The 224,048-nt window shown below is 40.8% G+C and overlaps 6 protein-coding genes and 1 pseudogene across 14 annotated transcripts; 1 reads left to right on the plus strand and 6 right to left on the minus strand.

Moving 5' to 3' along the window:
- The first annotated feature begins 34,544 nt into the window (after positions 1–34,544).
- On the plus strand, positions 34,545–64,157 carry IL7R (interleukin 7 receptor). The gene is made up of 8 exons (XM_041746949.1): positions 34,545–34,694; positions 39,394–39,532; positions 51,102–51,259; positions 55,760–55,917; positions 58,134–58,296; positions 59,200–59,293; positions 60,142–60,217; positions 60,604–64,157. Exons 1-8 carry the CDS (start codon positions 34,613–34,615, stop codon positions 61,102–61,104), a joined length of 1,371 nt encoding a protein of 456 aa, XP_041602883.1. The 5' UTR covers positions 34,545–34,612; the 3' UTR covers positions 61,105–64,157.
- A 13,205-nt stretch (positions 64,158–77,362) lies between these two features.
- CAPSL (calcyphosine like) lies at positions 77,363–112,209 on the minus strand. Of its 2 annotated transcripts, none has more exons than XM_041749796.1 (6): positions 112,179–112,209; positions 94,647–94,783; positions 90,778–90,955; positions 90,285–90,494; positions 85,242–85,345; positions 77,363–77,908 (listed from the first exon to the last, which is right to left on the minus strand). In XM_041749796.1, the coding sequence occupies exons 2-5, from the start codon at positions 94,781–94,783 to the stop codon at positions 85,244–85,246; spliced, it is 627 nt and encodes a 208-aa protein (XP_041605730.1). In that variant the 5' UTR covers positions 112,179–112,209; the 3' UTR covers positions 77,363–77,908; positions 85,242–85,243. The 2 variants fall into 2 exon arrangements, with proteins under 2 accessions (XP_041605730.1, XP_041605729.1); XM_041749795.1 differs by lacking the exon at positions 112,179–112,209 and adding an exon at positions 99,128–99,252.
- Positions 112,210–114,296: 2,087 nt separating this feature from the next.
- Positions 114,297–141,742, minus strand: LOC121488184 (UDP-glucuronosyltransferase 3A2-like). Its single transcript, XM_041750548.1, has 7 exons — positions 141,498–141,742; positions 139,122–139,223; positions 129,259–129,367; positions 126,341–126,872; positions 120,494–120,725; positions 118,765–118,984; positions 114,297–117,672 (listed from the first exon to the last, which is right to left on the minus strand). The coding sequence occupies exons 1-7, from the start codon at positions 141,589–141,591 to the stop codon at positions 117,396–117,398; spliced, it is 1,566 nt and encodes a 521-aa protein (XP_041606482.1). The 5' UTR covers positions 141,592–141,742; the 3' UTR covers positions 114,297–117,395.
- A 6,546-nt stretch (positions 141,743–148,288) lies between these two features.
- LOC121487472 (UDP-glucuronosyltransferase 3A1-like) lies at positions 148,289–162,322 on the minus strand. 2 transcript variants are annotated; one of them, XM_041749228.1, is made up of 4 exons: positions 160,632–162,322; positions 157,949–158,180; positions 149,972–150,170; positions 148,289–148,850 (listed from the first exon to the last, which is right to left on the minus strand). In XM_041749228.1, the coding sequence occupies exons 2-4, from the start codon at positions 158,115–158,117 to the stop codon at positions 148,574–148,576; spliced, it is 645 nt and encodes a 214-aa protein (XP_041605162.1). In that variant the 5' UTR covers positions 158,118–158,180; positions 160,632–162,322; the 3' UTR covers positions 148,289–148,573. The 2 variants fall into 2 exon arrangements, with proteins under 2 accessions (XP_041605162.1, XP_041605161.1); XM_041749227.1 differs by lacking the exon at positions 160,632–162,322 and having other exon boundaries at positions 157,949–159,283.
- A 4,122-nt stretch (positions 162,323–166,444) lies between these two features.
- On the minus strand, positions 166,445–183,091 carry LOC121487473 (UDP-glucuronosyltransferase 3A1-like). Its single transcript, XM_041749229.1, has 4 exons — positions 182,479–183,091; positions 179,942–180,040; positions 169,909–170,013; positions 166,445–167,624 (listed from the first exon to the last, which is right to left on the minus strand). Exons 1-4 carry the CDS (start codon positions 182,570–182,572, stop codon positions 167,602–167,604), a joined length of 321 nt encoding a protein of 106 aa, XP_041605163.1. The 5' UTR covers positions 182,573–183,091; the 3' UTR covers positions 166,445–167,601.
- Positions 183,092–186,558: 3,467 nt separating this feature from the next.
- Positions 186,559–188,126, minus strand: LOC121487471 (annotated as a pseudogene).
- A 40-nt stretch (positions 188,127–188,166) lies between these two features.
- On the minus strand, positions 188,167–221,406 carry LOC121487469 (UDP-glucuronosyltransferase 3A1-like). Of its 7 annotated transcripts, XM_041749222.1 has the most exons (9): positions 220,970–221,402; positions 220,373–220,521; positions 218,429–218,530; positions 210,322–210,430; positions 207,452–207,983; positions 192,275–192,506; positions 190,558–190,777; positions 189,465–189,704; positions 188,167–188,563 (listed from the first exon to the last, which is right to left on the minus strand). In XM_041749222.1, the coding sequence occupies exons 3-9, from the start codon at positions 218,460–218,462 to the stop codon at positions 188,443–188,445; spliced, it is 1,488 nt and encodes a 495-aa protein (XP_041605156.1). In that variant the 5' UTR covers positions 218,463–218,530; positions 220,373–220,521; positions 220,970–221,402; the 3' UTR covers positions 188,167–188,442. The 7 variants fall into 7 exon arrangements, with proteins under 7 accessions (XP_041605156.1, XP_041605153.1, XP_041605157.1 ...); XM_041749219.1 differs by lacking the exon at positions 220,373–220,521; XM_041749223.1 differs by lacking the exon at positions 210,322–210,430 and having other exon boundaries at positions 220,970–221,401.
- Positions 221,407–224,048: the final 2,642 nt, after the last annotated feature.

Raw genomic sequence — 224,048 nt, forward strand, 5'->3', positions numbered from 1 at the left:
GACAAAAAAAAAAAAAATTTGTGAGTGATAATGTATTCTCAGTGGTGGGCCTTATGTGAAACCCCTGCTTGATCTCCATCCCTCCTGGCTGCTCCTTCTGAGGCTCCCTGGCTTCTGGATCCTCCTTTTTCACTCAACCTCCAAATATTGGAGGGCCTCAGATCTCAGCCTCCTCCATCTACCGTCAATCCTTGGATGATTCAACCATTTCCATTAGTTTGTGGGTATTATAGAGGCTAACAATGAAATTTCCATTCCCATCATCCCCCAGAATCCAAACCTCAGTCATACCGTCCATTTGATTATATATCATAGTCATTGTAAACTCAATCTGTCCAAGCCAATGCTGGGGGCCTTTCTTAATACATGTGAGGTCTTGTTACCCCTCAGCTCCAACCCTCTATCAGCATCCTATCTCATGCAGCCCCCAGCCCAAGTTCTCACCTTGAGCTTACTTGTTACCTCTCTGATCTTATCTCCTACTGTTTTGCCCTTTGCCCACTCTGCTTAAGTGACAAATCCACCTTGTTGAACCTAGAACACACCAGCACACTTCGGTCTCGGGTCCTTTGTATGTACTTTTTTTCTCTGCCTGGAATGATTTTCTCCCAAATATCTGCATGGCTTGTTTTAGGTGCCTGTTTAAATGACACTTTGTCAGGAAGGCCTTCCTTCAACACATAAAAACTAGAAATAACCCGCAACCCAACACAACATATTATTTTCCATTGTACTTATCAACATCTGACAAACTACATGTTTATTCTTTTGTTTGCCCGTCACTCCACTAGGTTCTAAGTACCATGAAGTCAGAGAGTCTCTTGTATTTTCTTCATTGCAACGCTCTTAGACCTAAGATTAAACTCATAGCCAGCTTTAAGTTGTATTAATACATTTGTGCAAAATGTGTGGAAATAGCACATTAGGATTGATCACTAAAACAAGAAATCCAAAGACAATTTCTACTGTTATTAATAATTATATTCTCTTTCAGAGAGTTAGACATCTCCTTAGTTTACTTCCTGTGGGCTCCATTACCAGAATCCTTACCTTCAAAATGTTGGAGGATGGTGGTGACCCAGAAGCACAGGAATGGAAAAGAAATTCTGCCAGAGATTTCTAAATTCAATCTAGCTGGTTCACATGCAATTCCAGTTATTACCAGATAATTCTAGTTATTCTAGAGAAGGAAGGAGAAGAATAACTGAAAATCAAGTTCAAATAAGTAAAATATGATGAGGATGCAGGCAATAAACGAATCCACATTTCATCAAGGATTCAACAAGGCAAGGCAACAGTACTTTGCAATAGAAAAAAATTAAAAGCAGAGCTAACAATATCCCTTGCTCTCCTAATGTTCTTGCACAACATTGTTAAATAAGGAAATTGCAGAACTGTCCTCCTGGGGCCCATTGACTCATCTAAGTAGTAGGAGAACAACCGCCACATGAAAGGTCTCCCTGGTGGGTATTCGCTACCATGTCACAATCTCTTAATCATCACCAAGACTGAGCAGATGTGACTGGGCATTACCCAAAGCTGTGAAAGGAGCTCTCCCACACAGGTCCTAGAGCAGACAAAGCGTGGGACTTCACATCGAAACTAGAAGCTGTATGGGATTCTCCCAGACAAAGGAAGAATGTGCTAGAACTCAGGTCAGAGGACCTGAGGACCTCTCAAGTCTTAAAAGTCTAGAAAATGCCTATCTTCAAAGGATTCTGGTGCTGCTTTTGCACTAAATATTGCTATGTCCTCCAGCTACTACCTTTGTGAGATGGTGGCTCTTTCTCTGTATATCATTGTGGCCTTTACAGGATTATTCATAATACCCTTGGGAACAAAGTCAACAATTATGGACTGAGTGCAAGGACAAGTGAGTTTGGAACCAGTGGAGGGACACAAAAGATTCATCACACAAATTATTCATTATGTGTCTTCCTCAGTGGACTGCCAGCTACAAGAACTACTACTACCCCTGTCTGTCTTACTGATCTCTGTGATACAAAACATCAACAAAGACATTCAAAAAGGGATCCAGGATCCAGGTGAACTGTAATTATGGCAGATAGTGTTGGAAGAGATTTGAATTAAACTATGTTTAACAAGAGAAAGAGGACCCAATAACAAGTTTAAGGGACTAATATAGGGGACTATAGATAGTAATAGCTGCTAGTTTTGAGGGTTTACTATGAGGCAGGCACGCCACCGAGAGCTTTCCAAGCATTGTCTCCATTAGTTCTCACAACCCTGTAAGGTAGGTATTCTTAGGATTGCCATTTACATAGAATGAAAACGACTTTCGGAGAGATGATTAACTTGCCCTAAGTCACACAGCTGGTAAGTAATAGAGTAGGAACTCGATATTAACACCAAAAGCCATCCTCTTACCCATTTTGCTCAACTTATATACAAAAAAAAAAAAAAATTGCACAAGCACAGGATGGAGGAACTATGGCTTAGCTGTGTTTAAAAATAAAAACAGAGACTCTGGGTGGCTCAGCGGTTGAGCGTCTGCCTTTGGCTCAGGGCATGATCCCGGGGTCCTGGAATCGAGTCCCACATTGGGCTTCCTGCAGCGAGCCAGCTTCTCCCTCTGCCTATGTCTCTGCCTCTCTCTCTCTCTCTCTCTTTCTCTCTCATGAATAAATAAATAAAATCCTTAAAAAAAAAAAAAAACAACTAAGGATTTTGTTCAGAGCAATTTGACTAGTTTGCTGCGTGATGTGGCCCCTAAAGAATCCAATGCCCTCAGAGAATTAGTGGTTGTAAGGAAGACGCTGACTTTCCTCTGATCTGTGGTGGCCAGACCTCAGGCGGCAATTCTGCGTGCAGTTCACGGTCACACGCTTCAATATATGCAGAGTTTATATATGCAGAGGAACTGATTTTTTTATTCAGAAGTGAGAAAATTCAAGTCCCTTTGCCTTAGGCTGAGGAGAGAAGCTTCCATATTAAGGGACAGAGGAGTACTCTCTGCAGTCCCCAGGAATAAACCAACACTAGTGGGAATGAATGTTGCACCATCCAGATTTCAGAAGCTGCAAGCTCCCAGTTACTAGAAGAATCCTGACAGAGGCAAGTACCAAGTGGCAAAACATTTGGTGGCCATGACAAGAGTCCAGAGCTTTACCCCTGGTCCTACTCCTACTGCAATTCTTGTCTCTACTGAATCAGCTTCTCAGCTCTGCTACCTCAACTTCCATCTCCTCAAAGGGCCTCTCCAGCTTGGTCTTCATTATGTATGGATCTCACTTTTCTTTAGAGCACTTTGATTAGGCTTGTGCCACAGTCTGAGCACCCTCTATTTCCTTGCACTAGAAGCCCTACCCATAGAGCCCAATGCCATACTCCAGCCACTCAGCTGTTAACTCTGTCCGAGCCAGCCGAGGGCTCCCTAAGGGAGGATTACAATGGGTGCAGGTGGGATACAGACATTGGATGGGGCATTTGGCATGATGCCCTATCCACCTCTGAGGTTCTTTAAGAACAGCTCGTCCTTCTAACTCCCAATTCTCCACTAATGGCAACACCTTCCATTCTCCCGGTCTTTGACACTCAGAACTTTACCAAGTCCTTGCCTCCTGGCTGTCTCTCCCCCTTCAAGTTGGAGTCTTATTACCCCCTATAAATATCTCTCATATATGTCTTCCCCTTTCAGTTCCCACCATCCCCAGCCTATTTCAAGAACCCTCAAAATCTTTCTTCTAGGCTCTTGAATAGCTCTCAATTGACCCCCTACTTTCTGGGCCTTCTACATCTTCCCTTTTTCTGCCCCAATCCAGCCTCCGCACTACTCTTAAAATAATCTTCCTGAAACTCTGCTTAAGCATGTCACATTTTTGCTTAAAAGTTCCCTCTGAATCCTTGCTGTCAAATAAATTCCACATCTCTTAGAATATTACTTAGAATCTGACTCTTTCTATACTCATCATCTTTTCCTCACTCTCAGCTTCATATAGCTTCACTCAACATAGCCTCTGATACTTATAGATAACAAATGCAGTACAGAGTAATGAATGAAGAGGGATGTTTCCTTTTACCAGAAATTCTAAAAGATGAGAGCAACTTCTTAGAATAAAGATGTCCCTATAATCTTTTTCACCCCTTGCATCAGATCTATTGAGAGAATTGATTTTGTCTTTTTAGGATTATTTGTGTGTGAGAATATGTGTATGGAGGTGGTAAGAGGGTCACTTTCCTCCTCCCCAGATGGCTTCCTGCAGCTCTGGAGAAGACAGGCTGAGTGACATCAGGGTACATCTCCTAGAGGCTGGTTGACTCATGCAAGCTAACGAGAACCAAGAATTCCACCGTGATCAGCTCCTCTGAGGACCTGGAGCCTGGTCTAAACCTCAATGGGTCAGCCCAGCAGACCCCACTGTCTGGGCTCTGCCTAAGCCCCTCCCCCACACCTTAGCCCTCTAAACAAAGGGCCCTAACTGTGCCCCAACACCGTTTGCAACTTCTTCTGTCTTCTCTCCTATTTTACTGGCATATTTGACTTAATAATGAATTTATGTTGCCTGTTGGAGTAGCTCCTCCAGCCTGCAGTAGTTCTCATGTTCTCTGACAGACTTAGGAGGGCATCCTCTGTTACTGGAGAAGATCCTATTAAGCTAGGGATAAATAAATCGATGAACACATTCACTCTCAGATTCTTAGCATAAGAACGGAGTGAAATTTTGTTTTTTAAGTGTGTGTCAAAACAAATCTGGAAAGAGATGTCCCAAAGGGGCCACCCTGGGCTCATAGCAGCGCCTTGAGCGCTTGAGCTCCAAGCAACTGCTGTTGTGTCTTTGCTCACTTCATGCTAACCACAAAGAGACAGTGACACTGAGCACTGTCTGAAACAGCCTCACCTTGCTGTGCCCCCACAAACCAGGCTGAAACCACAACATCCTTCTCGCACGCGGCAGACCTTACTATGCGCTCGAAGGCTTACTCCTCTCCCACTAGTTTCACTGTTTGAGCCCATTTCATGGTACAGTCCCTGTAAATCAAGGAGAGCCATTCCCACCAGCCTCCTTGCAAAAGTGTCTACAGGAAGAGTGCATTGGAAACATCACTTAGCTTGCTCATGCTACAGGAGACTGTGACCATTTTTTCCTGAACTCAGGGGCCCTTCGCAAAGTTTACCCATCGTGCCAGCGGGATTATTTGGAAAGTTCTTTTACAATGCTAAAGTACCACTTGTAAAACCATGCAGCTGTTATTTCTTGCAGAGAGCAATTTCCTCCAAGCTGATAACCATGTTTCTAAACATTGCATTTCCCTAAGGTAGCAGGCAGGTCGTAATAAATACTTCTTGGGTATTTGACATGTGCCAACCACTATTCTAAGCACTTTCTAAGAATTAACTCATTTCATTCTCATCTAGAGAGAACCCATAAGGTAGGTATATTGCTACTCTCACTGCTGAGGTGTGAAGGTTAAGCAGCTCACCTAACCCACATGGCTGCTGAGGGTCTAGGATTCCAACCAGGGAGGGAAGTGATCTGCTTCCCGAGTCTTTAGGCTCAACCCTCCAAGGGGTTCAGGTAGAGACATCGCAAGGTATAGCCATGTGTTTAAGTCCCCAGGAGCTCCCCTCAGCTGAGGACTGGTTTCTTGAATCCTCTGCCCTTTGAGCATTGCCTCCCTGCTGACAGAATTTTGCCATCAGGGGTCTTGGTCTGTGGAAGATGACTCCATTCACCTACAACCTGACTTTTTGTGGCCTCCTGGCTTGCCTTGGCTGAATTGCTAATTTCACTCTCCTTCCTCCCCCTTATTCAGATCTTCATAAATCTGATCACAACATCTCTCTTTTTGACCCTTGAACTAAAGCATGTGGTCCATTCACCATCTAGCCCCCCGCTCAGTGGGAAGGGTCTAAACCCTTTCTCTTGACAAATACTTTGGACAGAGTATAGTGAGACAGATGAGTCTCCAGAACACTTTTCCCCTGCGAAGCCCTCTCCTGCAAAGGCATCATGATAAATCAAGTTTCTTCTGTCAGCCACAGGTTAATTTAATGGACATGTGCTCTAACTGAACTTCTCCAGTTTCCTTGACTGCATGATTCTGAGACCATTTGACATGAGAACACAGGCCGCAACACAATGCCAGAGGGACTAGCATTTGAAAACTGAGATAGCATGTCTGATTTCTTAAAAGCATGACTTCTCAGTCTATTTTTAATTTTCCCACTTTTAAGAGAGCACAGGGTAGATTTCACTTTTAGTTCTACTATAGGAAAACAGAGCATATGCATCATCACAAACACAATTAACCTTCATTGTCAGTGGCAGAGTGGCCACAAGGCATGCATGATGAGGACTGTCACACACTAACTGGCTGCTACCAAGTGCTACCCAGTAGTACTGGGAGAAGTCTGGAATTCTTTTTTTTTTTTTTTCTTTAAGAATATTTATTTATTTATTTATTTATTTATTTATTTATTTATTTGACAGAGAGAGAGTACACAAGCAAGGGGAGTACCAGAGGGAGAGGGGGAAGCAGGCTCCCCACTGAGCAGAGAGCCTAACATGAGGCCCAATCCCAGGATACCAGATCACGACCTGAGCTGAAGACAGATGCTTAATCAACTGAACAACTCAGGTGGCCGAAGCCTGAAATTCTGATCCACATGCAAAATCTCTTAAATTGGAAATATTGACAACTCTTTCAAATATTTTTTTCATTCAAATATTTTAAAACATTGTGAAAGCCAGCTCTGTGTAAACCAAATGATTATATTTGTGGGCCTTATATGTGGTCCATTGCCTATCCATTTTCCATTGTCAGGTATCCCAAAGTAGGTCATTCACAGCAAGTCACAGAGTGGTTGTAGCAGCAAGAGTAGAGGCCACCAAACCCAATGCTTCACAGTACCGTGTGTACAGGGCCACAACTAGCTCATATAGCACTTTTGTGTGACTCCCCACAAGGCACTCTCTGAGAGACATCCCTTCCTTTAGACTCATATAATACATGGCAGGACACAACATATCGGGGAATAAAGTTCAAAATGGTTGCATGTTTGCAATGCACAAACTGCCCAGTCATCTACAGCAGACTTCGTGTGGCTTCACTCAGCGTATCTGGACACTCAAACCATGTGAATGAAAAAATAGTCTGAAGAAGGAAGGCCAAAGTTCTCCAGCTATCATGCAACTCCTTGGCTTCCCAGCATTTGAGCCCCTTACCAGGAGGCCAGGGGTGCACAGCTCAACCCAGACCAGGGTACAACCCCCTCTACAACCTATTGTCTTATTGCCTGCATCTCCCACCCATGCTAGACACAGATGAGTAGAAAAGAGATATTAACCACATACATGGGATGAGGCTGAGCCTTAAAGAAGCCTGGAGGTGGTAGCCTAGGACAGGTCTAGTATTAAGCACAAAAACACATCATACAGCCTGTAAATGCATTTGCCCACATGTTCCTTTGCCGTAGGTGGTTGTCTAGCAATGCAACTTTCTTCCTAACTCTCAATTTTATCTCCAAGGCTAAATTGAAATGGAAAAGTCAGCACAACTTCCTGTATTCATCCCTCCCCCTATGACTAAGAACAAGGCAAGACCACTGAAGTGGTGATTACTAGCAACTCACATATCAGTTATGATCAAACTATTGTTCCGGAAGCCACAGCTGGTGGATCTATTTCCAGTTGGCTGCGGACGCACTTTATAAGTTTCTCCCTTCTCAAAGAAATTCCCAGAGACAGAAGAACCTGGTAAGAAGATATATTATTCCCCATGCCGATCCTGTCCCTCTTATTGCTACAATCACATCCCCTTTATTCTTTGGGGAAAGAATAAATATTAAAATAAATATATCTTTTGGAAACCTTGTTACTGATTATAGGAGTGCTCTGGGTGAAGGCCCTCCCCTGGTTCTCCTTTCATCCTCTGGTTCCGCATCTCTGTCCCCACCCACTCACCAGCACTAAACAACCTCATAGCTGAGCTACATGTGGGCAGCAGTTCTGGGGCATCATGGCACCTATGAATGAAAAACAATCTCATCTCCTTTAACTTTCCTGTGAGACAACGTGTGCTGCTCTTTCCTGCACAGGATACAACAGATCTCCATTCCCACACTAGAGACCGCAAACGCTAAAAGAACAGTTTCACTAAAAACCTGGGACATGTAGTCTCCAAAAGAGAATGAAACTAAAAGAAGACAACATTTTTTTCTCCCATCCAGAATGCCATGGGGCCTCAATCCCCTCCCCGACCCCTCCACACATACCCTAGGACTCCAGTGTCCCAGATGCACCTGGAGACAGATGCCCCTTAGGAGAAAGATACTCTGCAGAAGAAAAAGAATTCCTGGCAGCAGTGGTGATGCCCAGAGGAAAGAGGCAAACCCAGTGAAAAGTAAGAAATAACAGATTCTTTGCTGGGCAGCCTCATTTGTTTGTGAGCACATATAAGAACCATTTCAGTCTTCTCAAAGATCGCCCCCCTCAAATGCTTGGGCAACATTTTTCAGGAGCCTAGTGGTCCCGAGTGAGTAGGTTCAGGTGCCAGAGAAGTTGAAATTATTGTAATGTAAAGTCACTACCCATAGGTAGTGACACTGGAGAAACCAAATTGAAAAGATTTGTGTATTTTAATCTTCAGAGCCTTTGTAAGATTTCCATATATTTTATCTTTTGCCTGCGGTAAGTGTTTTCTAGAAAGTGTTGTATGTCCAATGGATCACTGAGGTAGAAGGGGATTCCTGTCCTAGGAAGATTTCCAGGAAGCATCAGGGTGGTGGGGACACTCCATGTCTGACCTTAGGAGATGGATCTGCCTACCCCTATTCGACCTCTCCCCTCTTGGTGTCCGCAGATCCAGTGTAGACCCTGAAACTTTGATGTTCTCTGACTCACAAGAAACCTGAGAACCCTAATAGCTCAAGAAGTTGAATCAGTTGTAACATTCTTAATGCAGCATTTGGCTATTGAGAAGTCAGATATTATTGCCAACTTCACACCCAGATGATTATCATAGTTTGAATGGGGGGATTTGCAGGAAGAGCGTGAAGGTACCTCATGTGAGTGACTCATTCTACCTCCTCCTCCGTCAAATGCTCGCTTGGCAGATAAACCCCCAGTGACATCATTACATTCTCATATCCTCAAAAAGTAAGCCATGTGGCTTGGAGAATTTTCCTTTCCCACCGCACTTCTTAAGCCAGAGTACACTAGCATGACAAAGTCAGCAGCCGTGTGTATGGAGGACCCGTGGAGCCACAGAGCCACCATCTCCCTAGAGATTTGAGGGGGGAAAGTAATTGCTATATTTGCAAGAAGTTGCTCTTAAAATTTGTCCAAATAAATAATTCACGCACATAGAGAAGTTCAAAGGTTACACAGATATATGGTGAAAAGTAAGTTTCCTTTCCCATTCCTGTCTGCCTGTCCCACAGGGCTACACCCAAGAGTCAACTACTATTACTAATTTCTTAATTATCCTTCCGGAGAAGATATTTTAAATACACCCCATTCTAATTTAACACAGATTGCAAATGATTTAAAACTGTGATTTTCAGATGGTAAAGTATGTATGAATCATCTGGGGATTTCCTTAAGATGCTGATTTTGATTCAGTAAATCTTGAGTAGGACTAGGATTCTGCATTCCTGACAAGCTCCCCAGGTGATGATGCCAAGGCACTTGGTCCATCGTGGGTCACACACCGAATAGCAGGTATTTAGAACCTTGTATTTACTCTAATGTGAACTAATGAGGTAAAAATGTGAATTAACACATGATTTTTCAGAAAGCAATCTTACAACACTGCTAAAATTAAAAATCTTTGAAGGTCTCCAACCCAGCAATCCCATTCTAACCCAGAGGAAAGCATTGTTCATTATTATATATATATATCTATACACATTATTATATGTATGTGTGTATATATGTAAACATTCATTTATTGCCCTGGAAACACATGGAGGAAAGCCCACTTATAGGAAATGATTGAGTTAACTGTGATATATCCGTATCATGAAGCATTGCTCAGTCATTAAAAAAAAAAAAAAGGACAGAGAGAAAAGCTTCAGAAGGTAACTAGTAGCTTTAAAGAAATTTCCACCAGGTATTGTTGAATGAGTAAAGCCAAATTCAGTGAAGTATGTATTAAATGATCCTATTTTTTGCAAAATAAAAGACAAAAACTAAAAACATATGTGTTTGCTTATACATGTATGTAATATATGTATTCTATAGTGTATTCACATACATGTGTGTAGTGTGTATACACATTGATGTGTATATGTTATATATGATTCTATGAGCAAATAAAAAAACAGTAAGTTATGGATTTAGGAGGTAGGACATGATAGTGAATGAAAGGGACAAATGAAAAAGAAAATGAGGAAAATGGTATTAAAATAGCATGCATAAATGATTATATTTATATAAAATTATGTGTGTGAATATGCTTATACATAAAATATTGGAAAAATCTTATTTTTATATTAAATACCTATGTACAGCATCAAGAACAAATTACATACTCATTTGAAGATAAAATATGAGACTTTGGCAGCCCCGGTGGCTCAGTGGTTTAGCGCCGCTTTCAGTCCAGGGTGTGATCCTGGAGACCCGGAATCGAGTCCCACGTTGGGCTCCCTGCGTGGAACCTGCTCCTCCCTCTGCCTGCGTCTCTGTCTCTGTCTCTCTTTGTGTGTCTGTCTTTCTCTGTGTCTCTCATGAATGAATAAATAAAATCTTTAAAAAAGATATATGAGACTTCAATGTTCTCCGAACATGGTCCCACTCTCTAAACTTCCTTGAGAAGACTTTTAGTATGAATATTTGAAAGTTCTCACTTTTGGTGCCTACATGGTATCTCTTCATTTAGTTGCTTTCAAGAGAAAAAAATGGTGAAGATTGATGTGTCAATAGTGGCCAGGGAGAACATAATTTGGGATTCCCAAAATCAATTGCTCATAAGGGTAGCCACCATAAGTGTGATTAAATCTCCCTGAGGTCTTCATTGAGAGTTATCACCAGTTTCTCTTCACACAGTTCAGAAATTGCCGCCTATTTGTAAGAGCACACTCTTCAAAGCTTGTTTTCCCCCAAAGAAATAAACATCAAATTAGCAGTATCTAGCCCACATCATGGTACAGAATGTGGGGCAGATTACCAAAGTATGTGAGATGCACGTAATTTGAAGTCTTTTTATCCACAGAGTAAAGAAACATTATTTTTTCCTCCCCGCTGCTTACCCACATCTGAGTGCAATCAGACAGACACCTAAAATACGTGTACGGCAAATCAGCTAAAAAAAATATGGCCACACTTGCATTTTGTTTTGAAGATTTTCAGATAATCTGAAAGATTGTTTCCAAACTATGGTTCTGGTTTTATAGTCCAGGGCAATGCTTTAACCATTTCAGAAATAGACCAGAATGCAGGTTTTTAAATTTTTCCCCTTGTAAAATACAGAATGGATTTTTTTTTACTTCAATGGCAAAGCTATTAGACCTACACAAATAAGTAATCTAATATGTTCAGTTACTATTACCCAAAATGTTTATTTCTATGGTAAATTGAAAAGGACTGAGATATCTGGTCATATAGACATCCAAAACATCTGCTATCCACTTCCTTCCTTTCTAAGAAGTTTCCTTCCTGAAGGAAAGTTGTAACTATAGAATAGGACAAAGACAGTTTATTTCTCTCATCTTCCTTTTTATCTGTAATCATTTTTTTTAGAAGAGTGTTGATAGGTAGTATACTGTTTATTATGGTTTGTTAAGATGAGTCTGCAAAAGTTGGTGCCCTAAGGGATTCAGATGCCAATTAGATATAAACATTTAGTCTTCCTTGGCAAATAACTCTGTATTCTTCTCCTCCACCTGTGGGAATGAAGTACCATCCATCCAGTAGACAAGAGTCCCCAAAACAAAGTGGTGGAGGCCATCATCAATGCAATTAGGAGAACCAGAGTCTTTAATCTTCTATAACTTCCTATTCCAGCCAAAGACTGAACTACCACCAGGCAGTAATTGTCTAGGCCTCCTTCCCCGACAAGGCATTAACCTGTATGGGTTAAAAGGCACCAGAGAGACAGTCACATGTTGTCCCCTCCCCAATGCCTTAAGAATGTGAAAGTCAATTGGGAATTCAGGACTCTAGATCTGTTACTCTTTCCTGGAAATGTAACCAATCAGTACTGTAGAAAGATCCAGGTTGATCCATAGACTGGGAGGGATTCTCCTTGGTGAGACATAAAACGTAGCACACAAGCCATTTAGGGTCAAGATGTGGAGGAGTAGGGTGATCCTACGCTTGACTCTTTCCTCAAACACAGTTAGATAAATATAGAATCATTCTGAACACCCAATAAATTGATTGGAAGCCTTAGAGAGCAAAGTTGCATGTCTACAAACAGGAAAAAAAAATGACCTCTGGAAGGTAAGAACTGCAGAAAGTTGATTTGTGGGAGAAAGGAGCCATGAGCACTGTGGAGGGCAGAGAGCCCTGATCACAGAGAGAGTAAGGAGAGAGAATGAGAGGGAAAGAGAAAGAGTGGGGGGAAAAAGAGTGAAAACACATGCAGGGGACTGCACAAGAAAACTGTTCCCCCAAACCATTGACTGGGAAAAAGGAGAGCTTTCAATATCACTAGTTTTTTATAAAGACCAGAGCACAGAGTCTGAAGTTTCAGAGGTCAGTGCCATAGCCAGGGTCATGCCTGGTGGAGTCCCAGTGGAGAAGCAGGATAGAGCCCCAGGAGCAAGCAGCACAGTCTAAGGATCCTCTGGGTCACTCAGGGAGAAGTAGATCCCCAGTTTAGTGTGATTGGTAGAGGAGATATGGTCTTTCCTCGGGCAAAAGACTCTGAGCACCCTTGAGCTGCCCCATTCACCAGCATAAGAACAAAGACTCTGCTTGAAGGCAGCAAACCCTTGTGGGGCTGTGTGTTGTGATTTCCCATTAACTACAAACCACTGCACAATCATGTAACTATTTTCTGGGAAAAGCCAACACTGGCTGTAGCAAAAGACCCTCCTCCAGAGAATCAGCACAGGTCCACTTGTTGGAGGATCTCTGATTTTATCTCAGCATGCCTGAGATAAAATACAGGAATTCTGTGCCAACTGCAGGTGGACAGCTTATATAAGGACAGGGTGAAGGTGGGGATCTGATGGAAGCTGGGGACACAGAAGAAGTGATTGTTTGTATATCTGTGAAGGCTTCCTGAAGAGTGGTGGACACAAACTTCCCACTCTAGAGATTAGACAGCAGAGCAAAGCCATTTTTACTCCTTGCCCACCAGCATTGATCCACCTCAGGGAGCTAACCTGTGTTACGAAGTGGGGAATGGAGCCACTACTACAAGCCAGGCCCCCTGCACTCTACAAGCACATCTCCACTAGGGCAAGTCCACCTGAGAATTAGAGTACCAGGGCACTCCTCCTGAAAACCAGTACAAAACCCTTGCACACACCAACTCTACTGATCATGGAGTGCTACAAAGCTTCAACTCTAGGGGAAATAGTATTTAGCTTCCTTTGGGTTCTTTTGTTTGTTTGTTTGGATGGTTGATTTTTTGTTGTTTTTGTTTTTGGATACAGAATGAGCAATTTTTAAAGTTTATTTTTAAAATATTTATCCTTTTTTTCCTATCAAGATTCTCCTAAGCAGACCAAATCACACCCAGGATCTAGCTTCGTTTATTCAGTTATTTTTTTCTTTAATTTTTAAATTTAACTTTACTTTGTTTTCTTTTATTTATCTATTTATTTATTTATTTGATCTCTAAAATGACAAGACAGAGGAATTCACTCCAAAAGAAAGAACAGGAAGAAATGATGGTTAGGGATTTAATCCATATAGATATAAGTAAGATATCTAGACTAGAATTTAAAACAATAATTATAAGGAGACTAGCTGGGCTTGAAAAAAAAACATAGAAGATACTAAAAAATCCTTTATTACCGAGATGAAAGAGCTAAAAATATGGTCAATTAAAAATTAAAAATATTACAATGGAGATGCAAACCTGAATGAGTTTCATAACAACAAGGATGATGAAGCAGAGGAATGAATTAATGATATAGAAAATAAAATAATGAAATAATGAAGCTGAAAAGAAGAGGGAAACAAGGGTAATAGATTGCAAAAGTAGACTTAGGAAACTCAGCTACTCATTAAAATGGAATAACATTTATGACATGGGAGTTGAAGATGAAGAGAGAGAGAAAAAGGACCAGAAGGTTTATTCAAACAAAAGATAGTTGAAAACTTCACTAATCTGAGAAAGGACACAGACATCAAAATCCAAGAAGCACAGAGAGCTTCCATTAAATTCAACAAAGCCAGCCATCACCAAAGCATATCATAGTCAAATTCACAAAATACACAGACAAGGAAAGAATCTTGAAAACAGCAAGAGGAAAAAAAAGTCCTTAACTTACAAGGGAAGATAGATCAGGTTTGCAGCAGATCTGTCCACAGAAACTTGACAGCCAGAAGAGAATGATAAGATATATTCAATGCACTGAATGGCAAAATATGCAACCAAGAACACTTTATCCAACAAGGCTGTTTTTCAGAATAGAAGGAGAGATAAAGAGTTTCCTAGACAAACAAAAACTAAAGGAGTTTGTGACCACAGAATCAGCCCTGCAAGAAATATTAAGGGGGACTTTTTGAGTGGAAAAGAAAGGCCAAAAGCAACAAAGACTAGAAAGGAACAGAGAACATTACTAGAAACACTAGCTCTATAGGTAACACAATGGCACTAATTTCATATCTTTCAATAATCACTCTAAATGTAAAAGGATTAAATGCTCCAAACAAAAGACACAAGGTATCACAATGGATAAACAAACAAACAAACAAACAAACAAGATCCATCTATATACTGCCTACAGGAGATTCATTTTAGACCTAAAGACACCTCTGGATTGAAAGTGATGGGATGGAGGGACACCTGAGTGGCTCAGCTGGTTAAGTAACTTCAGCTCAGGTCATGATCTCCAGGTCCTGGGACCAAGCCTTGCATCAGCAAGGAGTCTGCTTCTCTTTCTCCCCTTTTCTCTCTCTCCCTCTGTCCTCTCTCAAATAAATAAAATGTTTTAAAAAGAAAGTGAGGGGTTAGAGAACCATCTATCTTGCCTATAGACATCAAAAGAAAACCAGCATAACCATATCTACATTAGGCAAACCAGATTTTAAAACAAAGACTGTAACAAGAGATGAAGAAGGGATTTATATCATAACTAAGGGGTCTATCCATCAAGATCTAACAATTATAAATATTTATACCCCCAACCTGGGAGTACCAAAATATATAAATCAATGAATAACAAACATAAAGAAACTCATTGATAATAACACAATAATAGTAGGGGACTTTAACATCCCACACCCCCACTTAAAACAAAGGACAGATCATCTAAGCAGAATCAATACAGAAACAATGGCTTCAAATGGCACACTGGATTGGAGGGACTTAACATATATTCAGAACATTTTATCCTAAAGCAGCAGAATACACAATCTTTTCCCACGCACATGGAACATTCTCTAGAATAGATCACATACTGGGTCACAAATCAGCCCTCAACAAAAACATTGAAATCATATTATGCATATTTTCAGACTCTAATGCTATGAAACTTAAAGTCAACCACAATTCAGAAAGAACATAAATACATGGAGGTTAAGGACATCTTACTAAAAAGAATAGATGAGTTAACCAGGAAATTAGAGAAGAAATAAAAAGTACAAGGAAGCAAATGCAAATGAAAACATAGTAATCCAAAACCTTTGGGATGCTGCAAAGGCAGTCTTAAGAAGAAAGTATATTGCAATACAGGCCTAACTGAAGAAGCAAGAAAAGTCTCAAATACATAACCTAACCTTAGATCTAAAGGATCTAGAAAAGGAACAGCAAATAAAGCCTACAGCCAGGAGAAGAGAGGAAATAATAAAGATCAGAGCAGAAATAAACATATAAACAGACAAATAAAAAATCAGTAGAACAGGTCAACAAAACCAAGAGCTGATCCTTTGAAAGAATTAATAAAATTGATAATCCCTCACCAGATATGCCAAGAAAAAAAAATAGAAAGGACACAAATAGATAAAAATCACAAATGAAAGGGGAGAGATCACAACTAACACCACAAAAAAAAAAAAAACTAACACCACAGAAATAAAAACAATTATAAGGCAATATTACAAAAAATTATATGCTAACAGAATGGGCAATCTGGAAGAAATGGGCAATTTCCTAGAAACTTACAAACTACCCAAACTGAAACAGTAAGAAATGGAAAATTTGAACAGACTCATATCCAGTAAAAATCTCCCCAAAACTAGGGCACCTGGGTGGTTCAGTTGGTTAAGTATCTGCCTTTGGCTCAGGTCATGATCCCAGGGTCCTGGCATCCAGGTCCACATCAGGCTCCCTGCTTAGCAGGGAGTCTGCTTCTCTCTCCCTCTCTCCTGCTTTTGCTCTCTCTCTCTCTCTCTCTCTCTCTCTCTCTTCTCTCAAATAAATAAAATATTTTTTAAAAAATCTCCCAAAAAACAAAATTCCAGGGCCAGATGGCTTCCTGGGGGAATTCCACTAGGCATTTAGAGAAGAGTTACTACCCATTCTTCTCAAACTGTTCCAAAAAAATAGAAATGGAAGGAAAACTTTCAAACTCATTATATGAGGCCAGCATTATCTTGATTCCAAAACCAAAGACCTCACTTTAGAGGAGAATAACAGGCCAATATCCATGGTGTACATGGATGCAAAAATTCTCAACAAAATACTAGCATACTGAAATCAACAGTACATTAGCAGAATTATCCACTGCGATCAAGTGGGATTTTTTTTTCTAAGGGTGCAGGGCTGGTTCTGTATTCACAAATCAATCAGTGTGATATACCACACTAATAAAAGAAAGGATAAGAACCCTAGGATCCTCTCAATAGATGTAGAAAAAGTATTTGATAAAACACAGCATCCATTCTTGATTAAAACCCCAACAAAATAGGACAGAAGGAACATACCCCAACAACACAAAGGCCATATACAAAAGACCCACAGCTAAAGTCATTCTCAATGGAGAAAAACTGAGAGCCTTTCCCCTATGGTTAAGAACAAGACAAGGATGTCCATTCTCACTATTACTATTTAACACAGTACTGGAAGTCTTAGCCTCAGCAATTAGACAACAAAAAGAAATAAAAGGCATCCAAATTGGCAAGGAATAAGTCAACTTTTCACTATTTGCAGATGACATGATACACTATGTGGAATACCCTAAAGACTTCAAAAAATTGCTAGAACTAACACATGAATTCAGCAAGGTCACAGAATATAAAATCAATGTACAGAAATCTGTTGCATGAATAATGAAACAGCAGAAAAAGAAATCTAGGCATCAGTCCCATTTGCAATTGCACCAAAACGCTTAAGATATCTAGGAATAAACTTAAACCAAAGAGGTAAAAGATGTGTACTCAGGAAACTATAGAACACTTACAAAAGATACTGAAGAGGCACACACACAAAGTATAAAAGCATTCATGTTCATGGATTGAAAAAACAAACATTGTTAAAATGTCTATACCGCCCAGAGAAATCTACACATTTAACACAATCCCTATCAGAGTACTACCAGCATTTTTTTACAGAGCTAGAACAAACAATCCCAAAATTTTTATGGAACTACAAAGGACACCAAAGAGCCAAAGCAACCCTGAAAAAGAAAAACAAAACAGGAGGCATCCTGATTCCAGATTTAAGCTATATTACAAAGCTGTAGTCATCAAGACAGTATGGTACAGGTGCAAAAACAAACACACAGTTCAATGGAACAGAATAGAAAACCCAGGAATGGCCCCACAACTGTGTGGTCAACTAATCTTTGACAAAGCAGGAAAGAATATCCAATGGAAAAATGACCGTCTCTTTAACAAATAGTGTTAGGAAAACTGGACAGCAAAATGTAGAAAAATGAAACTGGACCACTTTCTTACACCATAAGCAAAAATAAACTCAAATTGAATGAAAGACCTGAACGTGAGACAGGAAGTCATCAAGATTCTAGAGGAGAACACAGAGCACAGAACACAGAGATTACCTCTATGACCTTGGCGGTAGCAACTTCTTACTACACATGTCGCCAGAGGCAAGGGAAAGAAAAGCAAAAATGAACTATTGGGACTTCATCAGGATAAAAAGCTACACAGTGAAGGAAATAATCAACTAAAACTAAAAGGCAACCTATGGAATGGGAGAAGATATTTGCAAATAAAATATCTGATAAAGGGTTCGTATCCAAAATTTATAAAGAACTTATCAAACTCAGCACCCAAAAAATGAATAACCCAGTTAAGAAATGGGCAGAAGGCATGAATAAAACATTTCTCCAAAGAAGACATCAAAAATGGCTATTAGCACATGAAAAGATGTTCAATATCATTCGTCATCAGGGAAATACACATCAAAATCATGACGAGATACCACCTCACACCTGTTGGAATGGCTAAAATTAACAACATGAGAAACAACGAGTGTTGGATAGGAAGTGGAGAAAGGGGAACCTTCTTGCACTGTTGGTGGGAGTGTAAACTAGTGTAGCTACTCTGGAAAACAGTATGAAAGTTCCTCAAAAAAATTAAAAATAGAACTACCCTACTTGAACTACTAGATATTTACCCAAAGGATCCAAAAATACAGTTTGAAAGGAGTACTTGCACCCAGATGTTTACAGCGGCATTATCGACAACGGCCAAACTATAGAAAGAGCCCAAATGTCCTACAACTGAAGGTATAGTATATGTACACAATGGAATATTACACAGTATTACTCAGTAATCAAAAAGAATGGGATATTTGCCACTTGTGGTGGCATGAATGGAGCTAGAGAGTATTATGCTAAGAGAAATAAGTCAGAGCAAGACAAATACCACCTGATTTCAGTCATATATGGAATTTAAGAAACAAAACAGATGAACATATGGGAGGGGGAAAAAAAGAAAGAGAGGGAAACAAACCCCATGAGACTTTTTTTCCATAGAGACTCTTTTTTTTTTTCCCATAGAGACTCTTAAAGATAGAGAATAAACTGCAGATTGATGGAGGGAGGTGGGTAGGGGATGGGCCAGATGGGGGATGGGCATCAAGGAGGGCACTTGTGTCCATCACTGAGTGTTGTATTTAAGTGATGAATCACTGAATTCTACTCCTGAAGCCAAGATTGCACTGTATGTTAACTAATGAGAATTTAAATAAAAATTTGAAGGGGAAAAAAAAGCTTAGATTTGGCATACAAATCATGCGTTTTGCAACTTGCGAGTCCCCTGATTCTGTTTCATGGCGTGATATTCATTTGTATGCTTCAATAAGGAATGCTTTCTGAATTAAAGACAAGAATAAGCAATGTAACATTCTCCAAGCTGTATAATTCTATTGTTTCCAACATCAAAGACATGTGTTTACAGGGACAAGGATGACAAAAGTGGTTCCTGATTCAAAAGATGGATTTTTTCCCCCATGATTGAATATCTTAAAAATTAGAATGAACCTTACAATTAATGTCATCTCAATTTGGGGAATTGCAGGAAATAAGAACAATATCAAATTCACATATCAATGTTGTTGGTTCTAAAGCAATTGTAAGTACTCATCAAGTAAGTTTTCCTGTAATTATACCCTCTCAGCTTTTTTGTGTTTTTTTTTTTAACCATGTATTGCCCTAAGTGTTTATTTATTGATAGCACCTAATTAATCATCCCTCTGGGTTACCTCATTTGCTAAACTGAAGTTTTTGATGCCACAGTAATGACATTTTGCTTTAAAGGCAATTTTTGGCAGATATTTATTGTCTATCTGTTTCTATCCCAGCCTGAAGCCTGACTGGCTAGTCTTATAATTCTACCCAAAATTCTACTGAATGGACTGCAACTCAGATTTCATCCCATCCCTTTGGAAAGAGGGCTGTGTGACCCCAATCTTTTTTCTTTCTTCTTTTTAAATGATACATAGATGTGTATTGTGAAAGCTGAACTCCTTACACAAGTAGAATTGTGCTTAGCAGGACATTGACCTGACCTACTTTGATGAGAATGCGTTGCACAATTGTAAATCACTAACTGACACTGGCTGACCTATTTCCAATTATATAAGGCTTCTCTGAAACACTTACTGAGAGGGAACATGAATTAAAATCATTATGGAATTGCCTCTACAATCAGATTGGAACAAATTACAGAAAATATTATTACCAATCCTATTCTACTCTGCTATTTAGATAGCAACATTCTTTTCTGTGTTCTTCTTTTTTCTCCTTGAGTGTTTTTATCAAGAATCATTCTTAAGAACAAAACTGCTCCTTTAGTCAATTCTTACCTTCTTTTAAAGTGACTGATTTAATTCATCTTACTAGAATAGTGACTTGTAGCTGAAAAAATTTTTTTAAATCTCTCAAATAAAAAACCTGTTTGCAGGACTTGATCAAATTAACTAGTGAGTTTTCTTTTTCTTTCTTTCTTTCTTTCTTTCTTTCTTTCTTTCTTTCTTTCTTTCTTTTTTTTTTGAGTATCATATAAGACATTGCTTGGATATCACATTTTTGATACTGAATACTGCTGCACATAAAATATTCTTTATTGAGGACACATGGAAATACAACCTAAAATGGCACTAGAGTTTTTGGAGAGTCTAGCATTTGTAAGTTCCAGAATTATCCATAGAAACCATCCATCCATTCATTTTTATTATATAATTACCAAAGTGCTAATTACATGTGTTTTGGGTGTTCCCTTATTGGGGAAAATGTTTTTAACACCTATAAACCACAAGCAGAGTGTCACATTAACAAAGCCCTTTGTTCCCACAATTTGTTCAAGAACAATTTGCATCTGTAAGCAAAATTTGATATCAACACAGTTGTGGCCTTAAATGCTGACTGAGACCATAAGTTGGCTAACAGCTTAAAAGGTAACAGGTTGATAGATATAAAATGGTCTAGGATGAACTGGCCTCAGAAACCAAGCAGAACGGTGTGGGGGATTCTCTTAATTTCAATTTAAAATAGGCTCAATATTTTTAGAGTGTTTCCATTGTCTGAAAAAAAAATCAAATCCTACTCACTTGAACTGTCTCAGGGCCCACTGCTACTTTTTTTTTTTTATGCACCACTACTTCTAAGTAAAACAAAATCAATTTCTGATGCATCACAAAAATAAAAGCCAGTGTGTCAAGATAGAACTATTGCCTAAACTATGTAAACAGGAAAACCTAATCTCTAAAATTTCCTACCCAAACACCTTTTTTTGTTGTTGTTCAGCAAGCACATTGGTAAATCATTGGGAAACATCAAGGCCTGCAATGGTTAAGACATCGCTTAACATAGTAACTCACTGCAAGATAACAAGGACAAGAATAGCTGTAGCCAACCAGAATGAGGCCAATTGTTTCTTATCTGCAACAAAAAGAGGAAAGGAACCAAAGAAAGAAAAATGGGCAAAAACATGTTTAAGACTAAAGCTTGCTTTCAGTGAGTCTCGGTGGCTGAGTCAGTTAAGGAGCCCACTCTTGATTTCAACTCAGGTGTTGATATCAGGGTCCTGGGATCCAGCCTCACCTCCAGCCCCAAGTGGGGCTCTACATTCAGTGAGGAGCCTACTTGAGATTTTCCCTTTTCCTCTCCCTCTGCTTCTTCTCTCTCTCTCTCTTTAAATAAATAAACAAACAAATAAATAAATAAATAGAGTGCAGCTTGATTTGAGAATTGATCTTAACTAAACAGGAGCAGGAAAACATGGAGAGACACTGAAAAAACATTTCAGAGAGCCAAAGGGCTGGGAGATGGTACAGCAATAAAAACATGAAGGATTTCAGCTTTGCATGCATTTTAGTTATGTTCACCTTGCATGTGAAGGCTTTTCGGAAAACCCACGAATAGCAATTCTTGATGTCTACAGACCTCAGCAAAAGAGCTTTAAAGCATTTAGCGGGAACCTGGAATATAACAGATATTCAGTAAATGGTGTTTATTACTGCTGGCTGGGCCCTCAGATCTGCTTTTTTTGTTGTTGTCTTCTGTACCAAAAATTGATTCTGCTACCTGGCTTCCTCTGATTCCATGCAAACCTGGAATCATTCTATTAAATCCTCAGAGTCAGGCAATTAAAATAAAAGCAGGCAAATTAATCTTTGGAGGTCAGTCACACAATGAATTGAGTCTTTCCCTCTTACAGCCTCTTGTTCTGTCGTTGTGTAGATGCAGCCCTTGAGCTGTTACCTCCCAAGTTAACCTGCTCCTAGGGGGATGGAGGAGATACATAGCCAGAGAAGAAGAAATAAAACTGCCTACTCCCTTAGAATGATTTTAAAAATTCAACTTACCAATGGAAGGAGATTATAAAATAAGCAGTCTTCACTATTGTCTGCATTTATTTCAATACTTTCTGGTAGACATATATTCTCTACATTTATCTTTCTTTCTTACTTCATGTGAGTTTTCATTTTTCCCTCACTTGGCAAAAACAATAATAATGATAATAAATGTTTTTTTGTGGCCAGTGTTCTTGTATGTAGATGTAGGTTATGTTCCCCTTTCCACCTTTGTATTCCCATTGATTTTGGTTTACTGTGGCATAGCACTTTTTCTCCTTTTTGGTCAACAAGACAGGAACTCCTCACTGTGCTTCACATTTCCAAATGAACTGAAAAATAGGATCTAAAAGTATATTTTGCAGTGTTTAAAGTTATTGTTATTGGGAAATTTTAAATTTCATCACTTGGAATATGAAATTTTAAAGTTTAGTCAAGATAATGAAAAAGGATGTTAGAAGTATGTACTAAATGCTAACCACTAACTCCAGACAAAGACTTCATCAACATGAATTGTCTCATTTCTTCAAAAGTTAGTCATAAGGCATCACTTTCAGACTTTCTCTGATTAACACTGAAAAAAGAAACCAACCCTTTCCCTCAACTTTCTAGGTAGATGTTTTACAATTATAAGAAATGTTTGTTTATAAAGCAATTGAGGGATTGAATGATGTAAAGTAAGAATCTTTTATGAACGCCAGCTGGTAATTATGAATTGATACAACCATAATTGGGGGTGGAGGAAAGGGGGAGAAGGAACTATGAGTACTTTTATCAAAATAATAGTCTGAAAGTTCTGAATGATGAGTGGAAAAAAGCCCATATAGGAGAGAAAATATATAGCTCATAGTAGGAAACATACCGGTGAAAAGCAGCCTACTGAAGAGCTGCATGGCAATGAGAGAAGGGCAAGTCTGAAGAGGCTTGACATTACCAATATCTCCATAAAGAGCCAAGTGAGTAAATGCATAGCATGGGGCTCACTACTCTTCATCATCATCATCATTATTATCATCCTCATCATCAACACTATCATCATCACTAATACATGCTGAATATCTTCTTTTATCTCATTTGATTATGACAACAACCTTATTTAGTAGGAAGCTCAGAATTTGAGATATTGAATAACCTCTCCAGGGTCACACTGCTATTTTAAAAATGCAGATCTGTATGATTCCAAACACACTCTCTTAACTGCTATATCAATTGACCCAAAGAATATAATTCAAAGATGATATACCTTGGAAGGAGCCAAATTCTGAACATCTAACCACCATCCATTCAGCCATATGTTAATCTTGTCCAATCTCTTAGACCCAATAAGAACCTCTCAGTGTCCTATTAGTCAAATATCCTTTCCACTCACTAGTAGCTGCCATGAAAAAAAAATACAATTTCAAAGAAAGAGATTTCTGCCCTCTGTGCATATCTGTGAGCTTATTATACAATGTGAAATAAGAAATTTTCTCACTGGAATCCCACTAACAACATACAATTCTTTAAATCACATCATCTGAGCTATGATTTGTAATTTTCCTGTATTTGTGCTGTGATTCTAGCTTATCATACTATAATACTAAAGTAGGACTCTTTTGTTAGTAATACTTTCCCTAATCAGATATGGGACTGTAAGGGATAGTCTCACAAGGTATTCCCCTCCCTTCTCTCCTCTCCATGATTTTCATAAAAAAAAATATATGCCTATGGTAAATTAGAAAGACATTTGAAGTGATCAACAACATTTACAAAAACTTTTAACTAGACAAAAAAAGAAAAAGATTCAAATTGCTAAATTCAGGAATGAAAGAAGAGACATCATTATCAATCCTACAATAATAAAAAGGATTATAAGGGAACACTATAAACAACCATATGACAACAAATTAAATCATTGAGGTGATAAACGAATTCCTAGGAAGACATGCACTACGAAAACTTACTCAAGAAGAAATAGAAGATCTGAATGACCCTAAACAAATAAAGAGATTGCATAAGTAAGCTTGAAACTTTCCACAATGAAAAAAAATCTACAAGGCTTCAGTTATAAATCCTATCAAATATTTAGAGATCTAATACTAATCTTTCACAAATCCTTCCAAAAGGTAAAAGAGCTTGGGAGACTTCCAAATTTATCTTAAGATGCCAGTATTAACCTATATCAAAATGAAACAAAGACATCACAAGAAAAACTACAGATTAATGTTCTGTATGAATATAGATGCAAAAATCTACAACTAGCAAAATTGACTCCAGTAACATAACAAGGTCATTACCAAAGAATAGAAGATTGGCTTAACATATGAAAATTAATACAAATAAAATAAAAGACAAAATGCACATTATCATCTCAATAGATGAAAAAAGCACTTGACAAAATATAATACCTTTTCACAATTAAAATACTCAACAAAGTAGGGATAGGAAGGAAATTCCTCAACCTGGTAAAAGGAAACTAACAAAAACCCATAGCTGACATCATGTTCAGTGATGAATGGTTGAATGCTTTCCCACTACAAGACAAAGGTGTCCACTCTCACCAGTTCTATTTAGCATTGTACCGGAAACTCTAACCAGGGCAATTGGTCTAGTAAAAGAATTAAACATGTTCCAGATCAGAAAGAAAGTAGAAAAACTACCTTTATTCAAAAATGACATGATTTGTGTATAGAAATTACTAATCAATCCATAAGGAAAAAGAAAACTACTACTAGAATAAATGAGTTGAGAAAGATTATAAGATGTAAAATCCATATTCTCAAAGCAATTATATTATTATATGCAAGCAAATAATATAAAAAGGAAATTAAGAAGACAAGACCATTTACAGGAGCATCAAAAGGATTAAGGTTCCTAGGAATAAATGTAACAAATGAGAGTGTGATTTGTATGCTGAAATCCACAGAACATTATTGAAGAAATTAGTGAAAGCCTTAAAAATGGGAAAATTCCCTGTATTGGAAGACTTAATATTGTTCATATATCAATGCTCCTAAAAGCATTTTTCAGATTTCATGTAATCCTATCAAATTCCAGCTGCCTTATATGCAGAAATTGGCAACCTAATCCTAAAATTCACAGAAATGCAAGGCACCCAAAATACTCAAAACATTCTTGAAGAAAAGAATGAAGTTGGAGGACTCACACTTCCTTATTTCAAAACTTAACTACAAGGGCACCGGGTGGCTCAGTCAGTTAAGCAGCCAACTCTTGTTTTCAGCTTGGGTCATGATCTTGGGGACCTGGGATTGAGCTCTGCATTGACTCCATGCTCAATGGGGAGTCTGCTTGAGATTCTCTCCCTGTCTCTTCTTCTACCCCTCACCCCATTCTCTCTCTCTCTCAAATAAATAAATAAATCTTTAAAAAAAAAAACCTTAATTACAAAGCTATAGTATAAAGGCACAGTTACTGCACTACCAGGAACTATAGTACCACCTCTACTCTATTTTCCAGTGCTCTAGAGGTTTAGGGAGACCTGTGGGATGGCCACCTCCCAGGATGCTGGTGAGAAGTGAAGCACAGGTCCCTCCTACTCTCCCATCCTCCCAGCCTATCTAGGGACCTTCTCCCTCATCTTGGATTCATGTCCTTGTGCAGGGAGGTGTTAGGATGCTGGGCTCCACATCATGAGTGCTCACCAATCCTCAACTCTCTCTTTTCTGCTCTGACTCTTCTCCTTCCTCAGTTATACGCTCTCTATCTAGTTATGAGAGAGGGAGAGAGGGGCATGAGTAGGAGTGAGTTGTATATAGGATTGGCTTCAAATGAGGTAGGGAAAGGACAACATATCTTGTCTGAAAAACAATTGTTCTAATTTTTTCCTACTTTACAGAGTATGGTTTTGAAATTGAAAGCTAGAGGGGCGCCTGGGTGGTTCAGTCGGTTAAGCATCTGCCTTTGGCTCAGGTCATGATCCTAGGAGCCTGGGATAAAGCCCTGCATGGGGCTTTCTCTGCTCTGTGAGGAGCCTGCTTCCCCATGTTCCTCTGCCTGCTGCTCTGCCTGCTTGTGCTCTTGTGCTCTCTCTGTCAAATAAGTAAATAAAATCTTAAAAAAAAAAAAGAAAGAAAAACACAATCAAGAAATTGAAAGCTAGAAATTTGAAGTCTCTGTTCTCTATTATCAAAAATTTCACTTGGGGCAATAGAAATCTTTGGGGGAGGATCACTGGGTAAAAGTCAGTGACTGGGAAGACACATGATTTAACATTTTATATCACCTGCCGCTTTTGTTACCCTCTTGATGAAAGCAGATAGTGGAGAAACCTTGCCTGCACTAAATATCTATGTGACAGGCACTGAAGCATATATTCAACCATAGAGTGACCCTCAGAATTAAATATTATTACCATATTTTGTTGATGAGAGGCACTTGCTAGAGTAGAATTGCAGCCCAGGTATGATTCCAAATCCATGCCCTATTCACTAAAACCTAGAGATTTTTACTTTTTAAGCAGTAGACCTCACTTATTTTCTAGACAAAATCCTACACAGAAAACTACATTATAAAACATATTTTAAGCAGGAGGAAGGTAACTATTCTTCTGGCTCATAGTATTCTCTCATTGGTTCCTTCAGTCCCTCCGTTAAGTATAGTCCATCTGTGGGGGAATAGGAAGACAGAGGGATTTTCTTTTCACAATTTCCAGCCCCACCTGAATGGCCATTCTCCTCCAGGACTTAGCAGTCATCTGACACTTTGTTGGGGGAAAAGCCAGACCATATCAGAGCACTGTCCTCTCTGAGAAACTGGAGACGAAAGTGATATCTATGGTAAGTGAAGTCCTTTCTATTTCCTGTGGGGAGGATGGCTGGCAGAGCTCTGAATTATGATATTGTGCAGGGTCCCCAGAGTGGAAAGAAGGGGCTCTGACTCACCTCCCAAGTGTTGACACATGCTTTGCAGCTAGGGCTCCATTCCTTCCCACCTGAGCTCTCCCAGGTGCTCCCTGTCAGCCTGGGAACATGCCCTCTTTCCCCACCCCATCTCTCCACTCTCCTCTCCCTCAGTGTGGATACTTGTCTAGTCCGAAGGTTGGAGGGAGTAGTATTTGAAGGCTCAGAGGAGTTGAGAATCCTCTCCTTTGTGACCCTATTTATTCCACTCTTCTCTTTTACTACCTCCAAGGCTCAGACTTTTGAATTCAAAAGCAAGGAGGAGACTCTCTTCTCAAATGTTTTCAACTGGCACCTTTCTTGCCTGAGTGAAGAGTTCAGAATGTCTGGCTCTTGTATGAAGAGTGGAGGAGGAGAAGAGGCAAAAAGGGAAGGAAAACCCCATGGGTAGCAGCAAGGAAGAGGAAGTGATTAATTTTTCCCAAACATCACCATGCTGGAGCTAGACCTACAGCACACTGGCTCGGCTTTCTCATCATCCTTCCTACATCCTCTGGTGGCCCTTAACACCAAATATGGGCACAAAATACTGCCCATGACAACCTAAGATTTTACTTAAGATAGGATTTTGCCTTTCTGAAAGACACTGTAAAGTAACCAATGCAGATAGAATTCAGCTTCTCATAATAAACTGGAAATAATTGAATCCTTTCTGTGAAAACACATGTACAAGATGTACACAAGTACGAAGTCTAAAGTTCTCTGCCTGCCCTTGCCACCTTTATTATTCTACCACTACCCAAAATAAATCCCCTCCTTACTGCTTCTAGTAGTGGAAGAGAGTTTAGCTAAGAAAGCACATAACTGGGCAGCCCAGGTGGCTCAGCGGTTTAGCGCTGCCTTCTGCCCAGGGTGTGATCCTGGAGACCCGGGATCGAGTCCCACATCGGGCTCTCTGCATGGAGGCTGCTTCTCCCTCTGCCTGTGTCTCTGCCTCTCTCTCTCTCTCTCTCTCTCTCTCTCTCTCTGTGTGTGTGTCTCTCATGAATAAATAAATAAAACCTTTAGAAAAAAAAAGAAAGCACATAACTTGGGCTGAAGTTAGGAAATAGACAAAGTTGTTTGTAGAGAGGAAGAGTTGCTTTGGAAAGTGTACACACAGTGCCTAGACAGGAGAAAATGGTGAGGAGCCTCCCCAGGGGTAAGGCCAAACATCTTCCAGTCAATGGGACTACCCCAAATAAGAAAAGACCTACTTCATTCATCTGCCCCAGAGTAAGGAAGGTAGAGACCGGCACAAATACTCAATGTCGTACTGTCAGACATACCTCCCCTCACCTGCCAAGACTGATGTGAGAGAACTAGCCAGGAAATTGAAATCAAGAGTCTCAGACCAGCTGCCTGGGTCTCTCATGGTCTGTGGTCCCCCTGAGGACAGCTCAGCTATTTTGTCATAGTGTCCCCACAGGGTCAATGTATTAGAATTTAAAATTTTGTGTCACAGTCCCTTCTGAGGTCCTAATAAGAGAAAAACCTTTTATCCCCATATATTGTTTAGAGTTTCAGGAGATGCATGGAGTACCCAAATTTGGAACCCTAGCTTTAGAGTTTTAATTTTCTTGAAAGCCTGTTGGGATCAGAGACCTGAGATCAGATAAAATGAGCCTGGTATGAATATTACAAGTCTTACTTCCCCAGTAGGCAAGCACACACTCTGCCCTGCCTGGATCTAGGTCCATTCATCTGGTAAGTCATTTCGTATTCTAAGTCCGAGATCAAATGCCTCCTCTCTCATCCTGCAGATGGAAGTGGCTACTACTGCGTGTGTTCTGCATGATATGTACTTTTCCATACCTATTGAGCATACAACTCTTGTAGAGGGTATTTGTTATCCCCAACATTCACTCCCCACTTCTTCCTTTTACTAATAGATTCTCCAGTTTTAGTGGTGAACATAGTTACTCCCTTTCAGGCTACATTTTCCTTTCTCTCTTGCAGCCAGAATGGCCATGGTGGCTACTTTCTGGCCAATAAGACAAGAGTAGAAGTGATATATGCAATTTTCAGATCATGCTCTTAAAAGGGAAAGTGATTCCTCTTCCCTTTCTTGTTATCTGCTTCCCAAAGACTGGAATAAGATCATGGTGCTGGTCAGTTGACCTTAAATACACAAGAACAACATCCCAGGAAATGAAAGAGTAGGCTGGGTGCCTGCCTAATTCAATGAACCCATGGAGCTGCCTCACTGCTGTAGGTCATCTTCCACAGCTGATTGAGAGAGCAATAAATCTGCATCTTTGTTAGCTTATTGAGAGAGCAATAAATCTGTATCTTGGTTAGAGCCGGTATATTTCCAAGTCCCCTATTTCAGCAGAATAGCCCCAACTAATACATAGGAAAACAAACAAAAGTCCTATGTAAAATTCCAAAATCTCCTGAGACTGATAAATAAAAGCAATCTTAAAAATTTAGTGAGGTGTCATATAATCAGCCAACAGACAGACCCCCCACTGCTTCTATTCTAGGAACATCTGCTGATTCTATGTGGCAATTCTATGAACAATATCACTCAGTTTTATTTTTTTTTATTTATTTTATTTTATTTTTAATAATACATTTATTTTTTATTGGTGTTCAATTTGCCAACATACAGAATAACACCCAGTGCTCATCCCGTCAGGTGCCCCCCTCAGTGCCCGCCATCCAGTCACCCCCACCCCCTGCCCTCCTCCCCTTCCACCACCCCTAGCTCATTCCCAGAGTTAGGAGTCTTCCATGTTCTGTCTCCCTTTCTGATATATCACTCAGTTTTAATGTTGACTTTGCATATTTAGCTTAGGAAATTATAGGATACCAATGCTGTTCTTAGGGACTTAATTTACATGGTGTTGGGTTCTAAGAGGGCAGGGAATCATAAGAAGTAGAATTGATGGCTCTCGCCAGTTTTCCTAATTGTCTGGATTTGGGTCCAGGTGTGGCAATCAGCACTGCAGGCCCTTGGAAAGTGTTCTGCAGGAGCTTACCTGCAAGGACATCTGTGCAGAATCACAGGCCAGGGCCCAGAATGGTGTCACTTAATCCAGACTTTTCTCTGAAACACTGCAGGCCACTGACACTACAGCTTGAGCAGGAGCCTTCTGGGAACTGTCTGTTGGGAAGGGCCTGAAAGGACAGATTGGCCCACACCTTGCCCCAGCTGCCCACAGAATCACCAAGATCTGCGGCCATTGCCAGCAGGCATACCACTTTCCTGAAGGATTGATGCTCTGGTTCACATTTTTATCAAAATTTGAGCATGGGAGATCCCTGGGTGGCTCAGCGTTTTAGCGCCTGCCTTTGGCCCAGGGCGTGATCCTGGGGTCCTGGGATCGAGTCCCACATCGGGCTCCCTGCATGGAGCCTGCTTCTGCCTCTGCCTGTGTCTCTGCTTCTCCACCCCCCCCCCCTCTCTCTTTGTGTGAGTCTCTCATGAATAAATAAATAAAATCTTTAAAAAAAAAAAAAAACAAAATTTGAGCATGTATTGACATCTAAGCACTCTCTTCCTGGCAGAAATATCTTCAGCAAAGAGTGAAAATTGGCACCCAAAGACTCCATTTTGGTTGTATCCAAAGACAGAGACTAAAATCTTGACAAGGCAAAATAGCTCTGACATTTTAAACTCTGCCCAGAAAGAACTTATTGCATGACATGACAGCAAGGCATGGGGCTGAAGATGCAGGGTAAGGAGGAAAGGGAAATGAAAGAAGAGCCACAACAAGGAAAACACTGTGCTCCTGGAAATGAAACTTCACAATGTTGGGACTCCCCCTTAGAGCCCTAGGGACTGACTCAGCACACACTGATAAAATGTTAAAAGCAATTCATTTAGGTCTAGAGCTAGATTAGGGCTCCCTACAGCCATCCTCACCTCTTCGACCCCTTGGGTGCTTTCTTCTTTTTTTTCATAGTTCTTCGGGGTCCCCAGTCACTCCACTGAGCTGGCCTGGATTTCCTTCTTACAGCAGAAGGCAGGTGCCCAAGATTGTTTCCCATCTTATGGATAATATCTTACTGTTAACTAAGGAAGGTAAGTGACAGCTGGAGGGGGGCACTTATACAGATTTCATAGAACATGTTTTGGATCTGAGTATCTTTTAAACATCAGATTTTGCCCCAGATATTCCTATAGCAACATATACTATTGTTGTAGCTGCTGTTTCATTTTATTGTCCTTCAGTGTCTAATCATAAGGTGAGTGACTTTTAAATCTTTCTCATTGAGACAAATTACTAGGTGTTACTGGCTATTTTGTAAGTTTTGTATAAAAACTGACTCCGAGAAGTGTTTTTGTTCTTGAAAGTTTGTTTTCCAAGGGTGCTGAAAGAGATAATGCATTGGTATCTGACCCACTAAATTTATAATTTCTGTCAAGGATAGAAATGAAATTTCTGGTCCTAAGAGAGGAGTCTAGAGAATGGAGACTAGTAATAAGATTCTCAGCCTGAATTTGCCCAGGAACATCTTTGTCCTTACAGATTGGCACAAAGAGAGAAAACCTACGGCTTCCTGGAGTGGATTTTTACCAAGAAAAAAACAACAAACAATTGAGTAAAGGGAGCACACACTCCTCCAAACCCACTACCCTGTAATCTCAAATCTGGCTAAAAGGTGAGTTATCTGAGCTCTTCAGGACTCTACCTGTTATATATATGAAATTAAATATATAACTTATTACAGTAGGAAAATAAAAGAAAATCATTCCGTGCTTTCCCTGTTTAATAAAGAGTGTGAACGATCATACCCACCAAAGGAAGAAAGGAAAGTTGTGACCAGTTGACACTGTGTTCTGCTTATACATGAGAAACAATAAAATGCCTTTCCTTTGCTATGATTCACCACATCATAGGAACTCATGAGACCAAAGGAAGACAATATATAAGAAAGGGAAGAGAGAAGGTAGTGATGAAAGGAAATGATGGAAGGCCAGAAGGGGGATGCGTGCCACAATCAGGCTGTAGCGTCCAAGGATCTGCTTTATCCTCGGTCCACTGCTGGGATCCTGACTTTGCAATTGGAGGCTCTGTGCCCTGAGCATCTTTCCTGATCTGCTTTTCTTAGCTCTCCACTCCTCTCCCAGGCAGTAATGACAAAGCAACATAGTGAAAGTCTCTCATCTGGGGGAATAGGTGGAACAAGGCCACCATTCTTCCTAAGTTTTCCAAAGAACTAGCAAGACCTGGGTGAAGAAAGTAGAGAAGGTACAATTGTTCCCCAGAATCTCTAGAAGGCCTAGTGAGACTTCTCTTTTCTTTGAGCTCCCCGCACTATATCTAGGTTTCTCTCTAGGTCCTTCGGCATCTCCTGCCCCACCCAAAAAGAGTAAGTACACCAGTGGAAATCCCCTGAGCAAACTAGCACATGCTGTACCAAAATATTGTGCCTTGGCTTTGTTCTTTTACATCTTCACAACTAAAGGAAAGAGATACAATCAAAATGATAGTCCACTAAAATGATAAACAAGAGAATTTAAAGAGACACAACCCAATTACTCACCCATGGAGTGACAATCTGAGCAATTCATGACACCTGTGTTGGTAGATAGACATAATTCCTGATTCCTTCTCTAACACTTATTTTAGTTTACGGGAATTTATAATTATATCTTTCTTGAAAGGATACTCACCTCAATGCAAAAACCTACCAATTTTTATGAATCAGACTCATAATTTTCTAACCAAGCTTTCAAGACAAGATTAGAAATGAGGGCACAAATTATTATCTGATGCACAAAATTGTCACTCCTTGAAATATGTTTGAAAATGCCAAAAGAAAACCTCAACAGAGGGAAGAGATGCATTGTGTCTGTGCAGTTGGCTTCTTGCTCTGAAATATCCCTTAAGCTTGCAATCCAGTGTGATCTTATCAACAGAACACCCCAACCCTGTCACTGGATCTGCCTCAACAGAGACTGGTACAGATGCCCCACTTCTTCTTTTCTCATTTTAAGAGATTGTCACAATAACTGTAATGAGGATATAAGTGAACTGCGGCAGCTTTCAAAGACTCCCTCTGTTTTATACTCTGAGGGATACTGTTCCTCTTCGCCAGTTCTACCCAATGTCTGTGAATCAAACAGAAGCTCACCACTCACTGTCCATCCAGCATCTCAGTACTCATCATCTTGTAATTTCAGTCTTGTGGCTTTTTTCTAAGAGAGCTGAGGGGTGTTGTACAGCTTGAATCCAGGTGATTAGCCAGTGGAAGACCTGAGCAGACCTGGGATGTTTCTTCTGGAAGGCATTGTCTGTCTGTTGATAAAGGGGTTGCTATAGACCTGTGCCTTCATTTGAATACTAATAGAGGCTTAAAGAAAAAGATTCAAGGACTACTAGGAAGTCAGTTAGGCTTAACAAATATCCCTACTTTAACCCTGAGGCCATGTTGGGAGCAGCTTTGATTGGCAGACAAGTTTAGGGAGAGTCTGAATTATCTTTGTCTTTGTCCCAAGCTTTTGCCCATATCTATAGATGCCAATGTGGTTCGCCAATACTGTATGTTCCTGGAAAGTTGTGTGGCGATCAGATTTTCACAAATATAATCCTATTATAAATACCCTGAGAAAATAACTGCCTTATCCAATACACAAGGGATCAACAGGTTTCTTTCTGTGAAGGATCAGAGAGTCAAGATTTTGCACTTCGTGTGCCCTACAGTTTCTGCCGCAGGTCCTCAACTCTGCTCTTGTAGCACAAGAGTAACTATGTTCCAATAAAGCTTCCTTTGCAGAAACAGGTGGTGGGCCAAATTTTGCCCCTTGGCCCTAGTTTACCAACTCCCAGACTAGATAAATAATTTTTGAATGCCTACTTTGATGAGCAAGGTGTAAGTACTAGGGATACACAGAAAACAAAACAAAAAGTGCTGTTCTTGTGAAACTCTCTAGCGTGTATGCTCAGAGATTGGAGGGGAACTATTTAAATAAATTACTCCATACCATGTGGAATCTTTCCTTAAAGTGAAACTCACCCTAGACAATCAATTGATTAACTTTGCAAGTTTAGCGTTTGGCCTGGTGATTTGTTTTTGAACTGAGCCTTAGTCACACTCTAGTCTCAGGGGAGTTGGGGCTAGATTTGAATTCACTACCTGGCTCTGTAATAAGCAAGTTTGGGGGCCGACAGGAATTCCAAAGAGGTAGAATAATTCAAAAGCTCTATCCCTTTGTTTCCTCTACCTCTGCTTACAACAGCAATACTTTTACTCAGACTTCCTGTTTCTGGCACTTGCCTTCTTTTTTGCTGTGTTTATACTTCCCCCTGTCTGTGGTTAAAGAAGTATAAAGTGCTAAAGCTGTAGATTTGTCTCTGTCTCTCTCACTGGTGCTCTCTCTCTCTCATTCATTTCTACACATAGGCTCACACACCTCCTCTCTCCTTTCTTTCTCTCTCAGAATGACGATTCTGGGTACAGCTTTTGGTATGGTTTTCTATTTACTTCAAGCCGTTTCTGGAGAAAGTGGCTATGCACAGAATGGTGAGTCATTTCTAACTTTTCTTTAGGATTTCAGATTATCTCTAGCGTATGCTACAGTTTACTCAGATCCCTAACAGTCCTGATCTGGACACTGAGTTGGAATGGAGTCGGAGAACTTACCACATAATTCAGTCGTTTTCTAAGTTCTAACCAGCAGGACAGGAGGTCTTGGGACAATAATGTGGGTGGTTTATAAAGTCTTAGAATTGTCAGGAAGGAATGCATTAGACTCTAAATGTGGATCTTAAATGTTGGTCAATGCCTCTGCTCTTACAAAAGGAACACCCATATAGACGCAATGGGTGTGCTTGTTGGAGAATCTCCAAGGTAGTTTTACCTTGTTAAAAAAACAAGTTAGATTTGTTTTGTTTAGCTTTCTAAGAGGTTCCAAAACCATGATTTTCATGATAAAATAATTTTCAGAAACAACAGCTTTGTCTGCACTTACCAATGCCATATCTCTAGCACCTAAAAGAGTGTCTAGAACATAGTAGACATTCAATATTTAAATTGAAAGTTTGAAAACTTCTTCAAAATACTTCAGTTTTGATAGATTTATGTGAGATTCATAGTGAATAGCTGAAGATCTGAATGAGTCATCTCATTAAAATATATTTGTTTTCATATCAACAAATTTATCATATAACAATACTCTTTGGGATTTTTGAAATACTTAGCACCTGGAAGCTGATGCTGCCTACTTAGTAAATAGGTTGTAATTACAGCAAAACTATAGACAAAGGCAAAAACAGCAGTAACAGGAGCCACCTGGGAATTTGAACCACCCATTTGTTCCTGATAAGCCCTTTTACTTTAAGAATTAAGAGGAATTTTCTTATCAAAGATATCAAATACATCAGCCTAATGATTCAGCTTAGATAGATATGTTAAGTCATGTAATTACTAAGGGTGGAAATTTCTAGAATATTTTCACTAAGGGAATTGTCAGAGGGCTGACATTTTTCAGTGTGATCATGTATGAATCACTTTGTGGGGACGATTATTAATGTTTGCACAGATATTTGGTTGGCAAGTAACACCTAATTCTTACTCTTCAGAGTATAATGTATTCTCTTCCTGGTGGCCATACCTTTGTTGTTGTTTTGTTTGTTTGTTTGTTTTTGTTTTGTTTTTTTGTTTGTTTTAAGAAATAAGAATTCTAACTGAAAGCTGAGTTTTCACTTCAACTTTTAAATTTCAGATTTATTTAGGAGATCTAACCACTCATCTACATTGAGCATCTCAAAATACTTTTCAGTTTGGGGTGTATAATGATCAGAAGCAGCTTGTTGAGGCATCCCTGGGTGGCTCAGGGGTTTAGTGCCTGCCTTCAGCCCAGGGTGTGATCCTACAGTCCCAGGATAGAGTCCCACATTGGGCTCCCTGTGTGGAGCCTGCCTCTCCCTCTGCCTGTGTCTCTGCCTCTCTCTTTCTTTGTGTCTCTCATGAATAAATAAATAAAATCTTAAAAAAAGAAAAAAAAAGAAGCAGCTTGTTGAAAGATTAGCTCTTTGATAACCACAACGATGATCAAGGAAAGAAAGGGATATTTTTTAAAAATCCAAACCATTTCTACCTTTAATCAACTAATTCCTTTCAAAAGGAAGACTTCTAAACTACATGGCCTTGTCTATTATACATATTCAAAAAATTAAATTTTTATAGAAAAATATGCTTATATAGTGGGCATTTAAATAGTTTTTTAAAGATTTTATTTATTTATTCATGAGAGACACAGAGAGAGAGAGAGAGAGAGAGAGAGAAAGACAGAGACAGAGACAGAGACACAGGCAGAGGGAGAAGCAGGCTCCATGCAGGGAGCCCGATGTGGGACTCAATCCCAGGACTCCAGGATCACGCCCTGGGCTGAATGCAGGCGCTAAACCATTGAGCCACCCAGGGATCCCCTATAGTGGGCATTTAAAGAATAATAGGTTAGCTCACTGTTCAAAAGTTTTATGTAATTTCAAATCATAGTCATAGAATTATGACTTTGACATAGAATTCTTTTTTAAAAAATTTTATATATTTATTTAACAGAAAGAGAGCACAAGCAGGGGGAGCAGCAGGCAGAGGGAAAAGGAAAAGCAGGCTCCCCCCAGAGCAGTGAGGCAGATGTAGGGCTTGATTCCAGGACCCTGGGATCATGACCTGAGCCTAATGCAGGCACTTAACCAACTGAGCCACGTAGGCACCCCTAGAATTCTTTTTCAAAGAAGTCCCAAAGGTTTCACATATATTTCAGAATTAGAATTCTTATTTTACCTTTTCATTACTTATTTGTCAAAAAGCAAACAAACAAAAAAAGATAATAGTTCTAGCTAACCCTTATTGGTGCTTACTGTGTTCTAAGCTGTCTTTGCATATATTTTGTTCAGTGATTCCTCAAAGTAAAGTGAATTTCCATATTGAAACAATGAGGCATAGAGAGGTTGAGTAATCTGACCGAAACCACAGCTAAAAAGTACAATAGCAAGAATTTAAACCCACATCTGTCCAGTTCTGGCGCCAGAGGTCTTAACCACCGTGTATACTACCCTTATCGAAGAATTTTTCAGCTTAGATTGTGTATAATACTCTCTTTGTAAAATGCCATGCAACTTTGCAAGTTGTTGAGAGGAATTTTTCCTGGTTACAAAGCAACTTTATTGGTTTAAGAGCCAATGAACTCAAAACGTAGCTACTTTGATTGTATGACCCGTGCTATGTATATTGTATGAAAATTCACATCAGACTGACTCTACCAGACTGGATGGCTAAAGGCAGTAGGAGTGCTTTGTCCTACTAATGCTCAGCATCTACTAGACTGTGCTCTCTCTAGCTTATATTGTATATTGAAGAATTCTGGAGACAAAGCTGATCCATTGAAGCTTGAATCCAAATAGTAATGTAGGTTCTGTTGTATAGGATTGGTGGAAGATTCGAAGAAGAGAAAACATCTGTACAGAGTGAGGACTGCTGAGTAAGCGCAGGCTAAAGCCCTCTAGACTCGTTCCGTTGAGAAAAGAGCCAGTTCTTAGGACACAAGATCTTAGTCCTATAAGACTAACAATGAACATGCTTTAAAATGTGAGCCCTAAATGGTGAGTTTCCCCTCATTATTTAAAACTGTTACCAGGAAGAGAGCTATACCTTGTTGAAATTACATAAGACGCCTTTGCTAGTGGCAGAATTGTGAGCCTAGTGGGTTCTGGAATGGTCAGAAAGAGCAGTGCCCACAGCTCTTATCTAGATCTAGCTTTTCAAGATTTGTGGCTTTGACTGAACCAATATGTCACTCAACTAGTTGGTCCGCTCGCCACCAGTTTTACTAACCTTCCCACAGACCTACTTAGTTATTTAAGTCAAGAAGATGCTGTTTCTACATTTCATGGCCTTCAGAACACTCAACTGGGGTTTAATTTTAGTACATTCTATATTCTATTTAAAACCCTAGGAGGTGCGCGCCTGGGTGACTCAGTTATTGAGCATCTGCCTTCCTCTCAGATCATGATTCTGGGGTCCTGGGATCGAGTCTAGATCCCCGCGGAGATCTTGCTTCTCCCTCTGCCTGTGTCTCTGCCTCTCTCTCTGTGTCTCTCATGAATAAATAAATAAAATCTTAAAAAAAAAAAGAAAAAGAAAACAACCCCAGGAGCTTCTAATTTCTAATTTCTAGTATTGATGGTCCAAAGTAATTTCTAGTGTCAATAGATGTGTGAGCCATCTCACACTTGACCACTCTGAGAATGGCTTCAGTTACTCCGGAACTGATTTTCTCAGGTCTCAGTCCATATTTGCTGACAATTTTTTTTCTATTAAATATTGTGAAATATACATACAAAATGTCTATTTAATCTTAGGGGCCTCAACCCCATTCAAGAAATTGAGTACTATCTGTGACAGATTGTACTTACCAAAAGTGGCTGCAAAAAAAAAAAATTCTGGTTCCCTACATACGTCCAGAATTCTGGTGTCTTCAAGATACAGTATCTATAGAAGAAGGATCTACATACACAGAAGCAGTAGGATTCATGGGAAGGTCCACTAGATTTGAGTCCTGGCAGATCTAATTTTTTTCTAATCATATTTGCCTTAGTTAGTAGCTTAAGACAAATTGCTTTAAACAATATTTCACACAATGGAGATAATCAATTGCACTTTTTAGTTGGGATGTGTATTTAGGCAGGAAAAGCTATCACTTAAAAAGTGAACATCTGACTGTAATATAGTGCTTCTTCCTTCCTTCAAAAAAGAAATACTTGAGAGGAAATAAATTAAGATTAGTGATAAAGTCAAAGACTAGGTTAGGTAGCATTTGAACGATGGAGATAAAGTATCTCTTATTCGAAATGTACCAATTAACAGAATAAACGAACAGTGTAAAAAAGCATATTTAGTATTTTATTCTCGGTGTCTAATGTCCTAACCCAATAGCAGAAATGTTCAGAAATATTCGGAGGTTTTTTATTAATTGTGATTATCTTTTTTTCTCTTAGAAAAATCTGTGCTCATAAGATACTGATTTGGTTTGGGTTTGGGGTCTTTTCGGTTTGGGTTTTGGTATTGGTTTCTCTGTCCTTTCCCTTGAGGTTTTATAACCCTATGATTACTCCTTCACGTCTGCTCCAAAAGGCTGCCCTTTCGTTAACGTCACTCCAGATTTCAAAAGGATGCACTTATTTACTTCATTAACAGCTGCAGGTTTGTTCCTTCCCAGGAGACTTTGAAGATGCCGAGCTGGATGATTATTCATTCTCTTGCTACAGTCAGTTGGAAGTGGATGGAACCCAACACCTGTTGACCTGCACTTTTGATGACCCTGACATCAACAGCACCAATCTGGAATTTGAAATATGGTGAGGAATGCTGGCTCCTATGGGTGCCTGGAAATCCTGTCATTCCTTTCACATGCTGCTCAGCAAAGGAAGGAGTATGGAGCCCAAAAAAATCGAATGAACTCCAAAAATTCTTTACCAAAAGACTCCAGCAGAGATACTCTCATGGGTTCATCTGTCAGGCTTTGCTGCTACAGCAAGCTGATGGTTTGGAGCTTGGAGTCCTCACAACCCTCCTGACTTCATAGCAGAATTTAAATACTGCTTTCCTAGGATATTCCTTCTCCCAAATTTCTTCTCCTAACGTGAGACAATCTAGTGTTTTATTGCACCCTGGAGTGCAGTTGCGTGGTTTCTAATCCCAATATCAGCACTGACTTGGCTTTTTTACCTAAAGCAAGTTATATAACACATCTATGCCTCAATTCTTCACCTGTTAAATGAAATGTACTAACAATTCATAAGGGAGTTTGGGATGATTAAATAATTTAAATACTTTAATTAGAAGAGAGATTCAGTATGTAATAAGTAATGGGAAAGAAGCAATAAATAACAAAATCTATGAATACAGATCTAACTTTCACCCTCTTGACACAGTTTGACTTCACATGATACCCTCAGTGTCAATTTTCCAAAACTCCGTAGGAATAACTGCTCTTGGTTTCATGAGGCCTCACAAAGAAAAAGAGAAAGTCTCTCTCTGGTTTGAAAGTTCGGTGAAGAGAGGGCTTTCTTCATCCTCCACAATCTCTTGTTGCTGAAGGTTACTGTCTCTGATGACTTGGAAAAAATACTCCAACATGAAATTCTAACTTATGGCTAACTCCAAATTCGTATCAGATGACCTAATTAGTTTCTTACTAAGAAAAGGGAGTCAAGATCCGCCAGTTGTAAAAGGGGGCTTATAAACTCAGTAGACCCTCGGCCAAGCCCCTCTAATACATAGTCTAGACAAGCCCTAAATCACATGCCTTGCATTAAATTATAGGAGCTATTTGCCTATGCTCATGCAGTGCTTTCTTTTTTTTTAATTCATTTTTTATTGGTGTTCAATTTGCCAACATACAGAATAACACCCAGTGCTCATCCCGTCAAGTGCCCCACTCAGTGCCCGCCACCCACTCACCCCCACCCCCACCCCCGCCCTCCTCCCCTTCCACCACCCCTAGTTCATTTCCCAGAGTTAGGAGTCTTTATGTTCTGTCTCCCTTCCTGATATTTCCCACACATTTATTCTCCCTTCCCTTATATTCCCTTTCACTATTATTTATATTCCCCAAATGAATGAGAACATATAATGTTTGTCCTTCTCCGATTGACTTACTTCACTCAGCATAATACCCTCCAGTTCCATCATGTTGAAGCAAATGGTGGGTATTTGTCGTTTCTAATGGCTGAGGAATATTCCATTGTATACACAGACCACATCTTCTTTATCCATTCGTCTTTCGATGGACACCGAGGCTCCTTCCACAGTTTGGCTATTGTGGACATTGCTGCTTTCTGATGCAGTCATTGGAGAAGTATGCTTTTGGACTTGAAACCCATAGTGTGTTCTTAGTCTGTCTCTATGGGTTCACTTCTCTAACACACTTTTCAGAAATAAAATATTGGGAGAACAGGAACCTATAATGTCCAGAATCTATACTGCAACTAGGCTACACCAACATAGCTGAACAGCTCATTCAAACCATGCACTCATTTTTATGGACAAAACCCCCTCCAATAGAGGCTTGACTTTGGATTCTCCACCCAGCTATTTGGAAACTGCAGAGCTCACGCAGTTTCTCCTGAGGCTGAGATGACCTTTCTGTCCACGTTCGCTCACACCATTTCCTCGCCCACTGGAACAAACTTGCCCACTTCTTCTTGGCAAATCTCTTAATTTTTCCTGTGATATTGTAATCTATCTGCAGCTTCCATTGGGGGTTTTCAATTAGAGTTAGATATTTCAGTTGGGAGGGAATTGTCTTAAGACATATTTTTCAGTGAAAAACAATAAATATGAGGAGGTTAAGGTGCTCCTAGAGAGCAGCTGTTTTTGTGAAGGTATCCACACCTTAAGGGAGATTGATTTTTCATGCAGCTCCTAGGCTGAGTGGGGACATTGTTTCTCAAATCAAAGTCACCTAGTGTGCTATATTTGCTGGCAAGGCTAGGTTGCTTTTCCAATGAAACTACCTTTATTGGAACTTTCTGTTCCTTTGCCATGTTTATAAAGAAGAGATTAGAAATGACTGAAAAATGTGCTTTCTACTGAAGTCTTTTCACAGGTCAGATTGTTGATGGAAACCAGGTGCTGTTTCCCAGGTTACTAGTGACATTTTCCTAGATGAGTTTACCACCTGCCTGATCTGGCCACCAATCTCCCAAGGTTAGGAACCAAATTACTTAGTGTTCAATGAGAGGATACTCCTCTCAGGATTGGATTTGGATTAGCCAAAATCTCAGATTTAGATTACAGGTATGCCAAGTAATGATTTCATATTGGTAGATACAATTATTATAGGTACCAGATATTCATACTGGGCTCAGGACCTACAGGAGTTAGTGTTGGGAGAGAAGATGGACATAGTGGGCCAGTAGGGTGCCTATTAATATAAATCCACTCTTCCTGGGGGATCTGAAAATTTTTTATTCACCAGAATGTTAACCAGCTTTCAGGTACCTAGAATGACAAAACAGAGGCATTGAAAACAGGCACCCAGGTTAGAATCCCAATAGCAAAATTTAAGGAGCTCTGTGACCAAAGAGTAACTCAAGTTCTCTAATCATGACAACTATCTTGCATTGGGGTAGTTGGTATATCATTAGTACCTGTAAGTGATACTTAATTCTCAGTGTAGACTGATTTTCATTGAAAATGTGACCAGAAGGTTGTTCCGTAAATATAAAGCAAAACAAAGGAAGTTTGTTTGTTAACTTGTTAAGGCTAGAGTTATTTGATTCAGATCTCAAAGTGCTTATTCAATTTTTAGGATTAGCTACAGCACTTAAACATCTAGGTTATCTCTTTAAAAATGAGTTTTGAGGAATCTCCATACTATTTCCCAGAGTGGCTGCAACCAGCTTGCCATTCCCACCAACAGTGTACCCGGGCTCCCCTTTCTCCACATTCCTGCCAAAGTTTTTTTTTTTTTTTTTTTTTTTTTGCACAAAAGACTGGTTTTATTGAAACAAATTTTACATAAGTTATGGACAATTTGTGTGAAAGCCCCTACTTGCCCCCTTTTAAGATTTACTTCCAATTTGGCTGTATATAATATAGACATAGCATGAAATAAAATGTCAAAATCATTCAAGTAGTACAACCAATAAATTTCAGTTCTATTTTTGAAGAGTTAAAAGAATACAATTGTTTGAGGTTCTAATGAAGTGATTTCTCGTTTTCCTACTCTTTTCATCTCTTAACCTACTTCTCAGTTTGTTTTTAACTTGAGGCAATCCTCCGCTAAAGTATTACCATATGGTTTTAGAATGCTCTGCCTGTTTTGCATCTGTTGAGGATAAAACACTTGAAATTATGATTAAATCTATCAAGACAAAATATAGAGGGTGTCAATAGTGGCAGTTCTGGGGACAGACTATTCCTCAGATAAGAGAAGATAAAAATCACCCTTCATTTCTTTCCAAAAACCCAACTGGCTAGAATTGTGTGTCCAATATGGCACTTAAAATATTGAATGAGGCTTAGAGGTATGTTGTTATAAAGCAGCTTATATAGTGTAAGGGCGATGAGTGTTTATTCTTTACAGTGATTAGCTATAATACTAGAATTCTCTTAACTGAAAGGAAATTGGTTAGTGGTTGCCTCCTATCAATTTTGGCAAACTATTTAAGTTTTGCTTATGATTTTCAGAGGCATAAGCAATAAGTCACCCAGGTTAAGTTAATCTTGCTTGTCTTGCAAAGTAAGCTAAATTAAGATTTGCTTATATGACTAACTGATTCTGGTAAGGGAATTTTTTTTTTAATTTTTTTAAAATTTTTTATTTATTTATGATAGTCACAGAGAGAGAGAGAGAGGCAGAGACACAGGCGGAGGGAGAAGCAGGCTCCATGCACCGGGAGCCTGATGTGGGATTCGATCCCGGGTCTCCAGGATCGCGCCCTGGGCCAAAGGCAGGCGCCAAACCGCTGCGCCACCCAGGGATCCCTGGTAAGGGAATTTTTAAGTGTGGTCTCTGTGTTTAATTTTAACATTGGATACTTGTAGTGCTTTTTTTCTCCCCTCCAAAATACCCTCGAATGGCTCTATCTGATAGAAATATAGCACAATCCACAAATGTGTCAGACATATATCTAATTCTAAATTTTCTAGTGGCCACGTTTAAAAAAAAAAGGAAAAATAAATAGGCGAACTTTATTTAACTTAAATTAACATATTTAATATAATATTTAGTTTAGGGATCCCTGGGTGGCGCAGCGGTTTGGCGCCTGCCTTTGGCCCAGGGCGCGATCCTGGAGACCCGGGATCGAATCCCACGTCGGGCTCCCGGTGCATGGAGCCTGCTTCTCCCTCCGCCTGTGTCTCTGCCTCTCTCTCTCTCTCTCTCTGTGACTATCATAAATAAATAAAAAAGTAAAAAAAAAAAAAAAAAAAAAAAAAAAAAAAAATATTTAGTTTAATAATATATTTTATTTAACCTAATGTATCCAAAATATTATCATTCCAATGCATAATCAATATAAACAAAAGTATTAATGAGATATTTTATATTCCTTTTTGCATGCTAAATCTTCAAAATCTGTTGTGTATTTCATACTTAGAGCACATCGCAATTTAGACTAACCATATTTTAAGTGTCCAATAACCACATATCAGGTAGTGGCTATTGTGTTGGATGGTGTAGTTATAGAATATTTCTAACCTTAGCAATACATACTTAGCAACCAAGTAAATTGCCTTAGCTTAGTTAAGTGAGTTGAAATGAACTGAATTGACTTGAGTTGAACTCCTCATGAACTGCACGGTGTTTCCTCCAATCACCTGAGGCCATGGTCATTGGCACAAAGTGAGATTGTCTATTGCAGGCCACTGGTTTTCTTAGCTCCTGGCATGGCTTCCCCTTCACATAGAGTGGCTCCTGGGGTTCAGACTCCTTAAAAGGATGTCCAGGCTCACAAGCCAACCATAAGGTGATCCCTTATTTTTCATTACTTATTAATATCCCTCTCCAAAAAGCGGGAGTAAACCAAGAATACCATTGTAGGTTCTTCTTAAATTTCCAACAATACCAAGAACTTGCTACCTAAGGATTTATAAGTGAATATTTCACCATGCTTTACTTACAAATATATTCTAAACTCAATGAATGAACTAAAAGTCATTATCTTTTTTCAACAACATATGTTTTACCTAAAATTCAGAAATGAGATATTGCTCCAATTTTCCCTATCCTTATTTATCCAATTATGACATGTTGCCATCGTCAGAACTTTCCATGTGACACTCCTCCCAGGGGGTATCCATCTGGCCTAACTTAAAAATTTGCTTTTAATATTTACTCTACTCCAAGGGTGAAAACCCAATTAGCTCAATGAGGGACACACTCTAGACACCCAAACACACACACACACACACACACACACACACACACACACAGATACACGCAATTAAAGCCAAAACAACTGCATACCCTATAAGATAACAGCTAATTAAAAAAAACAACAATCATAATTGGGGGTGGGACAATGTTAAGGAAGGCCTCACAAATAGTAAATATAGTTAGCCGATTAATAAACCTAAAATTTCTTCACCCATCTGTCTTTGTTTGAATGCAGGAGCATAACCAGTCACTCAAAGACCACGGCAGCCCAGAGCTGGGAGACTGCACCTAGAGCTGAGGCATCCTCCTCAGATTTTAACCTCATGCCCATCTCGCCTCAAGCCACAGACATAGTCTTTCTGCTCAGAGTCCAGGAACAATCCCAGAAAGGGCTCTCATGAGCACATGCTGAGAAAAGTATACTCACATCCAATTTACCAAAGAAAACCAACACATTCTGGATTGTAGGTAGTAAAGGATCTTTTTAGAACATATTCCCTATGACCTTTAAGAAAAATCTGGTTAATGAGAAAAATTTATTCCATGTAAGTAAACTTGTACAAAACCTTTTTTTTTCTGCCACTATCCCCACTTCCAATTTGAGTCATCTATACCTTTTTGCAGAATTATTTGGCTAGAAGAGCATATAGGAAAAACAATATAGTAATTATGTTTATCGCAGGAGAGGGAAATTAAGTTGAGGGTTGAGGAAGGAAGAGAAATGAGTACTTTTGTTTTTATTCTTCATTGTTATTTTTGCAATGAGAATACATACTTTGCTTCCTTTTCTAATACAGAACATTTCTTTCACCCTAGAAGGATGTCTCCTGTCCTGTTCCAGCCACTCATCCCCAGTGAGCAATCCATCACCCTTTGGTTTTGTCAGTTTCTCTTTTTTTTAAGATGTTATTTATTTATTCATGAGAGACACAGAAAGAGAGGCAGAGGGAGAAGCAGGCTCCCTGCAGAGAGCCTGACATGGGACTTGATCCCAGAACCCCAGGATAACCTGAGCCAAAGGCAGATGCTTAACCACTGAGCCACCCAGGATCCCCTGGTTTTGCCAGTTTCCAGTAGTTCTTATAAGTGGAATAGTTCTTGTAAGTGGAATAATAGACTGTTTACTCTTTTTTATATGAAATTTCTCACACAACAAAATGTTTTCAAGAAACATTTGGAGCAGTTTTCCAAAGTGGTTATACCATTCTATTCTGAAACCAACAAAGTGTGGGAACTATACATTGTCTCTGACATTTAGCTTTGAAATAGTATTTCATGGTTTCTCTTTATGTTTCTCAAATAGCAAATAATGTTGACCATCTTTTTGAGTATTTGCTGGCTATTTGTATGTCTTTTTGTGGCAGGTGTCTGTTAAAGCCTTTTGTCTTTTTTATTTAGTTATTTATCCTTTTATTGTTGATGGGTATGAATTCATTATATGTTCTGGCTACAATTCCTTTGTCAGCTATATGCGTTACAGCTATTTTCTGCCAGTGTATAGCTTGCCATTTCATTTTCTTAATGGTGTATTTTAATGGGGAGGAAGTTTTCATTTTGATGAAAGTTCAATGTGTCTTTTTTCCTCTTGTATGTTTAATTTTTGTGTGTGTCATTACTATCTTTGTCCACTCTCAAAGTCAGAAAGATATCTTCCTATATTTTTCTTCTACATATTTTATAGTTTGAGCCTTTACATTTAAATCTATAATTCATATCTAATTAATTTTGCTTTAGATTAAGGTTAATATTTTCCATATATTTATTCAGTTGTTCTAGGGCAGTTTGCTGAAAAAGTTTTCTCTTTCCCACTGAATTGATAAGGCACTTAAATTGAAAATCAGTTAACTTTCTATGTGAGAGTCTATTTCTGAACCCTATAATTTCTATTGATCAATTTATCTATGTTTATGCTAGTGCTAAAGTGGCCTGTCATCGCTTTACAGTAAACTTGAAATCAGCTGCCCTGAATCTTCTATGTTTTACTTTTTCAATGTTGTTTTGGCTCTCCTGAGTTCTTTGTATTTCCACATGAATTTTAGAATCAGCTTGTCATTATTTTTAAATCCTGCTGAGATTTTGATTAATATTATATACACCAGGTTGGGAGAAATTGCTATCTTCTCACTACTAAATTTACAAATCCATGAATGTGCCTCTTTGTTTATTAGATCTCCTTTAATAACTCTAAGGAATGTTTTATAATTTCCATTGCAAAGGCCTTGAATATTCTTTTTGTTTTAAAAAGACTTTATTCATTTATTCATCAGAGAGAGAGAGAGAGAGAGAGATTAGGCAGAGACACAGGCAGAGGGAGAAGCAGGCTCCATGCAGGGAGCCCTGATGTGGGACTCGATCCCGGGTCTACAGGATCATGCCCTGGGCTGAAGGCAGCACTAAACACTGAGCCACCCGGGCTGCCCTGAATATTCTTTATTAATCTTATCTCTAAGCATTTTATGTTTTTGTTGTTATCATAAATGGAACTGTTGTTTTTAAAATTTATTTTCTAATTGTTCGATACTATCCTATAGAAATATAATTGTCTTTTATATTCTGCCCTTGATGAATTCACCCTGCTAGTTCCTGTAATTGTGTTGGAGAATCTATACAACATTGACTGTACATAAAGAAAGGCTTTTTTATTTTGTTTCCAAACGGGGTGTCCTTTTGTTTGTTTGTTCCTCTTGCCTTGTGCACTGGCTAGAATCCCCAGTAAATAAAAATGGTGGAAGTGGATATTCCTGTTTTGTCCTTATTGTAGGGGAAAAATGTTCACAATATCACTATTAAATGTAATATTAACTGTAGTCTATTTGTAAATTTCCTTTATCAGGTTGAGGTAGTGTTTTTCTATTAATCATCTGCTGAGAGTTTTTATCATAAGTGGATATTGAATTTTGTCATTGTCTATCTGCATTACTTAACACAATCAGATTATTTATGCCTTTTGTTCTGGCAATATGGTGAATTGTAGGATTGATCTTTGCTGAATCTACCTTGATTTCCTGGGACATGTCCTACTTTCTCATAGTATTACCATCAATGTGTTAATATTTTCTTGAGGAACTTTGCATATATATTCTAGGAGGACATTTATCTGTGAATGTCTTTTCTGTAATATTTTGCCAGCTTTTGGTACCAGGATCGAGCTAACTTCATAAAGCAAATTGGAAAGAGTCTATATCTATTCTGTTTTCCGGAGTAATTTGTGTAGAATTGTCACTATTTCTTATATATTTTATAGAATTCACCAGCATAGAACCATCTGGCATAGAGTTTCCTTAGTAGGGAAGTTTGTTGATAATTAATGCAAATCCTCTGAAAGAAATAGAGCTATTGAGATATTCAACTTCTTCCTTATTTGTACTTTTGGGCAATACCTTTTTCTCAGTGATTGTTCTAACAGTTACAATATTCAACCTTAGAATAGTTTACTTAGAGTTAATATTGTACTATTTCATATACAAAATATAAGAAACTTGCAACAGTATAATTCCACTTATCACATCCTATCTTATGCACTACTGTTTTCTATTTGTACATCTACTATACACTATAAGTGCGACAGTAATGTTGTAATATTTGTTTTAAGCAATCAGTTATCTTTAAAGAATTTAAAGGAAGGAAATATACGTCTTTAACATTTACCAAAGTATACCATTTCTGGTACACCTAGTTGCTTCCTGTAGATCTGCAATTCCATGTGGTATCATTTCCCTCTGATCTAAAGAAGTTTATAGAAAAATCATCTCAATTTTTATTTATGTGGAAATATCTTCACTTAGCCTTCATTATTGAAGAATATTTTGTGCATATAAGAATTCAAAGTGGACATATTTTCTTTCTCTCTTTCAGAGTTTTAAAGATATTATTCCAGTGTCTTCTGGTTCCCATAGTTTCTGATCAAAAGTGATATTTTTCCCTAGATACTTTTAAAATTTTCTATTTGCTTTTATTTTCCAGTGATTTGACTGTGATGTGCCTTGGTATGGTTTTCATGCTTGGATTGGCTGAGATTCTTAAACTTAAAAAGACATTTTTGTTACATTTGGGAAATTTGGAGCCATTATTTTGTATCTATTTTTTTTTTCATCCAGGTGCTTTATCTTTTCTTGTTCTGGAACTCTAATTATATATTTATTTATCCCCTTGACATCATCCTATAGGTCACTAAGAGTTTCTGTTATCTCAGACTGAAAACTTGCTATGGGCTCTGTCTCCAAGTTTATTGACCCTTTTCTCTGCCATTTCCAATCTGCCATTAAGCTCATCCAATACAGTCGGTGCATTTTTACGAATTTTAGATTTACTTGTCAGTTACAGTATTTTCATCTTTTACAGTTTACACTTCCCCACTAACATTACACATCTACTCAGTCATTATGGCCATATTCTTTGTTTAGCCCTTGAACATATTTACAAAAGCTGCTTTAAAGTTCTTTTCCGCTAATTCCAATGTCTGGTAACTTTAGGGTCAGTTTACATTGACTACTTTTTGTCTTGTCTCTGGGTCTCATTTTTCTTTTTTAGTCATTGTAGTAGCTTTTGGTTATAGGAAAGACACTATTGGGGGGCACCTGGGTGGCCCAGTGGTTGAGCATCTGCCTTTGGCGCAGGATGTGGTCCGAAGTCCTGGGATTGAGTCCTACATCAGGCTCCCCGCGTGCTTCTCCCTCTGCCTGTGTCTCTGCCTTTCTCTCTCTGTGTGTTTCTCATAAATAAATAAATATTTTTTTTAAAAAAAGGAAAGACACTATTGTTAATAGGTTTTCTGCATTCTGTTAACTTCCTCTGCTGAATGTTAGTTTTAGCTCTTTTAGTTGGTTAACAGGACTGGATTCATCTTCGAATTCTTTTTTCTTTTGAGACAGCACCTAAAATCTCAGCTCAGTTTTTGCTACAGCCATCTAGCTATTGCTAACCCATGGTTTCCTTAGAGTCTCTTCCTCACTTGACAATTAAAAGGACACATAATGACATGAGCATAGTTTATATACAGATCTGGTGTCTTCCATCCCCATAGCTTCCTCATTTCTAGGCTGTTCCCCATTAAAAATATCCATTCATGCAAGTAGTCCTCTAACTTCTAAATACAATAAAATGGTGACTCTCCATCAGATTCTAAATGTCTACCACAGTGTGACCCAAGGAATGCCATCGAACAAAGAAAAAGAAAAAAGCAGAAACAAGGGTCTCAACCACCTGTTTACCAAGGGATAAAATTCCCTCTTGTTTTGGCATACTTTTGGTTACTGAAGCTTTTAAATAGATTTTCAAAAATAGCTTGTCCAAGGTTCATGATAGTTATATATTGGAGGGCTAGTATGATATAAGTTGTTCTGCTATTACTGGAACTCAAAGTTATACTTTTTATTTTGAATAGCACAATGGGGAGCTTTTGATGTTAGTTGTACAATAGGCAATAATCTCTCTTCCTCAGTGTCCTGAAAGCTTGATCCTAATTGGGAAGAGGAAGTCACAGAAGTGACAAAACTCAATTTCTAGAGCATTGTTGTCGCATGTTAAGCTAGGAAACATGGGAAGAAGGGTTGCTTTTAAAGTCCATTGATGAGATAAAAATGGAGTACAGTCAAAATTACCTTAGAATTTAATGTATATAATCCTTTGGATATTGTATCATTTTCTTTAACTTTTTTTGGGTCAGTATTTCTTTACAGGTTTTATTTCCTCAGTTTATTTCTGCAGGACATCAAAAAGAGCAATTACCTTCTCACCTAAACAGAGTATTTGTTTTTTGATGATCAATTATTTAAAAATAGGAATTTTCCATCTTTTTCATGAATATGCTTTGACTGTAGCATCTAATGCCTAAATATATTATCACTAGGTATGATGGTAGCAAGAAGGCACATTATTTAATTCTCTCTCTCTCTTTCTCTCCCTCTCTCTCAAGCACCTACCCATCCGCATACCTATGGACACAGCTGAAGCCATACAACTGAAATGTACATGTAATGCTATTCCATTATATACAGAAACTCCTACTTGAATTAAGATAGATTCCCTTTTTGTTTCTACAGTGGAGCTCTTTTGAATGTAAAATGTCTAACTTTTAATAAACTGCAAGAGATGTATTTTATCAAGACAAAGAAATTCTTACTCATTGGAGACAGTGAAATATATGTGAAGCTTGAAGGAAAGAATATAACTTCCAAGAAATTGAACATAGTCCGGATAGGTAAGAAGTTTTTTTTTATGTGGGAGTATGTTTGCCATTTAGGGATATATGAAGACACTGATTATCTCTGGACTTTCTGCATGTTAAAAGTAGACAAATGATAAAAGCTATTTTCATTTCAATAGGGAAGAACAAATTCCCTAATGGAAGGAATTTGTTAAAGAAATCAAAGTCGTGAAACACATGCCACTAATTCTTACTATCAGAGAATTCTGAGGGTCTTCAAACTCAGCTATGAAAAAATTAAAAATAAAATAAAAAATAAATAAAATAAATAAATAAAAAATAAAAAAACTCAGCTATGAAGGATAGTAATTACAGGAAGAGTTCATCTGTGTGAAGTCTCGCTGGAGATAGGCCTCTGTTATCCACCAACATATGTCCTTTCCTTCCTCATTTTACCCTCTCCCGAATTCCTTGTAGTCTTCTTCCCATATATCCACCATATTCTGAGTGTGTTTAGTTAAATTATCAAGTTATTTTGAAAAGTAAATATGTCTTCTGTATTAGAGTTCTCCAGAGCAAACAGAACCAATATAAGATATAGATAGGTGATAGATGATAGATAGATAGATAGATAGATAGATAGATAAATAGAATGAATATAGATAGAGATGTAGATAGAGATATGAAAGAGGTTCATTTTAAAGAATTGCTCACATGATTATGGGGCATGGCAAGTCTGAAATCTGTAGGGCAAGCCAGAATGGTAGGCATTCAGATAAGACTGGATATCACAGTCTTGAGTCCAAATCACACAGGGAAAGGCCACAGTCTGGAACCTCAAGCAGGGTTTGTATATTGCAATCTTGAAACAAAATTGTATCTTTTCAGATCTCAGTCTTTGCTGTTTTTTTTTTAAGTTTATTTATTTATTTAAGTAATCTCTACATGCAATTTGGGGCTTGAACTCATAACCTGAAGATCAAGAGTGGCATGATCTTCTGACTGAGCCAGCACAGTACCCTCAGTCTTTGCTTTTAAAGCCTTCATCTGATTGCATGAGGAGCACCACATTATGGAGAGTAATCTTGTTTTACTCAAAGTATACTGAGTTAAATGTTAATGTAAAATATACCTGTAGACTAGTGTTTGACCAAACAAGTGAGCACACAGCCTAGCCAAGCTGACACATGAAATTACTTCTTCCTAAGAGACTTATTATTGAGAAGTGAGCATAGTCAATCTTATTTGGCCTAGGATATTCATATTACACTGCCAAGAAAAGATATAACAATTATATTTCAAATAAAACTATAATCTTAATTGGTAAACTCATCTACCTGTGTCCTTTGGCTCTATTTAATAACCATATACATAATAATATAAATTAGTAAACCCATTCAATTACCTGGTTATAAGTTAATATTAATTACCATTTCACCATTTGGTTACTAGGCAAGTATATCAAAAGTTAATCAGAAAGATTGAGAATATAGACACAAGAAAGTTTTTCCCATTTCTTACAGATTATGACCCTGGGGTGAATAAAGTTCTTTTCAAAGCCTCAGAGAGACTGCTATAGGAGAATATCTAAGCCAATCACAATGCATCAGGGCAATAGATTAATAACTACCCATATTTATTCTACCTATGGAGATTTACAGATGAAACAATATACATAGGGGGGATATTGGCCAAAGGGATTGAAGAGATGCATTCTTTTGCTGGTTTTAAATACTATAGCTCACTCCCTCTGCCCACTCTCAACCCCCTCTTCAGCACCCAAAAAGAAGATTAGAGATAAGAAAGCAGTACCCATTAGTGACGACAAGGTGGTGAGAAGCTTTGAGTCTATCTCAGCTTTGTTTCACTAAATTGGTAAAATAAAGAGTAAAAGCAAAAGTTCCATCTGTGAATAATCATCCTGTAAGAAGGCAAAGATAGTGAAAAAGAGACATTGCGTAGAGGGTTGTACATGTTGGACACACAGCAACATAGACCACAACCTCTGTGAGTGCTAAGAAGGAGATGACAAGGTAATTCTGAGTATGGGACACAAACAACCTGGGTTTTGTCATTTGTAGACTCGGCCATCATAGATGGATGGCCAGTTGGTGCACTGCACAAGAGCACCGTATCTAAAGGTTTACCACTGGAATTTCAATATATTCACTTCTCTGAGAGCAAGTAGAGAGGGTAGAAATTCTCAGTCCTCTGACAGACTCCTGGCATTTTAGATAGTGAGCAAGTGATACTCAATACTCCAGGTAGCACCCTGTCCATCTGATCATACCTACTGCTCTCAGAGGCCCATTTTCTATGCCCCAGCAGAAGCAAACCTAACAAGCCACATCTGAGGAGCCAAGGAAGAAAAGCAGTTGTGTTCACACCTGGTAGCATGGGGCCCCATGAACTGAGTGCTGTGAGCCTCTTGGAGCTTTGGAAAGCGCCCATGAGCAAGCAGGATGAGAGATAGTAGAGGCATGTCGCTGGTAGAACCTTCTTCTGATACTTAAGTGACATTTCATTGGCAGAACTATCATTTAATTGAATTTAAACTGGAAGCCCCTGATTGAGCCCAAGACCCCTGTAAGCATCTGGCCCTCACTTCCCTTCTTCAGGTGTGGGCCCTCTGATAAAGCTAGAGGGGCAGCTTCCTCACTTCCCATTTGTCTTGGTGGGGTGAATCTGTATAATTGTTCAGACTGTTTCCAGAATAAATTAACTTATAAAAATTTTGCTTGAGGAATGAGCAACTTCTTCTAATGTGCTCAAAGACACCCTTTGGGCCAGAGACAGACCTGGACAAGCCAGTATGACATAATGGAGCACAGAAACAAAAGCTAAATAAAGAAGAGTTAGCCTCAGAATCAGACAGAATTAGAATTAAATACTATCAAACCATTTTATAGGAGCCTGAACTTAACCTCTCTAAGACTCAGTTTCCTCATTAGTATAGTAGTAATAAGGGATTGTTGGTGGAAGCTTGTGTAAGTAAAGCACTTGGTGCTTAGTAGGTAGATAATCAATATCAGTCTGTTTTTCACTTAATTCTTCCATTATCGGAAGTCCTTGGGAGATGAGGATGAGGCAAGGAATTCAGTGTCAGAGGTTTCACTGAGAGTGTAAATCTCAATTATTCCCTTGAATGAAGGGTAGAAACTGGCTTGGCAGGTGTGAAGGGTTGACAGGATTCTCTGTTGATCTGTTTCTCTATACCCAACCCCCTTTCCCCTTGCTCCCCCAGGGCACCTTCCCTTTCTGTAGTACATCTAAGAGTAGAAAAGGATAAACTTCCTCTTTTACAAGACGTCGAAGGGCGAAGAAGGAGACACTTCCTCTTTTTCAGGATCTCTGGGGCAATGCAGGAAAAACTTAGGCGGTTACTGCTATGAACAAGTGACTACAATAAGTGAGCCAGACTCCATCACATGAATTCACTTCACCGGGTCGGCAAGTCAAGGCTAAAGCCCAACTCAGATAACTTAGAATCCAGCTCAGTCCACAGAGTAATAATTTGATGAACACATACTAATGTCACTAATAGGTTTAGATTAGATTTTAGCCTATGTGCTCCCCACCTCTGCCTGAGATCAGCCATGCAAAAACGTGGCTGTTCCATCTTTAGAAAATGAACATCCCAGGCTTTGGTGATAAAAGCAGCTAAGAACCCAAGACAGGAAAGCCCCTGGTCAATGATAGGGAGGCTGCCTGACATGCATGCTTTTCAAGGAATTTAGTACCTCTCTCAGGGTTGATTTCTGCCTGAAATAAAACCTATCTCCTTCCAATAGCATTTTATACCCGGTGCATGAGATCTTAAGAAGAACTTTACATGACAGGCAGGCAGAAGGCAGAGACAAGAAAAGAATTTAAAACTATTATGTACTAGACTGAAGTCACACTGGAAGCTATGAGCTTAGGGCCAGGATGCAGACCCTCAACTTCTGCATAGCTGAGGTGAGGTACAAGGCTCCCACCTTACAACCTGATTTCATTGGAGGGTTCAAAGTTTACATACTCCTAGTTAGTAGCAAGTTCTCTAGTATTTAAAAGGCAAAGAGAATGTGTTTTAGTGTAGAATTAGCACTAACTGCTCTAACAAATAAGCCCTAAAACATACGATGTCTCAAACACAGTAAGTTTATTTCTTGCTCACATGAGGGCCAAAATGGTTATTTCTTATCTGTGGGTGGTGCTCCTCCAAGCAACGTTCAGAGTTCTTTCATCTTGGGGTTCCACTGTCTTCAACATGTGACTCCAAGTGGTGGAAAGGGAATAAGCATAGGGTCATACACGTAAGGTTTCTGAGCCAGGATGGGAGGTGGTACACATCACTTCCACCCACACTGCTCACAAGGCCACACACCCACAGCCAGAGGGGCTGGAAAGTGTACTCAGGCTTTGAACCAGGAAGAAGAAGAAATGGTTTTTTGAACTGCTGCCCAGTTACTGACCCAGAAAAAGAATGTGTTTTTTAGAATAGATGAACTTTAAAAAGTATAATTATATTCTTCACTGCCCTATTGACTGACATCCCTTCTTTTTCCTTTCTAGTTAAACCTGAGGCTCCTTTTGACATAAGAGTCGTCTATCGAGAGGGAGCGAATGACTTTCTGGTGACATTTAACACATCTCACTTACAAAAGAAGTATGTGAAAGAATTAGTGCATGAGGTAGCCTATCGCCAAGAAAAAAATGAAAATGACTGGATGGTATGTAGATTAATGACCTTTATCCATTATAGCATTCATAAAGATGTATGTAAAAATATACTTAATAAATAAATTTATATAAAATACATAAAATTATAAAATACTTACATAAAACTCTAAAATAAAAACTTCTTAATGTCACAAATTTTATTGTTCCAGAGGTACATTTACCTGGGGAGGGCCCCTAGCAATTCTGTGTTCAAAATATACCCTTTACTGAGAGAAGCTCCGCAAAGTATAAAAGTTTCAGGTTTCACAAAACCTAGATCTTCCCTGGGCCATCCCATTCTAGCTCTCATGTTTTTTCTTGCTCTATGTTTTGTCTTTATAATGTCTCTAAATTAGGTTGTTGAACTCACAGTATAGATTAAGACCAAAGAAATCCTCTTTATTTGGGGGGTCTCAAAAAGTACACAACTCTCACAGGCAAATCAGGCAAAAACCATGAACAAGTCATAGGGAGAATTTGGTTCATGGGAGTTGTGGAAGCAGCTTAAAGTATGGAGGTAGATGGAATATTTTTCTTCATGTTCTTTTTTTTTTTTTTCTAAAAACCTGAGTTCTTCATCCTTGAAGTAACAACCTTCATTTGTATCATAATCTGGAGTATTATTTAGACTCCATGAGTTCTGTCATTGGAACGGCCTGGCTGTCTCTGAAATCTGTCTTGGGGAAAAGATGGGAAGAAAAGTAGAGTATTATCCCAGATTTTTCAGGTTCCTCTGAGCCTACTGGCTTAACTTCTGTTCTTTTTTTGTACCACATGAGCAAAAACCAGATGATGACTTCTTCTCAAGGTGAAAAGAGTATCTACTCATCCATACTGATCTCTTTGCTCAAGCCAGGATTAGCCTTCTCTGTTCAGAGCATGCTTCTCTACAGTACTTAGATTATGTGTAATGTCTGTCCCAAACAGCCTCTCCCTCTTTCTACCCACTCACCACAAAAACTAGGTTAGTTTGATCCTGCCCTCCTGAGTCTTCATCTGAAAATTGCACCAATGGAAGAGCAACTATAGTGGAGAGAAGGATTTTTAAAATGGTATCAGGACAGTCAGTTTACTGCTTGTGGAAATAAACGAAGTTAAATTCCTAACTTGCTCCATATAAAAAAAAAATAATTTAAGGAAATTATTTAAAAGTGAAACTCTAAAAAAGGTAGAAAAATATATGTAAATGTCTATATAATCTTGAAATGAAGAAGAATATTCTAAGCATAAAAGCAGTAAAAAAAAAAAAAAAGAAAAAAGAAAAAAAGAAATATCAGAAAGGGAGACAGAACATAAAGACTCCTAACTCTGGGAAACGAACTAGGGCTGGTGGAAGGGGAGGAGGGCGGGGGGTGGGGGTGAATGGGTGACGGGCACTGAGGGGGGCACTTGACGGGATGAGCACTGGGTGTTATTCTGTATGTTGGCAAATTGAACACCAATAAAAAATAAATTTATTATAAAAAAAAGATGGCTACATGTGACTACATAAAAATAAAAGCTTAAAAATGTCAGCATACATAATAAAGTCATAAGGCAAATTAGAAATTAGGATTAAATTGCCACACATACAAGGACAGATGGTTAAATCTTTCATCTATAAAAACGTCTTATAAATCATTAAGGAAAGGATAAAAGTAACAACAGAAAAATTAAGAAACTTGGAAATGTCTCATAAAATAAATATATAAATTCAATAAATATATGAAAACTAATAATTGAATAAGTCATTCCATTGTTAAAAATGTAAATAACAATGGAATATTAACTTTTTACCCCTCAAACTGAAAGATGCTTTTTTTCCCTTAAGGATAATACACATTTTTGAAGGTACTGTAGCCTCTATATTGCTATCTGCAATGTAGAATGGGATCTTTCTAGAGAGAAATTATTCCTGCTCACTAACCTTACCATTCCCTTTTATTTCCCGTTGGAATGTGAAAGGGGTGAAATGGAGGAGAAAACTGAAGTGTAGAAAGGAAGGTGAGAGCCTGGGAGTGATTTATAATCTCCTGGAGTGGGAGAGTCCAGCTCACCTGAACAAAGAACCATGGTACTGTTGCCCTCCTTGGCCACTGGTAGCATCATTTAGAAGCTCACACTTCATGACTCCTTTCTTAATGAGAGTACCCATAAGACAAGGGCATTCAATTTGAAATGATTTGAGGGATCTGGGCAGCACTTCTTTTTCAATCCTAAAAATGTAATGCCACGTTTTGCTCTTTAGTGTGTGAACTTATCCAGTACAAAGCTGACACTCCTACAGAGAAAGCTACAACCTGATGCAATGTATGAGATTAAAGTCCGGTCCATCCCTAACGCCAACTATTTCCAAGGCTTCTGGAGCGAATGGAGTCCAAGCTTCCACTTTAGAACTCCAGAGATCACAGGTGGGAAGTGACCACAGAGTGCTTCGCGTGTCAAAGTGTGTGAGTAAGAGCCAGAGGCAGAGAAGTGAAATGAACCCACAAGTTAGGACTCCTCCGAGGGCATCCTTAGGCTGTCTTTGGAGAATGACTTGCCATCTTTGCCCCTTTGGTGAGGAACAAGGAAGTGGTAGAACAGGGCCCTTGGTCATTGATCAAATGACCCTTCTGGTAGCATCAGTGACTCTACTGACCCAGCTGCTCTTGGGAACTGCTACTAATTCTGAACAAAAGCCCTACCTACTACCCCCACTCTACCAATTAAGAATGGAATCCCGATGGCTGGTCTCTGTAAAGCCCCTCCAGGGAGCACCTTTGGTGGTGGAAGACGGGCAGGCGAGTGCTGCTCTTCCATGGCTCCTTTCTCAGAATAACAAAGATATCCATGTGGTGTAGGAGAATGGTCAGAGAACCAAAGAACATGGCTCAGGCAGGCCCCCGAGGAACCAAAACATGGCACATATACCCTCTCTTTGAGGTATGAGGGGACCATTCTGTCATCCCAGCTTCCCTTTCTCAGACTGGGAATTGCTGAGCCTGCAGCCTGGAGCCTCCGCTTCACCAGTCCCCTACTGGGCCTCCTTCTCTTGGTGGTGGGAGTTGGGGAGAGACTGCTGCTCTTTGATGCCTGGTCACCTTTGTATCTCAAGTGACAGATGTTCTAGACCCGGTCACCTAATTCAGTGCCACTTACTGAAGCCAAAATTCCTAGTGCATAAGGCTGGTATGTCATCCTGTTCACTGGAGAGCAACTTTGAAGAAATAATAAAATTGTCCTAAGTCACTAAACAAACTCAAAGCACCCTGAAAGCCTCCCCTACTGCATGGTTCATGATTGCTCACCAAGTTCTGTCCTTGCCGTTCCAGGGCGGATGGATCCTGTTTTACTAACTATTAGCATCCTGAGTTTCTTCTCTGTGGCTCTGATGGTCATCTTGGCCTTTGCGTTATGGAAAAAAAGGTGAGCTTTAAGTAATCAGGACGCTAGTTACAGGGGGTCCCAGAGAGTTGGAGCTTTAACCCTATTTATTGATGTGAAAACTACAAAGAAGAATAAGGCATTTCAGGAATTACAGTGCCCATATTCCTCCCCACCCTAAACACTGGTGAATTTTCACAATTTCCTAATGGGTGAAAATATGTAAATGGATATAGGGCAAACTTTTTATCCTAAAGGAATAGTAATCAAGCTTCCAGAATGCCTGGACAGCTGGGATACCCAGGAAAAATGCAGAATGTATTTGAAGTCTTGAATTTCAGCACATGGATTCATGGGACTTTTGCATTCTACCCCATGACAGATCCATGCTTGCTTCATGCTAAAAATGATGTTCTTGACATGTACCATCAAGTTATTAATGTTCTAGGAAGATGCCCACAACACAGGTATATTCCAATTTGAAAAGAGACACCTTAAAGCAATTTCCTCACGTGATTTAGAAAATATCCCTCACTTCCACCAAAATCAGAGCAGAAGAGTTGCTGCTACTAGAGAGAAGGAATAAGTTGACAACACCTCTATCAGGAGGAGATGAATAGGGCAAATGTTGGTTTCATAGCTAAGCCATTGCCAAACCTCACTGTTCCTCGTCTCCGGCGATCTCTCCCAGAGGTGTTCATAGAGATCATGGACAGTGATCCCTCAGTGAATTGATAGGACATCCGAGGCCCAGGGAAGGCAAATCACTTGTCCAAGGTCACCCCCTAGTTGTGGCAGAGCCAAGACTAGAAATGTGCTCTTCTGATTTTTGGCTCAGAATGAGTGGAAAGACCATTCATTTCCTCTCTCTCAATGTCCTCTTCTTTCAGAATTAAGCCTATGGTGTGGCCCAGTCTTCCTGATCATAAGAAGACTCTGGAACAACTGTGTAAAAAACCAAAAAAGGTGAGTGCTTCTGGGGCTTCTATCACAATGCTGGGGGCATCCCAGTAGCCAACAATGGTAGTGCAGGATAGGAAAGAGCTGAACCACAAGTTTTGGTCTTTTGTGCATCCCATGACTAGGGTCCCTCATGAGATCCTGGCTGGAGCTCCCTAGAGGGGCAACTAAATGAGATACAAGCCTCAGAAATCTCCCAGGCTTCCCCAGGGCTGGAGGGCAGGGCCAGTATCATTCAGACTCTGGCAGAGTCAACTAGAACATGTGGGTAATTCTCCAACATTCTCTGATAAACCCCTGTCAGAAAGTTCTTCACTTCCTTCCCTAACGTGAACCTTTGCTGGTGTGTCTCTTTGGAGCACTCTCAATGCCTTCTCTCTTTTTTGGTGCAGAATTTGAATGTGAGTTTCAATCCTGAAAGTTTCCTGGACTGCCAGATTCATAAGGTGGATGGCATTCAAGCTAGAGATGAAGCAGAAAGCTTTCTGCAAGACACTTCTCCACAGCTAGACGAGTCTGAAAAGCAGAGGCTTGGAGGGGGCTTGCAGGGCCCTACTTTGCCATCTGAGCATGCAGTCATCACCCCAAAAACTTTCAGAGGAGATCCACCTTTTGGTTGCCTGGCCGGGAATGTCAGTATGTGTGAGGCCCTTGCACTCCCCTCTTCCAGGTCTGCAGACTGCAGGGAAGGTGGCAAGAATGGGCCCCATGTGTACCAGGGTCTACTGCTTGGCCCTGGAACTACAAGCGGCACGGTGCCCACTCCATTTCCTTTCCAATCAGGAATCCTGATACCGAACCCAGCTGCCCAGGGACAGCCTGTGCTCTCTTCCCTGGGATCAAGTCAGGAAGAAGCATATGTCACCATGTCCAGCTTCTACCAAAACCAGTGAATTGACAGAAGTGCAGGACTGGAGCCATGATGACTGACAAAGATGACAGGGCCCTTACCTACTCTCCCTTGCAGCACAAAGAAAATGAAATTAATGCAAGCACTCCGTATAATCTAGAGGATTCTCAAACATAGCTTGGACCGCTCCTCCCCAACCCAGGGGCATCTGGCTTGAGGCAGGAGCACTCTGCTTCAGACAACCCAAATTATTCCATTATTTCAGAAAGGAAAAAAAGCAGGAAAGAGTGAAAGGGTGGAGGAGAGGAAAGTGGGGAACAGAAGGCAGGAAGAGGGCAAGGGAAGACAGAAGGAAGTAGAACAGGGATGATAGCTACCATTATTAGGACTCACCGTGTGTTCTATGCTCTCTACAGCTTGTCTCTCTGCATCCTCACGGTAATCCTGGGGCATTGGCACAATTGTTGTTATTATTATTATTATTCTCTCCATTAATAGATGATGAAACTGACGCTTAGAGGTGTTAAGTAACGTCCATTTTGCCCCCTCTCAGCTTCGTTAGATGGCCAGGAGTCTAACTGTGCCCCACCCGCCTGATGCCACCAACTGAGCCATGTGCCTTCATCTTGACTAGGGATGGTCTCATTCTCAAGCGCCAGACCTCACTATTAACAAATGAGATGACAAAAAAAAAAAAAAATGAGATGACTATAGAATTTATTGTCCAAACTGGGCAGCTTCTGAAAATGAAAAGGGAAGTTATACATACTCCAGGACAAGCAGCATAAGCCAGGAGTGTCCCAGACACACAAAGATATGACCACCAAACTAAAAAAGGCTAAGAGAAAGAAGGGGTCACACAGTGTGCAAACTACCATGGCCAGCCACATCTATGAAAACTGAAGAAGGCAAGAAAAACTCACCAAATCCCATTTGATTTTGTTTTTCTGAAAAAGGAGAAGCCCAGAATTTCTAATTAGTTATCAAGAGTATGGTTCTCTTGCTACCACCACCCAGCTACATCCATCGATAATAGAAGAGACTATTGCCAGCTCTGGACGCAGGTGCATTTGAGCAATGAGCCCAAAATAACCTTTCTATGTGTGTAGACATTGCCCCAACCCAAATGTGTCTACAAACCGTCCTGAGTGTGATGGCCATGGATGTGGCCACAAGCTTCGGGGAGAAGACCTACATGCACATGCAGTGAGTGAGCTGACTATGGCCATGTTCTTAAAGATACGGAAGATTTGACATGCATCCTCTTGTATTTCTTGGTCTAGGTGAATTCCTAGTGACTATCTCAAACCAAGAACCAAGTCAAGATAGCTGAGCAATTGCAACCGGGGACAGTGCAGCCGAGGCCTCTACTGCAGGCCGCCCACCCCTGGGTACATGCAGAACCACACAGGGCAGCCAAGGCACAGGAAGACATGAAGGGCACAGGTCCAGGGTTGGGTTTTGTTTTGTTCAGGAGTTTGTCGCTGTTGTTGTTGTTGATATTTTGTATCTTTTTGTTCTGTTTTTAGTTTGTTGGGGGGGGGGGCAAAGTGTTTTTAATTTTCTTGTTTGTTTTGTTTTGTGATATCTGTGAAGGGGGTTTTAGATTTTGTAGAACAGATCTTATCTGTTGGCTTAGAGGTCTAATGATAAGATCATTTATTCTTCGTCGGGCAATGTATTTTCCAAATCCTTTTCTCTGAATCAATAGTGATGAATATAATCTCACATTCTTTTAGATTTGCTTAGTGCTTTTGTGATTTTCAAAGCATTTCCATAAGCATTATCCTTTTTTTTTTCCTTGACAAGTATTTATGGAAAGCCTCCCACATACCAACCGCAGGGTTGGGTGCAGGGGATCTAAGACAAAGTTGGGGGCCTCATAAAGTAGAAAATCTAATGAGGGTGGCAGCTTCATAAACAAATGACCATAGTAACACAAAGTGCTATAATAGAGGCATTTGCAAGTGCCCTGTTGAAGACAATCAGGGAAGATGCCAGAAAAGGGATACACGTCTACCCAGAGGAAAAGCAGAATCGGCCTGGTGTGTCAGCAGCAGAAGACCTTTCCACCAGCCGGACGTGTGTTCTTTACCTTTTGTAGAAATGGGAACCGGGTCTCAAAGAGGAGGTTATCATAGGAAACCTCATGCCAACCTGGTCCTGTACCTTATCCACAGAGGTCCTATGAACTGTGTCATTGTTAGCTTTCGTTTATGGAAAAAATTGGGCACAGAGAGGACAAATAAGTTACTCAGCCTTAAGTGTGAAGTCAGGACTGGAAGGCATTAAGTTTATTTCCCTGTAACAGTAGACAGTCTCTCAAAAAAATGAGGGGGTAAGTCTTGAGGAAGACTCTAGCTCTAAAATCCCGTGTTTTGGGATTGTTGGGCACAGATTATCACTTGAATTTCATGTGTGAATGTCTGTCTGTTACTGGAGGGATTTAAAGTCCGTGTATTATACTCTTATAATCGGAACTGCTGCTAACGCGTGATGTTCTACTCAGGGACAACGTATAATGTCAGATTACAAGTTTGTTCTGACCGACCTCCTTTTGGATTTCATGAAGAAAGAAAAGCTGGTGAGAGACCATGCCTAAGTCAGAGATGGAAACTGCTAGTTCTATATAGCATGAAATGAAAACTGCTAAGCAGGCAGCTCATTTGGTCGATTAAACAGTCCTGGCTGGATCTAGGGAGCCCTGGCTTATTCGCCTGATTTTCCACTAGCCTTTGCCTCTCCTGTCATTCTGGTTTCCATGGAAACTTGCTTCAGAAAAGCCAAGTATAAGCTATTTCAGATGTGCATACTTGTGTTTTCATAGCACTTCTGGAAGGGCTACAAGACAGAGCTGGCCAGGAAGGTAATGAGAACATGTGGTAAGACAACTGGAATGGTACAGATCAGATGGCATTTGTCAGCTCAGTGGTTTTTCTTTGGGGTTATTTTAAAAACTCTCCATCGTTCACTACAGTGAAGGGTCTCTGATTTGTACCTCCCATGTGCATTACAAACATTTTGCAGAGCTGCTAAGTGTATAAGTATCCAATGTGTGTGATCATCTCATATTTAATTAAATGCTATGGAATTCTCTGTGCTTGTACTTGTCTTCTGTGAGGAATAGGGACAAAATGGGCCACCGTTCTCCTTAGCCACTGAGAGCATTCTGGTGTCATTTGCTGTTATTTTATATTTGGATGTTCATGGGAAACGCACTCATCCATTGAGTAGTGAATTCACAAATTAAAGAATTAACAGCAATTTGTTGAGCAGATGCTTTGCACTACTTTGTCCTGTGCTAGCTATAGGAGTTACAGAGATGAGATGCATTGTTTCCAGCTTACAGTCACCGGGGGACAGAGACACATAGGAACAGTGACAGTGTCATATCACAGCCTTTAAGGCACCGTGTCATCAGGATTCTCAGCTGAAGCAATAGAAACAAATTTAGGCTGTTCGGAGCTGAAAGGGAATTTAATAAAGGCTACTAGAGTCCTCCCAGATATCTGAGAGGGTCAGAGAACCAAACATGGAGTTCCCACAGCCACCCCTTATCTCTACCACTGGCACCCCCAGGAACTGAAATCGGCCTCCTCCACGGCCACCACCAACCCCAGAGCAGATTTGGTAGCTATGTCTGGCAGCGTCACGTCGCTGGCCACCGGTTTAAAGGAGGGGCTGGAGCCTGTGGTTCGGTATAACTATGCCTAGCTGGGGTGCCTGCACTCAAGTGATGGGGAGCAGAGAAGAACATAGCTGGCGGTCGCATCTCCTACAGTAAGAGGCTGTGTCTCATAGAGTGGGGTGGTCCCCAAACATATGAATGAGCTTCTGCTGCTGGCTGGGGGAAAAAATTTATAGAAGACCAGAAGAGGTAATGTGAAGGAGATTGCACTTTGATGTAGCAGTGCAGAGTAAGCAGGAATGTGCCAGATAAAGGAGTGTGGAGGACATTTCTTGGCAAAGGAAACAGTGTGCTCAAAGTCACGGATCTGTGAGAACACAGGACATTCGGGGAGTTACACATACAAAAGGTGATGTCTCCTTGTCCGCCACCATTGAGAACAGCAGGGTGCTGATTGTTCCTGAAAGTCAGACATAGGGCACTTTCATAAAAAATAATACATATCTGCCTGGAACATTTTATTTTAGTTAAAAACATCTGCCTATATGTTCTTTCACCACTCATTTGTAACAAGGCCAAAGCCACTCCTTTGGGTTGTGGGCTGTTGACCGTGGTTTCACATTGTCTTTCTTTGCTAAAGCACACTGCACACATCATCTCTTCTCCCTAGTTTTGCTTTCTTTAAGATGGATAAGGACTTTCAGACACAAAAAAGAAAATCTAAGTGGAAGTGCCTAACTTTTTAAAGGTATTCTCCAGCTCAATCTCATATCATCATGTTTTCAACGCTGTGGTAGCAAGATTCTTTCAACGTGACTTTGTCAGGTTTTTTCAAACCATTGAAGGTTGTTGTCATAGATCAACGTCAGTCTTTCTTTGCATACTTGTACTTTATTGGCCTCGTAATATGGTTACAATAACAGGTCTAACTGGTCTAAACAAGTCTGGAACATGCAGGACTGACTTGCGTGAGTTTAAGTTTCACTGGGTGAGTACAGAATGTTCTAGAGGATAACCTGCTAGCCGCCAAGTCTCAATGTAGATGTCAGTGTATCTCACAGAGAGAATGAAGGGCGCGGGTTCCTTCAGCAGGTGGTTCAGTGGAAGCCATCCTCAGGCAGAGGGTCTGCTGAGCAGAGGCTGATATGGCACTTGGCAGAGTTGGTGGGGGCCAGTGGTTAAGCGTTTGACATGCCAGTCTCAGAAGTTTTGATTTAGTCCTCAAGTGGTGGGAGTACTTGGGAGGATTTTAATCAGGTGCAGCATAATAAATTCCATGTGTGATCAGAGTTTATGGAGGAATCCTATAACACCTTGTGCTTACCTCTACTGTCACCATGTTGATTTGTCACTACCTAATCTGACTCCCCTATGGGCTTCTACACTCTGGCGGAGACCATTGTGACTTATTGGGGTTTATGTCTGTTGCTAAACACAATACCTAAGATCCAGACGGCACTCAATCATAACGTGGAATGAATGAATCAGCATGTTAGCGAATGATATTGCATTAGTCAGTGTCTTTCTTCATAACCATTCAGGATAGAATGATGCCAGGCCGGGATGCTCAGAGGCAGGCACTGCATCTCTGAGTGGCACATCTGGGCAGCCACGTGTAAGAAGTCGGTTGCCTTCCCCATCCACAGTTACCTCCCCAGCTGCACTCTTAACCACTGTAACCACAGACATGGGGAAACAATAGGGTAGGGGAGAGAATTTTCCAAAGCTTCATTTCTCTGATGAATGTCTGAATTTAATTTTGCTTATTTACTTATTTTTTTTTATTTTAGATGCACATTAAGGTCTAATCTAACTTCTACATTTTAATGGCTCGTGGCATTTTTGTGAGATTTGTGTATAGCTTGTAGTGAGGCAGCTGTTAAGGCAAAGAAAGTATGATGCATAAAACTCGGTGGGTCAGAGGAATACGTTAATACTCACAAAGCAACTGGTGAAAACAAATGTGAAACAAACAACATAAGATGCCCCTGAGGTTTGAAAAATAAAACTCCAATGCCAAATTCTGCAGAAATACTTGAATTGATCTTGTGGACCTCTCAACTGTAAATTATGAGGGTCAGTTCCTTTCTACTCTGGCTAAAGGTTTCTCAGTGAGGAGAAGAGAATTCACAGAGACTGAGAAGAACTTTTTCTTTTTTTCTGACAAATTAGTTGCTGCAAAGTATGAATCGAACTAGTCACTAAGCGAAAAGGACAAATAATCAGAAAGCATTTTAATATGCTAAAGACACTGTGATCAGTGGATAATAGTAAAATGTTACTTTTAGAGTTTAAGGAATAACTGGTTTAATTAGATAAAAATTCAGTAAGTGCTATTCCATGAGACTGATGAATGTGCTGTCAAGTCCCTTTTTTACCATCAATAAACTTTCATGGATTGAAATGTGAGAGTAACAATGTAGATTTGAGTGATGCTTAGGTTTTTTTTAATAAAAAAAAAAACTTTAGTAAAATAAGAGTGGAATATAAGCCAGGGTCATCCTCAATGGTGAAGTATTAAAAGTACTCCATTAAATTTAGAGATAAAACAAGAAATTCCACTGTCACTACATTTAACATTATTCTAGAAATCTAGAACATGCAATTAGATGAAGAGAAAAAGTAAAAAGCATAAATATTAAACAGGAGAAAACTAAACGATTAATATTGGCAAATGGAATGATTGCATATCTAGAAAACTCAAAAGGATCAAGCAAAAAATACACTAAGAGACACAATAACTTTATTAAGGTCTTTGATTATAATATTTCCATATGTTGAATTATTTCTTTAAATCTTCATTGAGGGGGGCACTTGACGGGATGAGCACTGGGTGCTATTCTGTATGTTGGCAAATAGAACACCAATAAAAAATAAATTTATTATTTAAAAAAATAAAATAAAATAAAATCTCCTTAAAAGGGAAAAAAATCTTCATTGAATATTTAATAAGAAACTAATATTTGTTCCTCCAAATCCAAGAAAGACAGACATGTATGATGAAACAAGTAAAAGATCTCGTTCTCTAATTCCATTGCTCAGAAATAATCATATTTAATAAGTGATGTGTAGTCTTACATATCATTTACATATATACCTACACTATAGTTCTAAATATCATGTTGAAAAATATGTGTTCAAGAAGCACCTGCACAATTCTGGAGAAGAAAAGAATTGAGGCAAGACTAACTATATGAGTGATTTTGACATTTGCTCATTTTTAAAACGCAATATGAACTATGTTCATTATACATTTAGAAATGACAAAATGACAATTATCAGTGCAAAAAGCTGTAAAATTACTTGCCTAGAAATTATAGATATCTTCAGTTATATTTTCTTTTTTTCCTTTTCTTTTCTTCTTTTTTTTTTTGTTTTTTGACAATCAATGAATAGATTAGAAAAACCTATGCGTCCAGATCAGTGTACTTACAAAAATTTCATTAACTAGTGAAGAAAAGATAGATTATTTAATAGAGGTTAGAACAATACACTAGCCACTTGTAGATAAAGAGTGAAGTACTAACTGACTTCTAAAATAAGTCAACATAGATCAAAGATACGATTTTTAAAATGAAAACAGATTTGCTGGAAGACTTGGGCAAATCATTTTATAGTCTTTGGATGTGAAAAGCATTTCTAAAAAAAGGCACAAAACCCAGAAGCCATTAAAAAAGAGTGATACATTTGAGTATGTAAAATTTAGAATATTGGTAATTTAAACATCATTTATTGTCACAAATTGTCCATTGTGTGGGAGTTGAATGACCAAGGTTGTGTTCCACTGGGTGGTTCTACTAGTATCAGCTGGGATGACTCCAGCATCGGCAACAGAATGGAAGTCAGCTGACTTATACTGGGTTCAAATGGGAACACAATGAACTGTGAATTGCCTTTTTCTTGAGACTAACAGGCTACTCAGGTCTATTCTTTTCATAGTAGTGACACAAGAGAACAAACAGAAACACAATGACTTTCTAAGGCTTAAGCCCAGAACTGGCACACCTGTCACTTGCACCTCATCTTATTGGCCAAACAGGTCAAATGGCCAAAGCTAGGCTCAAAGAGTGAAGAAATACTTTCTCTTGTGTGGGAAGTCTGAAACATGAGGTAAAGCATGTGGACAAGAAAGGGGTGAAGAGTTGAGCCACTAAGGCACCTCCTTCAGTCAGCTCTGAAGACAGATAGGAAGCCACATTTATAAGACAACACAAATGTCCCTATCTGAGAAAGTTCTCCTGTCCCATCCATACAGCAGTGGGCACAGATACCTTCTCTCCATCCCTTAAAGAAATGGCTTTTGTCTATACTGCACGGGGAATCTTTGGGAAAAGAAAAATGATTGGGAAATTGAAGGATTTCAATATTCATTGATCCCTTAATCTAATAGCAATGAATGTAGCCATTTCTCACATGAATTGTCCGGTGGAAGAAAACACACACACACACACTTCCCTCCTAAGCATGGCATTTAATTTTTGGCATGATTGACCCAGCTAGTCATGTATGCATCCCTGGACCAAGGACAGTCACTAGAGAATGCCATACACGAACTGCCTTGAAAATGGCTCACTCTTTGGACCTGGGGATGAGATGAGTACCTAGCCAAAACAAGGGTGAGAGGAATGAAATAAAGTATATTAGAGAAGCAAACAAAAGTGTCTACTACAAAACATTTTTTAAAAAGATGGATTTATTGATTAATTTTAGAGAGAAAAATAGTGAGAGGGAGAGCACTAGCTAGGGGAAAGGCAAAAGGAGAGAGAATCTCAAGCAGACTCTCCGCTAAGCATGGATACCAACACAGGGCTCAATTTCCAGACCCTGAGATCATGACCTGAGCCGAGACCAAAAGTCAGACACTTAACCAGCTGAGCCACCCAGGTACCCCAAATGATCTTTTTTAAAAAGTATATATAGAGAGAGACAGAGTATTAGAGTTAGAACATGCTTAGAAAAAACTCTGGAAGACAAAGATCCAAAATGTTTTATTATTATTAAGGAGAATAGAATGATAGATGGGAATATAAAAATAGGAGACTTTTCAATTACCATTTTGTCTTCTTTTCCTTTTGGGAGGGAGTGTATACATTTTATTATTATAATAAAAATAATGAAAAGAATCTAATATTTCTCAATATAATTATTATTTGGAATTAAAACTTCTATTTTTTCTACAAAGTTTATTTTTCTAGGATAACATTGATATTGACTTAATAAAAGGTGAGAGTCTGCTGTTCTACAATCATAATCTGATTTCTTCCCTGTGTTATGGGTGACATAACAGTGAACTTCAAGATTCCCTATTCTCCCATCTTTTAAATAATTTCTGGATTCCACCACAGTTCATCAAGCACCTCTTGTGTGCAAATTGCAGTGATAGATGCTATGGAACAAGATGAGACTGTAATGGGAGCCCAAGGGTGCGAGAGCGCTTGGTTCCAGGGGTCCAAAACAGAACAGGTTCAGCCACTCACGTCTTACAATATCCAAAGGCAGAAAGATGACCAGTAGCGAAACAAAAGAATTTATTTCAGCGAAGCCAACACTAGGAAACAGAGGAATAGTGGCCCAAGGCTGTCTCCAAAGTGCTGAAAATACTTCTAGGTTTATATAAGGAAAATGTGGGACAAAAGTTGTGGGTACGTTTAGGTGAGCAGTAAAGGTCAGGTCAATCATTGCTCTGGGGTCAATCATGCAGGGTCTTGCTAGCATCCAGGCAATTGTTATTGCTTGAGGGAGTGGTTTTGGTTCCCATCATGGAAATCGTTGCCTGCCAGATCTTTTGCCTGAGTTAAAAGATAAGTTGGAAAAAAGGACTTAAATAGAAATTATAGACTGAGATCAAAATGGAGGTAGGTAAAGTTCTTTTTCAACAGGACATGTCTCTACAGTTTGCATCTCTCCTTCTTTACCCTGTTATACTGTCCCATTGAAAATCTCAGAATCCTGCCAAAAGGTGTCCATATAAATTTTTACTTTCCTTTACTGGTGCTTTCCTTCATTGGTGCTTCCCCTCAATGCCTTCCATGACTCCTGCCAAACCTCCACTTCTCCAAGTCCTCCCATTAAACCTCAGCCTTTCTCATTCCCAGCAGGTGTTTTTGCCTTTACATTGAGAAAACCAGGCCATGACATTTTCTTCCCTTCCTATTTTTATTAACAAACTCCCAAATGCCCACAAATCCCTACCAACTCTTCTCCCAAAGAATGAGATGCCCTTCTATCAGTAGAAGACCAAATCAACCATTACAGTCCTTTACTCCACCCTTCCCTCCCACTCCAGAACTTTGCCCCTTCAGTCATATGATATCTCCTGTACCTTTGCTATTTTCATTACATTTATTGGCTCTCCACCTTCAAGATTTTCCTGTCCATCCAGACCTATACTCTGAGTTTTAGAATCATGTCTACTAAGCTGAACTTCCATGAGTAAATATATCATATGTCTTTCATTCAAGGTTAAATCTTCAGCACCTGAGACAGTACTTACTGGTAGTACTGAGTATTTGCTCAATAAATACTTGTTGGTTGAATGAATGAACACTCAACTGCCTATTGGATTTCTCACCTAGATAGCCACAGATCTCTGAAAAGTGAGCTTTTCATCTACCCTATTGGTAACTTCTCAAAATTGTCATTTCCCAAGTATGGTAGAGAAGCTGCCATGATTCTATGGACTTAAAGAGAACTTAAAAAGAGGGACAATAGATGTATCAAGGATGGCCTATATGAACTGAAGTTATACCCTTCCCTTCCCCTGCATGCCACATCTAAGAACCACAGAACAAGGGGTACCTGGGTGGCTCAGCTGGTTAAGCTTAAGTTGGTTTCAGCTCAAGTTGTGATCTCTTGGGCGGTGGGATCAAGCTTGGTGTCACGCTGGGCACTCAGCGTGGAGTTTGCTTGAGATTTTTTTCTCCTTCACCTTATACCACTCCTGCTCATGTTCTCTCTCTTTCTTAAATAAATAAATAAATAAATAAATAAATAAATAAATAAATCTTAAATTAAAATAAGAACAACTATAGAACAGCCTTGGTGGAAGTCCCAGGAAAGACTGAAACTACACTTCCTGCCAGGCAGCTTCAATGGGGGAAATGTTCCAATCTGAATGTCTGCTGGAGAAAATAAAGTAATATTTCCTATACATCTGACTGGTAGTCTGTGATATAAAAATATACATATACTCAATGAAAGAGAAATAGAATATTGAAAGAGGAAGCCAATCTTGTTGGAAGATCATGGAAAGCTTTGTAAAGGCTTTAACTTTTGAATTAGTCCTTGAAATAGGAGTCAGTATAGCAAATAATCACTTAGCTTGTTATGCTGTTTCAATCCCAACTGGATATACTGCAATTCAGTTCTTCAAACCACCCAGAGTTTGAAGGCTCCCAAACTTTTAGGGGAGAGTCCCCAACAAGAATGCTCTTACTTCAGAAGTTTACTTCTTACTTCAGGGCCACTCACACTTCTGTGTTAGTCAGGGTTCTCCAGAGAAACAGATTCAATAGTATGTGTGTGTGTGCATGTGTGCATGCGTGTGTGTGTGTGTGTGTGTGTGTGTGTGTGTGAATTTCATTGTAAAGAATGCAAATCAGGAGGACTAGCCAGAAAAAGACACATGTAGGGCAAAGTCTGAGAAGAAATGCAGAGTGCTCTCTTCTCGTCTTCTGGAATCAAGGCATGTCACCCTCCTAGTGCATCGATATTTTCACCAACCTGGAAGTGCCACTGAGACTCAATGTTGAGAATTTTTAATGAGGTTCATTATGTGGGCATGCTTGAAATCGTTGTCCATGAAACTGAACTCAATCTCCAGAACCCCTCCCCTTCTCAGAGATGGCCTGGCCCAAAGCTCTAATTGTCTCATCATGTGGTACAGCTTTCTGGTGAGCAGCCTCCCCCACTCCCAAGTCTAGCTGTTCACCCTGGGTCACCTTGTTAGTATCACCAGGACACTTTAATCATTCAGAAATTTCCAAGAATTTTAGAAGCTCTCCACCAGGAACCTGGGACAAAGACCAGATGAATTCTCTATTAGAACACACTTGTATACCAAAGCATGGAAAATATGAAGGATGTGATGGGAGAGACATTTGGGAATATATATGTCAGGACAAATCATGGAGGTCTTAAATGCCACACCACATGTCTGAACTCTTTTTCTTCAATATTTTATTTCTTTATTCATGAGAGACACAGAGAGAGGCAGAGACACAGGCAGAGAAAGAAGCAGGCTCCCTCCAGGGAGCCCGATGTCAGGCTCAATCCCAGGACCCCAGAATCTCGACCTGAACCAAAGGCTCAACTACTGAGCCACCCAGGTATCCCTATGTCTGAACTCTTAAATGGGCTTGGGGAGTTACTGAATGTCTTTAAGAAATGAAGTTATGTAGGTGAACCTGAGGCTTAGGAAAAATCATCCTAGTATTAGCATGAAGCGTGGAGGAAAACGTATAAGACTATAGGCACAGACTTACCAGGAGATCATATCTGTATTTGAGGTAAGAGGAACTCAATGTATATAGTGGGGAAGGAGAGAAGGGACACACAAAAAATCAGCTGACTCTAGAAAGTGATGTGAAATAATGTCAAACCCTTGTACAGAGCTCATTTAGCACTAGCTAAGGTTCTAAGTGCTTTCTGTAACCCATTTAACCCTCACCCTACAGTATAGTTACTATTATCTCCATTTAACAGATGAAGAACTGAGGTGTGAGAGGTCAAGTCATTTTCCTAAGGTTATACAGTTAGTAAGCCACGCGGAGTCAGATTTTTTTTTATTGTAGTTCAATTTTCCAACATATGGTATAACGCCCAGTGCTCATCCCATCAAGTACCCCCCTCAATGCCCGTCACCCAGTTACCCCATCCCCCTGCCCGTCTCCCCTTCCACTACCCTTTGTGTGTTTCCCAGAGTTAGGAGTCTCTCATGTTTTGTCATCCTCTCTAATTTTCCCCCTCATTTTCCCTCCTTTCCCTTATAATCCTTTTCACTATTTCTTATATTCCCCATATGAGTGAAACCATATGATTGTCCTTCTCCAATTGACTTACTTTACTCAGCATAATACCCTCCAGTTCCATCCACGTCACCACTATTCGACAAAGCAGAGTCAGATTTTAAACCAAGCAGGCCGGCTCTGGAATTTGTACTCTTAACCATTTCTTGGCAAGAGAGGGAACAAAGATCCTTGGATTTCTTGCTCATATAGCTGAAGACACAGACTGAGATAGAAGCATACTCATTGTAAGTAGAAGATGGGGTGGGGTTAATGGAGGGCAGGGAAAGGAGTAATGAACTTTATTTTGGATCTGCTGATTTCAAGTGAACATGAGAAACATGTACAAATGTCTGCTATCTGGTCTCTTGCAACCAAAGAAAGTAAGGTCTCCCTGCTTCCCATTTTCAGGGGCTGGCATTATATTTTAGAGCTAAGATCTTAATGATGTTCTGATTTTTAACTCTACTTGATTCTAAAATCTTTTCCTATAATTTCTATTTGTAATAATAGTCCACATTGTCAGTATACAACACTTGCAAACTTGAAATCTTCCCATAATTTATTAAATTAGGATGATTAGTTATTCTGCTGAATTATTTTGAGATAATATTGTCCTCTTCTGATTTTATTTCTCCCACCAATATGAAACAAAAAAGTATCTGATGTCTGTGGTCACTTCACTGGAACTGCAGTAAGGTATACTCCAAATAACATGGAAATAAGATAGGCCTCAGAGCAATGCTATCTTTACTGTGAGATTTTATACAAAATTAATTAGAATAGAGGTATATAAAAGGTACCCTACAGAGACAAACATCACCCTCAAATGGGTGAGGCCGGCTAGATCCTGAGTGATTTCATAGACATGTCTAATTAACATATCTAAAGCGAAAAGCGTCCCTTCTATGAGTCGTCAACTATGAAGCACTGAGAAAGAGAGAGGTCAGAGAGGGAATCTCTGTTATTTCCCTCCAGGGACTCTTGTAAAAAGAATGTTATGGTCTCACTGGCAAGATGAATGCAATAAACTGTCAGCCTAATTTCATTAAATATTCTAATCTTTATGCCCTTTGTTCTTTTTTTTTAAAAAAAGATTTATTTATGTATTCAATAGAGACACAGACTGAGAGAGAGAGGCAGAGACATAGGCAGAGGGAGAAGCAGGCTCTTCACCAAGAGCCTGATGTGGGACTCAATTCCGGATCCCGGTATCATGGCCTGAGCCAAAGGCAGGCACCCAACCGTTGAGCCACCCAGGCATCCCTATGCCCTTTGTTCTTATTCCAGTGACCAAATAACTCTATAATTAAGTTTCCAATGAAAGATCTGCCTCTAGGGCAAAAATTTTCTCATTCACTAACATGAATAACTTGGTTCCGGTATGTGAGATAAGACATAGCTACAACTCCCCACAGAAAACTCCTGTGTGGACATAGATGAAAAACTCCTAGCTTCTATACCATAGAGGCGGATAAAGGATGAGTTGCCTCAGTATTAGTGTAGCATGAATTTCAAGATCTGGAATAGGGCCATAAGGCCCAATTGACAAGACTGGCTACGTGGGGAATCATTATCTGATATTGTTGAGAAGTTGTTTTCTTAGTTGCTAACATGGCTAAGGATAGAAAGACTTCAGCTCTATACTTCTCCAATCTGGCAAATATCTTACTTCACATGGGTTAACAAGACCACCAAGCATACCTCCTCAAGAAAATGGAAGTCAGGGGCACTGGCTCAGTGGGCTAATTGTCTTTGGCTCAGGTCATGATCCCAGAGTCCTGGGATTGAGGCCCACATCAGGCTGCCCGGGTCAGTGGGGTGTCTGCTTCTCCCTCTCCCTCTGCTCTATTCATGTTTTCTCTCACTGGCTTGCTTTCTCTCTCTCAAATAAATAAATATTTTTTTAAAAAAAGAAAGAAAATAGAAGGCAATGAGAACTGCTATTTTAAGTGGCAGAGATGGTTAGTGGTCCACTAAAATTTATACCCTCCCCATGTTAGATTTGCACTGGCAGGAAGATTTCCTGACTAAGACTACACTTCCCAGCCTCCCTTGCACTTAGAGGTAATCATGTGACCAGTCATCCTCAAACAAAATACAAGCAGAAATGTGTCTTCCTTCCAGGCCATAGTTTTTCAGAAAGTTCTTCAGCCTTCTCTACACACTCTTCCCCAACAAGCACTGGATATCAGTGACTACAGAGCCCTGGAAAACAGCAGAACCACAAAATGTAGGAATCCTGTAACCCAGAATCACCACCTGGAGAAAGCTGTTCACTGACTACAAACAGCTGATGCATAATACTATTTCATGAATGAAAAAATAAATGTCTATCGTATGAGCTTTTGTAAATTTTAGAGTTTTTGTTTACAGCAAACATTGCCCTAACATGTGATTTGTTTGTCCTCTGCCCTGCTTACTGGCACCTGAGAATAAACTGCTAAAAGCAACTGAACCAGGAGCTAATTGTCACTCTCTCCCATCCTCAAACACAGAGAAGGTTCTCTGATCTGACCTCAGCAAATATGAGAACTGCATTCTCCATAGTAGATGGTATGCCAGTTTTAGCATCAGTTGCTATGAGCTTGCTCAACAAAGGTCTGTCTTAAAAGAGGAACCTACTCTCAATGGGCTGACACAATCAGATCCTCAAGGCTGGAAGGCTACAGGACTCAGCCCTTGGCCGTGAGAAATGCTCCAATCAAAATGCCTCCATACAAGATGTCTTGGGAGTGCTATTTCTCTCCTACACGAGCCTGGGAAGCACATACATATTCTTGGTGCCTCCTTTGTATTTTCAGGACTTGATGGGCAAGGAGAGGATGGTTCAGCAACTAAAACTCACAAATTATGATGGCCAACTAGAGATGGACAAAATCAAATTTTGGATAAACCAAAACCACTGGAAATATTCACGCTGGTATCTCTAACCCTTGCTACTGGCCGTGTTACCAGACCAGAGGCATCAGAGGGATCAACATCACAGGGAAGACCAGAGATCACAGATCAAGACCAGAGGCATCAACATCACAGGGAAGCTTGTTAGAAAGGCTAAATCCACTCCTGAATTCTGAATCAGAATTAGCATTTTAACAAGATCTTTCAGTGATTTGGGGGCTCATCAAAGTTTGAGAAGCCCAGCTCAGCCTTTCATCTCCTCTCCCACCTCATTTCTTCATCTTTTCCAAGATAAACGTCTGTGGTTTTATGTGTAGTCGGCTCCCAGCCATTTTTGTTTGCTGTGAAGCAGATATTATTAAATGGTCAGGAAACCTGGTATCACCTTCCTTGTGGAGGAGCCTAAAAGTGGGTTCCAAAGGCAAATTCTCAAAACAGTTTCAAAGTCTTCCTCATCAATATACCCTAAAGTTCCAAAAAGCCTCCAAGAATTCTCATGGGCACTTCGATTTCCCTGCACACTGCTTTTCGTCCTAATAGGTTGATCCAGGAAGTGAACTCACTCCATAAAAGCCCAGCCTTCCACCAAGGAGGCCAACTGAGCTCACTTTGCTTTCATCACCAAAATCACTCATGTCCCCTGTTCATGCAGGTGTGGGCATTTGCTGACTTTATATCTGTAGATCAAAGTATGAAGATGGGGATGGGGCGGAAGGCCATTAAATTTCAGAATAAAATAAATTTTATTTGTATTCGCCAAGAAACACATTAAAATAAGTAAGCTCGTGGAAACATTACACAGTCAGATGTTCCCCCAATTTTTTTATAATCACCTCCTGCTAAAGACTCCAAAGACAGAATAAGTAAAGGTGTGGGGAAACACCTACATTTACCCCTGTGAGAGAAACAACTATAACAAGGGGTACATTATTTCACCTAAGAACGACTTTCCAGTCTCACTTCATGGCTTCCTTTCTTCCTTCAGTTCTTCCTTTCTTTCTGATTTAAAAATATATCCTCAGGCATTTAAGCAAATTAATTTGTCCCAGGCCATTAAGTAAGGTGACTGAAGATCTATTGCTTTTTAAAACCCTAGATCTTTCAGAAACTTTAGTTTACACTTTATCAAAAATCTATAGCACCGGACTTCTTTCAAAGTCATTCCACTCTCTGAGAGTCTCCGATTTCCAAAAGAATTAATAGACAGAAATTCATAATCTCCAGGATTTTGTCATCATTAAAATGAAATAGGCATCGGTGTCAATAGAAGCACTAACACCAGCATAATAGTTCAAAAATTCTTCTTTTGAAACCTGAGGGGGATAAAAGGCAAGGGAAAAAAAAGGAGATGGTGTCAAAATATGTGAGACATAATAGAGCATTTTACCTTCTCCCTGAAATATTTTCTGTGCAATCTGATTTGCCACAAGCAGTCAAGCAGAGTCAGGTAACTGGGGACCAGGGAAGCTGGCTCACCTTTCTCCTCCGAGGTGGGGTGTCTGCAAGGTCTGCCAAAGACCCACCTGCCTACTGGCTATCATTTTTTGCATTAAGATAAAAATTTTTAGAACTGTGCTATCCAATACAGCAGCCACTAGTCACATATGGCTTTTTAAATTTAAATTTGTTAAAATTAAACATAATGAAAAATTGAATTTCTCAATTGCACTAGCCATATTTCAGTTGCTCAGTAGCCATCTGTGGCTAGTGGCTGATATCTTGGAGAGCACAGAAGTAGAGCATTTCCACCATCCCAGGAGGTTCTATGGGACAGTGCTACTCTAGAGCATACTTCATATGATCATACTTGTGATTATCACTAATTCTTTACAATAGAGAAATTTATAGCATGCATGCACAGATACAAAGCTCTTTAAGGAAAGAAAGTTTAGACCAATCACATAAATAAGGATAGAACTAGAGGATGGGGCATTTCCCAGGATCCCTGGGCACCCCATAATCCACAATGCCTGGGATTCAATAGCAAGATGGAAGGCACTAGCCATATGGGAGGTGCTAAAAGACAAACTTCTCAATTTGGTCAGGATATGTGTTAGTGTTTCATAATTGGCCCTGTGCATCCTATAATGGGCAATGAAATTAAAAGAGCAGAAATCAGCCCCTAAGTTCCATTTCTCTCTCCTTCCTCTTAACCTCCCCCAATCCTTAATACCAGCCACACAGAGTAGTCCTATTCCCCACAGTCCTAGGGGTACCACTCAGAGGCTGGGCATTGTGGGAACTTGCTTGGCCTGCTAGATAAGAGTGATCCAACCCTGCAGGAAAAGGAATATTAACATCAAATTTTCAAACTCTCATTCTTGGCTGTCACAATAATTTTAGGGGGGTAAGTTACATTTTGTCCTCTTAAAAGCATGAGCAAGTACAATTTGAGCAGGGCCTTATCATTTGCAAAGAAGAAATTTCATCACCTGCAAATGAAATGTCACCCAAGTAACATTTTTAAATGATCCAAAAGCACCATCTAGGAAGTAAACTTTTAAAGAAGCATGATATCTAATATGTTAGCTGTTAAGAAGAAAAATATTTTGGAAAGACTTTAAAACAGAAACAAAAGCTAGATGAACTCTTTTAGTACAAGAGTTGTTAATGTGTCAAGTGTTCAATTGGAGAAATGCTACTAAATCAGAATCATGTTAATGGCAAGGCACAGTATGATGAAGTGATAAAAAGACAAAGTTGGCATTAGATATTAAACTGTTTCTTACTTTGTAGGTCAAAAATTTATCAGTTTCTGGTTCCTTAAAGTCATATCCTAACTATGGACATTATGACAAATTTCTGCTCGAAAGCACTTACCACTATAAGCATGTACAGCTTATTAACCAAATATTTTAAGATTAATATCATAAATGTCATAGAAATTCTGATTTATAAAACATTGCTTTTCAACTTCAATTTCTATTAAGGATACTATCAGGATAGGATTAACTTAGAAGAGCTCCTCACTATCTAGAAAATAGAGAATATCTAGAAAATTTTTTTTTTTTCAGAAAAAAAAAAGTCATTTTAATTTTTATTAAATATACTCTCTTGGCACAAATCTTTAAAATATATAAACATTATATATAAACAAAGTGTCTTCATGGCATCAAAATGTAACTCCAAATCAGGGTGGACACCAGTGGGAGCGGTGTGGCCACAGCGGGCACAAGCCCAGCTGTGTGCGGGGCTGGGGGTGGGAGGAGCCCCGAGGCCAACCCGGCTGACAGCCACCGTGGGGGGGGGGGGCACACGGGGCCGGCAGGACCTGGGGCCCTCCCCTTGGTGACCCAGCCTGCGGCTCAGAGGGGGTGTCGCCCAGCCATTCATCTGGTTTCACTTGCCTGGGGTGGGCCCCCAGGTCGCCACACCGTCTCTCTGTGAGGGGACCCTGCCTCTCCTGCCTCTTCTGGGCAAGGCAGGGAGAGGAGGTGGGAAGCCCACCCAACAGAACAGCCGTGGGACCCAGGGGATGAGACTCAGGCTGGCAGGTGGACACATGCAAGGAAGGACAGAGTCCTTGTGACACAAGAGGACTTGTGTCACAGTTAGGTAAAGTATTGCCGCCGAGCAACTGGCCTAGGACTGTTTTCAGATATGTGGGAACTTTTTATGACTAGCATATTAATCACATGTATGTGTGAATAGATATTTCCAAGTATCTGTAAAACATATATGAACATAAGCAGGCACAGCTCTTATAATCTTTCTACACAGACTTGCTTAACAATGATTCTTTTTAGTACAGATGAAACAGAAATAAATTTTCACTCAAACCCTATCTGAGTGAGCTCAGTTAGTGGAGCTGAAATTATTGGTAATTTACTGTATCTACTGTGCAGCTTCAAAGATAATCTTAAAAAAGAGATAATCTTAAATAAATGGATGTTGAATGATATTGCTAAATGAGATTTTAGGCCTAAGTATGAAATCTGTGGAAGAGAGTTTATTCTGCAGTCCCCTTGGAAACAAAAAAGAATGATCTGGGTTTCATAAGGCAATGCCTGACATTTGGTAATGCCCTGCATCTGTGCTGCACTTTATAGCATCAAGGTGGAAGCACTCTGAGGCTCACTATCACCCTGGCAAGAGCAAGCCACTCTGCCATCTGTCATTTTCCCTCAATTACAGGTTCCTTTTTCTGTTCTAAGGCTCTCTGAGAGCACTGACTGGCATCAGTTCTGCATGTGGCCCGAGTGTTTCTAGGAGACCAGCAACTCAAACCTTTCAAGTTTAAGATCAAGATGTTCCCAGAATCAATACCAGTGTCTGAGTGCCAAGTGTTAAAGTTTACAAAGAAAAAGTTACTCAAGTCTTTCATGACAGGATTACAAACTACATACTCAGATCTTGCCTCAAAATTTCGGGTGCTTGAGCTCTGAGTCACAGGGTTGCTCTTAAATTTTTTATGGGGTCTCATGCAGAACAAAACTGGAGGTGAATGACAGTTACACGGGCAGCGTGATGGGTCCAACCCATGCACATCTGAGCTGTGCGCCACTTGCACCCATGTTGGGAGGAGAGTGGGAACAGGAAACCCATGGTGCTCACAAGAACTTTGGTGAAGCAGAAATTGCGTCAACCATGTTCAATGGCTGTTAGAATTTGTATCATACTCCAGAGAAATCATAAACGAATAAATTCCATTTGTGAAGAGTAAGAAGAATCTAGAACAAAAGAAAGTAGGCCAGTATATTTTGAGATTTTCTTTCCCTGACACAATATACCTTTCTGGGAGTTGCAAGGTCCATTATCAAAACCTCAGCTACTGGTCGGTGGTTCATATTCTCGGTGAGTTTCACTCCTAAAGAGCACCTTCCACTCTATTCTGCTGAGGGAAGATACTGGCTTTGGCGAAGCAGGTGTGAAAATAAAACAAGAAGGTCATGCTATTCTCAGAGAGGAAGAGCCGCTTCACCACAAGCTCCTCACCGCACCAACTGAGGTGGCAAGAGAACTCTTCTCACACAGCAGTGTTCTCAGAACCCCCATCAATCATTTGTTTATGTTTCTTTCAACAGATTTCACCCGTCATCTGTTTTATAAGACATAATTTTAGGGGATTCATTTAGTGAGGGTTTTTTATGATGTGGAAAGAACTAGCTGTCTCTATCAAGGTTATGGAGTTTCCACATCAGCGACCTGGAGGAGGAGAAACACTGGCTTTCCAAAGGATCGGTTATGTGAAGAGAACATTCTATGACCATCTATCAGATCCTCGGCTCCTTTGTTTTCCCCTGACTCATAAGCATTTCTAAAATTTGCAACTTTGCTGCTTCTTTCAACACACTCTTAATTTACAAGCACAGCCTATGATTTCCAGGAAAGCGAGTTTGTTGATTGAGCTGAGAAATTGGAACTGGTGGGGTTTTTCATTCTCTGCCCCAGAGAGTTGTTCATAAATCCAGAAAAGTATACCACTCGGAGGGTGTTAGCAGAATTTCATGAAGAAGGAGCAGAAGGACGCCCACATACCAGCCAAGAATACATATTTGGTTAATATCATCTCTCCACTTGATTAAACATCAGCAGAACAAATTGCATCTGTCAATTGCCTACAGAGGGTTGAATCATTACCTACTTGTACGCTCACGGCTCAGTAAGGCAGTCCACACTGGCCAAGAGAAGGGAACGGCTGACACAATGATCTGCCTCCAAGAATAGGGGGGTATTTTCCTGGCAGTGTCTTGATAGATTGTCTACATTCATTAAATTTACCACATGGTTCTGCAACACATTGCCAAAGAAAGGGCCCTAACTATCCCGGCTTCAGTGCCGAGGCTTCCCCTCCTCTCCAATCTCTTAACAGTTGGGCTGTTAGTTGGGTTTCAAAACCAGTGGTTTTATTTACATTTATCCTTGCCCCTTCCTTGTGTCCCCACAGCCTAGAGTAGAGCAGGACACACAGCAGTGACTCAATAAATATTTAGTGATGGGATATATTTAACCTAAAACTGTAATGTGACAAAGCTAATCTGTAGCTTACCTGGTGGGGACCCAGCTCTGCCTCAAGAAGCTGCTATGAGGGTATGAAGCACTACTCGATGGTGCCACCAAACCACAAAAAGCCATGCAGCATCCTCCAGAGTGCCATTTGGGTCTGGGAAAAACTCCTATCGAGGTTTGAATGTCTATGAAAATCAGCCGTACAGACTCAGGCTACACCACCAATGCTTCTTAGATTACTCACTTGCACTCTGAATGGAATTCAGGCAGGATGGGAACCAGTCCTTGAAGAAGCTGGTTAGGGGCAGACCTCTGTTCTTGCCTACGTTTGCCTTTCGGGGGAGATAGAACCCAGATTCAGTACTGGTATTGGTGGCTTACTCTGGCCAATCCTGATTCTCAGAATGTTTACATACACTGTTTCTGTTTCGTGAAAAGCTGCCAAGCTCATCCTCTTCTCTTCAGCTTGTCTGTTTACTTCCTATCTGGGGTCCAGCTAGGAATCCTAAGGATTGAGGATATTCTATTGTGTTTTATCTTCTGACCTCAGTATTTACCTTTTAATTGCAAATGGAGTAATATTTAAATTGTGTAAGTTAAATAAACAGAAAATACATCCAGAAAAGTGTTGTTAGTGGATGATTTTTCTTAAATGACTTTATTTCTCTAATGAGTGAGTCCTGACTAGGTCAGAAATCACAGATAAGACTCAGAATAGGAGTGGAGCACTCCCCGCTGGGGCTGGGGGGGGGGTAGACCTTGGTGGAATCCTTGCTTGTGGGCCCAGAACCTGACCTGATGGAAGAGAGACAACCAAATGTGGCCAAATACACTCTAAAGTATAGGTTATCTGAAATCTGATAGCTGTGCCCCAATTAGACAGGAAGCAAAAGTACGACTGGGGAAGACGAAGCTGATAGCTACAACCTAGTCCTTGTTCAGAATCACATGCTAACACTATGGCCCCAGTTAAGCAGAGGCATGAGTCATTCCCAAAATCAAAGACACAGATCTATCTAGAGCAGTGAGCTTGAAATCATGTCAGAAAACTAGAACCTCTCCTTTGCCATAATCTGCAAAGGTGTAGATTACAGAAAACATGGATATTTCCCCTATACATTCCATCATAATCATTTCTGGATTTCTACCTCATTTCTATATATTTCTTCATAACACTTGGCATCTTTTGGCCTGCTCATCTTTATATATGCCTAGATAATAAAGTCATGGGAAAACCATACGTGTGCAATTAAGTTTCTGAAAAGTTTCTGAAAAGCTAGCTTCCCGTAATTTGGGGTTGCTCCCATCCTCAAGAAAAAGGTCACTTGTCCAGCCTGTTATCAGAATAAGTGGGAGATTAGCTTCTTGACGACAAACAAGCTGCTACAATTCTCATCTGGAAACACCTGCTTTAACAAATTGTAAATCAATGTGTATCTTGATCTCCACTTCCAAGTCTGTGAGATAAAAAGTAAACAAGTGTTTTGGTACAAAATACGGCAAGTGAGTTTGACCATAAACCCAGAGCCACTTCTATACATGGGATTTTAAAGTGGACTATTATCCCAATCCATGTCTCCAAATGAGGGGATGACTGCAGCTAGGGACAGAGGTGACAAAAAGGACTATCCTTGAGGAACAAAGCAGGTGGTCATTACCTCCAGCAGCATAGCCAAGAGGCTGGTCCCTGTGCTTTGACCTCTGGCCCCAGACACAGAACACACAGAGGGGCAGTGGTGGTTTCAATATCTATTTGCTAGTAGCTGTGGCTGCCTTTGCTTGGAAGCCATTCCTGGGGAGATTCTCACACATTGACAATATGAAGCTAAAGCTTAGAACTGGAAGGAGAATACTCTGGGCCGTGAAGTATAAGATGGAAAACCCTCTTTGGAGTAGGCCTGCGATCCTTGCCTATGTCATACCTCACCCCCTTGTACTGGTGGGAATATCAACATTATTGGCTCATGGCAGGGAGCAGGGAGATGAACATTCCACCGGACAAAGGTTTGTTGATATGGTCTGCTCACTCACCCACATAAAATCTGAGAGCACAGCCTAGCCTCAAACTTTAACCACTAGGATGGTCCTAGCTCTACTGCTCAAGGAAATAGCCTCCTCTCTCACAGAAACTTTAGATGACCCAAAAATGTCATTCTAAATCTATTCGCCAAACTGAGGCTTCCCTAAACCACTGGCAGAGAAACTCAAGACTCAGGTATAAAAATTGAGGCTAATGTGTGGTTCTCTTCTGGTCCCCAATTTGGAACTGATGCGCTTAACGACTTACAGTCCGTTATAAAAACAGGTGAATTCTCTTACCTAGAAATGGGCCATCTAAAAGGAAGTGAAGATGCACCCTGTGGGTACATGGGTGGATATTGTAATTAAATATTCAAACTTTTATCAATGGGCACCCATGTTTATTGGACATGTGTATGTACCCTAGAGCCTGGCTTTAGGATCTTTTTGAATCTTATTTTAATTTAATTCCTCTATCAGAGCTAAGGAAAAAGCTCCACAGAAGTGAAGTCACAGTTAACTACATAGTGTCATTTCTGCCCTAGAAAATGCAGCATGTGTCGACATAAAAGACACACTGGGATGAACATTAAATCAAATGTGATCCCGGTTTGGGGCTGATGTTTAATCATTTGGAGCCATGTAGCTGTACCCAAGGCCCTGGTCCCCAGGTCCTACATTTAGAGCTTCCAGGCAGTTCTCATCATGACAATAAAATACACATCCGTGTCGATGGACGCGCTCACTCCTGCATAGTAGTTCATAAACTCCTCGGGGGTCACCTGCAGTGAAAAAGTCAGAAACAAAAACAAAACTTTGCTTCCCACCATTTCAGCAGAGGCCCATCTCCAGTACCTGTAAATGGGAGGGAAACTTTGGTCAAGGCTTTTTAGTGATACAGATCAAGAATAAGATCTCAGACAAGAGGAAACAATCACACTGAGGATGACCGTGAGGGGTAGAAGGGGGGGAAGATGGGTCGAAAGTCTTGAAAATTTCCAGACCAACCTAAATGGAAAGTGAGATATAGGTTCTCGCCTTTCTCTACAGCAGGAGCCCATATTCTGTTCGGAAATGTGAGACTGAAACTCAGAATAAGAAACAAGTTTCTTTGGTGGTAGTTAGTACGGGCCTTCTGTGACATGTCAGATATAGCGCCACAGGTCCCAGAGTCCGGGCAAGCAACGTTTCAGAAAGTGGAATTCTGTCCTGTGGATAAAGAAACAGATTTCTAGTTAAATATTCTTTGGCTTCATTCTTTTCAAAGATAGAACTTACTCACTTCAAGGCAGAAAGTGAGAAGGGAAAAAAAGGCACCCCCCTTCTCCATGTCTCCCCACACCACCCTGGGTCCTCTCTCCATCCTGTGCCTGTAACTGTCTTTTGGAATATCGATTTGTGTTTATCTAGGCTAGAATTTTATATGACTTTCCTTCTAGAAAGAAGAAACAACAGTTCTCAATCTTATTTTTTTAAGACTTTATTTATCTATTTGAGAGCAAGAGAGAGAGAGAGGGAGAGCATGAGCTGGGGGAGCGGCAGAAGGAGAAGGGGAGACAGACTCCCCGCTGAGCTGGTTGCTGATGCAGGGCTTCATCTCAGGACCTGGAGATCATGACCTGAGCTGGAGGCAGACCCTTAACCCAACTGAGCTACCCAGGCGCCCCTCAATCTAATTTTTTAAGAGGTATAGGCAATATACCTCTTCATTTCAACCATACTGGCTGACATACTTAAGTGACTCAGGGAAAGAACAGCCTTCCTGTTTGAGCTCTGTGACCAATCAATTTAACTGAAAGTACAGCCCGGCTTACATGGGAGGACACAGATGCAAATAATGATGGCTGTTTAGGAAATCTATTGTTCTCTAGTGAGCCTTCAATCTTAAGCGTCACTAGGGGTTAAAAACATCACAAAAAGTGAAACTCATCAATAATTCAAAACCCCTCTTCCACGGAGTGCCTACCTACAACTTCTAAGAATCACACAAGCTGAGTGACCCACTTGCCTTTTGTGCTGCAATTTTAAGTGAACAGAGAAAAAAAGTCACAGGATCCCTATTTCTCTCCCTGTACCTACTCCCCACACAACCCCAAAATAGTAAAATGCAGAGGGAAGAAAGTCATTGGACAGAACTAAGAGGTAAGTTGGGCTTTCCAGTGGTCTTAGAAGTAGAAAGAAATATGTGCATAGTTTTTATCAAAATTAAAATACCACTAATGTTCTCCTTTCTTCAATTTCTTTACTCACGTCCTCCATTGCATTCCCCCGTTATCCAGCATTCAACCTCATCTGGAAGCCAGGTTACATAAAACCAGACATCAAAGCTAATATGTTTGATCATTTCAGGAAAGGCCATCAGTTATTCTTGGATGAGGTGCCTGCTTATTTCCCGAGACTCAACTTACACTGAGAATCGCCTGAATCACAAACCCTATGATTTCCCCACACTTGCCCTCATCATAGTAAATTACATTTCAGTAATAATAACTATGGCTACTTAATTATTTTGTTGGACATTTAGTAAAAAGTGAGAAAGTGCACGCCCCTGCTCTTGGTCAGCCTCTAGACTATGCTACTCCTAGTTAACAGAATATTTGTTACATAATGGAGAAGGTTGTAGGTGGGAGCAATGGAAATATTTGAGTCATGATACAGAGTACAGCACCTTTTACTCTGCTTAAGATTGATTTTTTTAAAAAATCATAAAATAAGTTTGAGATTATTTATATACACTCGGTAGCATATTTAAAATAATTTTAATTATTAAAAACATCTACATGAGATAGATAAGACAAGACCCATATTCTCTCAAAGGCTAATCTACTTCCGAGAGATTTTTAAAATATATTTGTGGTTGTAAAATAACATATATAAATGAAAATTTTCAAATCTATATATTAAATAAAAAGTGAAAGTCTCACTCAACTAGGGTGGGGTTTAGGGATAGAAAGGCAGGAGGCTGGGTGGCTCAGTAGGTTACGTGCCCAACTCTTGATTTTGGCTCAGGTCTGATCAGCAAGGAGTCTGCTTGAGATTTTCTCTCTCTGCCTGTGCCCCTTCCCATGCTCATGCTCTCTCTCTCTCTCTCTCTCTCTCTCACTCTCTCTCTCTCCCCCTCCCTCTCAAATAGATAAATCTTAAAAAAAAAAAAAAAAAGAACTTGAATGAGGAAGGTTCACTTCACACATTATTTGGTTGCTTTCATACCTCCATCCACATGGCTTCTGGTGCACAGGCTGCTCTGAGAGCAGGATGTGGGGATTATTAGGACGGGATCCGCTACATCCAAATCCATGGCTGCTGTAAACCCCAGGAGCCTTTATGACTACTTGAGAGCTTAGCCTACATTATTAAAAGTCCACAAATTTAAGCACCATCCTTAGCTGGGGAGTATGCTGAATTTCTTGCCTTTTTCTGAATTCTGTCCTACTTGGATATCCACTATATATTTTTAACCATAAATGAGTGCACTGGCTTCAAACATAACTATGCTTCACTATAAGAAATCTTAATGTATAAGACAACTCAATTTGGAAAAGATAAATTAAGAACTAATTGTTCTCTTCATAAAAAAAAATTGCCACGGAGTTTGTTTACATCAACAGTTACCTTGTGCATTTAAAATATGATTCAGTGTGCAAAAGTCTGAATCACACATCACTTTTCAGAAACATTTTCATGATGCCCCTTAACACAATACCCTGTAGATAAGTACTCAATAAATGATCCAGATCCATAATTATGTCACATGAGATTCTTGTGCATGATATTATACGTATCATATGTAGTGATTAAAAATAGGCACTTCTGAATCTTTCAGGGACAAGGATCTCAAATATGAATGTGAATAAGAATTATCTAGGGCACTTTTACTAAAACTGCAAATCCTCCATCTCCACCCACAAATAGATTCTGAAGTTCTGCAGTACAGCCAGCAGTACATACTCCAGATAATGAGCAGGAACAGTCAGCTGGGTATTCGCACAGGGTCTGTGATACTCGGGTGGTATCAAACACTATAACTGCTAAAAACCCTAAGGACCTTTATGAGCATTTGAGAACTTAAGGTGGCTTGTTAAAATAAATGTTGAAAGGGACAGCGGTGGGAACTTTAAATCAGCTGAATCATAACAACCGGCCACTTTGACTTGGGTTAGAGCAAAGGGCAGCTGAGGTTTCCCCTGGCAACGAGGAGAAGGAACCACCTGCAGAGAGGAGGCAAGCACACCCAGGGATTTCATGTGGAGGTGGGCTAATTTGGGGAAATGGCAGTTGACTATTTTTCCACTGCCATTGCAGAGATCAAAAGCCAGCAATGTTGGAAGAAAACATATGGTTCGATTCTGTTATTTCTGTCCCTAAGCATTAGGCTGCCCTACAGAATTGAGGCACCGCCCACCTCCCTTTCTTTTCATCCACCTCTAATCCCTTCGACTAAAATGAAGGGTATTTCTCTGTCCCCAGTGGGAAAATGTCAGCAGGAAGGAAAGAAAGGTCACCTGCCTAGTCCCCTGACCCTGTGCTAATAAGACTTAGCATGAAGTTTCATCGAAAAAGTTGGGGGAAACTCCCTTCAGAAGGGGAAGCCTTGTTTCCTGTTCCTATCATTGCCATCTTCTCTTCCTGCTCACTACTCCTTCCTGTGTGAGGCAGGGGTTGGGAGGAACCCTCCCCAGAGTTCTGCTGCTCTGTCAGCCGAGAAGAATGCTCCCTACCCCATCATCAGAGCCTCCAAAGACACCTACCAGCAGAACGGGGGCTGAATTCAAATGTCCACTTATGGCTGTTGATAAGAGACAGAAGGGGTGCCTGGGTGGCTCAGTCAGTTCAGTTAGGCTCTGCCTTCGACTCAGGTCATGATCCCAGGGTCCTGGGATCAAGTCCCTCATCAGGCTCCCCCCTCAGTGGGGAACCTGCTTCTCCCTCTCCCTCTCCCCACCTGCTCCCCCACTCATGCTTGTGCTCTCTTGTGCTCTCTGTGTCCCTCTCTCTCAAATAAATAAATAAAATCTTAAAAAAAAGAAAAAGACAAATGGCACTGTCATCTTAGCTTGGACACAGTTGCAGAAGTATAATTCCTCACCTTACCAAGCTATGGGTTTGTAACTTGAAGATACCAGTTAATGGGGGTGGAGTGGTTGCTTGTGTTTTTAAGTTCACTGTAGTTTAGAAATGCAAGTTGATCTCAAAGCCCAGTAAAGATGAAATCAAAGTAAATTCTGTTACCCGGCATTCCCTTTACTGAAAGCCTCCCTTAAATGGCACTCCTACATAGTAAAGTGTGAGGACAAATGATGTTGTAAGGATGAGTGTGAAAAGCACTGCCACATCCTGAAATACCTTTTGAATCATGTTCCAAAAAAAATCAAATTATGGTTTCATTTTGAAGTTAAATAGGTTTTGTAGTAGTCTAGTTCGGAATGTGGCTGGCCAAGTGTGGTAAGTATGGTAACCGTGAATTGGAGCAATAAATCAAAATACCGCATTCTCCAGATGATGGGTATTTAGCTGTATGTGGATCCCTTACCAATAAATGTGCACACACACATATCTTATCACTTTCTCTCCCAACTTTCCAGACAGTCTCTACAGGAAATATTTTACTTCTATTTATAAGGAATATGTTATACGTATTTTTTAAGGCTTTGGACCTATTTTGTAATTACAATTACAAATTTGAGAGAAGGAATTCCACTTAAGTTAAGCTCTTTTACTTACCAATCCATCTTTATCGTAGGGTGAATCAAAGTTATCCAGAAATTTCCTGAATACTTGTTCCTCTGTCCATTCTCCATTTTGGTACTTAGGGTGGTGTTTCACATTATACACCTCACGAAGATCTTCAATTGTTATAACGCCATCTCCAGTCTTGTCTAACTTCCTAAAAGCTTGCATAATCACCTCTTTTCTGGCTCTAGACATTGGAGGCTAGGTAAATAGAAAAAAACACATACGTAGACAACCCAAAGGAGATTGCTTTGTGTCATACGTCACGAAATACCTGATTCCTCTCAGTTGTATGACATGGTTTGCGTGCCGTTAAACAACGTGCATGACAATTAGTTCAGAAAGTCCCTAAACCTGTTATCAATCTCCTTCCCATCTCCTCCACAGTGCACTGACAACTTCTGAAAACAAAACCTCAAAATAGCCAACCCCAACCATGTGAAAGCCAAACTCAGCAGATACAGTGATTCATGAGGCCACTTACTCTTAACGTGAGAAGGAATTCGTTGAAGTCTATTGTTCCGTTTCCATCTTTATCAAACCTCCGGAAGAGTTCTTCTGCCTCTTGCTTTTCCATGACCACAGCATAATCATTTAGCCCTTTCACAAATTCTTTGAAATCAAGGGTTCGGTTGTTATTGTCATCCATAATTCGAAACATTCTAAAGAAAAATACACACATGAAAGAAAGAAAGAAAGAAAGAAAGAAAGAAAGAAAGAAAGAAAGAAAGAAAGAAAGAACAAGGTGTAAGGATTAAGATTTAAAAATAAACCACTCTTAAGGTTTTTTTTTTTTTTTTTTATTTATGATAGTCACAGAGAGAGAGAGAGAGAGAGAGAGGCAGAGACACAGGCGGAGGGAGAAGCAGGCTCCATGCACCGGGAGCCTGATGTGGGATTCGATCCCGGGTCTCCAGGATCGCGCCCTGAGCCAAAGGCAGGCGCCAAACCGCTGCGCCACCCAGGGATCCCTCTTAAGGTTTTTCAAAGTAAAATACGGATGCCCTGAAATCTGTTCTGTACCCTCCTCCCAAAATTGGAGAGCCTCTTCTCAGCATTCATTCTCGTAAAAGGAAATGTACTATGTGATCCTAATTCTATGACATCCTGAAAAAGTCAAAGCTGTGGAGACAATTAATAGACAAGGGGAAGGGGAAAAGACAATAGGGGGACCACAGAGGATGTTTAGGGCAGTGAAACTATTCTGTGCAATTATATAATGGTGGATACATGATCCTATGCACTTGCTAGTGCCCCTAGAACTTGATATACAAAGAGTAAACCTTAATGTGTACAAATTTTTAAAAAATTATTTAGGAGGTCAGGGGATCCCAGGAAAGAATGCAGATAGTGACAAGAGAACCTGACTATATTACAAAAGTTTGAAACAATCTCACTGAAGGTGGGGGTGGGGTATGCTGACTTAAGTAACTGTGGAAATGAGTAGAGTCCATAGGGATTAAAGGCAAAAGGAGGGATCCCTGGGTGGCTCAGCACTTTAGCACTGCCTTCAGCCCAGGGCGTGATCCTGGAGACCCACGATCGAGTCCCTGGAGACCCACGATAGAGTCCCACATTGGGCTCCTTGCATGGAGCCTGCTTCTTCCTCTGCCTGTGTCTCTGCCTCTCTCTCTCTCTCTCTCTGAGTCTCTCATGAATAAATAAATAAAATCTTTGAAGAAAAAAGGCAAAAGGAACTGCACATAAGCACTGGACCCTAGTTGATAAAGACATTCCCATGGAGATTTGAGTTAACAATTCTGCTATGCTATAAGGTATACTGGAATGGAACAACTAAGTAAATAGGTGGCAGATGGTGGAAGCTAAGTTTATACTGTTGAATTGGAAATTTAGATACACCAGGGGAGGAGGCTGGAATGGTCTAATGCCTGTGGTAATGGGCTAGAGTTGGAGACATTAGTATGAATTTATGTTTAGCTTCATATAAACACAGATGATTACATACAAAAATCTCTACAGATCTGTACATATACACACACATATATTTTCTTGTTCTGTCAGCTAAGAGAACCTAGAAGTAACACCCCAGTAACAAGCACGTCTAGAGCCTCAATCTTGGTTTCTAACACAATTCTTCAATAAAAGGAATGGGGCTTCTTGGAGAAATGTCTGCTTCTAGGCCTGGGGCATGAAATATGGAAGATAAGCTCGGAATATCTTATACCAGCAAGTAAGGAAGTGCTCCAGACAAAGCAAACAAAACTACCTTGATGGGGATACATCAGAGGGACACAGGAGCCAATTGAAAGAGCTTCCAAGGCCCAAATTTCAATAATTTCAGATATAAAATAGTGCTGAATTGTAACCCAAAGTATAAACTAAATACCTATTAATCTATATTGGTTTAAATAAATGATTAAATAAATAAATAAATAAATAAATATTATTTGGAAAAAACAAATTACTCTAACAGAAGTATTCCAAATAAGTCATGCACATACTCTCTGCCCTCAAGGAGAGAAGCATCCTCCCCACTCCAAAGTGTGGCTCTGCATAGAGACTTCCTTCCAAATAGTACAATACAGAAAGAGGGGGGGACCGTAACTTTACATTGGAGAAGTCAGACAAACACTGACTCGGCCAGGGCATCAAGGTCAACTTCAATTTTTTTTTTTATTTATTATTTATGATAGTCACAGAGAGAGAGAGAGAGAGAGAGGCAGAGACATAGGCAGAGGGAGAAACAGGCTCCATGCACCGGGAGCCCGATGTGGGATTCGATCCCGGGTCTCCAGGATCGCGCCCTGGGCCAAAGGCAGGCGCTAAACCGCTGCGCCACCCAGGGATCCCCAAGGTCAACTTCAGTAATGATAAGTCATGTTGACAGTATGCATCCTTAACATGAGGTGATGAAAATGGTGCTTTACTTCTGGGGGCCCAAAAAACCATAACCCCCATCTAATCATGAGGAGAACAGAAGGGGGCAGCTTCCACTTGAGTTGAGGAGAGACTGAGGGAAGAGCAAAACCAATAAATTGGGCAGAGGCAGAGGGCACATGGGAGCAAAAGGCCAAGAAAGAGCCAACAGGCTGGCTCACAGGGGAAGGGCTGGCAGGGATTGGTGTGGGAGGTGGGGGCATAGGCAGTAAGAAGGACTCAGCCGAGCATGTCAATGAGTGGGAGACTGGGCAGTGTTCCTGCGGGCTTCACACCAAGGTCAATGAGATGGGTGCAGGGAGAAAGAGATGGAGGGTGGAGGTTGGGGTGATACCGTTTTGAAGGGAAGTGGGCTAGTCCTCCCACTAGACTGTGACCACTTGGCCACAGCCTGGGCTTCTGACAGCACTGGACTCAGTCTGAGAATTTGAGACTGCAGTTGTGACATCCCCGATGCTCAGGAAGTACCTCACAGGAAGAGAAGGCGTCTCTAACCTCCACACGTGAGGCTGGATGCCCCTGCTGGGGCGCCCTGTGCTTCTGACACACACACCATCACCACCGAGATTCTCACTTTTGTGACAGTCCACCTCCTCTAGTCTCAGTCCTGCCTGGGGCCTGGAGAAGCCTTGTTCACCCACGACCGTACAAGCACCTGGCCCACGGCAGGCTGTCCTGTAATCTGTCAAACAGAGATCTAGCAGGGGCACCTGGGGATCTAGCAGTGGGTTAAGTGTCTGACTCCTGATTTTGGTTCAGGCCCTGATCTCAGGGTCCTGGGACGGAGCCCCCAGGTCAGGCTCTGCGCTCAGCTCAGCATCTGCTTGTCCCTCTCCCTGCCCCTGCTTATACACACACACACTCTCTCTCTCTCTCTCTCTTTCTCTCTCTCTCCAATAAATAAATAAATAAAATATTTTTAAAGAGAGAGAGAGAAATGCACAGGGCCTGCCCACTGAAGGGCAACAATCTCTTTCTCCTTAGGTGCCCTGGTCTTGAGGACTTCCCATGCCCTCAGAGGGCTGGAGGATAGGCCCTACAGAGCCCGGAGAACCCCACTGGCAGTGAACATCCCACAGGCAACTTCAGCGCTCCCTGGAGGTGAGCAACACAGGGCTGCCTGAGAACAACCTTCTCTCTCTTCCAAGCCGGGTCCTATTGTCACAGCTTCCAGGAGCATCTCTCTCCACGCCCTGTAGGGTGTCTACAGGACCTGGCCATGCTCCTCCCTGCATTTTGTCCCGGTAGCCTTGCTGAATCTAGGACAAAGAACTAAAAATTGTCACAAGGGACTTCAGAAATCAATTCCTCCAAACTGCATTTTACAAATAAGGAACAGAGACCTTACTTAGGAGGCCAAGACGTGCTCATGGTCACACAGCTGGTAATAGCCTCACCTGGCTGTGTCCTGCCTCTCTGCTTCATCCCCCTGCCACCCCACGGCTGGGATCCTACCTGCCAAGCCCTTTGATGCCTGCGGACCCCCTGGCCAGGCACTGCAGTCGGAGTCTTTCAATGGGGTCGGTGGCCGTGGTGAGCTTTTTCTTGGCCTGGATGGCCATCTCTCGATCATGGCGCGCTGTCCCCGCCATCTAGGAGGAGAATTCACAGCACATTAGTGGAGCTCGGTCCTCACCAGCTGCTTCTGGCTGAGCAGGGTGACAGCAGCCTCCCCCAGAAGGAAAACACTCTCTCATCTGCTTCCCGGGAAAAGCCTCAAACCTCCCAGAATTTCCAACTTTTGGCTAGACCAACTATGTGCCCGGCATATTTCTTACGTCTCTAGTCCTGAAGACATCTGATTTCTCCAGCCTGGACAATGATTATAAAAAGCCTTTCCCAGAGACGCTTTCATCTTGTCTAAAACCCTCTTCCCGCCATAAAAAGTCCCACCCTCCCATACTCTCCTCTTGAGCCACCCTTATATGTTTTATTCTTTTATTTAGCATCTACATATTCCCTTTGACTCCACATTTAATATTCTCCTTTCTGGTCCGAACATTAATTTTTATTGTTTCTGTCTGAGAATAATCTGAGATTCTCCACACTGGGCCTTAATAACCCCTACCAGTAACTAGCGTGTTTAGATCACCAGGTTAATGCCCATTAACACCTGGACTCTTAGGCCAGAGAGAGGTAAGTAGACTACTCCCTCCTGGACACAACCTCTCTTGTGACAAATAGATAAAATATCTTTTTGTTTTTCTACAGTTTGGCTTTTGTGTTTTGAATATTCAGAATGAGGAGAGGGCGGGTGCAGTGAGGCTCCCCATTAGGAGGTCCCACATACAGACTCCTGCAGTGGGGCCTGGGCCTTCAGAAGCCGCAGGACAGTGGGAAGTGCTCTGGGCCGGGAGCCTGGAGACTTGGGTTCTAGTCCAGTCTCCAACCCCACTCCCAGCGACGTCTGAGCACATCTCAGGGCCTCTGGTTTCTCCTCCTCTGTCAAAAAAGGATTGAATTAAAGGATCCAGATTCTTCCCTGCTAAAAAGCAACTAATCCTCCCATGAGCTCACTGACCCAGTAAATGAGGGGGTTTAGAAATTACTCTGCTTAGTGTGAGTTGTGAATGAAGGAAGGAGCAAGCCAGTTGAGGGGCATGCAGACACAGCATTCAAGTGCAGACAAGGTGGTGTTGGAATGGATCTGCCCTGGGCTCAAGGGGCCCCCAACCTAGGCCAGCTGTTGGCACTTCCCCTGAGGGCCACATTAGGAGTGGATTCTTTTCATGGGAGATGCCAACCGCCAGATCCATGCTAAGTCTGTTCCTCTCCAAGACAAGCGGCCGGTTCTCCCTACAAAGATCTCATTGTGTAAGTTTGGATAGAGGGAAGCTCAGACTGGAAACTGAGACCAGAACAGATAAGTCAGGGACGCGAATGCTCAACTGTCTCATTTCCTACCGCACCTCCTAGGAGCCAGCTCATAGGCTCCCTCCTTCTTGACCTGCAAACTGGTCCCCACTACATGTGGGGATTGGGGTAACTCTTCTCAGTTCTGTCGGACACCGGGGCAAGAAGGGGGCCTTTGTCTGTTAGGTCCTGTGGCCACTTCTGTCCACATTAAGAAGAAACTGCTGTGCCCAAAGCTACGCGGATCCCTCCAGCACCCAAGGCTGTGCCTGCCAGCGTTCCAGATGGCCATGCGCCCGTCTTGGAGATGTCCCTCCCTGTGCCCGGGGCCTGTACAGAGAGAGGTCAAGCTCACCCAACAATCTCACCCCCAGCCCAAGTCAGCTGCCTCCCCGACAGCATCAGCTTTCTTAAAACCTGCATTTTCCTATTACTATTTTGTCACCTGATGTCAAACTGACAACTCCTGGAGCTTGATCCCAGCTTCTAACCCTGATGCCAACCGCACAGAATGCTTCAGCCACAACCAGGGTCCTGTATTTCTGTACAAAAGCACCAGGTCCCTCTTGTGGCCTCCTGCTCCCTGACGCAGCCAGCCTCACCAGAGGTACGTACCTCCTTGCCCCGACCATACGCTGCCAGTGGCCCCAGCCCCAGCCTCCCAGGGGGCTGCACCTTGCCCTCCCTTCCACCACTGGAGCAGAAAAGGCAGCGATCAGGGCTCTCCTCATTCTTACACCCACGCAGGGTCTGCTCCTTCCTGACCTGATGTCCTTCCTGCCCCTCCCCTCGCCCAGTGCTACCTGCCCAGTGGCTAGCCCCGCCACTCACCCCCCTGCCTTTGTCACCCTTCCCTTCCCGCTCTGGTTTGCCACACTGGCCACGGGGGCAGGCGGGGAATAGAGAGACACACAGGCTAAAAACCAGTAAAGGGAGAAAGTGAGAGCTGGCTCCCATGTGTGAGAAACGTCCAGAGAAAGAACCCGCGTAGGGCCCTGGTTACACACCTTCAGGATGACATTAATAACTTCAATCGCTCCACTACATGGTAAGCACATGCCCAGTCCTCACAAAAACCCTGGATGCTGAATGGAAGACAGAAACTCAAACAAATACACGTCCATCATGTTCACAGCAGCATTATTCACAATGGCCAAAAGGCAGGCCCAGCCCAAATGCCCATCCGCAGGCGAACAGATGCTCAGAATGTGCTTCAGCTTGTCCAAGGCCCCCAGGTTCTCAGTGCACTACTTCCAAGTGAACCCAGGTTTAGGATCATAGTCACCCTACATTACCATCTACTGTTCCCACCTACTGCCTGGTCCTTTTGTATTAGTGTAAAACTTGACACACGTGAAAAGAATCTACTCATTCACTAATTCAGCAGCTATTGGTTTTGGGTAGACAGTGTTGGTCAGAGTCCGCTAGGTGCTATGAATGCACAGTTCTGTCCCTGTTCCTGGGGAGCCCAGATTTCACTAGCGGATGGAGAAGGTGAAGAACACACGGATTATTATGGTACAATGAGAAAAGTACACTCGATTAGTGCTCGACCAGAGAGCCATGGGAATTGGGGAAGTAGCCTCAAACCCAGGCCTTGAGGGGTGAGGAGCAATTCAACAGGCTGAGAACAGGACAAAGCCACTCATGAGAGAAGAAGCTTCATGTACAAAGACAAGAGAGTAAAGCCAAACAACAGAATATTACTCAATTATAAAAAGGAATGAGGTACCGACACAGGCTACATTGTGAATGAACCTCAAAACCACCAAGCCTGGTGGTCTCACTTAGCCAAGTGAAAGAAGCCAGACACTGAATGTCACATATTGCAACGATTCCATTTATATGAAACATCCAGAACGGTCATATGTGTGGGGACAGAACATGTGACTGGTTGTTGCCAAGGCCTGCGGGGGAGATGGCAATGGGGAGTGACTGCTCAATAGATATAGGAAATTTGGCAGGATGGGGACGGTGCTAAAAATGTTTTGGGGGGATCCCTGGGTGACTTAGCGGTTTGGCGCCTGCCTTTGGGCCCGGGGCATGACCCTGGGGTCCTGGGATCGAGTCCCATGTCAGGCTCCCTGCATAGAGCCTGCTTCCCCCTCTCCCTGTGTCTCTGCCTCTCTCTCTCTCTGTCTCATGAATAAATAAATAAAATCTTAAAAAAAAAAAAGAAAGAAACATGTTTTGGAACCTGATACAGGTGGTGGTTGCACAACATTAGTAATGTACAACATATTTTTAAATGACTAATTTCATGTTATATAAATTTCATATAAGTTTTTTTAAAAAAGCCCCATGGCCAAACTGTGGAAGGAGCCTCGGTGTCCATCGAAAGATGAATGGATAAAGAAGAGGTGGTCTGTGTATACAATGGAATATTCCTCAGCCATTAGAAATGACAAATACCCACCATTTGCTTCCACGTGGATGGAACTGGAGGGTATTATGCTGAGTGAAGTAAGTCAATCGGAGAAGGACAAACAGTGTATGTTCTCATTCATTTGGGGAATATGAATAATAGTGAAAGGGAATAGAAGGGAAGGGAGAAGAAATGTGTGGGAAATATCAGAAAGGGAGACAGAACATGAAGACTCCTAACTCTGGGAAACGAACTAGGGGTGGTGGAAGGGGAGGAGGGTGGGGGGGGGGGGTGACTGGGTGACGGGCACTGAGGGGGGCACTTGATGGGATGAGCACTGGGTGTTATGCTGTATGTTGGTAAATTGAACACCAATAAAAAATAAATTTATTATTAAAAAAAAGAAAGAAAATAAATAAATAAACAAACAAACAAACAAATAAATAAATAATAAAAGCCCCATGAGCTGGTCATAGCTATGATTTCTGTTTCAAAGATAAAGCAACTGGGGCGGGGTCCCTGTGGCTCCAGGAAGCCACAGCCTTAGGGCGGTGAGACCCCAGGGATCTAAGGTGGGCGCTGCTGAAACCCTTGCTGCAGTCTTGCCTGCCCCCAGGCATGGACGCCCCGACTTGCCAGCCGAGCTCCTACCTCGCAGCCCTTGTGAAGTGACAGGAAGGACTCGGGGAGCGCAGGGCGTGGGGCGGGGGGCGCTCACCGGGCAGCCTCGTGCAGGGTCCGGCGCCAGGGGGACCCTGCACCACGCCAGTGGCGACCTCTGGAGTTGACTTCGATATATTCAGGGGGAAGAACAGTCCGCTCTCTCCTGCCAGTCCCCTGCCGGCGCACCTGGCCCGCTGGCCCTGGGCATCGGGCACCACTGGGTCCTCGGACACCGAGCGCGTTTCGCGCGCCGCGTGCAGGTGCCGGGGGCTGGGGAGGAAGGATCAGGCTGCGACCAAGCCTGGAGTAGCCTAGGCTCGTACCTTTGCTTTAAGCTTAACCACCGAAGCCCGGGGGTGAATTAAGGACCCAGACAAAGTTCGGGAAGAACTGGGAGGTTTCGGGGCAGGCAGCCCCCCACCCACCCCCGGCCCGTGCACGCGGCCGCAGCGCCCCCTGGTGTTGGCATCGCGTCTGCGCAGCTCCCGGGGCCGGGGTCCCGATGACCCCCCTCCCCCCCCCCCTGCCTCCGCAAAGGTTCACTAAGGGCTCAGTTCCCAGCAGGGGAAGCGGGAACCGAAAGCACAGCGCTCCGGAGCAGGTGCGGGAGAACAGCCCACCCTGAGCCGCCACAAACCAGAAGAGGGGGTGACCCGGCCCCGGAGGGGGGCTTTCCGGGAAGGCTGGTCCGAGGAGGCGATGTCCAAGCTCGAATCCTGGGGGAGAGGGTCGTTCCCCAGGCTAGGGCGGTGGGGGGGGGGGGCGGACGCGGGAGGGGCACGTGCGGCTCCCAAGAGCTGAGGCCCAGGTGAAAGAAAAAGTGGCAGGGGTGCAGAAATGCACGTATGGGGGGGGTCGCAGAAGGGGGGGTGCGGGTGAGACGAAGCGTTGTGGGGTAAGGAGGGAATATGGAAAGGGGATTTGGAGATTTGGAGAGCGAGGACACTGGGCAGGTAAGCAGGTGCCCGCCGGTCCCGGGAGCCTGGGACACCTGCCGGGCAGTTTGGATCCTGAACTGAGAGCAACAGGAGACCGCCGGGGGCTTCAATGAGGCCGTGAGGTTGCCGCGGAGCCCTAGGGGTCGGTGTGGACCACGGATGGGAAGGTGGCACAGGCTGGGGACAGCCAGGGGACAGGTCACGCTGACTGCACGGAGCTGTCGGCGGCGGGGACAGAGAAAGGAAAAGAGATGGGAGATGGAGGGAAGGCGAAGGTGCAGCGTGGAGGAGAGGGCGGGCTCGCCGCCAGCGCCTGTCCTGGGGCCGCGCACCCCCCGCCCCGCGCGCACTCCGGGTGCGCATCAGCTCCCTTAATGCTCCTGGAGCCCCGAAAGGGAGAGAACTTCCAGACGCAGAAAAGTATCCTACGTTTGTGTGTGTGTGTCTATGAGTCTGTAATGGTGCATCACACCTAAGAACCCAACCTCCACCCCTTGGTACTCTCCGCTTGCTTAAATTCTGGCTTTTTAAGTGGCCTTTTCAGGGGCATCTGGCTGGCTCAGTCGGGGAGCACGCAACTCTTAATCTCAGGGTCGTGAGTTCCGGCCCCACGTGGGCATGGAGCCTACTTAAAGTTTTAAAGAGTTTTTTTTAAAATTTCATTTAACAAGGCAGGAAACCACAAATGTTGGAGAGGATGCGGAGAAAAGGGAACCCTCTTACACTGTTGGTGGGAATGTGAACTGGTGCAGCCACTCTGGAAAACTGTGTGGAGGTTCCTCAAAGAGTTAAAAATAGACCTGCCCTACGACCCAGCAATTGCACTGTTGGGGATTTACCCCAAAGACTCAGATGCAATGAAACGTCGGGACACCTGCACCCCGATGTTTCTATCAGCAATGGCCACAATAGCCAAACTGTGGAAGGAGCCTCGGTGTCCATCGAAAGATGAATGGATAAAGAAGATGTGGTTTATGTATACAATGGAATATTACTCAGCAATTAGAAACGACAAATACCCACCATTTGCTTCAACGTGGATGGAACTGGAGGGTATTATGCTGAGTGAAATAAGTCAATCGGAGAAGGACAAACATTATATGTTCTCATTCATTTGGGGAATATAAATAATAGTGAAAGGGAATAGAAGGGAAGGGAGAAGAAATGTGTGGGAAATATCAGAAAGGGAGACAGAACATGAGAGACTCCTAACTCTGGGAAACGAACTAGCGGTGGTGGAAGGGGAGGAGGGCAAATTTCTGTATGTTGGCAAATTGAACACCAATTCAAAATAAATTTATTATTAAAAAAAAAAAGTTCATTAAAAAAAAAAGCCGGATCCAGCTTACCGCCACCCCCACCCCTACCCCACCCCCACCGGCCCGGGGGCACGTTCACCGAGCGAGAGCGAGCAGAGACCTGGAGATGCGGGGCCCAGGCCAGGGGCGCCAGCAACAAAGGCAAAGGGGACTTCGCAGCGAAGGTCACCAGGTCTCCGCACAGGGCGCTAGCTGGGCCCCCTCGCTGCACCTGCCGTGGGGCACAGGTGCCTGCCGCCGCCAGGGCGCTCGGCTGGGGCTTCAACAGAATCAGTGAGGGACGCGCTACGGAAAGGCGAAGCTGCGGGGCCGTCTGTCTCCCCCTGAGCCTCAGTGGAAGTCGTCTTTGCCGAGTTCAGGGACAGACTGAAACCGAGCCCTTGGGGGGGGGGGGGGGGGGGGGGGGGCTCAACCCCAGGCTGTGGTCTCTGGTGCCCTCTCGCGGCCATAGGCTGAATTAGGGCTCTGTCTGTCTCTCCTGGGTCTACACCCCACCAGCGCACCAGGGCTGGATCTTAGAGACACAGGTGCGCAGAGAGCCCCAGGAATCCTTACCCAGGCATCCATAAAGACAAAGCCCCGAGCTTCCACAACCTCTTCGATGCAAGATCCAAAGGAAACGTCTCACTCCAGCCTCGGAAGGACCCTACGCTCTCTGTTCTCTGCGACACTACCCTTCTGGTTTGCCTCTTTTGGAAAAAGGATGGTTGCATGAAGACGCACAGGGAGCAGAAGCAGGTTTAGTCAGGTCGGACTAAACTGAAGAGAAGGGGGCGGTTAGCCTGTAGGAGTTGGTGGGGGCAGAATTTGGGAAACGGGGGGCGGGGCTCTGCAAGCGTGGCAGGGGGAGCAGAGGCGGGGAGGGCGGTGTGCAGGGAGGAGGCAGGGCAGGGAGGTGCTCCAGGATGCCTGCACCTGGTTAGGCCCCCAGGGTCCTCCGCGCCCCGCTGCGGGGGGCGCTGTGCCCAGGGGACAGGGTGCACCCGGGGAAACGGGCCTACGGAGCCCATCACACAGGCACGGCCCTCTGGGAACAGGAACCGCCCCAGGGATGCCCAAGCTTCCCGAAGACCTTCCTGCCTCCTGAGGCATCAAGCCTGGTTTCCCCACAGGCAGGCAGTGAGGTTTGTCTTAAAAATATTTTCAGGGAAAAAAAAAAATATATATTTTCAGGGGACACCGGGGTGGCTCAGCGGTTGAGTGTCTGCCTTTGGCTGAGGCCATGATCCTGGGGTCCCAGGATCGAGGCCTGCATCAGGGTTCCTGCAGGGAGCCTCTTCTCCCTCTGCCTGCGTCTCTGCCTTTCTGTGTGTGTGTCTCTCATGAATAAATAAATAAAATCTTTAAAAAAAAACATTTTCAGGCATTTCTGTGACTGTTAAGTACCTGTGCCATTATATTAATCATTTCAATAGCAAGGGACCCAAAGTGGCTACAATAGCTCTGTGGGGTTTTAAACGTTCTTCTATTTAAAGGAAAGCGTAAGGCAATGTCACCAGTAGGTAGCTGCTGCTGAAATTGTAGCGCTTCAGGCTCGTTCTCAGGAGGTGGAAGACATGCTTGCCTTCTCTCAAGCTCACAGCCAGGCCAAACCTTCCCCCTCTGCTAGCTCAGGTTGACCCTGCGCCTAACGGCCACCCCCATGGGGATGGGGGACATGCAGTGGTTTTTATCCTGTCTCTACTTGGGAACCAGATATAAGACTCCAATTTCAATTTAGACTCAGTGCACCTCTTAATACCTGAAATGGGGTGAGATATACCATAGGTCGTGTTTGAAGGCAATGGTTGGGAAACATTAAGCCACCTCTACTGACTCCAGTCCATTCGATAAACTAGTTCCTGCTAGGCAGTAGATGACAAAAGCCTGTAGATCCTCAAGAATTTCCCTTAGAAAATGCTCCTCTGGAATAAATTAGAACCCAGGGCTCAGAGCAACCTAGCAGGTGGCTAGGAGGTGCCCTCTCTGAGGCTGAAATGAAAGACTCAGATGGTTTAAGGAAAGATACGGTTTCTGCAGTAGAACCCTGGGAACCGCCTCCGCCGGGATAACCACAGGTGTAGGGCAGCGTCGCCGACATCCTGAGAGATCCTTCACTGAACCCACCTGAGCTCAGTTCAACGAAACAGACCCTTAGCATCTCTAGCTACTAGGATGGGGCAGTGCTAATTCTTCAGGCGATATTACAGAGCTGTGGTCCCAGCCAGGTACGATTTCACCCACGCTGCCCTCCCTCTCTGTCCCCAGGGGATATTTGACAAGGCTTGGAGACATTTTTGGTTGTCACAACAGGGGTGTGGGGTACTACTGGCATCTCGTGAGCAGAGGCCAGAGATGCTGCTAAGCATCCTCCAGGGCACGGGACAACCCCGACAACCACAGAAACCCCCCAGTCCAGAATGCCAGTAGTCCCGAGGTTGAGCAGCCTTGTCGGAGAGAAAGAACTAGGAGCATCCGGGCAATGAGAGCACCAGAGGTGTTGTTGGAAAATAAAGGTCCCCGTGCCCCATCCCAAACACAGTAAGAGAATCTCTAGGTGTGAGTGCTGGGATCTGCATTTTAATGTTTACAGAGGGTTTTGTGTTTTTATTTTCATTTTAAGTAGGCCCCACACCCAGCACAGAGCCCAACATGGGCTCAAACTCATGACCCTGAGATCAAGACTGAGCTGAGATCAAGAGTCAGGACACTTAGCTGACTGAGCCCCCCAGGCGCCCTTCAGAGGGTTTTAATGTGCACCCAAGTTTGAGAATATAAGCTACCATGTCCCTCTAGTGGCAGGAGTGAGACCTTGAGGGGAAGGGCTGGAGGAAAGACTGTTACCAGTGAAGAGAAGTGGCTAAAATTAACAAGACAGGAAACAAATGTTGGTGAGGATGTAGAGAAAGGGGACCCCTCTTGCACTGTTGCCGGGAACGCAAGCTGGGGCAGCCACCCTGGAAAACTGTGTGGAGTTTCCTCAAAAAGTTAAAAATAGAGCTACCCTGTGACCCAGCAATTGTACTCGTGGGCATTTACCCCAAAGATGCAAATGTAGTGAAATGAAGGGGCACCTGCACCCCAATGTTCATTGCAGCAATGTCCACAATAGCCAAACTGTGGAAAGAGCCACGATGCCCTTCGACAGATGAATGGATGAAGAAGATGTGGTCTGTATACAGGATGGAATATTACGCAGCCATCAGAAAGGACGGACATCCACGGTTTGCCTCGATATGGATGGAACTGGAGGGTATTATGCTGAGTGAAATAAGTCAATCGGAGAAGGATAAACATCATATGGTTTCACTCATACGGGGAATATAAAAAATAGTGAAAGGGACTATAGGGAAAAGAGGGAAAATGAGTGGGAAAAATTAGAGAGGGGGACAGAGCATGAGAGACTCCTAACTCTGGAAAACAAAGGGTTGAGGAAGGGGAGGCGGGCGGAGGGATAAAGTCACTGAGTGACAGGCACTGAGGGGGGCACATGATGGGATGAGCACTGGGTGTTATGCTATATGTTGGCAAACTGAATTTAAATAAAACAAATGTTAAATTGAAAAAAAAAAGAGAGAAGTGGTAGTAACCTCAGTGATAACCACTCTGGGGGCCACTCTCAGGGCTCAATGCTTTACACGCATGAGAATATGGCCTCAGATGGTGGAGCCTGTCAAATCTTGCTCCCTAGCCCCGACGTCGGCACACACCCAGAGAACCCGGGTCACTGGCCTGAGCAAGCGCCACGAGGCAGTGGCAAAGTCTGCTGCTGACACCTGAGTGGGTTCTACTTAGGGCCCCCCTGCTCAGCAGCGGCCCCCTGGTGCTCCTACACTGCTTTGGGGGAGGCAGAGAAGGTCCATGAAATGAGAGTGAACAAAACTTCAAGGAAGAGACTGCCTCGGAGGGTCGGAAGGCTTTCACTGCAGAGGAGGGAAGGGGACAGGAGTGCAGAGCAAAGCCAGGCCCCATCCGGGTCCTAAATGTGACCCCTCTCCCTCTCGCCTCAGGGCCCTTGCTCGGCTAGTAGGGGGATTTGCAAGCTCTTGATTTTCTCTTGTTTTGCTTTTTTTCTGAAATCTGAACTCAAAGCTACTGCCCTGATTATCTTCCATTAGATTTACTCTTTTTTTTGTTTGTTTAATAATAAATTTATTTTTTATTGGTGTTCAATTTGCCAACATACAGAATAACACCCAGTGCTCACCCCGTCAAGTGCCCCCCTCAGTGCCCGCCACCCAATCACCCCCACCCCCTGCCCTCCTCCCCTTCCACCACCCCTAGTTCGTTTTTCCCACAAGTTATTTTTAAAAATATTCCACGACATATGAATACATGAAACAGCTGAGTTTTGTCTGGATCGCCAGGTTCTGCGTAGATGTGAAGTATGACGGCGTGCAATCTATAGTGACGTGAGCACACCAGAATTCAGATGTCACCGAAGTCTGGTTCTCTCGATGCCGAAATACATTTTCTCAAGATGTTTAAAATTCCTGCTTTAGCTGTTGTCGACCGGCAAATTTCTCTAGAGAGCCCACGTCTGCTAAATCATAGTCCTTTATTTTTTTTTCCTGCTGGTCCTTGAGATGTGATTTATGTTCTCGTGTTAATGTTTATGATATGGCACGATTTGACATGGCATGATTTATTATTTTATAATAAAAATTATTTTATGAATACCAGTGTTGTAAACTGTCTATTTCATACACCTGCTTGAAATTTCATTTTATTAATTCAGCCAGGGTTGGGATTCAGGCTCAGTAAGGTAGGGAGCAATGTTTAAGTAAGGTAGGGTGCAATGTTTAAGGAGCCCCTCCATCTCAGGACTGTGCAAACCTTCTACCTGCCCAAGCCTAAGTGTGAGCACCTCCTTAAATATTTGCCCTGGGTGCCTACTTTGCCTCACCCTAGTTCTGGTCTTGAAGTCAATGTATGTACGTTTATTGACCACCTATTATGTGCCACACGACAGTAGTGAATGAGACAGCCAAAGTCCCTTCCAGGAGTTTCCATTCCTCAGGGTGGTTCTGACTTTGTTGAATTTGAACTACAGATGATTTTCCAGACATTGCAACTGGCTTATCCTAAGATCATTCCAATCTTCTTTCTCTGCCACATTCCACCTTCAGTTGGGTGGCCCTGTGAATGAGTTCTGGCCAGAGACTCAACTGAACATACTGAGGACTCTAAGAGAGCCCCTCCGTCTTGTTTGCCTCTTCCTGCCTTGAACAAGAATACAATGTCTGGAGATGTGGCAACCTTTGTACAGTCATGAGGAAAAAGAGAACCACAGAGATACCAACTTACAGCCTAAGATCACTGTGCTGCGGAACCGACTCAGCAACTGACTCCACACTCTTGTCAAGAGAGGAACCTAAGCCCTGGTTTGCATAATGCACAGTCGGTCAGGTTCTCTACTATGGCCAAAAGTATTTCTAACTGATACAATGGGCACAAGTTTATTCACACAGGGCTTGGGACGACCTTTACCTGGGTAAGTAACTAGCGATCCTGTGTGAGGAGAGACTTGGCTGCCCCTCAGAAGTGGAAGGGGGGATAAACCAACTCCATTATGACCTGTTCTCTCACTAGTATTTTATCAACATTTAGCAACCTCTGCAGCATTTTTGGCTATGAAGAGAGTGAGAACCACTGTTTAGTCTGATATCCGAGGGCCTATGTAACTAACACAATGGGGTACCAGGTTTACAGGATACAGAGGTCCCTGGGTTACAAGATCCTTATAATGAGCGTCCCCCTGAGAATCTCTGCAGGCAGGAGCTGTCATAATAACACTCTCCTTGCTGTCTCCTCCATCTTGCTCTGCCTTGAGTCCCTGGGGTTTTTACCAAGAAATTGCTTGCAATCTATTCTGGTCAGGTAGCCTGCTACATGAAAGCTTAAAGAAGCAGAGTAAGATCTAAGCTACACAAAAGTAAGCAAAGACTTGTCTCGATTTGTGTACAAAATGCAAAAAAGAATTTTAAAAAAGAAAACTTTTGTTCCAAACTCCCTGGACTGTGCTCTTAGAACCAACCAGGCAATGTTCCAATATCCCATTTTTCAGGTGCCATGAGACCTTGGCCTCAGTGATTTCAAACCCACAGTGAAGACAAACCCCAACTTTTTATTTTCCACTACTTTCAGATGGGAATGAAGGTCTGACTACCATTTCTATTTTTGCAACATTCGTGGCCAAAAGCACTCACTTAGTAACTATTTTAGGTCACTTAAAATGCTTCCTTTGGAGTCATTGGTCTGTTTAATGTTTATTTTATGGCCACTTAGAAATCCAGCCAATTATTTGCATCTTGAAGGCTCTTAATTGATACTTCCAGAAAACCAAGAAGTGTTGATGGGTAGAAATCCAATGTCACAGGGACAGCATCGGACAGGAATTGTATCCGGCTACTCATAATAGAAATAGATCATTGTCTCTGAAAAGACAGAGGTTTATTTTCCTCTCATGTAAAAGAAGTCGGGAGGCATTTCAAAGAGTTTATGTCCCAAGAAACTATCTCTCTAGCTCACCATTGCTTTTATCCTCAGAGTTGCCTGAAGTTACAAAAGAACCATAGCTGTCCCCACCGTTACACCCACACCTCAGGCAACAGACAAGAGCAAGGGCAAGAAGAGTACTTGGTAGCTCAGTCCTCCCTCCATAATGGCTCCCCTGCACTCCACCCAACTCCTCCCACTGAAATGTCATTGGCCAGTCCTGCAAAGGAGGGTGGTGCTATGGTCTGAATGTTTATGCCCTTCCAAAATCTGTAGGTTGAAATCTAACTCCCACAGTATTAGGAGGTGGGGTCTTTGGGAGGTACTCAAATCAGGAGGGTAGAGCCTTCAGGAATGTGATTAGTGCCTTCTGAAGGAAGCTCCTCGAGATCCCTTTCCCCTTCTAGCACCCAAGGAGAGAGCAAAGGTGCCGGTTCTGTGCCAGGGAGGGGGCCCAGATCTTGGTGTCTTGATCTTGGATTCCTAGCCTGCAGAATTAGGAGAAATAAACTTGTTTTATAAGCTACCCAGTCTGTGGTATTTTGCTGTAGCAGCCCAAACACATCAGAGAGCTGAGAAAGCTAATTTGGGGCTGGGTACTTTGCCATCCTTCAGGTTGTGTTTATAAAGAAGAAGAAACTGGCAACTGAGTGAGCAACTGGCAGTTTCTGCCACAGTTGGCAGGAGAATGGAGTCCTAGAAAGTAAGTGTGTGAGCACATCCAGATCAGTTTACTCCAGGACATTTGTGTGAAGCAACCAGATCACCCTGATGAAGGAGACTGATGTGAATCCTGGAATCAGAAGTTAGCACATTGATGATTTCTGAGCTCTCAACCTCCGTTCCTCCAAAGAAAATAAGATCCACCTTTCCTGGGCAGTTATCAAGAAGACCCTGAGTTTAGGCCAACATAACCTAAAATGATTTAGATCTGGGGACTTCAAATCACAGCCCACGGGCCAAATTTGCCCCCTCGACCTAGTTTTGTAAATAAAGTTTTATTGGAAAACAGCCACACACATTCGTTTATGGATTATCTGTGGCTGCTTTCATGCTACAACAGCGAAGTTTGATAGTTGCCATGGAGACCTCTGACCCACAAAGCCTGAAATATTAGTATGACACTGGTTACATTCCTCTTTCAAACTTTTCAACCTTATGCCACTCTGCTCCACACCTTGTCTTGAAAATCACAGCTCCTCTTTTTAGTTCATGGATCTGCAATGGTCCCTCCTTCCTAGACTGCCTCTAGCTATCTCCCTTCAAAGCCCAAGACCTGAAGGAGCCTCTCATTTCTCCACTTTCTCACGTTCCATTCACCCTTCAGTCTACTGCAGTCTGGTCTCCACTGTCCCTCCACCAAGCATTCTCTCAGGAGGCACTGCCAACCTGATGGCCAACTTCAACAGTCATGTCTAGCTTCTTTCTTTTTCTAAAAAATAAATTTATTTTTTATTGGTGTTCAATTTTCCAACATACAGAATAACACCCAGTGCTCATCCCATCAAGTGCCCCCCTCAGTGCCCGTTACCCATTCACCCCCACCCCCCGCCCTCCTCCTCTTTCACCACCCCTAGTTCGTTTCCCAGAGTTAGGAGTCTTCATGTTCTGTCTCCCTTTCTGATATTTCCCACACATTTCTTCTCCCTTCCCTTCTATTCCCTTTTACTATTATTTATATTCCCCAAATGAATGAGAACATATAATGTTTGTCCTTCTCCGAATGACTTACTTCACTCAGCATAATACCCTCCAGTTCCATCCACGTTGAAGCAAATGGTGGGTATTTGTCATTTCTAATGGCTGAGGAATATTCCATTGTATACATAAACCACATCTTCTTGATCCATTCATCTTTCGATGGACACCAAGGCTCCTTCCACAGTTTGGCTATTGTGGCCATTGCTGCTAGAAACATCGGGGTGCAGGTGTCCCGGCGTTTCATTGCATCTGTATCTTTGGGGTAAATCCCCAGCAGTGCAATTGCTGGGTCGTAGGGCAGGTCTATTTTTAACTCTTTGAGGAACCTCCACACAGTTTTCCCGAGTGGCTGCACCAGTTCACATTCCCACCAACAGTGCAGGAGGGTTCCCTCTTCTCCACATCCTCTCCAACATTTGTGGTTTCCTGCCTTGTTAATGTTCCCCATTCTCACATGTCTAGTTTCTATTTCACTTTGCCCAGCAGTTGACTCTATTGATCATTCTGCCTTAAAACTTTTCTCTCAATGTCTATGAATCTCACTTTCCTCTGACTCCCTTCCTCTCAGGTCTGACCTATTTTGCCCCTCCCTTGCCTTCCGCCTCCTTTTTAAAAGGCTACTTTTTCCTGGGATTTGGTTTATTTATCCTCATCATGCTCTCATGCCATCTCGTGGCCATTTTAGCCACATCCACTGACGGAATTCTGGCTCCCAAATCTTTATTTCAACTCATGCATTGTGCTAGCTTCAGAGTCAGATTTCAAACTTCCCACAAAACATGTGCACTTCAATGACCTACAGACGTCTCAGGATTAATGTTCCAGAGCCAAGTTCATTATCTTTTCCTCCTGTTCCTTGCCTCCGGAAATGACATCACCATCTCCTCTGGTCATTCACTGAACATTACCCTAGACTCCTTCTCACCCTCTACATGAATCAGCAGCCAAGTCCTGTAGAATTTCACCATCCTGACATCCCTTGCCTCTCTGTTCTCTCCCTCCCCTCCATTGCCATGGATACAACCTTAGTCCCAGACCTGGTCACCTCTCATTTCCACTATTGAAATTTCCTCTTAGTTATTTCCTTTTCACTAGTCTTCCCCCCTCCCTCCATCCTTCCTCCAGATGATTGTCAAAGCAATCTTTACAAAATGGAAATCTGAACTTCACATTCTCATCAAAAACGCTTTGGTGTGCAGGTAAAGAGCAAACATCTTAGCATTTAAGGTACACATTGGCCCTACCTTTCTCTCCAGCCTTATTTCTCGCAATTCTCCACCCCTTTAAAATCTTTTCTGCATTTATAAGGACTCACATTCCCCAAACACACTATGGTATCCTGTCCCCGTGCCTCTGCACACACAGCCCCACATTAAGGAACACCCTCCCTTGCTTGCTGGCCTGCAGAAGTCCTATTCTTCCCTGTACAGTCACTACGGTGACGCCTCACATAACCATTCTCACCAGAGTGAAGCAGCTCGCATCTTTGCATAATCTGTGCAAAAGCCAAACAGTGTCCACGTTGAACCATGTTGTAACTCTTCGCTTTCAGAACTGCCTCTCCCAGACTATAAGGTTCTTAAGGGTAAAGCTTGTAAACTTTTGGTTTCTATCATCAGCACTTAGCATGATGCTACTAGATTACTATTGGAATTGACCATTGCTATTACTATTAGATCACTGCTATTTGAATGTAAACAGAAATGACTATCCACAATTTAAATCTCAATATTTAAGATGCACAATTATGAAATAAAGACATTTCTGTCATAAGATGATTTTGGTAAAAAAAAAAAAAAGAGAGAGAGAGAGAGAGAGCTTTAAAAACAGGAAAAAATTTCATCTACTTAGTATGATTTAACTACACCCCAGACTGAAGGGAAGATAAACAGTATTGCTATTTACCAAGGCCTGTCTCAATTTTGTGATCAATCAAATCAACTCTACAATTTTTGGCAAGCCGTGCCCAGCCCACTTTATTTTTTTTTTAAAGATTTTATTTATTTATTCATGAGAGATACAGAGAGAGAGAGAGAGAGAGAGACAGAGACACAGGCAGAGGGAGAAGCAGGCTCCAGGATCAGGACCTGCGCTGAAGGTGGCCCTAAACCGCTGAGCCACCCGGGCTGCCCCCCGCCCCCCCAGCCCACATTAATAAGAATTCTGTTTCTTATCTAAGTGGTCAGTTCAGCAGAGTAAGGCAGAAATAGCACATCTTTAAATGTCAGAAAAACCAACATCTGAATCAAAGCTCAGTCTCTTAATTGCATTATGACTTGGAGATATTTAATCTTCTGGAAGCTCAGCATTTTCAATGGTTATGCAGGCTAGTTGAAGCAATTCACCCAAACACTTCACACTTGGATACCGCATACATTGCCACTGCTCAGTGGTGTTTATTTCCTTCCCCTTTACAGAATAAAGGTGATTTTTGTGCCTTTTTATGAGCCCCTCTTCACAAAGATGACAAAAGCCTCCCCAGAACCACTCTATTTTCTCCCTAGACTGACAACCAAGAACTCTCATCAACTGTTGGTTTTCTCTTTCGAAAGTAATATCTTTCATTTTCTCTTTCTCTCTCTCCACTCCCCCCACCCCCACCGCCCCATCATTTAGCTAAAACTAAATAAAGTGATCAAGTCAACATAATAGATGAAAAACATCGATTTACCTTAAATGTTAACCTGCTGCCACCAGTTGATGGGAACTGAAACTATCTCCCAAAGCGTGCCTGGAAGGGCTCAGCCCCTAGCATCCCTCCCCCAGGTCTCCTTCCCCTCACCTTCCCCCCAGGACCTTGTTGGCAGGCAGCCCTCTTGGCGCTGATTGCCCAGCGTAGAATCACTGAAGCAGAGTCACAGCCTGATTGGCTCAGTTCACTATCAATCCCTAACCTGGCCCAGCCTTTTCTCAAGTTTACACTTTTGTTGCCTAGGACCTGTGGTAGCTGTGAAAGCCCAAGCGGCTTGCCTGAGAGGGCAGGCAGCAGGAAATGTAGCTGGCAATTGTTTGGTTTCCAGGACGGCATCAAAACTTGCCTCATAGGTGGTATGAAATAATGTTCAGCAAATTGTCTTACTCCACGAGACATAGCCTTCCTGCCCTTCTGTTGCCTCCAGAGGACATCCTGCTAGGGTGTCCCATTTTCTGTCAGGTGAGACTTAAAACCTCAACACACAGGAGATGCTAGGTGTAATTCTAGGCGATTCAAAGCCCTCTCTCCTTCTCTGCATGCTCACACGGACAGGATGTCACTCCCTACTGTTTCCACCCTTGGTGTCATCTTTTCTCCTTTTTTCTCCTCTTCTCACTTCCCTTTTTACACTTGTTCCTTAGCAATGAGTTTGCCAGATTAGAAGCAGTCTAATGCCCTGCTTAGAAAACAGTACCTAACTCATGCTCTCCTTCATTCTTGTACCCATGACATCCACCCTACCTCATTTCCACCCCTTCTCTCACTTCTATCATGGAGTAGTCCAAAGAAATTAGGACTCTAATGATGAAGACCAGAGTTCCATGTTCTATTCTGCATCGTACATCATATGTATTCTCAGGCAAGTGTGGCCATTGATTTCTACAATCTCTACAGAAGACATCGTATTTGTCTTGTCCAATTCTCACTCTCGCCCTGGAGATCAAGAAGGTAATATTCTCTGTGGATTTTAATGAAGACTTGCCTTGGTTGAAGGAATTTCCAGCAGAGTGTGATTTGAGGAACAAGAAGGGGCCACTTATTAAGTAAGTTGTCTCTCTTTTAGGATAAATGCTGCTTTTAGAAGGCCTTTCTCTATGGTGTACGACACCTACTAAGCATAAAAAGCTATTGACACTGACAGGGTATTTGATGTGCAATCCACCTTCACCCCAGGATAGGACTATCTTCCCCCATACACCATTTGCTTTTCATCCAAAAACATCCCTCCTTACTGCAGCTGACCTCAAGGTACTAAGCTGTATTATTTCATTTTCACTAAATGAAATTACTAAGCTAAACTAACCACTGAGACAAGATGCCTGCCTTTGGCCCAGGGAGCGATCCTGGAGACCCGGGATCGAATCCCACATCGGGCTACGGTGCATGGAGCCTGCTTCTCCCTCTGCTTATGTCTCTGCCTCTCTCTCTCTCTCTCTCTCTCTCTCTCTGTGTGTGACTATCATAAATAAATAAACAAATAACCATCTCACAGTAGCCTGCAATTAGGACATGATAAACCAACAGAAGACTGACATAGGGGAGGAATCACATCCATAGAGCATTGTCTGTAGGAACCAATATGTGAATGTGGTCAGTGCTAATGTAGAAACAGATAAGCAGAAGACTCACTACAAAATGAAAGGAAACATAGATGCAGATTAACTTCATTTCAGCATCTTAAAATATACCTCTAAGTACATGTACTTTATATGTAGATACTGTGTCATGTTTCATGCCCATTAAAGATAAACAAATATTTTGTCTGTGTTTATCATTTATCAAATGTGTTATTTTAGGTTATAATTATGGAAAGACTCCAGGTCCTACTCACAAAATAAACTTGAATTAAATCTAATATATGAACCTGATCCCTTCGCTTACATTCATTAGTCCTTTGATTCTTCAAGAAATAACCCCCCCAATTCTTGTACACACATATCTCTTCTCTCTTCAAAACCGTACTAGCTCTACTATAAAAATTATTGAAATGTATTTGCATTGTCAATTATACTCAAATGCAAAAATAAGTCATGAATACTACATCTTAAGGGACTCAACAGAAAGGCACTGAAGAACACATCTCACACATAGAGATTTTCAAATCAATTTTAAAGTATAATTTGTATTCAATAAACTGCATCCATTATATGGATAGAACACAAATGTTACTCCATTCACTTATTAATGGGCCTGTAATTTTTTCTTAGTCTGGAGTTATTACAAATAAAGTTATTGTGAACATTGTGGACAGATTTCCACATGGACAGAGGCTTTCATTAACTTGAGTAAATACCAGAAGTGGAATGGCTGGATCATGTGGTCAGTATGTGCTGAACTGAGAAATTGTGGAGTGATTGTCCTGTGTGGCTGCACTATTTCACACCCCCTCTCAGTAATGGAATGGATGTGAGCCCCAGTAGCTCCATCTTCTTGCTAACTACTCATATGATCAGTTTTTTTAATTGTAGCTGTTCCAGTAGATGTGCTGTGACACTGTGGTTTTATTTTGTATTTCTCTAGTGACTAATGTGTCTAGTAATTTTTTATGTGATTATTGGTCATTTGCATATCTTCTGTTGAGAAGTGTCTGCTCAAAATTTTTTGTCCATTTTTGTACTTGTTGTAAGATTTGCTTTGATACAAGTTCTTTGTATCTTCTAGATACAAGTTCTTTGAGAAATGTGCTGCAATATTTTCTCCCAGTTGATAGCTTATATATTTGTCTTAAGAGTAAAAAAGTTTTTCATTTTGACAAAGTTTAGTTAATCAAATGTTTTTCTTTTATGATTTGAGCTTGTGTGCTCTGAATGATAAATCTGTTCTACCAAAGGACTACAGTGATTTTCCTTTAGAATGTTCAGGGTTTGCTTTTAGGTCAATGATTCACTTTGAGTTAATTTTTGTGTATGATATGCAGTGACAGTTAATGTCGTTTGGTGTATGTCATTAAGTAAAAATGAAAGACCATTCAGATATCAATTGTTCCAGTATAATTTGCTGAAGAGATTTCTCTTTTCCCACTGATTTGTCTTTGCACCTTTGTCTACATCAACTGACATGTCCATGTGGGTCTATTTCAGAGTTGCAAGATACATTTGGAGTGGTCGCCAGAAACCAATCACAGAGAGATTGTATTCTATGCAATGAGAACTGACAAAAGATCTGAACCAGGGAATGATGAGATCAGACGTTCATACCATCAAGGCCATGCTGACAGTCAGCTCAGTGGATAAGGTTTTGATGTAAGGAGATTAGAGGCATCATCCTGGCTCACTGGCTCCCTTTGATCAGATTTCCTGGGTGGGAGTGGAGCTTAGGAAGCAGCAGGCACAGAGTTGGCCTTACTGAGTTATAAGTGTTCAGGGAGGATGACATGGTGGTAGCGGGAACATCAGCTGGAAGCCTCATCCCTTGGTCCTTTTGTTGGTTTATCTATTTATTCTAATGACAACACAGAGAAAACTTCAGGTCTGCTTTTCAAGGAACTATTGTCAGAAACCAGTTTCAGAGATTTCATAAGAATTGCAGAACTAAGACCTTGAATTACACACACACACACACACACACACACACACACTTCCTCATGTGACGTGCTTGTGGCTGTAGGTGACATGGTGCAACATGTCGCTACACACTGGCACCAGGGACCTTCTACCCAGAATGTTACGTTATCCTATAATATTCCCAAGGGTGGGGTTCTTTCCCTTGTTACATGGAATATTTGTAGTAGCTGCTTCATCCTCCATTTGAGTTATTTCAACATGTAGTCACAACCTCAGAATTAAGCAATCAAAAACTAAGGTGTCTGGGACCATCCGGTATATCTACTGTTTTCTTCACTATGTTTCCATATACAAGATACTATACGTCTGAAATGCTTAAGTATATAGTGAATTCCATGTGAAAACACAAAAGCAAATATGAAGGCACAATTGAAGGAAAGTAAAATATATTATACAAGGAACCTACCAGAGAGGGAGCCTGGTATCTAATAAAGGAGATAGAAAACTCCAAAAAAATAGGGGGGAGCTACAGACAATAACATGGAACCTCCACACCAGCCCTTTTCAGAGAATCAAACACTAAACATATAAAAATCCTGGTGGTTAAGGCACACGTTTTGGGGTGTATTTTGCTAGGAACTGAATGTAATTCCTATAGAGGTATAGAGGGATATTCTGTGCCACATTTGCGGGGGCAGGGGGATAGTGGTGGTGGCACAGATGGATGTTTCCTAAGTTAATCAAGTCCTGGGAACTGCCATACTCACTGGATCTGAGGATCCAGAGCCTCATGGAGAAGTCCAGGATCTTCAAGTAAGGTCTCCATGATTACATTTTAAGAGAGGGAATCTTAAAAAGGGGCCTATGAGAAGTGAAAACCACAGCATTAGCTGTGGCCTAAAGGCAGCCTTCAGGCCTGAGCAACCAAGGAGGAGTACTTCACAGGAGGGACCTGGGACAGAGAAGACAGGTGGGGTCCTGGGGGAGCCACTCCTGCCTAGCTGCAGGACAGAGACCAGGCTTCCTGATCCTGGAGGTGAGGTGAAAAGGACCAACAAGAGGAAAACCCAACATGGAAGTACTGGCTAGTATCTGATCTCATAAAATGTGAGGCTGGACTGGGCAGAGAGACTAAGTGTCAGACACCAAGGATGAAGTAAGAAGGGTGCTGTGTCTAGGGACAGGGAGTGGGGAGGAAGGTATGGATGTTTGCTGAAGGTTTGGGTCTGAGTGAGGATGTCACTGATGAGGGGTAAGTCAGGAAGCCAAGATCAAATTCATAGACACAGAAAGTAGAACAGGAGTTGCCAGGCGTGGGGCTGGTGGTGGGGGCAAGGATATGGGGAATTACTATTTCATCGGTGTGCAGTTTGAGTTTGGGAAGATAAAATTTGTTCTGGAGTGGGTGGTGGTAATGTTTCCATGATAATGTCAATGTGCTCAATGCCACTAACTGTACAATTAATAGCTAAAATATGAAGTTTTATACAATATGTATTTTACCACAATTTGAAAAAATAATCCCCAAGATTGCTTCATAAGAATTTCCAAACAGGGCAGGAAATTATGAGGAGATACTTGTACGCCAACCTCAAGTACCAATACAGGAAAGACACCAGGGGTGTCCTGTGCTGGGGAAAGCCATCTGCAACCAGTGGCTCCCCAAACACCTGTCAAGGCTGAACCTCCATCAGGCCTTCTTCTGCTTCCTGGCCCCACACAACCACCTGGCCACCATGCCCAGCAGCTTCCCACAGAGCCACAGCGTGCCCAGGGTGACCACCAGCAGGAACAAGATGATGTCCAGCAGGTACTGCTCATGCCATGGCTGCTGCAAGGCATAGGGCTTGAGGTGTGCTGCACCCCCTGTCTGGAGGATGTGGTCGATCCAGCCCACCAGCCTCTGGGCAGGGGTCAGGGGGTGAGAGCGCCTGATGATGCTGGCAGCCACGGCTGCTGACTTGTACCTGTTGGCAGAGACAGCGTTGGGGTGTTACTCATGTGACCTCAGAAGTCTTAGAGACCTTGTATCAACACACACACACCACACACACATTTCATCCATATGCACAAAAGACTGAGTTTGAAGGAAAAGTGGTTGGCCTGATCTTGTCACAGTCGAAGTTCTAACTGGTCTCACCATGCAAAGATCCAAGCCTAGTGCTAAAATGCTAAACTATACAAAGATGACTAAGCTGTAAGGACAAGTCTCTACCCAAGGACACTCATGCTACAATAAAGGAAAAGTATACAGGGATATATGCGATGTGACATACATCCGATTCAGGGTAAATGTCCTCGAGACCCTGATAAGGTATTCAGTCCATGGTGGGTACCACATTCTTGACCTATATTAGAATTTACTTAAGAGAACATGGACCCTTTAACTGAGAACACAGGAGAAACAAGAGACACACCTGGCCATCCAGGGGAGCTTACTCTCTACTAGCTAGTAGAAGGGACACACAATAAATTCAAACAGAATGAAATGGGGTGGTTACTGATCCTGAGAAGTGTGAAGAAGAGAAAATGAGTAATGATTGAAGGGGCTGGGAAAATAGTGCATCTAGGACTGTCACACAAAGACCTCCTGCCTCTCTGAGAAGAGGACATTGGAGAGGAGTCCATGTCTTGAGGAGCCAGCCCTGTGAAGGGAAGGGAAGGGAAGGATGTCATAGGTAGCATCACTGATAAAGGGCCTCAGGCAGAGACAGTGTGGCATGTTGAGGGACAGGATGGTGACCTCCCTAGTGTAATTCTACAAAATATAAGACCTCTCACAGACCCTGTGTAGGATCAGAGTCCTCAAAACCCTTAAGGTAGAAACTGTTCTTGAACCTAACATCTAACCTACATTGCCCAGTCTTGCCCTCAGGGGAAACAGGTCAGCTATTAGCATCACACACATATTATTCCATGGAAGTTTGGAAGCTTCAACTTTTATAGCAAAAAAAAAAAAAAAAAAAAAAAAAAAAAAAAAGCCACACCATGCTCTTGTATTTGATGTCTTCATTCAGCCTAAGTGACCACAAACCCAAGTGGCCACAAGAGCTCCATACCTCTTGTCTTCTATGACTTGCTTCATCCTCAGAGCCAACGTCTCTGCCTTGACCTGCTTTAACTGGATCGAGACACCAAACTTCTTGGCTTCTACTCGGATCAGGTTTTCGGCCTGTTCTCCAAAGACAGGAATCCCTATCATGGGCACACCATGTTGGATGGCCTCCATTATGCTATTCATCCCACCATGGGTGACAAAAAGACGGATGTGTGGGTGAGCTGTTGCAAATTGGGAACAGAACAGAAAAGTGCAGGGTGAAAATTTTCAGAATATCTTTGAAAGTATCAAGGGCAGAAAAAAATACAAAGGAATTTAAAGGATGTTGGAGAAAATGGAGTTACTGAGTTCGTTTAGGGCACACTCGAGGATGCATATTCCCCAAGATACAAAATTCTGGCCTTGTCTCTGTACAGAGATTCCTCTCTATCAATCCATCGAAGACTTAGAATCCAGAGACAGTTGCTGAGCATGCTGAAGCCAGCATTCTCCTCCATCCATCCATCCCTCCACCCATCTTTATCTTTCTATTCTGTCTCTACCTTTGTTTCTCTTATGTCTGTTCTCTCATTATTTGTCTCTCCCAGTCCCACTCTGTTTATCCTGTGATTTACTATCTCTGTCTCTAGTTGTCTGTCTCTGTCTCTCACTCTCCAGGCCTCTCACTCAATAGGTCTCATGCCTTCTCTTTCATTGTTCATTCACTTCCCTCTTATCTGGAGGCTAACACTTTCACTGACATCACATCTCATGTGGTATTCATCAAACTTACACTATATCTGCCTTCTCCTCAATTTCATAAAAACCCTCTAAAGTAGGCAATGATGCTCTATGCCTCTCAATATTTCCAATTCTTGTGTGCTCACCCCACTCTTATTTAGACAAAACTAAAACAAGTGCTGATAATGAAAAGTTCACCTCAAACTGCCTCTCAACAGTGATGTGCATCAGAATCTATTTGTATTTCTCTGAAAATCACAATTCTCTTCCCTACCCCATGCCCTGTGAATATATGTGCAGAGTCCTCTATCTTAAGTTTCCAATATATTTGTGAGCTACAATACTGAGGACTAATCTTTGATGTAGACAGAGGTTGTGGCACTGAGGGGCTCCAGAAGTGGCACAGACAATGACAGCAATAGGGTATAAGGAGCTTTCTGCTATTAGAGAATTCAATGGACAAAATAACTGGATAAGGCTAAGAGGTTAGTCAGCTTGACACTCAGATATCTTGGCACACCCTGAAGGGTTGACACCATCAACATCAATTCTTTGAAAGCTTGAGTACATCTTTTGTAGGGTATGAGAATGTACTAAAATGTGTGGGTGTGTGGGTGTCTATAATGGTATATGGCCTAACAAATACTCAAGTGGCCAGGAACAACAGTGGCAACAAGACCCCCAGTACGTGTTCTAAGAGCCCACAAATAGTCTTGGATCATGTCTGGGCAACCTTTGTCTGTGCAAAATATGGTAAAACATCCTAATGACAATATTGTTTCTGGCTGTAGGTATCAGGACTGCAATAGAAAGGAAGAAGAAAACACGTCAGTTTTACTGATTTGGGGAGTATAGTCTCATTTCCTAAGAACTCCAGCTAGCTACTCCATTTCTGTCCTCTCAAGATTATCTTTGGCTACCAGATGCCCCTTCCCATGTTGGCAGAGTTGCCCAGTGGAGCCCCAAAGATACATAAATGGAAACATAGAAGTAGATTGGATAGTCCTTACCCAAGAGGTCATTCTGGGGAAGCCAGTCCACAATCTTCACATTTGCTGCCAATTTGACATCTTTGGGCCAGTGAGAAGGATTGCACTTCCATATCACCCCTTGAGACAGATGAGCAAAGGCACCGTTTATCTCCCTGAGGACTTCCCGGGACTGATAGAGATTCACCATGGAGCCCAGGGCCACAAGGACAAAACCAGAGTCTCCAAACTTGGCAATGAAATTCTCAAATTCCTGGAGAGAGGTAAGAAAGGAAACGAGGTGAACAAAGTTGTTCATGAAAGCCCAGACAGCCTTGGAATCAAAGTCAGCTATTAACAAAATATACCCTCCTCTCCAGTGAGCCTAAGCCCACTGTCTTGAAGTGGCTCTCATAGCCCCTGAGACGGCTCACTGCTCTCTGCACTGTGTTCATGTCCATTGTGTCTGGCAGCCTTGAGGCCATTTTTCTGAAATCTCAGGACACATCCTACCATACAAAAACACTCAATAATCTCAAATGAACGTGCAGAGAGCTTTAGTGATCCAGTCACTACCACAATAGCCCATGTTGCCCATGAAAGACTCAAAGCATACTGTGGCACCAACATCTAGATCCAGGACTTGCATGTATAACAATGTTTTATAAAGAGGAAAGTCCACGTGTTGGGAATTTTTCTTCATTGAAAACATGGCCCCAGTTCAAGGTCATCCTCATCCTCATTCTAGGTGTGGGGGCATATATATTATCATTTAGGAGTGTCCCGATGCCATTCCTAAATGCTAGGATGCTAGTGGCTGGGAGAGTGCCAGTTGCTGTCCTGGCCCAGTACAGGGCAGTAGGGTTTCTAGAAATTGAAGTAGATGATGGGAAAGGGTCTCTATCAGGTGTCTGCCTCATATAAGCTTATTAGCCATCTGTCTGCCTTCTTTGTTGAAAGGTCTGGGAAGGTTTTTGCCTCATTTTTAAATTATTGGTTTTCTTATTGTTAAATTTTAAGAGTTCTTTGCATACTATGTATATTTGTGTGTATAAAGTGTTTGCATATTTTAAATAATAGTCTTGAACAAATAAGTCTGTTCCAAATACTTGCTCTTGTTCAGTGGCTCCTCTTTTTATTCTCTTGACAGTGTCTTCCCATAACAGAATTTTTTTTTAGATTTTTATTTATTGATTTGAGTGAGAGAGAGAGTGTGTACAAGCCGGAGGTGGGAAGTGGGGAGAAGCAGAGGGAGAAACAGGCCTCGGCTAACAGAGAGCCCAAACCAGGGCTCCATCCCAGGACCCTGGGATGATGACCTGATCCGAAGGCAAACACTTGGCTGACTGAGCCACACAGGTGCCCCACAACAGAATTTTAATTTCAACTTAGCACACTTATCAATCCCTTCTTTCACAGAACACAACGTAGGTTTTACATTTAAAAGGTCTTCACTAGACTCTAGTTCATCTAGATTTTCTCTAATATCATATTCTAAAAGTTTTATACTCTTGCATTTTATATTTAGGTCTGTGGCCCATTTTTAGCTAATTTGCTTGAAGGGTGTAGGGTCTGAGTCTAATTTATTTTGTATGTGTGCAGATACCCATTTTTCCAGCACCACATTTTTGAAAGTCTATGTTTCCTCTCTACTATTATCTTTACTCCTATGTGAAAGATCAGTTTACTAAATTTGTGTGGGTCTATTTTGGGGTTTTCTAGTGTGTTACATTTGCAATCCATCTAATCTTTTGCCAATATCATAACGTCCTGATTACTGTATCTTTATAGTATGTTTTGAAATTGAAAATGTCAGTCCTCCAACTTTATTCTTCATCTTCAATATTGTGTTGGCTCTTCAAGATTTTTGCCTCTCTATGCAAATTTTAGGATCAGTTCATTAATATCTACAATATAATTTGCTGAAATTTTGACTGTGTTTGCAATGAATGCATAGATCAATTTGGAGAGAACTAAAATCTTGACAATATTGAGTCCTCCGATCCATGGACATGAATTTTCTCTTATTTAGTTCTTTTGTTTCTTTCATTAGAGTTTTATAGTTTTTATCATATAAATCTTTATATATTTTGTGGATTTATTCCCAAGATCACATTTTTGGTGGTGCTAATATAAATTGTATAGTGTGTTTAATTTCACATTCCTCCATGCATTGCTAATATATAAGAAAACTATTGATTTTATACATTAAACTTGTATCCTGGACATTGCTATGATTGCTTCCTATTTCAGGAATTTTTATTTTTTTTTTATTCTTTGGCTTTTTCAGATTTTCAAAATGGACCATCGTATCATCTGCAAACAAATTAGTTTTATTGCTTCCTTCTTAATCTATATACCTTTTTCCCTTTTTTGTCACATTTCCTTTCCTTGAATATTATCTTTCCTTTATTTCCTTTTTTTTTTTCATTTGCCAACATATCATTTCTTTACTTAGAACATCCAGAATGAGTCTAAAAGGTGGCAGTGAGGGGACATACTTGCCTTGTATTGATAACTTGTCCTCTCATTTTCTATACAACAACTTTTGATATAGAGAAGTTTTTAATCCTGAGGAAGCCCAATTTATCTATTTTTTCCTTTGTTACTCATCTCAGTGTCATATCTACAAATTCATTGCCAAATAAGTCCATGCAGACTTATCCCTTTCTTTTCTTCTAAATATTTTATGGCTTTTACCTTTTTAATTATACCATTGATCTATTTTGACTTAATTTTGGTATGTGGTATGAGAAAGGCTCAAAATACATTCTTATTCATGTGAATATCCAGTGGGATCAGCAGCATTTGCTGAAGAGACTATTCTTTCCTTTGTTGAATAGTTTTGGCAAAATCTTTTTCAAAAATGAATTGGTCAGAGATGTGAGTCATCCAACTGTGTTCTTTTTCATTTTACTTTGATTATTCAGGGTCTCTTACATTTCCATATGAATTTGAAAATTGGCTTTTTCATGTCTATAAAAAGAAAAGGCCATTGAACTGTAGATAAGGATTAGATCAAATCTGTAGATCACTTTGAATAGTATTGCTCTTTTAACAAGATCAAGTATCACCATCCATGGTCTGGAGGTGTCTTCCTATTTATTTTGGTCTTCCTGGATTTCTTTCAGCAAATTTGTAGTGTCCAATGTACATGTCTTTCAATTCCTCAGTTTAATTGGATGCTGTTGAAATAGTTTTCTTTATCTTATTTTCAGATTGCCCATAGCTGCTGTATGGAAACACAAATCATATTTTCACATTGATATTTTCCCCTGAAACTTTGTTGGGTTAATTTATTAGAACTAGGGACACCCAGGTGGCTCAGTGGTTGAACATCTGCCTTCGGCCCAGGGCGTGATCCTGGAGACCCGGGATCTAGTCCCACATTGGGCTCCTGCATGGAGCCTACTTCTTCCTCTGCCTGTGTCTCTGTCCCTCTGTCTCTCTCTCTCTGTGTCTCTCATGAATAAATAAATAAAATCTTTAAAAAAATTATTAGAACTAGTAGTTTCTTTTTGGTATATGAATTCTTTGGGAATTTCTATATAGAGAATTATGTCATATGAAAATCAAACTATTTCTACATTGTCCATCCCAATTTGGATGCCTTTTCTTTCTTATTCTTGCCTTCAAAATATATCAAGGGCATATTTGAATAGCAGTGATATAAGTGGGCATCTTAGATTACTGATCTTAGGCAACATAATTTCAGTCTATCATAAAGACTACAATGTTAGCTGTGAGTGTTCTATATACTCTTTATCATGTCCAAGAAGTATCTTTATACTCCTAGTTTTGTGAGTGTTTTTATCATGAAAAGGGGTGAGTTTTGTCAAATAACTTTTCTGCATATGTTGACATGATGTATTTCTTTCTTCCCTTCATTCTAATAATATGTTGTATTACATTCATTTTATTATATTAAACCATTTATAAATATCCTAATATTCTGTAAAAGTTATGAGCTAAGCCTATTTTGTGTGATATTAATTATTATATAGCCACCCCTAGATGATTCTTTAGAACTTTCAGATTTAATGCTCTAAAAATGAGCATTAATACACTTTTGTCAATTCTCCAAAAACATTAGGTTTTTTTTCCCTCTTCTGCATTGTTTGGTTGTCCCCAGCTCAAAGCCTTTAATCTATTGTTTAATCTGGCTCTATTTGACTCCATCCAGCACTACACCATAAGAACCATCCAAGAGGACCACTTAAAATCAGCTTTGCTATCTTTTGAAAATTATAAGATTAATGTAAATCTATTATTTAAAATTGAGAAGAGCAGAGCATGATATAACTAGAAGAAGCTCCGTGCTCTCATTCCCTAACAGAAACATTTAAAAAAAAGAAAGAAAGAAAGAAAGAAAGAAAGAAGAAAGAAAGAAAGAACTAAAGACAGACTGCACTGCAGGCAAATGTGTAACCAGTCCACCGAAGCCAGAAAATAGTTATGGAAACATTCTCTCACCAGCATCCCTACCCCCAGCATGTGTATATCCACAAGAACAAGTATAAAATTCGACCCTCACCTTAACAACATACAAAAAACTCAACTCAAAATGGATAAAAGAGTTAAACATGAAAGCTCTTGGAGGAAAATACATGGAGAAAATTTCATGATATTGGTCTTGGCAATGATTGCAATGATATAGCACAATGCACAAGAAACTAAAATGTCAAATTCAAAGTGAACACCAAAATAAATAATACCAACAAGAACAAAACCAGTTGGGACTCATGAATCTAGAAAGCTTCTGCACTGCAAAAAAAAAAAAAAAATCAACAGAGCAACAGACAACCTACAGAATGGAAAATATTTGCAAACTATTCCTGATAAGAGATTAATTTCCAAGATGCATAGGAAAGACGACAACTCAATAGAAAAAAAATCTTATACCCACATTAAAAAATAGGCTAAGGACTGGAATAGACATTTATCCAAACACAACATGCAAATGACAAGCAGATATATGAAAAAATGCTCAACAATACTAGTCATCAGGGAAATGCAAATCAATTATACAATGAAATGTCATTTCATATCTATTAGTATGGTTATTATTAAAAAATATAAGACATGTGTTGAGAATATGGAGAAAGACCAAGCCTTACAACTGTTGTTGGGAATGAAAAGTGGTGAAGCCACTTATGGAAAAAAGTATGGAAATTCCCACTGAAATTAAAAATAGAACACCATATGATGGAGCAATCTGATTTCTCTTTCTGTACCCAAAAGATGGAAATTAGGATCCCAAAGAGATGCCTGCATTCCCATATTTATTGAAGCACACTATTCACAATACCCAATATACGTTAACAACCAAAATATCCATTCAAAAGATGAATGGCTAAAGAAATTGTATAAATATATATATTATGGAATACATTAAAAAGAAAGAAATTTTGTAATATGCAAAAACATGGATGAACATTTAGGACATTCCGCTAAGTGACATAAGCCAGAATGGCAAATACTGCATGAATTAACTTATATGAAGCATCTAAAATAGTCAAATTTATGGAATCTAAAGTGGAAACTGGTTTTCAAGGTTTGTGCCAGGGGTTGGGTGGTGGGGGGCACAGTGATGAGGAAAAAGTGTGGCTACTAGTCCATGAAGGAAGAGTTGTAGGTAAATGAGATGTATAAGATCTAGAGATCTGAAGAACAACATGGTACCTAAGTCAATAATTATGTATTGCACTATTAAAAATTTGATAAAGGGGTAAGTCTAATGTTAAGTGGTTTTACCATATAAAATAAAATTTAAAATAGAATATAAAATTAAAAATATATTACTCCCAGTTCCCTCTGGCAGAGGAGTTACCAATTCTGCACTGAAGAGCTCTGTATGATGTCAATATTGAGCGCTGCAGTTTTACTTACTTGTGGCACTGGTTTAACAGGTCTGACCATTAAGCCTCCAACATACACAGTGTTGGGAAGCAAGGGCCGAGCAAATTCAAGGGCAAAGTCAGAGTTAACAAACCACAGCTCTGCTTTCTTTAGAAGATGAGACAAAACTGGCCTAGAGCCTTCTGGAAAATGTTCCTTAATGGTGTTGTCAAACGTAGATTGGATTTGCCATTTCTTCATGGAGAAATCAAAGAGCATCAGAAAATTCTTCACTCTGCCCCAGAAATCCATGGGGTTGGTTAGCCAGGAACGGAATACTGGAATATAAGACACAGGGATTGGTAGCCCAAAGTCCACATTGCCGAACTGGGTGGGAAGAATTGACACAAATGGCTTCCCAAGCTTCTCAGCAATCAGGAAAAAACAGAAGTCAAATGCTTCAACAAATACCAGATCAAAGTTCTCATTTTTAAAGAAATCCATGATATCTCCTCTCCTTAGCAAATCACTGCATCGAATCCCCAGTTGTCCCATTAACTTTACAAAGTTGTCAAATGTTTCTCTGTTTAAAACAAAAGTAATGACAAGTATTCATTGGAGGTGTTAATTTCACAATATTAGGAATATTTTGGGCTCAAAAAAAAAAATCTCATGTAAGTAAGACCACCTCTAACATCAACCCACCAACTTTACCAATGTCCAATGAATACTCTGCTCTGGTCACTCTACTCTGGTTGTTCCTGCTTCCTAAAATATTCTCACTTCCTCCCCTCCCCTTTCTCTGGCCAATCCATATGCACCCACTAGCAAAGCTAATTTAGGTGTTTCTACATTGAATACATTCTCTGACACTAGCAGATCTCAGAGTTCCATGTCTAGTTGATACATTCTGTGATGCTCTGTTTAACTTTCATTTGCATACTGACCTTTTATGAGTGACCGTCCTGATTCCTAACCAAACTGTGGAAGTACCTTCATGGCATCAATATTCATGCTGTAGCCCTTTTATTTGAAATTGAGTATATCCTGAATTTGACAGATTGTCTCACACAAGGAACTTTCTGATGGTAATATTAGAATCCAACTTCTAAGCTGAACAATGAGAGTTACTTCTCCCTACCTGAAAAGATCAACATTTAAAACAAACAAAATAAAAGCCTATTTAGGGCTGATTACTATTTCATGCCAGCCGATTTCACAAAAGTTCATTGTAAAATTTTAACAATATCTATTAAGACTCTTGTCTACGACACTATCCCAGGAACCATAATCCTTCAGTGTTTCCCTATTAGTGCCCACAAGAAAAATGATCCTTTTTATACAGCATATGGGAAATAGATGAGAATATTCATGACCTGAAGTTACAGGTACAAGTGCTTTGAAGACCCATAGGCCTCCTACTTGAATGAAGGACTGAGAGAATCTAGGCCCAGCAAACCTGGAACCTGCACAACATACCACTATGTCAGCCCACTTAAGGAAGGTCCACAGGTGAGAGCTCATTAGCAATACACAGATGTCTACATGAACTATAGAATCAACTACAAGTGACAACAGATGATTGGCTGAAATTATCCTCTAACATATTTTAAAAGATTTTCATAAAGAATGATTGCTAAGTATTACTGACAAATTCAGGATATGAAGTACAAAGTCCTCTAAAGTTAGAGCATGAAACATACAGAAATTAAGGTAATAAATTGAAAAAATATAGGAAAGCACTGTGCTCAATATGTTGCACCATATTAAACATTGTGTCAAACCAGTCTTGGCACATGGGTGGCTTAGTTGGTTAAGCACCCAACTCCAAATCTCAGCTAAGGTCTTGATCAGGATTATAAGTTCAAGCCCCTTGTTGGGCTTCATGCCCAACTTAAAAACAAACAAACAAAAACAGTTTGACATAATAAAGCTGAGGGAGAAGAGGTGAGATATATAATTCAAAAATATATGAGTAACAACATAAGATAAAATAGACAAAGTTTCAAATGAGTACTGTAGATCACATCTCTTACAGATGAGAGAATTTGGTCTTCTAGTTTGACTAAGGAACAGGGCTTTATTGAAAAAGCTAGATTTTAGGGGCCCCTAGTAGCAAATGGAATTTATTTTTTTAAGATTTTATTTATTTATTTGAGAGAGAGAGAGAGAGAGAGAGAGAGAGAAAACACATGGGGGAAGGGACAGAGGGACAAACAGACTCCCTCCTGAGCTTGGAGCTCAACACAGGGGCTTGCAGATAGGTATGATCCCAGAATTCTTAGATCAAGACCAAATTCAGATCAAGCCATAGTCAGACACTTAACAAGTGAGCCCAAAAGGCATCTTGCAGATAGAATTTCTAAGGAAAGAAGGAGAATGGGCATTAGGCCAGTGTATTAACCAAGCAAGAGATGAATTTGTGTCTTTATGTTCAACGTCAAAGATGAAGAACTTCCTATATATCTCAGATAATGACAAAATCCCTCAGATTACTCTTTGATTGTATATCATCAAACTATTTGAGTTTTTAAAATTAGTTTAAAATATAGTGGTTCAAGGTATTAAAAAATCAATATTCCTAAGCATCTTTCTATTCTTGAATTTATATGAGGAAACGGGAGGAAAAATCAGTGTGATGTGGTGGTTCTCATTGTTTACCAACTATGAGAAATTAAGTTGCCTGTCCCACCTTCCGTGTTATGGAGAATATATATGCAAACACTGTCAAGTGAATGTTGCCAGGAAGATCCAGAGTAACAGTCCTCATCACTATACAGAAATACATTCATGCTTTCAGTGGGAGAGCAGCAATAAACACAGATTGAGTGATTGGTAGTGCAAAAGTCATCTACTCATTTTTCCATCCATCCATTCCTCTTAGACTCACACCAAGTATCCGTGCATCCAACCATTCATTCATATCACTAAAATGGCAATGCATTCACTCACAGAATAAAAGAAATTACCTGCCATGCAGAGCTTCTGTCACAAAGAAATCAAAACATTTCTTAAATTCCTTTCTATGATCTTCAGGTGGAAGCCAACTTAGAACTTCGTATGAAATTTCATTCTTTTCTAAAAACAAAACAATAAAAAAATAAAACACCAATAGAGAAATGTGTAATTATACCACACAACCTGAATTAACATTGGCATGATGATATCACGGTTTGCTTATTCCAATGATTGGATATATACTCGGTATTTGCTTTTTGAACTTTGGTTTGGTTTTTCTGCTTTCTCATTTCTTCAGTCATGCAACTCGCTAAACTTTATTGAGAACCATATAATGATATAGTCACCTTTTTTATTCATTTTAATGTAGTAGATTATTCTATTTAAAGTTTCTACTATTCACCATTCTATAGGTGAGAAAGGAATACCAGATAATTTGTCAAGAGTGCACATTTAGTGAATGGTATACTTTGTATTTCAATGTAGATCTTATTTTACCCTAGATCTCCAGTCATTTCTCATTTAGAAAAAGAAATAATTTTCAGTAAAATTAAAAGTGATACATGCACAGGTTTCTCAATTAGCCAAAAAAAATACCAATGCCTAAATTAAAAATAGCAGTCCTCTGCAACCCTACTTCACATCCTGGCCTCTCCCCCATGTGTAATAAAAAGTCTGATACCATTTTTGAAGTTGAACTGATGACAGCTTTCAAGCTACGTCTCCCCCTTAACCTTCTGTGACATATCTTGGCAAACAGAGAAGAAAGCCTCAACATGCCTTCTCTTGCGGGAGCAAGAGTTTCAAGCCAAGCAAGCCAGACCCAGGTAGGGGAATCCTTACCTATCCCACTTACAAGCTTCTATAATTGGCATTTGGGGACAAAAGTATGGGTTTAGCCTTTCAGTGGCCCTGGGTCATGTGTCTCACACAAATCCCTCTTCTATATCAGCTTGGATTGTGCTTCTGGATCCCAGCATGAACTGTGATTGACACTAGACTAGGTAGAGTCTGTGACCAATAGTTGTGTGTCTCCAGGACTGCCCCCATTATAGACAGTGCTCTGGGCAAGACTGATTCCAGTTTATAAGCCCACAGAATGTTTGAAGAATGGTAGTCAGCATGTCACAGGATGAGATTCACACTCATAACAGTAGGAGGTGCACTAGAACCGCAGAAAATTCCTCTGCTACTGCTGCTGATTACAACTCTGAAGTTAAAAGAAAACCTTGACTAACGTTGTAGTGGGGTAAAACACTGATGACATGCCCATGGAGTTAATTCAAGGAGTTCATTCAAACTCAGGTTAATTTCACATCTCTCAAAATTACCACCAGTGTGGCCTCAAGACTCGATATGATTTGGGACGTTCCGAAGAAGAAACTTACAAATATGCGTAGATTAGAATGCACAACCTCCCCCAAAACACATCTAAGAGCAGCCAAAATAAAGAGGAAAGAGAGGGGCAGGGCAGGGTGAGAGAGTCAGGAAAGAAGTTAAAACAGAGTTCTTAGTTGTGATTCACATGGAATATAACGTTACTTTCTTAAAAACTTTATAACAAAAGAATGGCCCATTGGCTTTTGTGACTCTATACCAGAGCTTCTAAATACTTTTAACATCAGATGAAATGAACCACTAATTGTCTTCATCAATGCTGGGGCAAGAATAACAGATATATGAGTGGAGTCCACCAAATTTATCCTGAAAATTTCAGTACTCTTAGGAGTCAAAAATATTAGCTGGAGGGTAGATATTTATGTCCTATCTTAACTACTGCTATTAAATATCCAATAGTCATTACAGCAAAATATTTACATTACCTCCTAGTGGCTATGGTTGCTCTTGATAGGTAACAAGTCAAAAATTAAAATAAAATCAAAGTTTCGGCATTTACAAGCTGATAGGTTGTCAAAATAGGACCCTTTGATCTGACCCACATATTAAAACTGTTAATGCAACTTATAGATAGTGCCTTTAAGGATTAAATCCCACTTTAAAGGATCTATTAAGCAAAGGAGTGATTAGCTCCCCTGGTTTTCCATTGAATGGCCTAGTTTAGACTACTCTTAAACCAACAAAGAAGTAATAATACCTTGCAGTGGATGACTACAACATTATGGACATGACCTATCATACTAAACACCCCCATTTCTAATGTTATGGAAATGTCTGACTATATCTCATTACTAATAGTTAATTTGCAAGGGTGGATTTAGTAATATATTCTGTTTAATTCCTATTTCAACAAGTTCTCAGCTGCAGTGTCTCTTCATCTTCATCTTGGAAGGATACAGATCACTTGTAACTGGCTTCCCATGGACTACCTCAATAGCCCTGCACACAAGCCTTGCCAGCAAGATCTTAACCACATCAACTTTATCCAGAGAAGCACATGTATGACACTGCATTGAGGACAACCTCTTTTTGCAGGGATTCATTGAGCACACTCATTCAGGACACAAACATTCACATAGGAACTCACAAGAGGGATGTGCTGCTCCCCTACACAAAGCCCAAATATGGCACGTCAGCTGAATTGCTGGGAACAATTACTTGTCAGTTGAAGGTCTTTCCATCCCTGATGACCATCAAGAAACAACTATACCAGTTCCACTTTCAGCATGAGTGTCTAAGAAGCTTTCCTAGCCATCATGCATTCAAATAGAAACTAGTGAAAATCTTCTTTTATATATAAACACACATATTTAACTATATATATTTTTTCTGAAAATGTCTTAAGAAAATAAATACAAAAATAAAAAACACACAAAATAAAATATGATCCAACTATACATATTGTATGCAAGAGACTCACTGTAGATCCAAAGACACAGACAGACAGAAAGGGAAATGATGGAAAACGATATTCCAATCAAGTATTAAGTAAAAGAAAGCAGATGAGCAAATACCAGTCACAAAAGTCTTCAAATCAAATAAGATTCAAGATACAAAGAAGGAAAGTATATATTAATAAAGGTTCGATACAGCAGGAAGATATAACTATTATAAAGATATATGTACCCAATGAGAAACCAACAAAATAGCTAAAGCAATAGCTAGAAGAATACAGGAAGAAACAGTCAGTTCTATAATAATCATTGGACATTTCAACATCCACTTTCAATAATGGATAGAAAAGCCAGAAAGAAAGATCAGTAAGGAAGTAGAAGACTTACCCACATTCATCCACAGATAGAACACTAGATATAACAGACATCTTCTGAACACTCTACCCAGCAATGACACACACATGCCTCTCAAGGGTACATGGGACATTTTCCAGCAGAGACCATATGCTCAGCCACAAATAAGTCTCAATACAGTTTAAAACATACTTACCACAGGATATCTGACCCCACCAAGAGGAAGATAGAAATTCACAACAGAAGGAAAACCAGAAAATTCACAGATTCTGGAAATTAAACAATACCCTTTTAAATAACCCATGCATCAAAAACAGATCACAAGGCAAATCATAAAATACTTAGAGACAAATAAAAATGAGTACACAACATACCAAAACTTTTATGGGATGTGCCCAAAGCAGGACTTAGAAGGAAATGTACAGTTTTTAATGCCTACATTAAAAAAGAAAGTTATCAAATCAATAAATTATTCTGCAACCTTAAGACACTGGGGAAGAACGTGTACTAGACCTAAGACAGAAGGTAGAATTAACAAAGATTAGGGAGGAAATTAATAAAATTGGAAATAGAAAACCAATAGAAATCAATGAAAACAGAGACAGTTCTTTGAAATAATCAAGAAACTTTACAAACAATAAAGAGACGAACTACTAGGAACAGAAATGAAAGAAGGAACACTACTGATGACCACACAGAATGAAAAGGACTGTAGGAGAATTCTATGATCTCTAGAGAGCAATAAACTATAACAGATGATATGGACAGAAACTAGCAAAGTTAACTTAAAAAGAAAAATGCATTCTAAAGAGATCTATAAAGAGGAAAATTTGTTCCATTTTGGTAAAGAACTAAGAATCTCTCGCCATACAGGTATCCAAAATATAAATGAAGGCTACACATGTCTCCACGCACTAAAGGCAAGTACACAGTCTCAAGCAAGACTGCCCTTATCTTCTACAGATTTTCGGACATTATTGATCATAATCAAGGAACTAATTCACTTCTCTAAATGCACAGTGCTGGTCTTCTGAACAAGACATTCAGGGAAACATTCAACTCCCTCACCAGCCTCAGGCAGCAGGTCTCATAAATGCCATAATGACTTACTTATACAAGTTCAAACTGAAGGGACACCTGGGTGGCTCAGCAGTTGGGCGCCTGCCTTTGGCCTAGGTCTTGATCCTGGAGTCCCAGGATCGAGTCCCACATTGTGCTCCCTGTGGGGAGCCTGCTTCTCCCTCTGCCTGTGTCTCTGCCTCTCTCTTTCAGTCTGTGTCTCTCATGAATAAATAGAATAAAGATCTTTAATTTAAAAAAAATTCGAACTGAAATATGTGAAAGACGGAATGGTCTGGTCATCAGTCAAACATGAAGGGAAGCAGCCATTCCAGCCCCACCAATGAGCACCATAAAAGCCCACACATACTCTCCTTTTCCTGCTCTCTCAATGCATTTTTGGACCAGTTTGGAAGTTGCCTTACTTTCTGCCGTGAAGCCTAATTATGTCATTAATAAACTGTTGTGTTTTCTTAAAGATTTTATTTTGAGGTAATCTCTACACCCAAAGTGGGGCTGAAACCCACAATACCAAGACGGAGAGTTGTGTACTATACGGAATGAGCCAGCCAGGTGCCCCTAAAATAAAGCATTTTAAAACCTTTGGTGTGCATATAAGGATCCAAGTCTCAACATCCGAACCTAACTTTGGGGTTAGGAGAGAAAGCCTGTATCTCTGACTGGCTAAAACAATTTAGGGAGAAACAATATTAATTCTAGTCAAACCCTTCCAGAAAATTGAAAGAGGAACACTACCTAAGTATTCCATTAGGAAAGTATTTCACTGATAACATTGCCAGAAAAAAAAAAAAAAAAACAAAGAAAAGAAAATCCCGAGAAAATCACATAATGATGACTTACATGGACACAGGTATAAAATTTTAAACCAGTTCACATTCCCACCAAGAGTGTAAGAGGGTTCCCTTTTCTCCGCATCCTCTCCAACATTTGTGGTTTCCTGCTTTGTTAATCTTCCCCATTCTCACTGGTGTGAGGTGGGATCTCATTGTGGTTTTGATTTGTATTTCCCTGATGGCAAGTGATGCAGAGCATTTTTTTAATAATAAATTTATTTTTTATTGATGTTCAATTTGCCAACATACAGAATAACACCCAGTGCTCATCCCGTCAAGTGCCCCCTCAGTGCCCGCCACCAAGTCACCCCCACCCCCCGCCCTCCTCCCCTTTCACCACCCCTAGTTCATTTCCCAGAGTTAGGAGTCTTTATGTTCTGTCTCCCTTCCTGATATTTCCCACACATTTCTTCTCCCTTCCCTTCTATTCCCTTTCACTATTATTTATATTCCCCAAATGAATGAGAACATATAATGTTTGTCCTTCTCCGATTGACTTACTTCACTCAGCATAATACCCTCCAGTTCCATCCACGTGGAAGCAAATGGTGGGTATTTGTCATTTCTAATGGCTGAGGAATATTCCATTGTATACATAGACCACATCTTCTTTATCCATTCATCTTTCGATGGCCACCGAGGCTCCTTCCACAGTTTGGCTATTGTGGACATTGCTGCTAGAAACATCGGGGTGCAAGTGTCCCGGCGTTTCATTGCATCTGTTTCATTGCATCTGTATCTTTGGGGTAAATCCCCAACAGTGCCAATGTTGCCCAGGGCAATTTACTCGTTTAATGCAATCCCTATCAAAATACCATGGACTTTCTTCAGAGAGTTAGAACAAATTATTTTAAGATTTGTGTGGAATCAGAAAAGACCCCGAATAGCCAGGGGAATTTAAAAAAAAAGAAAACCATATCTGGGGGCATCACAATGCCAGATTTCAGGTTGTACTACAAAGCTGTGGTCATCAAGACAGTGTGGTACTGGCACAAAAACAGACACATAGATCAATGGAACAGAATAGAGAACCCAGAAGTGGACCCTGAACTTTATGGTCAACTAATATTCGATAAAGGAGGAAAGACTATGAAAGAGCATTTTCTCATGTGCATGTTGGCCATGTCTATGTCTTCCTCTGTGAGATTTCTCTTCATGTCTTTTGCCCATTTCATGATTGGATTATTTGTTTCTTTGGTGTTGAGTTTAATAAGTTCTTTATAGATCTTGGAAACTAGCCCTTTATCTGATACGTCATTTGCAAATATCTTCTCCCATTCTGTAGGTTGTCTTTTAGTTTTGCTGTGTAAAAGCTTCTTATCTTGATGAAGTCCCAATAGTTCATTTTTGCTTTTGTTTCTTTGGTGCAGCCACTCTGGAAAACTGTGTAGACGTTCCTCAAAGAGTTAAATATAGACCTGCCCTACGACCCAGCAATTGCACTCCTGGGGATTTACTCCAAAGATACAGATGCAATGCAATGCTGGGACTCCTGCACCCCGATGTTTCTAGCAGCAATGTCCACAATAGCCAAACTGTGGAAGGAGCCTCGGTGGCCATCGAAAGATGAATGGATAAAGAAGAGGTGGTCTATGTATACAATGGAATATTCCTCAGCCATTAGAAATGACAAATACCCACCATTTGCTTCAACGTGGATGGAACTGGAGGGTACTATGCTGAGTGAAATAAGTCAATTGGAGAAGGACAAACATTATATGTTCTCATTCATTTTGGGAATATAAGTAATAGTGAAAGGGAATAGAAGGGAAGGGAGAAGAAACGGGTAGGAAATATCAGAAAGGGAGACAACATAAAGACTCCTAAGTCTGGGAAATGAACTAGGGGTGGTGGAAGGGGAGGAGGGCGGGGGGTGGGAGTGAATGGGTGATAGGCACTGAGGGGGGGCACTTGACGGGGATGAGCACTGGGTGTTATTCTGTATGTTGGCAAATTGAACATCAATAAAAAATAAATTTATTATTAAAAGAATTTAAATCAAAATTTAAGCAAATTAAATCTAAAATTACATAAAAGGGAAAATACATCTTGACAAAGTGTAATTGTTCCTAGAACACAAAGATAGTTTAACATTTGAAAACCAATTAGTGACTTTCATTATTTTGACATAATCGGCATATGTATTTGTCCAAATATATCAACCTATATATTTTAATATACGCAGTTTATTATATGCCAATATTACTTAAATGCAATGGTTTAAATAATGAAGATAGGGAACCTCAGTGTGCGGTCACAAGAAGGTGACAGGACATACTGAAATTCCTACTTTAAGTAACTAAATAAAACCAGACCAAATACATGTTGAAATGGTTTTTAGACACTGGATACCAGGTGGCACAGGACATTCATGGGTGGCTGGAGAAAATATCCAAGATACAGCTCTTGGAGGAGGTCCCCAGACCTGGACTGGCCTTCTCCCTCTCCCTCAGTGGAACACTTCAGATTTGGGGGAGGACATGGCAGCTAGCATTCACGGAGCACAATACCTGGATACCACAAGGGAGCCATCGGGAGACAAAGCTCTCAGGCTTGGAGTCTTCCTGAGAACAGTCAAACATGTGATGAAATTACCCAAACCCCATAAAGAATAAACAGAACAATGCCCAGGGGTTCTACAGAGCCTCTTTTCAAGCCACTACTCAGCTTGACAGTTAATGAAGATATAAAGGAAAGCTCCCCAATCAGCTGGATAAAGGTGCATTTTGATCTAACTCCTGTAACTTTGTCTCAATTGGCTCTAAAATTCAGAGGCAAAAAAAAAATAAAAAATAAAAAATAAAATAAAATTCAGAGGCAAAGGTGGTTATAATTTATTAAGCTCTATAAACCCCAGCTATAAGAAATCGACCCCACCTTGGTAACAGCAGACTAATATAGTAGGCTTTTCTTTTCTTTTCTTTTCTTTTTTTTCTTTTCTTTTCTTTTCTTTTCTTTTCTTTCTTTCTTTTCTTTTTAACTCGCAATGCTAAGTGAGCAATACTAGATAGATAAACTGAGGAGCCCTGAATCCAATCAAAAACTCAATTGCACGATGGGGCTTCCTTACATAAGCTTCTGAGCTGCTCTTCTACCTCCATACCCAAAGAAAGCAGAACTAACTGGCTGAAAGAGGGAGAACTCTCTAGTCAAAATAATGTTCCTCTAGGCAAAACTTTGCTTCAGTGTTTGTAGGCAAGCCCTGAGAATCAATGATGTAACTGCACACATCCCCAAAATAAAGACCTGTCACTTGGGGAGTGTCTACCTGGTAGACGGAGAGGTTCAGCAAGTTCTCTTAGGAAAAGGAAGAGTCAGACCTGCAGACAATTCAGTCCTCTGTAGGGCGGCATCTTGTGATTTCAGTTATTGATTGAAATAAACTTACACCTCAGCACTAGCACCTGAAGTTACGTCATTATTTCTGAAGTCATTTATTCATTAAAGTTGTATATAAAAACCCTATAGGGAAGTTATACAAGCAGGTAGTTGATGCAGGCTCAAAAGTTTCAATAGTGAGTATTGAATCAGGTCAACTAAAATAATCCAATCACGTGTTTCCTTATTTGCAGACCTCTACCAAAGTCTACTGCTGAAGAGAAAGATAAATAATCCATTTCAAAACCTCAGAAATCTCCAGTGAATCGTAAATATTGCAAGAAACTCTGGACTATTAAAACTTGGAACCAAGAATAAAACAAAGGGGAATCCATGGGCTTCTGAATGGTTTCTAGTTTCAGTGTGGGTGGATGTGTTAAAGTGGTAGAGGGTCTAAAGCTTTCAGCAGTTCCTCAATCCACGAGAACCATCAAAATGAAATGATCATGGACTACAATTACCATGGTTGGCAGTCAAGGCAAATACACAATCAGACTGACAATCAAGGCAGATACAAAGGGATATGTGTAGAAGGAAATCCAGAGAACGATGTAGAGCCGGGTCTAGAAGGTGATTAAACAGGAACAGAGCCTGAAGTTCATCTTAGAATTTCATAATTGCTCAGACTTGTTTTTCATCAAAGGTGATGAATTTGGAGATTTTTTTTAAATTAAAGCTTCAGTAATTCTCAATGAGGAACCCAGAGCTTAAAGTTCTAGATCCACCCGCTCTATTATTAACCCGCTGTGTGAACATGAACAAATCTTTTGAGTTCTCTGGTCCTCTGAATGCTTGTCTGTCAACAGAGAAGACTCAACAAGATTGAAGAGCTTCATCTTTGCTGCAATATTCTTGGATTCAGTGACCCAAGAACTTCTGACATCACTATGCACAAGTCATGGGCAGCCAGTGATGTCTCAAGAATATATGATCAACTCATTGATAGATTCTGATCCTAGGACATGACTAAAAGACATTCTTGTAAAGCTTCCTTAAAGTTCAGGTCTCATAACAAGAGTAGAAAGTAACCTAGAAACAGGAAGCGCAGCTCTTCTTATGTAACAGAAGCTACAAAGATGGTTGAAGACTTCTCTTCAAAACATATTAAAGCCACACCACACAGTAGTGGTTATCAAAATGATTAATAATGATGTATGGAGGCTTGCCTGAGATGAAATGGCACCTAGCTAAGGTGGTAAAACATGGAGTTATGGAATGTAGAAGTTCTGGAGGCCAGGCCTCCAGAGCCCAATATGATATCCAGCAGGTAACATAAGCATACATGCACACATATTTCCCCTTCTTTCAATATAGTTAGATTCAAAAAGATTTTGTGCTAAGCAGTGCTATACAGAAGACACTGTCTCTCTGGGATAGAAGAATTTGATGATTAACAAAAAATAAATAAATAAACAAACAAGAAATCAAAAAACCCACCTGGGATAAAAAATTCTTCTCCATAAAGAAGCATGGTGACATTATGACCATGATCTTGAAGAATCTGAGATACCTGGTCCATCAGCAGATAATGGCTTCCACCTAGGAACAATACAAAATTTCATTTTTGTAGGGATGAGAACAGAGGGTCTGAAATTGATGTGGGGGAAGGAGAAATCCAAGGTAAGGGGGCAGAGACAGCCAAGAACCCTACAGTGTCTTCGCAAATCTTAACCTGTGGAAGTCGTCCATCAATATTTCCTTTAGTGACTGATAGTCTCTAAGTCAGTGTGAAGAGCTTCTCTTCTTTGGCCTTAGGAGTTCCTGATCCTAAGTACATGCTGATTGCAGCCAGCACTTATGGAGACACAGTGGAAATTAGGCACAGTACCGTGTTTGGGAGGGGGAAGGGTTCCTACTGACAATTGGTCAGAGCTTCTTATGGGAACTTTACCTTAAGAAATGTATGTTACAGTCAGACCAAGAAATGGAAAACTTGAGTATCAGTGGAAGAAATAGCCATTGGAGCAGAAGGAGGTACACCCACCATTTAGAATCCAAATATTTGAAATTCAAATATATTTGGCAGGATGTTTCCAGTTGGAGCTGGAAAATTGCTGAACATCAGATTCAGGCATTCAGGATAACTGTGTGCCCTAAGATGGACCTGCAGGACCCTGTACATGATAGATTTGGAGATCACCCTTCCTAAGATTCCTGAGATTCTATGAAAGAGAAGTTTGATCCTCTGGGGAGGTACAGGTTCTATCACTGCAAAGACTGTGTAAGACATCAGCCATCACGCGGATTGTGTTGAGTATATGGATCTCAGCAGCAGAGAAAGTCAGATCCAGGGGAAAGGAATAGAATTTGCCCACACTGGAAAGTGGGGGTTGTTTGGAAGATAAAGGCCTCTTGATGGTTGGGTCAGCAGAGAGGGTTGTAGGACTACAGCAGTGGTGTGGAAACTACTGGAGTTTTTTATAACTATACCTGTGCTGAGTGAGGCAACACAGGTTATAGAAAACACAAACCTGTACCTCCTGAGACTGCTTCTCTGGCTCACATCGAATCCTTGGAAGAAATGGATAAAGGAGAGAAGCCCTCCCACAGAGGCCACCATTCCTGAGGGTCTTGGTGAGCCCAATACCTTCTGGGACAGAGGCGGGGCCTCTGGCACCTCCAAACCACACCAGCTCCATCTCAGAGACCAGAGGACCTGTGCTTTCGGAACGTGGGGAAACATTTTTTTCTGCTGCCTCTATCATTAAAAAACAGATTTAAAATTGAAAACAGGGCTTTTAAAATAGTGATTTTTAGGAATCCCCACTGTAAAGAGTAGAGTTTGGGGAAGAGGACAGGTTTGAGGTAAGAAAACAGTAAAGTTGGGGTGTGTCCATGAGGGAGGTCTCATGGGCTCTGGGAAAAGGCCCCTTATTCCCTTGAACCTCAGTGTCCCTGTCAGGAAATAAAATCAGGTGACCCAATTAGATGATCTTTGTGTTTTTTTCCAGTTCTCAGATCCCCAGATTCTTGGGGCTCTAACAGTAATCAGGGGAGTTCCTTATCCTTTCATAATGAATCCAGAAGTCTTGGGAAAGCTCCATCCTGTGATGCCCCCTATCCTGCTAAGTGTTCCTGTTCCCCTCTGCTCCCTTTGAGGCAAAAGTAAAGGTAATAAAACTTAGTTGACAGAATTAATGCTTCACTGTCCTTCAAAACCTTCCAGCAGCAAGGACAAGAGAGAGGGTCCGCCTCCTGTGCCCCATCGTTTCTCCAGGTGTCCCATTAGACACATCTCACTTTGTGCTGCTGCCCCCAGGAACCCCCATCCTTGGCCTCCAGGAGCCCAAAACTGACCTCAACTTCCACTGTCTACTACCATCTACTCTGCACTCCCCCAGATTTTTAGGGTGTGCATCTCACTTTGTGCTGCTGCCCCCAGGAACCCCCATCCTTGGCCTCCAGGAGCCCAAAACTGACCTCAACTTCCACTGTCTACTACCATCTACTCTGCACTCCCCCAGATTTTTAGGGTGTGCCTCCAAAAATCCCATCCTTCCCTGGAGTAGATGGCTTAAGGTCTCCAGGCTAGCACTGGATCTAAATTCTGGCCTCAGCTATGCGCCATGGGAAGCACCTCAAAGCAGATAAAAAGAGAGGAAAGGAAACCACTGTTTTCTCCAGAACTGACTCCCCCAGCCCAGCAGTGGGGACCCCTCTCTGTGACACAGGCCTGCCCACCTCTCCCTCCACGGGCCTGGGACACAATCCAGTCTGAAAACCCACAGGGTTTCCTGACCCCAGAGTGTGTGCTTGAGCCCCGCACGGGTGCCCAGGATGCAGCTGTCTCTGATTTTCCCTCCAAGCACTCACCCAGTGAGGATGTGGTCAGGATTTTGGCGGCCTCTGAGAGCAGGAACCCAGGCAGGAGGAGGCAGGCTAGCAGCAGCGTTCCCTTCCCCGCCATGCTCGGTCCGTACTAGCTGCGGAGCCCAGCCCTGTGCCCAGAGCCCTGAGCCCTGAGGCCTTCACAGTGACCTGTGAGCTCTGGGAACACGTGTGCACTCGCAGCCAAGGAAATGTGCTGGCAGGCAGCTGGAGAAGAGCAGAGGGGTGGCTCCTGCCTGTCTTCTCTACTGTTTGTCACTTCTGGCCCTACTGCTCCTCCCCCAAGGTGCTTGCCCCACTGGCTAATTTGTCCTCAGGCTCCTAACCTGCGGCAGCTGGAAGGAGGAGTTAGTGAGCTTTCCTTAACCCCTCTCTGTCCCTGCAATCACCACACTCTCCCTAGAGAAGACACTCTGAACCAGGGATGGTAGGGACCTTGGGAAGTGGCTTCCAAGACAGTTCAATGTTCAGGTGACTCAGGCTTATCTCCATTTTAAGGATTCTACCCAAATTTTCCCACCTCCTAGCTGCTCCTTTGACCCCATACTGCCATCCCCATGCCCCATGTCCCTGGGTACCTGCTTAAATCTCTGCCAGTGTTCCCATCTCAAGGTCCCAGAAGCTGATTCCCAAAGGAAAATGGCCTGCAGTTATCATTCATCAGATGGTTTCTTTGGAAAGTAACTACTGGGAACAAGTGCTTGTGTCCCCTAAGAGTTAAGTCCCTCTGGAGGGCCAGGTCTTGACCTGAAGCTCTGAACCTCTGAAGGTCAGTCTGTAATTCTGAACAGGCATGACAAACTGGGACTGGGCAGTGGGCACCAGGAAGTTCTAGTCTTATCAATGTTTGCACTTATTCATTAGAAAAGTTACAAATCTGCCCAACATTATTCCAGTTTTCCCCTATGTTTTGTGGTTACATGCGTGTTCATTCACAATTATCATCTCGTCAGGTACTCTATCTTCCCAGTGAAAAAATTAATCTACATCAGGAAAGCACCATTTAATATTAATGCAATCACATTACTTTGTCTACAAACCTTACTCCGATCCCTCCAATTGTCCGAATCATATCCTCTGTTGGGATATGAATTTGCTGGTGCAGGAGCCAATCCAGCATCACACAGCGCCTTTAGTTATCGCCTCTGTTCATCTCCTCTAGAGGATATTTTCTAAGCCCTTCTTTGTATTTCATGTCATTGACATTTTAAAGAGTACAAGCTGCTTATTTTGATGGATTTCCAAACTGGGTTTGCCTGATGTTTTCTCATTATATTTGAGGTTAGTAGGGTTTTGGTAGGAATACGACAAAGGTGGCGTTGATCCCATCTCAGTGATCACGATGAGAAGCATATGATGTCACTTGGTCCTGTTATTAGAGATGATAACTCTAGCTGTCGTTTACGGCGGTGTTCACCTAGATTCCCAACTGTCAAGTTGCTGTTTTTTACCCTATAATTAGGAATAAAAGTGTGGGCAGACATTTTGAAGCTGTAAAAATATTCTGTTCCTATCAAATTTCACCCACTCATTTTATCATCTTTCATAATTCTTACCTGAAGCAGTTGTCATGGTGGCAAATTAATGACTTTTAACCACATTTTCTTCATGTTTTGTCAAGTGGCAATGTATCATTACAAAAACCTTTCCCTTTGCCCCATCTATCAAGTTATCAATCCATCAACCAATCTCTCTATCATCTAGCTCTATCAGTTTGTTATTATTTATTCATCAATTTATATTTATCCAGTGGTCTCTGATCTCTTACTATCATCATGTATTGGATTGCTCCTGTTAAACATCAACCATTTTAGAACTTTTTCTTTCTTTCTTGAGTGCAATTTCCAGACTCCTCTTGTACTTTTCTGTCTGTATCTTAAATTCTTCCATTTCATGAGGAAAGCTTTTAGTAAGGAATGATATTTAGAAACCTGGATATGGATGGCAAAAGAGCTCATTGCTAATGAAGCTCCACTCTTTATAACTATTTTTACGTGGATAGACTTATTCAATATCGAGATATAGATATGTAACATTTACATGTGCGTGTTTAGTTTGTGAATGACTGTGAATTCATACTGATATTTCTCATTCCAAAATACTACCACAGAGATTATTTTAATCTCTTCCATTTCCATTAGTAATTCCTAAGGTTTTATTGCAAGGTTGGGAAACGTCCTTTCACCATCTTTGGTATATTTACTCATTTGTTCAATCATAATATGCACTGAGAAAAAGGTTACCTACCACATATTCATCCACCAACTGTGAGTATCAACTGTACTCAAGAGACTACTTTAAGAACAGTCTACTCGGAAAATAGATTTTTTACAGTTCTTTTTTTTTTAGATTGACATGGCAGATATTCACAGTACTATGTTCAAAATGCAGTTGGGTTCACTCGTTTTTTTCAGTATACTGCAATTACATTGCTACATTAGAAATCTTTTTGAGTTTCTTTGTTCCTATTGGTGTTCCATTTTAGTTTTCTTCTCCACTATTTTTGTTTTAAATATAATTTTGTTATGTAAAATACTAACATGCCCTCAAAACCCAAACTATGTAAACAAAGAAGTCCATAGACCTGCCATTTGTTTCCCTGACCATCAAGCTATTCAAAAACAGCCTCAGAGATACTCTATCACATTATTCTGATTTTCCTTCCTCTGCTTCTTTTTGCAAAGGAATGAAGATAGATTTATATTTTTATTCTCTCCTCCTTTCTCTTGTCTTAAAAGCAAAAGTGAGTGTACTATATATCTTTAGACTGTGCTCTTTCTTACTGAGCAGATTAGAATCCAGCCAACATTACTTTTTAACTTGTCTTGTTCAGTGTACACTATAAAGCCTATTGTTCCAATGTGTGCATTTACCATAGTTCATCCCTCAATCTTTTTAAAATATTTTATCTATTTATTCATGAGAGACACAGAGAGAGAGAGGCTGAGACACAGGCAGAGGGAGAAGCAGGCTCCACGCAGGGAGCCCAATGCGGGACTCGATCCCGGGACTCCAGGATCACGCCCTGAGCCAAAGGCAGACACTCAACCTCTGAGCCACCCAGACATCCCTCATCTCTCAATTTTAATAGTTTTTTTAAATTTTGGGAATAATAGTCCTCTATATGTGATGAAATTTAAATATATTTCTCTCACTATTTCATTTGTATTTTAGCCATACAAAAAACTTTTAATATTGTCAAATTAGTTCAATTAGATAATGTTTCTTTGTGGCATCAGGATTTTAAGTCGTATCTAGAAAGTCTTCCCATGCACACAGGTTATGGAGAAATTCACCTCTATTTTTTTTTTTTTAAGACTCAGTATATTGTCATTTTTATATTAAATATCTGATATGTTTAGAGTTCACTCTTAGATATGGTGAGATATGGATCATATATTGTCATTTTTCTAAAATATTTATCCAGGCATCTCAGCATTGTTTGTTCAATGTTTGTTCACACAGCTATGCTGTGTGCTGTAACAACAAAATAAATAGATTACAGCTTCTGACTGTTAGGATCTTAGATTTTCTTAAATACGACACATAAATGTTAACAATTTCAATACAGTAAACAACAAAAATGCTTCAAAAGAGGATATCCAGTGAGCTCTGCTGCAAGTGTTGAGGTCAAGTTAGGCCACGCTGATGTGAACATAAATGTGAAATAAATGTTTGATAGGAAGACGATGTAGAAGCTTTTTGTTCCAATTAGAGCCGAATGGCATTTCTGAGAGAGAACGCCGCTGGGTCAAAGACACAAGGGTACAGAATAGCACAATGTGTTGGGGTGGATAGGACAAAAATTCCCTCCTTTGCCATATTTTATAAGGATCCTCTGAATCCTCTTCTAGATTAGGGTTCAACCTTGACCTGCTCCCCTGCCCTTGGCCCACTGAGCCCGCTATTAGCAAAGAACCCACATCTTCCAAAGTGCCCAGCACGGTGCCTGTACAAACATGAGATCAGTCAATGTTGGCTGAATCAAATTGTTGAACTGGGTAAAATGCACTCATATTAAGGACTTTCAAAATATGAAATCTGCTTTTCAGAAAGAGCTTATTCCTTGAGCCAAGTGGAAGTTTGTTTCAGACAACAAGTATTCCATTTCCTTCTTTTTCGTGGATGATTGCTTGACAAACAAATAACCATCTCACAGTAGCCTGCATTAGAATATCACAAACTCTTGGAACACCTGGTGGCTCAGTGGGTTAATCCTCTGGCTCTTGAGTTTAGCTCAGGTCATGATCTCAGGGTCCTGTAGTCAAGACCCATGTCATCTCTGCACTCAGCTAGGAGTCTGAAGATTCTCTCCTTCTCCACCTGCCCCAAACCCTACTCATGCTTTCTCTCTCTCAAATAAATAAATAAATAAATAAATATTTTTAAAAATATTTTATGATTTGAGCTTGTGGGATCTGAATAATAAATCTGTGCTACCATAAGACTATAATGATTTTCCTTTGGAATGTTCATAGCCAGTGTTCACCTTTAGGTTGATAATACACTTTGAGTTCATTTTTGTGTATCATATGCAGTGAGGTCAATGTCCTTTTGTGTATATCATTAAGCAAAAATCAAAGACCCTTTCAGTACAATTTGCTAAAGATATTTGACTTTTCCCATTGACTTGACTTTCCATTCTCCCCCAAATCAACTGAACATGTCAGTGTGGGTCTATTGCAGTTTTCAGGATTGGGAGTGGTAGCCAGAAACAAATCACAGAAAGATTGTATTCCATGCAATGAGAGCTGACAAAAGATCTGAACCAGGGAATGATGAGATCAGATGTTCATACCATCAAGGCCATGCTGACAGCCCCATGGAGAAGGTTTTGATGGAAGGAGACTAAAGGCATCATCTTGGCTTACTGGCTACCTTTGATTAGATTTCCTAGATGGGAGTGTAGCCCAGGAATCAACAGAACAAGGTTGGTCTCCCTGTGATCAATCTCTATGGGGAGAATGACAGGATGGAACAGGAATGGGACTCATCAGCTGAAAGCCTCATCCTTTGGTCTTTTTGTTGGTTATGAGGGGAAACATCTAGGCTATTTATTCTAATGACAACACAGAGAAAGCTTCAGGTCTGCCTTTCAAGGGACCGATTTCAGAGATTTCATAAGAATTGCAGAAATAAAACCTTGAATTACACACACACACACACACACACACAGATGCGCACACTCACACGTGTCCTAATGTGGCATGCTTGTGCTGACATAGTATAGCATGAGAACTCGCAGAACTCAAGTAGACACTTGGCACCAGCTCTGAATTCTACCCAGAGAATCCTATTCTGACATTGGCAAGGGTGGGCTTCTTTCCACTTTTGTAGGAAGTATTTGTAATAGCTACTTCATCCTCCATTTGAATTATTTGAAAATGTGTTGAAACCCCAGAATTAACCAATCAAAAACCAGGATGTCTGGGGCTGTCTAGTGTATCCGCCATTTTCTTCACTATGGTTCAATATACGAGATACCATACATTTGAAACTTCTAGGGAGACACTGATTTGCATGTGAGAATGCAAAAGCAAATGTGAGGACACAATCATAGGAAGGTAAAATATATTATACAAGGAACTTGCCAGAGAGGGCACCTGATGTCTAGTAAAGAAAATAGAAAAGTCTAAAGATAGTTAATTAATTTTTTTTAGTTAACTAATCTAAAAAAAAAAAAAGGAGCTATAGACAGTAGGATGGAGCCAGGACACAGGCCCATATAAAGAAACAGAGCAAATAAACAAAAACTCTGGTAAGGCCTATTATTTCTAGTGTGAGTTGCTAAGAATAGTATAATTCCTAAAGGTTCACACATACAGGAATACTCTTTGCACATTTGGGGGGCAGATGGGTGTTTCCTAAGTCAACAAAGTGCTTAGAACTGCCATAGACACTGACCATAAGGCCTCAAAACTCATGCAGAGATATGGGTTCTACACTTGAGGTCTCTCCATGACTAGATTTTTAAGCCTGAGAACCTTGAGACAGGATCTGCAAAAAGTGAAAAGCAGAACAACCGCCCTGGACCAAGGGTAGATTCCAGGTTTGCCCTGCAAAGGAGGTGCTCTTCACAGGAGGGGATTCAGCCCAGTGACCACAGAAGGAGTCCTAGGGATCATGCATGTCTAACTTCAGGACAGGGACCAGGCTTTCTGAGCTTGGAGGTGAAGGGGAAAGGATCTGCAAGAGGAAGGTACAAAATAGAAGAACTGGCCAATATCTTGTTATATCATAAAAAGTGAGCATGGAATAAGGGAAGCCACAGAACGAGCAGTGTCTAGGCACCCAGGATGCAATAAGCAGGGCCCTGCATGTAGGGACAAGGAGTGGGGAGGAAGGTGGGCTATCTGCTGAAGGTTTGGGTCTGAGTGAGGTGTCCATTGATAGGGGCAGGCAAGTCATGAAACCAGGATACAATTCATAGACACAGAAAGTAGAACCAGGGTTGCCAGGAGCCTACTGAGGTGGTAGTAGAGGCAGGGATGGGAGGAATTACTGTTTCATCAGCAAGGTGATTGAGTTTGGGAAGGTGAAAGCAGTTCTGGAATGGGTGGTAGCGATTTTATGCACGATAATGCCAATGTGCTCATTGTCATTGATTCTACACTAAATAGTTAAAGCGTAAATTTTATATAATATATATTTTACCACAAGTTAAAAGAATATTCACAAGAGTGCTTTGCAATAATTTTTAAAAAGATTTTATTCATTTATTCATGGGAGACACAGAGAGAGAGAGAGAGAGAGAGAGAGAGAGAGAGAGAGAGAGGCAGAGACACAGGCAGAGGGAGAAGCAGGCTCCATGAAGGGAGCCCGATGTGGGACTCGATCCCAGATCTCCAGGATCAGGCCCTGGGCTGAAGGCAGCACTAAACTGCTGAGCCACCCGGGGGCTTCCCTTCACAAGAATTTTTAAACACAAGGAGAAAATAGTGAAACAATATTTTCAAGCTACCCTCAGTACTAATACAAAGAAGACAACAAGGGTGTCCTGTGCTAGGGAAAGCCATCTGCAACCAGTGGCTCCCCAAACACCTGTCAAGACTGAACCTCCATCAGGCCTTCTTCTGCTTCCTGGCCCCACACAACAACCTGGCCACCATGCCCAGCAGCTTCCCACAGAGCCACAGGGTGCCCAGGGTGACCACCAGCAGGAACAAGATGATGTCCAGCAGGTACTGCTCATGCCATGGCTGCTGCAAGGCATAGGGCTTGAGGTGTGCTGCACCCCCTGTCTGGAGGATGTGGTCGATCCAGCCCACCAGCCTCTGGGCAGGGGTCAGGGGGTGAGAGCGCCTGATGATGCTGGCAGCCACAGCTGCTGACTTGTACCTGTTGGCAGAGACAGCGTTGGGGTGTTACTCATGTGACCTCAGAAGTCTTAGAGACCTTGTATCAACACACACACACCACACACACATTTCATCCATATGCACAAAAGACTGAGTTTGAAGGAAAAGTGGTTGGCCTGATCTTGTCACAGTCGAAGTTCTAACTGGTCTCACCATGCAAAGATCCAAGCCTAGTGCTAAAATGCTAAACTATACAAAGATGACTAAGCTGTAAGGACAAGACTCTACCCAAGGACGCTCGTGCTACAATAAAGGAAAAGTATACAGGGATATATGCGATGTGACATACATCCGATTCAGGGTAAATGTCCTCGAGACCCTGATAAGGTATTCAGTCCATGGTGGGTACCACATTCTTGACCTATATTAGAATTTACTTAAGAGAACATGGACCCTTTAACTGAGAACACAGGGGAAACAAGAGACACACCTGGCCATCCAGGGGAGCTTACTCTCTACTAGCTAGTAGAAGGGACACACAATAAATTCAAACAGAATGAAATGGGGTGGTTACTGATCCTGAGAAGTGTGAAGAAGAGAAAATGAGTAATGATTGAAGGGGCTGGGTAAACAGTGCATCTAGGACTGTCACACAAAGACCTCCTGCCTCTCTGAGGAGAGGACATTGGAGAGGAGTCCATGTCTTGAGGAGCCAGCCCTGTGAAGGGAATGGAAGGAAGGATGTCATAGGTAGCATCACTGATAAAGGGCCTCAGGCGGAGACAGTGTGGCATGTTGGAGGATAGGATGGTGACCTCCCTAGTGTAATTCTACTATCAGCAGCCCCAAAATATAAGACCTCTCACAGACCCTGTGTAGGATCAGAGTCCTCAAAACCCTTAAAGTAGAAACTGTTCTTGAACCTAACATCTAACCTACATTGCCCAGTCTTGCCCTCAGGGGAAACAGGTCGGCTATTAGCATCACACACATATTATTCTATGGAAGTTTGGAAGCTTCAGCTTTTATTGCAAAAAAAAAAAAAAAAAAAAAAAAAAAGGGCCACACCGTGCTCTTGTGTTTGATGTCTTCATTCAGCCTAAGTGACCACAAACCCAAGTGACCACAAGAGCTCCATACCTCTTGTCTTCTATGACTTACTTCATCTTCAGAGCCAATGTCTCTGCCTTGATCTGCTGTAGCTGGATAGAGACACCAAACTTTTTGGCTTCTACTCGGATCAGGTTTTCGGCCTGTTCTTCAAAGACAGGAATCCCAACCATGGGCACACCGTGTTGGATGGCCTCCATTATGCTATTCATCCCACCATGGGTGATGAAAAGACGGATGTGTGGGTGAGCTGTTGCAAATCAGGAACAGAACAGAAATTTTTAGGGTAAAACTTTCAGGACACCAGATAAAGTTCCAAGGGAAAAAAAATACTACAAAGGGATATCAAAGTATGTTGCATAACGGAATTTACTGATTTAGCTTAGGACACACCCAATGATACATATTCCAAGATATAAAATTCTGGATTTGTTTCTATACAGAGATTCCTCTACATCAATCCATTTAAGGGGGAAAGTCCAGGGAAAGCTTCAGAGAAGAGCTAAGCAAAACATATTCTTCATAAAACCCATCCATCTATCCATCCATTCAATCCATCCATGCATACATCCTACATCCATCCATATTATTCTCTCCACCCTGTTTCTCTCTTTCCTTCTCCTAGTCTCTCCCAGTGTCACACTCTATCTTCTCTGATTTTCTATCTCCAACTCTGCTTCTTTCTCTTGGCCTCTAGGTCTCATGCTCACTCCTTTACTGCCCTTTCACTTTCCTCTTATCTGAAGCCTTAACACTTTCACTGACATCACATCTCATGTGGCACTCATCAGACTCACACTGTATGTACTTTCTCCTCAATTTCATAAGAAATCCTCTAAACTAGGCAATGATGGACCACCCATCTTAGTATTTCCAGTTCCTGCATGCTCACCTCACTCTTATTTAGAGAAAACCTAAACAAGCACTGATAATGAAGAGTTCATCTCAAATACTGCTTCTCAGTAGTGATGTGCATCAGAATCTATTTGTGGAGGGGGAGGGGCAAGATGGCGGCAGAGCAGGGTCCCCAGGTCACCTGTCCTCAACAAATTACCTAGAAAACCATCCAATCATCCTGAAAATCTACGAATTCGGCCTGAGATTTAAAGAGAGACCAGCTGGAACGCTACAGTGAGAAGAGTTCGCGCTTCTATCAAGGTAGGAAGACGGGAAAAAAGAAATAAAGGAACAAAAGGCCTCCGAGGGGGAGGGGCCCCGCGAGGAGCCGGGCTGAGGCCGGGGCGAGTGTCCCCAGGACAGGAGAGCCCCGTCCCGGAGGAGCAGGAGCTGCACCGACCTTCCCCGCGGAAAGGGGCTCCTGGGGAATTGGAGCAGGATCCCCAGGAAGGCGGGGACGCCCTCGGGCTCCCTGGGACAGTAACAGAGGAACCGCGCCCCGGGAGATGCGCCGAGCTCCCTAAGGGCTGCAGCGCTCGGCGGGACCCGGAGCAGCTCGGAGGGGCTCGGGCGGCGGCTCCGCGGAGGGGGCTGCGGGGCTCCGGGAACAGCTCGGCGGCGGCTCGGGCGGCGGCGCGAATCCAACAGCGCAGGCCCCGGAGCACAGGGCGCCGGGACACAGCCCAGGATCCGGCCTCCCCCGGGACAGGCAGAGGCCGGGAGGGCCCAGGACAGCAAGGACGCTCCTGCCTGGAACTGAGCAGATCAGCGGCCCCGCCCGGGAGCCCCCAGGCCCTGCGGACGGAGAGCCCCGGAGCTATTGCGGGGGCTGGATCCAGGGTCCCAGAGCTGGCCCCGCCACTGTGGCTTCCTCCCGGGGCCTCACGGGGTCAACAACCCCCACCGAGCCCTGCACCAGGCAGGGGCAGAGCAGCTCCCCCAAGTGCTAACACCTGAGAATCAGCACAGCAGGCCCCTCCCCCAGAAGACCAGCGAGACGGACCAGTTCCAAGGGAAGTCAAGGGACTTAACGTATACAGAATCTGAAGATACTCCCCTGTGTTTTTTTGTTTTTGTTTTTGTTTTTGTTTTTGTTTTTGTTTTGTTTTGTGCTTTTTTTTCTCTCTCTTTCTTCTTGATTTCTGATTGCTTCCCCCACCCCACCCCTTTTTTTTTCTTTTTTCTCCTTTCTTTCTTTTTCTTTCTTTTTCTTCTTTTTCCCCTTTTTTTTCTTCTTTCTCTTTTTTCTTTTTCTCTTTTCTTTCCTTCTCTCTCTTTTTCTCCTTTTCCCAATACAACTTGTTTTTGGCCACTCTGCACTGAGCAAAATGACTAGAAGGAAAACCTCACCTCAAAAAAAAGAATCAGAAACAGCCCACTCTCCCACAGAGTTACAAAATATGGATTACAATTCAATGTCAGAAAGCCAATTCAGAAGCACTATTTTACAGCTACTGGTGGCTCTAGAAAAAACCATAAAGGACTCAAGAGACTTCATGACTGCAGAATTTAGATCCAATCAGGCAGAAATTAAAAATCAATTAAATGAGATGCAATCCAAGCTAGAAGTCCTAACGACGAGGGTTAACGAGGTGGAAAAACGAGTGAGTGACATAGAAGACAAGTTGATGGCAAAGAGGGAAACTGAGGAAAAAAGAGACAAGCAATTAAAAGATCATGAGGATAGATTAAGGGAAATAAATGACAGCCTGAGGAAGTAAAACCTACGTTTAATTGGGGTTCCTGAGGGCACCGAAAGGGACAGAGGGCCAGAATATGTATTTGAACAAATCCTAGCTGAAAACTTTCCTAACCTGGGAAGGGAAACAGGCATTCAGATCCAGGAAATAGAGAGATCCCCCCCTAAAATCAACAAAAACCGTTCAACACCTCGACATTTAATAGTGAAGCTTGCAAATTCCAAAGATAAAGAGAAGATCCTTAAAGCAGCAAGAGAAAAAAAGTCCCTGACTTTTATGGGGAGGAATATTAGGGTAACAGCAGACCTCTCCACAGAGACCTGGCAGGCCAGAAAGGGCTGGCAGGATATATTCAGGGTCCTAAATGAGAAGAACATGCAACCAAGAATACTTTACCCAGCAAGGCTTTCATTCAAAATGGAAGGAGAGATAAAGAGCTTCCAAGACAGGCAGGAACTGAAAGAATATGTAACCTCCAAACCAGCTCTGCAAGAAATTTTAAGGGGGACTCTTAAAATTCCCCTTTAAGAAGAAGTTCAGTGGAACAATCCACAAAAACAAGGACTGAATAGATATGATGACACTAAACTCATATCTATCAATAGTAACTCTGAACGTGAATGGGCTTAATGACCACATCAAAAGGTGCAGGGTTTCAGACTGGATAAAAAAGCAGGACCCATCTATTTGCTGTCTACAAGAGACTCATTTTAGACAGAAGGACACCTACAACCTGAAAATAAAAGGTTGGAGAACCATTTACCATTCAAATGGTCCTCAAAAGAAAGCAGGGGTTGCCATCCTTATATCAGATAAATTAAAATTTACCCCAAAGACTATAGTGAGAGATGAAGAGGGACACTATCTCATACTCAAAGGATCTATCCAACAAGAGGACTTAACAATCCTCAATATATATGCCCCGAATGTGGGAGCTGCCAAATATTTAAACCAATTAATAACCAAACTCAAGAAATACCTTGATAATAATACACTTATACTTGGTGACTTCAATCTAGCTCTTTCTACCCTGGATAGGTCTTCTAAGCACAACATCTCCAAAGAAACGAGAGCTTTAAATGATGCACTGGACCAGATGGATTTCACAGATATCTACAGAACTTTACATCCAAACTCAACTGAATACACATTCTTCTCAAGTGCACATGGAACTTTCTCCAGAATAGACCACATACTGGGTCACAAATCGGGTCTGAACCGATACCAAAAGATCGGGATAGTCCCCTGTATATTCTCAGACCATAATGCCTTGAAATTAGAACTTAATCACAACAAGAAGTATGGAAGGACCACAAACACGTGGAGGTTAAGGACCATCCTGCTAAAAGATGAAAAGGTCAACCAGGAAATTAAGGAAGAATTAAAAAGATTCATGGAAACTAATGAGAATGAAGATACAACTGTTCAAAATCTTTGGGATGCAGCAAAAGCAGTCCTGAGGGGGAAATACATCGCAATACAAGCATCCATTAAAAAACTGGAAAGATCTCAAATTCAAAAGCTCACCTTACACATAAAGGAACTAGAGAAAAAGCAACAAATAGACCCCACCCCCAGCAGAAGAAGACAGTTAATTAAAATTCGAGCAGAACTCAATGATATCGAGACCAAAAGAACTGTGGAACAGATCAACAGAACCAGGAGTTGGTTCTTTGAAAGAATTAATAAGATAGATAAACCATTAGCCAACCTTATTAAAAAGAAGAGAGAGAAGACTCAAATTAATAAAATCATCAATGAGAAAGGAGAGATCACTACCAACACCAAGGAAATACAAACGATTTTAAAAACATATTATGAACAGCTGTACGCCAATAAATTAGGAAATCTAGAAGAAATGGATGCATTCCTGGAAAGCCACAAACTACCAAAACTGGAGCAGGAAGAAATAGAAAACCTGAACAGGCCAATAACCAGGGAAGAAATTGAAGCAGTCATCAAAAACCTCCCAAGACACAAGAGTCCAGGGCCAGATGGCTTCCCAGGGGAATTCTATCAAACGTTTAAAGAAGAAATCATACCTATTCTACTAAAGCTGTTTGGAAAGATAGAAGGAGATGGAGTACTTCCAAATTCGTTCTATGAGGCCAGCATCACCTTAATTCCGAAACCAGACAAAGACCCCACCAAAAAGGAGAATTACAGACCAATATCCCTGATGAACATGGATGCAAAAATTCTCAACAAGATACTAGCCAATAGGATCCAACAACACATTAAGAAAATTATTCACCATGACCAAGTAGGATTTATCCCCGGGACACAAGGCTGGTTCAACACTCGTAAAACCATCAATGTGATTCATCATATCAGCAAGAGAAAAACCAAGAACCATATGATACTCTCATTAGATGCAGAGAAAGCATTTGACAAAATACAGCATCCATTCCTGATCAAAACTCTTCAGAGTGTAGGGATAGAGGGAACATTCCTCAACATCTTAAAAGCCATCTACGAAAAGCCCACAGCAAATATCATTCTCAATGGGGAAGCACTGGGAGCCTTTCCCCTAAGATCAGGAACAAGACAGGGATGTCCACTCTCACCACTGCTGTTCAACATAGTTCTGGAAGTCCTCGCCTCAGCAATCAGACAACAAAAAGACATTAAAGGCATTCAAATTGGCAAAGAAGAAGTCAAACTCTCCCTCTTCGCCGATGACATGATACTCTACATAGAAAACCCAAAAGCCTCCACCCCAAGATTGCTAGAACTCATACAGCAATTTGGTAGCGTGGCAGGATACAAAATCAATGCCCAGAAATCAATGGCATTTCTATACACTAACAATGAGACTGAAGAAAGAGAAATTAAGGAGTCAATCCCATTTACAATTGCACCCAAAAGCATAAGATACCTAGGAATAAACCTAACCAAAGAGGTAAAAGATCTATACCCTAAAAACTATAGAACACTTCTGAAAGAAATTGAGGAAGACACAAAGAAATGGAAAAATATTCCATGCTCATGGATTGGCAGAATTAATATTGTAAAAATGTCAATGTTACCCAGGGCAATTTATACGTTTAATGCAATCCCTATCAAAATACCATGGACTTTCTTCAGAGAGTTAGAACAAATTATTTTAAGATTTGTGTGGAATCAGAAAAGACCCCGAATAGCCAGGGGAATTTTAAAAAAGAAAACCATAGCTCGGGGCATCACAATGCCAGATTTCAGGTTGTACTACAAAGCTGTGGTCATCAAGACAGTGTGGTACTGGCACAAAAACAGACACATAGATCAATGGAACAGAATAGAGAACCCAGAAGTGGACCCTGAAATGTACGGTCATCTAATATTCGATAAAGGAGGAAAGACTATCCATTGGAAGAAAGACAGTCTCTTCAATAAATGGTGCTGGGAAAATTGGACATCCACATGCAGAAGACTGAAACTGGACCACTCTCTTTCACCATACACAAAGATAAACTCAAAATGGATGAGAGATCTAAATGTGAGACAAGATTCCATCAAAATCCTAGAGGAGAACGCAGGCAACACCCTTTTTGAACATGGCCACAGTAACTTCTTGCAAGATACATCCACAAAGGCAAAAGAAACAAAAGCAAAAATGAACTATTGGGACTTCATCAAGATAAGAAGCTTTTGCACAGCAAAGGATACAGTCAACAAAACTAAAAGACAACCTACAGAATGGGAGAAGATATTTGCAAATGACATATCAGATAAAGGGCTAGTTTCCAAAATCTATAAAGAACTTATTAAACTCAACACCAAAGAAACAAACAATCCAATCATGAAATGGGCAAAAGACATGAAGAGAAATCTCACAGAGGAAGACATGGACATGGCCAACAAGCACATGAGAAAATGCTCTGCATCACTTGCCATCAGGGAAATACAAATCAAAACCACAATGAGATACCACCTCACACCAGTGAGAATGGGGAAAATTAACAAGGCAGGAAACAACAGATGTTGGAGAGGATGCGGAGAAAAGGGAACCCTCTTACACTGTTGGTGGGAATGTGAACTGGTGCAGCCACTCTGGAAAACTGTGTGGAGGTTCCTCAAAGAGTTAAAAATAGACCTGCCCTACGACCCAGCAATTGCACTGTTGGGGATTTACCCCAAAGATTCAGATGCAATGAAATGTCGGGACACCTGCACCCCGATGTTTCTATCAGCAATGGCCACAATAGCCAAACTGTGGAAGGAGCCTCGGTGTCCATCGAAAGATGAATGGATAAAGAAGATGTGGTTTATGTATACAATGGAATATTACTCAGCAATTAGAAACGACAAATACCCACCATTTGCTTCAACGTGGATGGAACTGGAGGGTATTATGCTGAGTGAAATAAGTCAATTGGAGAAGGACAAACAGTGTATGTTCTCATTCATTTGGGGAATATGAATAATAGTGAAAGGGGATATAAAGGAAGGGAAAAGAAATGTTGGGAAATATCAGGAAGGGAGACAGAACATAAAGACTCCTAACTCGGGGAAACGAACTAGGGGTGGTGGAAGGGGAGGAGGGCGGGTGTTGGAGGGGAATGGGTGACGGGCACTGAGGTGGACACTTGATGGGATGAGCACTGGGTGTTTTTCTGTATGTTGGTAAATTGAACACCAATAAAAATTAATTTAAAAAAAAAGAAAAAAAGAATCTATTTGTGTTTCTTTGAAAATCAGAATCCTTTTTACTACCCCATGCCTTGTAAATAAATGTGCAGAATCTTCTATCATAACTTCCCAATATGTTTGTGAGGCATTATTTGGAGATGTATAACTGATATAGTCCGTGGCTTTGGCAAAGATGGGGCTCTACTAAGTGGCACAGGACAAAAATAACCTATTGGAATATAAGGAGCTCTCCGTTACCAGAGAATTTGATGGAGTAAATAACCAGCTGACAAGTTACTCAGGTTGACACTCAGATATCTTGGCACACCCTTCAGACACCATCAACATCAATTCCGTGAAAGCTTGCTTACATCTTCGGTAGCATAGAATGCTCTAATATGTGTGGGAGTGTGTGTGTGTCTATAATGGCACATGGCCTAAGAGACACTCAAGAGGCCAGGAACGACAGTGGCAACACGCCCCCCAGTATGTGTTCTAAGAGTCCACAAACTGTCTTCGATTGTGTCTGGACAACCTTGGTCTGTGTCAAAATAGGTAAGATCAAAGCAACCTGGTAACAATATCACTTCTGGCTGTAGGTATCAGGACCGCAATAGATTAGGAAGAAGAAAACATGCCAGTTTTTGCCACTTGGGAAGTATAGTCTCATTTCCCAAGAACTCCAGCTTGCTGCTCTATTCCTGTCCCACAAAGATTACTTTTATCTACCACCTGCCCTTTCTCCTGCTGGTGAGGTTGCCCAGTGGAAGCCTAAAAATACCTAAATGGAAAGAGAAAAGAAGATCTAGGCACTCCTTACCCAGGAGGTCATTCTGGGGAAGCCAGTCCACAATCTTCACATTTGCTGCCAATTTGACATCTTTGGGCCAGTGAGAAGGATTGCACTTCCATATCACCCCTTGAGACAGATGAGCAAAGGCACCGTTCATCTCCCTGAGGACTTCCTGGGACTGATAGAGATTCACCATAGAGCCCAGGGCCACAAGGACAAAACCAGAGTCTCCAAACTTGGCAATGAAATTCTCAAATTCCTGGAGAGAGGTAAGAAAGGAAACGAGGTGAACAAAGTTGTTCATGAAAGCCCAGACAGCCTTGGAATCAAAGTCAGCTATTAACAAAATATACCCTCCTCTCCAGTGAGCCTAAGCCCACTGTCTTGAAGTGGCTCTCATAGCCCCTGAGACGGCTCACTGCTCTCTGCACTGTGTTCATGTCCATTGTGTCTGGCAGCCTTGAGGCCATTTTTCTGAAATCTCAGGACACATCCTACCATACAAAAACACTCAATAATCTCAAATGAACGTGAAGAGAGCTTTAGTGATCCAGTCACTACCACAATAGCCCACGTTGCCCATGAAAGACTCAAAGCATACTGTGGCACCAACATCTAGATCCAGGACTTGCATGTATAACAATGTTTTTTTTTTTTTTTTTTTTTATAACAATGTTTTATAAAGAGGAAAGTCCACGTGTTGGGAATTTCTCTTCACTGAAAACATGGCCCCAGTTTCAAGGTCATCCTCATCCTCATTCTAGGTGTGGGGGCATATGTATTGTCATTTAGGAGTGTCCCGATGCCATTCCTAAATGCTAGGATGCTAGTGCCTGGGAGAGTGCCAGTTGCTGTCCTGGCCCAGTACAGGTCAGTAGGGTTTCTCGAAGTTGAAGTAGATGATGGGAAAGGGTCTCTATCAGGTGACTCTCTCATATAAGCCTAAAGCCATCTGTCTTCTTTGTTGAGGGGTCTAGGAAAGTTTTAGCCCATTTTTAAGTTCCTGGTTTTCTTATTGTTAAATTCTAAGAGTTCTTGCGTATTGTGTATATTTGCATGTATAAAGTGCTTATTTGCATATTTGAATAACCATTTTAATAGATATGTCTTTTCCAAATACTTGCTCTTGTTCTGTGGCTCCTCTTCTTATTCTCTTGACAGTGCCTGCTTGGAACAAAATTTTAATTTCAACTTAGCACACTTATCAACTCCTTCTTTCATATAACATAACTTAGGTTTTGCATTTAAAAAGTTTTCAGGGATCCCTGGGTGGCGCAGCGGTTCGGCACCTGCCTTTGGCCCAGGGCGCGATCCTGGAGACCTGGGATCGAATCCCACATCGGGCTCCCGGTGCATGGAGCCTGCTTCTCCCTCTGCCTATGTCTCTGCCCCTCTCTCTCTCTCTCTGTGACTATCATAAATAAATAATAAAAAATAAAAAAATATATTAAAAAAAATAAAAAAAAAATAAAAAGTTTTCACCAAACCCTAGCTCACCTAGATTTTCCCTGATATCATATTCTAAAAACTTGTACAATTGCATTTGCATTTTATATTTAGGTTTGTGGTCTGTTTTGAGTTAATTTTTGTCAAAAGTTTATGTTATGAGTCTAATTTTGTGTGTGTTGAGATATCTATTTTCCATCACAGTTTTTTCAAAGTATGTGTTTTCTCTATACAGTTGTCCTTACTTCTTTGTGTAAGATCAGCTTACTAATGTCTGTGGGTCTATTTTTGAATTCTCTATTCTGTTACATTGGCTATTTTCTTAATCTTCTGCCAGTATCATACAGTTTTAATTATTATAGCTTTATAGTAAGTCATGAAGTTGACAGTGTCAGCTTTCCAACTTGGTTCTTCATCTTCAATATTGTGTTGGCTCTTCAGGATGTTGGCTTTCCATGCAAATTTTAGTATCAATTCATAATCTTTTTTTTAAAGACTTTATTTGCTCATGAGAGACGCAGAGAGAGAGGCAGAGACATAGGCAGAGGGAGAAGCAGGGGGAGCCTGAGGCAAGACTTGATCCCAGGACCCCAGGATCATGACCTGAGGCAAAGTCAGATAATCAACCACTGAGCCACCCAGGTGCCCCAGTATCAATTCATTATTATCCACAAAATAAGTTGGTTAGAATTTGTGATTGCATTAAATGTATTGATCAATTTGCAGAGAACTAGATACTTGACAATATTGACTCTTCCTATCTATGAACATGGACTTTCCATTTTAGTCCTTTGGTTTCCTTCAATAGAGTTTTGTACTAGTTCTACATATGAATCCTGTACATATTTTGTTACATTTTTTCTCAAGATCACATTTTATATGGTGCTAATGTAAATGTTACAGTGTTTTTAATTTCACATTCTCCCATGAATTTCTGATATATAAAAAAGAGTGGTTTTATTTTTTTAAAAGACTTATTTATTCATGAGAAGATACAGAGAGAGAGAGAGGCAGAGACACAGGCAGAGGGAGAAGCAGGCTCCATGCAGGGAGCCTGACATGGGACTCAATCCTGGGACTCTGGGATCATACCTTGAGCTTTTTTTAGATTTTGAACTGGACCATCATGTCTGTGAACAAAAACAATTTTCTTGATCCTTCCTAATCTATATGCTTGTCATTCCTATTTTTGTCTTATTACTTTACTTAGGACCTCCAGTATGAGGCTAAAAGGTGGTGGTGAAGATATATACTTGGCTTGTACCTGATAGGTTGTCCTTTTATTTTCTATATAATGTCCTTTGATACAGAGCAGCAGGTTTTAATCCATCCAAATTGATGAAATTCAATTTACCTATTTTTTTTCCTTTGCTATTCATGCTTTTGGTGTCACATCTACAAATTCATTACCAAATACAAGTCCATGCAGATTTATCCCTTTTCTTCTGAGAATTTTATGGCTTTTAGTTCTTTATTTAGGCCTTCGCTCCATTTTGAGTAAATTTTGGTATGTGGTGTGAGGAAGGCTCAAAATACATTCTCATTCATGTGACTATCCAGTGGGATCAGTAGCATTTTCTGAAGAGACTACTCTTTCCTTCATTGAATAGTTTTGGCACCTTTAACAAAAATGAATTGGTCACAGATGTATGAGTCATCCAACTGTGTTCTTTTTCAAATTGTTTTGGTTATTCAGGGTCTCTTACATTTCCATATCAACTTGAAAATTGGCTTTTTAATGTCTATAAAAAGAAGAGGCCTTTGAACTGTTGATCTGTTGATAAGAATTAAATATGTAGATCACTTTGAATAGTGTTGCTCTCTTTACAAGAGTAAGTATCACCATCCATGGTCCAGAGATGTCGTTATCTTTATTCTGGTCTTCTGAATTTCTGTGAGCAAATTTGTAGTGTCCAGTGTACATATCTTTCAACTCCCAAGTTTACACTTCTGTCAAATCTTCCTCTGCATTGTTTCATTGTCCCCAGCTCACAACCTTTCCTCCATTGTTCAATCGGCCACTATTTGACTCTATCCTGCACTACACCATAAGATCTACCATCCACGGGGACCACTTAAAATCAGTTTTACTGTCTTTTGATAATTATAAGATTGATGTAAATCTATTACTAAAATTTGAAAAGAGCAGAAGGGGCAAGATGGTGGAAGAGTAGAGGACTTCGTTTCATCTGGTGAATTTAGCTAGATAACTATCAAATCATTCTGAAACCCATGAATTCAACCTGAGATGTAAGAAAAGAATGGCTGGAACCCTAGAAGTGGAAAAATGACTACTTTATGCAAGGTAGTAGGTGTGGAGAAGTGAATCCAAAGTGATATATCGGAAGATAAATGACAGGGGAAGTAGCCTCCATAATCCAACTACAGGAAAGTGATATAGCCCCAGAGTGCAAAACTGAAACCCTTATAAAACTGCTCCATTAAGAGACATCCCTGCCTGAAAAGTGCTAGCTGGAACAGTGTGGTTTCAGGATCCCCAGAATCACAGAAAGAATGAGGATGCCTGAGTCAGTAAAATTCCTAAGCATTGGAACAAAGAAATTGCTTACAGTCAGAAAGCCAACAAGGGGGATCTCAATTTGATCCCTGAACCACAGCCCAATGAGGTGACTGTTGTCCATGTGGGAATCCTGAAAGGACAGGAACCTGGGGACCCTCCACCTTCCTCTGGGAGGAGCAGAGCTGTGTGTGCATGACCAGGTGACAGGTCTCAGTCCAGGGACCCTCTAAAAGACAGTAATGAGGAGGGTCATCCCTCTCCCCCAGGAGAATCCATGTGGGCACGAACTGCAGGAGTCTACAGAGTCTGGCACACACAAAACTTCCAAATTCCTTCTATGAGGGCAGCTTTACCTTGATCCCAAAACCAGACAAAAAAAAATCCATCAAAAAGGAGAATTACAGACCAATATCCCTGATGAACATGGATGCCAAAATTCTCACCATGATATTAACCAATAGGATCCAAGAGTACATTAAAGAGATTATTCACCATGACCAAGAGGGATTTACTCCTGGGATGCAAGGGTGGTTCAACATCTGCAAATCAATCAATGTGATACATCACATTAATAAAAGAAAGGACAAGAACCACATGATCCTCTCAATAGATGCAGAGAAAGCATTTGACAAAATACAACACCTTTTCTTGATAAAACTCTCCACAGTGTACAAATAGAGGGAATATATATATACTTCAATATCATAAAAGCCATCTACAAAAAGCCCACAGTAAATATCATTCTCAATAGGGAAAATCTAAGAGCTTTTCCCCTAGGGTCAGCAACTTGACAGGGATACCCACTCACTCTCACCACTGTGGTTCAACATAGTACTAGAACTCCTAGCCTCAGCAATCAGACAACAAAAAGAAATAAATGGCATTCAAATTGGCACAGAAGTAGCCAAATTCCCACTCTTACTAAATAACATGATACTGTATATGGAGAACCCAAAGACTCCACCCCAAAATTGCTAGCACTCATACAGCAATTCAGCAATGCGGCAGGATACAAAGTCAATGCACAGAAATCTGTTGCATATTTATACGCTAACAATGAGACTGAAGAAAGAGAAATTAAGGAGTTCACTTCATTTACAATTGCACCAAAAACCGTAAGATATCTAGGAATAAACCTAACCAAAGAGGTAAAGGATCTGTCAGAAAACTACAGAACACTCATGAAAGAAATTAAGGAAGACATAAAGAGATGGAAAAACATTCCATGCTCACAGGTTAGAAGAATAAATATTGTTAAAACGTCTATGCTCGGGACACCTGGGTGGCTCAGTGGTTAAGCATCTGCCTTCGGCTCAGGGCATGATCCTGGAGTCCCGGGATCGAGTCCCACATTGAGCTCCCTGCATGGCCTGCTTCTCCCTCTGCCTATGTCTCTGCCTCTCTCTCTGTGTGTCTCTCATGAATAAATAAAATCTTAAAAAAAAAAGTCTATGCTACACAAAGCAATCTATACATTCAATGCACTCCCTATCAAACAAAATACCATGGGCAGGGATGCCTGGATGGCTCAGTGGTTGAGCATCTGTCTTTGGCTCAGGGCATAACCCTGTAGTCCTGGGATCAAGTCCCACATTGAGCTCCCTGCATGGAGCCTGCTTTTCCCTCTGCCTGTGTCTCTGCCTCTCTCTCTGTGTCTCTCATGAATAAATGAATAAAATCTTTAAAAAAAATACCATGGGCATTTTCAGAATTGGAACAAATAATTCTAAAATTTGCATGGAACCAGAAGAGACCTGGCATAAGCAGAGGAATGTTGAAAAAAATTGTGATGCTGGGGCATCACAATGCCGGACTTCAAGCTTTAGCACAAAGCTGTGATCAACAAGATGGCATGGTACTGGCACAAAAACAGATACACAGATCAATGGAACAGAATAGAGAACCCAGAAATGGACCCTCAACTCTTTGGTCAACTAATCCTTGACAAAGCAAGAAATAATATATAATGGAAAAAGATGGTCTCTTCAACAAATAGTGTTGGGAAAATTGGACAGCCACATGTAGAAGAATGAAATTGGGCCATTTTCTTACACCATACACTAAGATAAACTCAAAATGATTGAAAAACCTAAATGTGAAACAGAAATCCACCAAAATCCTAGAGGAGAACACAGGCAGCCACCTCTGTGACCTCAGCCACAGCAACTTCTTGCTAGACACATCTCCAAAGGCAAGGGAAACAAAGGCAGAAATGGACTACTGGGACTTCATCAAGATAAAAAGCTTCTGCACAGCAAAAGAAACATTTGACAAAAACTAAACAGCAACCCACAGAATGGGAGAATATATTTGCAAATGATATATCAGATAAAGGGCTAATACCCAAGGTCTATAAAGAACTTATCACATTCAACAACCAAAAAACAAACAATCCAGTCAAGAAATGGGCAGAAGACATGAACAGACATGTCTCCAAAGAAGATATACAAATGGCCAACAGACACATGAAAAATGCTCCACAATATTTGGCATCAGGGAAATACAAATCAAAACCACAACGAGATACCATCTTACACCAGTCAGAATGGCTAAAATTAATAAGTCAGGAAACAACAAATGTTGGCAAGAAGGCAGAGAAAGGGGAATTCTCTTACACTGTTGGTAGGAATGCAAGCTGGTGCAGCCACTCTGGAAATTGGTATGAAGGTTCGTCAAGAATTTACAAATAGAACTACCTTATGACTCAGCAATTGCCCTACTGGGTATTACCCCAAAGATTGAAATGTAGTGATCCCAAGGGGAATCTGCACCCCAATGTTCATACAGCAATGTGTACAATATCCAAACTACAGAATAAACCAAGATGCCCATATGTCCAATCGACAAATGAATGGGGAAAGATGTGCTGTGTGTGTGTGTGTGTATACACACACACACAATGGAATATTACTCAGCTATCAAAAAGGATGAATACCTACCATTTACATCAATGTGGATGGGATTGGAGGAGTGAAAAAAGTCAATCAGAGAAAGACTTATATGGTTTCACTTCTACGTGTAATATAAGAAACAGTGTAGAGAATCATAGGGTATGGGAGTAAAACCTGAATGGGAAGTCATCAGAGAGGGAGAAAAACCATGAGAGACTCTTAACTACAGGAAACAAACTGAGGATTGCTGTGGGGTAGGTGGGTTGGATCACTGAGTGATGGGCATTAAGGAGGGCACATGATATGATGATCACTGGGTGTTATATACAACTGATGAATTAATGAAAACTACGTCTAAAACTAATATGTCAGCTGGTTGAATTTAAATATGAAAAAGGAAAAAAATTGAAAAAAAACTGATCATGACATTAGAGTAAGAAGCTACATGGTCTCTTTTCCTAACAGAAACATAAAAAAATTTAAAAGAAAAACTAAAGACAGACTGCACCACAGGCAAATGTGTAATCAGTCTCACCAAAGCCAGCAGATAGCTGTGAAAACACTGTCTCACCAGAATCCCTATCCTCATCATGTGAAAATCCACATGTAAAAGAGTAAAAGTCTACCCTCACCATACAGCATACAAAAAACTCAACTCTAAATGGATTAAAGATTTAAACATAAGACCTGAAACTATAAAGCTCTTAGAAACAAATATAGGGGGAAGTTTCATGGCATTGGTCTTGGCAATGATATCAGTGATATAGCACAATACACAAGAAAATGAAATATCAAACTCAAAATGAACAAACACCAAAATAAGCAACAACAACAACAAAACCAGTTGGGACTACATTCAACTAAAAAGCTCCTGCATAGCAAAAGAAACAACAGACCAACAGACAACCTACAAAATGGAAAATACTTGCAAACTGTATTTCTAATAAGATATTAATCTCCAAGATCATAGGAAAGACTAAAACTCAGTAGAAAAAAAAATCTCATACACCCATTAAAAAATTAGGCCAAGGACTGCAATAAACATTTATCGAAAGACAACATGCAAATGGCAAACAGATATATGAAAAAAGGCTTACCGATACTAGTTAACAGGAAAATGCAAATCAATTCCACAATCAGATATCAATTCACATCTATTGGTATGGTTATTATTAAAAACCATAAGACATATGTTGAGAATATGGAAAAATAGCAACCCTTACATACTGTTGTTCAGAATGAAAAATGGTGAAGCCACTATGAAAAACAATATGGAAATTCCCCCTGAAATTAAAAATAAAACCACCATATGATGGAGCAATCTGATTTCTCTTTCTGTACCCAAGAGAATGGAAATCAGGATCTCCAAGAGATATCTGCATTCCCATATTTATTGAAGCACTATTCACAATATCTTTGATGTGGTAACCACGAAAATATCCATTCAAAAGATGAATGGTGGGATCCCTGGGTGGCGCAGCGGTTTGGCGCCTGCCTTTGGCCCAGGGCGCGATCCTGGAGACCCGGGATCGAATCCCACGTCGGGCTCCCGGTGCATGGAGCCTGCTTCTCCCTCTGCCTGTGTCTCTGCCTCTCTCTCTCTCTCTCTGTATGACTATCAAAAATAAATAATTAAAAAAAAAACAAAAAACAAAAGAGAATGGTTAAAGAAATATATATTGTATACATATATATATACACACACACACACACACACACATATATATATAATGGAATACATTAAAAAGAAGGAGATTTTGCAATTTGGGAAAACATAGATGAATACTGAGGACATTCTGCTAAGTGACATAAGCCAGAAAGGTAAATACTGCATGAATTAACTTACATGAAGCATCTAAAATAGTCAAATTCATAGAATCTAAAGTGGACTTTGGTTTCCAAGGTTTGTGCCGGGGGTTGGGGGGGTTGGAAGGGTGGCAATGAGGGTAAAGGGTAGCTACTATTCCATGGAGGAACAGTTACAGATAAGTGAGATGTGTAAGATCTAGAGATCTGAGGCACAAAATGGTACCTAAGTCAATAATTATGTTTTGTACTGTTAAAAATTTGATAAGGATGTAGATTTCATATTAAGTCTTTTTAGCAAAATTTAAAATCAAATTAAAAAGATAAAATTTAAAAGAGAATCAAATGCAAAAATTAGACTAGAAAAATAAAAATGTATATCCTCATTGTTTGCCTGTCTCATGCTACATCACTCCCAGTTCCCTCTGGCAGAGGAGTCACCAATTCTGCACTGAAGAGCTCTGCATGGTGTCCATATCATCAGCAGAGAGCTACAGTTTTACTTACTTGTGGCACTGGCTTAACAGGTCTGACCTTTAAGCCTCCAACATACACAGTGTTGGGGAGCAGGGGCCAAGCAAATTCAAGGGCAAAGTCAGAGTTAACAAATCACAGCTCTGCTTTCTTTAGAAGATGAGACAAAACTGGCCTAGAGCCTTCTGGGAAATATTCCTTGATAGTCTTGTCAAACGTAGATTGGATTTGCCATTGCTTCATGAAGAAATCAAAGAACATTAGAAAATTCCTCAGTCGGCTCCAGAAATCCATATAGTCGGTTAGCTGGGAATCGAACACTGGAATATAAGACACAGGGATTGGTAGTCCAATGTCCACACTGCCAAACTGGGTGGGAAGAATTGACACAAATGGCTTCCCAAGCTTCTCAGCAACCAGGAAAGAACAGAAGTCAAATGCTTCAACAAATACCAAGTCAAAATTCTCATTTTTTAAGGAATCCACAGTATCTCCTTTTCTTAGCAAACCACTGCATCGAACCCGCAGTTCTTCCATTAACTTTACAATGTTGTCAAATGTTTCTCTGTAAAGACAAAAATAGTAGCGACAAATATTTATTGGAAGTGTTAATTTTACAATACTTAAGAGAAGCTTGGTTCAGAGAAAAAAACCCAGGTAAGTAAGACCATAATCTGACATCAGCCCACCTGATGTCCAATGAATAGTTTGCTCTCATCACTCTACTCCAGTTGTTTCTGCTTCCTAAAATGTTCTCTCTTTCTCCATTTCCCTTTCTCTGGCCAATCCATATGCACCCACTAGCAAAGCTAATTTGGGTTCTTCTAGTTTGTCTTTTTTTTTTTTTTTTTGAGGTCATTCTACATTGAATACATCTCTGACACTAGCAGATCTCAGAGTTCCGTGTCTAGTTGTTACATTCTGTGATTCCCTGTTTAACTTTCATTTGTACACTGATCCTTTATGAGTGACTGTCCTATTTCCTAATCAAACTGTGTAAGTAACTTCATGGGATCAATATTCAGGTATATCCCTTTTATTTGAAATTGAGTATATCCTGAATTTGACAGACTGCCTCACACAAGGAACTTTCCAATGGTAATATTAGAATCCACCTTCTAAGCTGAACGGGAGATTTACATCTTCCTACCTGAAAAGACTAACATTTAATACAAAGTAAAGACCTATTTGAAGTTAATTACTGTTTTTCTACTTCATGCTGGTGAAGTATTCACAAAAATTAATTCTAAAATTTTACCAATATCTATTAAGAGTCTTGTCTATGACACTATTCCGGGAACTATTCTTCAATGTTTCACATCAGTACCTACAAGGAAAATGATCCTTTTTATATAGCACATGGGCAAAGGTTGAGAATATCCTTGATAAGAGGTTACAAGTCAGGTGCTTTAGAGATCCATGAGCCTCCTACTTGAATGAAGGACTGAGAGAATCTAGGCCCAGCAGACCTGTAACCTGTGTGCAACATTCCACCATGTCAGCCTACTTAAGGAAGGCCCACAGGTGAGAGCTCATTAGCAATATGCAGATGTCTGCCTGGAGTTTAAAATCAACTTCATGTGACAACAGGTGATTAGCTGAAATTATTCTCTATTCTAATTTAAAATATTTTACAGGGGATCCCTGGGTGGCGCAGCGGTTTGGTGCCTGCCTTTGGCCCAGGGCGCGATCCTGGAGACACGGGATCGAATCCCACGTCAGGCTCCTGGTGCATGGAGCCTGCTTCTCCCTCTGCCTATGTCCCTGCCTCTCTCGCTCTCTCTCTCTCTGTGACTATCATAAATAATAAAAAAAAAATATTTTACATAAGAATGTTTGATTAATATTGTTGACAAATTCAAGATATGAAGTACATTTTCTTCAATAGTAGAGCATTAGTCATATTGGAAATTAAGTCAATCAATTGAAAAAATACAGGAAAGCACTGTGCTTAGCATATTATACCATATTTAAAATGTGGGTAGAACTGGTATTTAAAATAATCAAGTGAGGGAGAAGAAACGAGACACATAATTTAAAAATATGTGAGTAACAACACAAGATGAAATAGACAAGTTTCAAATGAGAACTTTAGATGAGATCTCTTATATGATGAGAGAATTTGGTCTTCTAGTTTGACTAAGGAAAAAGGCTTTATGAAAAAAGCCAGATTTTAGAACCACCTTATAGTAAGTAGAATTTCTAAGGAAAGAAGGGGGCTAGATGATAGGCCACTATATTAACTCAGCAAGGAATGAAGTTGTGCCTTTTCCCTCTAATGTGAAAGGTGAAGAATTTCTACATCCCAGGTAATGATAACATCTCTCCTGTTACTCGTTCATTTTGCATCACCAAAATACTTGGCTTGTTAAATGAGCTTAAAAGAGAGTGGTTCAAGGTATTTAAAAAATCAATATTCATAAGCATCTTTCTATTCTTGAATTTTATGTGCGGAAAGGGAGGAAAAATATGTATAATTTCGTGAGTCTCACTTGCCTCATCACTTCCCAACAATGGGAAATTAAGCTGTCTAACCTGCCTCTTGTGTTGTAGAGAATATACCCAAACATCTAGGTGAAATGTTGTCTGGAAGATTCAGAAAGAACAGTCTCCTCACTATATAGAACAACATACATCCTTGCAGTGGAATAGCAACAGTACAAGACTGAACAATTGGGAGTATAAAACTCATCTTCTCCATCCATCCACTGCCACTGTAATTGATCTCCTCTTCCACCCACTCATCCATCCACACATCCATTTCTCTTAAACTCACTTCAAGTATCCATGCATCCAGCCATTCATTTGTATCACTAAAAAGGCAAGTCTTTCATTCAGAGAATAATTACCTGCAATGCAAAGCTTCTTTCCAAAATAAATAAAATGTTTATGTTTTTTTCTACGATCTTCAGATGGAAGCCAACTGATAACTTTGTATGAAGTTTCTTTCCTTCCTAAAAAAATAAAAATAAAAATACCAATAAGGAAATGTTTAGTCATACCATAGAAGCCAAATTAACATTGGCATGTTGATGTCACAATTTGCTTATTATTATTTGTGTATATTCAAATGTTTGCTTTTTGAATGTTTGTTTGGTATGGTTTTTCAGCTTTCTCATTTCTTCAATCATGCAACCTGCTAATCTTTACTGAGGAACATATAATGGGTTAATAGCTTTTATTAATTTTTTATAAAGATTTTATTTATCTATTTGAGATAGAGACAGTGAGAGAGAGAGAAAGAGAGAGAGAGAGAACCAGCAGGGGGCACAGGGAGAGGGAGCAGCAGGCTCCCTGCTGAGCAAGGAGCCTGATACGTGGCTCAATCTTAGAACCTGGGATCATGACCTGAGCTGAAGGCAGACACTTAACCAACTGAACCACGAAAGCAACCCAATTTTATTCATATTAGAGTACTGGGAGTTTCTATTTAAGGTTTACACTTAGAGGTATAACTATTTACCATTTTAGAGATGAGAAAACAAAGACAAAAGAAGTGCCAGATAATCAATCTTTCAAGATTTCATGTACAGTGAATGGTATACTTTGTATTTAAATACAGATCTTATTTTATCCCAGTTCCCAGTTGTTTCCCATTAAGAAAAAGAAATCATTTTTTTAAAATTAGAGGTGATATATGCACAGGTTTTTCATTCTGCCAAAAAATACCAAGGCCTAAAATAAAAAAATCATAGTCCTCTGCAGTCCTACTTCACATTCTGGCAATTCCCCCATAACTCATGTGTAATAAAGTCTGACACCATTTCTGAAGTTAGAGTGATGACAGCTTTCAAGCTTCATCTCACCCTTAACCTTCTGTAACATATCTTGGCAGACAGAGAAGAAAGCCTCAACATGCCATCTTTTGTGTGAACAAGTGTTTCAAGCCAAGCAAGCCAGACCCAAGTAGGGGAATCCTCATCCACCCCACTCAGAAGCTTTCATAATTGGCATTTTGGGACAAAAGTATGGGTTTGGACTTTCAGTAGCCCTGGGTCATGTGTCTCACACAAATCCCTCTTCTGTATCAGCTTAGGTTGTGTTTCTGGATCCAGCATGAGTTGTAATTGACACTAGGGTAGGTAGAAGTCTGTGACCAATAGTTGTGTGTCTTCCAGGACTGCCCCCATTATAGACAGTACTCTGGGCAAGACTGATTCAAGTTTACAAGCCCACAGAATGGTTGAAGAAGGGTAGTCACTATGTCATAGGATGAGATTCACACAAGTAAAAGTAGAAGGTACACTACAACCCTAGAAAATGCCTCTGTTACTGCTGCTGATTATATTTCTGTAGCTAAAAGAAAACACTGATTAACAGAGTAATAAGGAAAAACACTGATGACACTCTCAAGGAGATATATTAAGGGGTTCATTCAAACTCAATCTCAGGTGTCTCAAAATCACCACTGAGGAAGCACCTCACCTTGATGATACTAATTGGGACATTCTGAAGAAGAAACTTATAAATATGAATAGGTTAGAATGGACACCCTCCCGAAAATACACCTAATAATCACCAAAGGAAAGAGGAAAGAGACGGACAAGGCAGGGTGGGAGAGCAGGAAAGAAATTGAAACAGAGTTCTCAGTTTTCATACACGTGGAATGTAAGATTACTTTTTTAAAAACTTTATAAGAGAAGAAAGGTACATATTGGCTTTTGTACCTCTAGATCAGAGCTTCTAAATACTTTTTAACATCAGGTGAGATAAGCTAATGACAAACCATAATGGTCTTAATCAATCCTGAAGCAAGAATAACAGATATGTGAGAAGAATATACTAAATTTATCAAGGAAATTCTTGTATTCTGAGGAGTAAAAAATATTAGAGAGAGGACATATTTGCATGCCTTGCCTTAACTACTGGGATTAAATATTCCATAGTCACAGTAGCCATTTTTTTACATTATCTCCTAGTGGCTGAAACCTGCTTTATGAACCCATATGGTTTGGTTGCTTTTATGTAACAAGTAGTTAATTAAAATAAAAATAAGTTTTGGGGGATCCCTGGGTGGCGCAGCGGTTTGGCGCCTGCCTTTGGCCCAGGGCGTGATCCTGGAGACCCGGGATCGAATCCCACGTCAGGCTCCCGGTGCATGGAGCCTGCTTCTCCCTCTGCCTGTGTCTCTGCCTCTCTCTCTCTCTCTCTCTCTCTCTCTCTGTGACTATCATAAATAAATAGAAATTAAAAAAAATATTAAAAAAAATAAGTTTTGGCATTTACAGTCAGCTTGACAAAAGGGACCATTTGGATCTGTCCAACATATTAAAATTGTTAATACAACCCAATATATATTAAAACAATGCCTTTAAGGATTTTAATAAGATTTAACCATTATATAAAACATATTAAGCAAAGAGTAATCATTTTCACTGGTTCTCCATTTAAGCCTAGACTATTATTAAACCAGCAAATAACTAATGATACCTTGCAGTGGATTACTATAATGTTATGAACATTATTTATCATACTAAGCCCCTACATTTCCAATATTATTGAAATTGCTGACTATATCTAAGTACTAATAGATACTTCGCAAGCAGATTTGGTAATATGTTCTGCCCAATTCTTACTTCAACGAACTGTCTGCTGCAGTGTCTCTTCACCTATATATATATATATATATATATATATATATATATATATATTCTGAAAAGAAAATATTTATCAAAAGGTAGTAGCGAAGAGTCTGGTAAGATAGCAGAGCACCAGGAATCTGTCTTCCCATCTAGATAACAATTGCACTGGCAGATTCTGTATAAAATATCTATTTTGGAACCAAGCAGTCCACTTTCACGGAGGGTTTATCTGTAAATTGCAGAAAACTTTAATTAATTTCCATTATCTCAGCTCTGATCACATTACCAACTACCCATCTCCTAGCCACATCTCACAGTAGGCAGCTGAATATGGGTTCATAAAGCAGCTCGCACCCAGGTTTCAGGAGCTAGAGTAGGCAAAAAGGACCTGCTTCTCCAAATATAAGATATCTGTGCTCTGATTGCTGATTTCTGTTTCTGATCACAGAGGTGCACACTAAGAATTATGCAGCAATGTTTGTGCATCATACTGCATTATTGCAACCATCCCCTCTCCACCAGCTGAATGGACTTCAAGGGGTCTTAAGAGACTGATGTCTCCTTTTCCCCAACATTTTTCTCATTTTCCTCTTTTGAGAGGGAAACATGAAAGGTTAGGACATCAGAACACAACTACATATACCAGAAAAAGATTTTAAAGTGTCTATTCATGTCCAGCAAAAGGCTCAGAAAGATCTGAGAATACCAAAATTTATATCTCAGGTTAATCCTCATCACAAAGGCAGCCTAAAACAATCACTAAATTAATTAATTAATTAATTAAACAAAATTAATAGCAATAATCTGTAAACCTTGGAGAAAAGTGAGTCTCACCTCCAGTTTTAATACATTGTTATATTCAAATGTTCAGTTTGCAACAAAAATCCAAGACATACCAAGAAACAAAAAACTGAAGCCTATTCAGAGGAAAATAATAAATCAACAGAAACTGTTCCTGAGAAAGACCTGATGGCAGGTATACTAGATGATGACTTTAAAATAACTGCCTTAAAGATTCTCAGAGAATTAAAGGAAAATGTTGAGAAGGTCAAGGAAAAGGTGTATGCAAAATAGAAATGTCAATAAAAGGATAGAAAATCTAAAAAGAAACCCGAAACAAATTCTACAACTGAAAAATAAAATAAATGAAATGAAGATTTCACTAGAGGGATTCAAAGGCAAATTTGAGCAAGCAGAAGAAATAATTAGTGAACCTGGAGATAAAACAATGGAAATAATCAAGTGTGAAAAACAGTAAGTTAAAAGACTAAATAAAAGAACACAGCTGAAGGGACCAACATATGTACTATGAATGCGCAAAAGAAGAGACAGAAAAAGAGAGAATATCTTAAGCAATAAGGGCTGAAAACCTCTTAAATAAATGAAATATATGAATTTAAACATCCAGGAAGCTCAAAAACCCTTAAGGGAAATGAACGCAAACACAACGCATCACAACACATTATAATCAAAACTGAGAAAGATAAAGAGAGAATATTAAAAGCAGCAAGAAAAAAGTGACTCATCACATACAACTGATTGTCAGTGCGATAATCAATAGATTTCTTTTTTTGTTTGTTGGTTTGTTTTGTTTTGTAGTATACTTTTATTGGAGTTCAATTTCCCAACATATAGTATAACACCCAGTGCTCATCCCATCAAGTGCCCCCCTCAGTGCCCGTCACCCAGTCACCCCATCCCGCTACCCACCTCCCCTTCCACTACCCCTGTTCGTTTCCCAGAGTTAAATTTCTAATCAGAAATTTTGCAGGCCAGAAGGCAATGGGCCAACATATTCAAAATTCTAAAAGAAAAGAATGATCAACAAAAAATTCTGTATCTAGCAACACTGTATTTCAAAAGTGAGAGCAGAATTAGGACATTCCAGGAAAAACAAATCTAAGGTACGTTGTTACCACTGGACCTACACTGAGAGAAATGCTCAAGGGAGCCATCCAGGGAAAAATGAAAGGACACAAAATAGTAACTCAAGGGTCCATAGAAAAATAAAAACTTAATAGAAGTAAATGCACGGGAAATTACAAAACCAGTATTATAGCAATGCTTCCTAACTGCACTTGTGGTTTCTACATGGTTTATGAAACTAGTACATTTTTAAAAACCAATGATTAGTTTAAAAGCAAGTATTATTTAAACTTTGTTTGTGGGACACCTGGGTGGCTCAGCAGTTGAGCATCTGCCTTTGACTCAGGGTGTGATCCTGCAGTCCTGGGATCAAGTCCCCCATAGGGCTCCCTGCATGGAGCCTGCTTCTCCCTTTGCCTCTGTCCCTGCCTCTCCCTCTCTCTCTGTGTCTCTAATGAATAAATAAAATCTTTAAAAAAATTTTCATTGTAACTCCAATCAAGTTTTCTATATAATTTAATGTACTATGCACTTAAATTGATGAAAGTTTCTGTTTGGGGGCACATCTATACAAAAAGATAATGTTGTGATGTCACCAACCTAAGGGGATGGGAATGAACAAAGGTGGAGAATTTTTTAATGTTATTAAACTTAAACTGGTATAAATTAAAATTTGAGTAACATAGATTTAGCATGTTAAATTAAATCTCCATGGTAACACACAAACACACAAAATAGCTATAGAATATACACAGAAATAAATGAAAAAATAATTTAAACATTTCACAACAAGCATCAATAAACACACACACACAAAAAAATAGTGATACAGGGCAGCCCAGGTGGTTCAGCGGTTTAGTGCCACTTTCAGCCTGGCTTGTGATCCTGGGGACCCAGGGTCGGGTCCTGTGTCGGGGTCCCTACATGAAGTCTGCTTCTCCCTCTGCCTGTGTCTCTCCCTCTCTCTCCCTCTCTCTCTCTCTCTCTCTCTCTCTGTGTGTCTCTCATGAATAATAAAAAAAAATCTTTAAGAAAAATAGTGATAAGAAAGTGAGGGATAAGAAACCTACAAGGCATATAGAAACAGATAGCAAAAGGACACATGCACGTCTTTCTTTATCAGTCATTACACTAAATGTACATGGATTAAATTTCCCAATTAAAAAAACAGACATTGGCACAATGGATAATAAGACATGATCCAAATGTAATTGTCTTGTATGGTGACAGATGGCAGCTACACTTGTGGTGAGCACAGCATAATATATGCAGTTGGCAAATCACTATGTGGTACAACCTGAAACTAATGTAACATTGTGTATCAACTATACTTCAATAAAAAAATAATAATTAAAAAAATAAAATGGGACTAACAATGGGGGAAAGAAGGTCTGAGTATATAGGAACTTCCTGTAATATCTTTGCAACTTTTCTGTAAATCTACAATTACCCCAATATATTAATAGTTTAATATAATAAAATACATTAAAAATAAATACAAAAATAAGAAGCACACAAACACAAAGAAAAACATGGTCTAACTATATACACTGTCTACAAGAGACTCACTTTAGATCCAATGACATAGATAGAAAGGGAAATGATGGAAAAAGATATGCCAAGCAAATAATAACCAAAAGAAAGCAGAAGCAGATGAGCAAACATCAGACACAACAGATTTTAAATCAAATAAGATTGCAAGAGACAAAGAAAAACTTTGTATATTAATGATTCAATACAACAAGAAGATATAACCATTATAAAGATATATGCACCCAATAAGAAACCATCAAAATATCTAAAGCAAAAGCTAGCAGAATAGAGAATGAAATGGACAGCTCTATATAATCATTGGAAATTTCAATACTCCTTCTCAATAATGGATAGAATATCCAGAAAGATCAGTAAGGAAATAGAAGACTTACATATATTGATCCACTAGATAGAACACTAGATATAACAGACATCTTCTGAACACTCTACCCAACAACAACACACATATTCCTCTTAAGGGTACATGGGACATTTTCCAGCAGAGACCATATGCTCAGCCACAAATAAGTCTCAATACAGTTTAAAACACACTTACCACAGGGTATCTGACCCCACCAGGGGTCAGGAGGAAGATAGAAATTCACAACAGAAGGAAAGCCAGAAAATTCACAAATTATGGAAATTAAATAATACCCTTTTAAACAATACCCATGTATCAAAAACAGATCACAAGGCAAATCATAAAATACTTAAAGACAAATAAAAATGAGTACACAACATACCAAAACTTTTATGGGATGCACCCAAAGCAGGACTTAGAAGGAAATGTACAGTTTTCAATGGCTATATTAAAAAAGAAAGTTATCAAATCAAGAACTTATTCTGCAACCTTAAGACACTGGGGAAGAAAGTGTACTAGACCTAAGACAGAAGGTAGAATTAAAAAAGATTAGGGAGGAAATTAATAAAATTGGAAATAGAAAACCAATAGAAATCAATGAAAACAGAGATAGTTCTCTGAAATGATCAAGAAACTTTACAAACAATAAAGAGACGAACTACTTGAGAAATAAACTGAGAAGACCATGAATTCAATCAAAGCCTGAATTCCAAGACAGGGCTGTCTTACATTAGCTGCTGATCTGCCCTCCTACCTCCACACCCAAGGAAAGCAGAACTAAATAGCTTCAAGGGGTGGAATTGTCTGGTCAGGACAATGACCCTCCAGGTTGAACTTCATTTGAGTGTTTGTAAGCAAGTCCCTGAGAATCAGTGACGTAACTGCACAGTTCCCCCAAAACAAAGAGATCTGTCACTTGGGGAATGTCTACCTGGTATTCAGAGAGGTGCAGCAAGTTCTCTTAGAAAAAGAGTCAGAACTGCAGACAATTCAGTCCTCTGTAGGGCGGCATCTTTCACTTGTGATTTCAGTTATTGACCAGAACAGTCCTACATGCTAGCATTAGAAATGATAGTTAATTCAGTTTTCCTGAAGTCATTTATTCATAAATGTTCTAAATAAAAACCCTATAGTGAGGTTATCCAAGCAGGCAGTTAATACAGATTCAAAAGGTTCAGTACTGAGTATTGAATCAGGTCAACAAGAATAATCCAATCACGTGTTTCCTTATTTGCAGACCTCTACCAAGTTCTGCTAAAGGGAAAAATTAACAATCCATTTCAAAACCTCAGAAATTTCGAGTGAATGATAAGTATTGCAAGAAACTCTGAACTATTAAAGCTTGGAACCAAGAATAAAATGGAAAGGAATCCATGAGTCCCCTGAATTGTTTTAGTTTTGAGTGTGGGAATGTATATTAAAGTGATAGAGGGTCTAAAGCTTTCAGCAGTTCCTCAATCCATGAGAACCACCAAAATGAAATGATCATGGACTACAACTACCATGGTTGGCAGTCAAGGCAAATACACAATCAGACTGACAATCGAGGCAGTTACAAAGGGATATGTATAGAAAGGATATGAAAAATATAGAACCCAAGCTAGAAGGTGAATAAATAGTAACGGGGTCTGAAGTTCATCTCCAGAATTTCATAATTTCCCAGACTTATTTTCATCAAAAATGATTAATTTTGGATTTTTTAAAAAATTAATGCTTTAGCAATTCTGAATGAGTAATCATGAGCTTAAAGTTCAAATCCACCCAACTCAATTATTAACCTGCTGTGTGAACTTGAACAAAACTTTCAAGTTCTCTGGGCTTCTATGTCCTTGTCAACAGACAAGAGCTACAAGATTGATGAACTTCATATTAGCTACAATTTTTTTTAAGATTTTATTTATTTATTCATAGAGACACAGAGAGAGAAAGGGACAGAGGCACAGGCAGAGGGAGAAGCAGGCTCCATGCAGGGAGCCTGACGTGGGATTCGATCCAGGGTCTCCAGGATCAAACCCAGGTTGCAGGCGGCGCTAAACCGCTGCACCACCAGGGCTGCCCTTAGCTACAATTCTTTGGATTCAGTGACTCAAGAACTTCTGACATCACTATGCACAAGTCATGGGCAGCCAATGATGTCTCAAGAATATACAATCAACTCATTGATAGATTCTGATCCTAGGACATGACCAAAAGGCATCCTGGTAAAGCTTCCTTAAAGTTCAGGTCTCATAACAGGAGTAGAAAGTAACCTAGAAACAGGAAGAGCACCTCTTCTTACGTAGCAGAAGCTATAAAAATGGCTGAATACTTGTGTTCAATACAATTAAAGCCACACCACACAATAGTAGTTATCGAAATGATCACTAATGATGTATGGAGGCTTGCCTTTTTTTTTTCTTTGTTCTTGTTACATTTTATTGGCATCACGTTCATCTCTTTACAGAAGAACTTGGCCCACACCCTAGAATGTAGACCTTTGGAAAAAGGGGAAGGGATCCCTGGGTGGCGCAGTGGTTTGGTGCCTGCCTTTGGCCCAGGGCACGATCCTGGAGACCCAGGATCGAATCCCACGTCGGGCTCCCGGTGCATGGAGCCTGCTTCTCCCTCTGCCTATGTCTCTGCCTCTCTTTCTCTCTCTCTCTCTCTGTGACTATCATAAAATAAAAAAAAAATTAAAAAAAAATTAAAAAAAAGAAAAAGGGGAAGTACTCCGTTAAGTAAGCTATAATGCAGGGGCAGATCCTAGGGAAGGGGCAGGATTGTCAGGGTTCCATACCAAAGAAACAGGTTAATCAAGAGTGGACAGTACTGGGAGGCGGTGGGGAAAAGGAGAAAAAGGTTTGCTAACCTAAGGATACCACAACCCTGAAAGGAGCGCCTTCTAGAACAAAGGTAAAATCACTAGGACAGATTCGGATTTTCCTTTCCCTCTTATCAGTAGGATGCTGACTTAATAGGGGAGTTTTGAAGTGTGGAGATGGGGGGAGGGGGGAGAGAAAGAAAAAAAAGAATTTTAATTTCTGAAACGACAGCCATTTATCCATTGCACACACCACTGTATTATGCATATGAACCTTTTGGAAAATTTAGACACAGAAGGGAACTAGACAGTTTTCCCCCTGGAGAGATGAAAAACTTTTTGGCTCATAAGTCTTTAATAAAAGGCATTTTCTCAAGACATAATTCTGTGTCTTCTTGTGTCTACTGTACAGAATACTGCCTCTAGCTGGATTTCTGAATTTGAGTTGCTAATACTCTGCAATCCAGACAGGGTTCAACCCTCCACCTTACACGCCTGCATTACAGGACTTAAACACCTAGAAAAGGGGGTAAAACATGGAGTCATGGAATGTGGAGGCCAGGTCTACAAAGCCTAAAATGATATCCAGCAGATGACATAAACACACACAAACACACAGATTTTCCGACTTCCAATACAACTAGATTCAGAAATGTTTTGTGCTAAGTAGCGCTATCCAGAAGGCATTGTCTCTCTGGGATAGAAGAACTTAGTGATTCAAAAACAAAAACAAAACATACCTTGGATTAAAAAGGCTTCATTAAGAAGCATAGTAACATCATGACCATGATCTTGAAGAATCTGAGATACCTGGTCCAGCAGTAGATAATGGCTTCCACCTAGGAACAATACAAGATTTCATTTTTATAAAGATGTGAACAGAGGGTCTGAAATTGATGTAGGGGAAGGGATCTCCAAGGTAAGGGGCAAAGTGTTGATGGTGAGCCATGGAAGATGAGTTTCTTCAGCCCCCCTGTCACACTTTGGGTAAGCCCCAACTGGGACAGCCATATCCAGTCTGCCCAAATCTTGACCTGTGACAATCATTCATCAAATATTTCCTTTTGTGACTCATGGTCTCCATGTCAGTGTGTGATGAGTTTCTCTGCTTAGGCCTTAAGGAGTCCCTCGTGCTAGGTACCTGTTGATTTTAGCCAGTACTTACGGAGGCTCTGTGCCCTAAAGAAGTAACTGTACTGGAAATTAGATCTAGTGATGTGTATGGGACTGGGAAGGGTTCCTCGGAGACAATCAGTCAGAGTTATTTATGGAATCCTTCTCTTTGTTAATGGATGTTAGAGTGGGAACAAGAAATGTGGGAGTCCATGAAATAGGATTGGAAGCAGAAGGAGGTGAACCTACCACTTAGAACCAAAAATCCTTGAGATTCCATTACATAAGGCAGGATGTTTCCAGATGGGGCCTGAAAATTGCTGAACATCAAATGAAGGCATTCAGGGTAAGAGTGGGTGCCTGGGGGTAGAACTGCAAGGTCCTGCAGGCATGATGACCCGGATATCACCCAAGGTAGGAAGGTCTAAAGTTGTAAGGGAAGAGAAGCTTGATGGGCAGGGAGGTCCAGGTTCTATCATTGCAAGAAGTGCCTAAAATCACGAGCCATCACGGGGCATTTCTGTTGAGTCTGAGTCTCCGCAGCAGAGAGAGCCCGGTCAGGAGGGAAGGGAGAGACCCTGCCCGACCGGGAAGCGGGGTGGTTGGGAAGGTGCGGCCGTGACGCCGGGTCACAGGGGGGTCACGGGACTACAGGCGCGCGTGTATCCGTGGAGCTTAGTCCGTTCTCGAATATTTATGCTTGTGTTGCACGAGGCAACACGGATTCCGCAAAACACAAGCCCCTGCGGCCTCGGCGGGCCTGCTCGGGCTCACGTTGAACCCGACGAAGGCCCCGAGAGAGGGGAGGAGCCCGCCCGCGGAGGCCGCCATGTCTGCGGGGCGCGGTGCCCCGGTGCATTCTGGGACAGAGACCGGGCCTCTGACCGCACCTGCTCCCGCTGCCAGGCCCGGGTCACAGGCGTTCGACAGGTGAGGGAGCTCTCTTTTTCTGCTGCCTCTATCATTTAAAAAAAAATTTTTTTTTTAAATGGGAAACAAGGTTTTTTAAATACTGATCTTTAGGAATCCACACTGTAAAGAGTTGGGGAAGAGGACAGCTTTGAGGTAAGAAGCAGGGAGTAAAGTCGGGGTGTCCATGAGGGAGGTCTCCTGTGCTCTTGCAAAAGGCCCCTTATTCCCCTGACCCTCAGGGTCACTGTCAGGAAATAAAACGGAGATGCTCAATTAGACTCTGTGCTTTTTCCTCAGATTTTTGGGGATCTAAACGTGACCTGGGGAGACCCCTATCCTTTCGTGACGATGCCACATTTTCCTGGGGAAGCTCCATCCTATGATGCCTCCTTATCCTGACAAATGTTCCTATTCCCCTTCTGTTCCTTTGGGGCCAAAGTAAAGGAAATAAACCTGACTTCCTGCAGAATTGGCTACTTCACTATCCTTCAAAAGCTTCAAGCAGCAAGGGTGAAAGAGAGAGGGGCTCCCAAGGACTTGACTGTCCTGGGGTCCCCTCCTGTGCCCATCAGTTTTACAGGTGTCCTGTGAATGACACATTCCCAGTCTGGGCTGCTGCCCACAAGCGCCCCCGTCCTTGGCCTCCAAGAGCCTAAACTGACCTCACCTTCCACTTCCTACAGCATCTACTGCACACCTCCAGACATCTGGGATATGCCTCTGGACATCCAGCCTCACCCTGGAGTAGATGGCTCGAGGTCTCCAGGTCGGCCCTGGATCTAAATTCTGGCCCCAGCTATGCACCATGGGAAGCACCTACAAGGCAGATTTTTTTTTTAAGTTTTTATTTATTTATTCATGAGAGACACACACACACACACACACACAGAGAGAGAGAGAGGCAGAGACACAGGCAGAGGGAGAAGCAGGCTCCATGCAGGGAGCCTGATGTGCCAGGATCATGCCCTGGGCCAAAGGGGCAGGACTAAACCGCTGAGCCACCCAGGGATTCCTTACAAAGGCAGATTAAAAGAGAAAAAAGGAAACCACTGTTTTCTCAAGAACTGACTTCCCCAGCCCAGCAGTGGGGACCTCTCTCTGCGACACAGGCCTGCCCACCTCTCCCTCCACAGGCCTGCGACACAATCCAATCTGAAAACCCACAAGGTTTCCTGACCCCAGGGTGTGTGCCTGGGCCCCAGCACGGGTGCCCAGGATGCAGCTGTCTCTGATTTTCCCACCAAGCACTCACCCAGTGAGGATACAGTCAGGATTTTGGCAGCCTCTGAGAGCAGGAACCCAGACAGGAGGAGGCAGGCTAGCAGCAGCGCCCACTGTCTGGCCATGTTCGCTCCTGGACCAGCTGTGGAGCCCAGTCCTGTGCCCTGTGCCCTGAGCCTGTGCCCTGGGGACACACCCTGTGCTGGCAGCCAAGGAAATGCACTGAGGGGACAGGTTGGGAGGAGGTGAGAGGTGGATCCCGCTGTCTGCTCTTCCGTTTGTCTCTGCCTGCCCTTTGCTCCTCCTCCCCGGGTGCTTGCTCCACAGGCTCTTCTGTTCTCACCCTCCCTAACCTCAGGCAGTGGGAAGGAGGGGTCAGTGAGCTCTCCTTAACCCCTCTCTGTCCCTGGAATCGCTCTCCACAGAGAAGATACTCTGAACCAGGAATGCAGAGACCTTAGGAAGTTGCTTTCCAAGATAGTTCCACCTCCAGGTCACTCAAACCGATTTCCATTTTAGAGATCCTTTTCCAAATTTTCCCACCTCCTTTTTATGGTATTTTGATAGGGATTGCATTGAACGTGTTAATTGCCCTGCGTAACATTGACATTTTCACAATATTAATTCTGCCAATCCAGGAGCATGGAATATTTTTCCATCTCTTTGTGTCTTCCTCCATTTCTTTCAGAAGTGTTCTGTAGTTTTTAGGGTATAGATCCTTTACCTCTTTGGTTAGGTTTATCCCTAGGTATCTTATGCTTTTGGGTGCAATTGTAAATGGGATTGACTCCTTAATTTCTCTTTCTTCAGTCTCATTGTTAGTGTATAGAAATGCCACTGATTTCTGGGCATTGATTTTGTATCCTGCCACGCTACCAAATTGCTGTATGAGTTCTAGCAGTCTTGGGGTGGAGGCTTTTGGGTTTTCTATGTACAGTATCATGTCATCAGCGAAGAGGGAGAGTTCGACTTCTTCTTTGCCAGTTTGAATGCCTTTAATGTCTTTTTGTTGTCTGATTGCTGCGGCTAGGACTTCTAGTACTATGTTGAATAGCAGTGGTGAGAGTGGACATCCCTGTCTTGTTCCCGATCGTAGGGGAAAGGCTCCCAGTGCTTCCCCATTGAGAATGATATTTGCTGTGGGCTTTTCGTAGATGGCTTTTAAGATGTTGAGGAATGTTCCCTCTATCCCTACACTCTGAAGACTTTTGATCAGGAATGGATGCTGTATTTTGTCAAATGCTTTCTCTGCATCTAATGAGAGGATCATATGGTTCCACCTCCTTTTTAAAAAAGACTTTATTTATTCATTCATGAGAGACACAGAGAGAGAAGCAGAGACACAGAGGGAGATGACACTTCCCTGTGGGGAATGTGATGTGAGACTCAATCCCAGTATCCAAGATCACATCATGAGCCAGAGGCAGACACCCAACCACTGAGCCTCCCAGGAGTCCCTAAATTTTCTCACCTTCTAACTGCTCCTTTGACCTCATACTGCCATCCCCATACCCCATATCCCAGGTACCTGCTTAAATCTCTGCTAGCTCTCCCATCTCAAGATCCCAGAAGCTGATTCCCAATGGGAAATGCCTACACTTATTGCTCAGAGTTTCTTCCAAAATTAACTTGCTTATAACAAATGCTGATGTCCCCTAAGTGTTAAACCCCTCTGGAGGGCCAGATCTTGACCTGATGCTCTGAACCTCTACAGATTCAGATCTATAGATTGACCTTAGAGGTTCAGAGCATCAGTGGGCACCAGGAAGTTCTAGTCTTATAAATGTTTGAAACTATTCTTTAGAAAGATCTTTATAGTCCTCTATATGTGATGAATGTTATATTTTTCTCCACTTTTCATTTGTATTTTGACTGTACTTCTGGTGATGCAGCCATGAAGAAATTTTTATATATTATCCAGTTCGTTTACTTAGTTAGCTTTTCTTTGTAATATCAGGATTGTTGATTCATATTTAGGAAGTCTTTCCATACATACAAGTTCTGGAGAAATTCACCTCTTTTTTTTTTTTTTCGACCCAGTGTGTTGTCATTTTTCACATGAAATCTCTGATGTTTTTAGAGTGCACTTTTCGATATGGTGTGAGATATGGATCCAATAGTGTCCTTTTCATAAACAACTATCCAATCATCCCAACCCTGTTTGTAGGAGCCACCATGCTAGATGCTGTAACAAGAAGATAAATAGAACCCAATCTCTTGCATTTAGGGTCTTATGGCTTCTAAAAAGAGAGATATATATGTTAACAAATAATTTCAGTATAGTAAGAACAATATTTCAAAGAGGATGCAGTGAGTTCGGTTGTGGGTATGGTGGTTAGGTCTAGCCACACTAATGTGTTCATTAGTGGGTATTGAAGAACGTATAATTTTTTGTTACAACAAGAGCAGAATGGACTTCTGAGAGATGACACAACATGGCAAAAGACACAGAGTTACAAAACAGACAATGTGTCGGGTGAGTGACAAAGACTCCATCCTTTGCCAAATTTTAATCAGGATCCTCTGAAACCTCTTCTAGACTAGGTTTCAGCCACTGCCTGCTGTCCTGGTCTTGGCTAGCTGAGCCCACTTATAGCAAAGAATCCTGCTAAGTTAGTTTATGGAGACTTCCTCCACCGTTGATAACTGATCACTGTTATCTTCCTGTAACAAAAATGTCTTTAACTTTGATAACTAATTAAGTTGCTCTAGTAATGGGCCGTTGGCAAAGTTTCTCTCTTTGACCAAACTGTAATGAATATCCTGTGAGCGTCTTCTCAACAAGTCCCTGATTTTTGGAACAGCATGTTCATCTCTACATTATCTGGTTTAGCAAGAACCTAAGTCCATTTAAATAGACTCCCACTCTTCATATCTGGTCACTCTCTTTAGCTAATGAGCTCCCTTATCGTCTACCATCCCCCAGGTGAGGTCTGATCATGCTAGCCTGCCTCTCAGCAAGGATCTTGTTAGGTAGGCTTAGCTAGACTCACACCTTACTGATGATATTTCTTCATAGTAACTTTACATCCACTGTCCCCCACTCAGCAGCTTGGCTAACATTTCCACTTTTCATTGTTGTATTCAGAATTGAGCCCAATCTCTCTCCCCTGTTGCAGTAGTCCCTACATCTCTCATGGTACTCCTCCCTTAAGTAGTCTTTCTTATCATCTCAAAAAGGAGCCATTCAATAATTGATCTTTAATACCCCCTTATTCTGCTTATTGGCTATGAATCCACACCTGTCCTTGCCACACTTGGAGTTGAATTCAGTTTCTCTTCCCTGCTGCAATAGTCTCAAACAAAGTCTTCTGTGCCAGGTTTCACAAATGTCCACATAATTTCCTTTTTACAGGTTTAGTGTACATGGGAAATGGGCAAGGGGAGGGTAGCTGACAGTTTGCCTACCATGGTAACCAGAGAGAAGTCACAGAAGCCTTGTATTCCAAGTGCACTGGGAGCCACAAAAGATTTTAAATAGGGAGTGATGAGATCAGATCTCCATGTCATCAAGACAGTGATGTCAAGGAGGATGCTTCATGGGAACACATTAGAGGCATCACTCTTCATGGTGCCCTGGCTGCTCTTGATCTGATTTCAGCAATGGAAGTGGACCTGAGGAAGGACCTGCCACAAAAGTAACCTCACAAATTACCAGATGTTAGGTGAGAATAGCATGCTCGGTATGGGAGGGAGGAAGTTCCCAGCTAGGAAGCCTCATCCTTTAGTCCTGAGTTGGTCATTGGGGAAAATATATCCCAACAACACAAGAAACTGTCACATCTTCCTTGAAGGACAATTGCCACAGATCATTTCAAGTAGTTTCAAAAGAATTACAAAAATAAAACCATACTTCATACAAATGCACAGTCTCATACCTCAAGGACACCCATTTCTACATGTGACATGTTCCTGATTGTGAATAACATTCTTACAATATCAGATTCACAAAATGGGTAGATACGAGACACCCGGTCTGGCAGACTTCTAAGAAAATATTTTGTTAGAATTAGCAAGTGAGTGGACCTTCTCTGTATCAATATATTTGATAGCAGCTCTTTCACTTTTTTAATTTTAAATGTTATAGGATCTGTTTCCCAAACCCAAAATTATGCAATCAAAAACTATGATCATCCTAGGGCCACTCCATATATCTAACATTTCCTTCTCTCAATTTTTAGCCCATGAGATAACATATATTTGAAAATTTTAAGGAGAAAATTCATTTAGGAAGGAAAATCAATTATGAGAAAATAATCATTTGAAGATGAAATATTTCATGAAAATCCTATACCAGAAAGGCAATCTTTAAGAAGAATTTAGGAAGAGAGAACAATTTTTTTTTTGACCTCTGAACATTTTATTCCTCAAAGGGTATCCTGTTTTGCTGCTTCAACGCCTCAGAATTTTATTGTCGTTGGTCTCAGACACTGCCTTGCCATCCTTGATCTTGCGGGTGGTGGTCTTCTGGATGGTCTGCAAGGAGTTGCTGTTGTCCAGGATGTCAGTAAGACTGAAGTCCTCCCCATCTTCCAACAGGTGACGGTAGGTGGCAATCTCAGCCTCCAGCTTGACCTTGACATTCAGCAGGGCCTCATACCCCTGGGCCTGGTGCTGCCCCTCTGCCTGGGTCTGGGAAAGCTCTGACTCCAGGTGCAGCAGGACCCCATTGAGCTGCTCCATCTGCATTGTGTAGCGGGTCTCAACCTCCCTCAGGCTGTTCTCAAGCTGGCCTTCAGATTTCTCATTGAGTCCAGGTTGATCTCCAAGGACTGGGCGGTACGTCTCAGCTCTGTGAGGATCATCTCAGCTTCTCCTATCTCAGCGGTCTGTATGGTGACCACTGTGGTGCTCTACTCAATCTGCTGGGACCAGTACTTGTCTAGCTCCTTCCAGTTCTTCTGAGCCAGCTCGTCATACTGGGCCCAGATATATCTGCCCTGATCTTGCTGAGGTCCTGAGATTTGGAGGCATCCAACTCCACCATCAACTCAGAGTTGGCAATTTGGTTTTGTAGACCCTTTACTTCCTCCTTATGGTTCTTCTTCATGAAGAGCAACTCCTCCTTGAGAGCCTCAATCTCTGTCTCTAGCTGTAGCCAAGTGACATTGGTGTCATCAATGACCTTGCGGAGCCCATGGATGTCACTCTCCACAGACTGGCGCATGGCCAGATCCATCTCCTACTTGACTCAGAAGTCATCAGCAGCAAGCCAGGCATTGTCAGTCTGCAGACCAATGTGGGCATTGTCCACAGCACTTGCAAAGATCTGAGCACTCAGGTCCTCGAAGATCTTGCCCCCAGTCTCTGACCTAGGGTCCCTTCTTCTCTAGGTGTTCCTGGATTTTCATCTCCAGTCTCTGATTATCAGCCTCTAGGCTCCTCACCCTCTCCAGGTAGGAGGCCAAGCAGTCATTCAGGTCTTGCATGGTCTCCTTCTCACCCTGGATGCCCCCATGCCCACCAGACCCCCAGCCATCCCCGTGGCGGGGCCCCAGACTCCCAGCCACCACAGAAGCTGGTGGAACAGGATACAGAGATCTGGGAGCCCAAGCGCCCCACGCTTGCATAGACGCTGACCACGCTGCTGCTAATCAGCCAGACCCAGTGGCTGGGCAACTGCATGGAGCCCAGAGACCAGTAGTTGGAAGAGAAGGTAGAGCGGGTGGTGAAGCACATGCTGCTCGGAGAGCAAGAGGGTGACTCAGGAGGCCAGGACTCAGGCTCGGGCCAAATTTTTTAATTATATGTATTTTATACAAACATAGAGAAGGAGGGAAGGAGGGAGACAAGACATGACAAAGCCACCAAACCACCACTCCATTGCCTGAATCTACCTTTGTCAATGAAGATAAAAAAACAACCAAACACATCTGGTAGTCAAGCCACACGTTTTCTGGTTTATGTTCCTAGGAAATGAATATAATTCCTAAGGATTTACCACATAAAGGGTAGCATATTTGGGTGGCATATCTGTGGGGCAGATGGATACTTCCTAAATCAACAAAGTCCTGGGAACTGCCATACTCACTGGACCGGAGCCCCAGAGCCTCATGTGGAAGTCTGGGATCTGCACTCGAGGTCTCTCCATGACTACATTTTCAAGAGAGGGAATCCTGAGGAGGGAATTATGAAAAGTGAAAACCACAGCTTTGTGGCCAAAACGCAGGCTCCAGGCCTGGGCAGCAAAGGATGTGCCCTACACAGGAGGGACTCAGGACAGAGACCACAGATGGAATCCTGAGAGGGTCATCCCTGTCCAAGTAGGACAGAGACCAGAGTTCCTGAGCTTGGACATGAGGTGAGAAGAAGGTTCAAGAGGAAGGTCCAACATAGAACAACTGGCCAATATGTTCTGTCCTATCATGAAGTATGAGGATGGAGAAAGGGCAGAGAGAATGACAAGTGTCAGGCATGCCGGATGCAATAAGCAGGGTTCTGTGTCTAGGGACAGGGACTGGAGAGGAAGCTGGGGCTGTCTGTGAAGGTTTGGGTAAGAATGAGGGGTCCATTCTTGGACCTGACTTGATGAGGGGCAAGTCAGGGAAGCCAAGATCAAATTTGTAGACACTGAAAGTAGAACTGGGATGGCCAGGAGCTTCTGGGGCTGGTGGGGGGTGGGCAGGGATATGGGGAATTACTGTTTGATCAAACATGGCCTTTTAGTTGAGGAGGTAGAAACAGTTCTGGGATGGGTGGTGGTGATGTTCACAGGACAATGTCAATGTGCTCAATGCCATGGACTCTACACTAAGTGGTTAAAACAGTAAATTTTATGTAATACACACTTTAACACAATTTAAAAGAAGAATCCCAAGAGTATTTCACAAGAATTTCTAAACAGAGGCAGAAAATAGTGAAGAGCAATTTGAGTGCCACCCTCAAGTGCCAATACGGAGAAGAAAACAGGGGTGTCCTGTGCTGGGGAAAGCCATCTACGACCAGTGGCTCCCCAAACACCTGTCAAGACTGAACCTCCATCAGGCCTTCTTCTGCTTCCTGGCCCCACACACCCACCTGGCCACCATGCCCAGGAGCTTCCCACAGAGCCACAGGGTGCCCAGGGTGACCACCAGCAGGAACAAGATGACGTCCAGCAGGTACTGCTCATGCCATGGCTGCTGCAAGGCATAGGGCTTGAGGTGTGCTGCACCCCCTGTCTGGAGGATGTGGTCGATCCAGCCCACCAGCCTCTGGACAGGGGTCAGGGGGTGAGAGCGCCTGATGATGCTGGCAGCCACGGCTGCTGACTTGTACCTGTTGGCAGAGACAGGAGTGGGGCATTACTCATGTGACCTCAGAAGTCTTAGAGACCTGCATCTCACACACACTTTCATCCAAATGCACAAAAGACTCAGTTTGAAAGACTAGTTCTTGGCCTGGCCTTGCCACAGTCTAGCTGGGTCCCCCTGAAGAGTTCTAACTGGTCCCTCCATGGGGTGTGGCCCTGTGCTACAGGGAACACAAAGGAAATAAGAGACACACCTGGCCATCCAGGGGAGCTTACACTCTACTTTCTAGTAGAAAGTATAAGGGACACACAGTAAATTCAAACAGAATGAAATGGGGTGGTTACTGATCATAAGAAGTATTAAGACAGAAAAATTAATTATGATTGAGGAGCTGGAGAATAAGGTATTTAGGACTGTCACACAAAGACCTCCTGTCTCTCTGAGGAGAGAACATTGGCAATAAGTGTAGCTATCATGAAGGAGCCAGCCCTGTGAAAAGAAGGGAAGGATATATCCTAGGGAGCATCAATGACAAAGTGCCTGAGGCAGGAAACACTGGAGGACATGAAGGTGACCTCCTGCCTCAGTGTAATTCCAGTATACGCACCCCAAATCTATGACTTCTCACACACCCTATGTATTTAGGGGTCAGAGTCTTCACAACTCTTAAGATAGAAAACTATTCTCAGCATCTAACTTAAATTGCCTACTCTTGCTCTTAGAGGAAATAGGTTAACTGTTAGCATCACACACGTATAATTCTGTGTCTTGAAAGTTTCAGCTTTTGTTGCAAAAAAAAAAAAAAAAGCCACACAATGCCCTCTGTGTTTGATATCTTCATTTAGCCTAAATGACCACAAGCCCAAAGAGTTCCAGACCTCTTGTCTTCTATAACTTGCTTCATCTTCAGAGCCAACGTCTCTGCCTTGATCTGCTGTAGCTGGATAGAGACACCAAACTTTTTGGCCACTACTCGGACAAGGTTTTCAGGCTGGTCTCCAAGGACAGGAATCCCTACCATGGGCACACCATGTTGGATGGCTTCCATTATGCTATTCATCCCACCATGGGTGACAAAAAGACGGATGCGTGGGTGAGCTGTTGCAAATCAGGAACAGAACAGAATATTTCATGGTGAAAACTTTCAGAACACCAAGGAGAAAGCATCAGGGTAGAAGAAAATACAAAGGCATTTCAAGGTATGTTGGAGAAACTGGATTTACTGATTTAGCTTTTGACACACCCAAGAGTACATATTCCAAGGTACAAAATACTGGCCTTGTCTCTGTGTAGAGATTCCTCTAAATCAATACCTCTAAAACTAAGAACCCAGGGACAATTGCTGAGAACAATCATAAGCACATTTTCCTCCATCCCTTGTCTTCCATCCATCCTTGTCTTTCAACCCTGTCTTTTTCTTTTCTTCTCTATAGTCTCCCTATTATCTTTCCCAGTGTCACTCTTTCTGTTTCCACTCTTATTTTCTATCTCTGTCTCTCCTTCTCTGTCCCTGTCTCTCACTCTCCAGGTCTCTCACCCTCTAGGTCTCATGCTCTTTCCTTCACTAATCTTTTGCTTCCCTCTTATCTAAAGTCTTAACACTTTCGCTGACACCACATCTCATATGACATTCATCAAATGTATACTATATCTGCTTTCTCCTCGATTTCATAAGAAACTCTCTAAAATAGGCAATGATGGGCCACTCATCTCAGCATTTCCACCTCCTGTGTGCTCACCCCACTCTTATTTAGAGAAAACTAAAACAAGTGCTGATAATGAAGAGTTCACCTCAAACACTGCCTCTCAATTGTGATGCATATCAGAATCCATTTGTATTTCTCTGAAAATCACAATTCTTTTCCCTACATCATGCCCTGTGAATATATGTGCAGAGTCATCTATCTTAATTTCCCAATATATTAGTGAACTACAACACTGGGGACTAATCTTTGATGTAAACAGTGGTTGTGGCCCTGAGGGGCTTCAGAAGTAGCACAGAGCAATGACAACAATGGGGTGTAAGGATCCCTCTATTACCAGAGATTTTGATGGACAAAATAACTTGCTAAGGCTACAAGGTTAGTCAGCTTGACACTCAGATATCTTGGCACACCCTTCAGACACCATCAATACCAATTCTGTGAAAGCTTGAATATATCTTTTGTAGCATAGAATGTTTTAGTATGTGTGGGAGTGTGTGTTTATAATGGCACATTGGCCTAACAAATACTCAAGAGGCCAGGAACAACAGCAGCAAAAAATCCACAGTATGTGTCCCACAAATTGTCTTGGATTGTGTACGGACAACCTTGGTCTGTGCCAAATATAGAAAGGTCAAAACTACCTGATAACAATATCACTTATGGCTACAGGTATCAGGAGTGCGATAGAATAGGAAGAAGAAAACATGCCAGTTATACCCATTTGGAAAGTATAGCCTCATTTCCTAAGAACTCCAGCTAGCTACTCCATTTCTGTCCTCTCAAGATTACCTTTGGCTACCAGATGCCCCTTCCCATGTTGGCAGAGTTGCCCAGTGGAGCCCTGAAGATACATAAATGGAAACATAGAAGTAGATTGGATAGTCCTTACCCAAGAGGTCATTCTGGGGAAGCCAGTCCACAATCTTCACATTTGCTGCCAATTTGACATCTTTGGGCCAGTGAGAAGGATTGCACTTCCATATCACCCCTTGAGACAGATGAGCAAAGGCACCGTTCATCTCCCTGAGGACTTCCCGGGACTGATAGAGATTCACCATGGAGCCCAGGGCCACAAGGACAAAACCAGAGTCTCCAAACTTGGCAATGAAATTCTCAAATTCCTGGAGAGAGGCAAAAGAGGCAAGGAGTTGAACAGAGTTGCTCATGAATGCCTATATAGCCTTGAAATGAAAGTCATCTATGTATTGAATACACCCTCCTGTAGTGCCTAGACCTCACTGTCTTGAAGTGGCTCTCATAGCCCATGGGACACCTCAGTGTCATTGTGCCTGCAGGACTTGAAGTCATTTCTCTGAGACCTCAGGATACATCATACCACATAAATACTTTCAATAACCATGAATGGAAATGAAGAGAGCTTTAAATATGCAGGCATTACCACAATAGCCCACATTGCCCATGAGGCACTCAAAGCATACTGTGGCACCAACATCTAGATTCAGGACTTGCATGTATAACAATGTTTTGTTTTGCCTTTTTTATAACAATGTTTTATAGAAGTGGAAAGTCTATATGGTGGGAATCTCTTTCTTCATTGAAAATAGGCCCCAGTACCAGGGTCTTCCTCATCCTTCATTCTAGGTATGGGGAGATAGGGAAATTTAGGAATGTTCTAACACCAGACCAGAGAGTTATCTAGTGCCTAAGAGAGTGCCAGTTACTGTCTTGGCCCAGTAGGAGGCAGTATGCCTTCTGAAGACTGATGTAGATGTTGGAGAAATAGCTCTATCAGGTGTCTTCTTCATGGGCTTGTTATCCACCTGTCTGTCTTCTTTGTTGAGGGGTCTGCTAAGGTTTTTGGCCATTTTAAAACTATTAATTTATTGGCTTTTTATTGTTCTTACTGAATTTTAATAGTCCCTTGTATATTTTGTATATATAGTTGTGTAGTTGTGTGTATAAATGTATATTTTGAATAATGGTCTTTATCAGATATGTCTATGCAAATATTTATTATTGGTCTGTGAATACTCTTTTTATTCCCTTTACAATTCTGTCTTAGAACAAAAATGTTTAATATCAATTTAGCCCATTTATCAACTCTATCATAGAAAATGTCTTACTATTAATGAGATGCAATCAAAAATGGAGTCTTTAACTGCTAGTAGTGAGGCAGAAAAGAAAATTTGTGATATAAAAGACAAAATGATAGAGAATAAAGAAGCTGAAAAAAAGAGAGATAAACAACTATTGGATCACAAGGGGTGATCTCAAGAGATACCATAAGTGAAATAATATTAGAATAATTGAGATCCCAGAAAAAGAGGAACAGAGAGGAGAGAAGGTATATTGGAGCAAATCATAGCTGAAAACATCCCTAATCTGGGGAAGGAAACAGGCATTCAACTCCAAGAGACAGAGAACCCCTCTCAAAACCAATAAAATAGGTCAGCACTACAACACATAATAGTGAAGTTGGCAAATGTCAGAGACAAAGAGAAAATACTAAAAGAAGCTCAGGATAAAGCTCTATAACCTACAAAGGTAGAAACATTAGACCGGTAGTAGACCTATCCATAGAGGCCTGTCAGGCCAGAAAAAACTGGCATGATATATTCAGGGACCTGAATAAGAAAAACATGCAGTTGAGAATACTTTATCTATCAAGGCTGTCATTCAAAGTAGAAGGAGATATAAAAAGCTTCCAGGACATAAAGAAAATAAAAGAATTTGTGATCACTAAACCAGCCTGCAAGAAATATTAAAGGGGATCCTTTAAGCAAAGAGATAGCTCAAAAGTAACATAGACCAAAAAGGAACAGAGATAATATACAGAAAAAGTGACTTTATAGGTATTACAATAGCACTAAATTCATATCTTCCAATAGTTATTCTGAATGTAAATGGGCTAAATGCCTCATTCAAAAGACACAAAGTATTAGATTGGATAAAAAAGTAAGACCTATCCATATCCAGTCTGCAAGAGGCTCATTTTAGACCCAAAGATGCTTCCAGATTGAAAGTAAGAGGGTGAAAAACCATTTATCATGCTAATGGACATCAAAAGAAAGCTGAGGTAACAATCCTTATATCAGACAAATTATGTTGACGCCAAAGACTATAATAAGAGATGAAGAGGGACACTATATTGTACTTAAAGGGTCTATCCAACAAGAAGATCTATCAATTGTAACTACTTATGCTCGTAACATGAAAGCAGACAATTATATAAACCAATTAATAACAAAATTAAAGAAACACATTGATAATAATACAGTAGTAGAGGACTTCCACACCCCCACTCACAGCAATGGATAAATCATCAAAGCAAAAGATCAATGAGGAAACAAAGGCTTTGAATGACACATTGGACCAAATGGATTTCACAGGTATATACAGAGCATTCCATCCTAAAGCAACAGAATACACATTCTTCTCCAGTGCACATGGAACATTCTCCAAAATAGATCACATACTGGGTCACAAATCAGGTCTCAGCCAATACCAAAAGATTGGGATCATTCCTTGCATATTTTTTGGACCACAATACTTTGAAACTTGAACTCAATTACAAGGGAGAATTTGGAAAGGACTCAAATACATGGAGGTTAAAGAGCACTTACTAAAGATGAATGGGTCAATCAGGAAATTAAAGAAGAATTTTAAAAATTCATAGAAACTAATAAAAATGAAAATACAACAGCTCAGAACCTTGGAGATGCAGCAAAGACTGTCCTAAGAGGAAACTATACAGCAATGCAAGCTTTTTCCAAGAAACAAGGAAAGTCTCAAATACACTATCTAATCATACCTAAAGGAGCCGGAGATAGAACAGAAAATAAAGCCTAAACTCAGCAGGAGAAGAGAATTAATAACGATTAGAGCAGAAATCAGTGAAATAGAAATCAAAAGAACAGTAGAACAGATTAACAAAACTACAAGCTGGTTCTTTGGAAGAATTAATAAGATCAATAAATCCCTAGCCAGACTTACCAAAAAGAAAAGAGAAAGGACAGAAATTAATTAAATCATGAATGAACAGGAGAGAACAGAACCAACACTGAAGAAAACAATTATAAAAAGATATCATGAGCAACTCTATGCCAAAAATTAGGCAACCTGGAAGAAATTGATGCATTCCTAGAAACTTATAACCCACCAACACTGAAAGAGGAAGAAATAGAAAAACCCAACCAGCAAGGAAATTGAAGCAGTAATAAAAAATCTTCCAACAAACAAGAGTCCAGGGCCAGATGAATTCTCAGGGTAATTATGCCAAACATTTAAAGAATTAATACCTATTATTTTGAAGTTGTTTCAAAATATATAAGTGGAAGTTTTACATTCTATAGAAAGCATTACCTTAATCCTAAAACCAGACAAAGACCTCAACAAAAAGAATTACAGACCAATATCTCTGATGAACATGGACACCCAAATTCTCACCAAGATACTAGCAGGATCCAGCAGTACATCAAAAGGATTACTCATCATGACCAAGTGGGATCTATTCCTGAACTGCAAGGGTGGTTCAGCATTCACAAATCAATCAATGTGATATATCACATTAATAAAAGAAAGGACAAGAGATACATGATCCACTTAATAGATACAGAGAAAGCACTTGACAAAATACAACATCCTTTCTTGATTAAAACTCTCCACATTGTACAGATAGAGGGAACATACTTCGATATCATAAAAGCCATCTACAAAAAAAACCACAGAAAACATCATTCTCAATAGGGAAAAACTGAGAGCTTTTCCCCTAAGGGCAGGAACATGGAGGGATGTCCACTATCACTACTGCTTTTCAACACAGTACTAGAGGTCCTAGCCTCAGCAATCTGACAAAAGAAATAAAAGGCATCCAAATCAGCAAAGAAGTGGTCAAACTCTCATTCTTCATAGATGACATGATACTCTATGTGGAAAACCCAAAAGACTCCACCTTAAAATTGCTAGTACTCATATAGGAATTCAACAAAGTGGCAGGATATAAAATCAATGTACAGAAATCACTTGCATTTTTATACACTAATAAGGAGACAGAAAAAAGAAATTAAGAAGTTCATCCCATTTACAATTGGACCAAAAAACCATAGGATAACTAGGAATAAACTTAACCAAAGAGGCAAAGGATATGTACTCAGAAAACTATAGAACAAAAAAAAAAAAAAAAAGAAAGAAAAGAAAACTATAGAACACTCATGAAAGAAATTGAGAAAGACACAAAGACATGGAAAAATGTTCTATGCTCATGAATTGGAAGAACAAATATTGTTAAAACATCTATGTTATCTAGAGCAATCTATACAATCAATCTCAATCAATCTCTATCAAAATACCATGGACGTTTTTCACAGAGTTGGAAAAAATAATCCTAAAATATGGAACCAGACACTCCTGTAATAATCAAAGTAATCTCAAAAAAGAAAACCAAAGCTGGGGCATCACAATGCAGGACTTCAAGCTGTATTACTAAGCTATAATCATCAAGACAATATGATATTGGCACAAAAACAGACTCATAGATCAATGGAACAGAATAGAGAACCCAGAAGTGGACCCTCAACTCTATGGTCAACTCTTCCTTGACAAAGTAGGAAAGAATATCCAATGGAAAGAAAGACAGTCTCTTCAAAATGGTGCTGGGAAAATTGGACAGCCGCATGCAGAAGAATGAAACGGGACCATCTCCTCAAACCATAAACAAAAATAGATTCAAAATGGATGAAAGACCTAAATGTGAAATAGGAATCCATCAAAATCCTAGAGAAGAACACAGGCAGCAACCTCTGTGACCTTGGCCGAAGCAACTTCTTGCTAGATGCATCTCCAAAGGCATGGGAAACAAAGGCAAAAATGAACCACTGGGACATCAAGATAAGAAGCTTCTGCACAGCAAATGAAACAGTCAACAAAACTAAAGGGCAGCCTACAGAATGGGAGAAGATATTTGCAAATATCCTATCAGATAAAGGGCTAGTATCCAAAATCTATAAAGAACTTATTAAATTCAACACCCAAAGAACAAATAATCCAGTCAAGAAATGGGCAGAAGGCATTGAACAGACATGTCTCCAAAGAAGACATACAAACGGCCAGCAGACACATGAAAAAATGCTACACATTACTCAGCATAAGGGAAATACAGATCAAAACCACAATGAGATTCCAACTCACACCAGTCAGAATGGCTAAAATTAACAAGTCTGGAAACAACAAATTTTGGTGAGGATGTGGAGAAAGGGGAACCGTCTTACACCGTTGGTGCGAATGTCAAGCTGGTACAGCCACTCTGGAAAACAGTATGGAGATTCCTCAAAAGTTTGAAAATAGAGATCCTCTATGACCCAGCAATTGCACTACTAGGTATTTATCCAAAGATACAAATGTATTGATCTGAAGAGACATTTGCACCTCAATGTTTATTATAGCAGCAATGTCCACAATAGCCACACTATGGAAAAAGCCCAGATGTCCATCGACAGATGAATGGATAAAGAAGATGTGCTATATATACATATATACACACATACACAATGGAATACTACTCATCCATCAAAAAATTGAAATCTTGCCATTTGCAATGACATAGATGGAACTAGAGGTATTAGAGGTAATACTAGAGGTATTACACTAAATGAAATAAGTCAATCAAGGAAGACAATTCTCATGTGACCTCACTCATATGTGGAATTTAAGAAACAAAAAAGAGGATGATAGGGGAAGGGAGGTAAAAATAAAACAAGATGAGATCAGAGAGGGAGACAAACCATATGACTTTTTTTTAAGACTCTTAATCATAGGAAACAAACTGAGGGTTGTTGGAGGTGAGGGAAGTGGGGGGATGGGGTAACTGGGTGACGGACATTAAGGAGGGTACATGATGTAATGAGCATTTAGTATTATATAAGACCAATGAATCACTGAACTCTACCTCTGAAACCAATAATACACTATATGTTAATTAATTGAATTTAAATGAAAAATAATTCCAGGGAAAATAACCTTTAAAAAAATAGAACATGCCTTAGGTTTTATATCTAAAAAGTAATGACCAAACACTAGTTCATCTATTTTCTCCTCTTTCCCCTCATAGGAGTTTCATATTTGCATCTTACATTTAGGTCAGTGATCCACTTTGAGTTAGTTTTTGTGAAGTGGTAATATCTGTGTCCATTTGTTGGAAAGACTATCTTATTTTTATGGTATTTCTTTTAATGCTTTATCAAAGATCATTTGACTAAATGTATGTGGGTCTATGCATACATACTCCTTATTCTATTTCATTGATCTATTTGTCTATTCTTTTGCTTATACCACACTGCCTTGATTATTTTAGCCATATAGTATGTCATGGTGTTGACTAATGTCAGTCCTCCACCTTAATTCTTCATCTTCAATATTGTGTTGGCTCATCAGGGCTTTTGCCTCTCCATGCAAATTTGAGCATCAGTTTATTAATATGTACAAAATAACTTGCTGCAATTTTCAACAGGATTGCATTGATTCTATAAATCAAATTAGAGATAATGAACATCTAGCAATATCAAGACTTCCTATCCATGAACATAGACTTTCTCTCCACTTATTTAGTTCCTTAATCTCTTTCATCAGCTTTTTGTAGTTTTCTTCATATAAATTTCATATATGTTTTGTTACATTTATTCCCAAGATTTTATATTTGGTTGTGCTCATGTAAATGGCATAGTGTTTTAATCTCACATTCCTCCTGTTCATTGCTGATATATACAAAAAAGATGGGCTTGATATTTAACTTATATCCTTTGATACTGCTATAATTGCTTATTAGTTGCAAGAATCTATTTCTTGACTCAGAGTTTTGAAATGGACTATCAACGTCATCTGTGAACAAAAACAGTTTATCTCTTCCTTCCTTATCTCATTGCTTTTTATACCTTTTTTCATCTTAATTTACTAGAACCTCCAATATAAGACTGTAAAGCAGAGGAAGGGGACATATTTGACTTGTACTCGATGAGCTATCCTTTCATTTTCCATATAGTGTTTTCAATACAGAGAAGTGTTTAATCCTGATACAGTCTTATTTATCTATTTTCTTCCTTTGTGACTTATGCTTTTGGTGCTTTTGGTGTCACATCTACAAACTATTGTCAAATCCAAGTCCATGCAATTTATCCCTTTTTCTCTAGGAATTTTTTTTTACTTTTAGCTCTTTATTTAGGCCATTGATCCATGTTTAGTTAATTTCAGTATGTAGAATATGAATAATAGTGAAAGGGAATATAAAGGAAGGGAAAAGAAATGTTGGGAAATATCAGGAAGGGAGACAGAACATAAAGACTCCTAACTCGGGGAAACGAACTAGGGGTGGTGGAAGGGGAGGAGGGCGGGTGTTGGAGGGGAATGGGTGACGGGCACTGAGGTGGACACTTGACGGGATGAGCACTGGGTGTTTTTCTGTATGTTGGTAAATTGAACACCAATAAAAGTTAATTAAAAACAAAAAAACAAAAAAAACAAAGCAACATAAAAAAAAAAATTTCAGTATGTAGTGTGAGGAAGGCTCATACAACATTATCTTTCACGTGAATGAATATCCAGTGGTACCAGCACCATTTGTTGAAGAGACTATTCTCTCCATTGATTGCTCCTTGCACCCTTGTCATAAATTATTTGGTCATAGTTCTACGAGTCATCCAACTCTGTTCTTTTTCATATTAATTTGGTTATTCAGTGTCTTTTACATTTCCATGTGAATTTGAAGATTGGTTTTCCTATTTCTCCAAAAAAATAATAATAAGGCCCTTCAGTTGTTGATAGGATTAGAAAAAAATCTATAGATCACTTTTAGTAGTATTGCTTTCTTAATAATATTAAGTAACACCATCCATGGTCTGGAGAGGTCTTTCAATTTATTTAGGTCTTCCTGAGTTTCTTTCAGCAAATTTGTAGTATCCAGTGTACATGTCTTTCACCTCCTCAGTTTAACTGGATGCTGCTGTAAGTAGAATATTTACCTAATTTCATTTTCAGAGTGTTTATAACCACTGTATGGAAACACAATTCATATTTGCATATTGATATTTTTCCCTGCAATTTTGCTAGTTTTGTTAGACATAGTGTATGAATCATACACCAAAAAGAATTTTCTATATATAGGATTATGCCATATGAAATCCAAATATTTCTACATTGACCATTCCCATTTGGATGCCTTATATTTCTTCTTCTTGCCTACTTGCTCTGTCTAGGGCATATCTGAATAGCAGTGATGTAAGTAGGCATCTTAGGCAGCACAATTTTAGTCTATTTATAGAGTATGATGTTAGCTTATTTCATAAATGCTCTATCACATTCAAGAAGTACTTTTCTATTTCTAGTATTATGAGTGTTTTTATCATGAAACAGTGTTAGTTTGTCAAATGTCTTTTCTGCGTCTCTTGAGATAATATGCTTTTTTACCCTTCACTCTATTAATGTGTTATATTATGCTGATTGACTTTGTTATATTAAACTATTTATAAAATATTCTTTATCTCTTGTAAAAGTTTTGACATCAGTCTATTTTGTCTGATATAACTTAGTATGTAGCCACCTCCAGATGATTCTTAAAGAAGTTCATGACGTAATATCCCCCAAATTAGATTAATATGTTTTTGTCAATTCTGCAAAACATCTATTTCTTCCTTTCTCTGCATTTGCTGGCTGTCCCCAGCTGCCAGCCTTTTACCTCATTGTGCAATTCTGGCCCTATTTAACTCTATCCTGCACAACACTCTAAGAATTACCATCCTAAAGGACAACTAAAATTGGCTTTGTTGTCATTTGACATTTACAAGATCAATGTAAATCTATAACTTAAAACTGGCAAGGGCAGAGCATGATGTCATAATAAGAAGCTACATAGTCCCAGCCCTTCACAGATTAAATGAAAGGACAAAAAAAGCTAAAGATTGACTCAAATAAATTTTATAGGACTTGGGAAAATACTCAATGATATGGAGGAACCAAACATATGTGATGTGATTCAAGGAAAAAAAAAAACACTACAAACAGTGAGAATTTCCATGGCATTTTTACTCTCTTCCTGGAGTGCCATGCCAGATCCAGAGGCAGCAGTCCTGGCCCTGCCTTCAGCAGCAGGAGTAGAACTGAAACAATTTGCAACATTGTAACCACTTTATAGGCTCTCAAGTGACAAGTGTAAGTCTCACCAGACTTGGAGCTCTGACTGGGAATGGCAATATAGCTCCGATATCAGGCTGGTGGGAGTCTCGCAAGACAGTAGAAGTTAACATGCCAGGGAAAACTTTCAGGGCTACCATAGACTTAGAATCTTGAGGGCAAAAGATTATGGAAATAAAATACAACAGAACACCTAATACCCTGAGCAGACTTTGGGTAAGACTCTGGGAATGTAAGACATTAATATTAGACAACTATACAAAAAGAATTGGGTGAATAAAAGTATACACAAAGGCCAGATAGAAAAAATGCTTAGGAAGTACCTAAGAATACTCTAAGTTGTCTTCCCTGGCTGACCCAAAATATTAAAACATTCCCCACTAATTAGTGAAAGTGTTCCATGGCAGCCTGCAAATACAAGTAGAGGTGACTGTTTTTACAAATGCCCAAAACTTTCTACAAACGATCACAAGACAAACCAAAGAAAGAATAGAAAGCCAAAATGTGTCATTTAAAGGAACAAAATAAATCTCTAGAAACTCTCATTGAACAAACAGATATTGGACTAACTAAACAAGGGCTTTAAAATTGCCTAACATGTGCAAAGAGCTCAAGAAAAACATGGACAAAGATCTAAAGGAAATCAAGAAGACAATATATGAACAAACAGATAATAGCAAGAGAAGACAAATTATTTTTCTAAAAGAACAAACTAAATAAAACAAAAATTCATCAAAAAATGAATAGATAAAGAAGTTGTGGTCTATGTATACAATATAAATAATAGTGAAAGGGAATATAAGGGAAGGGAGAAGAAATGTGTGGGAAATATCAGAAAGGGAGACAGAACATAAAGACTCCTAACTCTGGGAAACGAACTAGGGGTGGTGGAAGGGGAGGAGGTGGGGGGTGGGGGTGAATGGGCGACGGGCACTGAGGGGGGCACTTGACGGAATGAGCACTGGGTGTTATTCTGTATGTTGGTAAATTGAACACCAATAAAAAATAAATTTATTATAAAAAATGGAATATTACTCAGCCATTAGAAACAACAAATACGGGATCCCTGGGTGGCGCAGCGGTTTGGCGCCTGCCTTTGGCCCAGGGCGCGATCCTGGAGACCCAGGATCGAATCCCATGTCAGGCTCTCGGTGCATGGAGCCTGTTTCTCCCTCTGCCTGTGTCTCTGCCTCTCTCTCTCTCTCTCTCTGTGACTATCATAAATAAATAAAAAAAAAATTAAAAAAAAAAAAGAAACAACAAATACCCACCATTTGCTTCGACATGGATGGACCTGGAGGGTATTATGCTGAGTGAAATAAGTCAATCGGGAAAGGACAAACATTATATGGTCTCATTCATGTGGGGAATATAAAAATTAGTGAAAGGGAATAAAGGGAAAGGAGAGCAAATGAGTGCAAATATCAGTGAGGGTGACAAAACATGAGAGACACCTAACTCTGGGAAATGAACAAGGGGTAGTAGAAGGGGAGGTGGGCGGGGGGTGGGGGTGACTGGGTGATGGACATTGAGGGGGGCACTTGGCAGGATGAGCACTGGGTGTTATGCTATATGTTGGCAAATTGAACTCCAATTAAAAAAATGTTTTTAAAAAGTAAAGGTAAGATTAGACACTAAAAAAAGTAAAATAAAAAAATACAGTAACTGAATTGAAAAATTCACTGGAGTAATTCAATGCAGACCCAAACAGGAGAAAAACTTAGTTCTCTTGAAGATAGGTCATCTAAAATATCAAGTCTAAAGACCAAAAAGGAGAAAGGATTTAAAAAAAGTGAATAGAGTGTCAGGGACTCATATGACCCCCTCATGTGGATTAATATATGCATTGTGGAGGTCACAGAAGAAGAGAAAGAGAAAAGAGCAGAAATATTGCTTCAAAAAATAATGGCACATGACAAGATATTATATGTAGACAACTCTAAGATTCTTCACATACCAAAAAAACTGTCACAATTAATAAGCAATTTATAAAAATAGCAAGAAACAAAATCAACTCGAAATATCAAATGTATTACTATATATTAATAAGGAACATTTCAAGAAAATGAGAAAACCAATTCCAGTTACAATAGAATCAAAGAATAAAAATATACTCAGGAGTAAACTTGACCAAGGAGGTAAAAGATTTTACATTGAAAGCTAAAAGACATCGCTGAAGGAAATATAAAAAGACACAAATAAATGGAAAAAGAAATCCAGGCTTCATGGATTAGAAGACTTTATTACTTCAGTACTTTAAAGAAGTCAGTACTTCCCAAGATGATTCACAGATACCATGCAAACTCTATCAATAGTGAACAATCTTCTCTTTTGGCAGAAATAAAAAAAAAAAACTATCCTAAATTTGATATGGAATTTCAAAAACACTGAGTGCCCAAGACAGTATGAGAAAAAAAGTACAGGGTTGGAGGTCTCATATTTCCTGATGCCAAAGGATACTACAAAGCTATAATATTCAAAATAATGTGCTATGACAAAAAGACGTATGTATAGATCAACAAGGTAAAATAGAAAGTCCAGAAATATCCCCAGGTATATTTAGTCAAATAACTTTTTTGACAAAGGTGCCAGACCATTCATTAGGTAAAGACAGTCTTTTCAGCAAATGGCATTGGAAAACTGGATATTCACATGCAAAATACTGAAGTTGAACCATTACATTATACCATATACTAAGTCAACCTAAAACAGAGGAGAGACCTAAAAATATGAGCTATATGTATAAAATCCTTAGAACATACAGAGAGAACTCTTTATGTAACTGAACTTGGCAGTGGTTTCTTGGATAAGACACCAATAGCACAGGCAACAAAACAAAAAATAGCTAAATTGGATTTCAACAAAAAGAAAAGCTCTGTGTGTCAAGAGACACTATCAAAATAGTGAAAGGGCAACCCAGGGAAAGGAGAAATATTTGCAAGTCATAAATCTAAAAAGATTGATTGCCAGATTATATAAAGAACTACTCTACCCAAAAAACAAACATGATTCAAAAATGGGCAAAGACTTGAGCAAGTATTTCTCCAAAGAAGATACATAAATGGCCAATAAGCTTATGAAATGGTAAACTTCACTAATCAGGGAAATTCTAATCTAATCACAATGAGACACCACTTCCCACCCATTAGGATAGCTAAGAACAATTTTTTTAATCACATAAAGAAAACAGAAAATGACAAATGTTTGTGAAGATATGGAAAAATTGGAACTCTTACACATTATTGGTGGAAATGTTAACCGGGACAGCCACTGTGAAAGACTGATTGGCAGTTCCTCAAAAAATGAAATATGCAATTATCCTATGACCCAGAAATTCCATTTCTCAGTATATTACCAAAAGAATTAAAAGTAGGGATTCCAACAAATATGTGTACACTACTGTTCATAGCAGCATTATTCACCTTAGACAAAAGTGGAAGTAACCCATGTGCCTAAGGACAGATAAATAGATAAATAAATGTGGTATATACATACACAATGAAATATTACTCTGCCCAAAAAGGAAAGAACTTTGGACACATACTACAACATGGATGAATCTTGAAGACATTATGCAAAGTGAAATAAGCTATCACAGAAGAACAAATATTGTATGATTCCACCTGTATAAGGTGCGTAGAGTAGTCACATTCATACAGACAAAAGAAGAGTAGTGGTTGCCAGGGTCTGGAGGCAGAGAGGAAATGAGGAGTCACTGTTGAGTGGGTATGAGGTTTCAGTTTGGGAAGAGGAAAATGTTCTGGAGATGGATGTAGGTAACGGTTGCACAACAGTGTGGAAGTTCTTAATGCCCCTGAACTGTACCCTTCACTATGGTTAAGATGGTAAATTTTATACTATGTATATTTGATCACAATTTTTTAAAATGGGAAAAAGAAGAAAAATTATATAAGCATCTGTTATCTCACAGATTACACACCTTAAATTCCATTATTCTCCTCCCTAATAACTCCTGTCTCAATTCCAAAACTTACCCACCATCATGTCAGGTAGGACATGTGTTTTGGCCTTGTCTTATTTGTGCAATTGAATCTTCCACCTCTCTAGTCTGGCCAATGCCACTGAGGGAACCCAGTCTCATGGCCGTCTTACTTACACCTCCACACATTGGAGCCCCTGTCTTCTCAACCTGCTGCATCTTCCTCCCCAGTTCCATTTCTTAAAAAATGCCACCATGAATCAAAGTCCATTTTGCCCATGAATCATTCCCCAAAATTTTCTGTTCACTCAATGCAAGGTCAGTAGGGGAAGGGTAGATATTTTGGCACCTGGGAAGCCCAGGCCAGGTTTAGGCCTTTGCTGTCCTGAGCTGAATAGTACTGGGAATATTATGTACACCACCTGATTGTCTGTCCTCGCCTTTATTTTTTTTTTATTTTTTTTTTTGTCCTCGCCTTTATAAAATTGGAGATCATCACTATTCCCTCAAAGTGGCACGATATACAATGTATGAGATAACTTCTGTACAATAGCAACCCAGCACCTACAGGCAACGGGCAGCCACTAATCATAGCTTTAATTCTTTTTGATAACTTTGAGAGCAGTAGTTTTGAGTTCAGGCTCTGCATTCAGACTACCTGGGTAGCATTTAAAACTTAAAATAGGGATCCCTGGGTGGCGCAGCGGTTTGGCGCCTGCCTTTGGCCTGGGGCGCGATCCTGGAGACCCGGGATCGGGTCCCACGTCGGGCTCCCGGTGCATGGAGCCTGCTTCTCCCTCTGCCTGTGTCTCTGCCTTCCTCTCTCTCCATGACTATCATAAATAAATAAAAATTTTAAAAAAATTTTAAAAAAATAAAAATAAAACTTAAAATATGTAGACCCAATCCCAGTCCAATCAAATCAGAACATCTCGGCTGAGCCAGGAGTTAGGGCTCTACACGAAGGAGCCATTGGAGATGATGCCTGCAGATCTAGCCATCATTTACACCCAGTCCCACCTCATTACATTATGTCTCTCTCTCTCTTTTTTATATTTAGTTATGGATAAACAATCTCCTTAAAAATCCTTTCATGTGGTAGACTCCCACTTCGTAAGTATTTGCCTGTGATCATAAAAATTGAAAATTAAAATATCAACATGTTGAAGCATTTTTACCAGAAGGCTAGGACCAGGGTAAGGAACAGTTTAGGGCTGTTACCTGAAGAGATTCTCAATAACAGGGTCAGGTAGGACCTAACAGTACTTCCATGACCCTTACAGAAAGGGCTTCCTGAAAAGTGGGCCCTGGGATAAGCAAGATGGCAGAGTGGGAAGCCCTAGTACTCCTTCCCCCTAAAAACATGCCAATTCTTGGCAACATTTCATGCTCAAATTCTCCTTATAAGAAATCCAGAATCTAAATAAAAGGGTACCTCAGCCAAATGTGTAACCAGTCTCACTGAAGCCAGAGGATAGTTATGAAAATATCCTCTCATATCTCACTTGTGACATAAGCCAATAACAGAAAAGCAAATATTGCAGAATTTCACTTATATGTATCATCTAAAATAGTCAAGTTCATAGAATCAAAAGTAGAAGTTGGTTTCCAGGGCTTGGGGGAAGGGGATAATAGGGACTTACTATTCCATGGAGAGGAAGAGTTATGAAGTTAAGTGAGATGAATAAGATGTAGAAATCTGATGCACAACATGGTACCTACAGTCAATAGTTTATATTGTACTTTCAAAAATTTGTTAAGGGGGTAGATATCATACTAAGTGTTTTTACCAAAATACAATAAAATTTAGAATAAAATAGAATACAATAAAATAGACTAGAAAATTAAAAATAAAATAAAAATGTATATTCTAGGTGTTTTGCTTGTCTCACCCTGCTTCAATCCCTGTGCCCACCGGGAGGGGAGCCACTAATTCTACACTGAGGAGCTTTACATGAAGTCCACATTGAGAGCTACAGTTTTACTTACTTGTGGCACTGGTTTAACAGGTCTGACCATTAAGCCTCCAACGTACACAGTGTTGGGGAGCAGGGGCCGAGCAAATTCAAGGGCAAAGTCAGAGTTAACAAACCACAGCTCTGCTTTCTTTAGAAGATGAGACAAAACTGGCCTAGCACCTTCCGGGAAATGTTCCTTGATGGTCTTGTCAAATGTAGATTGGATTTGCCATTGTTTCATGAAGAAATCAAAGAACATCAGAAAATTCTTCACTCGGCTCCAGAAATCCATGCGGTCAGTTAACAAGGAATGGAATACTGGAACATAAGACACAGGGCTTGGTAGCCCAAGGTCCACACTGCCAAAGGGGGTGGGAAGAATTGACACAAATGGCTTCCCAAGCTTCTCGGCAATCAGAAAAGAACAGAAGTCAAATGCTTCAACAAATACCAAGTCAAAATTCTCATTTTTTAAGGAATCCATGATGTCACTTCTCCTTAGCAAATTAGTGCATTGAATCCCCAATTGTTCCATTAACTTTACAAGGTTGTCAAATGCTTCTCTGTAAAAAAAAAAAAAAAAAAAGTAAAGTAAGGGCAAACATTCACTGGAGGTGTTAATTTCACAATACATAAAGGAATCTTGGGCTACAAAGAAAATATCCCAGGTAAGTGAGACCGTACCTGGCAGCAGACCACCTATTTTACCAGTGTTCAACAAATAACTGTTCTGGTCACTCTCCTCTGGGTGTTCTATTTCTTAAAATGTTCTCACTCTCTCCCATCCCCTTTCTCCAGCCAATCATATCCACCCACCATCCATGCCAATTCAAGAGCCTTCCACTGTGGGAGCCATCTCTGACTATAGCAGACCTCACAATTCGATGTCTACCTGATACATTCCGTGATGCTCTCTTTAACTTTCATCTCTATGAACATTCTCTGACTTTTTATGAGTGACAGTCTTCTTTACCAGTCTACCTGTGGAAGTAACTTGGTAGCAGAGTCCACAGTATTGATAATATAGCCATGTTCTGTTCCTTAAGTTTTGTACATTCTCCATTTGACAGATGACCTCACACAAGGAACTATCTGATGGTAGTATTAGAACCCAAATTCTAAGCCGAACAAGAGATTTACATCTTTCTAGCCTATGAGGTAAACAATTTAAAACAAATAAAAATAAAAGTCTGTTTGAAGCTTACTATTAACCTTTCCATTTCATGCTAAAATTTTACCAATACCTAATTAAGACACTATATATGGCACTATTCTCCTTCAATGTTTTCCTGTCAGTGCCTGCAAAGAAAATGACCCTTTTTGTACAATATATGGGCAACAGATGAGAATCTTCTTGACCAGAGGTTACGGGTGCAGGTGCTTTGGAGACCTGCTACCTGAATGAAGGACTGAGAGAATCAGTAGCTCTGCAAACTTGTAACCTGTACAAAACTATACCATGTCAGCCCACTTAAGGAAGGCTTAAACAGGTGAGAGCTCATTAGCAATATGTAGATGCCCACAAGTACTTTAGAATCGACTTTAAGTAGGAGACCTGGGTGGCTCAGTGGCTGAGCATCTGCCTTTGGCTCAGGGCATGATCCTGTGGTCCAGGAATCAAGTCTTGCATCAGGTTCCCCGCAGGGAGCCTGCTTCTGTCTCTGCCTCTCTCTCTGTGTCTCTCATGAATAAATAAATAAAATCTTAAAAAAAAAAGAACCGACTTTAAGTGACAGATGATTAGCCGAATGATCCTATATTTTTAAACAATTTTACATAATGAATGGTTGCTACATATTGTGCATAAATTCAAGATATGAAGTACAGATTACTCAAAAGTAGAGCATTAATCATATTTGAAATTAAGCTAATAAACTGAACAAAATACTTGCCATACGTAACATGTGTATACAACCAGTCTTCAAAGTGGGGAAGAAGAGACAAGATATATACTTTAAAAATTATGAATAATAATAAAGATGATATAGACAAAGTTTAAAATGACTATTTTATTTTATTTTTTAATAATAAATTTATTTTTATTGGTGTTCAATTTGCCAACATACAGAACAACACCCAGTGCTCATCCCATCGAGTGCCCCCCTCAGTGCCCATCACCCATTCACCCCCACCCCCTGCTCTCCTCCCTTTCCACCACCCCTAGTTTGTTTCCCAGAGTTAGGGGTCTTTATGACAGAACATAAAGACTCCTAAAATGACTATTTTAGATAAGATCTCATAGACAAGAGAATTTTGTCTTCTACTTTAGGTAAGGAAAAGGCTTTATGGGAAAAAGCCAGATTTTAGGACCACCTTGATTACTGAATAAAATTTTTAAGGAAGAAAGGAAGGTGGGGTTAGTCCACTGTAATTAACCAAGCTAAAGGAATTAATATGCATCTTTCCCCCTTCTGTCAAAGATGAAGAATTTTCTATACATCCCAGGTAATGACAAAAACTCTCAGGCTAATCTCACACTGGGTATCTCTAAGTTATTTGGGTTTTTAAATGAATTAGAAACATACCAGCTCAAAGTGGTGGCTCTGATATGCCTACCAAGAATGAGAAATTATGTTGTCTACCCTGCCTTCTATGTTGCAGAGAGTATATACAAAAACACTGTAGATTAAGTGTTGCCAGGAAGATCAAGAAGGAACATTCCCCCATGTTATACAGAAATACTTTCATGCTTTTAACGGAAGAGCCAAAGTACACAGATTGACTGGCTGGGAGTGCAAAATTCATCTACTCCATCCATCCACTGTCACCTATCATTGATCTCCCCAACCATCTACACATCCATCCACTTCTCTTAAATTTGCTCCAAGTATCCATGCATCCAACCATTTATTTGTATCACTAAAATGGTAAGTTTTTCATTCAGAAAATAAAAGAAATTACCTGCCCTGCAAAACTTCTTTCATAAAGAAGTCAAAATATTTCTTTAATTCTTTTTCATGTTCCTCAGATATAAGCCAACTGATAACGTGGTATACACTTTCCTTCTCTTCTAAATAAAAAAAAAATTAAAACACCAATAAGAAATATGTAATTATGTCATACAACCCAAATTAATATTAGCACAATGACACCATATTTTTATTCCAATAATTTTATATATATTTGAATGTTTGCTTTTAGAGGTTTTTTTTTTTGCTTGCTTCTTCATTTCTTCAATCATAGGATCTGATAATATTCCTTGAGAACCTTATAAAAATTCAATTACTTTTATTCAATTTAAAGTTTTCAAGTAAAGGCATAGATATTCGTCATTTTACAGGTGAGAAAATAAAGCTAAATGGAGTATAAGATCATTTGTCAAGGTTGCACATATAGTAAGTGGTACACAATGTATTTATTTTTTAAGATCTTATTTATTTATTTATTTGAGAGAGAGAGAGAGAGTAAAAGAGAGAGCACAAGCAGAGGGGAAAGGGAGAATCAAGCTCCCCGCTGAGCAGGGAGCCTGACATGGGGCTTGATGCCAGGATCCTGGGATCATGACCTGATCTGAAGGCAGAAGCTTAACTGACTCAGCCACCAGGTGCTCCTACACTTTGTATTTAAATGCAAATCTTATTTTGTCCCAGTTTCCCAGTCCTTAGTCTCTTAGAAAAAAAATAATTTTATTTCTTAAAAGTGATACATGCAAAGGTTTTTGATTCAGTCAAAAATATGCCAAAGGCGAATTAAACAAAATAGTCTTCTGCAACTCTACTTCACATCCTGGCATCTCCTCCATAACTTACGTGTAATAAAGAGTCTGATGCCATTTTTGAAGTTGGACTGATGACAACTTTCAAGCTTCATCTCACCCTTAACCCTCTGTGACATATCTTGGCAGACAGAGAAGAAAGCCTCAACATGCCATCCCTTATGAGCACTGGGTGTTATGCTATATGTTGGCAAATTGAACTCCAATAAAAAAAAAAATGCCATCCCTTGTGTGAGCAAGAGTTTCAAGCCAAGCAAGCCAGACCCAAGTAGGGGAATCCTCATCCATCCCACTCAGAAGCTTTCATAATTGGCATTTTGGGACAAAAGTATGGGTTTGGACTTTCAGTAGCCCTGGGTCATGTGTCTCACACAAATCCCTCTTCTATATCAGCTTGGATTGTGCTTCTGGATCCAGGATGAGCTGTGATTGACACTAGGGTAGGTAGAAGTCTGTGACCAATGGTTGTGTGTCTCCAGGACTGCCCCCATTATAGACAGTACTCTGTAATAAATTCAAAGAGTTCTCAGCTTTGACATATGTGGAATCTAACATTACTTAAAAAGAAATTATTACAGATAAATGACACAGATTGGCTTCTGTGGCTCTACATCATAGGTTCTAAACTACTTCTAACATCAGATGGATGCGGCAAAGACAAACCTTAATGGTCTTGGTCAGTACTGGGGGAACATAACAGATATGTCTAAAGAGCTCACCAAATTTATCAAAGTATCTCTGTAGTCTTAGGAGTTAACAAGATATTAGATAGGGGACAACTATGCATGCCCTGTCTTAACTACTGGGATTAAATATCCTATAGTCATAAGACCCATTGGTTAAGTAATATCATAGTAGCTATGGTTGCTCTTATGTGAAAAGTCGTAAGTTAAAATTAAGGTTTTAGCACTAACAGCACAACAAAAAGGGATTCATTGGATCTGCCAAGCATATTAAAACTGTTAACGCAACCAAATATATTTAATAGAATTCCTTCAAAGATTAAATCCATTAAAATTTATCTATTAACAAGGAATGATTTTCTCCCCTGCTTCCCCGTTTAATAGCCTAATTTAGACTATTCTTAAACCTGAATGAATGGTGCCTCTCAGTGTACTGTTATAACTTTACTGCTAATGTCATCATATTAGGGCCACCATTTCCAATATTACTGAAATTGCTGACTATATCTACTAAGTACTAATAGATACTTTGCAAGCATAGATTTAGGAATATATTCTGTTCAATTCCTATTTCAACAAGTTCTCAGCTGCAGTGTCTCTTCACCTTCATCTTTGAAGGACACAAATCATTTTGTAGCTGGCTTCTCGTGACTACCTCAACAGCCCCGCACACAAGCTTTGTCAGCAAGATCTTAACCACATTTAACTCTTTCCAGAAACACATGTATGATGCTACATTGAGGAAAACCTCCTTTTGCAGAGATTCATTGAGCATACTCATTTAGGACACAAACATTCACATAGGAATTTGCAAAGAGGGATGTGCTGCTGCCCTAAATAAAGCACAAGCCATGGCACCTCGCTTAAAATTCCTGGGATGAGGGATCCCTGGGTGGCCCAGCGGTTTAGCGCCAGCCTTAGGCCCAGGGCGTGATCCTGGAGACCTGGGATCGAATCCCACATCGGGCTCCCGGTGCATGGAGCCTGCTTCTCCCTCTGCCTGTGTCTCTGCCTCTCTCTCTCTCTCTCTTTGTGTGACTATCATAAATAAATAAAAAATTAAAAAAAATTCCTGGGATGAATTACTTGCTCAGTTGAAGGTCCTTCCACCCCTGACACTGCAAATACCTATTATGGTTTTGTTTCCAGCATGAGACCTACTTTCAAACAGCAACTGGTGAACATTTTATATATATATGAAATACATTTATATGAAAATTCTGCTATATATACATACACATATGTATAAATGTATATGTTCATGTATATTTATATTTAACTACATAAATATATGTAAAATTCTGAAAAGAAATAATAGGTTATAAGGCAGTGGAGAAGGTATAGTTAGACGGTGGAGTACCAGTAATCTGTCTCCTGACCTAGACAATTCCACTGACAGAATTTGTCTAAAATAACTATTTGGGAATTCTGCAGTCAACTGATGCTTTTCAACTACCAGGAGAAGTCCTTAACTATAAATTGCAGATAAGGGGCACCTGGGTGGCTCAGTGGTTGAGCATCTGCCTTTAGCTCAGAGCATGATCACAGGGCCCTGGGATCGAATTCTGCACTGGGATCCCAGCAGGGATCCCTGCTTCCATCTCTGCCTATGTCTCTGCCTCTCTATGTCTCTCTATGTCTCTCATAAATAAATAAATAAAATCTTAAAATTGAAATAAATAAATAAATAAATAAATAAATAAATAAATAAATTGCAGATAATTTTAGTCATGTCAGCTCTTTTCACAGTAGCAACTATCCATGCCCCACTCCTCAACCTCCAAGCAGAAAGCTATATGTATGTGTTCATAGAACAGCTTGTACACAGGTTTCAAGAGCCTAAGTGAGAAAAAATGACCTTCTTCAAATATCAACTATCTGAGCTCTGATTGCTGCTTCTGATCACAGAAGTACAGACAAAGAAGTCAGCAGCAATATTTTTGGATTATGCTTTGTCATTGCAACCACATCCCTCTCTGACTGAATGGACTTCAAGGGGGTCTTAAAAGACTGATGTTCCCTTTTCCCCTCATTTTTCTCATTTTCTTCTTTGGGAGGGAAACATGAAAAGCTAGGACATTGTAAAACAACTACATATACCAGGAAAATTAGAAAGTGTCCATATAAGCCGAGGAAAAGGCTCGGAAAAGACCTAAGAATATCAAAATTTATACCTCACAATGATCCTTAACACAAAGTCAGCCCAGAACAATTTTTTAATGAAAAAAAGTAATAACAAAAATCTATGAATCCTAGAGAAAGGAGGAGAGTCTCATCTCCAGATATAGCAGTGTCAGATTCAAATGGACAGTTTTCAAAAAAAAATTATAAGAAAACTAAGGCTTATTCAGAGGAAAAAGTAAAACAACAGAAACTGTCTCTGAGAAAGACCTGATGGCAGATATACTAGACAATGATTTTAAAGTAACTTCCTTAAAGATTCTCAGAGAGGGGATCCCTGGGTGGCTCAGCAGTTTAGTACCTGCCTTTGGCCCAGGGCATGATTCTGGAGTCCAAGGATTGAGGCCCCCGTCAGGCTCCTGGCATGGAGCCTGATTGTCCCTCCGCCTGTGTCTCTACCTCTGTGTGTCTCTCATGAATAAATAAATAAAAATCTCCTAAACTCTGGGAAACGAACTAGGGGTGGTGGAAGGGGAGGTGGGTGGGGGTGGGGGTGACTGGGTGACGGGCACTGAAGTGGGCACTTGACAGGATGAGCACTGGGTGTTATTCTATATGTTGGTAAATTGAACACCAATAAAAAATAAATTTATAAAAAATAAATAAATAAAAATCTTTAAAAAAAGGATTCTCAAAGAATTAAAGGAAGATGTGGAGAAGGTCAAAGAAAAAGTGTATGTAAAATAGGAATGTCAATAAAGGCATAGAAAATCTAAAAAGAAACCAGAAAACATTCTACAACTGAAAAATAAAATAAATGAAATGAAAATTTCACTAGAGGGATTCAAAGGCAGATTTGAGCAAGCAGAAGAAATAATTCGTGAACCTGAAGATAAAACAATGGAAATTATCAAGTGTGAAGAACAGAAAGTTAAAAGATTTCAGAAAAGAACACAGCCTAAAGGGTCAACATATGCACTGTGGATGCTCACAAGGAAAAGAGAGAAAGAAAGGGATAGAGAGAACATTTTAAGTAATAAGAGCTGAAAATATCCCAAATGGACGAAAAATATTAGAATAAACATCTAAGAAGCTCAACAAACTCCAAGGAAAATGAACTCAGGTACCCACCCACATCAGGACACATTATAATCAAAATTGAGAAAGATAAAGAGAGAATATTAAAGCAGCAAGATAAAAGTGACTCAACACACATAAGTGATTGTCAATGAGATGATCAATAGATTTGTAATCAGAAATTTCAGAGGCCAAAAAACAAAAATCGGAGGCCAGAAGGAAGTGGCCCAATATATTCAAAATGCTAAAAGAAGGGGTACCTGGGTGGCTTAGTGAATTAAGCATTCAACTCTTGGTTTTAGCTCAGGTCACAATCTCAGAGTAGTGGGATAGGCCCTGTGTTGGGCTCCACGCTCCATGGGAAGTCTGTTTGAGATTCTTTACCTCTTCCTATCCCTCTACCCCTTCCCCTACTCACACTCTCTCTGTCTCTCTCTTTCTCTCAAATAAATAAATAAATAAATAAATAAATAAAATATTTTTTTTAATGGTAAAAGAAAAGAACAATCAACAAAAAATCTTATATCCAGCAGAACTACCCATCAAAAGTCAAGGAGAATTAAGGCAATCACAGATAAACAAAACTAAGGGAGTTTGTTACCACTAGAACTGCCCTGAGAGAAAACTCAGGGGTGTTCTCCATGGGGAAAATAAAAGGACATCAGATAGAACTCAAAGGTGTATAAAGAAATAAAGACTTAAAAAAAGTAAATGAACAGGCAATAATAAAAGCTACTGCTATTGTAACAATGGTTTATAACTGCATTTTTGTTTTCTACATGATTTAAGAGACCAGCACATTATTTTTTAAATATTTTATGTATTTATTCATGAGAGGCACAGAGACAGAGAGAGGGGCAGAGGGAGAAGCAGACTCCATGCAGGGAGCCCCACGTGGGACTTGATCCTGGATTTCCAGGATCACACCCTGGGCTGAAGGCAGCGCTAAACCACTGAGTCACCCAGGGTGCCCGACCCCAGCACATTAAAATTACCTAATAAACTAATAAAAACTAATGTATAATTAGTTTGTAATTATAATTATATACTAATGTATAATTAGCAATGTATAAAAATGTAATTTTGTGACATCAATTAACCAAAAAGGTTGGGGATGAAGCCATATAGGAGCAGCATGTTTGAATGTTAATAAGCTGGTATAAGTTAAAATCTGAGTGTCACAGATTTAGAAGGTTAAATGAAATCCCCATTGTAACCACACACACAAAATAGCTGTAGAATATACACAACGTAGAATTAGAAAAGAATTTAATGTTTTATAAGGAATTAACCAAATACGAAAGAAACAGTAATACAGAAAGTGAGGGGGGGGGGAGAGCTAAAAGGCATATAAGAAAACAAATAGCAAAAGGACAGAAGTAAGTCTCTCTTTATCAGTAATTACATTAAATGTACATGGATTAAATTCTCCAAACAAAAGACAGAGAATGGCAGGGGGATCCCTGGGTGGCACAGCGGTTTGGCACCTGCCTTTGGCCCAGGGCACGATCCTGGAGACCTGGGATCGAATCCCACATCGGGCTCCCGGTGCATGGAGCCTGCTTCTCCCTCTGCCTATGTCTCTGCCTCTCTCTCTCTCTCTTTCTGTGTGACTATCATAAATAAATTAAAAAAAATTAAAAACAAAAATTAAAAGGCTTCAAATAAAAATATAATCCAAGTATATTCTGTCTGCAAGAGACTCACTTTAGATCCAATGATACAGATAAACTAAAAGGGAAATGATGGAAAAAGATATTCCATGTAAGTAATAACCAAAAGAAAGCAGAAGCAGATGAGCCTATGACAACATAACAGATTTTAAATCAAAAAAGATTAAAAGAGACACAGAACAACATTATATATTAATGAAAGTTCATACAGCAAGAAGATATAACAATTACAAACATATATGCACGTAATAAGATATGATCAAAATGTCTAAAGCAAAAACTGACAGAACTGAAGGAGAAATAGATCTATATTAATCATTGAAATGTCATACTCTAACCAATGGATAAAATAACCAGAAAGATGATCAGCAAAGAAATAGGAGATTTAAACACACTGATACACTAGATGTAAGAGACATATACAGAACATTCTACCCAACAACAACAGCATACATGGGTATGCTTCTCAAGGATACATGGGACATTTTCTAGCAGAGACCATTTGTTAAGCCACAAGTAAGTCTCAACATATTTTAAAAGCCAAGTATCATACAACATACTTCTGACCACAACAGGTTGAAGTTAGAAATCAACAGAAAGAAAATCAAAAAAATCACAAATTATGGAAATTAACACTTTTTATAGAAGCAATGTATCAAAAATAAATCACAAATGAAATCATAAAATCCTTAGAGACAAATGAAAATGAAAATACAGGGCAGCCTGGGTGGCTCAGCAGTTTAGTGCCTGCCTTCCGCCCAGGGCCTGATCCTGGAGACCCGGGATCGAGTCCCACATCCAGCTCCCTGCATGAGCCTGCTTCTCCCTCTGCCTGTGTCTCTGCCTTTCTCTCTCTCTCTCTCTCTCTCTCTGTGTGTGTCTCTCATGAATAAATAAGTAAAATCTTAGAAAAAAAAGAAAGAAAATGAAAATACAAAATACTAAAACTTATGGAATACACCAAAGCAGCATTTAGAAGGAAATTTAAAGCTATAGATGCCTATATTAAAAAAGAAGTTTCTCAAAAAAAATATCTCAAATCAATAACCTATCCTGGCTCCTTAAGACACCAGAGAAGGTGTACTAAACTTAAAGTGAACATGTTAGAATTAATAAAGATAAGGGAGAAATTAATAAAATTAGAAATAGGGAAACAATAGGAAATCAATGAAGCCAAACCGAGTACTTTGAAAAGATCAAGGAAATGCACAAACAAGACAGAAAGACTCAAATTACAAAAACCAAAAATGGAAGAAGGAACACCCCTAATGACCGCACGGAAATTCAAAGGACTACAAAAGAATTCATGAACTCTAGATGCTACAAATTAGAAAATAGATGATACAGACAAATTCTTAGAAAGACATAAACTACCAAAGTTAAGGAGAAATAGACATTCTGAATAGACTTATAAAGAGTAAAGGTTGCCCCATTTAGGTAAAACTCAGAGTTTATTGATCAATAATAATGTATGGAGGCTTCCCTAAAATGAAGTGACACTCGAGTTACAGAGGTAAAATCTGTAGATATGGCATTGTGGAAGCCAGGCCTATACCACCTAATAAGATATCCAGCACTTAACAAAACACACACACACACGCACACTTTTCCCATCTTTTTAGTACAAGTAATTCAAAAAGATTTTGTGCTAAGCAATGCTATACAAAAACAAACAAACAAAAACATTGTCTATCTTTTCCTGGGATAGAGAAATTTAATAATTACAAAAAAAAACATACTTGGGATTAAATAATCTCCTCCATAAAGAAGCATGGTGACATTATGTCCATGATCTTGAAGAATCTGAGATACCCGGTCCAGCAGTAAATAATGGCTTCCACCTAGGGACAATAAAATATTTCATTTTTGTAAAGGTGAGAATGGAAAATCTGAAACTGATACTGGGGATAGGGAAATCCAGGGTAAGTGAGCAGAGCATTGACGGTTAGTAGAAGAAAATGAGTTTCTTTAGGATAAGCTCCAGACCAGATACCCACATTCTTTCTGGCCAAATCTTGACATGTAGCAATCTTACATGAAAAATTCCCTTTTGCAATTTAAGGTCTCTGTGCCAATGAGATGAGCTTCTCTATGCTTAGGCTTGAAGAAGTTCATGATCTTAGGTCATGCTGCAATTTAGGCAGGCTTAATGAAGATACTATGTCCTAAAGAAGTAGCTGTTTTGTAGAAATTTTGGCACAGTGCTATGTATGTGAGAATTAAGGGTTTCTAAAGGAGAAGCAATTAGAGCTATTTCTGGAATTCTTCTCTCTGGAATTTATATTAACAAGGGAGCAAGAAACATGGGAACATGAATATCAGTCCAAGAAAGAGCCACAGAAGCAGAAGGGAGTTAGAGCCAATGCTCAGAGCCCAAATCCTTTGGATTCAAATGTATTTGGCAAGACGTTCCTCAGTTGGGGCCTGAAAATTGCTGAACATCAAATTACATAATTCAGAATAACTGTGGACCCTTGAGGTGTAACTACAAGGGTCCTGTATGCATGAGAAACTGGGACATCACTCACCCTACAAAAATCCTGGGATCCTAAGGAAACAAGCTTGATCATCTGGGGAGGTACAGGTTCTATCACAAAAATATCTAAAACTATGTAATATCAAAGAGCATTTTTCTTGAATCTATGGGTCAAGGAATAGAATTTGCCCATATGGGAAAGTGGGGATTATTTGGAAGATAAAGATCTCATGATGATTGGGTCAGCAGAGAGGGATGCAGGACTATAGAAATGGGATGTATCTGTTGAAATTACCCTAGTTTTTAAAATCTATAATTCTATTGCCTGAGATAACACAGATTATGGAAAACACAAAACCATACTCCCTCCAACTGCCTACTCTGGCTCACATTTAACCCAAGGAAGAAACGGATACAGGGCACAAGCCCTCTCACAGAGGCCACCATGCCTAAGGGTCTGGGTGACCCAGTGCGCTCTGGGACAGAGGTGGGACCTCCAGCGCCTCTCACCCGCACCTGCTCCCTCTCAGAGTCTGGACGACATGCACTTTCAAGAAGTGAGAAAGCTCTTTTTTTTCTGTTGCTTCTAACTATTATTAAGAAGAGATTTAAAATAGAAATCAAAGTTTTTTAAATGCTGATTTTTAGGAATCTCCACTGTAAAGAGTAGAGTTTGGGAAAGAGGACTGGCTAGAGATAAGAAACAGTAAGTTGGGGTGTGTCCATGAGGGAGGTTTCCTGTGCTCTTGCAAAAGGCCCCTTATTCCCCTGACCCTCAGGGTCACTGTCAGGAAATAAAACGGAGATGCTCAATTAGACTCTGTGCTTTTTCCTCAGATTTTTGGGGATCTAAACGTGACCTGGGGAGACCCCTATCCTTTCGTGACGATGCCACATTTTCCTGGGGAAGCTCCATTCTATGATGCCTCCTTATCCTGACAAATGTTCCTATTCCCCTTCTGTTCCTTTGGGGCCAAAGTAAAGGAAATAAACCTGACTTCCTGCAGAATTGGCTACTTCACTATCCTTCAAAAGCTTCAAGCAGCAAGGGTGAAAGAGAGAGGGGCTCCCAAGGACTTGACTGTCCTGGGGTCCCCTCCTGTGCCCATCAGTTTTACAGGTGTCCTGTGAATGACACATTCCCAGTCTGGGCTGCTGCCCACAAGCGCCCCCGTCCTTGGCCTCCAAGAGCCTAAACTGACCTCACCTTCCACTTCCTACAGCATCTACTGCACACCTCCAGACATCTGGGATATGCCTCTGGACGTCCAGCCTCACCCTGGAGTAGATGGCTCGAGGTCTCCAGGTCAGCCCTGGATCTAAATTCTGGCCCCAGCTATGCACCATGGGAAGCACCTACAAGGCAGATTTTTTTTTTAAGTATTTATTTATTCATGACACACACACACACACACACACACAGAGAGAAAGAGAGAGAGAGAGAGAAGCAGAGACACAGGCAGAGGGAGAAGCAGGCTCCATGCAGGGAGCCTGATGTGCCAGGATCATGCCCTGGGCCAAAGGGGCAGGACTAAACCGCTGAGCCACCCAGGGATTCCTTACAAGGCAGATTAAAAGAGAAAAAAGGAAACCACTGTTTTCTCAAGAACGGACTTCACCAGCGCAGCAGTGGGGACCTCTCTCTCTGCGACACAGGCCTGCCCACCTCTCCCTCCACGGGCCTGGGACACAATCCAATCTGAAAACCCACAGGGTTTCCTGACCCCAGGGTGTGTGCCTGGGCCCCAGCACGGCACCGGTGCCCGGGATGCAGCTGTCTCTGATTTTCCCACCAAGCACTCACCCAGTGAGGATACAGTCAGGATTTTGGCGGCCTCTGAGAGCAGGAACCCAGACAGGAGGAGGCAGGCTAGCAGCAGCGCCCACTGTCTGGCCATGTTCGCTCCTGGACCAGCTGTGGAGCCCAGTCCTGTGCCCTGTGCCCTGAGCCTGTGCCCTGGGGACACACCCTGTGCTGGCAGCCAAGGAAATGCACTGAGGGGACAGGTTGGGAGGAGGTGAGAGGTGGATCCCGCTGTCTGCTCTTCCGTTTGTCTCTGCCTGCCCTTTGCTCCTCCTCCCCGGGTGCTTGCTCCACAGGCTCTTCTGTTCTCACCCTCCCTAACCTCAGGCAGTGGGAAGGAGGGGTCAGTGAGCTCTCCTTAACCCCTCTCTGTCCCTGGAATCGCTCTCCACAGAGAAGATACTCTGAACCAGGAATGCAGAGACCTTAGGAAGTTGCTTTCCAAGATAGTTCCACCTCCAGGTCACTCAAACCGATTTCCATTTTAGAGATCCTTTTCCAAATTTTCCCACCTCCTTTTTATGGTATTTTGATAGGGATTGCATTGAACGTGTTAATTGCCCTGGGTAACATTGACATTTTCACAATATTAATTCTGCCAATCCAGGAGCATGGAATATTTTTCCATCTCTTTGTGTCTTCCTCCATTTCTTTCAGAAGTGTTCTGTAGTTTTTAGGGTATAGATCCTTTACCTCTTTGGTTAGGTTTATCCCTAGGTATCTTATGCTTTTGGGTGCAATTGTAAATGGGATTGACTCCTTAATTTCTCTTTCTTCAGTCTCATTGTTAGTGTATAGAAATGCCACTGATTTCTAGGCATTGATTTTGTATCCTGCCACGCTACCAAATTGCTGTATGAGTTCTAGCAATCTGGGGGTGGAGGCTTTTGGGTTTTCTATGTAGAGTATCATGTCATCAGCGAAGAGGGAGAGTTTGACTTCTTTGCCAGTTTGAATGCCTTTAATGTCTTTTTGTTGTCTGATTGCTGAGGCTAGGACTTCTAGCACTATGTTGAATAGCAGTGGTGAGAGTGGACATCCCTGTCTTGTTCCTGATCTTAGGGGAAAGGCTCCCAGTGCTTCCCCATTGAGAATGATATTTGCTGTGGGCTTTTCGTAGATGGCTTTTAAGATGTTGAGGAATGTTCCCTCTATCCCTACACTCTGAAGAGTTTTGATCAGGAATGGATGCTGTATTTTGTCAAATGCTTTCTCTGCATCTAATGAGAGGATCATATGGTTCCACCTCCTTTTTATTTTCTTTTTTTTTTTTTTTTTTAGTTATTTATGATAGTCACACACAGAGAGAGAGAGATTGAGAGAGAGAGAGAGAGAGAGAGAGAGAGGCAGAGGGAGAAGCAGGCTCCATGCACCGGGAGCCTGAGGTGGGATTCGATCCTGGGTCTCCAGGATCGAGCCCTGGGTCAAAGGCAGGCGCCAAACCACTGCGCCACCCAGGGATCCCCTCCATCTCCTTTTAAAAAAAGACTTTATTCATTCATGAGAGACACAGAGAGAGAAGTAGAGACACAGAGGGAGACGACACTTCCCTGTGGGGAATGTGATGTGAGACTCAATCCCAGTATCCAAGATACATCATGAGCCAGAGGCAGACACCCAACCACTGAGCCTCCCAGGAGTCCCTAGATTTTCTCACCTTCTAACTGCTCCTTTGACCTCATACTGCCATCCCCATACCCCATATCCCAGGTACCTGCTTAAATCTCTGCTAGCTCTCCCATCTCAAGATCCCAGAAGCTGATTCCCAATGGGAAATGCCTACACTTATTGCTCAGAGTTTCTTCCAAAATTAACTTGCTGATAACAAATGCTGGTGTCCCTAAGTGTTTAGCCCCTCTGGAGGGCCAGATCTTGACCTGATGCTCTGAGCCTCTAAAGGTCAGTCTACAGATCTGAACAGGCATGAAAATAGGATTGGGCAGTGGGCACCAGGAAGTTCTAGTCTTATAAGTGTTTGAAATTATTCATTAGAAAGATTTTTAAACTCTATCAACACTATTCCATTATTTTTCTTCAAGTTCTCTCCATGTTTGTGCTGTATAGTCTTTGAGGCCATGTGATTACATGCAGACACATTCACAATTATCACCTGTTCAGATATTGTCTTCTCAGTGAAAATTTAGTGTGCACTAGGAAGTCACCTTTTAATGTGAATGCAATCACATTACTTTGTCTACAAACCTGAGTCCAATCCCTCCAATTGTCCTCCAATTCCTCTGTTGGAATATGAATTTGCTGGTATAGGAGCCAAACCAGAATCACACAGCGCCTTTAGTTATCGCATCTATTTATATCCCCTTTCGTAAGGATTGGTTTCTCAGCCCTTCTTTGTCTTTCATGTCACTGACATTTTAAAGATTACAAGTAGCTTATTTTGTATGACAGATGCCCAGTTGGGTTTCCCTGATGTTGCTCATTATACTTCAGGTTACTAGGAAGTTTGGCAAGAAAACTACAAAGATAGTGTTGATTCCATCTCAGCAAATCACAATGGGAAGCACATGATGTCAGAATGTTCTGTTCTAGACTTGATAACTCTGTTGTTTAAGGTGGTGTTCATAAAGATTCTCAATAATAAAGCTCCTTTTTTTTTTTTTATCCTGTAATTAGGAAATAAGACAAGGGGGAGACATTTCGAAACTGAAATTCTGTTCCTCATCAAATTTCCCTCATTTTTATCATCGTTCATATTTCTTACCTGATTCAAATATTACTGTCATAGTGGCAAAATTAATGATTTTTTAAGTCAATCCTGGACCTGAGGCCCCACAGCCTCACTCACACGGAGGTCCAAGTTCTGTATCTGAGGTCTCCATGACTACATTTTTAAGAGTGAGAATCTTGAGAAGGGAATCATGGGAAGTGAAAACCACAGCATGAGCTGTGGCCCAAAGGCAGACTCCAGGCCTGAGCATCAAAGGAGGAGCACTTCAGAGGAGGGACTCAGGACAGAGACCACAGGTGGAATCCTTGGGGGCCACACATGCCAAGCTGCAGGACAGAGACTAGGCTTCCTGAGCTTGGAGGTGAGGTGAAAAGGAGATGTAAGAGCAAAGGC

This window comes from Vulpes lagopus, chromosome 3 (assembly GCF_018345385.1).
Source record: "Vulpes lagopus strain Blue_001 chromosome 3, ASM1834538v1, whole genome shotgun sequence".
Taxonomy (NCBI): Eukaryota; Metazoa; Chordata; class Mammalia; order Carnivora; family Canidae; genus Vulpes; species Vulpes lagopus.

Excerpts from the sequence above, each read along its gene's own strand:
- IL7R (XM_041746949.1), top strand. The coding sequence starts at position 34,613 with ATGACGATTCTGGGTACAGCTTTTGGTATGGTTTTCTATTTACTTCAA. Across the intron at positions 51,260-55,759 it reads ATTGAACATAGTCCGGATAG|TTAAACCTGAGGCTCCTTTT; the intron begins GTAAGAAGTTTT and ends TTTCCTTTCTAG. Across the intron at positions 60,218-60,603 it reads TGTGTAAAAAACCAAAAAAG|AATTTGAATGTGAGTTTCAA; the intron begins GTGAGTGCTTCT and ends TTTTTGGTGCAG.
- CAPSL (XM_041749796.1), bottom strand. The coding sequence starts at position 94,783 with ATGGCGGGGACAGCGCGCCATGATCGAGAGATGGCCATCCAGGCCAAG. Across the intron at positions 90,956-94,646 it reads GGCATCAAAGGGCTTGGCAG|AATGTTTCGAATTATGGATG; the intron begins GTAGGATCCCAG and ends ATTTTTCTTTAG. Across the intron at positions 90,495-90,777 it reads AATTCCTTCTCACGTTAAGA|CCTCCAATGTCTAGAGCCAG; the intron begins GTAAGTGGCCTC and ends CTATTTACCTAG.
- LOC121488184 (XM_041750548.1), bottom strand. The coding sequence starts at position 141,591 with ATGGCGGGGAAGGGAACGCTGCTGCTAGCCTGCCTCCTCCTGCCTGGG. Across the intron at positions 126,873-129,258 it reads ACAGAAGCTCTGCATGGCAG|AGAAACATTTGACAACTTTG; the intron begins GTAATTTCTTTT and ends TGTTTTAAACAG. Across the intron at positions 120,726-126,340 it reads CTGTTAAACCAGTGCCACAA|GAATTTGAGAATTTCATTGC; the intron begins GTAAGTAAAACT and ends ACCTCTCTCCAG.
- LOC121487472 (XM_041749227.1), bottom strand. The coding sequence starts at position 158,225 with ATGAACAACTTTGTTCACCTCGTTTCCTTTCTTACCTCTCTCCAGGAA. Across the intron at positions 150,171-157,948 it reads TCCCCAGAATGACCTCCTGG|CTCACCCACACATCCGTCTT; the intron begins GTAAGGAGTGCC and ends GATTTGCAACAG. Across the intron at positions 148,851-149,971 it reads ACATTGGCTCTGAAGATGAA|GTACAAGTCAGCAGCTGTGG; the intron begins GTAAGTCATAGA and ends CTCTGCCAACAG.
- LOC121487473 (XM_041749229.1), bottom strand. The coding sequence starts at position 182,572 with ATGGCCAGACAGTGGGCGCTGCTGCTAGCCTGCCTCCTCCTGTCTGGG. Across the intron at positions 180,041-182,478 it reads CCTGACTGTATCCTCACTGG|GTGGAAGCCATTATCTACTG; the intron begins GTGAGTGCTTGG and ends TATTGTTCCTAG. Across the intron at positions 167,625-169,908 it reads AAAGAAGCTTTGCATTGCAG|AGAAACATTTGACAACATTG; the intron begins GTAATTATTCTC and ends TTGTCTTTACAG.
- LOC121487469 (XM_041749219.1), bottom strand. The coding sequence starts at position 221,063 with ATGGCCAGACAGTGGGCGCTGCTGCTAGCCTGCCTCCTCCTGTCTGGG. Across the intron at positions 207,984-210,321 it reads AAAGAAGTTTTGCAGGGCAG|AGAAGCATTTGACAACCTTG; the intron begins GTAATTTCTTTT and ends TTTTTTTTACAG. Across the intron at positions 190,778-192,274 it reads TCCCCAGAATGACCTCTTGG|CTCACCCACGCATCCGTCTT; the intron begins GTAAGGACTATC and ends GATTTGCAACAG.